The 288358-nt window shown below is 44.6% G+C and overlaps 1 protein-coding gene and 1 pseudogene across 17 annotated transcripts; one reads left to right on the top strand and one right to left on the bottom strand.

Annotated features, from left to right (window-relative positions):
- The first annotated feature begins 50355 nt into the window (after positions 1 to 50355).
- LOC129205794 (glutathione reductase-like) lies at positions 50356 to 51346 on the top strand (annotated as a pseudogene).
- Positions 51347 to 54574: 3228 nt separating this feature from the next.
- EPHA5 (EPH receptor A5) lies at positions 54575 to 278931 on the bottom strand. Of its 17 annotated transcripts, XM_054825698.1 has the most exons (19): positions 278683 to 278731; positions 263125 to 263189; positions 260174 to 260281; positions 226976 to 227639; positions 159243 to 159398; positions 153132 to 153467; positions 122606 to 122730; positions 119633 to 119792; positions 115493 to 115598; positions 105890 to 105955; positions 99031 to 99098; positions 97479 to 97604; positions 96306 to 96491; positions 91879 to 91940; positions 90692 to 90901; positions 88404 to 88553; positions 83594 to 83787; positions 80479 to 80634; positions 54575 to 55255 (listed from the first exon to the last, which is right to left on the bottom strand). In XM_054825698.1, exons 4-19 carry the CDS (start codon positions 227571 to 227573, stop codon positions 55012 to 55014), a joined length of 2943 nt encoding a protein of 980 aa, XP_054681673.1. In that variant the 5' UTR covers positions 227574 to 227639; positions 260174 to 260281; positions 263125 to 263189; positions 278683 to 278731; the 3' UTR covers positions 54575 to 55011. The 17 variants fall into 17 exon arrangements, with proteins under 17 accessions (XP_054681673.1, XP_054681662.1, XP_054681663.1 ...); XM_054825687.1 differs by lacking the exon at positions 260174 to 260281 and having other exon boundaries at positions 278683 to 278931; XM_054825688.1 differs by lacking the exon at positions 260174 to 260281 and having other exon boundaries at positions 115493 to 115595; positions 278683 to 278931.
- Positions 278932 to 288358: the final 9427 nt, after the last annotated feature.

Below are 288358 nucleotides of genomic sequence, written 5' to 3'. Positions count from 1 at the left end.
CCAGTTTATTAAAATCTACAGTTCATCTTCCCTTCACTTCTTGAAGATGCTGCATGCAATTTTCAACTGTAAAACTCCATATATACAGAAGTGGTGCTTAAAATGCCCTTGTTCAGCTGCACCTGATGGTGGCGGCTGCTGAATTTCCCATGCTCTGAAAACATGAACAAAAAGTCCAGATGGCCCGTTCCTGGGCTCTGTTGATCTCAAGAAGCTGACTGTCTTGGTAGAGGATGTGACCTATGATTTCTAAATGGGAAGTTGTTGCTTAAGAAGTTTTTTTCTTCTGCTGCAGTCGTGCAGCTTCTGATTTGTTCCAGAACAGATTCAAATCCGAAATCACAGCTGATCCTGCCATCCCCATCTTACACAACCATGTAGTGCCTTTCTGAATAAGTCAGTTTTAGAACTCCTGTCAAGGCTGGTTCAACCATTCACACCTCTGTGCTTCAGCGAGTGCTTCTCTAGTTAGAATCTATATCAGTGGCATTATCTATTTTTTGTAGGCATGGCCTGCAGGCAGAGAAAAGTCTGAGATGAAAACAGTGAGAAAATCCATCCCATTGAATAACATGCAGTCAGGAAACAGTATTTCAGTTTCTTTTTTTAAAAAAGGCTATGAAAAATATCACTATTCCTACTTTTGTTCCTTAATCTGGAGATGAGCAGGTTTTTTTCTGACAGTAGAGTCTCTATTTTCAACTGCTTCTCCACTTTGGCTATTCCTTTTTTTTTTTTTTTTCCCTTGAATTTCAAAATAAAGCTGGCATTTTCCCTTTCCATTTGTGTTTCATTCTAGATTTTAATAAGCAAACAAAAAGAAATTGCTCTTTTATAATGAAATGGAAATGTAAATTTGACTTGTAAGCAGGCTTTTTTGCTTTATCTAGAAACTTTGCCAAAGGGTGTAAAAACTGTTACTTTATATTTTGTGAAACAAAAGTCTGTAGGCTTTCAACTAACTTCCAGTCTACTCAGGTGGAAACAGCTCCCTGAGCCACTGATTTCAGTCTCATTCATAAAGTTCTTGACACTATTTTTAATTCAAAGCCTTTTATTTAAAATTGAGGCTTTCTACTTCTTCAGACACCACCTGAGCTAGAGTACACAGTACTCATTTTTATGACTTTTGATTTTTGCAGGAGCAGTACCCCTGCCTCAAATGTCAGCAATGAAGGATGTATTCACTGTCTGTTTCTATAATTTATGCGGTGATGGCTCCTATGGGCTGGTGGGGGTAGGATGTGGAGCGGACGTCTCCTTAGGTACAGGCTGGAACACGATGCAGGTCTTCACAGACTCTTCCAGAACCTGATCCCTCTTTTCCCTTTTTTCCCCTGTGCTGCTTCTGGGTATTTTCAGTGCAAGACACGGCCTGTAATTACAAGGGCTGCACACGTTCAGGACCCCTGAGAGGTAGTAAGCCAACTAACCAGGCGGTGCCACAGAGATCTGGCTAGGATTTAGCTCTGTTTTTTTCTCCAGGAAAAAAGTACACAAGGGAAGAAAAGGGACAGCCCCCACTATTCTCTCGCTTTTTTTAATGTACCACAATGCACAAAAGACAGTTATTCCTTTCAGACCTTTTCCTTTTTCTAATAAAAAGCCTCATTTCCAAGAAGACTGGAGTGCAAATTACCTTCTCTATTCAATTACAAAATCTGATCACCACCTTTTATTTTTTCACCACTAATAAAAGTTATTGAAGTGAAGCAGTCATCTCTTGTTATGGAAAAACAGATTAAAATATATATTGCTATACCCTTTCTAGGGAATGTAGTGCAGTAATTGCTTAAGACAATGACAACAGGGACTAGAGGGAACATTATATTTTTGTGGAACATTTCCAGGGATAATGGGTGAAATCCTCCACTGGTTTAAATCAGCAAAGCTCCACCAAGCTGCTACTCCGGCTGAGGTAAATTATCATGTCTTCATTGAGGTCAGTGGCCGAGCTCCTCCAGCTCTTGTAACTTGGGATATTTCCCTGAAATATAAACTATAATCTGGTCATTTTAGATGCATATAACAACCCACGTGCAGTAGATCAGTAACTAATGTTCTAGGCTCTGTGCTGGGATATGCGCTGAGGACAGAGTAGGAGTTTGGCATGGCCTTTGCTACCCATGTAACAGGTTGAGGATTAGCCGAGCAAAGATGTGCCATATCTTCAGGCTATCTTGCTGCCTGTCATGGCTCAAGTGACAAACATCAGCTAATTACACCACACATTCTGGAAAAAGAGAAAAAAAGGGGGTGGGGTTTGTTTAACAGCAGTAGGGACTTTAATTCACAAAACTTTTCTAGTGCTTATGATTTTGCTGCAGTTCTATTGTGAGACCTTGGGTGATCAAAGAATTGCTGAAGCAAAGGCTCGCTCCAGTGCTGTGCTACTAAAGTGTGGGGGAAAAAAAAAAAAGCCCCAAAAAAACCAAACCAAAAAACTTATCCCTGCAGAGTGAAAACTGGATATTCATCATACTAATAGGAAACAGAAGCCAAGAACAGGTTAGGGATAAAGTGTTACAATCAGATATTTGAAAAATCAATAGAGCACCCTTCAAAGGTCAGGTTGTCTTATATATTAAGTATCTATGGAAACACTTCAGAGGTGGGAAAGCTCAAAGTAAAGGTCGAATGTTTAACCTCTAGCTTTAAAAGGTTCTACATGCACCTTATAAAAGTAGACAGAAAATACATACTGGTGCTTCTCATGCGGTATATGAAGGGATTTTTTGTTGGTTTTTAGTCCATATTCATGCATATTTTTGCAGGTTTCCTTAACTATGAGATACTGTTCTGTTTCAGTAACATAGGCTCTTTATGGCGTTTTTGTGTAGCAGAGTTGTTAGCTTTCCGACCTTACATATCAAAAATGGGAGCAATTTGGCTAGTTCTAGCAGTGTTAGCACAGACAAACCTTTAAGCATTTCAGCTTGAATTCTGAGATCAAGCACTATAGATTCATATCCAGCCCTCATATCTTACCATGCATTAACCTTGTCAGCATAATGAATGCTAGCATAGTGCTAACAGTTTTACTTTTCTTTCTTCACAATAGATTCATGAAGAGCCTTCCATACCGGTCTTTTAAAAATTTAAGAGATCAAGCATGAGATTTAAACCAGCAATCCCTATTGAATTTGTGTGCAGACACACATGTGGTCAGAGTGAAATCGTGATATTTGCAAATATTTAGGTTTATGTTTGTGTGGCCTTGGACTCTGGGGCCAATGGTGGGAGGTGTAAGGAGACAGAAGAGAATTTTCTTCCATGATTGAGGAGACAGCATTAAAGGAGATAATTCTGACTAGGACTCTGCCTCAGCTTCTTTTAATATCTGCCCAGCACGATACTAGAAAGCTGGGGTTCTGGTTTTGAACAGTGGCCCTGAAAAGCCCAAGAAGGACAAAATCCATTTGCAGGCCTTAATTTAATTTTTTTTATTGTTGTTTTCATAGAGTGAAAGACAGCTTAGGCCAGTTTGAGCTGCCGTGTAGTCCTCCCATATTGTGGGTCCTCATTCTGGGACCACCAGCTTCTCAGGGTGAACATCTTCTGAAAGTCACATTCATACTCTATCGGCATTAGCCCTTAAAGCAAGGTTGATGACACCACCTGATCCATCTTGTGTGTATGCTGTTTGGAAATAGCTGTCTGATACAATGGGTCTTCTTTTTTGGGGTGTTAGTTGCCAGGACAAGTAATGAATAGCACAGCTAGAAACATTAGTCCAGGTTATCCTGGCCGTACGAAAGGATCAGTTCTAAACTGAGCTTGTAGCCAAGTTTCTGGTGAACTGGGGAAGAAAAACATCAGCCTCTCCTTGCCCTTTGTCTTGTCTTTGCCAATTCAGCTTTCCTTTTCAGGTGTGTGCCCCCAGCTCAGGCAAGAGAGTGCTGCTTTCATTTAGTGTGCAAGGCAGAAATACTTAATGGTGAAAAATACTGATTCTGGAGAAGAAAACATCTACTTTCCTGTACATCTCCATTGCATTCTCAGCCTTGCAAAACTGTCAGTGGGAGTCAATCATGTTTGTAATGCATTTCCTCCTTTTTTTTCCCGCAGAAGATTCTATTTGCTAATCTACATCACAAAGCAGCTTATTTTATACTGAAGCTGGAATGGGTTCATTGGTCAATGAGTTCTTCTCTCTCCCTATATATATATATATAGGTATATAGAATTATTTACTCCATTCTGCCTTCGTTCTGACTATGAAGGTGGAATTGAGGTAAGGGTGGTCTGGCTCTCTTCATCTACTGCCAAGAGAGTACATTCATTCCTAAACAAGCAAACACTGTAGTTGCTTTAAAGCGTATCCTGAGCTCTTTGAAGTTTGTCTGCTACACCAGTGATTTGAGAAGCAAGTGGACCAGAGCTGATGTTAGCATGTCAAAGAGCCTGCTCCATTTTCACAGGGAGAACTCTATTTGAAGTTCTGTGTTTAATGGTGTGGGACTCCATAGACCCCTGAATTGCATGCTGCTATTCCAGATGTGCATCGTCTCTGTAGGAATGCAATTTCACAGTCATTAAACATTTTAAGTTCATCAAGTGCTAATTATAGCAGAGAGCATGACAGCAGAATCTTCAAAGCCCTGGTGGACAGAAAAGCCTATTGATCATTCAATTGATTTTTATTACTTGGTATTGAGCGGCAGGGCTGCCTGCTGTTTTATAATCTGGGTTTTTTTCTTTTCTAGTTATACTAGACTCCTGAAGTAGCCTAGCTTGCTGTGATACAGGGCATTGTTTGAGTGGTACATCACCTGGTGTAGTGTACTGCATTACCGCAGCTCTCCAAAATTCCTGTCAGTGCTATTTTCTCTTCTAGAGAAAGTGCTGCTTTTTCTAGAGCTTTCCCCTGGAGCTACATATCCAATGATGAAGTCTCAGTGACTGAAGTGAGCCAGCTTCTAGCTTCTGGTGTGCTGATGTCGACTAGCACCAGTTCCATCAACTTGGTGAGTTTCCAGTGTGGGAGGGGAAGGAGAGTTTGGCAGTGTGCTGAGACATAGTCACTCATTGCAGTTTTGGCGCTGGTCCTGGGATTTACTGCATGTGATCTGAGTATTGACTCACTGGGAGCATCAGTGAATCACAGTATCAAGCCACTCGTCTTTGCAATAGAAAATAAGCTGAGAAATGGTGTTTGCTCTACTAACTGCCACAAAGCTGTCAGGTTTCTGCCAAGCTCCTGGGGGACAGGCAAAAGGGAACAAGAGGTCCTGCCATTCCTGTAAGCTGCTTCCTCTTGTGACTTGCTATGGCTGATCTCTCCTGTCTTACACTCTTTTCTCCATCCTGTCTCTCTTAGCTGCTGCTTTCAATGGAAGGATAAGCACAGATACCTGCAAACCTGCCAGTTGAGGAGTTACATGTTCAAGATGAATTTTGAGGTTAATGAACCATGCAGAGCAACAGGCGGCCCCAGAGGATTAATCAGGGGCTCATGCCAGATACCTATTGAAATAATTGGAAAGATTTCCACTGACTTCAGTAAGCTCTGGTTCCCTTTCTAATTGTACCCTCCCATGTTTCTCAGGGACTTGAATCCAGGAAGCTAGATATGCTGTGCTCATGCACCCACAGCTCCTAATGTTCTTTCTTTGCCAGGCTCTGGAGAAACAGGCTGTATCCCAGATGCACTTTAGTCTTCTGCGTATTTTAGTTACATACCTCACAGCCTCAGTTTCCCCGTCTGCAAAGATAAAGATAATGACAGTTGCTGCTTTTAAAAGAAACGCTTGAGGACTTCTCATTTATTGCCTAGAGGAGCTGATTGCTTCCTTTGTTAGTCTGAGTTGAGTGGACAGTGAGAAAAGGAGATGAATAAAACCAAGATGGATGTATCTAGTATCAGGGCAGCTACATCAATGATCCTCTGAGAGCTCGTGTGTTGTGGCAGACAAAGATCAGACCACTGTTGGGCCAGAACCAGTTAGCTTAGCTAAATTGCCTCTTTGCTGTAAACAGCCTGTATTTAGGATAGGATCTTTGAAAGCTGTCATGATTGGCTGAGTGTGATCACATTGAAATCAAGTGCCAAAACTCAGCTGCATTAGGAAGGAATGTAGACTGCTGCAGATCTTTGTGGTAAAGAACATCCTGAATGCACAAGCACTCTTTCGCGTTAAGGATATTTCTGCTAGCAACTTCTGTCAGTTGTTTTCTTTAAGAATTCAGGGGAGGGAAAGAAAGAAAAGAAGAAAGTGCATTTAAGACACAAGGAGACAAAGCCATGTTAAGTTTCATTTACAGAGATGAATTGGAAACAGGTGCTTCACATAACCGAGGGGCACCATTCTGTGAGAGAGCCCTTGAGAATCAAGAGAAAGGAATTACAAAGAGCAACATTATATTCAGAAAGATAACTATAATCAAGCCCTTTCCATGTCTATTAAGGGGAAAAGACAACAACCACAAATGCAATGGAGAGATTAAAATTGACTTTGTAAAAAGCCAGTTTTTATTTATTTTTTTGTTTCTCTGAAATAATTTCAAAACCAAAGGCAGGAATAATTGAAGCATTTACAGAATATATCAATAATACCTCATTATCCAGCTTTGCTTCAATCCACTGATTTCAATTTTCTTTTGAACAAGTGGTGTTTATCAGAGGAGTTAGCATATGAATGGGGAGGGGGGAGAAATGTAAAATACATGCTCTAGATTTACATGTCTTAGGATGCCAAATAGCCATCAAAACTAATTGTTTCTGAAATGCTTTATAAACCTTATCTTATGTTTTGACCCTAATCAGAGCAATTAATTTCATAATGAATTCTTTTTACACACACCCTATCTTATTATTATCCATAGTCTAAATTAATAACATCATGATAATAATTAGCAGATATGAAATTGTCTCTTCACTACTTCTCATAGCATGTGGGCTTGATATAAAAGAACAAGGGTGACAATTAGAGGAAAACATGTCAGCTGTATTGATTGTTGTGCACCTTAACCCTAGCGTCTGCAAAACAGGCTTTATTTAAATATGAAAATCTTTTATATTCTCTCTCTGTTTCTCCTCCTATTTTATTTCAACAGTTTTCCTTCTTGCAAGAGGCAAACGTCTCCCCCTCAGAGCTCACTACAAAAAGATTGAAGTAGAATTTTAGGGCTTGATTCAAAGTGTGCTGATGCCAGATTTTGTAGCAAATGAGCAATAGGGACCTATGATTTAGGAGAGCATCAGCATCTGGAGATCCATCTGTAATCTCTAAACCCTTCTTGAGGTTTCGGCCTTCCAAAAGCCTCAGGAAAAGTGGACATCTTTATAGCTTGGACTGTGGTTTTATGGACTCATTAAGACAAATTAATTTGAGTAGGGTACTGCTGACACAGTGCCAGATCCATTCCTTGCTTTGCCTCACCACCTAACCATGGGAAGGTAGTGTGAGAGAACAGTGGAACTGCCCATGTTTAGAAGAGCATAAGACAGACATGAGACTAGAGCCTTAGCCCTTTTCTTGGGCTTTACTTGAATACATTACTGTGTATCAACCGATCACTGAAATAAGTCTTCTCCCTTCTCTGAAGGTAAAAATCTCTTTCTACAGGCATGGCTGTAAGACGATAGTCCCTGTCAGTCCACAGCCCTACCTTTACGCCCAGGTCTGTTACAGCCTTAGAATTTCCTCTCTCCTTTATTCAAAGTCACTTTTCCAGCCTGTGCAGTCACAAGAAAACACGACACACCTGCATTAACAAATGATTGCCTGAAGCCGACAGCTTGAATAGGGACCGAAACAGGACAAGGCACGTGGAAAACTTGCTTCAGAATGTTTTATTCATGCACCTGACTGATGATGTATGGTCTACAGCTTTATGGTAATAGGAAAAAAGAGATCTGTTGTGGTGGCTTTTTGGCTTTTTTTTTTCTTCAAAAAGAGGTAATGATCAAGACCATGGAATATTAAGCACAAAAGGAGAGTCTACTCTGAAACAGCAGATGTTAAGTCACTTTTGTTCTTTAGTGCAAGCAGAAAAGCTCAACCTTAGCTTCTCATTCTGGAAACTGAAGTTAGAAGAACACATTCCCTTGCTGCCATTTAAAATAAGAGATAGCTAACATTTCCCCTGCAAAGGGAGGTATTTTGATGTTTTGCAAAGAAAGCCTGTGACAGAATCACACTGCTGACGGTCAAGATGAAGGTGCAGCTATCACAGAAATACAGTCCCTTGTGTGTTTCTTTTTTTTTCCTAAATCGGTTGTGAACAGCTTTTAAATTATCTTTGTATTTTTGAAACGAGCATCTTGAAGTGCTGCCTCTATCACAAAATCTGCAATTCAGTGTGCAGGTTAAAACGTTAAGCAAAAAATGTGGCCTTGATATACAGACAGTGAATGTGTCTTTGTTATTGGTGGCACTAGTGTGAATCCTGGATCATCAAACCAAGTTCACAGTCCCCTTATGCTTTGTGCTGCACACACAGGCAGTAGGAAGGATTTAAAGGCCCTCTCCTCTGTACGTACTAGGGGTGTATCTGAGATGTAACCATGACTTGCCTGATGCACCTTTCATCTAAAAGGTAAGGGCCTACCGGCAGCAAAAATATGGCACAGGCCACAAACTTCAGAACCTTTAGAATGAATAATGCTACAGAAACAATGGTCAGACAATCAATTTCTGGTTCATATATTTTGTCCTGACTATTTTTTCAATCTTCAGAAATGAAATTAAAATAATGGGTAATGAGAAGGTTACTTCACAAAGTCTTTCATTTTTAAAAACACCAAAAAGAAATATTTCCTCACTTCTGCTTTTCAGGCCAAGAATATTTGCCAAAATCTACTGAAATTTTACATTCATTTTGGAAAATGAAACAAAGTTAATTTCCATTGTGTAGAAGTGTTCATGAGCTTCTCTTTAACCTGAGAACAAGCTTTTTGGCATCCTCACCTATTGCCTACCATGCTCTATGGCACAGCAATCTGGAGTTCAGACCTACTTAGTGGCAGTATGTCCATACTGGCCTCTATAACAGAAGATGGCAGCAGAACTTACTTGTAAGTACTGTAGCAGTATCTGTACTTGTAAAGCCAAATAGATTTCAGTGTAAATAATATTCAGCCCCCAAATTTGCTCCCTGCTTTATTTTTTAATTACTCTGCACTAATTCCTATGTCATTTGTGTGGTTACATAGATTCTCTTATGCTTTCAGTTCACCTTTGGCTCTGGTTCAGAACATACAGTTCACACAAGTGAAGTTGACATGACATGAATGAGTTCCTTCTGGTATCTATGGGCTATATGCAGCAACCAAAAGCCCTTTGGTTCTAGTCTGTTTTCCTGTGAGGTGAGATTTGATCATTATCCAAGGAACACCTTGTGGTGTTCAGATAACAGGGACTGATCTTAGCCTCATTTTAACTCAGTTACTGGCAGTAACTCCAGCTTTGGCTCAGCTGCTTGACTTTTGTGTGTCAGTGCTGATTTAACCAGCTTGAAGGTTAGGTGCTCTTGGGACAGATATAAAGAACTCGGGTCCTATTAAGGCACTTAAAACCTGTGAACATTTTAAATAATAAGACACTAGTGGTCACTTAAAACTGGGGTCTGCAGAGTTGAGATGTTTTGGGAAAATAACCTGTCCATAATCTTGACAACCCCAGATGTTCTAGTGGTTTAATGGTGTTGCACCCCATGGAGATTTAGGGACTCCACAGCGTAGGTCATGAATGCCTTTGCTATCTAAATACAGTGAGGTGAGTAGCCATACGGTAAAAACGGTGTGCAAACTTCTCGCTTAATCGTACATCAGGAGTGTCATTTGGGATGATCTCAGGGTGGAGTATTTTCTGAATGACCTCCAGGCCTGTAAAATCTGCCAGGCACCCGAAACATCTCTGCAGAGCTGTAGGCAATCAAAGGGGCTGAGGAGACACGGAGGATTCAGCCCAGAGCTGTGTTTCTGCTTCAGTTCCACTAGAGTGCAGTTTTGCCACAGCCAAAGCTGAGAAGAGCAGACAAGACCAGGGGTGCAACGTGCAAATTCTCTCAGTGTGTGCTTTACCCCACATAGTGTTGTCTCACTGAGATTAGGATGCAAGCTCTTTTACTCGCTTGTGTACAAATCCATATTAAGTTTTTGAGCTGAACTAATACTAAAGACTAAGAAGTCCTGTTAAAGACCAGGTATTTTATTTAGATTCAGATTAGAGATTTTGATTATACTCTGAGACCCCAGTTTAGCATTGATTGTATTGGAACTAGATAAATGCTTAATGTTTGGCATACGCTTAGTTGTACATGTTTGAATTACCTTGCTGAATCACAGTCTCCTTTAATATAAAATATGTAAGAGGCAGAAAATTAGCCTGAACTGGGTAAGACATGGTCAGCCTTTGAGATTGCACTGAACAGTAAATTATGTTGAATCTTTAATACAGAAAGCTCAGCTGAGTTAGTATATTGTGTATCTATCTGTTCCATAAGCTCAGAGAAAATTTCAAAAGTAGATTAAGCTTTGAACTTTCTACAAAGGAAGAAAAGAAGAAGTGCTTAAGTTCTGATACTTTATTAAAGAGATGATTGCTTCTAAGCATAGAATTTTTTGGTGTTTCGGAATACTGAATCATCAATTCATGTAATGCTTTTGTCATCTGTCAAAAAAACTTTGCCTTCCCTCCTCCAAACTGTTTCAACAGGAATATTTTTTCCCATGCAGAACTGTTTCACTGAAACCTGCTGATTTGTGCAGCTGTACTGTTTAGAGTACTGCTAAACATGTGCTGCAAATAATGGTTATAAGGTGATTAAATTCCCCCTCTGAAAAATATATTTTATAACCTGGCCTCCTGTGGCCTGGTTCACATCATAGTTAAAGTTGTAGAATCTCCCTTCCTACCTTATGCATCAGTTTTTACGTCCTTTTTATGTATCGCTAAATACTTATGACAAGTTCCAGAGGAGCAGACCTGGACAGAAATACTCTGTATAGGAACCTTGTACAGAAAACTGAGCTAGTACACAAGCAAGTCCCTTACACACAACGGAGAGAAACTGACCTGGAAAATTATGGGAAAAAAATGTGTAACTTTACCTGTCTCTCAAATGCAAGACTGAATGACTGGTCAAACTGCACAAGATGAATGTGAATTAAAGGTGGCTGATATGAAACATTAGTTCATCTAAGGTGCGTCATGAGCTTTCAATTCATTTCACCTAGGCCTGTCAGGATATTCAAATAGCTGTAACAACCACTGAAACAACTGTAGTCTTTTTCAAGTAAAGAAAATGGGCCTATAAATTTCATGGAAGCTACAAACCTTGTGTCTTTAACCAGCTCTAAAATATTGTAGCTTATGAATTTTCTATGAAATATCAATAATTATGAAAGTGCTTATAGGGATGTCAGGGAAATTGTTTTTCAACTGCTTCCACTGGGGACCGTTAGCTTTGTGTTAGCATTGGCCACACTTGTCAAATAATGTTGCTACAAGCAGACTTTCAAGAACTGGATATTTTGTGAAAGCGTTTGAATTGTCCTCACTTGCATCATTGCCTTCTGATGACTTATGTTGCCTTCCCATAGATTGTTTTCAAAACTGTGTGGCCAGTGCATGTGACAGGGAAGGTAGCTGGCCTAAAGTCTTTTTATAACTCCAATGCCTACTTTTTTAAAGATGTGCTTCTTTAAAAGCAATGCTATAGAGCCACACTTTCAAAAATAGCTGTCATCTGCAATAACTGAACACGGGATGAATCGGGCTTACTATTTCAATGAGAGCAGAGTAGGGCCTAGCTGAGCACTTCACAGGGTAGCCTGAAATATCCTCAAGGTTCAAAGAATTATTGAAAAAGCTAGAAACTCTTCCAAAGTATTTCCTGCATTGGAAATGCTGCTTGAGCTGCTCAGATAGTCATCTCATGTTTACCTCAAGATAGTATCTCAGCTGGCTGTGAGCGTTACTCACCACATCCTCTTAGAAAAACCCAGCCTTAAAAACTGGCACGTGAGCAAAGGCAAGATGGAGAGAGGAATACTCTGCAGTCATTGTTCAACAGAGTGGATATCTGCCAATTCAAACAGAACCAGTGAAAGTAAAACCTGCTTCTATAATACGTGGTAGCTCTCCTTATGCCTCCTAACAATATTTTGCCCTCACCAAGAAGGATTTGTGATTGTGACATTCATGGTACCCCAGACATATTACTGCTGGGTTTAGTTTGCGTACCTAATTAAAGCTGGAATGGCTCATGGCTCACTGCCGCTTTCCATGACATGAAGCCTCTTGACATTATTTATGGGACTGCTAAGTGACACAGAAACACATCTGAGGGAGAAGCAGAGAGGAACAAATGGCTAAAGAAAGGTCAGGGCAATACCACATGGCTGCTTGGCTGCTTCCTAGGAATGGAAACAGAAATTCTGCTCCCCTTGAACCCTTCCTTTTCTATTCTTTGTTAGAAAAATTAGTTTATGGGTTGTGACATTGAGGGCTTAATTTTCCTTTTATTACTTTGGAGGGTCACAAATACATGCAAAGCAATAAAGTAGAAATATGAATGTAGACGTTCTCTTTTAAAATTGCCAGCAATTGGCTGTCATGCAGACAGCATCATTTCTCTTTGTGCTTTATGCTGCAGACACTCTCAGATCAGGGCAAGACACTTAAACATATTCTGTGTGTTTCGGGAACATCTGTTGGCATATCATCGTCTGAGAACAAATTTGCCAGCCCCCATCAGAAATGCCACTAATGCATGTTTATATCAAGAGTCCAGGCATGTAGCAGGAGCTCAGCATTGTCTTGAAGCTAGGATTTTTTGTCATGGTATACCAGCCTCTGAAATCTAGTATGCAAGAAAAGGTCTACAGTCTGATCAGTGGTACAGAACGGGTTTTGTAAGAGGAGCAATGTAATGGATGAGCAGGTTCAAAGCAAATATAAGGAAACATTTTCTTGTACAACATGCAGTTAATCTGTGGAACGTGTCACCATAGGATGACGTGGATGCTCAGAGCTTACAAAGGTTCAAAAAGTGACTGAATAAATTCAGGAAAAATAGCAAAATCACTGGAGAGTGCTAATCCCCATCACCACATGCCATTCAAGGGGCCTTATGTCTTGGATTACTGTAAGCTTCAGTGTACCTGGGAGATACCACTTTGATCTTGCTTTGGTCTTATCCTCCTACATAGGCATCTGCTACTGGCCGCTCCTCAGAACAATCCAAAACCAAGTAGAGTTTTTTGCATTACAGAGAGCAAGAAATTTCACAGGTGCTTATTCTGCAGTTAGATCCTTAAAACTAAACAAACATTTATGCCCCTTTGCATCACTCTACATACAGTTAGTCAAGAGGTCTTCATTTAAACTGCAAAGATTACCAAGTGGCAGGCTCAGGCTTATTATCTTTATTTCTTTCAGCATAACATGCCATTTCCTTTAAAATCAAACCCACATAAATATGAGGTGTTTGCTTTATATTTTGTGGACTCAAATATTGCAGTGACATGGGAATTTTCCAACCTGGGGAAAAAATCTGCTCAAAATGTCGTCCCTGTCCTGAAGGGCTTCTAGCCTTTAACTCTTTAGCTCTTCAGATCTGGGGCTCTTATGTATGTTGGCATGTTTGCTCGAGGTTGATATCAAGCAAACAGAGACTGTGACAGAAGAGCTTCATTTTTAAGCAGCCCATTATGAAAATGTAGATCAAGAAAAAAAACTATTTTAAGTCTCTCCAGCTGAGGCCAGAAACACAATAAAATGAGGTTTTGAAGGGCAAAGTGAGAGCATAAAAGAGAATGAGGAGAGAAGAGAGAGCAAAAGGAAGGAAAAGAGTTCAGATGAGGTTAGAGATGTGCTAAAAAAAAAAAAAGAACCAACACATTAAAAATCATACCATGAAGAAAAGGCCAATGGCCTTGCTGATAGACTGATGTTTTTGTAGGGCAGAGGTGGGACTATGTTACACTTCACAGCCCTGACTTAGCCTAGGCTGACTGACAGTCTTTCCCATTTCCCAACCATTAAGGATTTAATTTGGTTCATACTGCCTCTATTCTCTCCTGAGTGTTCATTTCTTCCTATTTAGAAAAATGCCATATATCCTGCAAGGCCATCGTGAAGAAGTCTGTGTGCAATTTCGGTTTAAAACACAAAGCAATCCAGATTCTGACACTCCATCTCCTTTTCATTTCTGATCTCCACAATAGGTGGGTCTTTTTTAGCAGCGAACTGACTTTGCCATACACATTCTTTGCAGGACATGAAATAGTTTCAAGGTGTTGAATATAATGTGTCTTCAGTCTGCTAGAAAATGTGTACTGTGTAAGCCAAATACAATTTGTAAATATTGTGCTTAGATATTTACATTTTTGGTCAAGATGTTTTGGTCTATATGTTATGCTGTGTTGACTTGCAAAGGTTCCAAGCCAGAAGAGAGCTTCATTGTGCTAAAATGATATAATTCAACTCCTAGATATTTTTAAATTTTAGCAAGGGGCTAAGGCTAACACTGAGCCCAAATAAGTCTAATCTGTTGAGTGAGATCTTTCAAAGGTAATCATTCTGTTAACTGGCATTAAGGTCTCATGAAAATGTGTCTACTAGTGTCAGCTGATATCCATGGATTTTTGTTGGGGCTTGAGAATACAAACAAGGAAAGCAAAGCATTGGAACATATTCATGAATTTAAATGTTTCTACTTTTGTTGTGAAACACAATCAGATTTCAGATAAACAGCTAGCCTCTGCCATAATAATCTGAAATGAAATACTCAGTTTTAAGCTGATATACACTGTAAAAACCCAACCGCAACCAAGCAGAACAACCAAACAGCAGTGCCTTAAAATGAAAACCAGGAAAAAATTGTGTTGGGATTTTCCAAGTCAATCATCTTTGGTGTAGCCCTTCTGTGAATCATGTCGACAAAATTAACACTGACTACAGTGGAGCAGCCCTCTTGGTTAGCGCTGAACAGTTATAACCCCTGCTGCATAGATGAGTACATACTGCCAGTGACATTTGACCTGAGCAATGGCACACACAACTTGGGCTTCTCCAGCAGGAGTTGGTGCATGTAGCTGTCAGAGTCTTCACCTCCGAGCCTGACAGTCTAGCTTAATTCTTAGAAAGCTACGGGAGAAGAAAACAGACCCCAAGCTGTGAATGAAGTTGCATGGCTCACTGGTATCACCAGGATAAATCCCCATCTGATTAGCACCATGCAAACTCTAGGAAACACACAAGCAGTCAGAGTTGCTGCCAAAATCAAGGGCCTTTCTCCTCAGTTAAACTCCACCTTCCTTGACTAGGAAGTCTATTGATGGGCTGAGTCCTGGGTCTGCTGGCCCAGGTGAGAAATACTTCATTTATCCTGAGGTGTGGGACCAATTAGTAACTGATATAGTTGCCCTACTCCCAAACTGGTGTCTGCTCTCTAAGGCAGGAGCGCCAATTCTGAAAGGTGTGTGTGTGTGTTATAAAACAATCTCTAGGTACAATGTTCCTGGTATGGAGAGCGTTCATTTGCTGACTCTGTGGCCAAGCTCCTGAAGGAACTTTACAGTACAACTGTTCTCTCCGGCTGAATGCTTTGCAGTGTGAATAGGTTTGTTCAGAACTGCTCTGGTTGCTGCTGTGATCCAATGTATTGTTGGGGGGTAAAGCACTTGGCAGGGCATCGTAGACATGTCTTCTACTCCTTGCTGTAAAGAGGAGAGAGGGGCTTGGAAAAGATACTTAATTTAAACCCATCTGTAAGATAAGTACCTTCTCTGTAAAGTGCATTGACATGTCCTCACAGAAAGAGCTAGGTATTAGTATTATTAAATAAGGCTTAAAGCCTTTGGCTCTTTCTTGTTTCCAGTTGCTTGAGCAGTAATATGTTCATCTGATGGGAAACTCACCTGTGGTTTTCCCTGCATGAAACTTATATTAAGTTCTCCTAGGTGGATTCATAAAACATTCCTCATAATTCCCATTTATTTCAAGCCATTTTGCTGCTCTGAATAGCACAGTACCTCATAAAGAACGTTTCCTTTCATTCAAAAACCATTTGCATTTTATTTGTGCCTCAGAGGAAGAACAATCCAAGCTGATTACAATCCACAGACACTGTATGTAATGAAAAATTAATTGCATCAATCTTTTTGTTGTAGTGGTCTTAACAACTCATTTTGAACCGGTCATTTCTCCACCTGCTCACCGAGGCCCAAGCAGCTGAAGCAAGCGCATCTCTGACACTGACTGAATACCAATGAAGCTAAGGTCACCTAAGCGTCAGGCGAGTGGGAGAACAGCACCCAGCAAAGGACGTCAGCGTTTTGGACCGGCGGCAATCACTATGTACAGAAACCAACTAAGTAACTGGAACACAAATCTCAGTGGACGCACGTTGCCACGCACATACACACAAAAGAAAAGTTGCAACGGGAAGGAAGGATGTGTCTAAATCAGAACAGCAAACAAAGATTGTTCTAGCCCCCTTCATCAGAGCTGTCTCTTGGCAAACGTTGACAGCGGTCGTAAATCACGATTTGCATGCTGGCTCAAATGCTACCAACTGGTTCTGCCAGGTGAAGCACTTTTGCAGAATGCATATTTATCAAGACATGGTTTCTGCTTTCTACAATCAAAGCTGCTAAAATACACAAGGAAAAGTAACAATTAAAAATCAATACTTCACAAAAAATGGGGGAGGGGGGGAGGATGGCACCTGCTGCCTGCCTGCATCAGTAACCCCTCAAGGGAGTAATTTTCATCCTGTGCCTGCACTGAAAATGTTCTTCAGGCGCAATTCAGTGCAAACCGTATCTAAAGGCATTTTATGTGCAGGGAAAGTTAGGGTATTCCATGTTGAACTGTGGAAAAATTACCAGAACTGGCAAAAGAGTGTAATTGCTTGATATTGGTTGAAATGGCTTGAATTTTCCAAATTCCCTTATGACTTGATCAGAGCCCTCAGACAGGTTTAGGGGATGCCTGAATTTCAGCCATGTTTTAGAGGCTTTAGTCATCATCCACATAGCTGCCTGAGGAAATACCCGTGTTTATATTTCAACACAATTTCAGATTGTTTTAGCATGAGATATTTCTCCAGTCAGGTTTTCTTTTTCTGCTTAGGTGTACACACATTCACCAAAATAAACAAACTTGTGCTTTTGAAGGAGGATATTTTATCTATAGTGGGCCTAACATAACACATAGGAACTTTAAAAAAACCAAAAGACAAACAAAAAAAACCACCCCACAACATTCTTGAAAATATGCTGTAGCTCCCTGTGTAGCAGAATAATTTTAATTGAATTTTTTAAAATTGATTGTAATCATTACTTTTAATTTTCCTCTAGAAAGTGCTTACTATAGTTCAATAATGGAGGGAGGAAACAGCTGGTCTGCACATTTGTGAGTTAGCAACATCTAATAAGGTAATATGTTCCTTTTCTAGGTGTCAAGATTTACGAACTTATGCCAGGTCAAACTAATGCACATGTTTTCACACAGCAAAGTGAAGAGCTCTGTGAGAGAGTGCTGTTGTGTTTAGGGTGCTTGTGAAACATCTACTCCTCTAGGAATGACCCTCTGTGTTACGGAGATGCAGCCTTTTATAACAGAAGTGGCAGATCACATCTAACCCATGCCTCGGTAGTCCCCCCAAAAAAACAAAACCAACGTAAAGCTGCTGGCAGTAAAAAATGCAGCTGTATCTCATGCACAAGCTCCAGACTCCCATCCTTCTACTACCAAGTGTTCCATAGTGTTTCAGTAATATGAATAAAAGCTAATTCTCCCCAAGGCAGCAGTACGATACTGTGTTTGTGGTATAGCTAAAAAAAAAAAAGATATCAAACTCTATTAAACTTTGGGCTAGACTTTTTTGCTTCTTCCCAAAACCAAATAGTAAATATTGACTGAAGTAGGTTTATCAATATTTATCTTGAGGGAAAAATAAATCTTCCTGTTTGCAAAACTATAAAGCCAGTTTTATTAGAGAGATGACTCAAATGGTAAGTTTCCCAATAATAATGTCAATGCCTTGCAGCAAACAGAGGACATTAAAAGGGAATGATCAGCTAGGGAACATCCGAAACTGGCTCTCCGAGGCAACTGGGTGCTAAGGCCAGGCAGGTAGCCAACAAACAGATCCTTCTGCTTTTAGACACGGTGCCATTTTCAGAGGTGTCCTCTGCACTTCCCATTTAGAAGGTGACGATGGACTTGCGTACATGGAGAGACAGGAACTACTATGGTGCCAGGACAGAGGAGACACGTTGGGCGCAGGACGTGATGCCACTCACCCCTAGCAAACATAAGGAGAGATGTGCAAGGAGAGTAAAGGAAGGATGTGGGCAGTGAAAGTTTACTTGTCAGCCCAGAGAGATCAAAGAGGGACAAAGAGGTATGAGTCAGGAATAGAAACACATAAATACACAGTTTGCACAACTGTAACTGGAGAGAAGGCAACTGTCCTCGTGCAGCTAATGAGACGTGAGCCAGTGCTCTGCCAGCACAGGGAGGGGGGCGATGTCCCTAGTACCAAGGGCACCCTGACAGCATCAGCGAACAGAGCAGACATAGTGGTGGAGGGACATGGGCTGAGCTCCCTGGCCTGGCACACTAGGGACGGTGAGCAGGAGGTTCAGAAAACTGTACTGAGCCCCTAATTTAAGCTCTTGTGTTCCTTTCTTTTCTACATAGCTCTGCTCTTTATCCCTTGGCCCATGCACAAGGCTTAGTGCATTGAGCCATGTAAGGGAAAGGTCTGAGTCAGCCCTGAATTTGCTGACCCATGGCTAGAGGAAATAAGTTGCAGATCGAGTGTGTTGTGCTTCCTGAGGTTAGGCCAGCATTTTGCTACCACACGTATTTTGAGAGTCCACCCAAGAATAGAACAAAGTCCCCTCTTTCTTGCACCTTCTCACTGGAAGATCCCATTACTCTCAGTGGCACAGATTGGCTTCTCCTTTTTTCCTAATCCTCCACCTGCACAAGGAGGGGGGAAAAAAGGATTGTCATGAGACCAATAAATAAAGAGTTCTGCCAAAATGATTTAATACTGACTATATAAAGTGTCAATTATTAAATGTTCTATACCCAGTGATAAGGAAAGGGAGAGATGGATTACCAGTTCAGTGACACATTGCAAAATATGCTCAGCTGAGATGAATATCCAAATTGGCAGGTTAGAAATGACTTCAACAGATAAGATAGGAGCATGTGGAAAGGTGCAAAACATAATCCTGAGCGGGGCAGGAAGAGTTACTTGCATAAAACAACTTCACCTAATGGTTTTAACAAACTGGTTCTAAACTACGAGCCTTAAATAATTTCCTACTGACCTTCCAGAAAGTGCTTGAGTATTGGGATGATTTGGGGGGCTGCAAAAGCAATAGTGTAACTTGCTTAGTTTTCATAGTTTTTAGCACCAAAAAAAAAAAAAAGTTCTGACCCCTTGAGCTATTACACATTGAACTGTGTGCATCTGGGAGAATTGGTTATAAGAAGGCAACTATTTCCTTAAGAAATATTTTGTCTTTGGAAATTTTCTTGACTGCTTATATGAGCCTGAAAGATGAGAGGGATTAATGGTGGGTTCACAGGGTTTAAAAAAAAAAGCATGTCAAAACTCAACATGTGGTCATCATCCTAAGATGTTAAGGTGGACTGGATAGCCAGTGTCCTTCGTTCTCTGTGTCGTCATGAGAATGATGACCATAGGATAAAAGCCTCTTAGTGCCTGAATGCTGAACAGGCTGTTTGCATGCACGCATCTTAGTACTTGTGAGTACATGGCATGAGTGCTAGTATGAGTCACTTTTCCTTCCCATAAGGTCTCTCACTGACCTTTCCCACATTGTTGCTACAATACCACAACGTTACTTCCTACATCTTATGCGTGTGTTTGTGTGTGTGCTGTACAGGTACATAAGAAGTCTGCAGCTGTAACTCAGCGTGGTGTTAGGTGCTAGGATAGTACGCTGGCTGGAGACATCTTCCTGACCCCACTGAAGGGAGAGGCTTTGTGTCTTAAGAAATTTGGTCTTGTCCTCTGCCTTCTTTCTGCAGCAGTTGTTAGGAAAGGCAGCTGGGGTGACCTTTTTCTCCCTGTGTGCTGTTGAATTACAGGCTTTTGGTTTCCTCATTGCCTCCAGAGTTCTAGCCCAATTTTCTTTCCTAGAGACCACACTGACTTTCCAAAGTGCTTCCATTTATCAAACTCAGTATCCTAAGGTTTGGTCTAAGGATATCCAGACCCAGGAACAATGCCTCAGAGATGTGCACTTCATGTCTAAGGAAGAAAAAGAAAGCAACATGATCCAACTCTTTGTCCTTGTGCCATTGTTAATCTGCATAAAGATTGAACTGGCAGGATCTGCATAAATTGCTAACAGAGAGAGGACACAAAGAATAAGGAGAAGAAAAAGCACATAGCAAAATGATAATGCATATTACAGTGAAAGAGGTACCAACTGAAGGGGAGGAGCTTTTAAAACCAATGTTGTACAATGAAATGTAATGTTAACATTGCATTTCATACAGAAGGGTTGCCTTAAGGCTATGTTCTACCGCGGCAGCATTTATCTCCATGAGTGAGTGGAGAGGAGGGACAGCTGCCAAGAGGAATAGCCACAAGTCTTTCTGTGCTAGCAATGACAAGTGGCAGAAGGGAGATCCATCATCACCCTCCACGTTGCTCTCCAGGTTTGAAGCTGTTTCATGCAGCAGCTGGAGGGGATGGAAGATGCTTGGAAAGGTGATCATGCAAGATCCTAACACCTAAAGGCTGTAAGGATTTTCCCCAAATGGAGGAACTTGTTGAGGTGCACGACTAGAACTCCACGAAGTTCCAGAGTGCTCATCCTCTTACACAGGCGCCAAATGTAGTGCTGAAAACTACTAGGTTTCTATCTGTGAAAATGCTATTTGGGTTCAGTGCCGTAAGTTGAATGTCATGAAACTAAAGAAGGTTATTTCAATGTCTAGTATTCTTAAAAAGCAATTCCAAAAGCCTTTTCTGGTCCAGCTCTGGATACCTCAAGGACCTCAGGTGAATCTCCAGAAAGGGTTATCTTGCAAGTTAAAAAAATTCAAACTCTGTTCTTCTATAATCATACTTGTAAATTTTCCTCCTCTCTGTCCTCTTCTAGGTAGACTCACTGCTTGTATTTCTGAGTTTTCTCATCAAATTGAATATTTAATTTCTGTAACATAAAAGTAATTTTTTATAATACCTTCACACATATAGCTGTGGTGTAATCTATGGGTTCTCAGCAGTGTGGCCCAAGTCAATGCCAGGCTTAAGCTGTGCCAGAGGATAGCAAGAATCTAATAGAGAATTAAAAGATTTTTTTGGTGGTAGAAGGGTGAGGATGGTGGTGGGAATATTGTGCAGAAAAAGCTCTGGGGAATTATTTAATGCCATGCTTGTAGATCGAGGGCTTTAATAAAATAAAAAGAGCAAAGAGAAGACTATGTGCACTCTGATGATGGATGAATATGCCTGCTTCGGTACTTCTGGGATGGATTAAGCTATTGAAAAAGCATTCAACATTGGCTAAAGAACTGTAATATATGTGAAATTCCACAGTTAATGCATCATTAAATAATTTGCTGCAACTGATTTATAGGTGCAATATACTACACTGTGTCAAACCGTGTGGGATAATGAATGGTATCACAAAAATATACTATTGAAACTTTTGTTCTAATCAGTCTTTTGAGTTTTAGTAGAACATAGTTCTGCAGAATGGAATTGTCCTATTGATCCTGATAGAGTAATAGGTAAAAGCTTCATGCTACGTATATTTTAAGGCTTTTTTTAAGCAATCTGGGTTGTGGTCCAGTGAATCAGGCACTGGACTGTGACTTGTGGGACTCACACTCTGGTCCTTCCTCTGTCATTGAAACTCTAAGTTGCTGATGCAAGTTCCTCCAGTCTGAGCGCTATAATGCTCACTTTTAGATATGTGCTCCCTCTTTCCATAGGCACAATCCAGGATCCCATAACATGGCTGCATATATTGGGTGCATAGGGGCAGGGATGTCAGAAGGGGAGATAACCATCAGCCTGTGAATCCAGCCTTCACAGAGCTTGGGTGACTTACTGTTTCCATGGGACATCTTCCCACTCCCCATATTCACTCCTTGGAAGAAAAATGCTTGTTCCCTCTCTCCCAAAAGGAATTATTTTCTTTTGAAGTATATTCAGGGGGAAAAGCAACACATGCACACACTGCACCCTGCTAGTGCTCCTATTCAGTAGTTAAATTCTTTACAGAAGTGGAGGATGGGCTCAGTTCAGCTCTGATCTTGCCAAAAATGTTCTTCCCCTTGCCCTCCCACCCTCCACTTTCCAGGATGTGCCTAACCTCAGGGTTGCAGGGTCTTGCTAAGCAGTGTTCACAGTCACTCTTACGAAAGGAATGTTCTCACTTGCAGAAAATTATGATTTTTTCTGGGCCAGGTAAGTAGTTTGGCCTTGGCACACTGGTGGTGGGATGTTCACTTGGAGGAGGTCCTCTCTCCTAGTTCCTACAGGACTGCATTTGTACTTTGCAAAGTCCTGTTTGGGACCAACATAAAGAACCCTGATGCTAGCTGGTGCATTTAGATGCTACCATATCACTAATGGATGAGCTAATTGTAATTAATAATTTATTTGATTAATTTAACCCTTTTAAACTTTTGTACTGCATCGTTTGCAAACAAGCCTGCTTTTTTTCTTTCTAAATTATTAAGCAAGTATTTTGTGCAGCTATATTTCAACCTACAGGAAATAATTGCTAAGACTCATTTGAATCTGTTGTTCATACTGTGCGATTGGTCATGCTGTAATTAAAAGCTGTATTCTTTCACATTTTGTCAGAGTCCAGATGCACCAATGGGCTCTAATTACCCTAGGAGACCTCACCCGGGACCTCCACCCTCACTGTCTGCTCATTGGCCAGGAGCTCCGTTTAATCTCAAGCCCAGGCCTTCAGTCCTTGCCTGAGCAAAGTTGTAGGTGTACCTGTTCCAGTTGTGTTCCCAGATTGTTGCTCAGGTTTCCCGGGTTGACAGTGGACCTGACTTGTTACTTTCCCTTACGGTTGCTGGGCTGTTGATAGAAGGTGTTGCTGCCACCACTCTGCCTGGGCTGCCCAGCTTGGACACTGGAGGACTGTGCCCAGTCGGAGAGGTCGCTGTCCTCGTGTTGTGGCTGCCCTCAGCTCCCAACTCTTGCAGCTCCCTGATATATGTAACTTTCACTGGAGTAGTCCTGAGGGAGATGTTTAGTACAAAACATCAAAAAGAATCTCTCCTTACCTGGTTAAAGGCAGCATTCTGAAATGTGTTAAGAGTGCTCCGAAGTCTCTTTCAGCAGTGATTTTGGCATTTCAGAGAAGAAGGTAGTATGTAATTTGAACGAAACTATATTTCTAAGAGCCTGACTGCAACAATGTTTGTAAGCAGTGATTAGTGAGAACTCTTAAGTTTAATAAGGAGGAGGTGTGATTAATGTAATTACAGCTTAAATGCTAGAAGGAAGAGCTTCAGTGAGAAGGATCTGTATCTCCTGGGTAGATTGTTAATACCAATCAAAACCAGATGGCTTTTGGAGGACCAATTGTTTAAAAATTACCTTTAAGGGTAATCACGTTTTGAGATGGAGATTTAACTCTTTTGACATTGGGGTGGTTTAAAAACTTCTATCTAGAGGTCAAGAAGTCTTACTATCTAATGGCAAGATTTCCAAATGCATCAGAGTTGCATAGCACCATCATCCCTTTGAGAGCTGATGGAAAGAGTGCTAGTAAAAGATGATATTCCACTCGGTAAGGGGAGGTGGACCCTAAAATGTTAGGTTTGGCCAGATTGAGCATGGCAGCGCCCCTTTCAGAATATATGTTGTACAGAAGTTGATGGGAGCACTCACCTGAATTACAATGAGACCGAGACCAGGCACCTTAGTGAAGCCTAGAGCACACAGGACTGTTAGTGGATTTTTATAAAGTGAGACTGATTCTCTGCCAGTGCAAATCAGCTTACTCTTGCTGAAATCCATGGCCTCCATTGCAGCAATCAGTGTAGCACAATCCACTTACAGGGATATACACTACTTTATTCCAACTGTGAATCTGTCCTAGAGTATGTGCCAACTTCCCTAATTGACAGCAAATGTTTCCAAGATTAAATACTGACCTAAACACCAGCATCATCTCTTTAATATCAATTTTTACTGTATCACATGCCTGGCAAAATACAGCTAGTGCAAGATAAAGCAAACTACTAGCAAGATGGAGAAGCAGCTAAAGGAGTCACTTTTAAGCCTTGAAAATACACTAACTCTGAGAAAACAGGCACTTGCAAAAGACCCTGGTGAATTATGGTCCATTGTCAGAAATGTTGCAGTTAATTAGCAGCCAGAGTTTCCAGAGAGAAGAAATTCTGACATGATGGAATGGCTGTTGGCAGAGCCTCAGCCCATAGGTGTTTTGATACAGGCACAGATATTGATGGGACTTCTGCATTAAATTAATTTAAAGAGGGAGCTGCCGCACAGGGCTTCTAAATGAAATGAAAGTTCAGTAGCTCATGCCTGTTTGGCACTTACTTACTGACCACTGCTTTTTCAATAATAGCATTTTCAGGAGGTGCAGTTATGGTAGAAAGCATACTTACTACTGTGAGTATTCCATGGGTTGTGATAAGAGTTGGAGGCCTTGTTCATTTCCTTTTTAAGCATAGAAGAACTTATGTTTCTGTCCCAAAGAATTTGTACTGGGTCATCCACAGCCTTCTCCCTGCGTAGTGAATTATTTCACCAACTCCAAAAACCATAAGGAGGTTCATTGCTTATGTACAGTCATCTACAGGATATCTCCTGTTGGCTCTCATGAGTAAAGATTGCCCAAATGATTGCTCTCAGACTGGCTGTTCCTTGGGATTCTGCTTTTCTTTTAACTGCAGAATTCTGATGCACCTTTCAGAGAACAAGAGAAGAAATTATTTAACTTGAGGTGAACCTTGATGATTAAGCTATCCAGCATAGAATGAATTACCTGCCACCATCTGAAAATCACTTGTGTGAGGTAAAAGCATTTAAGTGATGAATTAAATATCACTATTCTAGTTGCATGACTGAGCAAATAAAAAAGAATAAGGATAGTATTGTCACATAGCTTGGTAAATCTTCCAGTCTTCCCAGTGTACACTCATGTCATCTCGACAAAGATCTGTTTGCTTTCAGTTTCTAATTCCTGTTTCATCCTTGGAAGAGTTATGTGCAGACATGGCGGCCTTCCTCCAGTAAACACTCCTTCGGTGGTGTTGATGCTGGACATGATACAGACTAATGAGGCAAAAGGTCATCAGTTTCTTATATGTGGGCAGAATGAGCAGACTTTCTCCTTTCTCCTAGTATAGTTTACTTCATCAGAGGTGCTTCTGAAGACATTATTTTGTATTCTTTCATGTTTCAGACAATTTTTCTTCATCCAGGTCAGTCTGTGCAAAAGGAGGAAATTAGGAATTAATTATTGCCACCTGTGTTCCTTTGAAGCTTGTTTCTGCAAATATTACTAGAGCCTGGATTCCATCCCTGTAATTTAAATGAACAACTGGCACTTTACTGACCCCATTTTCTTGTAGCTATTTCAGGAATTAGAGTGGTTAGCAAAGACCTTGCCGGCAATAACACCTGATAGTGCATGGCAGAATGATTACCGTGTTCATTTTCTGTCCGTTCTCAAACAGTAACTGTGTTTAAAGGGCAAAAAAAGCTTCCTTGAATGTATTCAGATTGTCTCTGCTCATCTTAGTGGCTCATGTGCCAGACTGAGACTCAGAAAACCCGAGTTCATACATTTGCCACTGGTGATTCTCCGTGCCTCTACTTTGCCAGGTGCTGTGGTCACTGATGTTTTCTTTTGTGCAGCACTGTGAGACCTCCCACAGGACCAGAAATACTCTGTCTGGAAGAAAGCAGCTAACTCTAATCTATATCTGGACCATGGCAGACCTCCTGCAATTGTTTCAGATGGTCAACTGACTGACTGTAAGAGTGGTGGGAATGGGGACTCTCTCTGCTGTATTGCAGCGAAGGAATAGGCTGCAGAGTGGCTAAAAACACAATAAGCCACACATTCAGTCCCATAGCCAGACAATCAGTGCCTTTCCAGGACCTTGTAGGAGATGTTAAATCAATGGCTACCCAAGTCTTGACCTGCTTCATTGAGCACAGGGCTGCTTTCTCCTCCTCATTCCATGGAACCATACATTCACAGTAGGCTTTTTTGTCAAAAAATAAAATTAAGGGTGTCACAGCAATGATTTGCTCATGGTGAGGGGAAACTGCTGATTGAACACCTTTGAAGTGTCTTGGAGGAGCTGAAGTAAGGGTCTGAAAACCTAATGAGTGCTATATTCTTGCATGCTTGTAACTGAGGGCTGCACAAATTTTCTGTGGTGCACAGGCCCAGGACCCTCTTGGCATGTCTTTGCATCCCGTAGGGCCCATAGGTGAACAGGAGTGTGCCATGAACCGTTCTCCCAGAATGGCTAGCTGCACCGTCACAGCATGGGAAGTGCCTTGCTTTACACAGGCATCGCCTCGTCTGTGCAAAGCCGCAAGCTGTATCATCGCCTGAGTCTTCCCCACTGGCAGCCTGTAAGGGATTGGGAACTGAGCCTGCCTCCCAGATTAACTCTTCTTCTTGTGATTGCTCTCACCAGCTCCTGTCTGCTATGGGAAGCCGAAACAGTCTCTCAGGCTTGCTCAGACTCTTAATTTCTGGCCTGAGATTTCTCTGTGCTGAATTTAATCAGTTTAGTGGGAGATGAACTTGTGGAAAGCAGCTTCCAAAGCACTCTTCCGACAGCATGCAAGTTCCCCCTGCATTTGAACAAGCGTAACAGATACAAATGCAACACATACATGTAATCACAAGTTTTGTTTTGAATACTTTTGCCCTGAAAGAGGACAACGATTCCTTTATGGAATGATCTCCCACTGAAAAAAGTAAAATTTAGCCACTCACCTCATAAATAATAATTTGCAGTTAATAAGTCTTTTTTTTTTTTTTTTGTGCTAGTAATTTGAAATTGTGCTACAAATGTCTGGCCTGTCAAAGACTGCATACTAATTATAAGTAAATGTGACTCCTCATCTTTATAAGGAAATGATAGTTTAATCTCAGGACTGTCACTTTTCATTGGGAATGATGAAGCCTGACAGCAGTGTCAAACAGCTTATCACAGCCGATACTTCAAAGGCTCTCAGGCTTGGTTAATTGGTGAAACAATAAAATAAGGAGACCATCAGCAGCCTAGTGAGTGATTCCATTTGTATTTTTCCCATTCATAAGAGGTCAGGCTATTTTATTGAAGAATTACTAATTTGTGGGGGAATATAATACAGCAGTTCATTGGCAGTCCTGGTTTTGTAAGATAATTAAAGGCAGGTTGATTTTTTTTTTTATTAGTGTGCACATAAATACAGTTTTCAAGAAATGCACTCAGAACTGGGGTGAGATTTCCAGAAAAGTTTGCTTTCTACTAATGATATTAACAGGCAGATCAGCAAAGATCCTCACCACACAGTAGCTGCCATTCTGGGAACCATGGCTAAATGCAATGGAATCTTGAAAACATGGTCCAAAATAGAGAGGATTTGGGTTTGTTTTACTCATGGTGGCTTTCTTTGCCAATCCAGCCAAGTATGTCACAGTTAGAGCCACAGGAACTTGCTTTCTGCTGAACCTCATGTCAGGCTTTGACGGTGGAGGTGTTCTTGAAAACTTGGCCCTATGGTCTTGGTTGAAGCTGCCTTTCCGAGCTCTCTGGGGATATGTCTACAAAATATACTACAGACAGCTGCAAGTCACTCTGTCTCTTGCTCCAAACCGATAATAAGCTTGATGAACAATGTTAACAGGTCCCCAGTGGCCTTCTGCTGACGAGCTTGTGTGCTCTCCTCTGATTGAGGCTTATTAGCTCAATACTGTGCTGTCAGCTCTGAGCCCACGTCTGTTGGCAAAATATTGTGTATAGATATCCATTGTCTAAGCAACAGCCTCCTTGGACCTCTGAACCCAACTGGTTTCACCAGACGCTCATCCCCAGCATTAGACTGTTTGTTTTCTCTTCCCTGGAGGTTGAACCTTACAGGCTTCCCATGGCTAGACCAGGATTTGGCTACCAGAGGCAAAACAGATCTGTTGTGACCATTTCTTAGTACTTGCTGAGGTTCTTATTTGTGGAAACCCGTGCCTGATTTTCTTAAAAACAAACAATTTTTGTTTTATGAGGCTTGAACTGAAAAGATTTTTTAAAAGTTAGCTGGCATGGTTAGTTTCATCTAATCTGACACTTCCTCAAAGGCAAAATTAAGTCAGATTTTCTCCTTTACGTAGAACCGAGATGCTCTTGAGAAGAACTAAACAACTTCAGGTTCTTGCTAGGACCTAAAAGCCTCCCTGAGCCAAATTAAATCCCTATTTCTGTGTGTCCCTGATCTTGGATCCATCTCACGTTTGAACTGTGCAAGCACAAATCACATGCTTCTACTTACAGAGTAAGTTCAGTATCAGAACCAGCTTACAGTATAGTGCTGAGAGAGGAGCACCAGAACGCAATGTGCTTATCAGAAATAAACCTGTCGTATAAAAATTGTAAGGGCAAGAGGAATTGCTTTGGCAATAGATTCTGTCAGAAGTCCCCAAATGTGAATAGCCTTTTAGGAGCTGGTGTTTCAGGTATGTACTCACTGCATCTAAAAAGCAGCTGAGGGACTAAAAAGCATATAAAGATCCACTTAGAAAGCAGCTACTCTTCAATAACGAGAAAAAACCCACCACTACACATCAACTGGGTAGCTTAGTAGGTCATCCTTAAACATAATGGCTGGAGAGCCAAGGCACTGTGCTGGTATTCATTGCCACTACTACTGCGCTGTGTTCTGCTCCTCATTGCTCAATGGCTGACATCATCCCTGTGGATGTTTTTGTTGTTACTCAGAGCAGCTCTGGATTTATGGTACAATTTTGCCAGCAGGATTTTTTTGGGGAGTCTGAGGAAGATCTGTTCTATTGCTGTGTGCTACAAAGCAACACTGGTATTTCAGGCTATTGTGGTGCTGCAGCGCTTTTCTCACTGGAAAAAATATCTGCATCACAGGCTTTGCCACGAACTGTGTCTCCATACCAGGATCCTTTTGCCCAGTGTACAAGCTATATATGTTGCCTGTTTAAATTAAGAGTAGATGAGCAGCAGGCAGCCCTGCTGCGCACTAATATAGCCTAATTGCCTTGACCTGCCTCGCCTGGGACTCCCACTCACTGGCTCTGCCCATGGCTCCAGGAGCTCCATTTAAGCTCAGGGCTTGCAGCCTATGCCTGGGTGATGCTGTGGGTGTACTTGTTTTTAGTCCTGTCTTCAGACTTGTCTTCTGCTGCTCCTGCCTGGATTCCTTGAAAGGACCATGGGGCTGATTTGTGACCTTGCCTTGCCTGCTAGAGGACCCTGCTGCCAGCTCCTTGCTCTGCCCACCCTGTTCAGGTGCTGGGGGGCTGCTCTCTGGTCAGTGATGTCACTGCTCTGCCTGTGCTGTGGCCACCTGGCTCTTGTTGGTCTCCAACACCTGACTTTTCCTATTAAAAAAAAACAACAGCAAGCAGAGCTGGAAAACTGAAGGTGTTGGTTGTACACCTCCTGGACAAGACCAATGCAGAGCATGCAGTGTTGCTCAGAGATGATTATTTTTATGACTGGAGGCTCCTGTCACCACTTCAGTAGCTTCTTTTGTTAGGCACTGCCAATGGAGAGTGTCAGGGAATCCCATAAAGCTCACCTGTCTCAAGAGATGATGTGGAGGTTTGGGGTGTGTCCTGGTTTCAGCTGGGATAGAGTTAATTTTCTTCCTTGTAGCTGGTATAGTGCTGTGTTTTGGATTTAGTATGAGAATAATGTTGGTAACACACTGATGTTTAGCTGTTGCTAAGCTGTGTTTACAATTAAGTCAAGGACTTTTGAGCTTCACAGGCCCTGCCAGTGAGGAGGCGTGAGCCTTCTGCAGGAGGTGCACAAGAAGCTGGGAGAGGGCACAGCCAGGACAGCTGATGCAGACTGGCCAAAGGGATATTCCATACCATATGACATCATGCTCCATATATAGCTGAGGGGAGTTGGCCAGGGAGGGCTGCAGCTCAGGAACTAGCTGGGCATCGGTCAGTGGTTGGTGAGCAACTGTGCTGTGCATCACTTGTTTTGTATGTTCTTTTATCATTATAATTATTCTCTTCCATTTCTGTCCTATTAAAACTATTTTTATCTCAACCCACAAGTCGTACTTTTTTTTCGATTCTCTCCCCCATCCCACTGCAGGGGGAGTGAGCAAATGGCTGTGTGGTCATTTTAGCTGCCTACCTGGTTAAACCACAACAGGGTATGGAGCAGGAGACTGGGAAGTTGTGGTGGGTTGACCCTGGCTGGGGGCCAGGTGCCCACCAGAGCCGCTCTCTCACTCCCCTCATTCACTAGACAGGGGAGAAAAGGCATAATGAAACGCTTGTGGGTTGAGATAAGGACAGGGAGAGATCACTCACTAATTATCGTCACGACCAAAACAGACTGAACTTAGAGAGGAAATTCATCTAATTTATTACTAGGCAAAACAGAGTAGAGCAATGAGAAATAAAATCAAGTCTTAAAACACCTCCCCCCCCCCATCTTCCCGGGCTCATCTTCACTCCTGGCTTCAACCTCCGCTCCCTCAGCAGCACAGGGGGACGGGGAATGGGGGTTACGGTCAGTTCATCACACATTGTCTCTGCTGCTTCTTCCTCCTCAGGGGGAGGACTCCTCTCATCGTTCCCCTGCTCCAGCATGGAGGCCCTCTCACGGGGTGCAGAGCTTCACAAACTTCTCCCACGGGGTGCAGACCTTCAGGAACAGACTGCTCCAGTGTGGGGTCCCCCATGGGGTCACAAGTCCTGCCAGCAAACCTGCCCTGGCGTGGGCTCCCCTCTCCACAGGTCCACAGGTCCTGCCAGGAACTTGCTCCAACATGGGCTTCCCACGGGCCACAGCCTCCTTCAGGTGCCTCCACCTGCTCCAGCATGGGGTCCTCCACGGGCTGCAGGTGGAATCTCTACACCCCCTCATCCTTCCTCCATGGGCTGCAGGGGGACACCCTGCTTCACCATGGCCTTCACCACGGGCTGCAGGGGAATCTCTGCTCCGGTGCCTGGAGCACCTCCTCCCCCTCCTTCTTCACTGACCTTGGTGTCTGCAGAGTTTCTTACATCTTCTCACTCCTCTCTCCGGCTGCAAAAGCTCTCTCTCTCTAAATGTTTTTCTTCCTCTTAAATATGTTATCACAGAGGCGCTGATGGGCTTGGCCTTGGCCAGCGGCGGGCCTGTCTTAGAGCTGGCTGGCATTGGCTCTATCAGACACAGGGGGAGCTTCTAGCAGCTTCTCACAGAAGCCACCCCTGTAGCCCCCCCGCCACCAAAACCTTGCCACGCAAACCCAACACAGAAGTGATTTATCAGTGCCACAAAGAAAGTGTGAAAGAGGAAGAGTTAGAGTTCAGCTCTCCAGGGACCTTGTATTTTTCCCTATTAATCATGACAGTTGGGGTATATGCAAAGCCGTGCAAGGCACCTCAACAGTTTTATCCTGTAGTTATTCTACAGGGCTCCTGCTTTGCTACTGTGTCTCCATAGTTAGAAGATACTTGTGAAATACATAGGTGACTGTAGTGTCAGCATGAATGTACTGTTGTGAAATCAGTAGATATGCAGTGATGCAAAACCATAATAGGCAAATATATGAAGAGAAAAATGTCAAAAGGAAGGTTTGTGCATCTTCATAATTTGACTCTCTCATCAGCTTCACTGTTTAAAACGTACCTGTTAATGCTCTGCGAATATAATTTCATGTAGGAGAATAGCCATGGGTATCAAGCATGGTTTTTACTTGTTTCAGTCTGGGAAAGACAGAAAGGTATTTAACAAAATAGTATTGGGCAAACAACTGAACATGTGGTTGTACTTGCTTGATGTAGAAGGGTATTACAGTCTCACCCAGCAGACAAGAAGTCTGTTTAGCAACCCTTGCACACCGTTTTCTCATTGTCATTCAGAGCAATTCAGTCTCAGGGCATATTTCTTCTGACATGTTTCATTGCCAGGTGCCAGCATACAAATCAGTATTTTGGTGGCTTCTACCATTTATTTTCTTCACCTTGTTTAATGTCATTAATCAAAGGCAATTCTAGGTGCATATGTTCATCTTCTAAGATAGGAGAGAAAAACTTGATTCTCAATTTTAAATTTAAATGTAGCTAGCCTTCCAAGGCTGGAGGGGGTGGAGGAAAGGGGAAAGAAGGAAACAATTTTTCTAGACTAGAGAAATTCAAACATTGACTTACCTGGCTATTAAAGTTTTTAAAAAGGCTGCTGGGTACCACTCGAAGGCTTACAATACAGTTTTAGGATCACAGGGACACAGGACCAAGCTTACATCCACTTTCTTTAGTGTCCTGTCCTCCACAGCACTTATTATCAAATGCTCCTATAGAAGGAGGCTATCCCCTCCCACCCATGTCATTCTCCTACTTGTCTCTTATATTTAGATGCTGGTATGAGTTGTAGAAAGCCCCAAAACTAATATTCCTCATGTTTAAAACAAAAAACCAAAACAAAACAAAAAGGTAAAAAATAATAATTCCGTTTGGAGTCTATGCAGACAGTGAGACAGGTTCGGAGTCTGGTTTTGGTGCTGGAGCCTGAGCCAGAACAGTAAGGTCTCATTTCTCTCAGTGGGAATGTAAAAAGTCTTATTGTCTGTGACGGGCTGTATGACTGTAGTTTATGAAAACCTGTGTCTCCATAGCCCCTGAGGTGTGATTTTATTTCACTAATCTTAATTCAAGAACCTTTCAGCTCTGCTAGTTATAGTTAAAACTATTATTGTCTGGTTTCTCTTTTCCCACCCAACACCTCCTGCATTTGCTTCTCTTTCCTGGGCTGCACCCAAAAACCAAACTGAAGAATGTTTCCCCAAAATATGCAAAAAATGCGTTTGCAGTTGATAAAAATGTGCCAGTCTCCACCTTTAAATGACTTGCTTAAAAAGCTGCCTTCTTAGGAACATGGCTGACATAAGCCTCTGTCGGGAGCTTAGCCTAACTGTTCTGCCATCCCCAGCCATAAGGAACACCATTTCTGACCAACACCCCTGGTGTTTGCAGCCCCCCAGCCTGCCTGCAGTCAGGGAAGAGCCAGAACAGGGGCTCTGCTTGAACTCGAGCTGAAACCATCCAGCCTGCCAGCTGAGCTGGCTTCTGGCTGAGCTGGGTGCTCAGGCCCAGGGCTGCTATTCTTAATCCTGCTGTCCTTTGGGGCTGCTAAGGCAAAAAGGCCTGTCCTTCACTATTTCTTTCTACTGACCAGTCTACAACTTCAACCAAAACCTCTTCTCTCCCCTCAAAATGGGAACAATATTGAGGCAACTGTATTTGCTGTATTCCCTACCTAGAAGGAAGCCGCTCTGATAACCACAGCTGCTAAATACAGCAGGTCAATTATGCATCCCACAGTCAGGAGAATAAATGCATGCTTGAAGGCAAACAGGAGTGTTTCCAGGAAGCCTCTTGGATCCGTGTGATGATTCTGTCCTTTAAACTCTCAAATGATGAGCAAGCAATATGAGAAGGATACTGCTAAGATATTTTTCATCATTTTCAGCAATCATTGTAGTTTATGTCCTCTGTTTATATTAATAACCCTTTGCAATCTTGACACTGAAATCTGTTTTCTTCCCAGGACCGTTCCCCTCCATCACCCATGCACAAGCTCTTGGTTAATGGAAGGCTGCTGCCAGGAAATTGGCTTTTTTTCTTTTTCTTTACACCAGTAAAAACTGTGAGACTCTCTGTCTCAAGGAGGTCTTCCAGCCTCTGGAATAGCCTCATTATCCAGGGAACCCTCAGCACAGGAAAAACAAAGGGAAAGAAGGAAAGTCAGGATGGTGAGATGTTGGCTGTGTCTGCACAAAAGAGGAAAGGTGCCCTTTTATGAATGTATATATGACTTGATGGTCTTGTGCAGAGAAGAGACCTTTCCCCCATTCAAATATCTTTTATCCCATCTTCACGTTCATCTGCAGGACCCATCTGGAGATGAACATGTTTCTGTGCATGTTTCAACTGTGTTTGCAGCTTATTCCCCACCTGGCCCCATAACATAGAGGTAGATGCACAGGCGGGCACTTTCTGCTCAGCTTTGCCCCACTGGCACAAAGCAAACATAAAGCAGGTCATCAAACATGTGAAATTGAGTTTCTAGTCGCTTTGCTGTGCTAGGTATGCAGCCCACAAGATAGAAGGGAGACCACTGCCTTGTTCACGGTGCTATCCCAGCTGAGGGTGCACAGCATCACTGCTCATCAGTAATTGTCTTGCTGTGACATTGGGTTCCCTCAGTTCCCATCTGCCTGATGTTTCCAGTTGTTGCTTCTAGGTTGCTGCTGGAATTGCGCATTTTTGGTGGAAAGAGCTGATTAATCTTTCTGAGTGTTAATGCAGTGCTCTTGCTGTACTCTGGTGAGGCCTTGTTTGCCCTTCCTTGGCTGCTCCAGTGCAAGTTATGATAATTGTTATGGTGATGTGCCCAAAACAAGGAATTGCCATCTCAGGTAAGAAGAGATATTCTGAACTTGGGGTTTGGGTCTGGAGGTAGAGTCACAGCCACTTTGCACACACAAGCGTGAACCCTGTAGGACAGACTGTGTGGGTTTCTGTTGCTCCTTCCAGTCCTGGTTCCTATGGTACGTGTGGTGGCATCTGATACCCTTATCCAGGGTCATCCAGGATAGAGTTTCTGTATTTCAAACTAAGTCAAAGTAGCTTTTTCACATTTGAAAAACAACACTTTTGTAGTGGTATCATTTCAGGAGGCAGTTATTTTTCTCATCTAAATTTGGAGTCCCTCACCCTTATTTTGTTCCTTGGACTGAAATTTTCAGAACAAGCAAAAGATTCAAATGCAGACGTTAAACCGAGGATGATCTGAACATCCAGGTTCATGGTGAGGCTTTGGAAATTTGTGTGATCTGTGGATAAAAAATCAGATTAGTTATTCAGTACAAACCTGGAAAGGAAACAAAACTGAAGTGACTTTAAGCTCTGCCTGGTTTTTGCCCCATCTGAACATGATATGAGAGACTGCTTTTCCGCTCTGCGGGCAGAGAAAACAAATAGATAGTCAGAGAGAACAATTTCCAGTGCATTAATGGCAAAATGAAAAAAATGCATCAAAACAGGAGGCTCCATGTCAAGAGCATCAATTCCCTTCACTCCCCATTTGGCTTGGGACAGCCTTTGATGGAAAGCATCACATCAAAGTGAGTGACAAGCAGGGAGTGGAGGTGATGCATAAAGGTAGATTGGGGAAAGAGTGCAAATGATGTTGGATCTTCACCACTAACCCATGTGTCTTGCTGCTGGGATACAGGGGAGATGGATGGAAGAAGGTGGGAAGAAGTCATCTGCTTGATGAGGTTGCTTAACAGACAAATAGCTAAAGCAAAGGGACAATATACAGGCATAATAATGAAATATAATCGGATTCCCAACAGCTTTTTCTGGACAATAACTCTGGTCTGTGTTCTGGTATAAACCTGATAACCAGTGCTTTACTTCTTGTTCTCTTGGCTTCATTTTCAGAGGTCACGCTCTCTCCAGCAACGCGTTTGAGAGCAGTGACTGAGCTACTTGGGGACTTGGATGCTGTAGTGTTTCACTGAGTTAAACAATAGGTGTTGCTTTAAGGAAAGCCAGGGAGACTTCAGGGTGTACAAGATCTTTATTTATTGTTTGTTTGGGAGATACACACGCACATGGCATGAGACCTGGCAGGGCATGTATAAGACAGGAAAAGGAGTCCAGCTCCAGGACCCAGAGCTGAGTTGGTTTGCCCAGCCACCCATTGGGATTCTGTATGAAAGCCAAGAATTTAATCCTGAGTTTCAGACCTCAGATGAATATTTCACAACCAAAAATGTTTTTCTTCTGTTTTTTGTTTGCAGGTGGCCAAAACTTCACCAACCTGATCTTGACTTCAAACCAATGTAAATCAGAAGCTGTGGCCAGCAGATAAACACTAGGGAGATGGAGAAAAGCAATATGACGGAGAAAAGCAATATGATGGGTCATGTCAAATTCTTCATGCATCAAGATGTAAGTCAAGACGGGGGACATGGACATATTAAAAGAGCATGCATTCTAGGTGCCTTTCTTTTTGTCAGTCCTGACTTACATGACAACACAGGATGGTTTTTTTAATGATTTTTAATGAGGGTAGATCTAGTTACACCAGAGTCTAACCTCCTGTTCTAGTTGCTTTCAACTGCCTTTGGCAATTCACTGGTTCGGAAAAAAATATTGATCGGGAGATCTGTCGTAGCACTGTATCTTTCCATGTTAAATACAGTGGTGACATTGAGGAGGGAATTCCAAGTATTGAATTTCAGAAAGGGAAATTTTTTCAGCTATTCCAGCAGACTCTTTTTCCAAACCAGAAAAAGTACTATCAAATCATAAATGTAATAAGAAAGCAGCCATGTTGTTTGGTTGATTTTCTACGTGACCTTTCCCAAGCTCCCACACCACAGTTAGCATTTGAGCTCTTTTAGCTTAGAAGGTGCTTGCAACATGGAGCTGTGATGTGCGCTCCCAGCTGTGCTGTCTGCCCGGCTGGACCTTGGCATGCTGCTCTGTAGCCAGCAAAGTATTCTGGGACAGCCTCATTTTTCAGTTTTCTACCAGCACCAGTATTCAAGGGCTGAATGTTGACTTTTTTATGGTCTGACACTGAAACTGTAACATTTTAATTTAATCTCAGCAAGGCTTTTGACACCGTCTCCCATAACATCCTCATAGGCAAGCTCAGGAAGTGTGGGTTAGATGAGTGGTCAGTGAGGTGGGTTGAGAACTGGCTGAATGGCAGAGCTCAGAGGGTTGGGATAAGCGACACTGAGTCTAGTTGGAGGCCTGTAGCTGGTGGTGTGCCCCAGGGGTCAGTACTGGGTCCGGTCTTGTTCAACATATTCATCAATGACCTGGATGAGGGGACAGAGTGTATCCACAGCAAGCTTACTGACCATACAAAACTGGGAGGAGTGGCTGATACACCAGAAGTCTGCTCTGCCATTCAGTGAGGCCTGGACAGGCTGGAGAGTTGCATGGAGAGGAACCTAATGAAACTCAACAAGGGCAAGTGTAGGGTCCCGCACCTAGGGAAGAACAACCCCAGGCACCAGTACAGGTTAGGGGTTGACCTGCTGGGAAGCAGCTCTGCAGAGAAGGACCTGGGAGTCCTGGTGGACAAGCAGCTCTCCATGAGCCAGCAATGTGCCCTCGTGGCCAAGAAGGCCAGTGGTATCCTGGGGTGCATTAAGAGGAGTGTGGCCAGCAGGTCGAGGGAGGTTATCCTCCCCCTCTACTCTGCCCTGGTGAGGCCACATCTGGAATATTGTGTCCAGTTCTGGGCTCCCCAGTTCAAGAAAGACAGGGAACTACTGGAGACAGTCCAGGGGAGAGCTACAAAGATGATTAGGGGACTGGAGCCTCTCTCGTATGAGGAAAGGCTGAGAGAGCTGGGTCTGTTTAGCCTGGAGAAGAGAAGGCTGAGAGGCGATCTTGTCAATGCTTATAAATATCTAAAGGGCAGACGTCAAGAGGATGGGGCCAAACTCTTCTCTATGGTGCCCAGTGACAGGACAAGGGCCAATGGGCACAAACTGGAACACAGGAAGTTCCATCTCAACATGAGGAAAAACTTCTTCACTCTGAGGATGACCAAGCACTGGGACAGGCTGCCCAGAGATGTTGTGGAGTCTCCTTCTCTGGAGATATTCAAAACCCACCTGATCCTGTGCAACCTGCTCTAGGTGATCCTGCTTTAGCAGGGAGGGATTGGACCAGATGATCTCCAGAGGTCCCTTCCAAACCCTTCCAAACCCTACCATTCTGTGATTCTGTCATTCTGTGAATCTTGGAACAGCTCCGCTTGCCACTATCCTAAGATGATTAAATGTAGGTTTTTGCCTGTTGAGCTCTGGCAGAGTGCTCCATGAGCACGCTCGTGCCAGGAAAGCTCCTCTATCCTTAAAGCAGTCAGCTGGCTCTGTAAGTATCCTGCCAATGAGCACTGGAAAAGCTGCGGTATTTATCTTGCTGATTTGTAGGCATTTCATTCTTCAGATGGGGGTACTTGGTCCCAACTACACCATTGACAAAGCTAAGCACCCACTGCAAGACTTTCTGAGATAAGCATCTCTTGGATTTCTCAGGGTAAGTGTTAAAAATCGCTGCATGTGTGAGTCATACAATCTCCCAGCATTATACAGATCCCCAAACCAAAGAAGAAATAGAAAAGTGTTGCAGGTAATGTGAGAAGATCACTTTCGGCACTGTTCTTATCTGAGCTAAATAAATTTAGCTCCTGGTAGCATTTTCACTACAAGCCTCTTCTACGGCAGCAGTGCATCTAAAGGCTGCCTGGCCTAGATCCCTGGGCCCTTGGGACACCCCACTGTCTTAAGCAAGACTGAGAAGCGTAAACTAGTCATCAGTCTTGGGTTATCCCAGGCTGGGAACACATACAGATGAGTAAGTGGGTAGAAACCTTCAATAAGAAAAGCTTCCTGGAGATGACTAAGGTCCATTAAAGTCCTGCTGAGGTGAAAACCTTTTCTACACTCAGCACAATGTGAGGAATGAGAACAACAAGTGATATCCAAGCTCAAAGGAAAAGCTGGTTCTTGGTTCCCTTCACCTCAGCCTTGTTCCCCTTCGAGCAGACCTCACTGCTGCTGTGTCTCCACCTTTCCAAAGCTGTTATCGAGTCTATCCCACAACTGGACAGAAGCCCTCAGTCCTCTTGGAAGGATATTTTTCTTCTCTTAGAAGAACCACAGCACAGCCAGCTTCAAGTGCTGAGTACCTAAACCAAATGATTGCATTAAAAGCCCTCTCAGGGCTCACCTCACAGGTCAGTACTGTTGTCCTTAGCTGAGGTGGCCAGACTGTCAGAGGTGCTGGGTGTATGCACCAGGGAGTCTTTTTCATTGAAAGCCATTGGGTCCTGAGTACCTGTCTTGCTGTGCAAAGATTTCATTGTCATTATTTCAATCAGGTGCCTTGGAGGCAAATTACTTCACAGGCTGATTAAATTTATGAATAATAATTATTTCATTAAGGTATACTGTAGAATTAAGTACCTATCTTATGTACACGCTTTTAAATTACCTTTTTCCTTTTAATCATGTCACTTAGTGTAGTATCTACAGAATTACCCACAACACTTCAGGAATGATCAGAAGCAAGCTGAAAAATAAAGCTAGAGAATACTGTAATCCACCTGTTCCTAGAATTAAACTTATTAATTTGCAATACGAATTACATGGACAGGTGTCATCCAACTGAGGTTACATTGGGTATGCTGCCTTAGGAACTGAAGTCCTGCAATTCTTTCTTGGTTTACATTTTCTTCCTAAGGAAGATGCACATTAAGAGGACTTTAAAATATGCACTTCAGTTTGGACTTACATGGATGGAGCATCTCTGTGCTACCAGTAATTCAAGATAACACCTGATATTATCACACAGGTCTTGGCAGTTTTTAAGAAGGTGTAGAAGAGAAGAGAGCCCTCTTGGTGGTCAAGTGCTCTTGCATCCCTAGGATTGCTCTGCAGCTGCCTCAGGTGATTTTTAGGTAAGGAAGCTGCTGGGTTATAACCAGTGCCGCTGTAGAAATCGGCTGCCACTTGGCTTTGGTGATTCTTCCTCTACAGATAAATCGTTGCCTCACGCTGGAAAACTAGTGCATTTGGCTTGGTCCGTTGAAAGTCACCTCACTTATCTGGTGCACTTTGCTGGCACAGAGATTCGCTGGGGGGCAGGCTGTGTTCATGTTGCTTCTGGTCAGTGGCATCTTCCCATTGGAGGCAGCCTTGTGGGTCAGCCAGCCACAGAGACAAATCCTGAAGCACTGAGCACTCAAGCAGCACTGAAAAAATGCATGTTTGCCTCCCTGCTCTCTATCCAGTTGTGCAGTATTAGTGTGCGTCAGAGAGAGAGAGAGAGAAAGCATCATGGGCACCTCAGGAAAGTGCCACTTCATGATGACCAAGTGTGCATCTTTCCTCAGCAGGTCTGGGAGAGAATCTCCTCCTTCACACGATAGCTGTTGCCTCATCTGCCAGAGATGGAGCATATGCATTCCTCTTGTAATCTGCAGTACCACTCTGAGCTATTTAAAGCCTTCTTGCCAGAAACAAAGCCCAGGGAGAGCAAAGTACAGAGAGATACTGAGGTGCACCTAAAGGCGGACTATGGCTGGTTAGCAAGTTCTGCAGATGTGAGAAGAGCTCGGCTGGATCACTTCAACAAGCCCCTGGGAAAAAAATGAGTTCAGCTCCTTCTCCACTGTTAAAAAAAAAATAGAGTGGAATTAAGCACATTGTAAAAGTTAAAGTTGGTGGGACCACTAGCTGAAAGAACAGGACCAATTCTGATTTGGGGGGTAGTATAAAGAAATCCACATTGTTAGCCTGTTTTCAGCCAAAATGGCGACACAGGGAGGAGTGCGTTTTTCCCCACACTAACACATCCTTGTTTCTTAAATGGTATTCTTTGAATCCTCAGTTTCAGTCTAACATCTGTAAGTCTATCAGATACTGCCTTATTTGTGACTGTGCAGATTGCAGCCTTAACAGTTTACACTCTCTTTATGTAATGCTCAGCTGGAGAGGAGATTTCTTGAGTTTTCCTGTGAAATTGTTAGTTCTAAAAAGCACTTTTCCTTAGTTAAAACAACTTAAATAAGTTTTTAGTTAAAATAAGCTTGGAGCACCTTGAGGATCTTCTTAGATAAGCTGTATCTTACAATGGTCCTACGCATTTAAAATAGCTGCATGTTCTTTTCCTCTGCTGCATCTGGACATATTTCAGACTTCTGTAATCCCTTCCCAGATGCTGACAAGGCAGTAATGCAACAGAGGTGAGCACCCTGCAGTGGCACAGGGTGTTATCTGTGCAGTCTCGAGGAAAGAGGTTCATCTGACAGCATTTCTGTCTTTCCTCTTCCAAGGGGCTGGTGCTGATGGTGGCCCAGACTGACAATAATGGAGGCACAAAGGGGGCACGTGCGGCCATGGGGGTTTGCAGCAGTGAACAAAACTGGGTGGTTTCTCTGATCAAAGTACATTTACCTGGCAAAGACCAACCCAACCAATGTGATGGAAAACTTGTTAACAGCTCGTCCTCTCAAAGCATCCTTAAGGTAAATATCAAGGGCAGGAAATGTCTTGTAGACAGATAGTGGAAGCAGCTGAGTTTTCCCCACACTGCAGAGCTTCACCACCATCAAACCTCCACTTAGGAGGTCTCAAGACAGGCACAGAGACCCGGTCTCAGCCTGGGGTCAGCTCGGGTACCAGCAGCTCATTTGCCCCACACCACATCTGTCCCCACCAGCCCTGCCTACTGGCTCCTGGCAGCCCAGGGGCTCTGCTGGGCTGTGTCTCCTCACGCAGTGCCAGCAGCATCTTCCTCAGCTCTGTTCATGCACCTGGGGAACCTGCTCCAGCTGTGCCAGGAGAGAAGCAAATCCTTCTGCTGGCAAGGCCACCTCTGCCCACAGGGTCTGCAGCGGCTTGGGAGGGGCAAGATTGCCCCAGGGTTTGTAAACGGCCCAAAAAAAAGACTACTGGGGGAAAACCAGTGTTCTAAGTCAATTCATGTGATTGGAGTTAAAAGAGGGCTGTTCTGAACATGGTCAGGTGCTGTTCTGGCAGTTCCCAAATTAGCTGCTGACCCAGGCATCACTTCCCCAGCTCAGGGCAGCAGCTGGAGCAAGGCAGGGCCAGCAACCCACACTGTCCCTGTCCAAGCTCCTGGAAAGGCAACTGCATTGCCTCTGGGTTCCCTGGCAGAAAATACCTTTACATGAAAAGATCTGCAACAGCCTCCTTAGCTATGGCATGAGGGGAAAAAAAAAAAAAGATATTAACGGGTGAGGTCTGAGAGTGGCATTTTCCCTGTATAAATCGCTTTATTCTGAGTCATTCCAGTAAAATAAATGGAGGAGGCCAGAGAGTGAGCAGCTTCTCAATGCACAGACATAGCGGAACTTGCTTTTTGGGTTTATTTTAGAAATTAACTCTGAAAAAGAAAAATGGAGTCAAATGAAGTGGGAATAATAGTGGGAGACTTGGGAAGAGGATCTTTATTAAGATATTTTGTTCTCACTTGGATAGCCTTGCTATATTAATGAAAAACAATTGTAACTTGGCTGTTACTTTGTATGACTAAAAGTAGTGTTTTATACAATACAGTCTGAAACATTAAAGCAAGCCATTAGCAAACAGTTTATCCAAGACTAAAAAGAAAAAAAAAAGAAAGAAAAAGAGAAATTAAATAGGAACATGAAATATGTCTTCTAGCAAGTCCTGAAACAGGTCTTGCAGGCCACAGTGCAGATATTTCAAATGTATCAAGAGCAGGCTGACATTTCTTTAAGTCAAAAGAAAAAAGAGATGGCTATCGTGGAACTGAGCTGCAACACTCACCTCTTCATCACCCTGATGTACAGTAGAAGGCTGAGGCTTATTTGCTGGAAGCTTGAACTGAAATTGGTAACCTGTGTGTACCTTATTGATGCTTTGCCTCTCCCACAGGAGTGAGAACTCTGAATTTCTCAATAACACCCACTGCTCTGTGCATTATTGAATTGAAAGTTAAAAGGAGCCTAAACCAGCCCTCCTCCTTTAACATATTATTAAACTGATAAATAATATCAATAGCAATCCTTGGAAAAAGCTCTTTATAGGTAGTCCTCTGTCTGTTTCACCAGACCTAGATTAATACACAGCTGAAATGATTCATCAGTAATGGTGAACATCTTGAAGTAGAGAGTCTCATTTTTGGTGTATTATGGCAGACCTCGTTCATGCAGCTGTAAAAGGACTGTCGTGGTTTAGGCCCAGCTGGGTGCCACGGGGCCGCTCACTCACCCCTCCCCCAGCGGGATGGGAGAGAAGTATAACAAAAGGCTTGGGTCGAGATAAGGACAGGGAGAGATCACTCACTAATTATCGTCACGAGCAAAACAGACTGAACGTAGAGAGGATATTCGTCTAATTTATTACTAGGCAAAACAGAGTAGAGCAATGAGAAAATAAAATCAACTCTTAAAACACCTCCCCCCACCCCTCCCATCTTCCTGGGCTCAACTTCACTCCCGGCTTCAACCTTCCCCCCCTCAGCAGCACAGGGGGACGGGGAGTGGGGGTTGCGGTGAGTTCATCACACGTTGTTTCTGCCGCTTCTTCATCCTCAGGGGGAGGACTCCTCTCATCGTTCCCCTGCTCCAGCATGGAGTCTCTCCCATGGGCTACAGTCCTTCACAAACTGCTCCAGCGTGGTCTCTCCCACAGGGTGCAGACCTTCAGGAACAGACTGCTCCAGTGTGGGGTCCCCCACAGGGTCACAAGTCCTGCCAGCAAACCTGCCCTGGCGTGGGCTCCCCTCTTCATGGGTCCACCGGTCCAGCCAGGAACTTGCTCCAGCGTGGGCTTCCCACAGGCCACAGTCTCCTTCAGGTGCCTCCACCTGCTCCAGCATGGGGTCCTCCACGGGCTGCAGGTGGAATCTCTACACCCCCTCATCCTTCCTCCATGGGCTGCAGGGGGACACCCTGCTTCACCATGGTCTTCACCACGGGCTGCAGGGGGATCTCTGCTCCGGCGCCTGGAGCACCTCCTCCCCCTCCTTCTGCACTGACCTTGGTGTCTGCAGAGTTTCTTACATCTTCTCACTCCTCTCTCCGGCTGCAAAAGCTCTTTCAACTGTTTTGTTTCCCTTGTTAAATATGTTATCACAGAGGCGCTGATGGGCTTGGCCTTGGCCAGGGGCGGGTCCATCTTGGAGCGGGCTGGCATTGGCTCTGTCAGACACAGGGGAAGCTTCTAGCAGCTTCTCACAGAAGCCACCCCTGTAGCCCCCCCCAGCTACCAAAACCTTGCCACGCAAACCCAACACAGCAGCCATGAAGAGAACATATTCACTAATCCTGGGCTATTAGTATCCAAATTCGTGCACAGACCTGCAACCCCAGCTGAAACACAGGATCAAAATAGAATCAGTTACAGTTGAATTTAGTCATACTCTTTTTTCCCCACCTAGAAGGTGTTTTAATAGGGAAGGTGGTATGTGCTACAGTCCTTGCCCTAGGATGCTCTGGGAAGTGCAAGGGTGGCTCAAAGAGACAGGGGAGGCTGTATGCCCTGGGGGCTGCCAAGTGGGATGGAGCAACACAACCACCAGGTCAGGAAGCTCTTCAGATGTTGGCCCCTGAGAAAAGTAGAGCCAAGGGAAGAGTTACTTAAACCTTCCCTTCCTCTGACATCTCTTCCCTACCCATGGGCTCAGGGTCCCATCAGAGAGGAGATCTTTGGTCTGAGCTGGTGATGCTGTTCTTATGTACACAGAGGTGCCTTGTCCCGAGAGTTAATTCTGTAATTGGGATAAGAAGCAATTTGGGTAATCTGTTTCATTTTCATTCAATTTTATTTCTTCTGCTCCTTAGGACACCCACATCTTCTTTTCCAGCAACAGTTTCTTTCTCCCATGGGCAGGGCACAAGACCAAAATGAACATGATCTTGGCTGAATAATAGGGATACACTGCTAAGTGTTTTTGCTTTCCTTCTCCTTTCCTCCTCTTCCTCTTTCTTTCCTTCTCTCTAAAGACTTAGGTTACCAATTTTGAAGCTGACATGTGGGTCAACTAAAACGATGGGGATCAGACAGCATCCAAGCTCCAGCGTTGTCCTGAAAAGTGGTATCTTCACCCGGTATGCAACGCCGATTCGCACACGGGGTCGAGGTATTTTATTCCATGTCTGCGCAGAGATGGGTGCTAGGTGGTCACTCCACAAAGCCAGCACACCGGTTACAGTTATACTGTATATTTATACAGTCCAGGGTGTTAGTTCTGCCCACTAGTCACACCTTCTAAACTACAATTGGCAAACTCTTTGCTGCTTTGATTTGAAGACACCATACCTTCTAAATTCAGTACACATGTTCAGCAAGTAAGGGTCTTTATCTGGGGAGGGGGGTGTTTTTAGCACTGGAGGTGTGGTTTTCATATTATAATGAGACAGTTCACTCTAAGGACACCAATTAGAGGAATTTCTCTGACTTTTGACTCTCAAGGCTGTACATCTTGTTATTAATAAAAGTTCCTCTGTTGAAGGTCCCCTTACTACTTCTTATCTAAGTATACCTCGTTCTGTGATAAATTATGTTCTTCACACAATTAGAATTGGGTATGTGGGATGTTAGTGGTGTTGATTGAGTCAGCTAGGCACCAGTTACATTAATTATGTCCTTAAGCAGTCAGGCATCAGCAGGGCCTCACTAAAGCCACAAGGCATCAGCAAGGCCTCAGTAGACCTCACCGGGGTGCACCAGCAATTGGGTGAAAAGAATGAACTAGCTGCTACAAACACTGCTGAGCTCCTGCCTCTCAGCAGAAACACATAAAGGCCTGATATGATTGCACAGCACATACAATAGCCATGCCTTATTACTTTGCCTAACAAACAACCTTTTTGCCTTTGAACCTCTGAATACAAAGCTGTCCTTTATGGATCCATGATTTCACTAGGTGGTTCAACCACAGTGTTCATGAACTTCTTGCTGGGGGAGCCTACTTCAATACATGGTATCTGCAATCTCTTGGTCTGGTTTTGTACCTGCACATATCAAAGTAACCCCGAGAGAAATGTAACTTTCTTTTTCAAAGCCATGGAAGGTGACTTGACGCAAGTTGCCTTGAGAGATGTCTCTCATCCTATCGATGCTACTAGTGTCTTGTTTAAAAAGGGGAGAAACCGCTTTCCAAATGCCTTTCTTCTAGTTGCAGAAGAAAAGATGGATGGTGGAAGGGCTGATGGGAGCACATGAGGTTCCCGTGGGAGATCAGTGCTCTCTTCTCTGTTCCCCAGCTCTGCCACCTTCTGCTTCTGGTACATGATCCCGATGTCTCTTTGCCTCCTCTTGTCACCCAATTCTTTTTCTTTTACTCTAAGGCTCTTGGTGGCATCAGACTGGCACTGCTGCAGACAGGGAGGAGTACCAGGCTCTCCAATCATGGTGACAGCCTGCAACATAGAAGGGCTCTGCTCCAGCAGGTGAGATACGGGCTCAGAAAGACACATGGCTTACCTTTCCCATCCCCATGATTTCAGCCTGAACGGAACCAGTGTTGTATCACAGAAGAGGTGTCAGCTGTAAACAAACTTCTTTTGAGACGTTAGAAAGTATTTTATATCAGCTTTCTTCTATCTGGAAATAAAATTTCATTTGCTGTTTTCATTTACTACTAAAGTGTTTTAGACTATTGATCTTTGGTAAATGGTTCTAGTTGAGGATGGCTGTACAGTAACAATCCCTGGGGGTTCTGAACTGAGGGGATGTCTGTCCCCAGGGCTGGAGGGATATGTTACCAGCTAGAAGGTCACTTCTCAACTATGCTAGAGTCTGAGCATTTGCTGTATCACTTTGCAGAAGAGACATGTGCGGAGCTGGGGCAGGAGGGTCACTACAGCTTTTATGCTCAGGCAGCACGCTGGCTAGCTCTGCTCAGACAGCAGGATGACTCAGGCATGGGCCCAAAGCAGCTGCTCTGCACCTTCCCAGGACTGTGGAGAGGAGAAGAGAAGAGAGGAGTCAGGTGCCAGAGAAAGGACTTGTGCATAACAGTGTCCTTTGTGCAGGCTACGGTCAGGTAAGTTGTTGCCCATAACCCTTACCTGAGCCTAAATATTTCCAAGAGCTGCTCAAACCCACACTCTGAGTGACAAATTGCCAACCATTTGAGAATAGACGGAGGAATGCAACTGGGAGCTGGATAAGCTCTAGCCGACCTGCAACAGAGTGAGAGGAAGAGGATTTATGCTCCCTCCCATGGCAGGGTGCTCCCAGCACATAGCAGGACAGAAATGACAAGTGGCGGAACAAGCCAAATGCTGAACATCAGCATCATCTGAGGAGCGGTTGTGGGAGATGACCTGAGGTCTTGGCAAAGGAATCCAACATGGCCAACCTCCAGAAAAGCAGCAGCAATATCCCTTGAGGTAGTGGGCTTTTTGAAACACCAGTGTTATTTTTCAGAGTGAAATGGATTAATGATTTTTAGAATTAGGTCACTGACTGACTTGGGAACTGTACCTTAATCTTTGATAGCTCTCATTGTGGGAAGTAAGTGTCAATTAGGGCTTATTTAAAGGTGTCTGGCCTTTTTAACCTGTACTGCTGTACAGGAGATGTTCTTGATCCACGGAGAACCTAGGGAAATGTGCTTTGTTTACACAGAGAAAAAGATTGCGGAGAAATTACCCCTTTGATTTTCTGAGACTCACGTGACAAGGTAAGGCTGAATCCAAAGCTGACTAAGCTTGCTAAGCCACTAGGAAAATCAATAATTGGCATCTCCAACAGAAGATCCCTAGAATCCAGTTAGGAGGTGAAACAAAAATTGCCCCTTGAGTTCTCCAGCAGTTTTATGCGTTCGTTACACTCATTGTTTCCAGCGGGCATTTAAGCATTCATTTCTGTTATTGCTTTCAGTGGAATCTGGGCATCTGAAACACCGTTTAGGATCAAGTAAGCAGTTTAAAGACCTGAATTTTGGGGAGGACAGCTGAACATTTCGCTGAGGACTGCTACTCAACCATGGACTGGAAAGAAATTTTACTGCAGACATGACTTCAGGCTGAGTAAAGAGAAAAACTTTGAAATGGTCTTGTTAATCCCCTGCTTCAACAAGTAAATCAGATTCCAGCAAGTAGGGGCTTTGACAGATGTTTTCAGGAAAGCCTCAACAGAGGGGAATCTATATCTCGGCTGCTCCAGTGTATCACAGCTTGAACTCACAGTGAAGGTGGATTTGAACTGGGAGCTAAGCACATAGATATGTGTCATACTCTGCCATTCCTGTTGTACAACTTCCCCAAGAAGACTGGCGAGACATTTGGGAATAATAAGGTCTTCAGCTGGCACCATGAGTTGAGACTGAGGTACTGCATTGGACCCCCAAGAGTTCAGGTCTGATGATCTCTGCATTAAGCCTTGCATCAGAGCAGGGCAGCTGGTGGAGAATGATGTCTCCTCAGAGCTTTTGTCCGCCTGCAGAAGACCGCAGCAGGGGTGCTCTGGCAGACCCCATGAAACCCCTTCACTTCCTCAGTGGTTCTTGCGGTGCACAGAAAACAAGACAGTGGTGTGATTCTCTCTCTCATGGGCTATGGAGCCGATCCGTTCCAACCATGGGGAAAATTGGAGGCTGATCATCGCTTTCCCCTGGAAGAGCTACTGGCGTGGTTGAACACTGAACACTAAGGCCCTCTGTCCCCTCTGCCAGGAGCAGGACAGTAAGTAAGGAGCAGAGGCTGATTCAAAACTGGATATGGTCAGTGAGTGTAAGACTAGATAAGGAGTGAAAGAAAACAGTTCTTTTTGATACACAGCTCCTTCGTAACGTCATGTAGAGGAAGAGTAAAAAGATACATGACGGCTGTCTAAAGAGAAACCAGGAGCTAAGCTGTCCACGAGGTACATCATAGAAGTAGAGATTTTGAAAGTAGAGATGTTTTACGCCCTTCCCCAAGGTGTATGAATGAACAGCGTACTGGGAGAAAGCAGCTGAGGTCTTTCTGTTTGGTGATGGGCTCAGATGGGGAGGAGGATGTCAGGATTTGCAGGCAGAGTGAGTCTGTCACATACTTTATCTTTTCCTTTTGAAGTAACTTGCGGGTCACCTTTCTATTGTTACTGACAGATAAAAGTAGAAGAGAAGGAAAAAAAATCTGAGAAATAGCCAAGAAGTCTGGTTGCTGCGAGAAGAGCAGAGACTGTGGTGTCCATGGAGCTGCTTTCCAGAGTCAGGTTCTCAGCTGGGCTAAGACACCACCATTCCTCCAGCTGTCACAGTTAAGCAAAGGTCTATTTTGTGATGTAAATCAAAAAGTCTTCAATTACTTTTCAGAAAACTGGGTTTTATCTTTGTTATATTTGTGTATATGTCTGTATGCATTTATTCACGTGTACATGTATGTGTCTGCACATGCACAAACACATGCACACTTCTGTTATCTATGTATAGTCATTTTTTGTTTTCAAATAGATAAAATGAGCATAATCCCTAGCTGGAAAAGGAAGCAGCGCGGAGCTGTGAACTGTCCTTTCATTTAATTTTGTTTCACTTGGTTTCATTTCCTATTAAATCTTAGTTAAGGAAACCTAAAAGAACAAACAGATTATGTTGTAAAGCTGATACCCTCAGGATTTAAAGTACTTTGTTCAAATTGATGGCTGAGATCCACAGCCCATGTTCATTTACTAGTTAAAAAGCCATTCAATCACATATGTATTTCTTGGAGCAAGGTACCTTCTTATTTTGCAATTTGTATAGCTTCTCACACAGGGGCTAGTTTGAATTTCTTTGCATGTGGCTCATACAGACCTAAACAAACAATTATGAGAGTATTTAGTTCTCTGTTTTGTGCATTAGATCAAGGAGCCTAAGCTGCTGTGATCTACAGAACCAAACACGCAGATCAACTTAAAATCCCTCCTGAGTGCAAATATCCATTAGTTTTGACATAAGAAATGACTCCAAACTAGAAGTTAGAACCCTTAATCCAGACTGAGCTCTGGGCAAGCACAGTACCTGAGCTGGCTGATCTAAACCCAGCAGAGCTATCTGTGATCCTTTGCCTGCACTGTTGCCCCATCCATCTCCCTCTGCTCCTCATGCCTGCACGGTATCGTTGCTTCTCCGCAGGCACAGAGTTATTGTTGGTACATGGCAGTGGAAATTGTGGGGATCCTTTCCACGCTGGGCTCCAAGTCCTCCCTGTTGAGGGACAACTGACCTTCAACTCCATGATCAGCTCCTGCCCCAGGAGCTGGAGAACATCGGGGTGAAAGCCAGTGTTTGACCTCTACTTGCCAGGCCACAGCTTTGGCAGCATCCCTGCAATGTGGCCACCATTGCCTGTTGCAAGCATCACCGGCATCATGTGGTGGGGACCAGCCGCCAGATGGTTCATCACGCTACCAGTGGCCGATGGGCAGGGTCTCCAGGGGTCCCATGGGTCTCTGGGAGTCCTGAGGGTCTCTGGAGCCTGCCATGGGATGGCGTTCTCACCATGCCCCCACAGCTGGGAACATGGCAGCTGCTGCAGCAGCCAGCACAGGCCCCTCTGGTCATCACAGGCGGTGTGTTTCGCCCAGGGTGGGTGCCAAGCCAGCTGCCATTTTCCACAGCAGGGCATGCAGGTGGATGCCAAGGGCCACATGGTGGTGAACGAACACCACCAGGAGAGAGGTCTACGCCTTCAGGGACATCTGTGGAAGAGCCCTCCTCACCCCAGGTACCATGGTTATGCCCCTCCGCCCTTCCCCCACAGCCCCTTGTCCTGTACTGTGCCATGGCTCAGGCTCCCCGTCCCTCCCCACAGTGGTGATTGTGGCCAGCAGAAAGGTGACACACAGGCTTGTCGAGGGCAAGCAGGACTCCTGGTTGGACTACCGTGACATCCCCACCATCATCTTCAGCCCCCTGCCAATGGCTACCATGGGCCTCACCGAAGGTGGGGGTGGGCAGCGCACAGGGGGGTGGCAGCATGGGGGAAGAGGCTCAGGACGCAGCTGCTCAGAGCTGCTGGTTTGATGCTTGAGGAAACGATCTGATCTCCAGCAAGAGATCTGAGCCTTGCAAAATCTGCTTTAACTCCCTCTTTTAAGGTACATCCTCCGTCTGCTGTGTCGTGTCTTCTGCTGCAGATGAAGCCATGGCCACACACAGGAGGGAGAACACGAAGATCTACCACACATCCTTTACCCCCTCGTACCAGGTCATCACCCAGAGGAAGTGTGTCATGAAGCTGGTGTGTGCTGGCAAGGAGGTGCATGGAGGGGAGCAGGGGGACAACCGGGCGCTGCGGGGAGGTGGCCTGGCTCCCCCCGCTGCAGCAGCTGGCGTCTTGTCCCCACATGGTCTGCTCTGATGTGCTCAGACCAGGTCTTGGGCTGGGATCCAGCTCCCCTGCACCAAGGCTACTGTTTAGCCTGGATTTCGCCAGTGCTGGATTCCCATCCAGCCTCTCGCTTTTTCCCCAAAAGGTGGTGGAACTGCACATGCTGCAATGAAATGCTGTGGGGCTTTGCTGTGGCCTTCAAAATGGGGGCCACCAAGGCCAACTTCAACAACACTGTCGCCATTCACCCCACTTCTGCCAAAGAGCTGGTGACTCTGCTCTGAGGCAGTGGGTGCGAGCAGGCTGCAGGTGAAGAGAGGTGGTGGCGTGGTCCCTCCGTTCGGTTTGGGGGAAGGCTGCAGGAGGCAGGGCTCCTCCTCTGCCATCCCCAGCACCGGGGGTGTGCAGGAAGCAGCAGAGCGGGGCAGGACGGCTGGGTGCTCAGGGTACTCATGGGTGCTGGAGCATCCTGGGTGTGCTCTCTCCTCTGCCACGGGCACTCACGTTCTCTGGTTGTGCGGCTGCAGGCTTTGCTGTGGTGTCTTGATCCCAGCTGGCAAAACAGCGGCAAGCAGGAAAATACTGCCCAGCCTTCCTACCCCCATTAGCGTCAGCGGAGCCGGCCCTGGGGCATTGCTTTTGGAGGGGCAGAAGTGCCCGGGAGCTAAGGGAGGCGTGACGGGGCACCCCTGCGGGCGGCCAAGTGGCGGGGGGGCTCCCAGGGGCCAGCAAGGCTTTGTGGGCGGTGAACGGCCCAAACACGGTGGCACTTCTGGTCGTGGTGGGATTGGGACCGCGATGGGTTGGAGGCCTGTGGCTCCTGCCGGGCTGTGTCCTGGCGGGAGAAAGGGAGCAAAGGCCTGTGGAGGAGGCGGGGCCGGGGTGCGGCCACTGAAGCCTTCTCGGAGGGAATGGGCAGAAAAGCAGTGGGAAGCTGAGACCCAGGCGTCCCTGTGAGATGGATGTCCGGCCCGCCCTGCCCCGGTCGGATGAGGGCCGGTGAGCCGGGCTTAGCGGGGAGCAGACGGGGGCCGAGCCCCGGTCTCCTCCCGCCCGCGGGTGGGTCTCAGTCCTGGGAGGCCCCTTGGGCGCCGTGAGCCCCCGAAAGCTGAGGTGTGGGCAAGTGCTCGCCGCGCTGCCTCTGCACGGAGGCCGCCTGCGCGGGGCGGAGCGAGCGGCCGGGTCGGTGCCCCCAGCGGCAGCCGGGGTTTGCCCGCAGCGTCCTCGGTGCTGCCGGGGGCGGGCGGGCGCTGGGACCCTGCGGCCGAAGGGCCGGCCCGGCCGCTGGCCACGCCCCACCCGCTGGGCCCGCCCCCGCGGAGCCTCCTCCCCCGGGCGGGGCTCCAGGGCGCCTGCGCGGCGGGGGGCAGTGGGAGGCCTGGCGCTGGTTTTGGGGTTCGGCAGCGCAGATCGTGTCGGTCGTTTCCCAGGCTTCAGAGCGGGGTCTCAGACCCGGCCCCTGGGTTGGGTTTAGGGCTCTGAACCGGGCCGAGTCGTGTGTTTTCACGCAGCCGGACCTGGGCTGGTGCAACTGGAGCTCAGGGGGCTGCAAAGGGAAAGTAACCCCTGGGGCCTGGGGTGCAGAGACGGAGCGGAGGGGGGTTTGCAGCTCAACGTCGGGCTCACCAGGCTGGGTTGGGGGCTCAGAACAAGTCCCACGTTTGCAGGCCATGACAGTGGCTGGGGCTGCTGTGGGCTCCAGACCCTGCTGGGAGATGGAGACCGAGTCGTGTGGGTTTTGGGGCTCGGGAACGGGTGCTCTGGGGTGAGGCTGAGCTGTACGGCTTCACCTCTTGCACATGGAGACCAAGTCCTGCGTGTTGGCGCTCGGAAGCAGAGACAGTCCTGTGTTTTAGTGCTTGAAAAAACAGACTGAAGTCCTGTGTTTAGGGGGCTTGAAACCAGGCCCGTTCCAGCAATTTCTGGGCTCAGAAGCCAAGCCGTGTGCTTTGGGGCCTGGAACCAGCCCCGCGTTGCTGTCCCAGGGTCGGCAGCAGAGTCCCGGCCCTGCGTTCGGGCCCAGCTGTTCCCGGGGCAGGCCCAGGGTCAAGAGGCGCTTTGAGAGCCGATGTGCCCCTTCCCTGGGGCGTTCCCTGCCGGGGACGGCCCCTCCCCCGGCCGCTCCCCAGTCGGTGCTCACGGGCTCGGTACCCCGGTTCGGGATCTGCCGGACCCGACCCGTGGTGCGGGACCCCGTCGGATGGTGCCGGGGGGCGGGGACAGCGCTGCCGGCAGTTTCCAGCGGGACTTCAGGCCCAGGTCTCCGCTTCTGGTCGGCCGGTTCGGCCAGGGGCAGCTCCCGGCTCAGGCCTGGCCCTGGAGCGTGGTTCTTCCTGCCCGCGGCGCCAGGACGGAGACGGCGATGCCGGGCTCGGGGCTCCAGGCCCTCGGATGCGGCCGAACCTGGCGCTGCTCCGGGCAGCGGAGTGCTGCAGCTCCACCCGCCAGGGAGAGACAGACAATGAGGTCGGGATTCCCCAGGCCAGGGCCCGTGAGACCCAGCCTCACCGCCCCGGACTCTGCAGGACAAACCCCCGGGCTGGGGCTGCACAGCCAGCCGCTGTCGATGCCGGGCGGTTCTGGCGGTCTGAAGAGGAGGTCCGTGCGAGGGGCGGGCCCAGTGGGCGGTGCCCAGTGCGCGGGGCGGGGCCGAGTTTGTTTGAGGCGAGGCGGCCGCTGTCCCCCCTGCTCCTGGTGTCCCCCGGGTGGCAGCGGCCGGGCGCGGCTCCTGGCGGGCTCCAGGTGAGGCGCGGGGGGCTCGGCCCGCGGACCGCCCGCGCCAGGAAATAGGAAATAGGCTGTGGCCTTCTGGGGCGGAGGGGATCTCGGGCCGGTGCCCGGGCGGCCGCGCTGTCGGTGGCTCTGCGGAGAGGCAGGCAGACCCGCGGGGCTCGGGGCGCCGGGGAATAAAGCCCGGAGGGCCGGAGCCCGGCGCACCTTCACCCGAGCCGCCTGCGGCCACACGGGGCCGGGCCCGCCCCGCCGGTCCCCCCGGCCAGTTCCCAAGCACCTCCCGGGGCTCCCGGGGCCCTCCCTGACACCAGATGTGGGCCGGCACTGGCGGGGGGTTTGGGGCTCGGCTGGGTGTTTGTGAGGCTCGAGACCTGGCTCCCGGGGGCCGGTTTTGGGGCTCAGCGGCACAGACCGAGCCGGGCGTTTCCCAGGCTTCAAAATGGACCCCAAGTTCTGCCTTTTTGGGGCTGGGAAGTGGGCTCTAGCACTGGGAAGTGGGCTCTAGGGCTGGGCTGCGGGCTGGAGCAGAGACTGAGTCCCGTGTGTTTGGGCTCAGAAATGGAGAACAAGTTTGCTGTTTCTGGGGTCAAACCCAGGGGCCACATTGGCCACTTGTGCAGGGGAGCAGGAGGGTTGTTGGGGGTGGGCAGAATGTGTGGACCTTTGCCAGAGGTTGGAGGTCTGGTCATGTTGGTCCCTGAAGCTTGGGAGGCCAGCATGCATCACGCCAAACTCAATGTCAGCCTCTGGGGGGGAAAAAGGTGCTTTTCTTCATGTGTCCAACTCTTTATTCGAGGTGTTTACAACAGCTGGAATAGTCATTAACTCCATGGTCCATATTTAGACAATGTACAATTATGACAGTGATTGATTTACAACCTTGTCAAAAGCCAGGGTCGTTTGAAGAAGCAGAAATGAACTGGAGCTGGAGCTGCAGAGCAACTGGAGCCAAAACAAGCTAGTGCTGAAATGAAGTGGAACTGAAGAGGAGCTGCAGACAAATTCAAGACAAAATTAACTGGACCCAAAACTGAGCTGGACCAGGAACAGCTGGAGCCTGGACAGGAAACAAACCAGAGCAGAAACAAATGGGAGCCATGAATGAGCTGGAGGCAAAACTTGAATGAGGGCTGAAACAAGCTGGAGCTGTCTGTGAGCTGGACCTGCAAACAAACAGGAGCCTGAACCAACAAATGAAAACAAACGGGAACCCAAACTAAGCTGGACCTGAAACAAATAGGGGCTGAAACAACCAAGCTGGAGCCATGAAGTCCCCCCAGTGTCTCCAGGTGGGCAGAGCCGGGCAGGTGCAGGCAGGGCTGTCCCGAGCCACTTGCTGGGTGGGTGGCAGCATCATCCTCAGCGCAGGCAGCCCAGCTTCTTCATCGGGGCTCCACACCCCACATGGGTCTCTCTGGCACGGCTGGCTCCCAGTGTCGCTGAGGCTCTTCTGTCCATCCCTGCACAGGGAGAGATGTGGGACAGTCAGAGCTCCTGGTGGTACAGCACAGCCCAAAGAGCCCCCAGAGCTGCATTCCCTGCAAACCTTGCTGCCTCCCAGGCATGGGCAGCTGCATGGGCTCTTTCAGCAGTGGTTCCCCCCATGCTGCACACCTGCAACAGGAGAGGAAGAAGAAACAGGCATGGGACACCAGAAGTGTCCCATTTCTCCCTGGGAGAGCAGGCAAGAGCCAGGATCTGGCTGAAAAACCCACTCATCCCATGCAGCGGCAGCAACACAGACTGACGACCAGCAGCCCCAGGCTGGGGACAGGGCTAGCATAGCACCAGTGCCCACAGGATCTGGGCTGGACCCCGACAGTCCCCCTCCTGCCTCCCTGAATGCCCACTGCCAAACTGTGCAGGGGGTGCCGCACAGCACCAGCCTGGCCTGGCTCAGGGTGGGCTGTGGGGACGGGAACTGTGGGCCCCTCCTCTGCCTACAAACAGCCTCTGGCCATTGGGGGAACCTGCCTGGGCAGGGAACAGGCCCCAGCCCCGTGGCAACCCACTGGCACTGTCCCTCTGGCACCAGGACCTCTCTCCCCAAGGGCCCCACAGGGAGCATTGCTGGGGGACAGCACCCCCTCTCCCCGTTCCTCAGCTGCCCCGCTGGCAGGACAAGGGGCAAAGCAAAAGTGCCCCGAGCACAAATCCACTCCCTGAGCTTTAGCCAGGCCTGGCTCCCTTGTGCCTGCTTGTCCTGATACCGGCACCCTGCCCCCATCTCGGGGACCCTGCAGCGACCCGTTCCTCCTGGTGGCACTGAAGATCCCCCACTGGCACAGCCAGCCTGGGAGCTAAGCGCCCCGGTCCCCCTGCGCAGGTCTGCTCAGTCACCGCCTCGGGGTGCTCCCCTCACATCCTCGCTGCCTCGGGGCCATTCTCCTTGCCCAGGCGCTGGGACGAGCCTTCCCCATGCTTGGGCACAGCCACGCGGCCTCGCCTGTGCTGCCAACACCTCCCGAGGGACCGGCAGCAATGGGACAGCCGTCGATCCCCACGCTTGGCCAGGCCGGCTTCACCCTCTCACTGATGGAGCTGCAGGAGCCAGCAGCGCGTTTTTAGCTGGAAAAAAAAAGGCTTTCAGTACAAGCAGAACTTTGTGCAGGGTCCAGAGCTGTCCTGAGCCTCTGCTGTGGCAGCAGCCAACGCTGCTGGCTCCAGCCCTTGGGCATCACCCATGAGGATGATGCTGGGCGGGGCAGAAGGGCTGAACCCCAGTGGAAATCAGTTCCCCCCAGCAGCAACTCCCACACTCACTGGTTTGAATTCTCCCCAGCTCGGGCAGAGCCAGCACCAGGCCCAAGGGGTTTGTCCTGCCAGCAGCTGCTCCAGGAAAGAGCTGGGGAGAAGAAACCAGCCAGTGCCTGCACTGGGGGGAGGGAGCCCAGTGGCCGGAGGGGTCACTGGCTGCCCCAGGAGACCCCCAGCCCTGCTGGGCCCCCTCCTCCCCCAGGGGACATGTCCCCCCATTGCAGCCCAGGGACAGGGCCTCTCTCCAGGCCCAGGAGGTGCCAGTGTGATCAAGCCGTGGCTGATCCTGTGGTGGAAACTGGGAGCTGCCGGGGACCCCCAACCCCAAAGGCTGAGCTGCACCTGCTGCCCCCCCAGAGGGGACCCCAGAGGGGTCACTGGGCCCCAGCCGGGCACCCATGGGGGAGAGGAAAACAAACCACTCACCTGCGGCTGCCTCGGCACCACAGGCAGGGCAGGCAGCACAGGCAGGGCAGCTCCCCTCACCCTGCGGCCAGGAAACCCGGTGGGCAGCAGCCAGTGCGGTGCCTGCCCAGGGTCACCCGTGGGTCCTGGCAGGAGCCCCCAGCTGAGAGCCAGGGGGTCTGGGAGCAGCACCACGCTGCTTGTGGGGACAGGCAGGTGCACCGACACCCCAGCAGCTGCCTGCGGGCAGGGCACGGACCTGATCTCAGGCAGCACCTAACGGGCAGCGGCCGGTGCCCCCACTCCCACAGCGGAGCCAGCGAGCAGGGGAAGAAGGGAGGAAACAGCTCTGGTTTAGAATCATTTAGGTTGGAAAATACCTTTAAGATCATCAAGTCCAACCGTTAACCTAGCACTGCCAAGTCCACCACTAAACCATGTCCCTAGGCACCACATCTACACGGCTTTTAAATACCTCTAGGGATGGTGACTCAACCACTTCCCTGGGCAGCCTGTTCCAGTGCTTCACAACTGAAGAAATTTTTCCTAGCATCCAATCTAAACCTCTCCTGGTGCAACTTGAGGCCATTTCCTCTTGTCCTATCACTTGTTACTTGGGAGAAGAGACCAACACCCACCTGGCTACAGCCTCCTTTCAGGTAGCTGCAGAGTGGTCTCCTGTCAGCCTCCTTTTCTCCAGGCTAAACAACCCCAGTTCCCTCAGCCACTCCTCATCACACCTGTGCTCTAGACCCTTCACCAGCTTCATTGCCCTTCTCTGCACACGCACCTCAATGTCCTTCTTGTAATGAGGGGCCCAAAACTGAACCCAGCACTCGAGGTGCAGCCTCACCAGAGCCGAGTACAGGGGGACAATCACATCCCTAGTCCTGCCGGCCACACCATTTCTGATACAAGCCAGGATGCTGTTGGCCACCTTGACCACCTGGGCACACTGCTGGCTCATATTCAGCTGGCTATCAACCAGCACCCTCAGGTCCTTTTCCACCAGGCAGCTTTCCAGCCACTCTGCCCCAAGCCTGAAGCGTTGCCTGGGGTTGTGACCCAAGTGCAGGACCTGGCACTTGGCCTTGTTTAACCTCACACAGTTGGTCTCTGCCCAAAGATCCAGCCTGTCCAGATCCCTCTGTAGAGCCTTCCTACCCTCCAGCAGATCAACACTCCTGCCCAATTTGGTGGTATCTGCAAACTGACCGAGGGTACACCCCATCCCCCCCTCAGAAATACCCCCAACAGTTTGCCCCGGTTTTCCCCGGATTTGCCCCCGTTTCCCACGTTTCCCTCGCCCGGCCCCGTCCCGGGACCCCGAGGCTGCCCGGAGTGGCCGGGAGGCGGCGGCGCCCCCGGTTCCCGCCCGCCGGCTGCGGCCGCCCCGCGCAGGGACCGTGAGAGCTGCGGTCGGAGCCGTCCCGGAGGAGCCTCGGGGAGACGGGACACCCGGGCGCGGCGCAGCTGCCGCCCGTACCCGGCACATTGGCACCCTCGCCTCGCCCCGAAGCGCGTCCGGTGTCCGCTCGGCCCCGGGCGGAGAGACGCGGCGGCAGCACCGGGAGCAGCCGCGGCGCGGGCGGGGCAGGAAAGCGGCCCCGGCAGAGGTCCCGGGCTGCCCGAAGACGGGCCCCAGGTCCGGCCCAGTGCCGGGCAGACACCCGGGACCCCGCTCCCCGCCGCTGCCACCGCTGTGCTCCCGCACCCCACCCCGCCCGGCCCGTGGCGGCGGCGCCCCCTGGCGGCCAAAGGGCGGCACGGCGTCGCGGCCGGCAGCAGAAGACACCCGTGGGAGCGGGACAGGCTGGGAATTACGAGACCTAAAGAAACTTTGCTCTTGTCGGGGGGGCTGGGGCAAGTGGGAGACGGGCCAGGCGCCTGCAGATCCTCTAGAAAGGAGGGGCACTGCTGGTGGGGCTTAATTTTCACAGAAATGACGCTGAATGGTCTGTTGGCCATAGCAACGCCCTCTCCCACACACACATATGCCCCACGGTGATATCTTTGTGCTCAGGTGTTAGGAATGTGGTGTTATTTTTGCTAATCAGTAGTAATATCAACTCAGTTACAGCTGACTGACACTGCAGACAGAGCAAATCATGAGATCCCATGCAGAATAAATCTGTATCACCTGGCTTTAAATAGCAAGCAGCATAAACGTGCCAAAGATTTGTTGCCAATTCTGTTTTATTAATAAAACCGTTAAGGAGGGAAATGGCCAGTAAAGAAACATCTCCAAAATATCCTCCCCTCCATTCCTCCCCCCCTCCCCCCCAATCCCCAAATACAATAAGCTTTAATCTGGAGGGAGCTGGAAAACCTGAAATTACTTTGTCCATGCTGCAGAGGTGTCCTTTGCCACCCCAGGGACACGGGACAGAGACATGGGATGCTCGGCACCCTGCAGAGCTGCCCCACCCCCTGAATTCAGTGCTGCGGCAGAGATTTTCCAACTTTCAACTCCCTCAGCTCCCCAAACCTCCTACCTTTAGGCCCAGTCCAATGTGGGCAGAACACTCGGTGCGCAGTCGAGCGCTGCCTCCACCCCAGAGGAAAAGCATTGAGAAGTTGGTAGTTTCTTGCCTTGATATCTGGCAGGTAAATTAAGCAATGCAATTTATAGCACAGACCTCCTCAGCTGGTCAGGGTAAAACATGGCTCCTGCCTGGCTACATGGGGCTGATATTTCATGGGACTTTGCAAAGTTTTACAAAAAGGCAGTCTTACCAAAAACCCTGGGATTTTCTGAGGGGTTTTCCGGCTCCTGTCCCCTCTGCTGCTGGGAATCCTCCACACAAGGGATGCTCTGCCATCACCTACCTGCTGACAGGCTTTCAGCAGCAGGTACTGACTTGGCTTTACCTGTGGGCTTTTTTGGGCCCTGTGTGCTTTGCTCTTTGTGCCATTTTTTTCTGTTCCTTTTGCACAACCTTGTCTTTCCAGCATCCAGCATCACTTCCAGGCAATGTGGAGGTGCCCAAAACCACTGTGGTCGATACTGCAACAGTGCAAGAAGATGGGGTGAAGATGGCTGGAAGTCACAAAACCTTCTCAATATTCCCCAGCCTTGCAGGGACTGCTCTAGCACAAATGCAAATGCTGCTAATGCCGCCTCCTCCTCCTCCTCCTTCTCTGCTGACATTTCCCGAGCAGAGCTGTCTTCTTTGACCTCCCTCTGTAAACATTGACATTGCATTCACATGGATAATGGATTTCTGTCTGCTTTTACTGCAGCTGAATGTTTCCATCCGGACTGTTATTACTTCTTATTGCTGGAAATGCACCTGCACCAGCTGTGAGTCTCAGCAAAAAACCCCCACCAGCCCAAATCCCCCAGTCTCTTAACAGACTGCTGCTGCCTCGTTGCTGCGAAGCCCCCATTTGTCTTGAGACGATGGGGAAAGAAATATTCTCCTGACCCTTTCTTTTCCATGGGAAAAAAGAAAAAGTCTCGAAGTTGCCTGCCTTCCTCTCAAATCACGTCCTCTCTCTGAAGCATACAGTCCCAAGGCAAGTATCCAGCCTGAAAAATAACTTGTCCTCCACACACAACACACGCAGTCCCCTGAAATAACCCTGCGGCGATGCCTGAGCCTCCCAAGGGAGGAATAACCCGGGGCTTTGGTTTTCCAGCAACAATCTGGTTTTTTGTAACAATTTCGCCACAAAATGAGATCATCCCCCATCCCCATCACCCAGGGATGAGCCTCAGCACTTGCTCTACTGCTTTGCCTCCAGCAAAGCTTTGCTGCAAAGCATCACCCTCCTCTTTTTGCTCAGTGCAATCTCTCTTACCATTCCAGATAGCCTCCTTTAAAAGCAAAATGGTTTGGTGAAGCCTAAAAGGAGTTTCCTAAGCCTCTGCTTTCCCTACTATGAACATTTTGCAGGCTCTTGGAGGGCAGCTTGAAGCAGGGCTTCAGAGAGCCAGTGCTGACCAGCGTGCAAGCACTGAGTGGTCCACCTGAAAAAGAGTACCCAGGAGCTGGTTTTGCACAAATACCTGATTCTTCCAGTTGCCTCACCCCCTTTGCTGCCATATTCAGCCCTTTTTTCCCCCCTCCTGCTGTCTGTAAGGTGCCAGAGGAAGGCCAGCTATTGCCTGGCCAGCATGCCCAGGGCATTGCTTGCCCTGTGATGCCAGGGGACCACTGCTCCACTTTTTAAAGATACCTTAATATTCCTTCCAAGTCTGGACCACACAGCATCAACTCACTCCTTTTGCACACACTGCTTGGGCTACAGCTGCAAGGAAAAGGCAAATATCTTTAATGGCATCTGAAGGGCTCCCTAAATGCATCCCATTGTGACATGGCCATTGCCTTTCACGGGGTCAACACGACAGGCTCATGAGAGGGTTGGTGTTCAACATGAAGGCAATTCCCTCCCGCTTTCCCTCACTCCAAGCTCCCAGGCGGAGGCAGCGTGTTACAGAGGTGCCAGGAGCATCCTTCCCTTGTCACCGGTTCTGGATCTGCACAGAGGAATAATCAGCAGCAACAAACATCCCCCCCTTTTTTTAAGACATCTGGCATGCACTGGGCAAGAAAAATACAGCAAGCTGGAATTTCCTTCTTTGGGAGAAGCGCACGATGTTGTTTGGTCCAAATCTAAAGTTTCTCACTTATGATTTTTGCATATGAATGGGAATTCAGGCTTGGTCTCTGGTGGGATCATCATTATATGCATTAACAGACAGCTGGGCTTTAGAAAAAAGGGGAAAGCAGAAAGAAAATAGATGTTTATTCTGTACTTAGGCAAATTTACAGGATGGGAATCATCTCCCATTCTCGCCACTGCAAACACTTTGCTCTCTATAGGCTCTGAATGCATTCACTCATCAAGGCGTATTGAGTGGCTGCTTATTAGCCAAGTTCGGCTCCCTTTCTGCATCGCTCAGATACACACACAAATATAAGTCCGCAGCATGGCAGGCCTGGAGAGATTATTTTGCTTTCCCTTGTTCAGGGGAAGCACAAGATCACATTTCTATAGAATTAACTTTTATTTGATAAAGGGTTTATATATATATATATATATATGTAAAATATTTTTCATTATTTTTCTTATAGATATAGGTTTTTGGGGTTTTTTTTATTTTTCTCTTACACATTTTTACAACCTCCTTGCATGCCATCACTTGCCAAAGCTGGGGAGGTTGCAGTGCCCTACGGTAAACCTTCCTGGGGAGTATAAAAGGGCTTTGCAAAGGGTCATCTTCAAATGAAGCTAAAATCAAATTACAGGGCTCAGGGAATCAAAAAGCCCTGTTTTTCCATTCGACTCCTGATTTATCAGCTTGTACAAATTCATCACCTCATCAGTGTGATGTTTCTGCAATGTAACAAATAACCTGGAGCACAGCTACCATCCTTTTCATCTTTCTTTTAGAAGATAAGACAATTTCCCTCCCTTGAACAGGGAAATAAGATCACTGAAAAAAGAGCTTACACTGGGATAACCATCCCCTGCCATCTCTGGGGACCAGATGCCTGTACGATGCCATCGCTGATGGCAGCATTTCAGCTTGCCACTTGGCTTTCTGGCATTTTTTTCTCCAAGAAAATGGGCCTTTTGCCTTTCTTGACTGGTTGGTATTTTTGGCTCAAGGGGAGCCTGGTTTCAAAGGCTGTTGTACAGCCTCCCGCTGCATGGAAAGGGCTACAACCTGGTCCTTTGCTTCCCAAAACTCAGCTGTGCTTAGGCTTTCTGTGTTTACAGGGGTGGAGGAGTCACCAGGATGATTAGCTGGGTTTTCTTGTCTTATTTTTACACCCAAATCCACTGCAAGCCATCAGGCTATATATTTTTTTCCCCTTTTCAGTGGTTTTGGGGTGTGCGCATCCCCGGCCAGCAGTTTGCAAAACCCCAGGGCCCTTAAATCCCCCTCCCATCACAAACCCCAGTGGCAATGCCCACAAAGGCACCCATGATACGTGGATTTTTTGAAGGGAAAGGTCTAGCTTTAAACAACTAGGATGTGGTGCCGAGAAGACTCGCAGCATCCCTGGGTGGTACCCGAGGGTCTCAGCTACTGTTGCAGGAGAAGCCAGGCTGCTTATCGGCTGCTTTTCGGCTACGGCCATGGGGATCACTGGACCATGCATGATAAACGAGCAGGAGGCAGGGCTTTTTTCTGCCCCTACACCAGCTGCATCTAAAGTCCAGATCTGAACTTGCTCTCTTGCTGTATTTTATTTCTCCATTACATTTCTGACCTGGGTCCCAGCTTTGCCACTATTTCTGACAGCCTTTTGCCCCTCTAATTATGCTAATAGCAGCACCTGAATGCTAATTGCCTTCCCTGATGAAGAAATCACCAGATTTTGGGGCATTAGGGAGGGATGGATAGTGTGTGAGGGCTTTTTCCCTGGCTGGATTCCCTTGTGGGATGCTGTCCAGGTGGAAAGTGTGGTGGGCCAAGGGTTTGGTGTCTCTCGGCTGCTGCATAAAATGGGAGGGCAGCACAATGACCCGCAGCTCTTAGTGAGGGCTGGGAGAGGAACGAAGTTATCGCAGGGCTGATTTCTGTGCCCTGAAGCAACTATTCAAGTTGATTTGGGATGCTGCACCCCCGGCACCACCCTCCCAACTCTGCCAGAGCCACCAGCCTTTCCCCCAAAAAAGATTTACAATTATATTATTTTATGTATTTTAATTTAATTTCTTGTTTTCTGCTGGAATAGGAGTAGTAGCTGCTACAAAAAGACCTGTGCTTTCGGCTCTGCAGCCCTGTTCTCCAAACTCTGGGTTGCTGGGCTGAGGCAGGCATGTTCAGGGCCTAAAATCACCCAAAAATCAGGTTTTAGCAGGTGCTGAGCCAGTCTCTGTGCAGGGTTTGGTGCCCACCCAGCTGCTCACAAACCCTGGCTGCGAAAGCCTGCTCTTCCACCACAAAACACTAAAAAAAAACCCCCAAAAGGGTCATTGCTTCCAAGCCAAAGAAACATATTCCTCCCTGACCTGAGCACCGGGGATATACCTTTAGGTCTGTGAGTGATGTCCAAACCCAAAAGCTGAGGCCAAGCCAGGATGAAAGCTGTGCCCATGGCTCCCCTCTGCCTAATTTCTTCTAATTTCTTGCCAAATGCATGTTCCCAGCCACTTTATGCCCATTCAATCCCCTCTTCCCTGCTTCAGCAGCCAGCAGCTGCCCAGTAGGATGGTTCTCAGTCCCTTCTGTGGCTGCCCCAGCACCACCTCTCTCCTGGCCACCTCCCCAGGATCATGCATTGAGGCCAAATCCTTCCCAGTGCCAAACCTCGATGCCCCCATTTATCTTCCCTGCCTGGCCCCAAAATGTGCCTTTTCAGCCCCATCCAGTCTCACTCCTGGGGTATTTGCTGCCATTCATCATTTATCAGTTATACCCTAATCCTTGTCCTAATTAAGAGTTTATCCCCTGGTACTTCTGCATGCGCATGCATACACCTGCATCCATCCATACACATCTATCCATACACATATGTCTCCTTTCCCCTCCTCCTACAATATCTGGGTCCAACCATCAATTTTACGCCATTTCAAAGATATTAGCAAGCCCAGCGGTCCTCAGCTCCTACCCTTTCATGGAAAGGGACCACAGGACACTGTTTCACTGGCATTTTTCCCATCAGATGGGAGAGGTTGTTCCTTATCTTCTTTTTTAAATAAACATATCATTTCCCTATCTTTTTTTTTCTCAATGAAATATCACTTTTACCTCACACACCCCTTCGCTCAGCAGCTCTACACACTGTATTTCTTGAGGAGTAAATGATTAAACTTTGGAGCCTGGAGTTTCATGTTTAAATGTCAAGCTTGAAACACAGTGCTTCAGAAGAGAAATCAATAGGATTTCAATTTTCTTGTAATAAATATGGCCTTCATTGGGAGCAAACCAAGAAAACAACTGGCAGCCTATCTCTCAGTTTTTCTGCTTTTTTTCAGCTCAGGAGGTTTTTTTAATTTTGGTTTTGTAGTTAAAAAAAAAAGCTTTGAGAGAAATAAGTCATCTTCACCAGCACAAACACATCTGTCAGCCACTTATGAGGGAGCTTGAAGAGTTTTGCGGTCAAAAAAATTCCTGGTTAGAGCCACTAATAGGTTATCAAAGCAGCACATCAGTGTAAGAAAGTATCTTCTTTCTTTTATTTTACCTTATTTGCTGAATGTAAGTAATAGCTGAGGTGACCCCAGCTGGAGGTGAGAAAGTGATGGGGTAAGAAAATCATGCACGAGGGCGCCTTGTTCTCCTCCACAGCTGGCTCATAGGCCTATCCAGGAGGAAAATAACGAGCCATACATTAATGACTTATCAAAGGTCACTGGAATGCAGGAGTCTGCAGCCACCAAAATCCAGTGGGTCCCAAAGGACTTGCCCCAAATGCTCCAAATGGAAGTCCTGTTATAGAGGCAATGGGTACGTTCAGTCAGCATCACCCCTGACCCACCCAGTGTCTCCGAGGCTTTTTCCCCAGAGACCCTATGGCGTGCAAGAACTGCAGCACACCCTGGTTTGCTCTCAGGCGTGCAAACTGAGCAAAGCCTTTTGCTGGCCATGCTGCTCCAGCTCCTGTTTCCTACCCGATCTCAGCCTGGGATTGCTTCCTCCATACCCACCTTCACGTACATGAGGTTAGAGCTCTGGCAGCGGATGGATTATTAAAAATGAACAGTTGGAAACACACGTGCCCCTGCTGAGGGGACTGCCATGGGGAATGCCACCTTTGCAGCACTCCCCCCTGCATCGCTGCACTGAGTTTTTCAGCGTTTTCCTTTTTTTCCTGTCTTACCCCATTTTGAGCTGTTTCTGTGATGCCTTGATGCAGTTCACTTTCTGCACTGACCTGGCGCTGGTGCAATAGTTTGTCCTAGCACCTCCCCAGGCCCCACACCGCACCCGAGGCATTGCAGATGAGGTGGTCTCTCCCCTCCCACCCACCATTTTACCCAGCAGGTAGGACATGTTCCCTTCTCCAGTCCGCAGGGTCCAGCTCCCTCCTCGTGCTGGCAAAGATGAATCACCCCAGGATCAGGTCATGCTGTTTCAGCTGCTTCTTTATGCACTTGAGGGTGACTTTCATCAGGCCCTGTTGACTTGAATAAATCTATCTCATTCTTTCGTCTCTTCTTCTTGCCAGTCCCTTTTTTGTGGAAGTATCCGGTCACAGTTTATGCATTGCATGCTATTTATGCAGTTCAGCCCATGAAAAATACATGAAGAGTCCCTCACTCTTTCTCCCCACGGCTTCATAAATCTTGCATCACTTTCTGCACGGCAGCTCGGCTTTACAGGGTGATGGGGAGCAGACTCCCCACTGCTCCTACCCTGGGGCCGCAGCATCCTCCAGGGATGCCAGCACTGCAGGCTCGAACCCTGCCAGGGGGCAGAGGAGGGGAGCGGGTTCAGAGCCTCCCCCAGCCCTGTTTTTAGGTTATTGGATAGGAAAAATAAGACAGAGGTGCTGTTTTGCTGCCCTGCAATGTCACCAGCACTGGGGTCATTTTGCTTTGCAGTTTGTTTCAGGTTTACTGAAAACAAGAGTGATGCAGAGAATAATATTCCCCTGTTCATGGCTTGTTAAGCATCCTCAAGAGTTGGCATTCACGATTAGAGATGCAGCTGTGCATTTATTGCAGGGACTGGCTGGAGGATGTGCAGAAGAACCATCCGAAAAATAAGGTCGGGCATGTGCTTAAGGACCCACTTTGCAGGTAAAGCGCCTTGGCTTTCTGAACAGGTAACTTTATTAGTCAGTGGCCACAGAGTGCAAGTGCCTGAGCCCAGCGGTGGAAAATAATAAGCAAACCCCGATTCAAGATTTGTGTAAGGGCTGGTCCCAAACCAGGGGGGCACAAAGGCTCAAGGAAATTGCCTAATTCCTTAGTTCTTACTTAAAGTGGAGCATTACAGAAGGAGTTTGCAGCCAGCTCTTATCTTTACTGGTAGCAGTAGCAAGTTTTGCCCATTTGCATCCTAATCCCCTTCTCCCTCCCACTCACGTTGGCTGAGGAACAGGGACAGGAGGCAGCCGCTCTCATGGATGTGTCTTCATGAGGGCACCATCCCTATTTCTGCGGCAGATGAAATCAGGGACACCTTGTTAAACACCCTTGTTCCTCAAGACTATCGCTTGCTTTCTTTCATTTTTTTGCATTGAAGCTGCTAGAGGTGGCGAACCTTCCCATTTTCCCCCGGCGCCCAGCCTTGGCTGTCCAATGCCTCCCCATCACCTGCAAAGCTTTCAGCTTCTTTAAAGAAGTTTCCGCATTTTTTGTGTTTTCCCCTGAGCAGGCTCTCTGTCTCCCCAAAGCTATCATCAAGGATGCTGCCTACATGAGGTGAGTTATTGTTTTTTTCCCCTGTCCTCAGAGCCCCTGTGATGCCTCCCAGGGTCTGTTCCCATCGTGGTCCAGCAGCAGACAACCCCGGGCTGAATAAGAAAACACTGTGTGGGGACTGGTATGTCACTCCAGAGAGATTTTATCTGAGCTGCTGACAACCTCAGCTTGCTAACCCAATTGACCTTGTGCTCCCTTTAATATATAAAGTGACATTCCTCCACCGTCCCAGCCTACCAGGCCTTTCCTGGCCATGGTGCAAGTGTACCAGCCATCATCTGCCATGGCTTCCCGTGACATTGGGAGAACCAGCATCCTCATCTGCAGCTCTCCCCTTTGTCCTCCAGCAGCGGTCATCTTGGGAGCCAGAAGATGCTGGCTGCCCACCACTGCCTCTGTTAGACCTTTCCCAGGTGGATCTTTTCCCCCTCACCCCTCAGCCTTTCCCACCCATGGCTCTTCTCACCTCTCTTTAAGGCTGGTCTGCACCCCATTGCAGCATGAGATTGCACCTAAATCCATGGGGCAGGGGAGGAATGGGGTTGGGGATGTGGTGGCAGGTGCCCTGGCTGGCCATGGGTCTGCTGGGGTGTCCCCCCCCCCGAAAAAAAATCAGTTCTTGAGGAAAAAAAAATAATCAAAGAAATTGGTATTTCTGAGGGATGGGGGAATGGTATGGCCAGGGGCCATGCTGGGGCCTGGTCAGTTTGGCAGGTGCTTTGCCCCACAAACCAAGACTAAAAAGCAGATTTATCCCCCAAAATAAAAACAGAGGGAAAGAGGGAACAGCCTGTAACAAAGTAGGATGCCTTCACATGCGGTATACACATCTCCCTCGTCCCAGAGGCCCCTCTCTTCCCCAGGGACCACAAGATTAGCACCGAGTCTGTGTTTAGGAGAGAAAAAGTAAAGAGGATTTATTTCCTTTCCACAGGGGAAAATCCTGTTGCTTTGTGGAAAGCCGAGGGGGCACGCGTGCGTGTGATCCACAACTGGATGTCGCTGTTAGTCAAAGGTTTTTATTTTTATGAAAAAATAGAAAATTTTGTATATCTTACACTACAAAAAACCCCATGTACACAAACAAAATGCACAGAGAGCATCCAAGGAGGTGGGGGGAAAAGGGGAGGAATAAATACAGCAATGCTACAGTCTCCTATGAGTTAAAATGCCAATGTGAGGAGCTGAAACGGATGCTGTGGCTCTGGCAGTGCTGGATGCACCAGCTCCCGCCCCACCTACCCTAAGGAATTACAGTAAAGGATTGGAAACTAAGCATTACTCTTAAGACTGCTACTGATGTATCTTACACACGCCTTAATGACTAATTTCAAGACCACAGCAGTCCAAGGAGTCACAATTTCTTGACCACTGGGACTTCTACATTATATTCAACACTGAATAGAAAAAAAAAAAAAACCTTAATTTTTTTTGTTCTTCTCACCATTAATATATAGAAGAAATAAATACAATTTTAAACTGATTTTTTTTTTCTTTTAAATCAGTGGGGTTTTTTTATGCTCAGGTAATTTTTCCTAATGGTAGCTACACAATGAAAGGGGGTCAGTCTACACAAGCCATGCTTGGGAACACTTCCTTCTCCCAAAGCGAAAAACTACATCGAAAAGAGCCCTTTCACCTCCTAGACCCTTTGAAATACCTTCCTCACAATTATCAGCAAAATGTACTGGGAAAAAAGTATTCATCAGACCAGCCACAGCAGTAGTGAGCTGGACAAGCAAAGCGCTCAGACTTGCTGTAGGCAGGAAATCCAGCTACAGCCCTTACAAAGAACATAACCAGTGAAATGTTACTGTCATCTCCTTCTGCTGCACCCCAATATATATGATCATGCCCAAAATACAGAGTACTCGTAGTTATTGGATGGGAACAGAAAACCTCTGTTGTCTCTGGGATCTGCTTGTGGACATAGAAGCTGTAACTGTTGGACCTTACCTGGTAAAACACCATTTTATTTTATTTTTAGCTCTGAGACAAAGCCTATTATACAGAGGTCTGTAGCAAGAAGAGCTCTTGAAATAAATAGAAAAGGTTATTTATTTATTTATTGGAGGAATGGAGAAGAGGTGCCCTATTTACAAAGGCAGTCTGGCTTAAGAACAGTTTGTTTTCCACTAGTTCATAATTTTGAAGGTTATTCCAGCATCTGGTACGCATCTCAGCCATATCACATACGCATTTAAAACCCCACAAATGGTAAAAAGGGGATTTTGCTGTTAAAAGTCCATGAAAAAAGACCAAACCCAACTCCTCCCGCAGAGCCAACAGGTAAGGAACGAGGGGATATGATGGACAGAAAGTGCTAATAGCATCTCTCTTGGTGCGGCCGATGGATGTGGGTGGTGACCGAACAATTCCTCCCGATGAACCAAGTTGCTTCTGTCTTCCTATGGGTTATTTTTCCAAGTGCTGCAGGCAGGGAGGCACAAATAATCCCAAGACGGTTCTGCTGACAGCTCTAATAATCTTATTTATTATATGACAAATCTCTTTTATGTGCCGAAATTGTTGTGTCTTGATCATCCCCCCCCACACACACACGTGTCCGGTGACTGCCAAAATGAAACAACAGGATGAGAAATCACACCGTCAAGATAGACCTCGCCGCAGCTTCTCTCCCTCCTATTTCTCCTGATTCCTGAGGAGCTTGGCAGCAGCTCGCAGAGGAGGAGGTGGCCATTTCAAAACAGGCAAATATTGCCTGATGAAGCCCTGCTGAAAGCAAGGAAGCCCTGCTGCTAAGAAAAAAAACAAACAACCCAACCCTCTCCTCCTAGACCTTACCCTTTTCTTTAGAAACTGTTCTATCAAATCTCATCCAAAGGCTTGGGGGAAATGGAAGAAAGGTCTTTGAAACAGCTGAAGGTGGCATTTGACACCTGCTTCTGCAAGATGTGAAGGACACACTGTTGGCACTGGATGAACTCCTCAGGCTCAGCTCTGCAGCACCGGGGATGAAGGGAGCTGCAGCAAGTCAATATGTCAATGTTATCACCAAGGAAGGATGCTGCAAGATGCTACCCAACCTCTAAGGGAGCAATATATCTACAAAACCAGCAAACACTTGCCATCCGCTGAGCCATTTTTAATCCTTATCTTTACAAAAGCCTTCACAAAAAAAAAAAAGCCCAACCTATGAATACCAAATTATTTGCACTGATTAATCCTATCTACAACAAAAGGAGGAGGACAGCTCCAAACTGTTTCTTGGTAGGATTCCCAGGGGATCAGGTTGCCCTCAGGTCCCTCTGAAAACAGCAGCTGTGAGCTGGACACATCGAACCCCAGGTACGACCAAGTGCTGACCCAAGCCATGCCAGCCCCACATGGGTGGGACCTTCTTGCCCACGGGATGCCACCACTGTGACCACGTTGTGCTGCTCTGCTCTTCCCTCCTCTCTGTGCTCTGCCCCAAAGTGGCCAGGTCCATACCCAAATCAAAAATGCCCAGAGAGACAACCTGGCACACAATAATCCCACCACTACCACCACCACTTTGGGGAAAACACTGCAAAATCTCTATGCTTGCCTCCACACTGCACCCCAGGACTTAACCCCCATAATGAGACGAGGAACAGCAAAATCCCTTCCTTCCAGCTAAAACCACCTCGTGGTTTCTCTCCTGGGCTCCAGGGACAGGGGCGAGGGCAGCACTGGGTGATGGCTACTGGGCTGAGATGCCACTGCGGAGGCAATCCCATGTCATCTTTGACCAGGACTCACACCCACGAAAACCGATGCCACATTGTCGCTGGTGGCCACTGAGAACCAGATGTTTTACTTCCCTTCTTCTGGACATCCCCAGCTCGTGGTGGAAAGGAAGAAGGGACAACATCTTTTATTTAAGCAGACTCCTTCTACCTCATATACGTAATCAAAACTCCTGAAGGCTTTATATGTTGCTCAAATCAAACAGCAGCAAAAATACAAAGCATAGCGATAACACAAAAGGGAGACAAAACAAAGAGGAGGGAAAAAAAGAACAAACCAAGGGAAGAACCCCAATCTTGTACCTGATGCGTAGCAAACTGTACAGTATATACATCTTCGTCATCTATTATCCTCCCAGAAGAGCAAACAAAAAGAACTTGGCAACACAGAGGGAGGAAAAAAAAATATACACCCTGTATTGTATTTGCCATGGAGCAAGCAACATGTTTATACACTAGTCTCTATAACTTAATGCTGTGTAACAGCATTTTTTTTCTTTTCTTTTAATTTACAAAACAAAATATCTATCGAGAAATAATCTAATCATATTGCTCTTCAATACACTTCTGTAGACAAGTAATACTCGAAGTTAAACTTCAGTAAACCACAGCTTTTGGGAGCCCACGAACGGCTACAAAACTCCTCCGTTCAAGTCCTTGGAAGTATTACCGTGTGCTGCTGTAATTCAGTATATAAAGGTGCTATATATATATATCTATATATATATCTCCCATGTACAGACAACGTGTGGTGGGAAGGCTTGTTGTCGTTGCTGAAGCTTAAGAGACCGGTTAACCTCACGTACAGCAGATTCATTTCCATGTTCCATGCATCTTACATTTACTTCATGAAAATGAGGACACAAATAGGAAGAAAAGGAAAACTTTAGTCAAACACTGCTTTAGAAACACTGCGGCAGAGGCCAATGTCCTTCAGTTATATAGAAACCACTGAATTTCCCTTTTTATCTTTTCTTTTTTTTTTTTTAGTCAAAATAAATCTCAGGGCTAGTGTACAAAGTGCAGGACCGACCCACTTGAGGAAGCGACTTTAAAACTGAGTTACAACGGCACCATCCCATTCACCAACTGGACCTTCATCTCTTGAAGGCTGTTCATTATCTTCTTCTGGTGACCAACAAGTGTCACTCCCAGCCGCCTCAAATCCCTGTGGGAGAAAGCAGACGTTGGTTCCAGGGACCGCTCAGGCACACGCCGCCGCGCACACCACGCGCCACACGCGCCGATACTGCTGCCAGCGCCTACCTCTTACCATTGGCGGCTCCCAAAGCCAAGTTTAGTTGGCAAGTTAAATTTTCCCCATTTTTTTAAAAAAAATTTAATGGCTGACAGCATCTCTGAGAGGTGATGTGATTTGACCAAAATCACCTTGCTGGCCAAGGAGAAAAGCTGAACAGCAAAGCGTCAGCATCACCTTTGGCCAAGGACCCTGCTAGGCGTGAAAAGTCCTATTTCCAAGAGAAAAGCCATGTAAGAAAGCCTGTGTTGCAGTTTCCTCTTCTCCTGCGAGAGGCTGGTATTTGATCTCGGATATGAGCAGTGAGGAGTGAGGTCAATCCATGCTTCCTTCCTCTTCAGACTAGGCAAAGCCAAAGATACACAAACTGCAGTCCTAGAGCCAGCTTCTACAGAGAGCTGAATGGCAAAAGCCTCGAGCATGGCCACCACCCTGAAGACCCCCTAAAGTCAACAGGAATTGGCAACACAGCTTCCCTCTGGGCCTTTGCAAATCTTCCTGTAAATCCATGTTTGAATTTTTTTGGGGGGAGTGAGTTCTACAAGCCAAAGGCATATTTGTTTTGAGTCTGTCTACTGGGCTGCCATTATAGGAAAGCTGTAAAATAAGATAGTTTATCTGAAATGTAGGATTAGGAAGAAACATTGTTTTCTTAGAAGCTCAGCCCTCTAAAATTTAGGTGTATAGGTGAAGGTAATCACCAAGTTTGATGTTGATGGCATGAAAGAGGCACCTCCAGGGGACAATTTATTCCATTCAAAGACAGGAGTGGGACAAGTCGTCCCCTGGAAATACTACAGCATGACCTTGGGTGATCAGATTCAATGAAACATCTAAAGCCAGGTAAGGTCATGGATTATGGCAGAGTGTAATTGTAGGGATTTCTTTCTAGGGAAAAAGTGTTAATAAAGAAATTGTAGGAATAAAAGCTTGGAAGAAACATCAAGATGGTGCATCTGTGTTTGCAACACAAGGCACAGAGACTGTTAGAGAAGCAGTTCAACTTAGAGGAGATATGGTGTTTTGTCTGAAGACTTCCACTAGACAAATATCAGCCCCTCACTTTCTACCTCCAGGCTGGACTGAATAAAAGATGTTTTCAAAGTAGGGCTCTACAGCCTTGCCAATACATGCGTGAATCCCAGAGCTGCTGACACCCTGTGTGCAAGTCTTTTAGGAGAAAGCTCTCCACCAAAAGCCAGCAGGATGTGACCTCCTTGAGAACAAAGGTGCTTTTTGGAAACCACACAGCAGGGCTGGCACGTGCAAGGGCTGGAGATTGCCAGTGACACCCAGGAGCCCAACCATCACCTGACACATTGCAAACTCGGCCTAAAACTCGCTGCATGCTGGACTGCAGGTGAACATGTGCGATGACCACCAAACCACTTTCACATAACGTTGTGTGAGCTACCCGTGGATGTGTACCTCTCTCAGCAGCTTCACGTTCTGGACACAGACTCCTGTGCGAATACAACCGACCATCCATGTCCAAAAATTACACAGATGAACATTGCTTTGAATAAAAAGCAATCCTGAGTGAAGGTTGATATGTTAACACACCAGCTGGTTGAAGCCAAAAGCTAGATCTGTTGTTCTCCAAGGATTGTCATGCTTTCAGGCTTTTGATTTGGAAAATACCAGATTTTCTGCTCCAGGCCAAACACTTCATTTCATTATCATACCCTTTTTCGGCGATGCATCTCACTGATGCATAGGGGAAATCACAACGTAAGGGACACGGAGCAAGGGAGGTCAATGAGACACATCAGCAACGCTCCTTACCTGGCAGAGAAAAGCTGCAGCACCTGCAAAAGGTGTCTACCTTTCCCAGGGGAACATGCTTTCATTTCTGCCTCCACTGAATTGTGAAACTAGTTCAGCAAGCCATCTTAATAATGAAGGAAAATGTAGTAATGCTATTGTTACATGCAATTTATTTTATGTACACAGCACAGTTGGAAGTTCACACCAAAGATCAAAAAAACCCCAAAAAACAACCCAGTATAGGACCTGATTTTTAAAAGAGCCAACAACCATCTTCCCCCCTGCTGAGCGCTGCTCTGCTGGCACTTTTTGAAAATTCAGCTTTTCCCCCCCTCCAGGTATCTAAAGTGCAAGCTGAGCTCTTTTGAAAATCCAGCACCACGTATTTCACAGATGTATCATTTCTGATACTCTTGCATGTTATGCAGAAAAAAATAGCCTGAAACTATGAGAAAGGCATGTACATCTTGGCGTTTCACACTCAGCTCCATCAGTTAATAAAAAAACCCCTACTCACTACACAGCTTTTTTTTTCCCCCTTACAGTATCCCCTTAACTCAATATCCTTGAGGAGCGCCTCATTGATTTAAAACAGAGAAAGAAGAAAAAGGAGTTTCTGGTTTCAATCCATTAGCTGCTCACCAGGGGATCCAGTCTATTTTTTTTTGAATATCAAATCCTCTCGGATGTGGAGCCACTGGCCAAAAGCGTGGGGACTCAGAGAGGGGACAAAAACTACCGTGGGGTCTTTCACCTCCACAAAGATGGACCAGAAGACAACAGTTCCTGAGCCAGATGCTCACTTAGTATAAAATCAGCACCTTTATTTAAATGCTACCTCGTGCGTTGCAAAGCCGGCAACAAAACTTTCCAAAAACTGCCTAGAGAATGCAGAAGCTTTAATTCCCATTTTTCAAGGGTGACTTACAGCACATTGCACGCTCCTGTGCATCCAGTGCTGAAGGACTTAAAGTGGTGTAAGGCTGAAGCCAATTTTAAACAAAATCAGGTATGCAAAACAGCTGGTTTTGGGACAAAAAAAATCAACTTCTGTTCAAAACAGTTGTTTTCAAGCTCTAGTCCAGAGCTGCCTGGCTCATTTTACTGCAGCCAACTGGTAATTTCACTGGGCTCACCCCTGCAGAGGAGATGCGTGTGGGTATCTACTGGGGCTTTGCAATAGAAATGTGCAATTCCCTGCAAGAAAAGGCACAACTAAGACGCGGGGGCAAACGACACTTGCAATCAGGATCCAGGCTGCACCTTGCTGTGCAAGTGACCCGACCCCCAGTGTCGGGTTTTGCGTGTGCCGCTGCGGCAGCGGCACGGGCGCTCCTCGAGGCCATGGAGATACGTGGACCCCTGTGCTGTGGGGTCTCCCTGCTTCAAAATACTTGACCCCCCCTCCAGCAGTGAGACAATTTTTATTCTTGGTTCAGGGAGAAGTCTCACCTTTCCACTTTTCTTTCACTCACATAGGGTTGAAAATGGAAACAGGCGGGAATTCGAATCACTTGCCAACACAGTACTAAGAGGCTGACCTAAGTTGACCAAAAAGCCAAGGAAATAAAGGGGGAAATTGGCGTCGGCTCATTCCAAACAGCCCGTACACAGCTGCACACATGCTCCTCTCTTACCACCACCTTGCACGAAAGCCCATCTGCAACGTGCCAGGGACAACACTGTATCCCCTTCCCTGCAATATCCTCCATTTGCAAGGGTTGAATTCACAGTCTCCACGTTGTAAGAAATATATTTAAAACATTTTATTTACAAATAGAACTACTTATACACCATGGACCAGTTTGTCAAACACAGTGTAGACTAGGACTGGATTGCCACATAAAATACAACTCCCCTCACCAGCCGGTTGGTCATGCAAGCAAAAGGGCCAGGTTCCTGAAAGATCTCTGTGGCCGGCAGCCTACCACAGATACTTTGTATTTCAACTCCCATCCAGGCCAGATTTCACCACTCCTCTTCACATGGTGTCACCCTACAATTGCCCATACAGACTGGGACTACTCACAGAGTTAGTTAGTTGCATGAGGGGAAAGAAGAACCTCAAAGACCTTCAGAAGACGCTAAAGAGAGGAATGGACTTGCTAGGGACTTTTGCATGAAATGAGGACTTAAAACCCAATTTTTTTAAGAGTTCATCTGCTCTTATTTCATTATTCCTGTCCTACTTGATTAGGAGATGAGAACTGGTTTGTCCAGAAGCAGACGCAGTATCACAATCTCAGGACTGAGATTTCAGGTTAAGTGTAAGCATCTAGAGCAGGTGAACTCTTAAACACTCTTCATCCAGTATAACTTTTAATAAATAATTTATTTTATTTTAGAAAAAAAAAATATACAATGCAAAGCAACACAGCACATATTATTACAAATATTCAGAGCTCTTAATCTAATAACAAACAACAGGGTGTCCTGAGATTCAGTGAGTACAGGTCTTTCAAAAGGTGGAAGTATGTAGTCCACATGGTTAGTAATTGGTCCAGTCAAGGGTCAGACTGAAACTCATGTCATGGATCTATCTATTCTTGAGTATTGTCCTGGTAAAGTTATTCTTGCAGTGGATTGAAAGAGCTCCAGACACACTCAAAGTCACTAGGTGGTCCACAAGTTTAAAGAGCAGGTCTGGTCCACTGGAAAGGTTGCCTTCAAGTCTGATATCCAGTTGGAAAGAGGGGGTGGAGGGTGAGGCTCCACTTTTCACAAGGTGATTCGTCCCTTTGCAAGAATTAGAGCTAAATGTAGAAATCACTCTTTGTTTGAACACATACATTTTCAGGTCTTTTCTTAAGCAGGCAGAGCTCAGGACTTGGGGCGATATTCACTGGTTTTAGCTTTTTAATCTTTTGCTTTCAGAAATTTGTCACTAATACTACTCTTTTCTGGAATAAATGCATCAAGCCATCAGTTTGAAAGAAGCAGGGCGGTAACTGGGATTTTGCTTTGCATGCCGGAGGGGAATTTAAAAAAAATGCTGAACATCTACCATCTCAACCAGGTCCTGTAACGAGGCCACAAGCTGGGTGCCCCCAGTCACCAGTCCCACCAGCGTTATGGCCAATCCCTCCTACAGCACTAGTAATTTTTTTTCCATAGATTTTAGGAATTCTTTACATTCTTCATATTTTTTCCTGCCTTTTCTGGCAGCAATTATCCAGTTCTCCTTTCTCCATCTAATTTCCACATCTGTCTCCTACGCAGTTTGAATTTGGCAAAGATCATTTTGGATGGTATTTGAAGGCAACCTCTTAAATTGTAAAGAATGTTTTACTGATGTCATTTGGGGAAAGCAAGCTACTTTCAGATGTTCAGATCATCTTTTCACCCAATCCCCCCAAGTCCCAGCTCTGGAATATACTGAACAGTTGCCTCTATTAAAAATGACAAGGAACATTTAACCTGAATTCTCCTTTGCAGAGTACAAAATGTTTTGTTGTTCCCTTTTACGGGCAGAAAAAATGAAAACCTCCAGAAAACCAAAACCCCCAATATATTAACCTTTAAGGAACTTTGCTTGTGCTGGTGTTTATTTTCTGGAGAACCCATGAGAGTCTCAGCTGAGCCCACCCAGGAGCCATTTCTCTCCCTTTGTTGATTATAAGGGCAATCTGCCAGTTTACATCAGCCTGAGCACATGGTTCAAGTCTTCGACACGGGACTATAATGGTTTCTCCTTTTTTAACAGTTGAGCATCTGGTCTTTCTGTCTTTTTTTTACTATATCTGAGAAGGATGAGAGAAAACTCTTGATTTGGATGGCTCTTTGGCTTTTTAATGAACCTTCCACAGTTTTCTCAAAAATAGACCCTAGTGAGGTCAAGCCTTCTTGCTAAACCACCACTGCAAAGCAAAGGTGTGTGGGCTAAGCTGCTCAAGAACTAAGCCTGGCTCATGCAAGTATCTCTGTCCAAAGCAGCTGGGGGGCGGGAAGGATTTATTTGCTGGCATGGATAACTAACTAGATGGAGTTGGTTTCAACTGGAATGAAAGATGGATTAATGAAATGTCTCCTTTCAGCTTAAAAAAACACCCAAACCCAGAAGCTCCCCAGGCTCCCAGGCATCAGCTCCTCTGCACTGCTCTGCTGCTGTAAAAGCCTGGAAGAAAGCTGAAGCTGAGCAGCTCAGACATGTCTCCACTGGGCCCAGTAAAGGACCAGAGAAGGATGACATCTGTGCTACAGAGAACATACTGGGACCTGGTGGAGGGGGCCTTAGAGGCGGTTTGCAGCTCGTGAGGGTCAGAGCATCTCTGGCAGCTATAATCTAAAAGTCTATAAGACTTTTAAACCAACTTGTCTTTCTGGCTGGAATTGTACAGATAATGAATTTCTTGGTTCACTGCCAACTGGAAAAAACATTTTGAAGTACTTTTTGGGTAGCCTGAAAAGATTTTGGGGGATATTTTTGAAATTTCTGGAATACCAAAGATTAAATATAGGGAGGTATTTAAATTTTTAAGTCCAATTAAGGAGATAATTTCACAATCTGTAATGTTGCACTCAAGAAAATGGGAGCTTAGGAATAGTTTTGTCAGTGGGACGGGATGCTAAGACTCTGTCAGCACAGATGGATGCTAAGACTGTTTAAATCTACATGAGTAAGTGAACTTCTTCTAATTTACTGTCAAAAATGACCATTAATTTGGGCTCAAACTCAACATTTTCAAAGCATTTCACTTCTGAGCATTTATTTTAGAGCTCTTGAAATTGCGTCAAATTCTGAAGAGGAACAAACTGGAAGCTTTTGTGAAACCTAATTTTCTTCTTTGATATGACTAATTCAGCCAAACAGCAACAAGTCTGTGATATATTTTAGACAATCTGCATTTTCTACCAGAACTTGCTCCGGTTATAAGACTGAGGTGGCACAGTAGAGGGGAATGCTCCTATGTTCTCCTTTTCTCTTAAATTACTGCCTCATCCTATCCCTCCTCTTCCCTCTCGCCCTCTGGCTAGGTCTTTCTGCCACGTGGACTCTGACCACCCTGGGGATGGACCTCTTCCTTGGTCAATGTTTGTAGATCACCAGTCTAAATGAAGCCCTGAGGCCTGGTGTATCTAGACACTGCCATATCACACGAGTAGGTAAAGAATTGTGGAGTCCTCAAAAGCCAAAGCAACATGGCATGTAATTGCAGGACTAGGCTGGGAAACCACATGTAAGAGTGTCACGCAACCAGGAAAGGATCTAGGTAGAAATCCATGCACCCTAACTCCCTAGACAGTTGCTAGAGAGGATTTAATCCTTAGCTCAGGGTTTTCATGTGAATGCCTGAAGACAGACTGGATGACGTCAGGTGTAAGGGACAAATATTAGTGATGTGAGCAGAGCAAATAAAACCTGAGCGAGAGCAGATATGCGCCTGTGCTCCCTCCAAGCATGTAATGCAAAACTGAACTCCATGGAAATGTTACCGACCTGCATCACCTGCAAAGGACCTCCTACCCTGTACGGTGAGCTCCACAGCAAGCCCTGTGGCAGACAGGAGAAATGGCTGTGGTTCTGTGGGGATTTTTCTTGGTTTATTCCTAATCCTCGGCACCAATTCTGTATGTGCACTGGCAATCTGCATGTGGTTGGAGGAGCCACGACCTTCTCCAAGGCAGCACCAAGCATAATCCTTCCCATTCTGCCTTAACGCCTGCAATAAACTAAGCTCAAATTAAACCGGCTAGAAAGGCAGGCTTTGAGTTTGAGTAAGTGGCAGGAGGAAAGTACAGATGTAATTACACAAGCAAGGCAGGCAATTAAAGGTGGAGCGTAACAAATCAGCAGCCCCAAGGCATTTATCAAGTTATTTGAGTGCTGCCACCCCAACTGCAGTCATACCCACGCGCAAAAAACAAGGGCACATCCAGAAGGAAGAGTCTTGGCCAGGGAGCATGTCCCCCAGAGCTGTGGGTTTGCTGATGCTCTTCTGTTGGCATCAGCTGTATCTACACTTATTTCTGTTAATGCTGACTACTATTTCCGTGCCTTACTGGGCTCTACTGTCCACTTGGTTATGTCCAGATCAACTGTGAAACCAGCTAATCTGGTCTAAGCTGGTATACCTCAGCGGGGAGTCTAGCTCCTATACATTTACCAGTAGGGTGGGGTTTTTTATTTGTCAGTAACCTCAAATAATCAACTGCTATTATGTCGAGAGGATGGCCTGGATATTATTCAAACTCAAGCATTAATTTCTGTGAGTAAAGGAGCCAAAGCACTGGCTGCCAATGTAGTGACAGTAAGTTTAATCTTGCCTGCACTTGTTATCATCAATACAGATGCTGAAAGAGAAACTGCTGACTGCAGAGAAAGGGTAATGGTTTCCCTTTCTGCACCCTCATCCCTACTTATTTTTGAATGGTTTGTCTTCCCCCACTCTGCAATTCCAACAAATGAGGTGAAAATGATCTGGGCTCTACTCACTCTAGGGTCACCTGAGCCACAGCATCCATCGAACTGTATCCATTCTCCATGAAGATCTCCGTGTATCGGCCCATTTTGATGGCTTCCAGCCACTCACCCACCGACCTGTAGGCACCGCTTCCGACTGGACTGTGCTCTACCAACAGATTTGATACTCTAAAGACAAGCAAAAACAGAGAAGCAAACAGAATCAGTATCAAGATGTACCCAATGTGACTCAGTTGCTTGCATTTTTATATGGTAAAGATGATTCTTTCGTTGCATTTTCAGTGATTGCTGCAGCCTAAATCCTCCCAGCAGGCTTGATACGCAGTGTATCAGAGATACTACTTCACCTATAACTTCACTCATTTTTGAGTTAGTTCCTGCCGCTTCTGGTCCTCACTGCAAGCAGAAAGAGGAGGAGAGGACTAGCGTCCATCCCCTGTCACCTCTTACCCACAACCAGGCTCCTCTTCTATCAGGCTCCCCCAGTCACTCTTACTTTAAAGTCTTTGGTTTCACTCCTCCCGCTCTGTTTTCCTCCTCCTTCAAAGCTCATAATTAACTTAAGACAGCCCAGAGCCTGGAAGCCGAAACCCGAATTACATTTCCCAGCAGCGGCCATCAATGGCAGGCTGCTGTTAACACTTCAGGGGCTGCTCCTGCAGAGTCGGGTGAGGATTTTGGATGCCGGCAGCATCCGGTGAGCCCTGCAGAGAGCAGCAACGTTCCAACCACGCTCCAGCCCTGAAACCAGAGGTAGACTCCTGCTCCTGCACCCGCAATTGCTACCTGCTCGGCTATGCCACGCACGGAAGGAGCAATTGAGGGAAATAATAACCCTTCACCACGACAGAAACACCGATACAGTACCTGGCACAAGCGACCCGTGCCGCGTGCGGGTCCACCACCCTACTAATGATGCGCAGAGAGCAAAGGGGGCTTGTCCAAGGTCAGCCAGGAAAGAAACTAGGTTTGTCCCCTGCTTTGTAAACCAGGACATACAGCTAACATAAGCCTTGCATAAAGATTATTACCCAAAGGTAAAAAAAACGTTTTCTGGGTCAGCCTCTGACGGTGAGAATTACACTTAAAAGACTATCAACTGGAAGGAGAGCTAGCATATTATATTATAGCACTTCACGAATCTTCATATATTTTATGAGCACATTAGTATTATTTGTTTATTTAATAGCAATGCTGAAGGGTCCAATAAAATGTGAATACTTGCAGTACCAAGAACATAATGGCTTCCCATAACATTTTATACACATGAGGAATTCAAAACTCCTAAGTAATCATAACGAGAAGTGGATTTTCATCACTAATGTCAGGAGGTACCTACTGATATGCACACGCTGTAACGTAGAGAGAGACTTCCTCCCTTATTTGCATTAATGAGAATTTCCATAAAGAATACATTACATATACAAAAAAATCCTTTACAGCTGCTATATGTTAAAATTATGATTCATTTGGAATTACTATGGCCTGGGCACGGCAATCTATGATTATAGAAACACAGTCCCAAAGCCTAGCTGTTCAGGTGCGCCATCCACACCAAAAAAACCCCACAGTAGCTCTGAAAAGGAGAGGTTTGCAATTGCATGGTGCTGTTCATGGAAAAAAAAAATCAGCAAAGTGCTTAGCAGCTCAAAGAAATGGTTTGCTGCCTATTTTCCTCCTTTCGGGCATAACAGTTTGCTATAAAAGAGTGCATGAACCACCGCATAACAGGCCTAGAAAATTACTGTTCTGAACTGAAAATAAAAGAGAAACATCACATATTTTGTGCTATCATAAACCTTTTCCTGCAGGTTTGCCGGGACCAACATTATATCTAATTGCTAATAAGAGTAATTTCTTCTTCAGACATTAAATGATGCATGTAAAATAGCCCAAGGAATCAGATCTATCTTGTAACTAAAAATTAACAGAGATTTCATGTTTCTTCTCTTCCAGTACATGAGATGCCATGCGTGGGGACATGCCAGCACACAGATGTGAGGTCCAGCTGCAGCAGACAAGATGGGCCACATGCAGCTGTGCAAGACTCACTTGGAAGGTGTGGAGATGGATGGGTCTCAGCTCACAGCAGCACATCTGCTTTGGTCCACACCACCAGTCTAACCTCATCTTACATCCCCCTCATTCCCGTTCAAGCAAAATGACGTGTCTTTTTTTTTTTTTTCCCCTCCTCTGAGAATAAGCTTTTCTGAAGGGCCTCTTCCAGTGTTAATCAGGGGAACTACACTGCCACCAGTGAAGCAGCGATGATTTATATTCATCATTCCTTCATGACTTTGCAAGGGACCGAGTGATTAGCAACACAGATGGCCCAGAAGGAATACTTGTGTGCTTACAGCAAAAAACGAAAAAGTCTCTCCAAGACTTCAGTATGGTGGAGACCTCAATACTAAAACCCACTGAAAAATATTAACCTCTTCTTCCCCAAGTGCAGCTTTATTTCTTGACTATATTTACCTTACTTGTAGCGGTGTAGCTATTCACATCCATGTTTAATTGCACACCAGCTGCTCTATTCACTTCATGTGGTTTTAGCGAATGGTTTGCGTACAGCTCTTTGGGAACCACAGAGATCCTCTCGTGATTACCAAGACTGTCAGAACTGGCGGTGGCGGCTAGCATGCCTGAGAATAGTTGTGGGAGGATGCACTTGGACATCCGTGAGCTCTGCACATCCTAAGAGTTTTCCCAAGAGATGCTCTTCATTTGTATTACCAAGATAAAGTCAACAGGCAGATAATTTGAGCAGCATTTACTATCTACTTCATGCACTTCAAGTCTTGCCCTCTCTAACCTTGGGGTTGAACACAGGTAGCTTTATCATAGACCTATAAATACTGCTGAAACTCCTGTTTCTGAAAGACAGGCCACAGTAATTTTCTTTGTGGCAGTAGCACTGCATTTATAGAGTAACTGAATTGCTCACCTGCCGGCCAGTTTCAACAGAAGAAGTTGATTTGGGAAAACTCCCCTGGACATAATAAAGCTGGAGGATCATCCACCCACAGACACACACAGGCTATATAATAAGTGGTTATTCAACCCCAGGGGCGGGTATTCAGACAAAGATCTTGCCCTGAGAAATGGCTCTGGCCTGAGTTTGTACCTGCTTGATGCATTAACCAACGTCTTCAAGCTGCTTGGGTTGCGGATGAGCTTGTCCAGCATGCTGACAATTTCGTCAAACTTGGGCCTGCTGTTGCGGTCTTTCTGCCAGCAGTCAAGCATTAGCTGGTAGAGAGCAGCAGGGCAGTCCATGGGACTTGGCAGGCGATAGCCTTCCTCCACGGCTTTAATCACCTACGGGAGATAAAACACGAGGCTAATGGGTTGCTTTTCTTCCTCTCACCTTTTTCCCAAAATGCAAATTGACTTAAACAGAGAACTCTTGGACCAGCAATATGGTCACATAAAATCCCTGCACACAAGGGGCAAACTCAGTAAATGCCACTATCTTTCATATTTTCTATGGGATGGGTTGAATGACTTCATTTTTGGACACTGTAAAATGAATCTAGAAAGCCAAGGCACTGCTGCAACCAGGGGGCCAGATTGCCAGGTTGCACTTGTTCAAAGCTCAGTTGAGGTCTGTAGGTTATATACCAGGAAACTCCCGGAGCCTACCCTTAGTCCACGAAAAGCAGCCTGCAGAGCTTTCTGGCATCTTCTTGGAGTGCAGTGATTTTGTTTATGCATATGTTGGCTCCTTTTTAAATGAAAAGGCATGTGCTAGACCACAAATTTGTATTACAGTAATAAAAGTCTGACTGTATTTCAAAAGAGACTTTGAATGCTAATTGATGGATGGATTCAAGGCAGAGGCAGAACAACCATCTCATATATCATTCAATACTGTCTGGGTCTAGCTGTTTCTTACTGTGGCCACATTTCTGCCAGGAATTTAAAATGTCAGCCCAAGAGTATGTAAATTAAAACCGGGGGGGGGTGTTGTTGCACTGATTTCAAATACAAACCATCTATGGTTCTATATCTAAAACAAGTGGTATGCACATGTGCTGCCCCTGCCCTCTCGAAAGGCAGAAATGAATAAATGAGGGAAGAATTGAAGAAAGCCACTTGTTTTCCCCAGTTTGGGGCAGATTTACAGCAGGGCTCCAAGCCCAGTGGTTCCCATTTTGAACCATTTCAATTTTCAGGAGAACGCAGCTTGCGTTTCAAGCCACAAGGGTCTGTGACCATGCCAAGAGAGTCCCGGCAGCCCATCTTCACACTCTCTACTCCCAAGACTCCTTGACCAAAAGGAGCTGGAAGCAGCTATTTGCTATGTGGAAAACCACAGCGCTTCACTGCTGGGCTCCAAGGACTGCCTCAGATGCCATTCATTCTAGGCCCTGTCTTATGATTTGAAAATATCCTGTGTTTAAAAAGAAGGCTCTGTGGTTAGAACGGAAGTTGTTTCCTTGATCTTTAGTCCCTATAAGAGCAGTACAGAGAGTGCCACGTCAGGCTGGCATTGCATTTCAGAAGGCTCCGAAATTCAGGACCGCATGGATCGCTTTCAAATTGTCCTGCACCACAGGGCTTTTTGCCAAGTAGAAGAGTCCCAGGAATGAGCTGGGCTGGCTGAGCAGCAGTAGTGAGAACCTCAAACTCCCTAAGGATGTATATAGTAGAGAAGAAGTTAGGCAAGGCTTTCTAACCTTCTCCAAGGGTAGCGAGCTTATCTGAAGATCTGGCCCACAAGACCTGCATTCCTATCTAAGATTTCATCTGTCGGTGGAGCAGTTGCACCGCTCTCTACCCAACCTGCGCTTGCAAAGCAATCTCTTCTACGGCCTGGCTTTTGCTCGCAGCACCAAAACCCAACCCCACTACACTATGCTATCTGCACTGTCTTTCTTCTCATCATGCTTTTCAGCTGGTCCCTGATACCAAATTTGCAGCTGCCCTGTAAAAAAAGCCTCAGTGTGGCACAGCCACGAGAATGTTATTTGCTGTGTCCGTGTCTGTATTTATAACTATAACGGATCATCCTCCAGCTGTAGCAGAAAGAAAATAGTAGCAAGATGGGGAGCAGACCATCTGGCACCAGCTCAGAATATCTGAACTACATCTGCAATGGGGTTATGCATGTTTGATATTCCTGGCAGTAACATCACAATCAATAGCGTTAACTCAATTTACAGGATGTCGTTCATTCTGGTGATACAATGTAAATGGTATCAAAATAGCACGAGGAGCTAGGACACTGAAATACACTCTTGCATCTGAATGTGCCTTGGGCAATAAGAAGAGCAAAAGAATGAAACAACAAAGACTGAGTCACTTGTAGCCATCACAATACTTAGAAAATAGCACATTTGCTGTCCCAGTCATTGGTGCGTACTGCTTTGTAAGACCTGAAGAGCTAAAATTTGCACCTACAAGGAGGCATTTTTGCCCCTGTTCCTCTTCTGGACAAGCACTACTCGCTTACGGACTGGGGTGACTGGATTGGATGTTTGGGAGAAGACAATTTGCGGTAGTCTATTCCAGTAAACCAAAGCAACACTTTTAGCTCTGTGTTTTCATAAAAACAGCAGTCTGAAGACTAAAAAGCAACCACTGCGATCATTTAGCTTAGCAACCTGTGTAACACAGGCCACAAAATTCCTCTCAGCAATTCCTGCATCAAAGCCTTATTTTGTGGTCGAGTCAAAGCATATTTTTAGAAGGCCATCCAGAAACCAGCACGACTTTAAAACGCGGTTTGTAGCCTTTGCAGTTACAACGCTGCCTGCCCTATGGCACTGCACCTCCTTTAAAGCAATCCATCTGTAACATGGTGAGAATCGTTTTGCTCATCGCTGACTCTGCTTGCAAACGATGTCCTTTAATTACAAGCCATGCAACAAGAAACTCTTGTGCAACGGAGTCTGAAATTCATGTGAGCACTGGTCCTTTGCACTCAAGCCAATGCTGTATCTAACACCACTGATTCTTCTGCCCTCACAAGCAGAGGAGGAAAGGAGAGGAGGCCTTCAGAAGATGGAGGACAGCTTAAATCACATGAGAAACATGCCACAGCAATGAATTAAGTTTCCTAGGCTACCACCACCCAGGCACTTGCCACCTGCACCTGGGCAGAGAGGTAACCCAAGCAAAGCCTGAGCAGGAAACTGATGCTCATTAACATCTCACCAGTCCTCTTGCTAAAGTAACCAGTCCCCCATCCACTTCTTCGCAGGCAAGTGTGAAATTCACCCTATGCCCCACAGTGCACAGAGGCATTTGGGCTTTTTGGAACAGTTCTGCAAAGTGTGGATGTTTATAGCGTTATGATCCAGACAAGGGACTCACGTGGCCATGGAGCGTTATTTCACTGGCACCAGCCTGGCATTTACTGAACAACATCTGTGCTATGCCGGTGCATCAGCATTAAAGATAGTTACAGTGCTCCCTGTGACTGAAAAAGCTTGGCTCTCAATTGCTGCATTCTCTGCACAGGCTATGGAAGAAAGTCTCTGGATTTGATTGAGATAAATCCCTGCGTAGACACATGCTGCTTTACCAAACTCCCTGCAAAGTGACAGCCTCAGCAATGCAGAAGCAGCAGGGCGTTCATGCCAAACAATGCGCTCGTCTCCCTGGCCAGAAGCACGGCGTGACCGTCTCAAAGGTATCGCTCGTTTCCGCGCCTGGACTTGAAGCAAGATGAGACAGCAGCTCAGCGTGACAGGTAGTAACAGCCACTGATGGCAAAGGCCCGCAGACAAAACACAGGAGAAACAGAAGGCTCAGCCAGAGCCTTTGCTGCCAGTGAAACAGCAGAAAGCCACGGGGACAGGGACGGTGCTCAAAAAAGAGAAAAGGATGAAACATCAGGTGGTGTGACCAGAGGAAACGCATGGTGGAGCGAGGACCTGCTTGCTTTGCCCAGCCAGCAGCAGCATCCCGTGGGTGGCAGGGCTGAAGAGATGAAGTGGGAGGGATCAGACACGACTCCAATTGGCACACGCACATCGCACATCGCAGAGCTGCTTTGGGGACCCCGCGTGCCTCACGGTGACCTCGACCTCATGCACTAGCTGCTGTCCTGAGACCTACACACGTCACAGTTCTCAGAGATGTGAAGAGGCATGACGGTCCTAGAAAATCTGGCAACCTCCGGCTTAAATTAGCCTTAGACAAGGACAGATGTTTACGGTGAGCTCAGGGTAGGAGGTAGCCCTGCAGTAGGATCAAGAGACCCTTATACAGGCTGAGATCAGAGTTACAGTCAGGAGGGGGACAGTGTCCCCAGGCATCTACCTGTTTGGAGATGCTTCAGAGGGTGGCCTTTGAGGTCAGAGGCTCAAGGGGGCACTGGGGCCCAGGAGCAAGGGGACACAACTACGAAGGATGCTGTGCAAATGAACCATGAGAGCTTGCATTAGCACAGACTTAACAAGATGTTCACAACAGGAGCAAAACTATGCTCTTGAGATCAGCAATGCAAAGGCAACCGAGACGCAGTTCTCTGGGCTGCTGTCACTAGATCAAATCACCCAGCTTTTGTGCAGGGAAACAAAGCCCTTACCATGACTCTCTTGAGTTTCTGCTTTAGGTGGCAGCAGGGGTTTGAACATACAATTGAAATGCTGCCTGTTATCAGCATCTATCCCCTGGCAGACCTTTGTCATTAAGCAGAGGAGGGACGGGCTCCAGCTCTAACAGCATTAGTGAAGCTCCAGCGGTCTGCTGGGGGAAGCAGACTTGCCTCTGCGCAGACACATTTCCCTCTGCGCACAGCCTGTTCTGGGCTGCTGCTGCAAAAAAAGAGCATCAAATGGGAGAATCGCTTTTGTCTGGCATGGGGGAGCAAAGCCATTTTTGCAGTGGCTCTCCTCCTCTTAGCCCCATCTTGCCTCTCTGATTGCAGAATGAACGCTGAGCCCTCAAAGTCCCATCACGCGGCAGCTCTCACACGTGCTTACATCTTGGTTTGTCATTTCCCAGTAAGGCCTCTCGCCATAGGACATCACCTCCCACATCACAATGCCATAGCTCCAGACATCGCTGGCCGATGTGAATTTGCGGAAGGCGATCGCTTCGGGTGCTGTCCATCGGATGGGGATCTTCCCTCCCTAGAAGCAGAAAAAAAGGGAAAAAAACCAAAACCAAAAAACAGATTGCAGAGGAGGGCAGAGAACATGCAAAAGAGGACAAAACAGCACTTCTTAGAGCACTGAGGGATGTTATTTTCTCTCTGGAAAGAGACATCGAATTTTAAAGTAAATCTGTTTGACAGCATGGGGCCCCTTTCCACATTATCTCAGCCCATAAGCATTTGTAGGCTGCCTACTAATTGGCTGTCCTGAAGGTTTGTTGTTTGAATGCTGTTTGAATGCTGGGACATGTATAGGATCAACATCTCAATTATGTTGCACGGGTTGGTAGGGGAATACAGTTCCTCCGTTTCTGAGAGCGAGCGGGGGAGGAACAGACAGCTCTGAAGCCGAGGAAGACTTTGATCTAACGAGGGCTTCATGCAAATTGCTGCGGAAGTAATGCCCCTTTTCTCTCTTTTTTTTTTTAAATGCAGTCCCGATCCTGCAGAGAGATCTGCATAGCAGGCACCAAAATCTGTGTGCGCAAAGACCAGGCTGCTTGGCCTCTGCTGTGGGACTGAAAATGATGCCACAGCTGTCAAATGTGCTTTTCTGTTCCCTTTCTCCCTTTCTACCGTTTTAGAAATCAAACTTCAGACCAGCCTTGAGAAGGAAGAGGGGAGGGAAAGGGGAGTTTGGATTAAGGAATACTTTTCTCATTGGGTTTAAAGAGTTGTCTCCCTTGATTTATATCAAAATATATTTTACTGTGAAGTCCCTTCCTCTCAGTGTTGAGCTAAATATTGGAAGGTCTCCCTGAATGCCCCCTAACAGTGTTTGTTATTGGAGAAAAGTAGAATTTGGAACACATTTTCAAAGAAAATTTTAAAAAGTCCCTTCTTCCAATAATTATTTATTCACAGGCTTATCAGCGCATGCCTTAAGTGAGGGGCCGGATTCTCAGCAGTGCCAATTAGCACATGGCAGCACGTTGCAGCCGCAGCAGGGCTGGCCGAGAGCCCTCCAGCCTGCAGGGAGGCTCCGGTCCAGCCGTGCACTGAGTGCCGTCGCGGGGCCGTGACTGCCAAGAGCTGAAAGGCCTTTCCCAGATCTCTGCGGGAACTGGGAACATGACCCAGAGAGCTCCCACCACCCGTAAGACAATACTCTTGGAAAATCACGCTGATAGGACACGTCCAGGCGTGCCAATCACTGCCACGAATATTGGAGGCTCTCTCCGGGCCTGTGCTGCTGAGGATAGGTCCTGCTCCTCCCCCTCTCCACAGTGCTGGGGCCACGTGGCTGGGCTCTGGGATGCGTGGGGTGGTGCCCTGAAAGGATGGATCAAGGATGGAAAGGGGCAGAGCACTGAGGCTGGAACAGGTCTTTCTCAGGTTTGGGGAAAACACCCTCAACAGGGTAATTTTCAGGGCAATGTGCATCATTTGCAATGGACATTACACACTTACCAGTGTTTTAAAAGGGTTGAATTGTCCAGAAGACCATGGCTTTTACACCTCTGCATGGGTGCCTAAGCAAAGCACTTGCTCTTTCCTCCCTTTGGTATTCACCAAAGAGGACAGAATAGAGCTGGGAGTGCAGCACCTTTGCAAAGTTTGCTATTTGACTCAGGTGCTCAACATGAACTTAAAAGTTATTAGTTAAGTTCTGCCTTATGTGGCCATCCCCACTACAAAGTCACAGGCATTTGCAAAATTAATCTTACAATGATTAACTGGTAATACCTCGGGCCAAACCCTCGTGCACAGTTTAGAGACTCTGGATTTGTAGAAACCTCTTTGCTAGAGAGCCTGAACACCAAAATATGTCAGGGAATACTTTTTTCTTGAACCCAGTCAGTTCGGTATCCTCATAAGGGAGTGCAGTGACAGGACAAGGAGTAATGGGTTTAAGCTGAAGGAGGGTCGATTTACATTAGATGTTAGAAAGAAATTCTTTACTGTGTGGGTGGTGAGGCACTGGAGCAGGTTGCCCAGAGAAGCTGTGGATGCCCCATCCCTGGAAGTGTTCAAGGCCAGGTTGGATGGGACTTTGGGCAACGTGGTCTAGTGGAGGGTGTCCCTGCCCGCAGCAGGGGGGTTGGAACTAGATGATCTTTAAGGTCCCTTCCAACCCAAACCATTCTATGATTCTATGATTCTATGATAACTCACCCTGGTTGTGTAAGCTGCTTCAGGGTCATCTTCTAGGACTCTGGAGAGGCCGAAGTCTGACACCTTGCAGACTAAGTTGCTGTTGATTAGGATATTCCTGGCGGCCAGATCTCTGTGTACATAACCCATGTCAGACAGGTACTTCATTCCTGACGCGATGCCTCGCAGCATCCCGACCAGCTGAATGACCGTGAACTGCCCATCGTTCTTCTGCAAAAGGAAGGAGACATTTGATCAGTTGAGAGTCTCTGCACCCTCAGCATTGCGTGTGCATGAATAAGAATGCAAAGGCAAGTCTCCAGGGAAGAAAAACAGGGAAATTAATAATTCATTACTCTCATGCTCTGACCATGAAGCTTTTCAAATTTTCACTGTTTGGATTAGGATCTCTAGAGACAAAGCTAAGGAAATGTAGTTCTTTTAACTGGAGATCAAGGAGCAAGCTATTTCCACTGGTGACTGCTAAAGAGATTGTGACTGGGAGTGAACACATGTAGTAATGTGTATAAAGGCACCAGGGTGGGCCGTGTCTGAAAAGCCAGCTGAATGGTGCCAAGCTGCATGGAAATCCTACCTGCAGAGGTCCATGTGTGAATATTTGGGGGTAGGGGCTTTTCCCCACGTTGCCACACCGCATTTCTAACCACTTCCCCTATCGTCCCTTCTCTAGCTCTTTTCCTTTCATGGAAAAACAAGGAAAACAAGAAAAACAAGTCAGGGGTTTGCCATGATGCAGTGTGGATGTGCTCTTGAAACACATCAAAATTTGCAGAGCACTGGAACGGGCTGCCCAGAGAGGTTGTTGAGTCTCATTCTCTGGAGATATTCAAAACCTGCTCTAGGTGATCCTGCTTTAGCAGGGGGGTTGGACTAGATGATCTCCAGAGGTCCCTTCCAACACCTACCCATCCGTGAATCTGTGAGTTAATCATTTCCATGCAGCAGACTGCCTTCTAAAATAAACATAATATCCTCCAATGTTTTCTTCTCTGTTTGTATCAATGCACAAACCAGATCCTTCATGATGCTGTATAAATATAGATCAAACAGACAACTGAGCTACTCCTGCCACCAGCCAGCATCAACAGCTGGACCAACACCCAGCAAACATTTTCACTGATATTAACCATCTGCAAAGAACCCAAACTTTAACCAAGGTCCCCCTGGAAAAAGGATCTAAGTATTACCTTTAAAAATGTATCCAGAGAACCGTTCTCCATGTATTCAGTCACTATCATTACTGGTTTGCCTGGGAAAAAAGTGCACGAGTTAGCAATTTATTTAAAAAACATGAACAATAATAAAGTCTTGTCAGAATGCATCTGAACATGAATATACAGCCATGCAACAGTAAATCTACACCGAGACATGCTGTCCCAGCAGGATGACAATAGTTTTTGCCAGAATGTGTGTAGAAATAGGGGAATCTATGAGGAGGGGACGAAAAAGTAATCCTGTATTATGGGTGGGGTACCAAGGCCTGGAGTGTTTAGATGATGTTTGAGGAAGAGGGTGCAAGCTGAACCCAGGCAACCTATGCACAACCTTCTCCTCATCTCCATGAACAAGCAGAAAGCTTGCTGAGGCCAAATTGCACACAGAGATCTCTTTGGACTCTTCCTTACAGCTTCAATGCCCTGAAATAACAATGGGAGCCCAACAGGAGCAACCAGGATGATCTGAAGGATCTACCTGACCTTGGTAGCCACCAAAACCAAGACCAGGAGAGGATGGGATTACAACCCTTGTAATTCAAGTAATCCCATGTGACTACCCTTGTAAACACACCTGGAAGTAAGAAAAAGAATATTTATACTGCACAACAAAAGTGGGTTAAGTATTGAATGATTGTGAGTGGAAATCAAAATAGAAGTTCTTAACAACAGACCTGGTCTCCTATTGTTGACAGGAATAATAATGTTTTTCCAAATCCATTTGATTAATTTTCATGCCCAAGTCATTTTAATGGTAATTATATATAGTTTTTGCTCAGTTCTTATATCTAATTTCTCGCTAGCTTGCCACAATGACATAGCAATAATTAATGTGGTGTGCTCCAGCCCTTGTAAATTCAATGAAATCTTATAAGGACATGTAAATTATTTTTTATTTAAATCAATTTCCATTAGCTAGCATGAAGCACAGACAAAAGAGGAGCTGTCAATTATTTGTAAAGTGCATTATAAATGTCTTTCATAGAAACGATCAACGAGAGCTGCCGCATGTCATAACATGTGCGCGAAGGTAAATGCTCCTAAAAATCGGTGCATGTTCTACCATTTAGATTGATCTTAATCTTCCCACTTTCCTGTTACCTTAACTATTTGCCTAATTTATTGCTTAATTATCTACATAATAAAGGTAATTGTGAACTTGTCAATCAAAACACTCATTGTTGCGCAGATACTACCTTTGCAGCGTGAGGGACCTGTGCTGCTTCAATTCTTTGAAGTTAATATCACAGCTACTGCCTGAGATTGAAGCTTGCCAAAAGTATTACTTCTGATATGAGAAATACACCTTGGGGACTTGAAAAATATCATTGAGTCCCAAACAAAATAATGGACCCCATCTTCAAGGATGACAGCCATCTGTCTACACACAACATGAGCTGTGTGCAGGAGGGAGGAGAGATCTCAGGTGACATTGCTATAGGTTGGCAAACACGTCAGTGGCTGCACAGGAAAGGAAAATCCCAGGTATGTTTCAATTTTTTAAATTTTTTTTGTTTTTAAACACTAAACCCCCAACTGTAGCATGGGGTCCCTTATCTCTGACTCTTCAAGGTAGTGTTGCAGCAAGTCTGATGTCTCGTTACGCCACCTCCCTGGGTGACCTCCTTCACACTCCTCCCTTTGGTTGCCATCAGAGAAAAGAAAATAAGAGTTCTGGCACTTATCTTTCATTATCTGACTGCTGCAGGTTGACAGTAATTGTGGAATAAATTAGCCCCATATCCAAGAGCATGGAGATAAAGACACAAATAGAGTAACTTTCAACAAAGTAAATTAAAAGTAAACATCGGCCTTTCTAAAGCACTGGGCTGATTTTCCATGTCAGCAGGGCTCCCTCCTGCTGGCATTACAGGGCCATAAAATGTGCGTAGATGTCATTCATATCAATGTACTAATGCAATGTGCACACCGTCACTGCAGCCGAATGGGATGCGAATGAAAACAGGACGGTCGTTACCTTTGTGAAGCAGAAATAGCTAAGGGCTTGTCTGCGTGGGGACAATGAAGACGATTAATCCAAATTAACTAAGGTGTGCATTTGAACTAGATTAGTTAAATGGTATTAAACCCCTGCGTGGATATTCTCATTCAGAATTAAAAATAACCTAATTCAATTTAACTTAATTTACTTCCAAAGTAAATCACAATGCAGCAAAGACATTTTACTCTAAAGATCTGAATCTACGATAGGCCAATGACTAAGGGAAAAACAAGTTAAACAAAACTTTGAGATAGCAGCATAGTTTGGGATTCATGAAGGTTGCTTTGGTCCATTTAAAAGAAAAGAAAAAAGTTGGGAAAATGCTCCAGATGCCCGATGGAAAAAAATCTGAGTGCAGTAAACAAGCATTTACTGAGCTAATGAGGAGCTCAGGGTGCACATATCCTCCTGCATCCAAACTCCAGTTGCTCCAAGTCCAATTTAGAAGCAAAGCTCTCAGCATTTCCATGGCCTTTGGAGCAGCTCACAAGGGAAGCACATCCTCTCTAGAACTGGGATTCCCACCCATCCCCTGAGGCCCCGGCAGCCAGAAAGACTCAACCCTGTGTCAGCAGGAACGTTTATCGAAGTATAATCCTCACTTGCTTCCTGCCCAATATCCCACATCCCCGCAGGGCTAGAAATGGGAGCTTTTATGTATTAAGGGCTATACAAGGTGACTCTGAGAGACTTGTATTTATTCAATTTTTGGGAGAAACCTATCTTGGTTACTTTTTTCTTTTCTTAAAAGTTTTAGGAAATGCAATTTCAAGGGAAAATGCAAGAAAAGGCTGTTGATTGCAAAATAGCATTGATTTCAAGTAGGCTATAAGGATATGAACAGGACAAACAGCTAGCATCTCTGTACTTTCTCTATTGCAGCTCTGAAAAAGAACTAATTTTGGTGACTCTGCCTCTGATGAATGACAAATGGTACTAACAGCAGCCACGTGGCCCCAAACACCAGCATTTTAACGGCAGTAGCTAAGCTCTGACATTACCAATCATGAAGACAACATTCACACTTGTGAGGCTGGCGCTTCTTCAGCTAGCAAAAACTTCCTGAAACACTTAAAATATATTTTAAAATAAAGGAGTAGTTGTTTTCAACAAAAAAAAATCCTTGATGCAAATAATGTAGATCCTCCAAGGCTTTAAAATGGGAGAGTAACAACGCCTCTGCACCTTTCCCACAGCCTCAGCACAGCACCAACCACCGGAGAAGCTTGGGCTGGGCACATTCGGATGTGCTGTCCCTTCCTCTGCCCTTATCTTTAGTGCATACATTAATGTGGAGAACTGGGTGGGGCAAGTTATGGAAGGCTATTTTGCTAACTGAGCAGTCAGATCTCAGTAACTCTCATGCTGGGATGTGTTGCTATCCATTTCACATCTTCTCCAAGCCCTCTACGCCTCTCATAATCTATATGCCAGCACCAGGGGCAACTATCACCAAGGGCATCACTAGCAGATCCCAGAAGGAGCTTGCCTTAATCATGGTTTTACACAGTCCTGTCATCTTCAGCTACACTCCCGTTCTTCCTCCCTGCTTCTGGAAAGCAAAACTTCAGCTAACTTCTGTCCTTGCTCACATCCCATGTAAGTGATCACAAGGCCCAGCACTACCCTCCTGCGGGCTTTGCTTCAGTGGTTTCTCAAAATATGATGGCTGGAAATCATCATGGGTTGTGGTTGGTTTTGGGTTTTTTCCCAGACTTTTGGTAGCAAAATCCTCCCCGTTTCCCTGCCAGGGAAATCGCTTCCCACTTCTTGGCACATCTTTGCTCACCCTGGGGCTCATGTGGTTTCAAAAGTAAACTAATAGAGGCAGGAATAAGAAGTGAGTCTGCTTGAAAAACTTAGCGGGTGGTTCGGCGTTGCTGCGTTCAAAATGCTCTTGCATTTTGCAGGCCATAGGTGCTGCTGAACTACTTTCAGGGCAGCAGTCAGGCAGCACACTCCATCAGCATTCAGACAAACCCAGGCTTACTGCCGCCTCCGTCACCCACCCGCTGCCTGAGGCTGGCCAGGTATATTTTTGTCTCATTTAATTTTTGGCCTTTGAAGGGGGGGTTCTCCTAGACCATGCATATTATGCCTAGGTGAGGCAAGGTTTGCAGAGGCAGTTAATGTTTTTTTTTAAATTTTAGCCATTAGCTATCCATTCTAGCTGGAAGAACGCTGAAATCCTTCAGGCACAACACCCCCTTTACAATGTTGGGGAACCTGTTCCTGGCTGGACCTATGAAGTGTGACATTTCAGCATGGGGAGTTCACTGCTTTTTGAGAAATTATGAAAGGCGCAGTCAAAACGCAAGTTACCCAAGTCTTCCTCCCCTAACCAACTCTCCCCTCAGCCAGAGTTCAAGGACAGCAGTCCACAGCAACTTGTACCTACTTTTTGTGACAACGCCTTCAAGGTGGATGATGTTGGGGTGGTCGAACTGCCCCATGATGCTTGCTTCTCCCAAGAAATCTCTCCTCTGTTTCTCTGTGTAGCCCACCTTCAGGGTTTTGATAGCCACCGGAAACTCACGCTTTCCCTGCAGCTTCAGCCGCCCACTGCAGACTTCCCCAAATTCACCTTCAGAGAAAAATCAGAAAGAACAGGATCACAAAATGTCGAAGGAACACACGTCTACAGCATGCAGCACAGCCCCTATCGATAGCTCATCAACAGCATGCAGGGCTGCCCCACATTCATGGATGTGGAAAGCTGAACATTGCAGTGATCACCATCTCAAATAGCCAATGTACCACAAGCCAAGTAATTCATAAGCACAAGAAAACTAGGAAGAAAAATGTAATTTTCCTATATTTAAAGAGCTATGTTCTACATTCAATTGGGCTTTTTCCTCATTTCATGTTTTTGTCTACTAGATGAAAGAGTCCTGTCACATCCTATATCATCACCCTGTATAGACAGCTGTAAAACACGAGCCACTTGCTTCTTAACCTTCCTTTGGTAAGTTAAATAGATGGAATGATGTTAGCCTTTCACAGCAACATATATTTTTATAGACTATAAACCCTTTCCGATTTTATTACCACCTTTTTAAAAAGGTAACCCAAATGGATTTTTTTTTCTTTTTTTCTGTTGAACAGTAAATTCCCTCCAAAAACACAATATCAGAGGGCAGAAAATATTCCTAAGGTTGGGTGCAAGTCCAAACAAACAGCTAACTGGAAAGAAATGGGAGGTTTTTCTTTTAACCAAAGCTTTGGACTTTGGTTTGTGCTTTTTTCCCTCTCCCAGATGACTTCTTATTAATTTTTGCTTCAAGACTGACCTTAATGGAGGAGAAGAAAAAAGTTAAAATGGTGAGAAGAACCTAAAATTAAGTGACTAATTTCCCTCAGCATCCATCAAAGTAACTCAGCTTGGTCCAAACGTGATCATCTTCTGCCATTTTCAGTTCAGTCCTTGAATTTAAACATTTCAGCTGGAACACGCTCCCCATCACTTGCAGGGTACCTAACAGCACAAATATTTCACGGCCCTTCCCAGATCTCTTGTGTTAAGAAAGCCAACCCTCCATGCTACTAAGGGTCATGAAATGCATTTCCATACCAGCTCCGATAACTCTTTCAATGGTTATGCACGAAGCTTCAATTTCCTTAGCAAACTCGTGGACGGCTTGATTAGGGTCCTCATAGGTGTGGGGGTCAATGTAGGTCCTTACTCCAGGCAGCTTAACTGCAAACACAAATTCAGAGTGTTAACGGCACATGGTATGACAGAAGATGGGCAATACACACTCCTGTTCCTCGCACTCTGCTTTGCTGGAAAACATTGCAGCAGGGAAACCTATTTCTACAGGAAACATGAACAGTATTCTGGGAAAATTACATTTAGTTTATATGTGACGCACATGCAACTTCATCGTATTTAGAAAAGCACACGATAGTGCTCAGGTGGAATGATGCACAGCTAAAAATCACTCTCGGTGCTGCGTAACAGGCTGGTCCGAGGTCTGGTGCAAAAGGATCCCTCTCTGGATCTGGAAAGGGTATGCCAGGAGGAAAAGTACAAAAAGTAAAACGTTAAGGGAACAACTTGCCAAGCAAGTTGGACAGATGGGGGTTGATGGAGAGCTGCAATAAATTATGCCCTACCAGTCACATATTAGCTAATCAATTGGCCACATTATTTCAGATGGAGTTACTGAGATTTAAATGAACTGAATATTTGCAATACAAAGCCTGTGGGTTGTACTAGTATAAATATAATCAATAGTAGGCTTTTTCTCCAGGACTTGAGAGGGGGAAAAAGTATTTTCATTATCCATATTATAAGTTTGTTTTGACAATCATTAAGGCTACTCCCATGAAGAACTGCTCATCAGTCTAATAAGACAGCTACATTACACTGTGGCTCTTAATTGATTTGCTTCCTGCTGCCTTCATTACATAGCACTAATGGAAATTTGACTTTCACTCAAGATGCGTTTGCCTTTTCCACCCCAAAAGGCACCTCGCTGTTACCCATCCCCAGATCCCACAGCACTTGATGAAGGAAGGCTTTTCAAACACTGGCTTTGGATGTACAGAAGGACTGATAGTAATCACAAGATGTACTTTCTAGCATCACCACAGAGGGGTTTTTTGTATATAAGGGCATTAACACAGCATTTCTGAAAGCTTCCAAGAAGCAAGAAGTAGGTGTTATTCCTCACGCCTCTGCAGAGGCATCCAAGGCAAAGAGTAGCTGCAGGCTTGGTCCTCACGGCTGGCTGGGGCGGAGCAAGGGTTTCAAACAGGTATTCTGGACTGACGTGTCCAGACCACAATAATGTAGAGTTGTTATGTGCCAACCAGGCAAAATCAGTAGCATCTTGGGTGACAGAGGAAAGACAGATGAACAGAACAAAATGGCTTGCTAGAGAGATCTGCTGCAAACATACAGGTGTGAATAGCTGGGCACATATAAGGACTCTTCAAACATTCAGTTCTCCATGGGGCAGGTGGGGACTTACTGAATAACAGAACAAACAATTCTTTTGTGAATTACCAGCAAAACCAGATTTAAACCAAAACAAAACCCCGAACAAACCCCTCTCAGTTGTATTTCTCATTACCACAGAGAGCCAAAACACATGTATGCATGTTCGATCTTTACTCACTGTGGCCATTATGAAAATGCATCTTTTCTTCTTCTGGATCTTGCTTAGCCTTGCTATAGCCACATCGCCTGGAAAAAAAACAGAAGAGTGTTTTTGTCTCCGGTATGGTAGAATCCCGCTCTTTACTTCAAATCACATGAAGCACAAAAACCCAGAGCAGCAACGAATCCAACCTCTCTAGCGGTTGTATTGCTGCTGTCCCAGTTTTAGCTCATCAAACTACTTGCAATTTCCCTAACGGGATTCAGGGCCCAAGGCCCACTGATTTTCAATTGGACTTGTGTTTCCAAATCCCACAGATGCTTCTGAACAACTCCACTCTACCATACGTCTAATTCAGCTATTATTAAGAAGAAAAAAAAAGCAAGAACAGGAAGGACGATGGAAGGGGAATGGGATGAAACATTAGAATAGCAGAAGCAAGATCCCCTGCACTGCAGAGCTTTTGCAGGCACCATGTTGTATGTAATGCATGCTCCCCTTCGTCCACTGGGCATTTGCACACAACTTTGATACTTTAGAAAACAGCCTTGTGTAAACATTAACACCTTATACACATGCAAAATAACGGCTTAAAAAACCCCAAACCCTGTTGCCTCACTGCCTTCAAGGGTCTCCTATGTATTCCTGGCTCTGATGGGGTTTCCTGCACATCTCCTGTCTTTACGCAGGGGAGCTACCATTCATGCAATCCCCTCTGCCCAGCAGCAATACAGATGGAAGAAGGCACGCAGTCACTGCCCGACCTATCTTGCTCCCACGTTAGCACCAGGCAGTGCAAGGATGCTGCCGAATCCTACCATGGAGTTGCAACCACAGCTATATGGGAGTCGCATCTCCCCCAGGGCAACCTCCTATTAATCTTTGGCTGCTTTTCCCTGACTCATCCCTAACTCTTCTCACTGGTTCTCTAGACAATGTTACTGCATTAGCATTCACTGGCTGCTTTGGTGGCTTTTCTGATACCTGCTTCACTTAGACAACCACATAGGAAGCCACAGAGTAACTGCATAGGCAAGGAGAACTGCTATATACACACGTATATATACATTTAAAAATACAGGATGAAGTATGTATGATGCACGTATATATGCCAGTCTTTCCAAGGACCTTATATTATAACTGGGTACAGGAACTGGATCATCCTTAAAGCAAACCACATGGACATGAGACAGGAGGACACTGCTTGGTAGAGTGAAAAACCTGCAACAGACACCTGCAAGCGCGCACTGGGATCGCTAGCTGGCACACCTCAAAGAAAGCCTCAGGCTACTAAGAAACCATTTAAAGATGAAAAACTTGGGAGTCTTCTCTTCCATTGCCCATGATTTTTGAGATAGAGAGATGCAAGCACTCCAGTATCAATCACAGCAAGGAGGAGCATACGATTAGCAGAAACAAAACTGCAATTAGGAGGAGGCAGTAATAGGCATCTGCATGAAACATGCCCTCAGCGTGAAGTCCTATTACAGGGAACTGCTGTCTGCCTGGATGCAAGGGGCCAAGCAGCCTTTTGGCTATAGGATTTTGGCACCAGATTTGTGAAATGATCACGTTTACAAACAAAAGCCCAAACACAACAGGACACGCACCGCCGCTGAGCTGGCCCCCAACAGAGCTGGACACCGGAGGGTTGAGGAGGGGAAAAGCAACATGAGCTCCCGGGGTTACTCCAGGGAAGGGGAGCAGGCACGCAAGCTTACCTTGGGGAGAAGGGGAGACCTGTGCCAAGGGGAGAGGAGGAAAAAACAGACTGCAAAGGTTGTGCAAGTGCAGGGGGGGATGGATCGAGACATGGTGCAGAAGACAAGGGGGGAGGCTGACAGGCAGTCCGGGACACAGGCAAGGAGATAAACAGGTCACACTTGATAAACAGCCAGGCTATCCATGCAGGGCACAATTTCAGCAGCAGCAACCAAGGGAGGAAGCTAACAGGCGGTCCAGGGGCACAGGCAGGGAGATAAACAGGTTGCACTTGATAAACAGCCAGGTTATCCACGCAGGGCGCAATTTCAGCAGCAGCGACCAAGCTGAGACCATCACGCTCCGAATGCAAAACCCACAAGCGTGGCAATGAGGTGCCTGGAGACATGGCTCAGTTATCTGCGCGTCGGCACTCGTCGCTATGTTCTAGCGGCAGCAGTGCCATTTCCTGAGATGGAGTCCTGCCTAATTAACTCAAAAACTAGGCACTAGGTGTACACGGAAACCCTGGGAGTAAGGGTCATTTCAAAGCATGTTTTGGTGTTCACAATCCCTGGGGGAAAATGGATTCTCCTCCTTCTTCATTATATTGCCTCCCCCTTTAAGTATATAAACTAGAGATATGAGCATCAGTATCAGTTCCCACTTCTGGCAACCCTAATCTTTTCTGCTGCAAGTTGCCAAAAGTTACATCAGTTTTCCACAGAAGTAGTTTTCTGAATTGAGGTGTATAACTCAATTTTCCTCTTAAAAATACACAAATGTTTCAATTCTTCCTTCTACCAAAAGCACATACACAAGATTTCTTTTGTTCGCCTTTTAGAGCAAATGCCCTCATCTCAGGCATGGAGTACTTCACCTATGAATAAGCTTTTCTAACATTATCCTTTTTACTACCTGCATCTCCTGATTCTTCGACCATAAAGAGGGAGGAGAGAGAAATGGGGAACATGCCATTGCCTGCGTCCAGTGATCCCAGCACACCTTGATGCACAACGGTCTATGTTTTTCTGCCCAGGGACATGTTCAAAGGGCCAATGCAAACCAGTTGGCTCCGGCTGTCCCCCACTCTCAAGCTGGGTAACGCATACAGCAGCACGTCCCATTAGCATACGAAATCAGGCTCTGGGACCCCCAAAGCATCATTAAAACAAGCCTGGACAAGACACACCAAAGTGAAATGGCGGCGAGTGGACTGCGAATGTCAAGCAACAGTTGGGTGTCACTAACGAAGCTCACTGCAAAACCTGCCTGCTGCAATCACTTGTGCCCTTCGCACACTCGCTTTCTTAAACTACCCAGAGAAACAAGCCATGTACACGCTGACTGGGGCTAAACTGCATTTCTTCCCTTCTGGACCTTCATTCACATGCTTTAAATAATACACACAAGCAGTGTTTTCTCCTTTCTTCCCCAACTAAATCCCATAAAAATCTGCTATTTCAGGTTAACAGTCCCGATTTACTATGTGAATCTTACTGGCAGATAAAAGTATCTAAATATTGTGATTTGCAATATATTTTGGGGGAAGAAAAAGCTCCTACTTGCTTGTGAAATAATCCATTTCTCCATGTGCATTTGCTCTTAATATTTATTGGAAAAGCTGCAAGTTAAAAGCCTCTGGATGGAAGACTAACTCTAGTTTATCGTCATTGTACAAACCATAGATTTCCTATATCTTTTCTATATCACGTACAGCAAAAGCATAAAGATCCTGATGCTGTCTTCATCTCCCACTGAGCTGGAAGACACTCAGCCAAAGAGTTAACATAATTCAGCAGCACACCTGAATCTCAACTCATTTATTCCTGTTGTGGATTTGTCCCAGTTTCTGTATCTAGAAAGCAGATGTCTTCCTTGCACAGCTCTGTGTTTTTCAATAAAAGTATCAGAGGAAAAAAAAGTGAGACTTTAAATATTCTTAAGACATCATGTCTTATTTAAAAACTACTTGCAGATTGGCAGGCAGCTCGTAAAATATTTATGGGGCAGATTATAAAAGTGAAGTTGTAAAATGATCCCTATATAGGTTTATAAAATATAAAACGGACAGGTAGAAAGATGAAGAATCCAGCTGGGAAACCAGTGCCCACTGCCTCACATGGCAGAAGCCAATTCACACAGAAAAATCCTTCAAGAAACAAGGCAGGAAGATGCTTGCTCTCCCTGGACTGATGGAGACACTTTGCATCTGACCCTGTGCTTCGGGGTGCCCTTGCTGGGTGGTGTTTGGCCCCTTGGCCACCTAAGGCATCCCCAAAAACCACAGAATGCCCAAAGGAAGGAGTTTCCATCTCCCTAGCTGGGGTCACCACCCAGGCAGGACACAGTCAGGGGACTGTGGCGCTGGACATCGGACATCCAAGCCCTAGGCAGTGATGTGGGAGAGTCTTTATATATTTTTTTTATAGGCATAGGCCAAAGCATTTCAGCACGCAGCCAAGGCACTACCGGAAATGCACACGGGGACAGCATTTAGACATTCCCGATGCGGAAAGGGACCTCACCTTGCTAGGCAGTCAGTACCATCGAACAGCTTGTGCCCTGAAGCAGCATGCAATCTCCCATCCCAGTCCTGCAGAGATTTATACATGTGTTTAATCTCTTAAATATGAGATAAATGAGCTCTGTGTGCTTCTCTGAAACCGAGACAAAACGCCACTTGCTTTTCAGGGGTGAGACCTTCACTCAGAAGCACATCTTTTACAATAAATCAACTTTGAAGAATGCATTCAACCCATCTTGAGCTGTCATTTTACAGGAGGGTTGTGAGGACCGCAAGGTTGTTGTTTACAAGGGGTTAGTGCTCATTTCAGACTATTTATTCCAAGATGTTAAAGCAATAAGGCTGCATACGTGTTGCAGGGCAGGACTGTGTTCCACCCGAGGAACAAACAAACATGGATCCATCCATCTGGCCAAGATCCTGTTGCCTCAGCTCATGTGTGGAGACAATAACTTGTTCAGCAAAGTTTTATCCTGGATAAACAACACTGATACTGAGAGCCAGAAGCAAAAGTCTACCTCAAGCGATGTTGGTCCAGTTCAGCATTTGCTTTTGCTGCTTGCAATCCTAGAACATATTCAGTGTCACTAAACCAGGAAATACTCAAGGGAGTAGTGTAAAACAAACAGCTTTTACACTGGAAGTTGTCTCCCATTTTTCTGTTCACTTTCCTCCTGCTTTTTTGATGTCTATAATGAGTTACTTCCATTGCACTGGATTAAACTTTCGCCTGGAGTAACTTGGAGCAACCCATGCAGGCTGGGAATCTGACTCATTCAACTCCTCTATCTACTCTCAAAGTCCTATAATTTGGAGAACGGGATCAAAAGAGCACTAAAAGGTCTTGAGATGACAAGCTACGACCTTCAGCTCAGTTCAAAGATACACGAGACGACTAACCTGAGAGGAACCAGGGCAGGTTCCCTTCCTAAGGGCTGCAGGCTCACCATCTTCTCAGCTGCTTTCCCAGCCACTGCTGTCTCCCTCTACACGGTGTGACCCTGGCTTCAACCTCTGATTAACTTGGATGCCTTACAAAGGAAGTTTCACAATTGCAGCAGTGGTATTTTTAGCCTTTAGTCTTTCCCTGCCTTTGCACTGAATGACTCCCTGCTTTCCTAAACCATTGCCAGAACAATTAAAAATAATTTAAACAAGGCACCATTTCCCCCTCTCGCAGGAAGCTCCCTCTGAAGTGATCTCCATAAATCTCTCTAAAGAGGTTGTCCTGCCTTCCCATGGGCAGCCAACAGTATCCATGCCTTGAAGTCACTTTTCCTATTTCCCCCTCCCAGCTTGCTGCCACGTTAGTCTCTCCACAGCTTAGGAGGAATTGCAGAGGGTGTTTTCCAGGTCATCCAAGTTTTCCCTATGCACATCTCTTCTTTGTAGCCATCCAGCCCATTCCCGGTCTCCTGTGAGAAGCATTTTCCAATGCTGCCACTCTCTGGTTGGGGCCTTGATGAGGACACTTGAAGCTTGACTCCCAGTGAGGGACTGCTGGTGCACTGGTGGCACAGGCACGACAGACAACAGAAGTACCGGAAGGCTTTCTTTTAGCACAATCATTGCCAAACTGCTGGCTTGCAGCAATGACCGCACGTACTAGAAGAAGATTTTGCAGCCAAACACTTTGAGCTGAGCAGCCTTGCTTGCTAACACTGCTCATAAGCACTCAAAAGCCACAAAAAACAATTTAAAAAAGCTCTGAGAGTTAAAGAAAAAGCCTTCTGCTTCAGGGCCATCCCCCAGAAAACACAGTAGAAGAGTTTCACACCTCTCACCCAGCTATGCTGCAAAACCTTCCCAGTCTAACAATGCACATGGGACATCTCAGCGCTCCTATGGTCTCAAGCAGCTATCTGATGGAGATGGGGATTTCATGACTCTCCCAGGAGGCTTAGGAAGATCTCTACCTGCACAGATTACAGCCGATTCAGAGACCTAAAACACATTCCCTTTGGGGAGCAACTCAACTCGTGTCCAGTCAAACCAACAGAAATTAAAATCACCCTTCCTTTGATCAGTTAGAAAAGAGGGGAGAGTATAAGAGAGCAGAAACTGGTGAGGCAGCCCAGATGGTGGCAGAAAGGGGCAGCATGCAGCACGGACACGCAGCTCTCGACGCCTGCAGAGATATGTCCAACGCTGTTGGAGCATATCACTGGCAAATAGCATCATGTCATTGCCCTGTATGTCATACATCGACATGTATGTCGATGACATACAGTTCATTCCACTGACATGCACGTTACATGCCACTAAATACCTTTCCGCTCCCGCCTGCCCCCGCATCCTTTCTGGGGGCAAATTACCTCCCCTGGTCCCTTTTGGTGACAAGAAGCAGAATTTGATGAAGTGTCCAGCATATGTGATTATGACACATGACATTGCTGGTGCAGTGTCTGGATCGATGACAGCATAACATATCAGCTTTTTTTTCTCCCCTGGGACCCCTGCTCTTGCTGGAGGCACGCTCTGCTTCGGGTCACACGGTTTCCAGTTGTTGAGATAGACAAGCTGGGTGCAGAGATCAGATGAGAAAGCAATTTCCAGGCCAATGCAAGAAAGGGAGGGAGAGGCAGACTGTGCACAGAAAACATGGAGGGAGGACACGAAATAGGAGCCAGCACGGGTGGGAACACTGACCATGTTAGGCTCGGATAGGCAACAGCACGCAGAGAAGAAGCCCACCCACAGCCATGATCGCAGCAACTGAAAAGCAAACAAAAAGGCCCAGGATAAGGAATAATCCCACCGCCCTGGCAAGGTGCAAATACATTCGCAACATTTTTATATGCACTTCTTCCTTCTTATTGCAATTATTAGTTGGACCTTAACATCCTGCGCTGCAAGAATTTCATGGCATGTGCTACCGTTTGGGAAAAATGCCTTGGGGAGAGCGTATAGATCCTGGTCCTGCAAAGCAATTAACCATGTGCTTCCTGTACTTGAGTACCACTGCTGGGATTAATGGGCCACCCATGTGCTTAAACTTAAGCACCTGCCTTGGAGCAGGCAAAGTGACTTTTTCTGCAAGCGTGTGTGCAGTACAGATACAATTTCCTTTAAAGAAAAAAGCCCTGGATGAATGTGAGCCCTGCTTTTGCAGACCCTTATGCATGTACTCAACTCACACAGCCCTTTCTGGGTCTCCTTGTATCAGTGAAGCTTTACACGCGCATTACATATCTCCAGAAGCAGGACCTCATGAGTCGTGTGAGAGATTTCAGCCTAAATAAACTCAAAGTATGGTGAGTTGAAAGGCACTGCGTGTGTCCACAGCTTGCTTTTCAAGGCTGCCGAGCCATTATTCTAGTCTAATCAGAGTATAGATTCGTGACTGGCATCAGTCCGTAACCGAAGGCTGGCTACACCTCAGTAATTGCCCTTTATCCTTGTCAGAGAACTTGCATGGACAATTTTTCTGTTACCAAATCTATTAAGGTATTTCATCCTGAAAAAGAACATAGGGCAGAAGAAACAACAGGAAGAACTTCAGTATGATATGCAAGCAGGAGTCCAATAGTGCAGACATACTCCGGTTAAAGTCAGCTGAAGATCTCACTCATCATTTCTCCTCAAATCATCATAACATGTCGTTCTTGAAAAAAATTGTGCCCATCAGATTTTTATAAAGTATAACTTACAAGGCCTAAACACATTAAAATAGCTTATTTAGACAAAATTAACATTCTGCAACTACACCGCCTTAAATTATGATGCAAAATAACTTCAGGCATGCAATGATTTACAGAATTATATACTGGATTATGTGCTTACTTAAATTAGAACTGGTGAAGAATGTCTCTCTAAGCTCCTTTTGCATCAGCAAAACAACTTGCTAACATTTTCTAAACAGCGATGCCAATATTTTTTTACTATAATTGACAATATTTTATATTTTCATAATGCCCCAGCTTGTGCAGTCATACTAATATGGGAGCAGCTCAGCCTTCACTAAAACTCTCCATTGATCCAAGTTAACACTGGAGGGTCCAAAACCCGAAAGCACACAAAGGGAACCCAAGCATTATGTATTTTGAATCAATTCTGTCATTTCCTAGGTTCAACCTTGCAGGATTTGAGTGCAGGGAAGTGGCTGGTCTCCAGAAGATCACTGTGGCTGTGATGACTTAGCTTACATTTTAGCTAGGAGGTCCCTTCCCCCCGGGGATTTTCTAATAGTTGCTGCCACCAGACCTTCCCACATCACTCAGCATCCAAAGTCAAGGTTTATTGAGACAACAGTTCAATTAACCTGAAAAGCAACCACTTCCTTAAATGAAAAGAACTCGTTGTTTTCTTAAACAAAGAAAACTCTTTGAGCACCTCATCAGCAACTGGGCTGCTCTGAGACAAAATCAGTTCCCTGCACAGAATGCAGAGCGCTTCAGATCTCACTTGCTCCCTGTATGGGGAGGCAACAAATGCTCCAGTGCAAAGGAAATATGCCTCAATGCAGCCTTGCTCCTGCACACCCCTCACATAACGCTGTGCACTCAGGGTCAAAATACTCTGAGGTGTAACATTAGGGGAAATCTAAAGCTCTTAGAAACAAACTAAACTGGATCAGCAGACAATAAAATTCACTTTCTAGTCCCAGGAGCACTTGGATAGGTAAGTGAATGGACTACTTGGCCTGAACAGTTAGGACAAAGGAAGATTTATTACTGCTCGGGTGAAAAGGATAGCTTGATTTGGCAGATAAACTTCAGAATATAAAAATCCTGAAGCAACTAAAACTGGATGTTAAACTCCAGCAAACCCGCTGTGCCCTGATGGCCACCACATTTGGGTGCTGTTGGCTTCTAGGAGGGACAGAGTTTCCCCATCTCCTCACTCCACGCAGGGCTTTCTCCATCTAGAAACTGAGGATCTGAAAGCAAATGCTTTCCAGATGAGATCAAATGCTGTGGCAGGATAAGAAATCACCACTCAATGAAATGCACCCGGGGTTTTAAGATCTTTAGCCAGCAAGCTGACCTGTATCACGGAGCAGTCAGAGTTGAACTGAGCATCGTATACATCAAACATATCTGCAAAGTCTCCTCCAGACTCACTGAATCAACCAGCAGACTATGACAAGAGCTTGTGGGGGCTGCCCCGGGCTCCAGCAGGCAGTCAGGAGCCCCTCCAATCTGCTGCAGGTTAACAGATGACACATCCACATAACAGTGAAGGTTATTGAGAAACTACCTGCAGCATTAAATCCCCTTTGCTGGGAAAGAACGAGGCGCTGAGGTGGCAACATCTCCAAAAGCCAAGCTGGCTTGACACAAGGTGTGACTTCTGCTTCAAGCCCTTGCTTCAAGGAAAGGGTTGCAGATGGGCAGAGACAACGTAGAGGAGCCTGGAGCTGCACTGGCACCTCCTGGACCTCTGTGGCCTGCTGGCACCGTCCTGCTTCTTGGCTAGACCAACTCTACTGCTTTCGGTTATCTCGGGCACACAAAGCCAACACTCCTCCAGTTCTAGCAAAGGTGACCCCTGCAATGCCTATGTGGTTTGCAAACCCCATTGTCCAGAGAGCAAATTTTAATAAACCTGTGCTAGGAGGACTTATCAACGCTCTTGGCATTGTTTCAAACCCTGGGCTACCTGCTTTGTTAATGAAATGTATATATATGATGGGCCTCAACAACTGTGCCTGCAATCAATGTAATTAATTTACCACAAATCTGCAGATGACCCAGAGAGCATTCAGAATTAAACTGCATTTCTAGTGGCTAGACAGATCTCAGAGAGGTTCTGCTGTATATAGCTGCAGCTTTTAAGAGTTATAAGTTGAAGACTTGGAAGTCATGATAAATGAAAGCCTCGTTTGTTGCTTTTAATAAGCTGCTCTAATGGGATGTTCTTCACAGGCTTGCAATTAGAGACTGAAATACTTGAGGGTGCCCGGGAAGATTTTTCTAATCCTTCATGCAGCCTGGAGCGATGGCAATGATTGCTTCCTGCATCTCCAGGTTAGGAGGCCAGCACCACACCTAACACCTCGTGAGTCAACATGCTTCCTTCAAACATCAGAGGAGCAGCATTACACACTGTGAGCTGCTATGAATATATTCCTACTTTGCCCAGAACTATACAAATGTTTAAGGAGTCACCTCCTCTTCCTGTGAGCTATACCTAGTCCACAAGTTAAAGAACATCTCTGCGCTGTTCAAGAATAACTGAGAATGCAGAAGCCCAAGCAGATGATACATATGCAATCACTATGGGGAAGGACAGTAATGCCTCCAGGGAAAGGAACTGCACTTGGAAAGACCTCTGGCATTATACTTTGCTACATCTAACCCATAAGAAAGTACGGATAACTTTTTTTCTAGGTAAGAGGCTATGTGCCACAACATGGCATGCACCAGGAGAGGTCACGCTTCCTATTTCCAGCATTCAAAGCAAGTGAAACATCCACGTATTCCAAAGTGCAGAGGGACAACAGTCTGATTTTCTTCTTCATCTTCTACCCACTCCACAGCCAAGAGAAGACACTGTAAAACCCTGCTTTAGAACACTACATATGTATGCATTTACCAGTGCTCAGCAGGAGCCTGGAGCTGCTACCACTGAAGTCAGGCTCCGTTTTCAGCTTGAAGGACAGTCCAATTCACTTCTTGAAGTGGAAACAGGACTTGCACAATGCCACCAAACACATCATCCGAATGAAGGCAAGGAACTTTCGTCACTGACTGCTGCACTGCATTTCCCCTGCTCAGACAAAGCTTACACCAGCCGTGTAGCTGTTGTTCATTATGGTCCTCCTGCCCCGTTCCCTTGGCTGTTGCCAGAAAAACTCAGAAATTATGCTTTCGAGGGCAATGCCTCATGGGATCAGAGCTTAATTACAGATTTGGTCAACTCTCACCTTCTCTCTGGGCCAAAGTCATCTGAAAGCAGATTAGCTTAGGTCCCTAAACCCTCCTTGCAACTGCAGCAGCTCAGACTGGCTTGCAAAGCCCGGTGTGTTTGCACAGAAGTACTAAGCCAAAAAATGTTTAGAATGAAAAAGAAAAAAGGTGTTGGAGCAAACAAATTTGCCAAGCTGATCTAGGCAGGATGCTAGAGATGGGGACTACAGGCAGTAGATTTCCACACGGGCCTTGGAGGGCATCGCCCTGTGCAGAAGGGTGCACTGGAGCACTTTTTTTTCAGAGAGGGATCCTGTACACCAATGCCGCTAACGCTCCTCTCTGGGAAATTGTACCGCCAAAGAGCAAAGCGGCTGTTTACATGGCGGAAGTAGTAAAAACCTTGACCCGAACAAGAAGCAGGACCAGACCCTGGCTGCTCTTGGTGGATGGGAATTTTGACTTGGCAGAGCAATAGCTTCTCCAACAATATTCTTCCTCTTGTCAGGTGCATGGCGGGGAATATTTGGCAGTAGGCAGCATCATAAAGTGGCTATAAATCACAGGAGACAATGTCCTGTAGGAAGAAGGAAGAGCAAACAAGAATGTAGAGATAAAAATCCTTTAAAAAGTAACAACTAACAAAAATTGTGACTCACGCTGGAAAAATTCTCGCTATGAAAAATGTTATCTACAAACCGTCTCCCATTTCCCACGGAAATATTGAAAAAGCAAACTATTTTAAGCCCTGACACATCTTGGAAAATAGGATGGGGGGGAGGTTGTGGAAAAATTAATTGACCTTCCATATCACGGAAGGTTGCAAACGCTGGCTCAGGACCTAGGATACACACCACAATCCTTTCACCCTCTCTACTCTCTGAAAGTCACTTTTTAACAAGATGCACATATTTGTGTCCAGAAAGTAGCCCTCTGCCACTGCAGGGGCTGATATTTAAAAGTCTAAATCAGCTAAGGTCAAGGATGGATACTCTGGTGCAGAAGCCTCTAATTGCCAATGCCCAGGTGGCAAGATTTGTCTTTGCTTTGTCTTTCGAAGGCTAGTTCCTTGCCAGAAAGAGACTTACTTTCTGTATATGCACAACACAGGGTGAGGGGCAGTTTTTTGTTGCTTCAAATCTATTTTTTTTTTAAAGTTCTATAAAAAGCTCCCTCCGATTCTTTGGACGATCACTTGAGATGGAAAGGTCATCCATAATGGGTAGCTGGCTATAAATGCAGATGCACAGTACACCTCTTAGTTATTTTGAGCAGCTTTTGCGAACATGCACAAAATTGACCTAATAGCATCCCCATCTTACTTTGCAAAAGCCCATGCCTTTGTTTAGTGCTACAAAGCTCAAACGCTTGGGGGACCGGAGGGACCAGCAGTCTCTTAACACTCACCCTAAGACCCCGTCAGTTTTGCAAACAGGGCTTGGTTCAAAGGACAAAGAGGGGGAACTGCTCTGGAGCAGTCGGTCTCCTTCCCAGACTGATCCAAACCTGGCTTTCTACCTAGGTTTGTAGGAAGAAAGGGGCTGATGCCACGACAACTGCAGCACCTTATTGCTCCTTGCAAGACAGAGCACAAAGATCTTTGTGACTGGAATTGTCCAACATAGACTGTAAACCAAAAGTCTGTAATGATTTTAGATTAATATATATACTTCGATCAGGAACAATGATGCCAAGCGGCATCTAATTCAAGCATTCCTAGGAAAGCAAAATTTATAGCCTTGCTCTATCTGTAAAATGCATTGCGCTTTCAAGAAGAACACATAATCCTAACAAAACAAAGATAACAACAACTAGATGTTCTTTAATTCAATGCTTGTAGCTGGTTTAATAATAGATTTTCAATCCACTTCCCTTTTTTTGCTGAGACAACTACAGTCTGATTTAGTGAATCTCTTTGATTTGTAATCCTGATCGTTATATTATTAATATGCCCTTGATGCAAAGAGCGGGATAACTTAAAAAAGTGATCAGCTATTTTACTTGGCATTTATGACCTTGATCAGAGGACGCATTATTTACAAGAAGAGTTTTCTGGAGCATCTGCAAGTAAATCAGCTCTGAAACGCAGCTTAATTGTTTAGGGCAAAGCACATTTAGTTTCAAATTCCCAGGAACCTCCAGCTTCAGACACAAAGTGTGTTTCCACAGATGGACACTGGCATGTGGAAATGCCACCGTGACTACCGTTCAGCTGACCTTTGGTTTAGGGCCAGCTGCCAACGGGAAATGCCAAGCTGTTACATTCGTTCAAAAGAAGTGAGAAAACTGCAGAGATACTTGAAAGCAAAAAAAGGGGAAGAGGTGTTGAAACTTCTGCCTCCAGGGACCGAGCAGAAAATAAAAAGCCTGCAGAGCCCAGAACACTCCTGAGTCCTATGTCTGGGAAACTACTTTCCGAGCTGCCGAGAGCAGGAGGACGTCCCCTGCTCGCTTCAGCCCGGCACTTGGGAGGATAGGTGCAAAGAGATGCCATACAGCATCCTAGGGAGGAATATCCTAATTCTGAGGTGCCCAGGGCCTCCCAGAAAGCCTGGGAGCAGCATGGAGCCAGCAACAAGGAGCCTGTTTGCAGGAGCTGGCCAGGCTACGTCCTCAGTGCTGCTAAGCAAGAGAGTTTTTCTGCTTAGCTTTGCTGCTGGGCAGTACCTGTTCCCCTACATTAGCAGAAAAGACAGAGCCTGGACTTTGCACGGCTTGCTCGGTGTGGAAAGCAATGGTGATTCCAGCTGGAGCAACTCCTGGAGTTCAAAATGTCTGTTTTTCCAAAAGCAAGTAGAGGAAAGAATTAGGAAAGGAAATTTAACCCCCTGGAACCAGGCACTGGAACAACATAACCACTCCAAACATAGGAAAGCATCTTCCAGAAACAGGTTAACAGCTTCAGAAAGGGATTATCCCATGACTTGGAATGCGTTTATCGTCCCCGCCGTGTCACAGCAGGAGAGTCACTCCACGAATTGTCTTGAAATCATATCCAAGGCAAAGCAGCGTGACACATTTCGGCAGCATCTCTGCTTCTTCTGAACAGGAACAATTTTTCTGTTTTGCTTTGTTTAATTTCAAATTGGCTGTCAGCTTTCTGGGCTTCTGGGGTTTATTTTTCTGTTCTCACGAGTCACTCAACGCACTAGATGGGCTTTAAAATTCATGGGAACTCAAAGCAGCCGAGAAGCTCTGTGGTTGTGAAGCCAGTTCTCTAATGACGGACCAAACCTTGGCAATGGAGCCTTCTTCACCACCTCCAGCTCAGGGACTGGGTTTTTCCCAGTTTAGGTGAAGGGTTGAAAAGATAAAAGTGGACCAAGAGCTCAGCTCTCTGTGCCTGCCCCTTCCCATACACCCAGTGTAGCACCATGGAGAAGCTCCTGGGAACCTGCAACTGCCCTGGTGTCCATGCAGAGAGATGTGAGCCCAAGGTAGGAGCATTAAGGCAGCAGCAGACGTGGCGATAAAACTCTAGCCAAAGGAGACAAGGGCTTTTATAAACATGCCAAGAAATAAAGAGCCAAAAGGAAGCACATCCTGGAAAGCCCGTTAGGGCAAAGGACAGAAAGACATAACTAACAAGAATTGCTGACAAATGGCTCAGGCTTTGTGACTGCTTGCTCGGACCAGAGATGGTAGCAGCAAAATGGAGACCTGCAAGGGCACGTCCTTCCCAGAGGGGTCCTGAGCACTTGCCAGCGACTATGGGAAGAGCAAGAGCTACTGGTTGCCACACAGTTGCAATTCCTTTTGGCCACAGAGGGATATAGGTCACTCTACCTGAAATTCATTCCCCCAGACTCCTCCTTGCAGAGGTGACAGGTTACATCCGTAGCTTCCCGATGGCCACGCGTGCATTCTCCTGCTCCCATCGATACAACCATGCATCCAGTCTGGGGGAGGCCAAGGTCCACATCCCCCTGCTCTCTTCAAGCAGGGATTTGATTCAAAACCTCCAGCCTTTAAGGAGAGACTTGAACTCCCGCCTACAGTGTTCAGAGCCAAGTCTTTTTGGCTACAGTTTTCCTGTAGCCCCTGGTGTGAATGGCCTGTAGCCATTCACTCCCCCACGCCGCTGCACACTTCTCGTGCAGACAGGAGCATTTACTTTCCCATTTTTAAGCCCAACAAGTCACTCAAAGGAGATGACAGGAGCTCAAACGGCTGAGCTGGAAGAGACTGTCAGTCTCTGACCTTGTGTGGAGATGAGTCTGGCAGCACACTTACCTTTTAAGACAGGAAATAACTGTGTCCTTCCACGGATGCCTTACGCCTGCGGACAGAGCTGCTCAGCCTGGCTGGATTTCACCATGCTGCATTCACAGCCTGATACCCTCCCTCCTCTGGGAAATAAGACCCCCAGCCAATGCGTTCAGTATCAGTGCAGTTCCTCTGTGAGTACTTTGTAACACTTACAATATTCTGTAGACCCGAGCTTAAGACAGACCTGTATCATGAAAGCAACAGTGGGCTCATGGGTACCTTAGAAGCATAAATATTTACTGTGCACTGAAAACAAATTCAGCCTTATCAATAGATGCACCTCACATTGGTTTGCATGAAGGATGCTGCATCATTTGACTATTGCCATAAAAAAAAAAAAAGTACTAATACATGTGTAGTATATGAAAAAAGTGCCTTGTGCGCTGGCTGCCACGCAAGTTTAGTGCCGCAGTACAAACTGACCCTGATACAAACCAGATTTTCCCCCAATACCACAATCCCTTGTTCACCAGCAAGTTCCATCAACTTCCATTAGAGTTGTCAAAGATGGTATAGCCCAGGCTTTCATCACTTGCCTATGTTTAAGCACATGAGAAGTCAATGGGATTGCTTGATGGTTTGAAGCTGAGTGTCTCCCTCCTTTGGGGGAGCTCTCTGTATAATTTACTAGTACGTGGGCAACACATTAGTGTCCTACACATGAAAAATGAAATCCAGACCTGACCAAAACTTGGGGCATTTGGCCATTCGGCTGGGTTTCTTATCTTTTTCTTTGCAAGTGTTTTCCTGAATTCAAGTCTTCTCTGTGAGCAAAGCTTACTGCAAGCTCTGAGTGCAAATATATGGGCTTCAGGTTATTTTACCTGTAAAAACATGTTCTGCTTATTTTTAAAGGAATGTGAAAACACTCCTGTGAAAATCAAGCCAAATAATCAGGGCCAGTCTATATAAAGATGAAAATCACTGGGAAGTGAACTACATCTGTGAGCGAGCCTTTGCCATTCCTGCCTGTCCAAACAGATCAATCAGCCCACCCTCGTGCTGTTTTACAGCGCTACCGCTCGACAGCTTCGCTCGCATGCTGCTTTCGCCTAAATCGCGCTAATCAGCTGGTCAGATAAAAGTTATTGTAAAAGTTGGGGAAGTATAAATACACAGCTTCTTCTCTTACCTTCCACTGAGAAGGAAACCGATAACAACAGCCAGCAGAATGACTCCCACTGTTACAGACACAACAATTATAGGAATCTGGCTCTGGTCGCTGGATGCAGCTACTGCTGAGATGAGAAACAGAAAATGGAGATTAAGGTTAAAAGTGATAGTCAGCACTCAGATGAGTTTTTCTAGTGAGGCTGCCAGTGAGGTTTCAAGTCTTACCAGTTCATTTCTTCTTTTACAGTTTGTGTTTTCCCCCTTTGCTGTCTGCTTCTAGTTTGGGAAGGAAATGGGTGGAAAGAACCAAAAACACATGCAAAACCAAGCCAAAACCCCAACAAAATCACATCTCATCACTGAACTCAGAAACCAAAGTGTTGCAGAACACAGCCTTTGAGTTTGCAAAGTCAAGTTTCTCTTCCTGGGTTAGCTGCATTAAAATCACAGAGATAAAAGATGAAAACCCAATAGGTTCCCATTGGCAGAGAGAACATTTATGGAATGTTATTGTTAAGACACATAAGCAAGATCCCCAAGATAAACAGCATTCAAGGAGCTATAAACAATTAAAAACGAACTCCTTGCGCCATCTATATCACATGGCCAGAAGGTGCCCTCTGTAAAACAGGAATTTGCTAAGACACACACACTGGTTGGTCTTTTCATCAGCCAAGGGAAGCAGAGCTCTCCCAGCCCATGCCTTCTAAAGAGCTCTCCTGCCAAAAGGCAGGAGACGAGTACTGGGATAAAGTTGCCACCAGAAAGGTCAGGAATGCTGTTTGAGAACTGGGGTTTACCACAGGTTAAGTAAGAGCAGGTGAGCAAGCTCCTGCAGCCTATAAAATGGAAACGCTAACACCACTTGTACCTTGTTCATCTGCTTTGCGCTGCAGGGGAAGGAGCCTCTCTCTCCCCAGGGTTTTGCAGTGGGGTTCCCCAAGCAGGAACCAAAGCTTACTCACCCTGCCCTCTCCACTGCCAGCTTATTTGGCTGCATAAATTTAACTATCCCAGGGTACAAATCTGGCTTCTTCCCTGCAAAACCAGCTCCTCGGCGTAGGTGCTGCTGCTGTGCAGGGAAAACCTCATTATAGCTCCTACCCTCGTGCCAGCCCCGGATGAAGCTTCATCCACTCCGGGGAGCAGCAGGAATTGATTGTGCACTGAAGAAGCCTTTAACTAAATGATTGAAGTAAAAAGGGGTCCTTAGCACAGGATTAACTTTATGGAGGCTATAAAATAACTGAATATAGTCCCATATTAATTGTTAAAAGAAAGACGAAAAGGTATGGCATTTAACATTGATCTGCAATGGGTTTCAAGTAGCTCTTTGTATGGGAGCTCTCCAGCGCTCAACGGCGAGCGGCACAGACCTGCTACAGCAATGTAAATGATTTCAGAAGGATTGGCCATGATACATTAAATATTTAATGTTAACTGCTCCAAACCCGTGCCATCATCCAGAGATTTTATTAGCCTCACGAATTTATGGAAGCTCCTTAAGATGATGTTTTATTGCTTTCTTGACAAAATAATTAAAAAGAAAAACATTTAAAGGAGAACATTAAGCTGTGACCAGTGATTTTTTGCACAGCTCGAGGGATGGGGAAATGAGATAAATCCAGCTGTGATCTACAGCAGCTGAAAAGCCTGAACTCATAAGCCAAACTGGGACCTTGGTGCCCTTTAAAGCCGGGGGGGGAGACCAGCATTACCCCTCCTTGACTTGGTGACGTGTTCCCACTCCTGCCCAGCTGGATTAGCTCACCAATGCAGCTGAAAACCAGCTTTTGGCAAGGTTAGTTTTATCAGGGCTAGACAAGCTCGGTGGCATTTGGAAAGGAGGACAGCAGCTGAGTGGATACACTCAGCAACAGCTTCCACCCAAATAAAAAACTTCCGCTGAAAAATTCAGCCCTGGCTGCATCACAAGGCTTTACAGAATTGCATATGCAGGCAGCAGTATGTAAAAAAAACCCCAAAATTTGGAAAAAGAGAAAAGTCAACAATAAGTTACAGCTTCCCCCCACTGCATTTCACAGTGTGTTGTTTCATATTTCCTCCAAGTGTATTGCAAATAACTTTACAGAAACCTTGCGAACTGGAAACAAAACCTGTTGTTCGGTCCAAATGATTTTGGAGGCTGTTTTTGATTCTCACAACAGTCACTGAAAGGTTTTCATTTGTACTTGAATCAAAATAATTTGCTTTGGCTCTATCAAGGGGTTCAGATCTGAACTCCAACGTAACAGTGAGATTTCGATCTGTGCTTGCTTTCAGATTCTCTGGGACGTGCAGGAAAGCAGTGGGAGTCTGGTCACACTCTGGGCACCAAGATTGATTTTATATAGGGCCTTGGGAAAAAAAAATGCTTTTTAAAAGGTTTTAAACGTCAAATGGAGCTGCATTTTGCAAGATACTGAGGCTTATGTTGCATTTCAATTCTACCAAGTGTTTAAACACCTGATCAAGTCCTGCTTCAGCCAGAGCTCAAGTCCAACAGAAGAACAGTTCCCAGCTCCCAGACTGGGGACCATGCAGGAGGTATTCCTCTGACTACGCCAGCAGCTCCATAGTATCAGAGAAGTACCTAGTCCTCTGCCTTTAATATGCTAAAAAGACTGGGGTGCAGGTATCACCAAATGACTCCAGGGGTTTAAAGTGTTTAAAGATATTACCACGTGATGTCCTCAAAAAACCCTGATTAACACAGATACTTACACGATGGGCTTTATGGAAGTGCCATTATTTTTGGACAGGATTGAACATACCGATGGCACTGGATCAAATGTGCGTATATTTCATGTATTACTTATTAATAGTCTGGAACACTGTTACTTAAATGACTCTAAACTAGAAACTTTCCAACTGCAAGTAAAATTTCCTTAGTATAATACAGAATAATTTTTGGCATAACATGATTTTGTTGCTACTTATAGGGCACGATTAATGGTTAATACAATAAGAAATACATTTAATAGACCATTCTTATTGCATTAATGTTTGCATTATGATGCAATTTGCACTGTATTAGTTCAATCACTGGCTCCATAGCTACATTGCACATGTATAATGATTCCTTTAAAATCTACTATGGCTTCAAAGGTAGCATGCATTGAAAAGACAACTTGGCATCTTCTTCTCAAAGATGATGAATTTTAAATGAACTGGAGTAACACTAATCACAGTATTGACTAATTTAAATTTCCAAGGAAAACAGAGAAAATAGGCTCTTTCCCACAGGAATGAACAAGGTATTTCCACCACAAATTTTCTCTTCCATGCAACAGTATAAAAAAATAATAAATGACAGTTGTACAAACTGAAATAGATAGGACATATTTTCTGAGGGAGAAAATTATCTTTGACACCTCTGCAAAAATTTGGTAATCAGGACAAAAAGAATTTCCCCACGGCTGTGCCTGACCACAAGGGAAAGAGCAGCTGAGCCTCTGCATGCCTTGGGAGTTCACCCACCACAGAATCTTCTCCAGAATCCAGACCTGGATCATCAAATTCATTAAAAATAATAAAAAAAAAAATCAAACCCCACAAATTTGTAACAGGCCAAGCAAAAATCCTGCGCCTGCAGTGCACATTTTTCCCATTTCTGATCACAAGTCAAATTCCTTTCCTCGAGGCTGTGGCATTGGCAGCCAACAGAAACCATCTTTCAACTTGACAGAACTTACACCAAAAGACGCTAGCACTGGTTCAATTCTTCCCCTTGCAGAGAGGCACCATTTCAGGGTTTTTTCCCAGATGCAGATATTTAAGAGAGCTCAGCATCCTCTGCAGACAGCCATTAAGAGGTGTGGATGAGCAGGTCTCATCCCCTCTGTCCCTCCTCAGAGGAGAGCCCTTGTTGTCTCTTGCATCAGCTCTCATAAATACAGGATTTTTCTAAGCAGGGAACGCTATGAATTTCTGGAGCCTGATGACCTCCTGACTTCAGCTCCTGCCTCACCACGTGAGTCAAGGAAGCAAGGACAGATGTGTCAGCCTGCCAGGTGCATGGTCATGATGTGCCTGATGTTTCCAAAGTCAAGGGATGAGGCCGGGACAAGGAAGAGCTCTCTGCAAAGGTGTCGATCCCCTGACTTGTTTCTGGTAACCGTTCCAGAGACACAGGCTGACAGTAATTAAAAGGACTTACACACTGGGCTGGTTTCAAACTCAAATCTTCGGCTGAAGCCACCGTAGCCGGCAGCTGTCCGGGCTCGGATCTGGAAGATGTACGCTGAGCCTGGTTTCAAGCCATCTGCCGTAATCGTCGTCTCTTTGGATTTGATGATGGTGTAGCTTGTCTCCTGGTCCTTTTCCCACCCCCCCCCAAAAAACACAAAGTTCAAACACACAAATAGTGCCTCTCAGAGAAGAGAGACTCGTAACAACCCCCACAGCAACATTACAAAGGATGACTAAAACATGCATTTTTTGAGGATCTCTTCCTCACCCTCCCACCCGGAGGCCCTTTCTGCAGTACAAAATGTGAGATCTGATTTTCTCTTTTATAATCAGTGACTCTAGGGGGTATGTAACAGCGAAGAGGGACTTTCCACCCATAAATGACAATACAGGGACCAAACCATCATCTGCAGTAGCAGCAGCCTTCCATTGCTCAGGATGTACACAAAGATCAGTCCCAAGGCACGGGGAAGAGGAAAAAAGTCCCATTGCCTTAGAAAGGGATTTTAATTTATACCAGAACGACTTCCCAGTAATGTAATTAAGCCTAAAAGAATAATACATTATACATCATACAAGTTTATGTTGGCATTTCTAGAACCACGAATTAAACCTCGGGAAAGGAATAATAAACCAAAACTCCAGGAAAATACCTAATTTTGCATTGTTCTTCTGAAGCAACGAACTTGAAAAACATTTGCTGAACTAAATCTTCATCAGTTTCTAATGTGAAAGAGTTTCAGTTCTTTGATTAAAATTTCGTTCAAATGCTTCGTAATTACTCTTAGAATTATTTACTGTAACACATAATCTAGACAAGAGCTCATAAATTAAGGTCTACAAACTTGGAAACTGTTTTTTATTCACCATATCTTCTTGGATCCAAATTAATATGAGGTAAACAGTTCTTAGTAATTCCCTACCAAGACTTCTGCATAGCTCCTAGGATCTGAACTGATTTTTCTTTTTAATTTAATGGGCAACTTTCCATAGTAATATGCCTGGATAAGGCCCTGGGAATCTCCAAATGTAGGATTACAGATTTTTCTCATTGAAGTCTGTAGCTACACAAGGCTGTTTTGGAGAAATATGTGTGTGTGTGTGTGTGTGTGTATATATATATATGTATGCTTTTTTTTTTTTTTTCCTTCTTGTTAAGGGGTGATTTCTCTTAGAGGAATGTGATCTGACAAAACTAAATTTTCCAAAACATTTAATATAGATCATTCTCATCCCTTGGAAATGAACGCTGTGATTCTACCCTTACAAAGGGCTGAAAACTAAAAGAATATAAATGACAGTAGCAACAAACAAGAAGGATTAAGGATGACATCCCAAATCTAACTCAATGACTGGTTAAAAAGCAGTAAGTGAATTATTAGGTCACATCTTTGCTTGTATGTCAGCCCAATTAGGTTTTCAATACACTGTTGGCTTCTGCAAACATTTAAACCCTTGAGCTTTCCTATGGAAAACACCAAGCTTAGCTATCAGCCTGGAAGAAATAGCTCAAGACAGCATAAACTCGGACTGGCTGTAGCCACCTCCCCATGAAGGACTTGCACTTGAAGAACTATTTACTGAAGCTATTTCAGACCAGTTCTGGACCACGAATACAATGTTTTAAGCATCCTGCCTCCCTTCCCAATTTGTTCCAAAACAAGCTAAGTAAAATGAACAAATATATGGATTTCTTTGCTTTAATTATTTGCTCATTATCAAGGTTTCTAGAGGCTAATCTTCCCAGGCCAATCCACTATAAGGATTCAATGCGTTACAATGGTCGTTCAAACAAGTTAATAAAAGAATCAGTAACGGATTATTTCCAGCAGTAGCAAATCCTGATTCTTGCTTTGTGCTTTAATCTTTTTGAAAACCTCAGCCCTATTTAAGCCACTCACACCTCTTGTGCCCTTGCCCAAGCTCCTTCATCTGCAAAAATAATGTTGATTTTTATCCTGATGCAGAAGATTTATCAATTCTTTCCCGTTTGCATGGGCTGCTTGAACTGGTCCCTCCCATGGTCAGAGAAAGGAGAGAGGAGTAAGGACTCAGTCCTGGCCCACGTTGAGTGGTTTCACCTGGGTCACAGACAGAACTAATGGAAGATCTTCCTTAAAATAGAAACTCAATCTCCCAAAAAAGTGAACTGTGACTCAATTTCATTATTTTCCTCTTGTTTTCATGTAGAAAGCCTGGCTGTTTCAGAAGAAAAAAAGAATACCTTACAATCCCAGCTAAGGCAAGAAACTGCTATTCAGTCAACTCTTGCAAACCTGATTTTTGGAAATCTAAGATTTCCAAAGATCTAAGGCTGCATTGCTCAAAAGGTGCTATTTAGACAAAGTGCATTTGTTACTGTTTTCATTTTGCATTAATTTTGCAGGAAGAGAAGAAGTTGCCATTTAAATGAAGACGAGAAGAGGTAAGTTTTGTAGGAAGAGAGAGTGGTTTCCATTAGACCAAGAGCAAGAGCTGGAAAAACCAGGCAAGCTTTTAAGCCAGGATGCCCTTCTTCATGTCAGAGCAGATACAAACTCTCTGTAAAACCCTTCTCCTCTCCTTACACTGTGGATGCAAAATCAAGTGAGAAACTGAAATACCAAAGGCAAGGGATAGCCTGATGCTTCCGGGAGGAGATAGATGCTCAATCCTCAACCCTTCCCATTTTTAACAAATGAGCAGGCTCTATCTTAATGTGATAAGGCTGGAGAGGAATCTGACACGCAGATTTAATGTATTTGTTCAAGAGAAGTGGCACACTAATGGAAAACAACACCCTCATTTCAAGTCTTCCTAATCATTTACTGCAAAATCAATCTGACATTGATTTATGCATAAAATCACTCCATTCCCTTCCATGACTCAAATAATTATAACTAAAAAGAATAGGACAGTAAAGAGAAGGTACTTGGGATGCTCAGCAATCAGTCCATCACACCTTTTCAAAATATTTGATTTCGTATTCCAGGATGATGCCGTTGGGTCGATCTGGCTCCTGCCAGGAAAGGGAGATGCTATTTTTAGTTATCTTCCCTTTTTTCACACTACTGACTGGAGAAGGTGCTGCAAGACAGGAGAAAAACAGAACAGACAAAAACCATGGTTAGTAAGATGGTCTGCTCCTGCTGAAGTCAAACTCATCAGTGCATCCTCAAACACAAGGCAATCCGTAGCTACTGCAGATCAGCAGGGTCTGTTTTCACCTCGGTGGTATTTGCCCATTTTTCACAACTGGATTCGCAGAGATTTTCAGCAGCTGAGGCTCTGACCAGCATCACCCACCTGAGCAAAGTAACAACATGAACTACCATCAGCAGCTTGTCTTTTCAAGCACTTTTCAAGCACATCGACCCCACACCTTGCCTTTTCAAATGTGTCAGGGGGCTACGTTATCAGAATTACATACTGATTACATATTGCTTTATTTCAGCTGCTTTGAAGGTATGTATTTTTCAGAAGACCTTAGTTTACCTGGGCTCCTTAACTATTTATTTTTTGGCTTGTGCAGTAGTTAAAGCCTAGGAATCTTTCAGCCCCCTCCTTCCAGAAGCAAGGAACAGGGTAGCAAGGCCATTACAACCTTTATAATTCAATTGCTCTCCATAAATATCGCTGGGGTGTTACAGCTCGCATAGTGATACTAATTCCTTGCAAATGGCAACTGCAAAGATTTTAATGGCAATCACGGTTCAGAAGTTCGTGGCGTGCTTGGGGAAGCTGCAGCATGAAAGCAGCTATACCAGCTCTGCTTATTATTTTAAGATGCAGCCCTGAAAGGTTATCTGCCCTTTGCAGCACACATGTGCATCACAAACAGGCTTGATCCTTTGTTTTCAGTCTGATATCTGCAGACACCTTTTCAAGTTGTGGTTGTTACCACTCCTGCCAGCTCCCTAGCAAAAGTTGCTATGGGCAATGCAACCCTAACACCCCAGGTATTTCATGCCAGAGAATAGGAAACAACACTCAGTGAAAAGAAAAGAGGGTGGAAGAAATTCACGGTCTGTAATTTACAGGGCCAAGAGCAGCTTCTCCAGAGGAAAAACCAGCCCACACCCGGCCGAGGGCCTTTGACTCACCCTCCAGACAGGCCAGCTCTTGGCAAGGGTTACAGGGGGGCTGGGGAGACCCACGGGAAAGATCTTTGTGGCCATATGGGGAACTGAGTGCAAAGAGCAGTAGCAAATGACCACGTTTTTATCTTCCAAAATGTATTTGGAATTAAAAAACCAAACCAAACCAGAACAAACCCAAAAAAACCAAAACACTTCTCCTGTATGCAAGACTGCTCATTATCATAATACTAAAAAACCCCCTCATTAAGTAAAATAAAGACAACAAACAAATTAATTTTGCCAGGTCTGATCTTCAGCCAAAAAGAGTAAGGGAAGAGCTCCAGACAATTACCCCTGGACTGAAGGCTAGCAGCAAGCCTTCTCTTTTAAAGCAAGCTCCCGCATCTCAGCCTCTCTTCAGCCCCAGTTTTTCTCACTCCTGTTTACTAATCTCTCCCCCACTTGGCTCTTGGAGGATCCTGAAAGGTGTTGGCCATTTCCATATTGTTTTCTGCTGGAGAGCTGGCATCAAGCTGCACAGACAACGCTCGCTTTTTAGCTGTGCATCCACCACTGTGCTCACAACTGCTCCGCTGAGCAATACCACCCTGATTTGAATTATGATCACATTATTTATGTAGGCACCGCACAATGATCACCAACAATTTCTCATCCGCAGAGGTCCCCTTACCCTTGGCTGATGTCTTCCACAATTTTATGGCCTATGTGAGGGCAAATAACAACCTAGACTCGGACTGCTAATTTGGTATAGGACTTTTGATCAATTAATCCAGGTGCCTAAATATATGTTGTACACGCATGTGCACAGCAAGACGAGTTGTGCATGGCAGATATAGGGTCTGTGCACATGCGTATGGTCAGATGTGTTAGCCCAGAGAAGGCAAGTAGTGAACTCCGTTAAAATAGCATGAACTTCCCTTCTAATGCAAAGGGAGCTACGTGGTTTTCAGAGGCATCGGGAAACAAATCTCACTGTGGGATGGTGGTGCCAAACAACAGGCGATTCTACAACCCTAGTTAAAGAGACGATACTGATCGCTTCTTATCATGAGCCACTCGGATGCTATATATAGGGGATGGAGACACCAAAGCACTCAGAAAAAGAGACCTGTGCCCCCCCCCCCCCCGGGACTGTTCTCCAATGCCCCCAAATCCCTGCAATGCCTATCCCAGGCTTGCAGAGCTAGCAGCAGAGGTCTGGAAGGATGGAGAAAGTCAGAGCTGAGCATTAAACCTTTTTAAACTCCTATTAGCAAAAACAAACTTGAAAAGTGCAGCAAGGGGAGACCTCGGCCCTCCCTGGAAGTGTTTATAGGACTGAGGCTCACAAGTGCTTTAAAAACAAGAGAATGATGCAAGTGCTCCTGAACTCTGCCGCAAAATCTCTCCCTGGGAGGTTCAGGGGAGTTTAGCTCTCCTTCAGTGCATCAGCACAGCGCAACACAAAATGGACCACCAGCCATCCAAAAATGCCTGTCAAACTCCCTACTCCCCTAAAACAGAGCATCCTCTTTAAAAAGCAGTGTGTAAAAAGCTTGGGCAGTTAACAGCTTCATGGACTTAAATCTCTTGCCGTGCAAGTCTCTAACACGTGCAATCATGGCTCTGCAGAATGCTCTGCTCTACCGGGAAAAGGAGGAAAGATAAGAAAATGAGTAACCCAACTCTCAAAGTAAATTAGAAAAGGAGTAACTGTATCCTTTTTGAATCTCCTTCAAAAGAAGCGTTAAAGTGTAGCCGTGAGATAAAGGCCAATTAAGTAAATTCAATAAATCCCAGCGGTGCTGGGATGATACAGCAACTAGTCTGCATCCTCAACACACGGAGATTACGATGCTCTGAACTGAAGGAAGGAAAGTATAAGTATTTTAGAGTTTCCTTTGTCAAACAAAATGTAATCCAAACCAGGCAAGCAGACAAAGTCTGCAATCATTCCATCTTAAAAGCCTGCAACTGGATACTGTGCTATATGATCTCAGGAAAATAAAAGGATTACTTGAGACTTACTTCTCAAAGGTCACTGCTTCTGCAAGGGCAGCATCCCCTTAACAGAAAGAAACCAAGCCACGAAGCACTTCCGATTTGGAGTACAACATATAAAAAAAATAAATTCACGTAGGAGTCAAGATATATAAAGCTGTAATCCCCCATGTTTCTCATGTAAGCAGGCAGAAGTCTTGTTCAGATCCCTGCCTTGACACTACAAAGGGTGGATGTACATCGTGAATTGTTCACACGTTGCTTTACAAGTAATCTGCACATATGCATTGATTTCTCAGCAAGACACTCAAAATCAAAGAGGGATATTACATCATTTATGTTTATGTTTGCCATTCATGAAAACAGCCACGCGTGTGATGAAAGCAAACAGAAAATGTAACAAGGTGTGAAATTGCTAATGTACATTTTTGCTTTCCTGAGACCAAAATTAATCAGGAAGCAAATAAAAGCACAGAAAACTGATTCTACTTTTTTTTTTTGCTCTGTTTCTAACATTTCTTAAGAAGAATAAGGGGAAACACAAAATAAATAAATAAAGTTTCTGCAGAAGATGCATCATTAGTCACATCTGAATAACTACAGAAGATGATTTCATGAGGAATAGACCTTTTAGGACATTCTTCCTCTGCAACCTTTGATAATGACATTAGCACTGAATTAGCCATCTAGGCACCAAACCCAGAATTTAGAACATACTGTGCTGTGTCCCACTAACGTCTAACATACAACAATGCTTAGTGGAATAAAATGTTAATTATATTTTAAGAGAAAATAATGTTATCAGGTGAACGACCACTGCATCAAGAAAAAACAAATAATCCACTTTCTACATCTCATGGTCTATCTAATGCTTTCTCCAGCCCAATTACTTTTGCCTTGGTATTTTCCACTCTGGCAGAAACAACAGGTAATGGGTCCCCACCTGACCCTTAGCCCCACAGCCGGTGAAGTTTTTCACTTCTGATCAAAAGAAAAAAAAAAAAGAAAAAATATTTGCTCCCTTCACTGTCGGTGCAAAAACCAAGCCACTAGCCCAGGACCTTCAATCCAGCTTTAACTTCTGCCAGGACAGATCCTCACTTGGAGCAACCCAGAGCAGCCCAGGAAGAGATGCTGATTTACACAGACAAATGGGCTGGCACCTCTCCTTCCTTTGGCTCTTCGGGCATCTGGGCTTCAGGAAGATCCTGCTGCTACCATCTCTGTCCTCGCTGCTGTTACAGACATCTATAACATAGATGTCTATAGATATAGACATCACCTTTTATAGACATCTATGCTATGGATTTTCATGTGTTTTTCATGCATTTGCAATTTCTTTTACCATGATTATGGTTTCTCTATGTGCAAATGTTCGGGATCTAACACTTCAGACCTCACAATACACCTTGGGGTTCCTCCCTCCAATGTGATGTCAACATTTCTTTTGCAGTCTGAATTTACGCTAGAAGATTTAAAAGTCAAATTCATGCTTGTCATTAAATCAATATCTTCACCTGTCATCATATAACCAAAGAGTTATGCTATCATTAATGCACTTATAAAGCAAGGCTTAATTGAAGAAAATGAAACCTGTATCAGAAGAGTAACCACAAGACAAGTAATTCTGGTTCCACTTCAAAAGCCTGGTATACTGCAATTTTTCACTCAGTTTCTAATTAATGACATTATTGAATTTTTTTTTTTCAGGCCTTTGGTGACTTCGGAGTTTGGAGCAAGACCTGCATTATTCACCAACTCACACTAAAGGCATGTGAAATTGTAGTTGGCTTCAAGCAGTAGATTCATTTTAAACAAGATACATACATTAGTTAAAACAGACACACTGCTTTGAGAAGAAGCAAAAAATACTTCACTGTATTATCTCTTTGTATTTCTGTATAGAAACGATATACTTTTAGAAAAGCTCAACACCCAATGACTCCCCTAAAGGTACTTTTACCACAGATAATATACCTGGATCGGAACTTAGCGTTTAAGTCATAACTTGACTTCTGTGCTGCAATTTTTAATATCCCAAAGTGTACCCCAGTTTGCTTGATAACGGGTTTCAAAACTCCCTTGAGGACAAGTAGTTGCAAACCGTGCCTGGCTAGTTATGCAAACAGGTTGGACCCGAATTTGCAGGTGCTTGTAAGTGCTTCTGAAAGCCGAGTCTAGGGAATGAAAGGTGTTTGGACTACGTAGCATCAAATGCTGTTTCAATTCTACCTGAGATCTTAGATGGGATTTCAATGATGCACAGGCCCTAAATAACGCAAGGGGGTAAATTTAGCCCCAGGGTTAAAGTCAAACACCTTGCCAAATACAACCCCAATCCTAAACCACAGTTTATATATGGAGGTCATCTTCTTTCGAATGATTTTTCAAGGTATCTCTTGAGTAGACGGGGACTTCACACAGGTCCTTTTCACACATCAAATATCAAAAGAAGAACACAATCTTTAAATTTCCTTGGCAACAAATATGCAGTATTTCTTCACATCTTCTACCTCCCGAGACGAACACCTGAGATAAATGCCAGGTCTTAGACCAATTTACAGTCTCTGTTACCCACCCTCATTTTGAATGCCTCCGAAACCTGAGACGTCTTGATGTGTGCCTTGAAACAGAGGTCACACACGAGAGAGGAACCCAATTCAAGCACTCAGTGGCACTGACAGAAGGCAGGGCCCCATTTTTGTAACACAAGTCCATGGCTAATCCAAGCAACCAGATTTATCTCATATGAAAAGGGGCGATCTTTCAGGTGGTTCCCACCCCAGTCCCTAAGAGATTAAATGCAGCTCCTTGAGCTCGACAGCAGGATATGAACTGAAGCCAAAGCTGGTCACAGAGTCAAGGTGCTCCCAGACCTTGCTGCCTCACAGCTGGACACAGGGTTGGGTTCATGCAAGGTGCAATCCAAATTGCTGCCTAATTCTCTTGGAGAGCCTGTTGTTTCTTTGACAAAGCTTTCCTCAGATAATTTCTATTTAGACTTCAAATCCTTGGACTTAAGCTACCAGGAAACCACCTTTGCTAAAGGCAAAGAGAGGGGGATGGATGCTGTGGTTTTGTGGACACTACTAACCTGATGCTTTTAATTATCAGCAGCCCCACTATAGAGAAGTGGTCATGGTTGGAAGATACAAAACAGGAAAAACCCTTCAATTCATACTCACATCAGAGAGATAATAGAAGTAATCTGCATGCAATTTGCATTAGCACAGGGATAACGGTTAATCTCTTCTGATCTGTGTAACAGCTCAGGAGATATGCCTGGTTGAGACTGGGACTGAAATGCACTGGTGTGGTCTAAGGCTTCAAGATTTACTGTGCTCCAATATCCTGTTCTTGCTGTAATTCCACTGCAGTAGCACAACTTGAGGGAAGGAGGTGTGCATGCACACTAAATTCACCTAATTCAATGCCGCCTTTTCTCTGAGCATCTCCTGGAGGAGGTTACAAGGAGAGAAACTGCAAAGAGAAAAACCAAGGGAAACTAAGTATCTTCTGTTTAACAGCGACTACCTAACATCAACTGATCCACCCTTAAGGACCTATTGCTTCTTGCCACAAATCTTTTGATGAATTCTCCATGATATGTAGCTACTCCTATAAAACGCTATTAAAAGAACAAATAGCAAGAGAACAGTATTACTGTGTGTACAAAATCACTACTCAAATCCTCGTTATATTAACTTGTGTTATTATAGAATCATAGAATGGTTTGGGTTGGAAGGGACCTTAAAGATCATCTAGTTCCAACCCCCCTGCTGTGGGCAGGGACACCCTCCACTAGACCAGGTTGCCCAAAGCCCCATCCAACCTGGCCTTGAATATTTCCAGGGATGGGGCATCCACAACTTCTCTGGGCAACCTGTTCCAGTGCCTCACCACCCTCACAGTAAAGAATTTCTTTCTAACATCTAATCTAAATCGACCTTCCTTCAGTTTAAACCCATTACCCCTTGTCCTGTCACTACACTCCCTGATAAACAGTCCCTCTCCATCTTTCCTGTAGGCCCCTTCAGGTACTGGTACATTGCAATTGCAACAGGATTACTAGCAGAGCCTAAAGACATCACAGGATCTGGGCAATAGAGTCTTTGGGGCAAGACTTCTTTGTCATTCCTCATGTGCATACCACCCCATATACAACAGAGCCAGAATATTTAATGGAATCTATCACATATATCACTGCCATCTCTAAACATAATCTTGGGCAAGACTCTTAAAAGCACATGATTTCAAAAAATAAATTGGATTCTTGCCATTTGCCTTCTGTTTACAGAGTTGTACAGACATGCTTTCGGCCCCTGGCGATCACAGATGAGAGGCATGTACTCTTAAAGAGTGGAAGCTGCCTGCAGATTCACACGACTGGCTGTCACAGGGTTTTAGGAAAACATGACCAGATATCACAAGAGAAAATTGCAGGTGATAGGCACTGCCCACAGCAATCTTAAAAGTTGTAAATGAGAATAATGGTATTAGTGGTAGTTTATAGACTAGATAGTGCAAGCTAACTAGTACGGTCACCACTGGAAATGCTCACTGTTGGCACGTAGAGAAATGAGAAATGTCCTGGCACTTCAGTCGTCAAGAAATCCTCCGTACTCTGTTATTTTCATTCCTTCTGTGATTTCCAAGAAGATTTATCATACACAACTACAGAATACTAAGCACACTCATCTCGAGGTAGGGGAAGTATTACATCCAGCTTGTTCACCCAAACACATTCAATGTCTTATCAGGAACATTGCTGTATGAGAATTTTAAGGACTGTCTATACAACGAAGGCTACAAAGGGCACCATGCTCTGTAACATCAACCACGGTAGTTTTTTGCCCTTGAAACCTGAACGCTTGCACTCACTCACCTGTATTTTGCAGGGACTCCAAAGTCAGAGTTACAGGCACCGTGGTGCAAAATCCCCTTCATAAAACTACAGACTGTTTTAAAAAATAAATAAAAAAAAAATTGGTCCAGCAAGACTGGCCATGGCCATAATTCACTGCTTGGGAAATTTTGTTCCAATTGCCAGGCCTAGCATACCTTCATTTGTACTTAGAGCAGCATCAGCTCTGAGTCCTGCACAGAGTTCCTTTTGGGCTGTAATTTATCCTGATCCTGGGAAAGGAGAGGGAGACCTTACGGCATCATGGTTTGACTGTGCTCAGGGAAAAGGGCTAGGCATACCCAAGACAAAGAGCAGGGGAAGAGAGGTGTGAAGGAATATCTTCCTATAGGGCACAGATCCACAGGGAATTGCAATACCTGTTTCTCTTTTTTCTAGGGCCTCTGGAAATCAAGATAATAAGTTTTTCTCAAAGCTGGGGAACAGTTAGTGGTTAAGACCAGAGCCAGATTGCTTCACACCAAAGAAGAGCTGTAATTTCCCTATACTCCATTAGTGGTTTAGTTGTGAAGCCTAAGAATAAATACTATTGATTCACAAGACTCTTATTATAAATTCTCTCCTAGCAAGGTGATAAGGACTCCAGCTCTGATCCATCAAAGCGCTTTGGGAAAATGCTTAACTTTAAGCGCATGAGTACTACCACTGCTGTCAGCACTTTGCTGGATCACAGCCACAGGGCTCAGCATTTTGCAGTAGAATCGTCATTATTGAGTGCATTTATCAGGTTAGCTTCCAGCACACTTACCAGTGCCTTTCCTATCATTAGTAACCTAATATCTTATTTGCATTTAAGCAAAAGCTTCCTTTTAAAAACCACACGCTATTAAAAACAAAACAAAACAAAACCATAGCTACCGAATAAAATGCATAAAACATGCATGTTCCTGCTCCCTAACATAACTCACCTTCTTAATTCCTAAATTGGCTCCTTTATTCATACAACACTTGGTGCATTCTTCTTCCAGCTGCTATCAAACTCTAAACCCAGTAAATTCATGGACCATTTTTAAACTGTGTGGGAAATTTCCTTCTCTGCCAAGCCTGCCACTCTGTATGATACACCAATCAGTCTTCTTGATGAATTCTAATATTAAAGCCAAATTCCTGAACACTCCAGTGAAACAAGAGGCGGCCAAATAAATTTCTTATGTTTCCGCTTGAAGAACAGATAGTAAAGAGATGTAGCAGGTCAGAGGGAAAAACGGGCAAAGGTCTTAACACCCATTGTAGCTAGTTTTGGATTTCCTATGATACTTGGTCCCTCCCACCAGCACCGCTCTTCTCTCATGTCTCATTCATAAATGGGAGAAAAGCAGGAGCTCACCACCTTTGACAGGACCCTGAGCTGGCCACGGCTTTGCTGAACCACGGTCCAGACTTTTTCCATAAGCAAGTTCCCCAATGAAGACCAGAAGGCTTAAAATAAAATTCTTTTAAAAAAAAAAATCAAAAAATCAAACAGGTTACATCAGAACAGAAATCTAGAACAGTAAAACCTCAAAGTGACTAGAGCTGAAATGCAAAGGTTTATATACCTGTGGTTATTTATACACCTGTGATCCATAAACCCACTCCCACTCTGTCCTTGGTTTCAGATTGACAGTGGCTTTTCTGGATCAGGGCAAATGTTGCCCAGGCTATCATTATTTTTAAGGGAAATGGCAAATAGAGACAAAAATCTAACAGATCTCATCCTTGCTGCCAACCCAGACATTCTGCCCAGTTTTTTGGCACTTAAGTGTGACCATGGGTACTATTTCCCCTAAAATCTCAGGTTCCAAGCATTGAAATGAAGCTAACTAGCAAATTCGGTGCAGATCAAAGTGCACTGCAGGTGCTTGGGAAAACATCTCTTGATACTACCAAGGGAAACGTGGGTATCTTCAGCTTCCTAAGGGGTAACCGCTGCAGTGTGAAACATGGGAGCATGCAATGCCCCTTTGGAAGGAAGGAAGAAGAGCTGGAGCTTCATCCTGGGGCCTCCCAGGAGGCAGAGAAGTGATTTATCGGGTCCTTGGGGAGAAGGGGAAAGTGCTTGAGGGAGCTGGCGGTTTCATATTGTGCACCATTTTAAAAGTTGGGAAAAACACAGTGCATTTTGAAGGAATCCAAGAGGGCATCGGAGAATAAGCACAAGTTGAGAAAGCTATGAACAGAGACTGAAAGAAGCAGAGCTGTTCATTCCCAGGGAAACAAGAGACTGAAAAAGAACATGAGTCTCCAAATAAGTAAAAGGCTGCTGTCTCTGGAGCAAGACAAGCACAGAATTAAATTTAGGAACAGCTTTCTGAGGACAAAAATAATGAAGCACTGGGAAAAATCACCCTGTGAACCTGTGGAATCAGTGTCTTTGGAGGTTTTAAAGCAGGTTAGACAAGCACATCCTGAGATCCTTCCAGATACACAGCTCTACAAAGGCAGCTGGGCATCATAAGGTGAGTGATAAAAATAAAAAGTATCTTGAAAGGCAGAGATCTGGGAGACATACATTTTGTGCCATTTACCAGCCTGCATGTTTGTGCCAGGAGATGTTAAGGAAAAATCTAAATTGTTGAAAGTGGCTAGTCGCACAAAAGGATGGCACTGGGATAAAAGCATCAGACCAGAGGAAATAATACTTTACTTTCCAGCTCTGCCAGGGACTCGTTGCATGACCATGGGCAAGTCACTTCATCTTTCTCTGCTCTTGTCTGTGCAATGAAGATAATGATAATTCCTTTATCTATTTTGACTTGAGGGGCAGGAACTAACTATTCAGATGCTGCCAGCACAATCTTTGCTTTGGCCTGCAGGCACTGCTATAAGGCAAATAAAGAAAAGAAGGAATACCTGCAAGCATTACTCCTGGCAGCCGGCTTCTTCTATTTAAATCACAAGCAACTTGGCGACACCACGCTGAGCTCAAACATGGAACAAAAACCCTACGTGAGTGACAAAAAGGAAAATTACAGGGAAATTTGTGGTAAAGGCTTATTTTCATAATTTAATAACTGTCTCCAACTTCTGTTTCCAAGCAGAAGCACTAGTTGTGTGCCTAAAGATGAGCGCTGTGTAAAATTGCTTTGCTGAGGCAAAACTGCAGAGATCACGACCGAGCAACACAAAGACCGGGATGAGCATCAGTGTTTTGAATGGGATAAATGCGGCTGCATATGAAAGCATGGCTCTTGACCCTCCCACTCTGCAGAGGTGTTGCCTTCCTGCAGGAAGTAAATACAGACTCTCTTCTGACAAAATATGGCAGGCTTTTCCAGTCCAGTTTGTTTCTGAAGGTGTTGACAAGGATTTAGAGACAAACTCAAGAATACTGCACAACACTTCTGACATGAAAACCCAGTTTACGGACTGTACAGGGACTCTCTAGTCCAATTTCTCCCCTCTACTGCTGACAGGGTGTGTCCTAAGCACTTGCCTACTCAGATGGGTCACCATGGGTCCGGAGGTCGGGGCAATGCTATGGGAACAGGGAAACAGCCCGAGCATCTGAGGGTAGCATTGCCATCCAGAAGCTAAATGGTCCCAACAGAGATTTCAGATGTTTTAAATTGGAGCTGCACACGTGATGCATAACTGGACAGGTTTTTAGCTTCTCCTCAGCAGCAGAACTGCAGTCAAATAGGTTTCTGCCTGCCATACGCTGTTTAACGCCATCTACACATGTTGGTGGCTGGTCCTCACGCAGTAATATTTTTCACTGCTTTATGGCTATGACTGATCAAAAATTAGGTGAGATATACGCACACAGAATAGGAGAGTGGGAATTTTCTGCTTTTTTGGCTTACATTTCTGAAAGCACTGCTCTCTGAAGCACCAGGGGAAAAAACGTGCCACAAGTCCACATTTTAGATCCATCCAACTCCTGGCTCCAAAGCAAAAACAGTGGCTTCATATTCCTAGGTATGGCTAGGAAGAGGCTTATAGGAATCAAGCAACTTGGTGCTTCAGAGTAAGAATTTGTGAAGCTGCACTTCAAATATATCTTGAGGCTTTGGTGATATCGTCTCATCCAGCATTCCCAAGACCTCATTAGAGAAAGATGGAGGCGAGACAAGTCTCACTGCATCCAGATTCCTCTTTTGGTTCACAACCACTGTAATAGGGCTACAGATCTGGTTTTGGCAAGTTCTCCTTATACTGAACACTCACCTCCTCCCAGCTTTGTAACTGCTAGAAGAGAAAAGGGGATTTCAACGTGGTCAGTCACTGGGGGTTTCTCCTTCAGGGGAGTTTTGTGGCTCTCTTCTCCAGCTTGGACCAGGGGATGTCTTGGATAGAACCATGCAAGTTCCCCACTCCTTCCAACTCTCTCACCTTCATCTTTACTCAGTGTGTGGATTGGACCACCAAAAAGTTTAGTGAGGAAACAAAATATGTACACGCATGTCTCCATACATGCAATACATAAAATAGTTTCCTGTTTGGTACTACCCTGCATGCTTATGACCCCCCCTTGACCAACCTTCATGCTGCGAGTGCTCACCTCATCCAGTGGCTGGCTGAAATTGTGTCTTGAAGATGGCTGAAAGTAGTCCAAACAAGGCAGGTGACAGGATGGGGTGGCTACTAGAGCTTACTGCACAAATAGCAGCTGCTTACAGGCATTTGCCCGCATCCTTCACAGGTCTGTGATGATATTAGCTCCCACTCGCTCTTGCAAAAAAGCAGTTTACAGCACCACTAAGGGCTACCCACCCAGTACAGGTGGGAGTTCATTAAGGTTTTCCTTCAGACAACAACTTGAGTCATCCATAGGGCTGTCATCCCAAGATCAAGATAGACCTGTACAACAATTTACCTGCATGGGGCCAGGGCTCAAGCTACTTAGGCTGAAGAGCCAGAAACTGAACCCTATGGGTTTCTCCACTATTCTATTCCCCAGGACATTACCTATCAGGATGACTTTTCTCTCCTTAAATGTGCCCTGCATAAATGTAAGATGATAACAGTAAGTGGCATTAAAAACGTGAATGATGAATGCTATGCATCAGGCAGGATGATTAAATAAGTACGTGTAGATTCTGGGATATATTAGCTTCTCCGCCTTCTGACATGATAATTGATCATCCCTAATCTATGGCAGAAACAAAACAGAGATTACCTTCTCTCAAACAATTCAGCTTCTATTCTCCTTTGCTTATTCCTCCTCCCCCCCCCCCCCATACAAGAGGAAAGCCCATTAACTAGCTCTGAACTGTTTTTAATTCAGCGGTATTGAAGACAGGATCCTAGCAATGCACGTAATTGATCCCGTTTTTACAGGACCACCTTCCAAGGAGTAGCAAAGGTGAAGCATTCACATTATCAAGGTCACTGCACTGAATGCAAGAATAACAAAGACTTGGGTTTGCATCCGGATTCAATTACAGTGAAGTATTCAAGTGTTGCTAGACTGTCCCCTAAAAAATGAGAATTACTCCAAGAGAGCTACGCACAGTTAAGCGAGCTTAACAAAAAGAGCAATATTTAAAATGGTTTAGTTAAAGTCTGTACAAATACACTGGACTCAACTAGAATGTGTTTCATGCTCATTTAACTTGTATTTGCAAATTTATAGGCAGCAGGTATACCAAGATAATCAATTTTAAATCAACATCCCTAGATTTTAAGGCCAGAAAAGATAATTTAGCCCTCCCACAAAACACCACTGAGTTTTCATCTTCCTTTAAAATCTATAATGATTCACCCCTGGGGGCAGATTACCAAACTTCACCATGCAGTGACTTGCTGGAATACTGCCCATCTTGCCCTGTGTCCTTAATTACAAAACCACATTTATATCTAATAGTGATGTCCGCTTGGGTAAAGGAAGGGCACAATTAGAAAAAGGGGGTAAACTTGGTTAAAAAAAAAAAAAAAGAACATTTTTAGAGATAACTGAACTTTGTTCTAGAAATTAGTACTGAAGACAAAAAGTATATAAAAAAATATCAATACAATAGTTACTTGCTGAAAATCTGAAAAACAAAATAGAAAAGGACACTTTTAAATATACACACATGCACACTTCCATGAGTCATCCAGAAAAAAATCAAGAAAAGCCTTAAGTAAGGATGTATGCTTCAAGTGTGCTTTTTAAAGTTGAATGTCCCTTGAAGACTCAGTGCATTTCCAAGCAATTTGGCAACATTTATCAGTCTATAAAAATTATAAAACCAGCCTGATTTTAAAAAGCCTGCAGACACTGAACTATCACATCTGATCAGTGCGAACTGTCCACCAGTATTTTTATACTATATAGCACTACAGTGTACAGCATTAAGCTCCGTGGATTACCCTCCCATGGGCCTTTTTCTACCAGTGATGAATGCATCTGAGAAAAGTGGAAATACATTTTTCTCAGTGTTATCATCCATTCAAAATGTTACACAGCTAAGAAAAAAGAAAAAAAAAATCTCACCCAGTCGTACAGCTGCCAAGCAAGCGCTTGCAGAGACATATATTACTTCATGCAGTACACAATCACTTTATTTATTGTGCTCCGACCAAAATTACTCAAGCCATTAATGCCTGTCTAACTTCTTGTGCATCACTCTGATAAGATAAGAACTTCATATTACTTATTTCTTTCTGCTGCTAAATGAAAGGCATGCTGACCGCGTAGGCACATCTTACCTTGTATCTCAAGAAAGATACCGCTGTCCTTGCATGGTTTCCAATGGCTGCTTAGTCTGGTATCTGCTGCATAAATATGGACCGCGAGTTCCCACTGGCCTCACTGGGGTGGTGCTCATTTTAAAGCTGCCAGAGCTAGCAGTGTTCTCTTTTGTTTATTCTGAGACTATGGCCTTTAAAGCCTGGATGTGACATTTAAAAGGGCCATTAAATGCCATATCCTCTCTCAACCATGAATCTTGTCTAACACAGCAGTATATTATAACCTCAGTGATCTAATTCTTGAGATCATCTCTTTACTGACAAGACCCAGGATGGTCACTATGATAAAGCCCTGGTAACTCAAAAAACATCTCAGTCACTGACCCAATAATAAATCCAATGCTCTCTGCTTCACCTTTTCCTCAGTAAGGCATGTCAAACCATATACTACGACTATATACTAAATGACCTGGGCAAAGGGATTTTCACAAAACTGGGGGGGGGGGCTGGGACGGGAAGCAGTTGTGCAAGACACTGCATTGTTAAAAGAATGAAAATCAAAATTATTATACTTTCATGCACCAGAGAATCTTGCTTTCTCAGCACCCTGGGGAAAAATTTGTTTAGAGCCAAAATTTCTAGATCCCAAACAGAAACACAAGCAGCAGCTGTGAAGACATCCAGAGGAAAAATTGGGAAGATCAAATCTACTTGATACATCAAGTCATACCTCTCAGTCACCTGCATGAGAGACTATTCACCGACTTCATCAGAAGTAGCTTCCATACAACTAAGACAAGAATTCGATCCACTAAGGGAAACATAATATATCCCTCCAGGTACTGAATTAGCCAAACCAATGAATGAAACAGAAGACCACTTGGACCTACGGGCAGCTGCAGATTAACACAGAAAACATTTAATCTTCCATTTTGGAAGAGATCCAATCTACGGTCTTGTACTGTTCAGCAGTCCTCATCAGAAAGGACTCAGATGCACAGCAAGATTCAATCCCTAAACCTGTATTCCTGTGCAGCACACTAAAAAGTAGTCAAGAAACCTGAGTTTCAATAAGCTAAGTTAACTTTATGGCTCAACCTTGACTCCAGCAAAGTGCAGCACCGCCAGACTCTGGTGACGTTTGGTCTCTTCCCAACCCCGCTGCTTAGCTGTTGGGTGACCTTGGGAAAAATCACTTTACTCTCTCTTGCAGTCTGTAAAATGCGTGGAGGGATGTTCACGTCCCTCGCAAAGCACTGCGAGGTTCACAGTTAACACGTTGTGCTGAAGCACGTACAACCTCTTCTTTGGTGGTAGCTTTAGGCCTGTGACTGAAACAATCTCTCCCCCAAGATCCTCCCTGCCCATCCCTTCCCAAACACATTTAATTAAAAAACCCTGAGTACTGAGCTGCCCATGATGATCCTTTATTGAAAATCCTCTTCCCTAGGCAAGTTGGTCCTAGCCATGACGTCCAGTCTTGCTTATTTCCACAATAAGCTGCTTCTACCTATACTTTCTTTGATGGGCTGACAAGAGAACAGGTTTAATCCCCAACAGTTTTTTCATTTAATACTGCAGAGCCCTGTGCCTGTGACATGTAGCTGGGGTTATTTCATAGGCAAACCTCTTTCCAGCAGCTCCCAGGAGCCCAGGTTTCTCTCCTCCGATGCTGGCACACATTAACACCCTGCACCACAGAGCTCAAACAGAGATGAACACTACTCCCTCCTGGCCCTCACCAATTTTTTTTTTTTCTTTTGTGTGTGTATATAAAACAGGCAGTGGTGAATATTGCAGCCAGCAACAGGGAAATCTCTGGAAATGCATAAATATCAGGGACCCACAATGTTATTGTAGCAGGGCTATGGGAAACATCTGGTGCCTCTCCAAGCGCTCTCCTACCACTTGACAGTACAACCGCTCGGGTGATGGGAGTGCCTCTCTGACAGGCTCTTAAGTCTCCTAAACTAGATTAATCTATGTGCAGCATACAGCAAAGCTACAGATACTTCCTAATGGTCTCAAGTGCCAGCTCCCATGATAAATATACGCTTCCTACGTGCAATTATGCCTGTTTCTTAATAGCATTAAGATGGCTGCAAGATACTAATTACCAAATAAGAATTTTGCAATTATACTCCATCATACCTTTCTCCTGACATAGCTACTTTTAAATAAACAAGGATTTTGGTTTCGACATCAGCAAAGAAAAGGGAATTTTCTCTGATCTGTTTTAACTTTCCAAGTGTGGTCGTAGAATTACAGAAGAGCAAAAATTCCCATTCGCTGAAGTACTGTCAAGGCTTCACTGTAGCCATTTCACTGCTATTAAGAAATGTTGATAGCCCTTTTATTAATCAGTGAGAGGAATGATGTTATCTGAAATGAAAGCAATCTCACTAGCTAATTCCTGCTATTCTCCAGCCAGAATTTCAGCATTCATCATGAACTGTTTGCAGACTTACCTTTACTTAATACTGCAAGATCCAAGGTATTCCCTGTGCCTAATGCCAATGCCATTAGACAAAACACATCTCCTACCTGCATCGCCTGCAGAGATACTGGTAAACAGCTTACACCACAAGTAAAGTGTACAGAAAAGCTTCTTTCCGAGGCATGCAAAAGGGATGTAATGAGAGAGTTGTGCGAAAGTCACTTAGATGTGGAGGTACCATCCTTACAGTGAAGTAAATGGCAAAGTCCCTGGTTGACTAGAGTGGGAAGAGAATTAAGCCAGTGCTGAGAAATGTATACATCTCCCCTTTTCAGTGTTACCTCCTGACATTAAAATAAACAGACATCATGGTCACCTGGGTAAGAAGTCAGTTAGGTGAGATTATAACAAGGATAATGCGAACCAAATCCAAACCATTCTATGATTCGAAGTGTGGGAACCTGCAGCGTTAAACACAATGTGAAAGGATGCACTAATGATAGCAATATTTTTCCACTGTTCACGCGAGCACAGAGACAAATGTTGCGATCTGTCTCTGTCTGCCTTTTCTGGAGTGCTGTTTTATGACACAGTTAATGATTTGGCAAAAAAAAAAGTAATAGCCTTGTACCACAGCAATTGCAAATGATCTTTGCCTTCCATCTTGGAAGATGAGTAACGGAGGCCTGTGTTTGACCCCTTTATGAGCATTTTGCTTGTGTTGGGGGTGGGGAGGGAAGTTTGAATAAACAACTAAAAATAGAAGTGTGCAAATGATGCCATGATGTACAGCTACCTTGTTTACCATTATCTTTACCCACAGATTTATCACTGTGCTCTTAACACATGCTGCACATCTATTCTTTCCTCTTTTTTTTCCCCTTCCCTTCTAATTGGAACTCAGTCTGTGAAATGTAATTAAAGCGCTCATAAATACTGCCAGTGAGTGCACCTTTTTTCTACCAAGTAACTACTAACATCTTCAAGAAGACCTCATCAACCCCTGATAGAATATAGACTAATGTATCTTCTCACACACGCACTCAGGATGGGGAAGTCAATCTTCCCACCTTCCACATAATTAAAGTCACCCACATTATGTGCTTTTCCTTTGCCACTCCCTCCCCTTCTCCGACACATGTATCACCCTGTCATCAGCTCCTTTCCTTTCATCTGATTTATTCTGTTTCTAATCACTGAACAAAATCCAGTGCTTTCGAGAAGAGCTGGAGCAGTCCTAGGCACAGCTCGGCACCAGCTTTCCTTTTTCTTGCCTCCTCCCATCTTATATTAAAAGACAGTGCTTTTAAGTCTCCTTTAAGAGGGATTATTTCCTGCAATCTAGAGAGTTTATTCATGCCTGTGAGTGAAAAAAAATACCCTCTTCCATTCAGGGTAAATGACTGAGACATTAACAATGAAATTCAATGGTACTTCAAAGACTCCTTTGGGCCCTGAAGGTTGTGTAGGGCTGCCTGGGGACCGAACGAAGCCCAGTTAACTCAACAGGTGGCTTCATTTGGTCTGTGAAAAATAGCTGCTGCTTCTCTCAGAGAGGAAAACACTCCTGGATTCAGCTAAATGGCAGCTATAAAAACAACTGACTGGAGGCATCTCTAAAGTTTTCAAGCACCCACCTGGCAAAGGGAGAAGGTGGCTGCCGTGCTGCTCTGGATGTGGCACCAAATCTCTCCTGCTATGGAAAAGGGCATAGACCTGCCAGGGTCCAGTGCTTCAGGCGCTACACGCAAGCCCCGTCCCCAGAAGTACGTCATTACCTCTATGAGGCAGAGTAGCTGGAGTAGGAAACATGGAGGCAGGAGACCTGACAGCCCCATACTTCAGATATTTGGATGTTCTCCCATCAAACCACCAGTGCAGACCCTTGGGCACCTGCCTGGGGCTCTGCCATGGGGACCAGGGAGCAGAGGGCTGCGTGACCCCGGACCACGGCATCCCACGGGAGGACAGCCTGACACAGCCCTGAGCAGTGATGTCCCTGGCTGGGAGGCGGTCCCCTCACCAGCCCCTGGCAGATGCTGTCTCATGATCCAGGTTCAAAAGTTAAGAGGCAGAGAAACCAGGAGGAGACGCTGAAATCTTTGCTAAGCTCTCAAGAGGATAAACAAAGTGTCAGCGTCTTTAGCACTTCATTACTGCTATCACTTGATTTTGCTAAGTGCTTTTTTTGGACCCTCATCAGTGAATAGTTGCCAAGCCACTGTAAATACTATTACTGCCAAAGGCCAAACAAAACCCAGCATATTTACTGAAGAGGTAGCAATTGCTTTCCTGCTGGATAGAAAGTCAAAAGGATTGGGATTTTAGTTAAATTTAATCGCCTGGGCACTGGAATCTGCAACCACTTGGAATGGACACAGTCACATTATTAACGGCTCCATTTTTAGCAAAGCGCAGTTCGCCAACCACAGGTATTGCAGGCAATACCTTGCATTCAGCTGGACTTGGATCAAAGATTATCCTTCCTGACTGATGGTGTAAAAGAGGGAAGAATGGAAGTGTTGCTATTGCAATTAAGATTTGGGAGCACAGACCCCACACTACACTTTTCCCCAAGCTATTCAGCATACTTTAGTTCAGTAAATGCTTTGGATAAGTATACTATTGACTGACATTTCTACTTTTCATGCTGCAGTGAAAACAGAAACCACAGTAATACTGAAACCAATTCAGAAAAAAACCCCAAAACCCAAACCCAAACTTCAACAATCCACCATCAGCCCATCTCCAGTGGACTCTGACCAGCCTCTCTTATCTGCTCTTAAAGTCAGTCTGGCAAACAGGTTAGGAAACATCTCCAATGCAGCTCAGGGCTCCCAGCCCTATGGGAAGGGCTCAGCAGGGGCAGAGGAGCCGCAAGAAGAGTCCCAGCCTTGGTGTGTGTCCTCTAGCCGGTCACACCACATCTCCATGCCTCAGCTTCCCCATCAACAAACCAGATGCCTGAAAAACCTCCCTGATGAAAGGCAGTGCATAAGTTGTAGACAATGAAATAGCAATTTACTGACATTAGGCACCCCTTCCAATGATACTGTATCCATCAGGTCTGGATACAAGCAAGCTGAGCCAACTTGCGTTTATTTACTGCATTCATTTGCATAATGACCATGCATTTCCCTTCCATATTTTCTCGTAAATGAAGAACCGGACACTGTACAAGCTGAATTTAAAATAGCAGTCATCATTCGTTGACTAATATCAGAAGATACAGGAACAGTGTGAGGCCACGACAGATGCACAATTGTTATTTGAGCACAAGCAATACTTATCAACTGCCTGACTACTTTATGGTGATTTGTTTTGTTTTATAGAGATGTTCTGCAGGGGTTGCAAATAGCACTCAAAGCCCTGCAAGGCTATCTGACTCTGGCAGAAGTCCCCCTCGAAGCCTCAGCCAACACATAGCAGAGGGTTTGGTGCATCACCTCTGCGGAAAGCACAGGGCATTTTGTCCTTCACGCACACCCAGCTTTGCTACTTGCTGTCTGCAGTTTTGGAAAAGGCAGAGATGGGTCTGTGCCCTCATGTGCATCCTTGCCCAGTCATCCTCCAGCTCCTTTCCATTTCCTTATGGGGACCGAGTTGCACCTGGTACAGAGAGATGTACAATAAATTAAATAACCAGGTCATTTCTGCAGCGACAGTCTTCCAGTTTACTGAACTGGGTGAGAGCACCTCTCTGTGGAAACTGTCCTTGCATGGCCAGGCGTTTAGAGGCTCACGCTTTAAGTCTCTGGCAAGGTCAGCGAGCGATTTCATGCTCTTGGTGCCACCCCTCAGGAGAACACGGCAGAACCACGGAGCTGCATGGTTTAACGATCCAAGGCAGGAACCCATCGTGGGGAAGGCACAGCCCTGGAAATGACAGGATAACGGTGCGGTGCAAATCAGTCCCCTGTAATAAGCCACACTAACGCTGAACTGTGTGAAAGACAAATCAAGAAACAGAGCAATTAATAATCTGCTTGGCTGAGCACCACTTTCCCTCCTTGGATTGAGGCAGATTGCAGAAAGTTCAGAAGAAGGAATTACACACAGGGTCCCGTAAACTCTTGCAAACCCAAGGAAGAAAGGTAAGCTCAGTTTTCTTCTTCTACCTGATTCAACATTGCTTCCTTTCATCTCACTTAGGGGCACAGAGCAAAGACTCACAAATTTTGCACAGCAGGATGCAGAAGCATGGTGGGCAATTGCGATGTGTATTCCCTGGAAGGCAGCAAGCGGGTGTTGGTGCCCCCCACTGCCATTTTCCACCTAATTCTGCAAATTTGCTTTTGAGGCATCTTCATCTCTCTCTGCCGAAGGCCCTGCAGAGGTAAGGGGTCAGGAGCAAAAGCCCCTTCTACCACTTCACTTGCCCACCACCACTGGCCAAAACCCACAGGGTGGATTTTGCCAAATGCATAACAGAGTTTGCAAATTTTTCCATCAATTTCCACAGAGCAGCGCTCTCTCCAAGGCTTGCCCAAGCCGAAGCACTTACAGGATAAGGCCTGCGTGCTCAGTGCCTCTCAGCAGAGAGCAATGCATCGCCCCAGCTTGCTGCATTGCAGCAGAAAAACCCTTGCCCAGCACCGCCATAGCCAGTGGGTGTCCTGCATTGATTTGTACAGGGCCTTTTGATCAGACCCTGTATTCTTAAAAATTATCAAGCCTGAAGAAGCAGGAAAATAAATAAATAATAATGCTTTCCTTCTTGTGATTTCTATTGTACTGATCTAGCCAGAAATCCCATTAGTTACTCGCTTTGATCAGGACTGTTCCTTCAGGATCAGGAGATGCAGAAAGCATTCCACCATGCCGGCAAACGAGCACATCTGAAGTGCATTTTAATTAAAGCCTTCCAACTCCTGGGCTTTTTGTAGTATTTGCATGTAGCTGAACTTTGGCCCAGCTGCTGTGGAAGAAATGCAGTTTATTGCTGGGCTGCCTGTCACCTTGGTGTTGGCTCTTGGCTCTTCAGGTAGAGCTCTCTAGTTGTCACCCCCCCACCCCAAGCAAGGAGAGGAGAGGCAGTAAGCTGGGAGAAAGCACTAGCCAGATGTTTCAGACGTCTTTTGAGGAACAACCAAGTGGTTTGTTGTTGAAGTGAACTGTAACAGCAACCACAGCAGAAAATGTGGAAAAACCTTTCAAGCCTTGCTGAAATACGCCTCTCCAACAGCAACCAACCCGGGGAGGGGGAAAAGCATTTCAGCCTGAAACTGTAAGAAACTAATTGGGAACCTGTAATTCATGCACACGGCGAGCTAGAGCTCAGTTTGGATACAGCAAAATCCTTCTCGAGATGCAGAAGCCAGCCTGCTCTCTGGGTGCAGACACCAGGTGAATCAGCAACAGAAGGGAAAAAATATGGCCAAATGAACAAATAAATAGATAAATTATAAACTGCATATGAAGAACAGGTTGTGCTCAAGGCAAAAGAAAGCCGGCAGGAGGAAAACAGGGCCAGAAAACTGTCGTGTCGCCTTGTAGCACAGAGAGCCACCCTCTTTGAACATGAGCGTGGCTAGCACGCAATTTGGTACGAGGGCAGCAAGAGCGAAAGGCATCTGAACTGCCTAAGCTTTACAAAGCTGTCATAGATACCCACATAAAACAAGGGTGGGTAACCTCCGTCTTCTGCGCGGCATGTGTCCTGCATGTTCCTACACACACAAACGCGTACGTGCTGCCATGTGCGTACTTACACCTTCACGCTCATTCAAATTCGTATTATCAGCACGACGGTTGCATGGGAAAACAGATATGCCCTGTGAAGTCGCTATACCCTGAGCAGTGTTTCTATAGCACGGCTCACTCAATACACAATTACTGAAATGCAAATCTTTCAAGCTACTCTGGCTCCTCCACCGTCGTATTTAACTTTTGAGGGAGATTAGTATAAAGAGCTTACTTGGTACGGTAAAGAAGCCACAGCCAGAGAGCAAGTGGGACGTTTATTAAATGCCTACAAGTCCCCTGCTATTTCTCTAACAGCACTGGAAGTATTTTTACACTCTGTTTTGGCTATTTTTGAGTCCTGGCGTCTTAAGAGCACTTTCAGAAGTATCATCTATGCAGAGTGTTAAAAATGCAAAACTACTTTTAATGCTAAAATCAGAGAAATAACATCAGACAAAGGAATTATCAGCCTGCAGACTGAGACTAGAGAACTGAATAGGATTTTATTAGCAGTAAAATTCAGAAGCTGCATTCATGGAAAAAAAAATAATCTATACATTGATGTCATCTGGGCAGTGAAACCATTTTAGATGCTTTATTTTTGCTCTCTGCCAAGTACTGTGCTCAGCACAATACAAAGAGAACTCCTTGGCCCTGAAGACTGTGTTTTAAGGTGATTAGAATTAGATTAATACAAGATTACTTGGCAATCCTTTAAAAATATGCCAGCAAAATGGGAAATAAAATTTTAAACCAGCACTATCACTCTTGCAATGTAACAGCAGTGGTGCTCTGCAAAAACACAAGCTTCTTATAGCTCTGACCTTGTGAAGCTCTTACCACATCTGATCGCAGCACAGCCTGCTCTATGCTTTTTAGAAAATATCAATATTTGTTTCTCATACGCCTCTCAAAATCTAGACTCGGACTGTCCAATCTCTGCTACTTTGCCCCACGCCTGGGGCTACATTGCTGGCGGTGATCCCAGCGGCTCCAGGATGTTACGGAGGAATTGCTGTCAGTCCTGCTGGCTGCAGCACCTCAAGCCAAGTATTTTGGGCAGCTCTTGCTCCCTCGTACCCAGCTGCATGGCACCATCCGGGTGCAGTCCATGCACAGATTTTCCTCAGGTGTAACCTGGCATTTGCTTTTCATAGCATGCTTTGAAGGAGACTAACCGCTTTACCAGAAAGATATTTGTCTCTGCCACTGGGAGATGGTAAAACCTGCACCCTACTGCACAACACACAATAGATGCCATGGGTTGGATCTCAACATGAGAACTTCAGTGTCTTTCTCTTTCCCTTTTTTTAGGAGGAGGGTGGATGGGGACGACTATTTCCTACTATTTTTATTTTCATCTATAAATAAGACGTTTTAATTTCATGTCAAAATTGAAATGTCTGTCTGTAGATGCAGGGAAAAGCTTTTTATTTCATCTTTTAATGTCCTCATATATCAACAACGGGGTTGTCTCACGTACTTCAAGAATAAAAATGATCTCTAACTAAAAGTCTTATTGTAATTTTGGGGATTTTTTTCATATTCTAAATAATTCTTTCAATATTCAAGCACGTATTTCTAATACTCCAAGTATAACAAAAAGACTTATAACAAACTATGAAAAAGTAGCAATTACTGACTGGGGAGTTATAAAAAAACCTGTAAAATATTCAGCTGATCCATAATTCATTTGGTAGCAGACACCCAGCCATCTGGGCTGGGGTGAACTCACGACTCTGGAATAGGATGGCGGATGAAGATTTTGCATTCAGAATAAATGTGTCCATCACAAAAAAATTTCAAATGATAAACCTTTTGTGCAACACTGGTTATCAGGTTTTACTTTGCTCTGCCAGCGTGTTTGTTTTTTAACTACCTACGATTGCATTCTCTGGTTACATCTGACCACGCTTCAAAAATAAAACAAAATACTTCTTGAAGCTGATTACCAGCATACGCACGGGACTTCACAAATGAAATTATTCTCTCTTCCTGCCTGAACCCTCACTGGCAGCTCAATACCCATTTTTGCATCTCCCTGGACACGAAGAGAGTTCATAGCCAGCAGAAGGATCCTGCCGTGAGGCGCAGCCATGCTGCCGCACGCTATTATGCAGGGTGCACCCAGGTTTAAATATAGACCAAGGTCTTCGAGGCAGTACTAATTTACCTCTGCTTATTAAAATACTCCTGTATTCACCCATCCTGGTATGGAAGTTTACACTTTGCTGTTAGGAGTACATTGGTCTAGGTTAAATGCTGCAATACCTGTGTTAACGCACTGGAAGCTAGTGCAGCATCTTTAAATGACAGTGCGTTCCAAATAGATGGGCAATTGTAAGCCTAAACCCTCTTATTTATGCCACTAATAGCTCCTCTCCGACCAACGTGAATCTAAAGCACAGCTTAAACTATCAGACATACTGAATTCATATAAGATTGCCCGCAGCTGCTAAAATTTTCCTGGAGTTCATAAAATGATTAGACAAATTCATGGGAGAAAAATCCATTAAGGGCTATAAAGCACAAAGAGGTTGTCCCCAGAGGTTGGAGAGCACTCCAAGGAAGCATTGGTACGTGCCTGCCTTGTGCTCATACCCTTTCTATAGTATCCACTACTGACCATTGCTGGGAAGATGACGCAGCTCAGTGGATCAAGTATTGTTAAAATGGACCTTTACAGGCAAGCCCTGCTCATCACTCTGCCTGTGCAAAGGGAGTTTTCCAAAAATAAGCATCTGCTTAAACTTTTGCAGGCCCTAGGTCAGCAGTTCTAGTTGAAAAGTAGAGTTGCAAAACCAGTCTTACTTCTCACGTGAGATGCATACAACATGCTGCATCTACTGGAGCATCCTCTTAGAAATTTTTTGTTATTCCTAAAGAAAATAAGCAGGCTGCCCCACTCCCCAAGCCAAACCAAACAAGTCTGTGAGGCTTGAAAGTTGCAAGAATCAGACCCTGAACCTTACAGGACTTGAGTCTGCCCACTCCTGAAGACAATCACTGAAAACATGCTTCCCAGCACAGCCATCTCCTCACCTCATTTTCTGAAGTTTTCTTCCCAGACTGTGCAGGGCTGCAGCCTATCGATTTCAAGAGCGCGCAGCTGCTGACATAAGATTGCAACAAGCTCTACGTTGCAGGTTTCCCTTTCTGAATCACCCTTGGCTGCTTTTCAAAGACAGGTACGTCCCCAGTGCTAAGGAAAACACCTTCTCCCTTGGTTTCCCCCCACTGCAGCATCCCAGTCTGCACAGTCAGAGTGAGGATCACATCTCTCAGCACACCTCCCTGCTCCAAGAGCTTTCCAGCTGCTCCAAGCATCTAGTGGTTTTTGGGGTTAAGCAAGAACCTAGCCATGCCTCCCAGGCAGCAGTACGGGTTGCCAGGTCCTGTTCTCCAACACCTTTGCTTAAGTAGCATTGCTGCACCACAGGATGCAACTTCTATCTCTGGTTTGGCCTTGGGCATGCAGCCTCCTTGAGGCATTAGACACGTTAACTCCTCCTCTTTTATCGAGCACGTCCGGATCTTTCTTCCCCTTCTCCCCCAAAAGGCTCGAAAATTCAATCATACAGGTCACAGAAGGGGATTGAATGCTGGCTTCCGACTTTTCAAACAGAAAACAGGCAGGGGGCTTATCTGAAAACACACACAGAGAAGGTCTTTAAGTGTAAAGGAGTCCGTGGCATTTGGGATGCCAGCAGGAGAACTGCCCCACTCTCACACCCCCCACCTCCAGGCCAGCTCCGTGCCTGAAGCCATACCCAGCATGGGAGATGCTGGAAACGAAAAGCAAATAAAATTGCTCAGCTGTTTAGGCTGGCTTAAAGTGAATACTCTTGGCAGGTTTAAAGCCTAGAAAGGTTTTAAACGTTGCGTCTTTCCAGTGTGCTCCTACAATGATACAACAGGAGCGCAGGCAACCATGAATCACAACTGCTTGCTCCCTACGGATCCATTACGAGACACACGTCTCTGACCAAGACGTCATGGTAGGTGCTTTCTGTATACAGGGCAGATAAGACAAAACACCTCAAGGGAGATGCACATCTCTGTCTAGAGTGACAACGTTACTTAATCATCCAGCTTGGTGAAATTGCTGAGAAAAAAAAACCTCTCGCGGTTGTCACTTGAAAAGCAAACTTCAATATTAGTGGCACGTGCAGACTGCTCTCTGGAAACCATCTAAATAGGTGGCAGTTTAAAAAATATGAAAACTTGAGCAAAACCATGAACAAGAAAAGGATGGCTAACTGAATCCTAACATTGCCACTTATGAATTATTCACTGCGCTCCAGCCTACATGCACGAGGCACACTTTTTAATGTGCTGTGCGAGTGCATTACAGATGGGCCCCTGCCATCTGTGCTGGGAAGTCCTTTGGACATGTGTTTTGCAGCAATCCCTTAGGGGAGAACTTTACTTTGGCCAACCCATGTGCCTACAAAGGGAGTAAGGTCCTCCGTTTGCCTGCAGCAGCTCTAGGATAGCCATGATGGAGGCCAGCGCACTTTCCACTTCTCCTGGGTTGCGGCGTTTCTCACCCTTTCTAGATACACGTTTTCCAGCAGAAACCATCTGAAAAATCCCACAGAAACACCAGGGGTGTGGGGGTTGCAAGAGGGTGACAGGTGAACTAGTCCTGTATCAGAAGCCTAAGGCCACTGTGTCCCGCATGGACCAGTCCCATCCCAAGTACCACCAGGTCCCCGGGGACTGGGGGAGCAGAAGCATGCTGGGGTCACCAGCTGAGATTAGCCGATCTGCCTCCTCTTGTGCACAAAACATTCCTGTTTCCTCACTGTATTTCCAAATCTGATTTCAAAAGCTCAGAGGAAAATTACATCAGTCTGAAAATGCCAGACTGATTGCCGGTGCCAATTCTTTTTCTCATTATTTTAAATTGGGGAGAGGAAGGGGGACAAATTATTTTAGAGAAAAACACATTTTTTTTTCAGGAAGCAATCCCTTTGAGAGCCCAAACCAGAGGTAGTTTCTGCTGCCAAAAGCTCCTGTGCACAGAAGACGTGGTGTGCCCAGCACCCCACTGCGCATTCTCTACAGTCCTGAAATTATCATGGTCTTTTCGGGACGGACAAAAGCCAAACCAACAAAACAGACCCTGGCATTTCTCTGCAGTGCTGGGTTAGTGAATACCTGCCAGTGGGACTCCAGCAGCCAGATCTATCCCACAGCATGCAATTTTTTCATTTTCCACAGCCAGCAGTTCTTGTAGCAGGATTTCTCCTACTGCTGCAGTTGGCCTTGTGTCACTATGTTTAGTGACTCAACTTCATTACACCAGCCTTCATGAAAATATAATCATACCATCAGAAAACCTGTGTGAGGGAAAGGATGAGGCCCCAGAGCTGCATCTCTTGGTGGCAGTTCCAGGGGGAAGATGAGTGGGCTGAGACTCCCTAAAGCCCCATGTGCCCTGCCTGCTCTTATTTGAAGGTGAGACTTTTTCAGAGATATCCAGCATCTTTGGGCATGGCCAGGCATGGACCACTCCACCTGCGCACCTCCATTATTTGCCTCAAAGGACTTTTTTGGAGGCACCTTAAGAAAACAGATATCCAGTTTTCATGCTTGGCAGCTAGTCTGATTTGCAAAGTCCCCCTCCACAGCTGCTTTATTTCTGGCATGAACAAACGGATGATAACCCCTGGAGTGCCAAAAGAGCACATTACTGGGAAGCATGTTTGATGTTACAACTCCGGCAGACAGGCCTGGTTCTCCTCCTGAATGAGTGTTGGGACCAGCCGGAGAGACAACAAAATACAGTTACCACTCCTCACTTTGGACAGAGGTTTGATTCAACCTCCTGCTGAATCAAACACGAGAACATACAGATGCAATTTCAACACCACACAGTGAATTAAACACTCATGGCTTGATCCATTAGTATCTCCCTTGATGGAGGCTCCACCAGGGTAAACAGTGAGACTGAACCTGAAGCTACACTTACCCACTTGCCCTTAGCATGAGCCACGTTTGTCACAGGTCCACCATTTCCTGTAACGGACCTTTCAATACAAGGCTGGAGGTGACAAGTGTGCACGGGCATTATTCTTGGCCTGATGCACAGGAAGGCAGCTACGTGGATAAATCCTGCTGCAAGTACGGGGAGTTTGGGACATAACTCACAAACCAGGACCATCTCCTCACAGTCTGCACTGACGAGCAATGTATCATCTCCTCTCGTGCAGCTACGTTTACTGAGGTTTATGTGGATTAAAATCCGCATGAGGGAAAATCCAGTGCCAGCAATGAAATACTAATGCAAACCCACTAACAGGAAAATACACTTCTTCCAACAACAGAGTTACTGGCAGCAGCCTTCACAATGGGAAAACAGTAAACAGCATTAGGACCGTGACACCCACTGATCTGCACTAAACAGGTGCCTTCAACAGGTGTCATACTGCCATCCACTGATGTTCCTCCAGAAGATTTCCTGCCACATCCATTAGCAGCAACCCCGGCATGCCTTTATTTCCCCTCCTTGAGATATATCCGAACGATTTGTCCAACACTTCAACAATCCAGTCTAATTACCAGGACAGGTATCTGATGAAGTGCGATGCAATCGCACTCTCTTGCTGCTGGCTGCCAAGCCCACGTATGTACTCCTGGGTAGCGGGAATGAAATGCGGCCCTGCTCCAGCTAGCATTTTTCTGCTCCACAGTGAGGATCCGCCAATCTCCATCTAGCTGTGAGGCTGCATACCACACCAGGTTTCCTGGCTAAGCCTTGTCTGTAAGGAGAAGGCAAGGGGTGGCTCTGGTGATCTGGCAGCACGGTACTCACGGTCCCAAACGCCACTGGTTCACATTCCTGGACGGGCTCCGCAGCGGGCAAGTGACACTGGGGAGCTCTGAATTAAATGGCAGGAAGCAAGCCAGGTAGGCAAAGGGAGAGACTCTAAAACACAGAGCATGAGGGAAAAGAGAAGAAGGATACACGGTCTCCAGGGCTTACAGAAGTTGTATGATGTGCCTGGTGCGTTGATGGGCATGGAAGGAGATGCAATCATGTTTTTGCCTCCCATCACACTTCCAAATGACAGGGGACAATGGCAACTCCCTGCTCGCATCCAAGACAACAGCTCCTTTCAACCGCTGGGCAAAGGAAGGGCAGATAGATCTGAGCCCTGGACAAAGGAACAAACCAGTCTACATGATCTCTGCCTGTACAGTGCAAAACCAAGGAGGACACAGCATGCAATGACATCTCAGCCCTACCTTGTTGGAGAAGCAGTGACAATGTACTCTCACCAGCCTGAGTCCAGTCACTTTAGCATCACAGTGCAGAAGAGGGATTACATTTCCTAAAGTTACTCAAAACAATTTCCTTGGGTAACTGTTTGCAAAGTTAGGACATTTGAACCATTGGTGTTTGGAATCAAAATGAACTCTTAGAAATCTCCCTTTCCCAACAGGAGAGGCAAGTGTTTTCTTCCTGGTTTAATGGGTGGATACACCAATGCAATGAAGTGGTGGGATCTCCAAGTAGCTTAGCGTAAAAGGAAAAAGCCACAAATCCTAAAAGTGTGTCCTGCTGGAAGGAAACATGTTGAAGACTGCAGTAATTATAACCTATGAGACACAATGACCCCCAGACACATATTTGAAGAGGCCACAGTCCAGCCCTCCATGCTGGGGACTTCCACCCACTTCAAAGGGAGGTCTGCACCGGGTCTGACTGGCTCGGGCTCCCACCCCAGACCTTTCCCCAGGTTGAAGATCCACTTACCTGCCTGGTTTGTGGTTACATTTACAGACACAAACTGCCGGGCTCCGGGGTTCTGGTCGGACACTCCATTCACTGCCTCAATTTCAAAGGTATAGTTTGTATGAGCAAGCAGATCCACCATCATGACAGAGGTGTTTTTCAGGCCGGTTTGCTGGGGGAGGTACCTGACATGACCGCCACACGCCTCACACAGACCTGAGTGTGAGTTGCACTTCTTGCATGCAATATAATAAGACACATCTTTCCTTCCACCAGTATCAGCAGGGGGAATCCATTCCAGAAAGACACTAGTCTCGTTAACATTTGAGATGGCACTCCGGGGAGCAGAGGGGGGTCCTGGTTTGTAAAGTGAGAAAAACACATGGTAAAAACAGTATTATCAGCCATCCTGCTCTCTACTACTCTCTATGCTGAAAAGAGATGTCCCGTTGCTCACGTGCCAAAAAGTACATGGGGACCATTTGCAGCAGCACACAAAGAACTGGGAAAATGGGGATTTGTTTTGAGCACCCCCACCTCATCTCAACCAGTCTGTGTTGGGATGCAGCCACCTGCATCGGAGGACAAGACACAGGGCTGGCTCAAACCCAACAGGAGGAGCACTCCACCCCGGGACATTGCCTCCGATGTTCTCCTTGCTCTTCCTGCAAAGGGAGCTGCAAATCTTTGCCCAAGTCACTGCTGGCTTCACCAGGGGCAAGATTCCCCCTCCTGGCCCCACTGCCCCTGTATTACTAGCCCTAGGTCCTAAAAAAGACACGCACTGGGGTATTCATGCTACTTAGGTACTCAGCTCAGACGCTGAATCTTTCCTCTACGTGCACCCGCCTCTCCCCGTCAGCTATTTGGCAACAGTGAAACCTAAGCTTGGGCATCCAAATCACACCTAAGCGTGACGCTCAATGTAGCCCAAAACAGATGGTGATCTACACGGGCCACTGGAAGCATGGCCATATCCGGCTACTCAACAGCAGCCTTCTCGGTCCCTGCCAAGCTCTAGCACGGTTGGTTAGCCACACCGCGCTTGCTTATTTTGCCAAGCCTCCCTGCTCAGGATGCCAGCGTGGCGCTGGCAAGGCCATCCAAGTAGGAACAGCTGCTGCAGAGGTACCAGAGCTCCTGCAAAAGGCAAGCTGTTTTCCTTCATCCTGCTGGGAAAGGCGACGGCTGGGCAAGCAAAGCCCATCTGGAGACACCTTCAAGACTGCTTATTTGTAGAAGGTGCTGCAAGCTTTTTGTTTTTAACAGGCTTGTGTTGGAGATGAAGGGCAAGCTGCAGATACACCCTGAAGACAATGTTGAAGGACAAGCAGGAATCTCATGCAAGAGATCCACACATTATATAATCAGGGAATGCTAATGAACGAGGAAGAAAGGGGAAATTTATCAAAGCAAGCTGGGATGGATTTTAGTCACGGCACCACCAGAAGTTATACAAGGACTGGGATTTTTCCAAGGGAGGTAGAGGAGGGAAAGCAACACACGCCCCTTCAGTTCGAATGAAGCTGTCAAAACCCATGAGCAGTTCCTTGAAAAGAGCCCGACAAGTAGCTTCGCCAACCAGAAATCCATACGAATTTAACAGCCTGTCTTAGGCTGTCTTCTCATTTTGTTGTGATAATTAAACTCAATTTGTTATTTAAAACAAACAGTGTTGCAAAAATTAAATTACCTTATAAACCAGAAGCATTTTCCTCTATTTCCCTTTCCTATTCCCCTTTTTAAGTCTACAAAATTGGTAACACTGATAAAACACTGTCATGATTTCAACTCAAGCTGTTCTGATTCAACGAGAAACTCACTGCCAGAGGAAATAAAAAATCCTGATTTTTTTTTTTTTCTTTGGACAGGGGGAAAGCAGTTGAAGACAAAAGCTAAGTTAGTTCAGGAACAGCAGATCAGCTTTGTTTTGTTCTGTGATCACTTCAGATCACTACGAGCAGGAGCAAGCTGCTCTCAATCTGCACTGCAGGGACTCAGAACTATTTAGCTAATGACACCAAGGTACAGCCCAAGTCAGGACTATTTTCTGCACTATCATACTTGTACTGATTATAATGGAAACTATGAAATTCATCATTGGAACTGTGTGGAGTTATATATGTTGCACCCAGGGTTTTTTAATATGTTTTTTACCAGTTAAATTGCCTTATTTTTTCATCCGCTGGATGAATGCCCTTTTACCGCTACGAGTACTCAAGGAAAAAATAAAGAACTCAGGCACCAGAATCACTTACTGGACAATGTATCTTTAACAGGGGATAAATTATTACTTTTGTAAAGTCACCAGAGGTTTTTACTTTGTATGGAAGAGTCAGCTGCTCTTCTTGAAGGCTTAAAAACACCAGTTTCAATAGAAGTGCTTTGAAGCTAGTGGGACTTCATAACCTATAAAATTAGCATTTTCACAGGGGCTCAGAGAAAGGTCTTTAGTAGTCTACAGATATCTAACAAGACCTACTTGAAGAATCCTGAAACTGCACTTGGGTAAAACTTTGATAAATCACAGCTGGAGGAACAAAACGGTGTTTTGCCTTCAGAAGAGGGGGGCCCTAGGTCTGCTAAGAAGGTCTGGTTTAATTTCCGACCTCCTTTTGTCAAAGATATTAGTTTACTGGGTTTTTTATATATTTTTTTAAAATGTGCTACTTTAGACCCTAAGCAAGTAAGATTTACCCTAGATTCACCTCTTCTGCACCAGAATTTACTGACCAGAGGCAAATACTTTCTGAAGACAAAGATTTTGGTAGTTTTCCTGATGGACAGTAAATCTGCTGTTCGCTGATGCACATATTTTTAAAATATAGCTTGAGAGAGAAATTACCCTCAAGATACAAATACATATATGTACACACTCAAAATAAAGTTAACTGTAAACTTTTTGCAAGTAGACTATTACACTAAATACTATAAAAGCTTCAGTTTGTCCCATGTGTCATACTATTAAAAATATTTCCCCAGTATGCTCTGAACAGCAATAGGGTTACTTGTCAGAAACGGGAGGGGGAAAAAAAGGGTGTAACTATATTTTCATTTTAAAGAGATGTTGTGCAAGGAACTAAAGCTAGGATTACTTAGGTAAGAAGAAATAAAGCACAATTACTTCCTGGAAGATGCATAATAATATTAAAGACAAATCTCAAATGCCCATCAGGACCAAACTTTTTTTTGTCTGAGGGCAATAATTATTTCAGACTGCTTCACAACACTATTAATTTCAAAATTACCAATGATTACTTATAAAACATGCTTAAGGAACTGGAAAAATTAAATAAAAATGTATTTCCCCCCTCACTGTACTTATCTGAGCAATTCGCAGTGGTGTAGCAGTTACTTTTCTTTAGTGATGCTGGTGGTGGTGGGGAGACTCATGCAACTTGGGACTGAAAAGCATTCACTTTAAATTAGTAAAATGTGATTTTATAGCTATGCCAACTAGCAAGGGGACTTTGCAGGTGTAGAGCTGAAAACAAACATTGATGTATTCTCTAAAATTAACCAGATTTCAAGTTGAGGAAATCCTATGAATATTATTAACTTCCACGGTAATAAATAATAAAAACACAGAAAAAACTTGCAATATTTTCCTACCAGTCATGACTCGTCTGTCTCGCTTGTGTTTCAGTTCACAATGACATGTGCCCTTCCAGATCTAATTGGACTCCTTTAAAACATTAGTGTCACTACCTACTCTTTACTGTCCCTGCCAACATTTACTACCCCTGCAGCTGAGGTAGGGTAGCACATGGGTCCTCCTCATCACCTTCAGCACAAATATAGCTGGATTAGGACAAAATCCCAAGACAGGATACGTAGGGCAAGCGAGGGTGACTGAAGCGCACGGAGAAAGCTCAGATGATCCACTCTGCTTTTGGGGCAGTAAGTGTGAATGCCAGCAGAGATGCTGCAACACCCTCAACTGCTGCACCAGGGTTTGCAGTGGGCAACAGAAGCTGACCAGTGCCTCGGTCAGCATTAAAACTCTCATCTACCCCAGAAGCACTCAGTACCCTGCCAAGTCATATCCTAATACAGTTTCAGGCACCATGCCTGTGCTTTGAACTATCTTACAGTAAGCTTTTAAAACAAACAACAACAACAAAAAACCAAAACAAAACAACCCAAACATTAAAAGCCCCAAACAAACTTTAAAAAAACAACAAATAAGCATAAAACCCCCTAACAAACATAAAAAGAAAACCCCGTGGTATTTGCAGAATCAGAAATTACAGCCTTTACCTACAGGATTCAAATTGTACGAGAAACCTGGGAGTGACAGGCACTCGAATTTAATTTCTTTTTAATATATGCTGGTCACCAAGCTTCCTTGTGCCTCTCCGAAAATCCTGCCCTACACTCAGGTCAAAGGCATGCACAAACCTCTTCCTCGGGGATGGCAGCTCTTTCCCTGTGCTAATTCACCAGCAGGACAGACTGGATGCGTACCCCTCCATCCTGAGACGGGACAGAGATCACCACCACGGATGGGGTGCAGAAGGCATCGTGGGCACCGGCAGTCTGGCTGCCAGTTCTGCCTGTACAGAAAAGCCGATTTTATGTATGTTTCCAGAGCTCAGAGTACTCCTCTCCTTTCCTATTTCCCAATACCACGCTGGACCTCATCATCTCTCATTTATCTGTGTTTTTTAAGCCAGGCCAAGGGGCAAAACGGACATCAAGAAGCCCTCATATCAGTTTTTCATGCTGTAACTCACCCTAGCTACCGCTCCAAAAGGCACCGGCATACCTATTTAATACACTGAGAAGTGCTTGCATGACTCACCCTGCCCAGACCACTTTGATCCTACAGCACCAGCTACTGCCATGCTGCCTAAGGCTGTCTTCTTCTCTGCAGCACACCCCCAACAGCCACGTGCTTCATGCTCCTTTGGCTGGTAAAAAGCAAACGCAGAGTTCAAGGGCCCCAATTCTGCTCTGAGTGCCTCCTGCGGGCAAGCAAAGACCTGCCAAGGGCAATTTCCTTTGTAAGAGCATCTCTCCAACAGGAACAGACTTTTTATTTCTTTTTTTGAAGTGCAAACTTGGGAAGCTAGGAAGGACATCTGTATTCACTGGGATGAAGGCACAAAAAGCCACTACCATGCCCACATGATGCAAGCACACAGTACGGAAGTGACCTCTGCACTGCTGCCCAGTGGCTCTGAGCATGCATGAAGTCATAAACCTTTCTCCTCCGTCACTTAAGTTCCTTGAAAGCTCTACCTGCTCCTGCCTCAGTAGTTCAGCTCCTGTTCGGTCCTTTGCAAACACTTTTGCACTGCAAAATCATATTCAGAGCATGACAGACCCAACTCAGCAAAAACCTGTGGTCTGTGCTACATTCAGTGGGACTAGCTGGGGGCATGTGAATTGTGGCCCTAAGTATTTGAAACATAAACTGAACAAGAAATGTTCAAGGTACGGCTGACAGGATAGCCCACAGATTGCAGGAAAAGGGCAAAATTAGTGATTCTGATTCCACCGATTCCACCTTGGACTCCCTATACCCCAATTTGCTTGTTATACTATCTTCCCCCTACACCAAGGGGATAAGCTCTACGTTTGTGCTCCAAGTTTGGAGAAGCAGTTTCCATTGCAGAGTTTTGAGGCTACCCTGAAGAATGACCATCTCCAGGAGGCTTGGAAAGGTAGGGCTCTCTCCCTGCTTGTTTACCCAAAATGAGCTAAGAGATGATACTAAGCAGGACCATGTAGATTTTATCAACGCCTATCACTGACAAGCGCTACCCATCGTCTCCTCCGCACGCGTGCCCCACACCGGTACCCATGCACACACCGATGCGGATGTCTGAACGCCATGCTGCTGTCTGACTCCACCCATGAACGGACAGTGAGAGATGGAGCATCCCTTCATTACAAAAAGGCTTCCTGAGTTTAATGCCAGCTTTTGAACCAAAAGGCTCCAAAAAAATCTGTTCTCGTGTAACTGGGGGTACGGTGGACAAAGCCAGTGACATTACAAGTGTGTCAACACTAGTTCAGACTCCAGCCCAGAGCCTGTAAAAGCACATTAATTAGGATCATAATGTCTAGTCACAATACAGGAACAGCTCGAAAGGATTAAAAACAACCCTATAAGCACATGCTTACTTGTACAGGCCATTGTAGGTGGGTCTGATTCCTTCCTAAAATAGTGTTCTTCACACAGGCAAGATGTGGATGCTTCATCAAGCGTGTAGCTGTGAGGGGGACATTTGCTGCAGGATGGACTGTGGGGTGAAGCTTTGAAGAACCCAGGTCTGCATACTGTGAAAAGAAGAACCACAGGCTAAGCTCTCCCATCATAAAATTAGTCTCTTCACATTTCCTTTTTTAAAAAAACCAACATATCTTCAGCTAGAAAACAGACAAACACTCACGAGCTATTTGGTTTGCATATTTTAAAACAGTCTATGCCACTAACAGACAATGCATACTTAAATATCTGCATGAAAAGAGAATGAGAAGCTGTTGTTTTTTTTTTTCCCCTAGCATCTGCCTTTGGTGACTATTTATTTTCCTTGTTGAATGCATTACAGGTAACATCTTTTTGGGCTCTGCTTTAGAAAACATTATTGTGTTTGGGTTTTTTTTCATTCAGTCTTAGAAAAACAGGTAAAATACATCTCATGGCTTTCATTTAAGATGTTCTACACCCAGAAATCAATGTCTTGGCAAACAAATAGCAACACGGTGGTGGAGGGGATCTCAAGATCGACAGCTTTAAGACATTGTGATAAGGCTACTTCCCTAGGGTCTCTTCCCCTGCAAACCTGTGATGAATTTTAAAGTGCTCTATATAAGACAGACTGCTCTGGGTATAGCCTGAACCAGGCATGCTCACCATACAAGATATTCCTTCCAACTCCAATATATATGCATGACAAGGCACAAAGACTTGAGAGCTATTTTTGTTTTCACAAATATAATGTATGGTTAAGGGTATCTTGGGGTTCTTTTTTTCTTTTTTTTTTTTTAAATAAGTTGAAGTGGATACAGTAATACCTTGTTTCCAGCCTCCTGAAACAAGTGCTCTTTCACCTAAGCAAAGCACTCTGCACTTTACTGGTGTGTGCACACTCAGCCAGGAGCAGTGACAGCCACAATTTGCATGTAACCACCTCGGCTTTAGGGAAAAACCTGCTGACCCTGTAATCATACCGTCATATGCAGAATTATAAACCAACTGTTACCAAAAGGAGGAAAACCTGTGTTTCTGTTTGTCTCAAAAAGCAGAGATATGGAGACACATTAAAGCAGCTCCAAAGTGCTGCTACTTTTTTTTCCTTCAGAGATGCTCTAAAATAATTCTGCCCAGTATGATATCAATGATGCACAGATCTGCTATCAGATTTACAGAAGTTACCTGGAAATCCCAGAGCCCTTCCATCTACATTCAAAGTTCCCCAGTTGTAATTAGCTTGCAAAGAAAATGAGCTCACAGCAAAAGCATTAATATTATCCCACCAGGAATGTCCCAGACAATCACAGCACGAAGGTCATGTGCTAAAATTCAGCACATGAATTCAGGTGAATTCGTCTTCACCACAGATACAGTACAGGTTTTTACAAGTGATCCCTTCTCCTGTGATGGACCAACTAGTACAACTGCCTCTAAATTTGGCTCTTCTTCTTCTTGCAGTAATAGAGAAACACTCTCGACATCTTTTACGTCACTAGCTTCTTCACCAAAGGTGAGACACATCATCTCCTAACCCCTAGAGCCAACCAGTAAGTCTTTGCCCATGAAGATCACTCATGCATCAAAAGGGGTGCAATCCAATAGACCTCCCCTGGGCCCCACCTCCAGTCTTGCCCGGACCACAAAGCTCTCACAGCAAGCACCATGCAATCCTGAAGCAGTTCCCAAGCCCACCATGGGCTGCCAGGTCTCCATCATGCAACTACAGCCTCTCCATCCTACTCTAGGGGATGCTCGTCTCCAGCATCCCTGCTGAGCTCCCCAAACCAGGCACCCTCCCACACCTTCCCCTAGCTCCCTTTTCTTCCCACAAGACACGCAGAGAACAATTAGTAGGACTGGAGAGATTTACAGGTTTTAAAAACCCAATTTCCAAAACTGCTCATCATCCACCTAGTTCTGCATACCTAGGCTGCAAGCTCTGCAGGACACAGTTCATCTGCTTTGCGTACATGCAGCAGGACCTGTGAACCCACCTAGGGCTGAATTCATTCTTGATGGCTGTTAGCGGACTTGCCACGAGCTGCCCTCATGCTTTATGGCACATTCCTTGGTTTCTAGCACAGAATTAAGTTCTTTTATTTACTTCACAGACACCTTCAAATGCTGCCTTACCTATAGCAAGGACTTGTTACACAGTCTCTGGAGAGTCTTCTGGGAGGGGAGACCACCAAACGGCTCCTCTCTAGCCTACAATTTGTATTTCAAAGCCAAATCAAACTCACTTGCACATGCAGACAATAGAGATGGGGAAATGAAAGCACAAAAATGCACAACATATAACGAGGGCAGCCCATGTCTAGTGTGTACTCGATGTAATTAGCCTTCAAAAAAGGACTTGAATTTATCTCATTATGTCCCATCAAGACAGACAGAAAATCATTACAGCACAAGAGTTTACCGTGCTTCTAGTTTGTGCAAAGCAGCAAATGCAAAATAAGTCAGTTTTTCTTGACAGATTTTCAACGAGGTGCTGCTTGTTAATGACGCTGTGATACGTAGCTCAGCTCAAAGGGAATGTTTGGTTTTCAGGAATGTACAACAGATGTACAATGGCAATAACCTATGTTTTAATGAGGGATGTGAAATAAAACTGAACTGGACCAATTTTTGTACAATCTGCATGCTCCCATGGGTCAGGCAAGTCCTTTCTCTATCCAAAAGGTGTAAGGAGGAACATTCAAGAGCATTAAATTACACTGAAGATTTTAACATGAGTCCTCATAACAAACAGCCAGCAGAGCAGCACGCTGTCGTATCTAAGTGAAATACCCTTAGGTTGGTTAGAAAGGAACAATTCAGGAACAGAAGATGAGATATGCAAAAAAAGACAGAAAACAAAAATAAATACAAGAATTACCACAGCAAGTGGTGGTGTGCTGAGTCCTGCAGCAGATGCTTTGGGGAAGAGAGAGGGGGATTTGCAGGGTTCCCCCAGCACAGCATTCCAGCCTCTCCCGACCAGCGCCTTGGGGACCACTCCTGATGGAAAATACACTTGCATTACTATGCTCAGGAGCAGAAGCAGCCATAGCTGCCTGGGTGTTTCAGGCATAAGTAGCACCTATTATAATGCTTTTCTCTGTACCCTTTCCTATGTTTGCTTTGTACACGACACAGAGGACAGCTGGTGAGGTGGTTCAAGCAGCAATCCTCTAATAAACAGGGTTGCTGTGATGAAATGGATGCTGTTACATGAAAGCTGACCCAGGAACATCTGATGCCTCCACACTGCAGAGCAGGTACCACAGTAGCCGGATGGACACAGTCTTGGCTGAGCTCAAGAGCCAAAAGCAGGGGCTGGTACCATGTCATTTCTCTGCCACTGGTAGCAATGTCTCAGATATTTTGGAAATTGGATTCAGAGCAGAACAGGGCCACAAACAGCTCACCTTGCATGTACCTTGGTCTTTATCTTACCATTCCTCTTCTGACAGTCAAACTTACAATCTCTTCATGAAGTATACATGACTTTATTTAAAATTACATGGGTGTCTGGGGTTTAATTTCTAATTAAATCTTATTTTAGTCTTCTTATATTTTTATCTCAGTATTTCCAATTCAACAGCTCTTAAAAGGACACACAGAACTAGCACAGTACAGTCACGCACGTAATGGTACTATCTCTCTTTTCAAGGGGGTGGGAAAAGGAGGAGAAATAGGATGAGCCTAAGATTCCTCATAATCTGCTGCAAGGCAGCTGAAAAGAAATGAAATAAAGTTTTAAGCTGTTGATGAGATCTGCTTCTTTCTTCCTAATATTAAAACTGATAACTCCTTAACTGATTCACAGCCACTGATGTGTGAAAATAGTCTTTAAATGAAATTGGTTGCTAGAAAAAAAAAAAAAGAGTATTTTTAGACACAGCAAATATGCCATAAACAACCTGCTGGTGTTAGGTACAAGTGGGATGTGTTTCTGTTAGTAGCACATCCATTATTAGCAAATTAATTTCACTCTCTCTATTTTTAGTAGCAACCACAAAACGTTGCGGGCACGGAGCATTAACGTCTGTGCAGCCTCTTGCTTGCGCACTTCAGGAAGGGCCAGAGAGAGATGGCTGCAATGAAGGACAGCAGCAAGAGCCTCTCGGGACAGCAACGGTGTGAGCTGATCCCTCAAACCGCCAGTGATCGGATTGGAAATTGGCTTCGTGCCTTGCAGACAGGAGCCCACAAGAGCCATGCTGGTAGACGCTAGCTCTTCTAATGTGGGTGGATGGAGGAGGAATGACTGGTCCTCTGACAATGAAAAGTGGCCTCTCCAAATGACACGCTGAACTTTATGTGCTGTATCAGTACTAGAGACAGCGAGTACCAGTGAGGGGGGAAAAGAAAGGCAGGCAGAACAAGTCAATAACATCAAACAGCTGGGACTGCTTGACAGATTATTTTCTGCAAGCTTTAACATCAAATGGTTCACAGCTGCATCCCTGTACCCATCCCTGAGCTTCAGCTGAAGGCTGCATCCAACAGGCAGGGCTCCTCTCTGACTGCCCCACGCCTTCAGTCCACACCGACCCCAGGCAACAAGTGCTGGAAGCAAGGACCACCTCCGAGGCTCTCCATATCCACTGGCACGTAAATGGCCATGTCGGTAAAACCACCCAATTAATATTAGTGGGAATTCCAGTTTTGTCCCTGGAGAGAGAAAAGCTAGGAAACACGACCCTATCAGCCTTGAAACCCCAGGAGATATAAAAAAGGTCCAACCTATTACTCCCTTCGCACTCTCCTGATGCTGGGAGGATAAGCCCACAGTACTTAAATGCTTAGGATCAGCAAAGCGACCTTTCATATATCCCAGAAAATAAAGCTCAAACAGGAATTACACTGACTCCCTTGCAGAGCACCAAATTAGTCTCCACAGTAATCAGAAACCACAAGTATAACTCATAAGGCAGTGCTGCTAATCCATAAATAAAGCTAATGGACAAAATCTAACAAAAATTAATGAGGATAAGGATGCCCAGTCTAGACAGAGCACAAGTTATCTGGCTGAAACGGAGGTTTCCTCCCCAAATTGCAAACCCTCTTTGCTTCTCCTTCCCATCCTTTACTCCCGTTTGCCTCTTCAGACTGCCAACTTCTTTGGGCAGGGGGACACGGCTCAAATTACCACAGCTTTTAGAAGCAACTACAGCATAAAACTCTCTGCCCCATGGACAGACCCATAATCCACACTGAGCTGGCTCTCGGCTGAAACACAAGCAGGACGTGTTGTGTGTGTGCGTGTTCAGCAGAAAGGAGAGCAGCTCTGTAGCTCATCAACTCTGCCTTCATTAGCACATCATTCCAGCACAGGGAATATGCCTTGAGAGTTGAAGGATTTGAGCAAAAACAAGCTACAAATAAACCAACCCCTGTTCTAGTCTCCGGAGCTGCCATGCCTTGAAGCGTTTGCAGCGAGAAGAGGGGGCTGCTGCCTCTTAGATGCATCTAAAACCTAAAGAAGGGTTTAGTGAGGTATGGTCTTTACAACGTGGAATCAATTAAACTGCTGAGTGGCTCCAAGCCTCAGCTTGTGCTCCTGACACACACTTTTACTTACAAAAAAACCCAAAACAAAAACCACAGCAGACTGTCTTCGTGTCTCCCAACCAATATAAACATGATCTCCACGCTCTTCTAAAAAGTATTTCAAGAACTACAGCATCCCACCATCGAGCATCCTCCTGCAGAATTTACAAGCAGGCTCCCAAGAGCTAATCCTGCCCTCCCTAACAGCTCTCCTTGAACTGCAGGCCGACATCAAAATTGCTGCCAAAGCTATAAAGCTATAGAAAAATGTGTAAAGTGCCCTGATTATATCTCCTTTAGGGTTGGTCCCTCTATCTGCAATAGCGCTATGTTGCTTCCTGCAGCACGCCATGGGGATTTGAAGGGAATTAAATAAATGCCCACTAATAAAACATCGTAATTCGAAGCTGTCGGTTTGCTTGAATCCAGTGGACTTGCCGGCATCCTTCAGCAACTCCAGCACCCAATGCTGCAGCCCAAGACCTGCTAAAGGTCCTTTTAAATGGGTTCCTGGAGCTTGCTGGATAGATGGGGCATCTGAAGGCTTTGCACCTTGTAAAAAGAGACTCGGCCTCTACCTTGGATGTAAGCCAATCCATGCATCTCAAGTGGGAAATTCTCTTTTACACTTTTGGGCTTTTTTCTCTAAGAAAGCATTGTGGGTTTTGATGCTGCTTTGTCCAGCCCCACACTAACTCAGGCTGAATTACCTCCACTCCGCATTGAAATCAGTTCTAGCTCTGAATACCAAAACAACCTTGAAAACTAAAATATAAATAAATTGGTACTTTCAATTCCTCCCTTTGAAATACCTCTTTTTCTACCACACGACTCACTAAACTGTCACATGGCAATTTATGGCATGACCATAGCTGCTGGAAAACTAAGAATTAACTGCCACTAATGACATTAATGTGTTTCTTCTAAATGGTATGAAACTTCATCACATGGCATCACTCATCAAATTCCCAAGTCAGCTACATTTGCAAGCCATAAAAATACCTAGAACACAATGCATTTGAAAATGCTCGTGATTACATTATGATACTAATGGGCTATATTTCTGCACATCCCAACTTTGCTCTAAAGAAGATTTTGAAGCAATCAGTGAGGCAAAACCTGAGTCAAGCCTAAATTCTCAGCAGTGTGATGGAGGAGCAGGGAAGGAGATTTATCCTGGCATATATGCAAACTTGTGCTATCATTTGGGTTTGACTTCGCAGAAGGAAAGCAAGCGATGGAAAATAAATGCTCTTAGGGGAAACAGAAGATTTTTCAAAAGAACTCGGCACCGCGCGAGCGTGCTCCCACTGGCTGCATTGACAACAGGGCTAGCGGGGCGTGCTTCAGTTTTGTGGGCTTTTTTCCAAACTTTCCTGTCCAAAAATTCCCTGTGAGAAATTGGTACATTTCTAGAGAAAGCACTGCCTGGGATGAAGTGTCATTTCCTAGCAAACCCAAAATTTCTGTGACCAGCAGCTGCATGCTCTTGCAAGCGTGTACAAAGGCTCCTTCAGCTCTCAGCCCAGGTGGCACCTGCAGTCCTCCTCGCTCCCTGGTTACAAAGGACAGACCCAGGCTGGTCTCGCGGAGCCCCAGCTATCTGGCTTACAATTAAAACAGGCAGTCCACAATCTGTTGCTGCAGCCTCTCTGCCTGTTATAGCTATAAAATACCTATCTCTGTAAATCTCTGTGTCCATAAAAATCTATCTGTGTATCTTTTCTTTGTTCTCTGAGGTGCGGGACGAAGACGCACTTAAATTATGCTTAAATTACTGTCTTTTTTTTTAACGAAGACAAACTGAAATCATTTTACTCCCTTAAACAGAGGAAGTGATGATTTACAATGCTGCACCTAAGGGAAATATACGATTTAAGATACAGAAGGCAGCAGAGAGACATTTGTTTCTGCACGCTCATAAACATAACTTGAGATGCCTGGCTCTGTGCGTAATCCAAGAGGCACAAGAGTCTGTTTTGGGGGTTTCTGCACACAAAGATACGCACCCTGGGTTATCCTTTGTTACGCGAATGGTAACTTAAACATTCAAGCTGCATTGTGCACTAAGCAATCGGAGGATTGATGGACAAGCCACAGAACTCCCTAGAGTTCAATAGCAGCATTGACTGAATAGCAATAACAAGCATCATCCCTAATGGTAACAGGGGGACAGGATCAAACTTGAAAACCATGCAGCCAAAACCCTCCTGTGTCCGTCTGTGTACACGTATTACAGACACTAATGCAAAGACCAGTTGGTAAAATCTCCTGGAAAACAGGGTTCTTCAAAGCCGCATGTTTGCTGGCACAATGCTACAATAAAAGGGTTTTAGTCTTCTGGTTCAGCCTACCATAGGGATCTGGAACCCAGCCAGCAATGAAAGAAAGATTCTCTAATTATGCTGTGGTTTGGACAATTGCAAACCATTGTGGTTAAGAAATATGACGTTTGGGAGGATTTATTCTGATGATTTATGTCACGTGTGTTTACCAACATTTCAAGGTTTTAGCCTGAACTAACAGACTGTACATATGCAGGCAGTAAAGACAAGTAAAAATGCTTAAAATATTTCCTTCTGGTTGGCTCTACCCTGCGCAACTTCATTTGTGTGACCAAGATTTCTAGGCAGTATAAAGTCAGCCTTTCCTCTGCTGGCTGTTTTGGTCCAAAATAGGCAGCATTTCACCAACTTATGGTGATGCTAACACCTACACGAAAGGATCTTTTCAAACGCTGCCTCAAATGTTTAAGGGCTTGTTTGCTCCTAGCTTTATGATCATCTGTCTCAGGAGGTAAATTTGGTAGGACTGGCTGCAGACAATTTATTTTAAAATTGTTCCTCTGTAATTTATGACTGAACATATGTCACTCCAGACACATCTATTCAAATTCCATCAGAGGGCGACGGAGATGGATCTTTTACAGTCCTTCTGACCAAAAAAAAGATAGAAAGGATTTATCCAGAGTTGCCTGAACTAAGTGTGCTAAGTGGGTTTATGCATGTATAAGTGATTCCAGGAAAGTGGGGCTTCTTTTTTACAAATTTAAGATACAGGTGATGTTAGCCAATTCTGCAGCAGGCAGGCAGCTTAGAGGTGCATGGAAGGAAACATGGATGTGTCTCTTGAGGAACATCTCCCTTCAGTCATGCCTCCTTCTGCAGAAGCTCGTGGGTTTTTGCATGGGAGCACGCTGGGTGGAGTTACAGATGCAGGTCTTGTCGAGCTAAATTCTGCCCTGATACGCTACCACGAGATGCTTTGGCTTTGGTTAGGAGGCAACAAATCAAAGTGTGTGTACAAGGAGGATGCGGCAAGTATTAATACCCTGAGAAATTTAACGAGGAAAGCTGAGAAAGGTCCACACACACAAAGAACAGAAACATCAAGCAGTTATCCTGTCACTACGCAGATATAATGCTTCATGATTTTAGTTTAATTAACCAGACATAAAAATACTGATATTATTTGTTAAGTTGACTAAACTACTCCTTTGGGTCAGATGAACACTGCAACACTTCACTGTTCATCTGCCTTGCCAGGTAACTCCACCGAACAGCTCCTCTTTAGGAATGAGCACAACAAAGGGCAACCTGAGGCGTTGCCGGCTCTTCCCATGTCGCCCTGACAATACTGGGAGCTTTTCTGGAGCATCAATCCTGCAGCCCTGCAACAACAAGAGAATTTATTTCAGTACAATCTCTCCCATTTCTGGAGGAAAACTTGCTGCATGTGAACAAACATGCTCAAACCCAAGTTAAATCAATACAACTTGACACCTTTAACCTCTTGATTTTAGAGCCAATCTCAGTACTATTTGGGCAGGTGGCCTCATGGCTTTTGGATGCTAGAGTTGGACCATCCTTGCCAGAAACTAGCTAGAACTGCTGTGACTCCAGACCAGACAGAAAAACACCAAAACCTCAGAGAAAAAAAAAACCAGTTATATCCCAAGAAGATATTTTCTTTGTCAGACTATGAACAGTACTTTTCTGAGACAAAAGCATCGTGTTATTGGGAGGGAGATGTCCTGCTAGCATACCTGTCCACTGCCTCTTCTCATGGGCATTGTTCTTGCCCCCAAAATGGCTGTCTGACATATGCAACTGCTCCACAAATTCAGATGTGAAGCAAAAAGTAAACCAAAGCAAATACTGCCTTCCCTCCTGCTACATGAAGCCTCACCACAACCTCCTTCCCGCCAAATCCGTTTCCCCATACCATAAAGCACTAGCCTGAAGCACGCTTTGCAGCAGTGATGCTGGCCATTCTCACAGGCTTTTTATTTAAGGTTTTGAGCTGCCAAAGCTTGATGTATGGATATTTAATTCTTAAACTATTATAAAAGAATACTGCTGCTCACATGTAGCTTAGCTGGCTCTCCAGCTACATCCAAAGAAATAAGCATTGCCTACATAAGCCTGTTTGTAATTTCTGCTGCATCTCCGCACCCTTCAGTCACATCAACTTGAACAGTCTTCCTAAGGCGGTTTGGGAAAAAACCCCAACACTTCTGCTTTACAGAAACCATTCACATTTGATTTCTTCAAGGGAAGACTGGAAGACAACAAGAGGGGAGAAAGGGGAATAGCTGGTGTGGGCACAAGGGCATTGCACCCTGGGTTTGGCGTACCTACACCTTGCAAGAAAAGACCGCAACCTGGTTATCTTATGTCTCATACACAACTGCCCCCAACAGTTTACCATCCCACAGCTCCTCTTCCACACCTTGTTTTCAAAGCCTTGTCAAGTACTGTGGCATCTATCCTGTGACACCCAGCGGGCAAGGGTTGCACAGGAGGATGCTGCTTGTCCTCTCAGCAGCCCTGAAATGTAGAGACTGCAGGAGAACCTGAAGAATCAGTCTTGCCATGAAAAAAAAAAAAACAAAAAAAAAAGGGAGAGAAAAGAAGTTTCTAGCCTTTTTGAGAAGAAAGCCTGAAAATGCAAACACCAACAGCAGAAGACAGCCCAGTATTTATTCTTTTAAGTGGCACACATTGCACTGAAAGACCAAACGGGAGTTTCCTGACTCAAGTAGGGACTGGTAATATTTTCCTCCCTGTCATCTCTTGGCCTCACCAATATCCAGCATCCATTCCATATGGATGCACTTCTGGATCTTGGGTTTCTTTTCAGATGCACTAGAGAGCAGCTAGGAACTTCTGAGGCTCTGACACTTAGCCCAAATCCCATTCACTATTTACTTTTTCAAAAGTTGCGCAAGTGGCAAAAACACAAGGTTCATTATTCCGCACAGAAACTCTCTTGTCATCTAGCCAAATTTAAAAATAAATAGTTGCAATTAAATGTGTTGCTACATTATTTATGTAGATGCATTCAATTTGCAGAAAGCTGCTATAAAATATTCCCCTTCAATACAAGGGAAATTTATTGCACTTTTATTGTATACTTTCTTCACCCTGCTCAAATGTATGTTGCTCCCTGCCTATTTTTTTTCCCTGTGTTACTTAACACATCATTTTCCAGCCACTGTTTCTGCTACTTTTGTCTTGAAAGAATGAGGGATGTAATCCAAATCCAAATGTTTCTTGATTATTTGTGAATAAGGCTGCTGAATGATTACTAGACAGATAATTCCAGTATTTCCCTTGCAGTCGAGGACCTCTCCTCGTCTCTGCATTTTGCTCTTACAGCTGCTGGGTAAATGATATGCACCGAGGCTGCCCAAGGCTTCAGAGTGCATATTAATTTTGCCAGGAACTCCAGACACTCTGAAGAATTGCTAATTTAACAACAGACTGTGAAATTATTTTTTCTTTTTTTATTAATTGCTGTGCTATTTGAAAGCGACTTCACTGCCCCGACTGTCTTATGGCGTGAAGAACGGGGCATTTCATCCTGCCAGGAAATAATTGAAAGCTTTCTCCTCAGCGGTCCCTATATTCATAACCAAATATAAATATGTGAAACAAGTGCTAACAAAAATAGGTTAACTTGCTGCAGGTGTTCCTCTGTCAATTTATCCAGGTGATATTAGCGAAATCTGACAGGGAAGCACAGTGATATATTTCACTTGTGCCTTGACATTTTGATTCTGTTTGTTAGGGTGTATGTGCAGGGATCTGGCTTTTTCTCCAAGACCTCTATAGCTGTCAGTCTGTGCAAACAGGATTTGACAAGATGTCCATTTAACAGGATGGGAGGGCAAAGAAAAAAAAAAGAAAAGAAAAAGAGAGAGCTGGAGAGACCAGGTATCTGGGTATAGCTGCACTGCAGTGCAAAAAATGGATGCTCTTCACATACCAAGCAACTTGAAAAAAAGAGCAGCTTGATATGCAGGATCTAAGGCAGTTTGCATCCTTTAATCAATAGCTCCTTCAAGAAAGGTGGCCAAGAATAATATAAATAGAAGGCAGAGGAGAAAGAAGACAAAAGGCCAGCGTTGGAGAAGGCATAAGGATCACTGTACACTCATCCAAAGAAGATTTTTGGCTGGTCTTATTCCTTTTTCAAAAGGAAAGAGGAAAAAAAGAAAGCACTCTCTTGCTCCTGAGAAGTTAGATTTCAGAAGAAATCGAAATAGAAAGTTTTGCTTTCCAAGGCTGCCCTTTTCCAGCCTGAGGAAAGAAGCAGAAGGTGATGAAGCTGTCTCTTCCAGGGATAATGTAGGAACATGCTCTGCTTATGGATCTCCAAATTTAGAAGCCTTCAGCTTGTCTCTCCCTGCAAAGAACTTTGGACCAGAAGCACATGGATGGGTTACAATGAAATACAGTAAGAATCAGCTACAAAGATGAAACAACAGAAAACGAATATAGCATTTAAACAAGACAATAATCAGAGTTTAGAGATTTATGGTAAATGGCTGGTGAATGAAGGTAATGAAGGGATTCTTGACCATCTGGGCGATTTCTGCATCTCTGCAAGACTGTCTTCAAGAGAGGTTTAAAAGCAAAAGTGAATATATAACTTGAGTAAAAATCCAGAACAAAGCTGTTAAGTAGTGGGGTTTTAACCAGACCTTACCTTTCAGCACACGTCGAAGTCACTACAGGACCTCTGCACAGCACCAGCCGCACCAGTGCTGCCTGCAGGCAGCATGACCAGGCAAGGGCTTGCCTTCACTGCCTCTGGGACGACATGAGCACAACACCAGCTCATGCCCCATCTACTCCAGGCTGCAGAGAGGCATCTTCTTTCTGCCCTCTCCTTTCAAAGGCCATGCATCCCAGCACACAGTTTTCGTGGTCAAAAACAAATGAGAGACCACCCTCTCATGCTGCACCCAGCCACCCCCCAGCTCACACAGGACCACCCTGGTGCTGTTCAAATGCATCGATGGACAAGAAAGCCAGCCAGCCACCCCATGGCTACGGGAGGGTACGTACCACCGTCACGTACACAAACCAAGCAACCTACAGCTCAGTTTGGGAGCGCTACCAAAGCGCAAGCCCGAGAGCTGGACCGGACAGCACCGAAGCCACCAAACCCAGTCACCAGGCAGGTCTGAGAATGCCCTGCCATCCCAAAAAAGGGAAGGCTGGGGAAAAGTCTGTCAAAAACCATCCAAGACAGACATCCCTGATCAGTTGTGCACCTTCACAGCACTCCTGGACATCACCTCTGGTGTAAAAGGGATGAAAGGAGACCTTGGCTGAGCAGAGCCAGTTGTGCCCTCCTTTCCCTTGCTGCTCCACTGAGGTAGAAAATATGTATCACTGAAGCCATAAAGTGCTTACAATAATGGCCCCAAACCCAGTAATCTCCACTGATGTAGGTAAATTGCTGACCCCTCTATCACTGTTATTCATGACGCAAAAAAAACCATTGGGTTTTCTCTGCAGCTTAATAGAACCTGTGGGGAATTGGCACAAGGCTTTCATTCCTTATAGTTAGCCTTTAATGTTGAAGTCTGGATTTCCTGGAGGGAAACTGAATAGTTTAGAATAATTAGTGATTTACATATAGAGTTGTCAACAAAGTTACATGATATTAAGTTACCAAGATGAAGGGTTCCACTTTCTCAGTTGCTACTTTTGATTTTATTTTAAAATTCTGTATTTTAATTCTGCTCACATTCTGCTATCGCTAGTAAAGTGGCCTGAAGCGGACAGCAAGAAGAGAGCACTAAATCGAAGGCTTAAATCACTTCTTCCTCAGTTCCCTGGCAGATTTAAAGAGCAACCCGGCACTAACGCTTTCAAATAATATACTGTTGGACCTGACACAGCAGAGAAACTCAGCTTCAAATCACACAATAGTCCAGGTGACCACGCAATTACAATTAACCTCCTGCCCGCTGTGCCTAATGACAAATGATCACATGAATGATAGGCTCAGGAAAGGACCCAGGTATCAAAAAAAAAAAAAAAAAATTGATTTCTGATTCTTACATTTTTAAAAAGCCATTTTCAGTTAGGAAAAAGCCAAGAGACACTAATTTTAGTTTTGCATCCAAAAGAAATTAATAACTCTTGCTAATACACGTGCAGGCTTAAGCACATGCTGTCAGCCTTCTAGCAGCAAGAGGGATGCATGGAAGTCTCCTACCACCACAGCGCTGTAATCGGAAATGTACTAATATCCTGTACCGTTATAAATCTCAGCCCAGACCAGCAAACATGAATTTTGTCTGTACTGGATAAAAAAAGGTAATATAACCTCAAAACAGCATGCCATATTTTTTGGCACACTTACTGGGCCCATGGGGTTCCAATTACAAGGTCGCTGACTGAGGAGGTATCCTATGCGGTCCCATCAGGTTCTGTGCTTTTTCTGCTTTATGTCCCTCACCCACTTACCTTGTGATCTCCCTTTACCGGGGAACATCCTCCTCTCTCTGCTCACACAGCATCTTCAGGAGTAAGCAGAGCTATTTTCCAGCCTGCTCCCTTTGCACAACAGGGAAGCACAAAGACTGTCCCATCCTAGGAAGAGCTGAGGGGACCCGTTTCCCTTCCTGTACCTGGCTCTAATGGGGGAAGGGTTTATTCGCCCCAAATGCTCTCCTAGTTAGAAGTTACTGCCCCTCCAGATCTGTCTGTAGAGCGGTTGGGGTGATCTCTCCCTCACCTGCTTCAGTGAAGCAAGCTCACTAGTTTAAATAATTTGTTACAGTTTTTGCTAATTCACTCATTCTAATTAGTGTCCAGACCCAAAAGGGCAGAAACCTCCAGCTGAGGAGCAGTGGGGCACATCTGTGTATTTGCATATATATATATTTCAGTATTTATATGTATAGGACAAGCTTATGCAAATTCTACCCCCTATTCTTCCTAAATCCTACATTTGCTAGCATAGATACATCTCCCAAGAATGACAGAAGAAATATGGACATGTCCACTCAGATGTCACCACTCGCACCTGGAAGCAGCAAATTACTTGCGGGCAGTGCCAAGACCTCTTTCGAAGCAAAGCAAACCTTTACCTCCTACTTGCTCCAGAGCCAAAGGACACAGCACCACCAGACATATGTGGGCCATACCCCCAGCCAAGGTAAATGGGCAGTGAACAGCACTGCGTTTTGGCAGGGCCCTCCTGCAGTGCATCTTACGGCAAGTATTTACCAAGTTGTACACCGAGCTATTTTAGCGTAGCTAATCACAGACATAAGAAAATCAGGAGATAAGTCTTATAATGCAGAGCATTATGTATAAGGGTTTCTACATATATTTATAACACCTGTTTCAGCATGTTTTTAGACAGTTCTTTTTCATAGAAAAGAAATAAATACAAATATACTGTATTCTGGCAATTTAGTCTGATGGCTGATTAGGGCAACATTGCTTCATGAATTCTAAGCCATGACATTTCCACTAATCTTCCCATTTCAACAGCAGGGAAAGGAATGGTTTTCATATCTCCATGCTTATAATTTTCAAGCTGCGTATATTATCTGCTAGTCTCTGGATTTACCCGATAGCTCTTAAAAAAACCAAAATATACTGCCACGGTCTATGAAACTTATGTGTGGCTTACTAGGAGAGCTGTATGTCATTCTGAAGATGAACAAATGTAGAAACTACTCTCATCTTTTCTAAAGTCTGTCAAATAAATAAATAACCAGATTGCTATCTGTTATTTCCCTTCAATAAGATTGCTGCTTAAAAGGTTATGAAAGATGACGGTTTTGCTTTTGCAGAAGGCTATGCACTAAACTTAGAATCATAGAATCACAAAATGGTTTGGGTTGGAAGGGACCTTAAAGGTCATCTAGTTCCAACCCCCCTGCCATGGGCGGGGACACCCTCCACTAGACCAGGTTGCCCAAAGCCCCATCCAACCTGGCCTTGAACACTTCCAGGGATGGGGCATCCACAACCTCTCTGGGCAACCTGTTCCAGTGCCTCACCACCCTCACAGTAAAGAATTTCTTTCTAACATCTAATCTAAATCGACCCTCCTTCAGCTTAAACCCATTACCCCTTGTCCTGTCACTACATGCCCTTGTAATAAGTCCCTGTCCAGCTTTCCTGTGGGCCCCCTTCAGGTACTGGAAGGCTGCTGTAAGGCCTCCCTGGAGCCTTCTCCAGGCTGAACAACCCCAACTCTCTCAGCCTGTCCTCATAGGAGAGGTGCTCCATCCCTCTGATCAGCTTCGTGGCCCTCCTCTGGACTTGCTCCAACAGCTCCATGTCTCTCCTGTACTGGGGCCCCCAGAGCTGGATGCAGTACTCCAGGTGGGGTCTCATGAGAGCAAAGGGGCAGGATCACCTCCCTCGACCTGCTGGTCACACTTCTTTGGATGCAGCCCAGGACATGGTTGGCTTTCTGGGCTGCAAGAGCACACTGCCAGCTCATGTTGAGCCTCTCATCAATCAATACCCCCAAGTCCTTCTCCTCAGGGCTGCTTTCAATCCATTCCTCGCCCAGCCTATAGTCGTGCTTGGGATTGCCCCAAAACCACGTGCAGGACCTTGCACTTGGCCTTGTTGAACTTCATGCAGTTCACACGGGCCAACCTCTCAAGCCTGTCAAGGTCCCTCTGGATGGCACCCCTTCCCTCCAGCATGTCGACCACACCACACAGCTTGGTGTCGTCAGCAAACTTGCTGAGGGTGCACTCGATCCCATTGTCCATGTCGCCAACAAAGATGTTAAATGGTGCTGGTCCCAGTACTGACCCCTGAGGAACGCCACTCGTCACTGTTCTCCACTTGGACATTGAGCAGTTGACCACAACACTTTGAGCGCGACCATCCAGCCATTTCCTTATCCACCGAGTGGTCCATTCATTGAATCCATGTCTCTCCAGTTTAGACACAAGGATGTCGTGCGGAACAGTGTCAAATGCCTTGCACAAGTCCAGGTAGATGATGTCAGTTGCCCTTCCCTTGTCCACCAATGATGTAACCCCATCATAGAAGGCCACCAAATTTGTCAGGCACGATTTGCCCTTAATGATGCCGTGTTGGCTGTCACCAATCACCTCCTTATTTTCCATGTGCCTGAGCATAGTCTCCAGGAGGGCCTGCTCCATAATCTTGCCAGGCACAGAGGTGAGACTGACTGGCCTATAGTTCCCTGGGTCTTCCTTTTTTTCCCTTCTTAAAAATGCGTGTCATGTTCCCCCTCTTCCAGTCGGTGGGAACTTCACCGGACTGCCAGGACTTGTCAAATATGATGGCGAGTGGCCTGGCCACTTCATCCGCCAGTTCCCTCAAGACCCGTGGATGCATCTCATCAGGTCCCATGGACTTGTGCACCTTCAGGTTCCTTAGATATTCTCAAACCTGATCTTCTCCTACAGTAGGTGGTTCTGCATTCTCCCAGTCCCTGCCTTCTGTGACCTGAGCAGTGTGGCTCAAGCATTTGCCAGTGAAGACCGAGGCAAAGAAGTCGTTGAGTACCTCAGCCTTCTCCATATCCTGGGTAACCAGGTCACCCGTTTCATTCCGGAGGGGACCCACACTTTCCCTCATCCTCCTTTTATCACTAACATACCTATAGAAGCTTTTCTTGTTGTCCTTGACATCCCTGGTCAGACTAATTTCTATCAGGGCTTTGGCTTTCCTAACCTGATCCCTGGCTGCTCGGACAGTTTCTCTGTATTCCTCCCAGGCTACCTGCCCTTGCTTCCGCCCTCTGTAGGCTTCCTTTTTTTTTGTTTGACTTTGCCCAGGAGCTCCTTGTTCATCCATGGGGGCCTCTTGGTGGATTTGCTTGACTTCCCCTTTGTTGGGATGCATCGCTCCTGAGCTTGGAGGAGGTGACCCTTGAATATTAGCCAGCTGTCTTGGGCCCCTCTTCCTTCCAGGGCTTTGTCCCATGGTATTCTACCAAGCAGATACCTGAAGAGGCCAAAGTCTGCTTTCCTGGGTAGTCTGTCCCAAAGTCTGCCCAGGGTAGTGAGCTTGCTGTGTGCCCTCCTCGCTGCCTTAAGGATCTTGAATTCCACCGTTTCGTGGTCACTGCAGCCAAGGCTGCCTTTGAGCTTCACTTCTCGTATCGCCTTGTGGGGATCAAATACGGTCTGTTTGTTGTCAGATTTCTTAAGCCTGCTCTTCTGCAAAGCCCCCCAGTGTAATAGCTACCACCTCCCTACATGCCAGTTTGCCCTCAGGAGACCTTACCTTCCAACCCTCGCAGCATCTTGCCTTCTAATCCCCAACCACACAGACATTTTAACACCTAAAATTTAGAATCATGAGCTCCTCAGCTGCAGTTTCTGAGTTACAGATTTAATTTTGTGTTAACTTTGGGTTTCTCATGGCTCAGCTCCCTACCAGTGTGAGCGGCTGTCTGCAAAGATACCTTGTCACCTACAGTCTTACCTGGGGCTGCTCTCCAACCCCTGAGCATCAAATGTGATTGCTTGCACACCCCTAGGGCACAACCCCTTGAGGTCTTATAGTGAGGTGGGAAGCACCCTGCTAGAGGGCTGGTTATGAACCAAAACCCTGGTTATCATCACAAAAATACATGTCAGTCCACACACCTTCCCCCACATAATAAATTTACAGAAATTATACAAAATAACTTATCTTCTCCATATTGCTTCATTAGGAGACCTCCATACCAACATCAGGATGTCACAGAAGGGACAATAAAGGTCTCCTAAACCCTCCTTAGATGAAAGAAGCAGATTTTTGGGATGCTTTCATTGACTCGTTTTGTAGTGCTCATATTTTTGTTTGCTAAAGTTCTCTCCTTTGGGCAGATTTGTTGGCTAGCTGAACAGTACACTCACAACAAGATCTTCAAAATAGTCCTGTAGCAATGCTGTGTTATTTCATAAGAGCACAGTGAAGAGTCATGGTTTGATGGAGGAGAGACACCCTTGTTTTCAGGTGCAGGGTTAGCAAAGCTACTGACTGTACCATGTTTTGGTGCCAAAATGGACAGTTGCTTAAATAAGGCAAGAGTGAACAAAATAAATGCTGCAAAATACAATGTAAATGTACTCACACTGAACATTTGGCTCAGCAGTGTGTTTCTGAAGTGAACCTCTCAATTATCCCAACTTACCATCCCTCAGCACACAATACCAACTGTGCAAAATGGATTTGTGGGGGGATGAGACTCAACCCTAAGATGTGTCTTGGGAGTCCACTTACCACGCTCAGGGGTCTTCCAGAAACAGCCAGCGCAAAGCAGGGGCCTTGCAAGATGCACAGCATGCTGCTTCACCCTATGAATCCATCCCCAATGCCTCATCCCACTTGCTAACACAGACAGAGCCTCTACTAGCATTAACTAAAACAATCCTGCTTTTTGTTCTGCCTTAACAGACACCTATAGCAGCCTTTACGCTGTAATATATTCAGATTCAACCTGTCTTTGGCATTTGCTTTCCCAATAGCTGTCATGCTCCAACACTTGTCAGTTGTCTCAGATAACCAAATATTACTCTGATGTTCACAGCGTAACCTGGAAATTCCCTACACAAACTAGAGGGAATTCTGCCAATTCAGAGCTAAATTAACTGCTTATCAAAGGCAAAACTGACAAGGGTTTTGGGGTTTTTTTTCCATGAATCCACGGTTTATTGCTTCCTAGCCCTGTAACGCTACTTAGCTTTTTCATGATCCACACATGAAGACCTTTAGATATATCAGTTCAGCTTAATAACAACACAATTACAACCACTTAATGCATTTAAGGGAACAGTCCCAGCTTAATTTCCAGTAGGAGAAGTTGCATGCTCTACTAGCAAGGCATAAACCATCAGCTTGCGCTCAAATCCTCCTTTATTTGCTTATCCAGAAACTTCCTTGCCCACCGGCACAAGGAGGAGAGCTTAGCCCCTGATGCCAACTCCTCGGGGCAAAGTCCACAGGCTCCTTCTGGAGTCTGACTGCGGCTCTTCCCTTTCCCGCACCCGAATCAATACCACCGCAGCTCCTTTGCCTGAGGTTATACTAAGTTCTGGCAGTGCATCCTTCTTTTTCCTCACGAAAGCAGCCTTCCGGGTCACATTTTGGAGGTTATCTTCTAAAAAACCCCAAAATCAAGCTTGGCAGCAATCTGAAGAGTCCCAAGCCACAGAGTTTTCTCAATACTTAAATGCTAAAGCACTTTAGCTTCTCATGCCCCCGGAAAAGCAGCTCACTCCACAGACCTCATGGGCACAAGGATGCTGAGTTGTCTTGGCCAGAAGGACATGAGAAGGCTGCCAGAGGGTCACCAAAATCAGCCCTACACATATGGCAGCTCAGGTTTGCACTCAGCAGCGTGCCTACAGAGAATTTGGCACCCCACCACTAAATAACCCATCCCACTCAGCCACACATGATCCATTATCCTTCCAACCAATTTCCTAATCACTCTTCCAGGGGAAAGAAAAAAAAAGGATTATAATGCTTTCCAACATGGAATAAAAGGGTGGGCACATTTTGGTGCCACAGCAGAGCAGAATTGATGTTGCCCACACAACCTGGGGTTTGGAAATAATGTATTTATAGAAGTACATTAAGACCAATTTAGAAAAGGTTGATTAGATAAAGTAATGCTCATTCAGGCAAGCCTAAACAATTTTCTTATTTCATTGAATCAGCAATAATGTACTCCTACAAATGCAATAAATATATATCCAATCACCTCCTCCTTCAGTGACTTCTCCCCTTGTTCCTTTCAGTTGGCAGCATTTGGTTTGGGTTGTTTTCAGAAAGGAAAAAAAAAAAAACAAAACAGTAACTCGTTTATAAAACCTTCTCTTCCTGGTAATTTTATTTTATCTCTGTAGCATTAGGCAATCTAGCAGAAGCAAATATTGTTTACTTGTTAATACCAAGCCAGAACTCAGAGAGAGTCGATGAGACCATGGAGGAAAACTATTGTTTTCTTTGTTATTCTGCTGGAAGACCTGCGGTAATATGTCAGACATCGGTAGAGCCTATTGGGGAAAATACAAATAGTTCCTCTCTTTTCATCCATATGCATGGGAAATTGTGCTGGTCTACATGCACTGGAAGATTTTGTGCTGTTGCTCCAGCCAGCTCTTCTCACACCATTACAACACCTGCTCTAAAAAAATTCACTGCAATTTGTAATTCAGAAACCAAAGTTGTTTTGTTTTTTTTTAAATCTTGACTGTTTGATTGTGTTACTATATCAATTGATTATTCGCAAGGTACATCTCAAGAGACTTGCAGCAGTAACTGCAGAACAGGCTTCAGTGCCCGCAGTCCCCAGCAACGCTGCAGTCCCTGCACCCCACAGCCCCTGGGTGAGCCATGAAAGCAGGATCCAACCTGCCAGCACTCGTTAACTGAGAAAACGAGGGGCTACAGGCAAGTGAGGGTCCTCGCAAGGCATATGCATACAAAATCCTTTTGTTTTTGTTGAGCAGTGACAACATTTGTTATCAGGACACCGGGTGTTTACCTATGGGTTTTGATCCGACAGTGCCTTCAGCTCAATCCCCAGCCACGCAGGTATTTGGATCACAGACTCCCACCTGGCCTCCCCCTCCTGTTTTCACCCTCTCCATTACTTACCTCTAGCTTTACAAGCAATTAATATTTCTTAAGAGTAACCTGGGGGGCAGGAGGGAGAAGTGTATTTGTAATCTCCTTTCTATGCTAGCATTTGCTGCTGAGGTACGAAGGCAGGTAAATGTTGCTGCAATGATTTCATGAAAGATAGACATGAGGAAATTGCTGCTGCTGGCCAGAAATTTCGCAGGTGCATCTCTGCCCAAGCTAAATTCCCAAGCTGTATAAAGGCTCCATCAACCACTGTCGCAGAGGATTGATTCATAAAGTATACCTTTTATGAAGAGAGACATTTTTCATCCCACGCTACAAATTCAAATTTAATAAAGGATACTGCTTAAGCAGGCATTTATTTTCTTCCATAACCAAGTCCAGCAAATTTCTCTGGATCACTTTGGATCCAGCAAGGGGATGTTTCTGAGCTGCTACCAGAGCTCGTTCCCTCCTAGAGGGAAAATAGCAACATTTGGCCTCTAAAACCAAAAAGGCACCAATTTAACAAATACTTGGCACTCTTTGCAGACATTCATTTAACAGCAAGATGTTGGGTGAAAACTTTCTAAGCCAGAATTGGGTTTTCAGAAGTCCTGCATGTCCAGTCATGAAACACCTAAATGCATTTAAAAGCCCAAACTTTAACAATTTGGCAACCCAAGTCCGAATCACTCCCAGTACCACTGACTGCTTTGAGAACTGCTACACTTAAGCAAGAAAGTCTTGTGCTGTTAAGCTTCAGTGCCCAGCCACTCCTAGGGACTTAATAAGCTCTCCCAGAAAATCAGGAGTGACCGAAGGCTCACTATTAGCTTCAATGGGATAGAGGTTTTACTCCACACCTTTCACTTACATGCCTGCATACAGGTTTAGAAACCTAACTTTAGTTTGTTTCTCTTGGAAATCCCACTCTAAAAATTCAAAACAACCAACAAGGATTTAGTTAGGAAACCAAAATTAGCCAGACTTGCATAGCTACACAGCTGAGCCGCTATTTCTAAGGAGTCTTCATGAAAGCCCGGAAGAAGATTTGCTGGTTTAGGACTTGCACTATAATTTTGTTTGACCCAGGATTAGCTCTGTTCAAAACTGCATCAAAAACAAATGAATGTTTACATTCTTTGCATTACAGACACCACCCGAAGCAAGGAGAGCATTTGCCCAGGTCATTACAAGCGTGGTATGGATGTAGCTCAAAGGTCGTACTTGCGGCATCTCAGCAACTGAGGACCTGGGGAAGCATCTGCTCTTGGCCTTGTTCAGCAATGAAAGCAGGGAAGCAAAATCCTACTGATAAGAGAGATTCAGTCAGGAAAAGCTTAGCTGATCCTCCAACTCCAGCCCCAAGTTCCCTTTGGAAAGGTCCGGATGTATTTGCTTTACACAGTTGCATCATTTTTCCAGACCATCCCTGGTGAACTTTGCTCCACTTTACGTCCCTAGAGGTATACCCTTTCCAAATGTTTTCCCCAACAGCATCACCCCATCCTGAGCAACACTGCCCAGCAACCTCCCCCTTGATGTGACCAAGCCAGTTTTGGTACTGTCTCACAGGCAAAGAGCGACTGCAGAAAGCAAGAAATCCATAGTGAGAGAGAATGAAAGTCATGATGGCAAGGCGTGGGGCATTTGGTGGAGGGGGCAAAAAGAACTTTGCATAGAGAAAACTGGGGAAAAAATTAAGATGAAAAAAAGAAATGTAGGTCCAGGAACTTGCTGGTGACAGTTAACACAGCAATGCCACTCTCTGGAGCTGTACTGACCTTGCCAGAGAAATTAACGTATTTCTGCCTACTACCTGGGTTTTTTCCTGCTTTTTAAGGATTTTATGACAATAATAACCCCACAATACCTTGCAGCACTCACTCTCACATGCATGCACAGATTAAGTCAAATATAATGCACCACCCATTACTGAGCAAAGGTGCAAGTGCACCTGCTCCACATCGCTTCAGGCAGACAATTGCCCTGTCCTAACCCCTTCTGCAGCCAACATGGCAAGCAATTTATCACCATCATCTAACTTCATTCACTTCCCTTGTCGAGTGACAGCCATCAAAAGTCTTGTTATTGGCCTGTTACTAGGTGGCAAGGCAATCACGTCACCTAACAAGGTCTTAAAGAGGAGAGAAACTTCCTAAATCCCATTACCTGAAGGTCCTCCCTCCCCCAAGATGAAGATTTGCGTGTGTTTATGCCACAGATGTCAAATACATTTCTGACCCTTTTTAATAACTTTCAACCTTGCTTCTAGGTGAATGAGGCAGGACAGTCCTCCTGCAGATGCACAGATTTGCTTTGTGGATTTTAAAAACATCAACAGTTGAATTTGCTGGATGTTTTCAAGGCAAATCTACTTACTGACTAATAGGTAAGCCTTTCAGGCAGGGGCACGTCATGCAGGGATTTATCCCTGGTAACTCTGGCATGCTGCTAGGAGTATATTTCTCTACAACGCAGGAAGGCAACTTTCGCATCGTGCCATATCCAAGGCTATCACTGGAAGCAAAGCCAAAACCCTTCCAAAACTTCCTCCTCTATTCATTTCCGGGAAGTGAAATGCAAAGGGACACTCGTGGAAATGGAAATCACAAAATCTGAAATAAGATTAATAATGACAACTGTGGCAATCAACACCAACATGGTAGTCAGCAGCGTAACTCAGCTCACAACGTCTGGAGATGCTACCAAGTCTGGCAAGGCAGCGGCTGCTGCCAACAACAGCCAAGCACAAGCCATTTTGAGTTCACTGTATGGTTTTTCTGCAAACAATAATGCCAGGTCCAAAATATCACCTGCAGATGCCTTTTGACTTCTCCGTGATCGGACCTGGAAGGGCTGTGCTTATCAACAGCTGCACACCAGGGAGGGACGAGAGCAGAGACAACAAAACAAAGCCAACAACAACCCAAGACCTCTGTTTTTGGATAGCTCTCATGAAAGAAGTGCTATGAGAAAGGCTAGGTTAATCCCTTGAGCCTATGTAGATCAGCTCCCAGTCTGGATCCCAATATACAGGCCACCTCTGTATCACATATGCACTGAACAGGGTCCCACTGAGTAGGTCAGACCTCCTGGCCATTAGTGTATGCTGCTCTACAAGACAGCTCTGCCTTTGAGATAAACACATTTACCTTCCAACAGCAAGCAGGCATGCCCGAGTCTCAAGGCAAGCTGGAGCTTGCACATCTCCAAGTCTCAGGACTTGGATATTCCATTTACCGTCAGAAACTGAAGGCTCTTTTGATGCTGTTCATAGCCGGGAAGATGCTTCCTACTGTCCCCATAAACATGAAAGCAGCAATTGCTCTCTGCTGTGGGCTGGAAAACCTGCTTCCTTTGTAACACCAGAAATGTGCATCCTTTATCTTTGGGATCTAAGGATAGCTGCTGAAGCACTTTCATGCAGAGACTATTAAAAAAATATTTTTATTTTTCTCTCTGCTTTCTTTTCTTTCAGTTTTGGAATATAGGAATCGGGTGTCAGTTGAGGTTTCAATTACTACTCTATGTACTACACTGACTCCACAAAGCAAAAGACAAACACAGCTAGTCCTATGGAAGAGAAAAAAAAAATCAGTCCTATTTATCTCCAGTGTTCATTCCACCTTCAGGATTCCTCCCTTTAAAAATCAGAATACCTACACAAATGCGCAAGTGTACATACAGGTATATATGCACATGTTAAAATATATGTAACAGATACCATTACTTTCCCATAAAGATGTTAGTTACAGCTTTCTGTATCTGGTTGTGCTGGAAGAGAAGATTTTATCTCCTGCGTTTTGTTCCTGGCTTTGGTATGACAAGAAACTCAGATCAATAACTTTCCATGAAGAAACGCATGGAAAAAAGGACCTGCTTAGCACAGAAGGGCTCTCCACATGAGAAAAGGGCAGGCACAAACGGTCTCCAACACATTTGTAAAATTGCTACACTTTTACTAAGCTGTTACTAGAACCCATGAGTTTATTTTGCCAAGAGGAGCAATGGTTGCTGGGGGATCTCGGACACACTCCAGTTACTCATCATCTGGATTCCTTTACAGCAAAGTACTGAGGTGCACCTATAATTATGGTTGCTCAAAACTTGTCATTGGAAACTATTTTTTCTAAATGATCTTTCCTCTAAGAATTGCAGGATAATTAATGCATTTAAATAATTTCCACTGGTTGTCCAAAACCCAGATACTTTCACTCTGCAAAAGGTTATCTTTGACAAAGTTATGAGAAGAATTTTAAAAGTTTTTAATTTCATTCAGAAACATTCATGGAAACCACTTGGTAGCCGCTCTAATAACAATGTCCACAGCAACGAGCTTTGCTGGCGACGCATGTACTTTTTATACCCTCAAAACATTTAGCTGCATTTTTCCCATACAGCACCATGGCTGCTCATTTAGGTTAGTTTAGAGCAGCATCTCGGGCTTCTGGTCAAAATTCCCCTGCAGAACAGATCAGAAGGGAGAGCGAGGCAAGGACTGAAAGAAAGCCAAACCATAAGAACAGCTTACAATGCATAAATTAACCTTTTTCATTACAAACAACACAGCATCTTCCAATTGACTCTGCTACAACTGGACATCAAACTGCTGCAAAGATACCAGGGCAAATTAATGATTCATTATTTTTGTCCAAGCCTGCTAACGTCTACCGATAAAATTCACTCCCTCTGCTAGCCAAGGCAATCTAAATTGAGATCGGTGGATTTATCTTTCTTAGTTCAGGGAAGTTTCCTGCCAGCTGGGCTTGCAGACATGGCCAAGAGAACAGAACTCACTCCAGTATGGGAATCAACCAGGTCTTGACCTCCGGTCCGAAATCCGTCTCCTCCATCCACAGTACTAAATCCACACCATCACTGCAGTGCACCAGTGCACAATACCTGTTTATCAGCCAAGTACTCATATTTAGATCTTCATCTGCCTGCCTAGTTATGAAACATTATTCGAACGTCATCTCTTAAATGCGTATCAGATAGCTTCATATACTTTTACACACACATACACATACCTAAACACACATCCCACAGCATTGTGGGCTGCTTTGCTGTTTTTAAAAACATTCCTTTGCCTGGTCACTCCATCCATTTGAATAATTTAGAGGAAAAGAGCAGGCAGTGCTCTTGCTGATGTGGGAAGAGGATGCTCCCCAGACAAAATCTTCAGGAGCGAATAACATTTGGGTACCAGGTCTTGAGCTAAAAGGCAGTGATGCACAAATGAAAGAATCCATCATACTATTTGTCTAGAAATAGATGATAATCTGCCCCTTAAAATATCCTTGTTCAAAGTTCAGCTATTGCCAATTAGGTCTTTTATTTCCCCTCCTTTTCGTTTTTTAAAATCAAACTGTATTTCAAGTACAGATAATTTCCACAGCAGTCAGTTCTTAATACCAGTGGACTTCTTAATTAATGTTCACCCTGTCTTTCTCTATTGCTATATTGAATTTGAGTGCATATGGCTTAATAGACACACCAGATGCTGCTTCCCTAGGTGGTTTAGGAGCTAATGCTTCATCATTTGAAGGTTTTTTTAAAAAAGAGGCTCATTATTTAGTGGATTAGCCACCTGTTCAGAAGAGGAGACAACCTGGAGGAACTAACTTGCCTGGCTGTAAACCAAAGTCCAGAGACATAGAAGGGGCTGTGCTGCTGCTTCAGTGGAGGAAGAGGAAGCAGGCAGCCTGGACTCCTTCCTTTTTTCAAAGCGTCTATCAGAAAACCAACAGTGAAATGATGTCTTGCAGAAATAGCATCATTTCCCCCCCACCCTTCTCCAGCCCAGCCAAGGACTGAACCCAATGCACTCTGACTTCTTCCAAGGCTGCCGTGCGAGACTCTTCCTGCTCCAGTCATTTGCTCCCCATTTCACGCTCCCTTAGGGTTTGGAAGGTGGATAGAGATATAAAAACACGAGTTAACACACATTAGGCTTTAACAGCTGCCTCCGCCACCCGCAGAGATACCAGCAGTCAGCCAGCAGTGACATCTTGGACTCAGGCACGTGACAGATTGAATCACTGAGTATGGTGATACCCATCCCCAATTCCCCTCCCCTCCAACCCAAAAAGGTTAGATAGAAAAGTAAGCAATTCTTGCTCTCCATTACTGATAAACCCAGCAGTATCTCATTTCACTTTAAATGTATGAGGTCAAACCTGCTCATTTAGGAGACAGACAGGCAAGAGTCCAAATGTCTCTGGCTGCAAGAAACATGGTTGATGCAGTAAAGCACATGAATGAAGGGTTAAAGTTTATAAAATGTGTTATAAAACAGTTATGTAGGTAAATACATGTTGTGCATTCTGGGCATCAGAAAAAAGCCTGCAGCACATGCCAGCGGATGTGGTTTTAAATATCCATGCACATAACGTGCTTCTGAAGCCAAACCAATTGAAACAACAACTGCCTTTCTAGCATATTTAGACTGAGCCAGTTCTAAACAAATTTTTTGTTTAAGAAGATAAACACGGAGGATCTGGCAAAACTGTGCCCACAATTGCCATAGATTGCAACTACAATACAACCTGATTACAAATACGTTCAATTCCCTTGTGTTAAAAAAAATCAACCAACCCCCCCCCCCCAAGCAACCCCAAAAAAACCCATCCAGGGCCCAATGCCTTGCCACATCACAGCTGCTGGCAGCAGGATGCTGCTGCTCCCAGCATCAGAAGCTGCTCAGGCTGCTGCTCCCCAAAAGGGAGAAAGCTTTTTTTCAGTCTCTCCTAGCCTTCCCAATACCTCAGCATGCCTGGAGGAGCTGGTAGCAATGGACTGCAAAGACACGCTGTGGGACTGCTTTATTTTCCCCATTTCAAGCAGGTAGCACAGCCCCTGAGAGCAGAGGCTTAAGCACTGCATATGCACAATTTCTACCTAAAAGTCTTCTCCTTTTTGGCACGGTGGCAGGGGCAACACATGGTTCATAATTCTTCCAAAATGGAGAGTTTGGTGGTACAGGGATCTACAGAAGAACTGAATCAGCATTTCCCTGGTTTTCTTTCATTTCACCAGGAGTCCTTCATATGGAGGAAGTCTAGAGTTTGGCGCTTTGCTTCCAAGTGAGGTTAAACCAGACCTCCAGCTTATTTGGAGCAGATGGTACAGTAAAGATGTTAAAACGAGTTAATGGGCAGGATTATATGACCTGGTGCTTACAATAGACAAAGACTAGCACAAGAATAGTGGAAGTCCTCTCTGCTTTTCAGTTCTGATGCTTTCTAAGCTTTTTTTCCTAAAACCAAAAGAGGAATACTAACTCATAATCTTTAGGAGAAGTCAGCCAGCTCCAAGCACTTGCTGCCAGGCTGAGCAGCCACTGCAGAAGCCTGTGCTGGAGCATCCGTTCACTCCCACCCACCAGGCAAGGGTTTCACCTGCCCAAATGCTCATCACCTGCATCAGGCAGCCTGTGGCACAATGCGGTCCAGGACATGGGCCCCCAAGACATCTTCCTGAGATGTCCTTGAAAGATAAGAGCTCGTTACTCTGCATGAGCATGCCAAGCTCCAGCCTCTCTCTGGCGAGAGTGTTAAATATAAGCTGCTTTAGACTTTGGTTCTGGAAACATGACATGCTGACATCAACATGAGGCGAGAGAAGAAATTTGAGCAGAAATAGCTTACTTATTGCAGTCCAGCCAACCACCGACACATCTTGCCTCTCTAGTGCTATCACACAGGAATCTTCACTTTTAGAAGGCGTGAGTTAAAACCAGCTGGGAGAAAAAGACACACAGAAGATCTGCAAGGCTTACAATGGTAGAAATACAGAGGGGGAAAAAAAAAAAATCTATGACAAAGTCTTTGCAAAAATTACACTAGCCCGGAAGAATTCCCTAGCTGTGCTTCACACAGGCCAGGACAAACTCTTTTCAATGGTGGGTTATAAATATGTTGTCAAATAGATAAGGTTTAAAATTCCCACTCCCTAACCCAAGAGCAACAGCGGTAATTTCCCAAGCCTCACTAATGGCAGCCGATCAAGAGCCACAACCTTAACTAACAGCTCCCTAAAGCTTGATCCCTGCAGCCTCCTTTAGGAACTCGAATGACCTCAACTGCAAAGATGCTGACACTGGATCAGTCAGGAGGAGGCACCATCTCAGAGGTCTCCCATGTTCACAGAAAGGACTATTGTAATCATCATCATATCTAGGCAGCTACATCGATGGCAAATTCTCGCCCAGTGCCTTGTAGAGACAGCCCATCAGCCTGCACAACTGCCGCAGCCTGGCCCAAAGTGCCTTCATCCAAGTTCAGGCATACCCTGAAGCCACAGGAGGTGAGAACATCTCCTCATGCTGTAGACAACTCTCCTCTAAACAGTGCTTCCTCAAGGGCCATCAGGAGCTCTGCAAAGCTCCTCCAGTTGCAGCAAAGCCTCCTCCAGCTGCAGGGCCTTGGCTGCCCAGCCATCTCTGGTGGGGGAGGTCTGCCACCACACAAGTGCCTGGGACAGTCCCTGTGCATTTGCTGCGTAAGATGGCAAGTGCCAACTCTGCTGCCAAGATCGATCAGAGGAGGGAGGTCTGGCAACACAGTTTTACATGGGGGATTGGAGCCCTTGCTGCATCCAGCCTGTGGTATGAGCACTTCACCATGCTGGGATAGGAAGGTTGGCTGATAACTCGTAGAAGACGTTTAGTGGCCTTTAGCTGGTTTAATATCTGGCTAGACAGTAGCCACCCCTTTGATGTACAAACTCATTCAACAGATTATTCTTCCAAGGCATCTACTACGTCTAGTGAAAATCAGTCTGGAGATAAGTTCAGAAATGTGACCATATGCTTGCTTTCAATCTGCTCCTTCAACACCTTCCTGATACACATCACCTCACAGTCCCCATCCCAGAGACATGTATGCATCATGTGTAACATCAGGGAGGTATTTTCCATGAGTAAAGCTGTGCACAGGCATAAGTCCAGGGAGGGGAGCGTGCACACATGCACGTCAAGCATGTGGGTTTGAGAAGCAAAAGCAGAACAGCACTTACAACGAGCAAAAATGCATCATCTTTTAAGTGCAGCCACCTAATCCTTTTTCTTTTAGGTCTGTACGGCACAAGACCACATTGATAACATCATCCTATTAAGCCACCAATTCCCTTCTATGCGGTGGTGTTGCTTTTTTTTTTATTCTCCAAGAAAAAAAAAAGAAGTCTCTTTAATGAAGCTGTTCAGCCTTATGTTTGAACAGCAAAAGCAGGAGCCGACCTCATCGGTGTTTAAGAGTTACAGGGGCCGAGAGTGTTTTCTCACTGAGCATCAATTCCAGCTCTTTGAACCAATTGCCACAGATTCCAGGAGCTTGCCCACACTACAATTTTCACACTTAGCAACTGTAAAATTGTTAAAGCGATATCTTTCCACACGGTTGCTCTGTTATTAGTGCTTAGTTTGGCATGCCACCTTAGTTACGGGCTTTAAATGCCACTTTCAGCACTTCCCAGGGTAACCTTGGCCATGAAATCGGAAAATCAGATCATTTTCTGGTCTGTTTTCTTCTTTTTCTCTGGATGAGATTAGATTTTGCTACGCTTGACTGACAAACCTCATTTGGGATTCCAGAGGAGGCCGAAGCCCTGACCTCCTTAAGAAGTGGGAGGCAAAGATGTCTCAAGCTATGATGAGGAAGAAAGAGCTAATTTCAACACATCACATAACAGGCAATTAGTAATTAATTTGCACTGAGACACAAACACGCTTGCAAAATATGTTCAGAAAGTGCCTCCCTGTCAAGTCAGGGTGCTTAGTTTTATTTCTCTGAAACAATACTAAAACATAAGAGGTTTTCCTCTTCCTCTGTGTTACCTATTTCTGTTGTATTTATCTCAGCAAAACAGAATTATGGGAGTTGGGGTTTTTCTTTAAACATTTTAACTAAATCCAATGAAGAAGTGGCCCAACAGTGTTTTCAAGATTTATTTTTTAACCATGTTTAAGTGATTATTTGACCTTTCCATTGCTATAATCTTTCGACAGCTCATTATGTTCCAACCATGTTATCAGTGCTGGATGTAGTGTTACTTAAAAAGGATGCCAAACTGCACATCAACCATAACGAACAACAGACAAACGTCAAAAAGATTTAATTTCTAGTGTTTAGTCATGCTCCTGTTGAAAGTTAACATCACATTAAATAGTATTATGGAATATCATTCAAAATGACAGAGCAAAACCTCAGCTGCTCCATCAAGTAATATGCTTTAAACTGTAAGACATCAAGGTTTGGTGCACAGAGCTGTATTAACTGATGACATAGAGGACCACCCACTGACACGCTGAGACTTACTGCTGATTAATAACCAGGAATAAAAAAAAAACCAAACAAACGTATCAAAGCAGCAGAGATATCCAGCACTAAGGTTTCCATTTTGGTAATTATTCTTAATATCACCAAAGAAAAAAAGAAATCAATCAATATGCAGAGTCTGAAAATATTATAGATTAGGAGAACTAAAATACAAGGCACTCTAGAGAGTTTATAATCTTTGCCTGGAGTTATTCCTAAAGCCACATTTCCAACTAGAAAGGCTGTAATACAATCCAAGAACACCTAACTCTCCAGTGTGTCCCAAGAAGTATGGGCTCACAGGGTTTTCCTCCCCTCGGGAAAACTTTATATACTGGATCTTCACGGGACTCTATTCAAGTTTCAACACAAGCACAAGCTGAGGAAACAACTTCAAAATTTATACACGTGGACTTATTTCAGAGCTACAAGCCCCAAGAAGGTTTCTTCCCTGAGCAGCACTTCCATCTCTTTGAACCAAATTTCACAGAAAGCTGTTTACAGAGAGGTTTGCAGAGCTGGTCCCAGAGAGCAATTCAGAGAAGGAAGGCTTTTCTGAACAAGAATGAGCTTGCAATGGGCACCACCCCTCCAAACCCAGCTTCAAAACCCCTACAAAGCTGACATGCCAATGTCACGATAGGAGACCCTGTTTTGTCCCTTTGCAACCTTGCTGACAGTCAGAGGCTGCTAACTTTTCCATTGTTGCCTATTTTCCCCAGGCATTTGAGGCAGGGTAAATGAGGCACACTGACAAGTGACAGTAATCGATTTTTCAGTGTGCATTTTTTATATTTAGACAGGGAGTGCCAAGCTAATGAAATGAACTACTAAAGTACAAAAGTGGATTACAGCATGTCAAATAGTCTGTGAAAAGCACCCATCTCAACGTCCTTCAGTCTTCCACTGCCACCGTGCTTTGCACCTACCACTTGAATTTGACTTCAATGGCCTTAGCAAAGCAGGCACGCGGGGACGATGGCTTGTTCAAACCAAGTCAATCAGGACAGGACCACGCACTGCTGATGAGGCAACCACATGGAGCCCTATGGAACTGGGAGCACTGGTTCTGGAGAGCCTCTGATGGGGCAAAACCCCACAGACACATTATAGCCAGACAGACAACAGGAAAAGATGTCCTCAGCCATGACTTGGCCAATGTTAAAAGCCAGAAATCACAACAGTCATCAGTAACCACCTCTAACATCTTGAGCAATGGCTGTGAATCAAACAAATAAGGCAATCCTACTTTTAAAAACTGAAATCCCTTAATTTTATTGGTTACTGCTTAAAATGTAGACTTGGGGATCAAGGTTTAAGGGACTCCTGCCAAAAGCCTCTCCAAGTGTCACCAGATGCACAGATATGTGAATAATAATACGTTGAAGCCTTTCCTGCTGCTATCAGATCTCCATGATGCTTGCACTTGAGGATCATATCGCAACTCTGAGAAGCAGGAATTTGGAGACTGTCTCTCTCATTATTTCACATCATTGCTGTCCAACTCACAAATTGCAGTATGTTGCAAAAAAATAAGTATTTTACTTGCTCATCAGGCATTTACAGCTTTTCCTCAGAGAAAAAATAACCACGTCCTGCTCCAAGCCTATCCCAATGTTGATGTTCAAGCTGGCATACATTTTGGCTTCCTGCCGTTCAGCTACATCACAGATTGGCACCTGCTTGGACCAAGTATGAGTTCACAGTTTCGTATGCACACCCTGTGCAGAGCACATCCCGTCTGGAATATTATTTATGGGTGAAGAATGAGATGAGGCAGTTTGTGAACCTTGCCCAGCAATAACCCTGCTCCCCCAGATCTACAACAGGACAGGAGGCCAAGAGGCCAAATTCCTCACGTGTTTGTTTCTTGAAAAGCACAAGGTTTATTCATCTGCCATTCCAGTTAAGAAACAGGATAAAGGACTTCCATAGGGAAGATAAATGTTGGTAAAGTTCATCACTCCCAGCTATTTTGCTGCTTTGAGGACAATCACATGATCCAGACTCTTTTTCAGGCAGAAGAGTCCCTTTCAAGCCCGGTGCTCTTCCCACATCCTCTTCATTTCTCTCTCCCACGACCAACTCAACCTACCTGCTTCCAGTGAGATTGAATATTAATAGCATAAAATTTCCTATTTCATGTTACAAAGTTCTTTATCTGTTGCCAGTCTTGTATTTGATCCTCATCTTTTCTGCTCATCCTATGTTTTTGTTATGAATAAAATAAAAATTAAAGAGAGTAAGGTAATAAAATAAAATGAGATCATATAATGAATATCTTGAGCATTACAGATAGAAGGAAATTAGAAAAAGATCTATAGAGCTGCATTTGTATTCAACAGGATATTAACACCCATATGTCTTCAAGACCCAAATCAGAGCATCTTTTTATCACTTGCAATGACACAGGGGACTGGCAGGAGAAAGAGGATGTGGACAGTCTTGTAAATAAACTGCTCAGATTCTCCAGCAACAGAGCACATAAACAGGTGAATAATAAATACCAATTTGATCATGCCGAAGTTTCTGCCTGGTCTCAGATGTCCCCACCAGACACGGAAATCAAAGAAATCTCACTCTGATATGGGGTGATGTTCACTCCTCTTGCAATGCAGCAGCCCTTACTGCATGGAAAACCGCAGTGGTTTCGTAACCATGAAGTTTGCTTTTAATCAGCATCAAGAAATTTGCTCTAATTGTTTTACGATAGGATTTTTGCTAAAGAAACATGATTCTGCCTGACCGGTTTTGGTGAGTGCCCAAGTTTTCTGCTCCCAGGCTGCTTGGTCCAAGAAGAAGAGGTCTGATGCTTTCACCATCCATGTTTTGACTTTTGCCTCTCAGTTTGGTCATGGTGCCTGTCCTGAGACAGCCCCAACTTGTAGCACAGCTCTCACATCTATTCCTATCACGAGGAGGATGAACTGCAAAGGAGAGACTTGCACAAAGCACCGCTACGTACAAAATTAATTGGTTTGAGCTCATGTTGCCCCATTAGTCCCAGAAAACACTCAAATTGAAGGGAAAATTGATTTCAAGTTGAGTTGACTCCTCTTTGCACATAGCTCAACACTATCTTGGACAGCAGAGACACGAGGAAGACCCTGTCCTTCAGGTCCTCCTCTACAACACGGCCACTCTTCCTCCTGGGATCTGCAGTGTCGTTTTGCTCATTTCTGGCATCTCAAGCAATTTGTCATGAGTAGAGCTGCACTCCCTCTCCTTTTCTTACTTTTTTGTATAGAAATATTCCAGATTTTCTTCTTCAACTCTCCCTGCTTCTGTGAGAAACGCCACAACTCAGCTGAGGCTGGCATTTATGCTTCAAAACCAACCTTCACAATTATTACTCTCGCAGCAAAGAGGGGAGCTAGCGTTATTAGTCATATTGCTTTCCACCAGAAATGTAAAGGAATCCAATAGATAATAAAGGCTATTTTCTTATATTAAAGATAATAAATTTGTAGAAATTTTGCAATCTATAAGGCTCAGAAAGGCCTAAATTGTTGCAATCCATCACCCTTGGGGGTTTCAGGGGAAAGAGGTGATTCTCCTCCCACTTGCAACTCAACAAGAACTTCAGGTTTTGGAAATTAATAACAACAATATTATTCACTATGGACACAGCATCTTTATCTTCAAAGGGACTCTATAAAAAAATGAACCAAGTAACTTGCACTTAACCTTTTTATCTATTGAGCATTTTATTTTTAACACTAATAAAATTAAAACTATGTGCTGCCTGTAGTACAGCACTGTATTTTCTTAGAATAATAAACAGCCTATTTTACAAGCTACATAATTCATGTATATGGTAAACCCAGCAGAGAAAACTTACCATGATTAATAAGTTTAACATTTTTACTTAGGTCACGTAGTCACTTTCCAAAGACATCAATAAAATGTTTTACAGTTAAATAACAAATCAGTCACTGACAAGATAAATCACTGTAATGGGCAACTACTTTCCAATTACACTTTATTTTTGCAGAAGTCATTTTGGGGAAACGGCATTAATTGCCATTTGGAGTTGATAAGGCATTACCACCAAGCGGGGAGGGAGGCATCTCGGTTCAGAACCGTAAATGTCCTGTGTGATGCCAGCATGATACTTAAGTTGAAAATAAATCACAACCAGCATGAAGATAGCAGGGGTAATAGTTCCCCTCTCCCCGTAACAGATGACCTAAATAAATGAGAAACAGAGTTCTGTAAAAGGTAAAACACTTTTTTTTTTTTTTTAAAAAGCAAGCTGCTATTCCATCCCACAGCTCAGCTGCAGACTTTCTATGGCACTCACTGGCTGCAAATATCTGAAGGTATTAGTTACCTGCACTGTGCTTTTACCAATGCAGACTTTTTCCGAGGACAGGCAAAAATTATGGAAATACACCTGATGCCTCCTGCACAGTTACTAGATGGCCAAAAAAAGCCAAACATTTCCAGAAAAACCTCTTGTGTCAAAATAACCAAAAGAGGAAAAAGTCAGGATTGGTATAGCAGACCTGCTTGGAAAGATACAACTACCCACAGTTCTAGCAACTCCATAGTCCTACAATTTGGAGTGACTTGTTATTTAACTCATGTGCCATGACAGTACAGGAGAGGGAGCTATGTATAGAACAAACCTAACACAACCGGTTATGTTTAAACAGACAAGAAATCCCAACATATTAAGGAGAGAAATACAATTAGAGAATCCAAATTCCTTCAGTCATGCCCCCAGAGCAGCACTTCGCATCCTCCTGTCAGTAAGGAACAGAACTCTTTGGCTATGAGGATCATCCCTGTCTCCCCTGGGAACTTCTTCCAGAAGTCCGGGCAGCAAAAGCACATTCCCATTTTTATACAAGGAGCCTCGTTTGCTGGTGTTGGTGGTCAGTCTCCGTGACTCAGCAGCATAATAATGTAATAAACTTGCTCTGTAGGGGCTCTGGTTTTCCGGTTCAAGTCAGAGGTACGTAACAAGGTCTGGTACCTCCAGAGTATGACATGGGTGCATGGAGAGAGTGTGGGGAAGGGATTTGGAATTTCAGCCCTAGAAGACCATCTGAATCCCTTTTTAGATGCCTACATCCATTTTTGGATTTGACCCCATCTGCCAAAAGACTCCAGAATATGCCTACACCACAGGCTGGCAACGTGGCCATAGCTCAGGTCAGCACAGCTACCTGCTCCATCACCAAACTCTGGGCTGGAGCGTGGACACATTCACATGAACCTGCAAGAAAATACATTGCATTCCAGCAGCCAGCCTTCAGAGAGCCTGATGAGATGTGGGAGTCTTTCAAGATCTGCTGCTAACATGTTTGCCTTAACTCTTAAGGTAGTTAATGGCTGGACTTATAAACTCTCAAACTTGAGCATCTCAGGAGGATAACTGCTTGTATTAGGAAAAAAAGCATTTGATTCCCAGCTCAGCTTTATTATGGAGTCATAAAATGCCCAGTTGCAAAGTATTGCTTTTGTGTCTGTGTACACCTTTTTTTAAATTATTGAACCAGGGCAAATTTCTGGACTGCACTAGAACCTGAAAAAGTTCAAATCCTTTCTTCCTTCTCCTCTAGTTTTGATCTATAAATATTGTAAAATTCAGGATGAAGGCCAGACAGGCAGCGAATAAATGCACGACAATGTGACTTTCCATAATGCAGTAAGCAGCGCTATCAACTCACCAATTCGGCATTGTTGGGCAGCGTTTGAAAGTCCTATTGTAAAAACTCCAAGGGAAGCACCTAACTTGTCAACCCCATCCTGCTACAACACAAGCAGCCAGCACAGTGGATTTTCCTGTTTGGGTAGCACCGAGTGCACGCTCCACAAATGAGCCAGGCTGCTCTTCAGCAGCAAATCACTCATTTCCAAAGGAGCATCTGTGATGTCTCGTCCCAGCAGCTGCCCTCGGGTCTCTCCGCAGTCTTTCCACAATGCAGTGTTTTCACAGCGATTTCACAGGCTGTTCATTTTCAATAAATATTAGCCACCCGGGCTGCCCGTGCCGCACCCCGGTGTTTGTGTGCTGCTGCATGGGGAGCGTGTGCATGAGAGCAGGTCTGACCATCTCCCAGGAGCTTCAGCAAATTCCAGGCTCAGTTGGGTTCACCTACTACTAATTGCAAACCTCGTTTTCCAACCGCTCGTCCTCCTTCCCTTCTTATCATTAATACTTTAATGGATGCAAATGTCCAGGATAAGGCAGAAATGCTCTTGGACTCTCAGCTGATAGCTAGCATTAGTAAGGGCAAACAGATGGGTATGCAAAAACCAAGTGCCAAGCATACTGTTATGTGTAATATAGCAGTACCGATATGCCCCATATAAGGTTAGGCAATCTCCATGCCATTTGGTATACTTTGCCCCAAAAGACAGTAAAAACAGGCTGTAATGACAAAAAGGTGGGAAACAGGCAGAGAGAGAGACTTGGCCAAGGTCAGAAGCACTGCTTTAAACATCTCAGCTCCTACTGTTTGCGCAGAGATGGATATGTTCACAGCATACTGCAATGCCTTCCCCAGATTTACATCAATCCCCTGCATTTCCTATTTAGACCTCAGAAATCAGGCTGTGCATCTTCCTAAAAATGCACTTTCAACAACACATTCGAGCCATAAGTCTCCAGAGTAAGCCTGAACTTTCAGAAGGAGATACAATCTTGCCCCCAATGCTGCCTTTTGCAGAGCTCACTTGGAATTAGTCTTCTCAACACTTATTTGGGCACCTACATAAATCACCAAGTAGAAAAAGCCCTTGTGTTCTAGCAGCTTCTACTCACTTCAGTACTAAGTCTGACTGTCAGGGCAATTGCACAGGAGTCGAAACATGGATGTAGGTGACTCAGAGGAGCTATTGTTTAATATTTTGCCCTGATGGTGCATCGTTTCTGCTGAATATTTTAGCTACTTCTCCAGTTGCTTGTCACTACGGTGAGAAAAGATCAGAATTTCTTCTTTTTCCAAACCAGCGCTACTTCATTTTTCTTTGAATCCTGGCTGCATTTCAGCATGTGGAAACGCTGCGCAAATAGCCACAGAAATAGATGATCTTCCTCCCGCCTCTCCCCTTACTTACCTAATCGTTCCCCCTTCCCTAACCATCCTGGCAGGGAACAAGGGCACTTAGGTTCCCTTTGACGAAAAGGGAGAACACCTCCACCTTTACCAAATTTAATGGGCAAGACAAGGCTCTCTGAGTACCCGGCATGGGCTTTAGCTGTTCGGACAAGCACAGCATCCAAGTACAGTGAGAGGACCCACACACACAGTCCCTGCCCATGTTTTCCAAGCACAGAACTGACTTAATACTGACAATATAAACCTCTGGCCAGGTATTCAAAGAGCTCCCTGCAACGCAGTGCAGTTACAGCTGATCTTCAAAGGCTTAACGCACATCCTGAAACAAGCTCTCCATCTCCATGAGCATTACAAGATACTGAGAAGTTTCTAAAACCCGGCTTCTGATTTGGGTGCCTCCCTTCTCGGATTCCTTGGGGTGCAGGGGGAGGGAATGACATTTTCTGCTATCGATCCTGCGTAAGCAATTTCTAGCCAGAAGAGAACATAGGAAAAAACACTGAAGTTTTATGGGTTGAGTTGGAAGAGAGGTAAGATTTGCAAAAGCTGGTAACTACGTCCTTTAGAGGCCAACATAAGGACCTGAAAACAGCTCCAATTTTCTGGTTATGGCAATTCAGCTTACGTTAGGAGACCGTTCACACAGAAAAACCCTCCAACTAGGATCCTAAAAAGCTCTCAAAAGTCTGAGTCAACTGTGATTTCCCTCAAAACACAGTGCATTAAGTTCAAATATATGAACACATATAAGGCTCCAATACCTTCTCAAAACACCAGAAATCGTTGCACTACACTTTCAGAGCAAAGACAGAGGATTATTATACCTAAGAGCAAAAAAACCCTCACATCTACCCAGAAGGAAACTAATTACAACATGAAAAATAATATAATATAATATATAATAATAAATAATATAATATATATAACGTGCTTTGAGCATTGCAATAGAAAATAAGCACACAGGGAGCAGAGGAATATGGCAAGATCTGTGATTGTTCCTTGAGTCTTACACATCGTTTCCCTAAAACAGGGTTTTGGGGAAAGAAAGATTAGTGGAGCACACTAAACATGCAGAAGGGGGTAAAACTAAGGATATTTCATGGTCATGTTTCCTGAACACAATTTATAGTTCTCTTGCTAGCACTGAGCTAATACAAACAATTTCCACACTAACCTAGAACAAGCATGTTTTTTACACATGATGAAAACACTGTTTTCATTACTGTCAGCAATATTGCCAGAAAGTGGGTGTCCTACCTAAACTGGGAGATAACTGTAACATTCCTATAAGGCTGTACTCCTATATGCTTAAAAACACTACTGTAGTGAACTAAATCCAACCACAGGTAATCAATATAAAATGTTTTAACAGGTAAAACAGTATTCTTGCTTTATTTTTAAAACAAAAGAAACTCACTACCTAAGAAATCTCCTTTACGAAACCTTCTTAACTTCCACCATACCAACCACTATTTCTCACTCTTATGTTTTCTCCCTACATTCCTTAAATCCCAACCAAAAATCCTCAACAAAGTCAAAAAGGTAGATTTCCACTGGTTTCTGAATGAGCCACTTCAGACCATCTCACCTCTCATCCTAAACATTCCTCTTCCAAACGTACTTCTCCTGCTTGGCTTGCAACCACGGTTCAGCTCCCACACTCTGCCCTTCTCCTCTTTTTGCCCTTTCTTCTGCACAGAAACACTCAAAAACTCTGAGAGAAAGCAAAAGCATGTTGTTGGAATTAGACTAACAGTGGTTTATAAGGATGACTGATTTAGACAGCTAAAGCAAGGAAGACTCAATAGATGAGCTTTTGTCATTCACACATAGTAAGGTGAGTTCAGAACAAGTGGATGAGGTGATTGCTGATGGCCAGCGACACAACCACCATCCACTTCCAACACACCAACTCCCAATTACTTTAACTATAAAAACATCAAGTATCTATCTGAAGGAAGAGTTTGGGGAGGGTCTCAGATGGCCCTTCCCTTCCAAGGAGGGTCTCTCTCCTGCAACCTCACAGAAAAAAAAAAGTCCAAAAGAAGATCATCTGCTTGGCCCCAAAACAAGAGGCTGACGAGGGACAGAGCATCCAACAGCAGAGCCATCAAGAAGAAAACACTCCAACGGCATCAAAGAGTATGCAAAATGGTTAAATCCTTAATTCACAGATGCACTGAGGTATCTCAGGTGACAGCTCTCAGGGCTTCAAGAAGTCCTCAGAGGAACACAGGCCCTGGGACTGTAAAGATGGGAAGATAAAAAACAGCAACCATCATTCCCCACTGTTTGCAGGATCAATTTAACACAATTATCAGCTCCTTCTTTTGAGTAAAATCATGACGGACAGCACAGTGCTGCTTCAAATTAATTCACAGCAGTGGAGGAGCAGCTAGGAAAGCCTGTGGCAGAGAAATGGCCAGATATATCTGCGGGTTAGTTATACTCACTCCCACAAGCACCATGGTCCCCAATACTGGCCGTGCCACAAGCACGGTTCCTCATTACCTCACGGTCCTTCTGCGCATCAGCAAGCACTGCACGCTTCTCGTTCTCCTTTGTCCCAGCAGGATGCTTCAGCAAAAACCGCTGGGTTCCTCTTAGAAGGATAATCTACTGCAGGGAATCTCACTAGGTCACATCGCAACCAGTCTCAAAACAGTCTATGACCAATTTGGGTGGTTTCCGGAACTACTGGGGCATCCAGCACCCTTTGTAGTGAAAGATGCAAAGAATCATTTGAAACACACTCTACACAGTAAACTGAGTCCAGAGCTGAAGGTCATCAAAGTTACAAGTGTTTTCAACTGGTATTCTTGCTTTAATCAAGGTAAGTTTTTCTTAGTCATAAGAAATTCCCATTTTAAAACATCCTTTACCCATTTTCTGGCCATACTCTACTGCTGGATTATTTTCACTACTTAAAAGGCTTTTGGACTAATACAAACAGATTGTTTTGGCAGCAAGTAAGGATGCACCAGTGTCAAAACCTGTCCTTCATATTTATTCCCTGCTTTCACCTTTGCCAGTTCAATACTGGATCCAGCCTGCATCAGCGCCTTCAGGATTTCAAGTAGGTTGTGAGCCTATTTAATCTTAAGAACATCATTCTCACAATATCCAGTGGATACAATCTCCTTGACACCTGTGTTCAGGAAAACACAAAAGGCAGAAACTACCTTGGGTACATTTTTTGAGATAACTTTACAAACAGCTCTCACTAAAGGAAAGACTGTGATGAGGGACAGGGTGCCAAGCTGATGAGGTGGCCTGCAGCTCCCCATCAGCAGCAGTGCACCATCATGCAGATGATGCAGGAAGAGACTGTGCTGCAGACACCTTGAACAGTCTGCATCTTCAGGTTTTGCCAAAGGTGAGCTTTGAGAAGGGGGATATAAAGTCTTAAAGCTGAACGTTTTAAGAAGAGAGGAGAGAAAGTGCTCAAACATTTACATAACTGAGTTCAAGGAGGAGCTACAGCTACAAAAAAACCCTACCAGTTATGTCAAGACTTGCGACTGCTACAAAGAAAGGCCAAGCAAGATCATTATAATTCGCACATGCTCATCACTCCCCAAAATAATGAAATGTTCAGCATTCTCATTAATAGGAAAAAGAAAAACACTTTTAAAACAAGACTAAACCAGTTAAGGCACATATGTGTTGGGTTTGCATGGTAAGCTTTTGGTAGCGGGGGCCACAGGGGTGGCTTTTGTGAGAAGCTGCCAGAAGCTTCCCCCATGTCCAATAGAGCCAATGCCAGCCAGCTCCAAGACGGACCCGCCGCTGGCCAAGGCTGAGCCCATCAGCGACGGTGGTAGAGCCTCTGGGATAGCAGAGTTAAGAAGGAAAAAAAACCCAAGAAACTAGCAGTGGCTTTTGCAGCCGGAGAGAGGAGTGAGAAGATGTGAGAAACTCTGCAGACACCAAGGTCAGTGAAGGAGGAGGGGGAGGAGGTGCTCCAGGCGCTGGAGCAGAGATTCCCCCACAGCCCCTGGAGAAGACCATGGTGAGGCAGGCTGTCCCCCTGCAGCCCATGAAGGATGATGGGGAGCAGAGATTCCCTTGCAGCCCATGGAGAACCCCATGCTGGAGCAAGTGAAGACACCTGAAGGAGGCTGTGACTCTGTGGGAAGCCCACGCTGGAGCAAGCTCCTGACAGGACCCGTGGAGAGAGGAGCCCATGCTGGAGCAGGTTTGCTGGCAGGACTTGTGACCTCGTGGGGGACCCACGCTGGAGCAGTTTGCTCCTGAAGGACTGCACCCCATGAAAGAGACCCACACTGGAGCAGTTGGTGAAGAACTGCAGCCCGTGAGAAGGACTCACGTTGAAGAAGTTGGTGGAGGACTGTCTCCCATGGGAGGAACCCCATGCTGGAGCAGGGGAAGAGTGTGAGGAGTCCTCCCCCTGAGGAGGAAGGAGCGGCAGAGACAACGTGTGATGAACTGACCACAACCCCCATTCTCGTCCCCCTGTGCTGCTGGGCGGGAGGAGGGAGAGAAATCGGGAGTGAAGTTGAGCCCGGGAAAAAGGGAGGGGTGGGGGGAAGGTGCTTTAAGATTTGGTTTTATTTCTCATTACTCTTCTTTGCTTGGTAATAATTTTTTTTTTCTAAGTTGAATCTGTTTTGCCCGTGGCAGTAATTGGTGAGGGATCTCTCCCTGTCCTTATCTCCACCCAGGAGCCTTTCGTTTTATTTTCTCTCCCCTGTCCAGCTGAGGAGGGCAGTGACAGAGCGGCTTTGGTGGGCACCTGGCCTCCAGCCTGGGTCAACCCACCACAGTATGATATGCCACATATGATACAAAGAGGTATGTTGATTGCTTGCAGATTAATACCAACAGTGAAATATATGAAGTGTAACTGAATGTGTAAATAATAGTACTACAACTATGAGGCAGCTTTCAACTTTTGGTGAGCAGCTTCTAACCAGATCTGAGTTTGGAGTTTCATGTAGACACCACTAGTGATTGGGAAGCTAATAAATATAAATCGAAAAAGATAAAATTTTCCTTCTAGGCACATGACTACACAAGCATTAAGCCTGTGCTCACCTTGGAGGTGCACACCCCCATTTAGAAAATTTCTGTTGCTCCCCATTGTTTCTAAAGCTTCCTTCTGCACTTTGGCTATTTCACACTGTCAACAAGATGAAGAGAAAAAAGCATTAGCCTCAAGGTTCTCTACAACTTCTAAGCGTTCACTTTGCCTACACCAGCCTTGCAATGCCACATTTCCCGCTAACACATCCGCTTTAATTTCTCCCTCATGACTAGCTGCCTGGCCCTGGTGAAAAAAATCTGCTATTTTCATGAGGCAGCACTAGCTGACAAAATAATTGACTCCTGGGAGCTGCATAGATACAAACACCCCTAATGTATTATTAGGTATGATGTCATCTGTGAGGCACAATTTAATGACTATTTATCATGTATGCAACACTTCATTTGGAAACATGCTGTATAATTTTTCATCTTCAGCCTACTGGACAAGATAAGAACTTGCCAAGTGTATTGATCTTAAATAATTTACTACACCATGGATAATATCTTAATTTGCTGGGAAAGAAAAGTGACAGAATGGCAGCACTGGGGACTAATGTTTGTTTTTCTCCAATGGAGAATGCATATAGCCTAGGTAAAAGCAGTACGTATTCCCAAAACTCACCTCTATTATTTCAAGTCCTCTCAGAGACTATTACTGATGCAGACAGCGAGGTTGATCTTCAGATGGGTAGAGTTGTTCGCTCCTCTGATGAAAAAGACATTAGATGCAAAGCACTGAAATGTTGAGGCCAAATGGCTTTTATTATACTAATCTCCTCTCACCTAATAGCAAATTGAAGCCAGAAAACCTACCCAGTTATTCCTGGAGCAAGCCCTTCAGTTGGAGCATTGAGCAATCGGTATCAGCTGCAGAAGGTTGTTTATGTTTTCCTGCCATTCTTGTCAAGTCTCTTATTTTCATCATATTTGGTATTTTAAATTAAATGACCCATTAGAATCACAACCTCCATCCTTTTTCTAATTAGGTTTGCCAGCTTCACATTTGCTAAGCAAAGCTTGAAAATTAAAACTAAAGGCTCAAAATCTGTGAGGCAAATCAAAGAATTCAACAAATAAGTAGGATTTAAAATTCATGATTTTCAAGCAAACTGCACAACTTCTGCATGCATATATTTGCAATACTGTGATACTGATAACTGCAAGAAGCAACAACACGCAGCCAATACTCTACCCATTTCCTCGCCTCTCCCTCTTTTCCCACGCTCCCATAACTATTTATATATGGCCACCATATGGTAATTACATCTGGTCACCCTTGGCTTGAGACAAACTGGGACCTATCAATTGGAAACGAGTATCAACCCTCTAAAACCATCCTATTTCATAAATTGCATTCTGTGAAACAACCAACGTGAAAAGGTTAGGCAAGAGAAGGCCTCACAGGTTGCTAAGTCCAAGGCTTTTTCCACGTTTTTTCCAAAACCCGAAGCAACACGTATAGTCTGAAACTCACTCTTTTCCAAGATGAGCCTATATGAACAAGTTTAAGCCCATGTCTTGAGTCACATTTCACCCCAGGCGTGGACGTTGCTAAGACATCTCCCTTTTGGCTGCTCGACCCGTACACCCGCCCTGCCCCAGCCACCCGCTACATCCACCTGCCTCCAGGGAGAGCTGGGAAAACCCGCTGAACTCTGTGTTTACTAACTATTTTTGACAAACACTGCTTTCTAATAATTAATTGGTTTTGTTGTACTAAGCACGACACATTTTTATGGATGCAAACATCTTCCCCTCCCACCAACATCCCTTCCACCAGAAAAAAAAAGAAAGCCAAAGGATGGGTTAACATGAAAACTGCAAGCTATAAGCAACTCGGGCTCATAATATTTTCAGCATGAATTCTTTATGTCCCTAGTTAACAGGGTAGAAGCTTTCTTGAAACAAATCAGCTTGTGTTCAGTTCATTACTTTCCATGAAAACAAAGAAAAAAGAAAACTACTGCTTTAAGAAAAAGACCAGAAAATTCTGATCCATCGAAGCCTGCAGAGAAGATAAAATGAAAGATATTTTTAAGTAATTACGCATTACACCTAGCTACCTCCTGGTTTTCAACACTCATACATCACTCCTGATTCTCCCATGTTACATCTTATTTCACCTCCAGCAAGATCCCTCAGTAGTGTATTATTCAAAGCAGTATCATGAGTGTTGTTTTCAATGTACTAGGCGCATCTGGTTATTTTTGCAGACTCTTATTTCTGCACAGACACGCAGCCATAATGGATAGCAGCATCTCCCAAGGGAGTTTTCCAAGTCCTGTTAACAACCCAGATAACCTCCCCTTCACTTTCCACAAACTTACCAAAAAATTAAGAAAACACTTTCTACTTTAAGATTATTTTACCAATTGTATTACAGTAAAGAGTGGAAAAAAAAAAGTTTGTGTATTTCTTTCATGGTAAACATCTCTTGCTGATGGTGTGAAAGAACTGATTAAAAAGAAATTAATGCACAGTATGTCTGATTTCTCTCTAAAAGGGCTAGCCTCAGAGACTGACCAGTTGTCCGTGGAAGGAAAACACCCAGGAGGTAAAAAGTTTCTTAGCATCTCACAAGCAACATGGTAACATTTCCTGAAGCTAAGTCACCAGCAATAATAGCTTCCTCCAAAATCACACTGACTTTTCCAAAGGTACAAATGGATACTTCTTAACTCCAGATAAGAAGGACAAACATCATACACCACATCCATGGAAAAAGGTTTACCAACTCTGTGACGGCCCAAAAAAAGAAATAAAAATATAAGCAGTTTAGAAGCACTCTAGCCACCAGGAAATACTGCAAGTGCCATCTTCTTGTAAAAAGCTGAGGACGTGGCATCCCCAAAGACCCAGACCATACCCACACTCCTCGCTCTCATGTGCCCCTGTGAGAAAGCTCTGGAAAAGCAAACTCACATGCTTTCTATTATAAAGCCATCCCCTGCCCAACTTGAGCTGCCCCTTTCCTCCATCCCCCCCTGGAGCTCACCCCCTCCCCAGCCAGCAGCCGGGAGGCCGGGCTTTTCTCCTGTCCGGAGCCCACATGCCGGGTCCTGCCCCTCCACCCATCCGAGCGGCCTGGGATGATGCTGGCGGCAGGAAGGGTGTTACATCTCCTTTCTTCCTGCACACACTGCTATGTCAGAGCAAAACTGCCTGTCCCAAAAAAAAAAGAAAAAAAACAAAAAACAAAAAACCCAACAAGGAGATGATTCCACTTAGAAGGGACCCCTGGGACACAGCAAACCGGCATCCCAGGGCAGAAGCAACCTACATCCGAGCACATTGACCCTTCCTGACATGGACACCACAGAAAAGTTTCCCCGCTGGTGGGCTCAGAAGAACGTGGGAAGGGCTGTGAGGTACAGGAGGGGGCTTCTCCCACACCCAGGAGCAGTGAGGAGGAGGGAAAGGGGAGGTGGAAGTGCTAGGAACGAGCGAGGGGGTTTTCAGGGAAAAGCAGGGCCTGGCACAAGGTACCAGAGGGTGAGTGGGAGGGAATGAGAGCAGATATATACTCGATAATTATAGCTGCGTTTTGAGCAGCTCCAGAGAAATGCCACAGTGTATGTGATGGCAGAGAGAAGAGCCAGACGTGCCAAGGAAGCCAGGTTACGCTCCACCTCGGATCTCATGGGGGACAGGAGCAGGAGGTGGACACAGGAAGCCAAGGGAGGCAGTGAAAACGAGGAATCCTATTTCTGTACCTTAGGTGGAGCTGTGGATAATTCACTTCAGCATGCACTCAGCACTGAGCTCCTCACGTACCGTCCAGGGAAGGAGCTGCGTGGTCTCCACTCTGTCACCATCCCCAGCAGCAGAAACCCTCCCTGCAGCAGCACCCACCTCTCTGTGCCTCAGCATCTCCCTGCTCCAGCAGCACCACAGCACTTGGTAGCCACCCTCCCCTCGGCTTTTTTCCTTCCTGGACCAGCTTTAACATTGGAGGCCACCAGACCCAGCAGAAAACGTGCCGGTTGATAGAGGCCAAGTGCCACAAGGCAATGGAACATTTGCCACAGATAATTTATCACAGCTCTGGCAGCGGCACTGCCGGGAGAATGCACACCCCGACTTTTGTAGTCTCTATCTTTTGATTATTAAAAGGGCCAATTAGCACATAAATTGAGCTGTGAATACTGAAAGGGATTTGAAAACAGTAATAATTAAAGAGCAGGACAGTGACTGGGCTCATGAGCTGCCCCTCTTCCCTGGCCTGCTTGCCAAGCCGCTCACATGTTGATGGAAGAAAAGCAGCAGCACTCATTAACTGCACCGTGGTACCCAGGAGCATCTGTGCCCTGCCAGCCCCGTGCCTGCAAATACACAGGCTCCCTGCCCCGTGCCGAGACAGACAGTATTTATTTGCACTTCTCTAACTTCACACAGCATCGATTTCCCAAGAAACCTTCTCCCCTCTACCCCCCCAAATGCCCGGGGAGGCTGATCCACAGGTATTTCTTCATCTCAGCTAGCTGGTGGGACACCAAGGCTTGAAAAGGGAAGGGGTGACTCAGCTAGGGAGAGGAAAAGCGCCAGAGCTCAGCACCCTACCCACCTTCCCCTATGCCAGCCATCACCTAATGAGGAGTATCTGATGGCAAACGATGCTCTCAGACCTTAAGCTGATCCCCAAGGAAACTGTCAGCATCTTTTATTTACAGACTGACGAAAATCCCCAGGGAAAACAATGCCGACTCCTACGCGGAACATGGGAAATGCGTATCTTTTTAATCACCGCAGCACCGATTCATCTTCAAGGCTGGTACGGTTTCCGCTCTTTGTTGCTCTGAAGCAACTGAAGTGATTCAGCTCCCCTGTGAATACCACTGCCTCTTAACCACAATATTTACTACTAGGATGGCTAAACACACTCACTGACATGCAGGCAGCTCCATCCTGACCCCCAGGGCAGCTCTCCCATACAGGGAAACTAAGCATGGAAGGGAGTTCATCTGGACTCACTTTGCACTGATATAAATGATGACAGGTCCACAGAAGTTGAATGAACATAAGCTTAATGAAGAAGCCACCAAGATTTCCATTAGAAGGAATGTCAATCCAGCAAGTTTCATATATATCAATTAGAACACAACTCAAGTAATGCTCTCCCTTCCTCATCTGAAACATACCAATTTGATGATTTGTTAGGAAAAAATACGTTTGGCTAAAAAATAAAAAAAAAAGAGAGGGAAACAAAATGCCACAGGAAAAAAGACTGGAGCTTATTTAGGAATAAACAAATGTAATCATGAAAACAATGGCATATTTCTACTCCACTTAGCACTGCGTGAAACTTCAATGTGCCAAGCTGATGCAGCTACAAAGCTCCATCTCCCAATGCCTTGCAACCAGCAAGATCAATTAGTGGCACTGATACATCTCCATTTACAAGATCAAAAAGCAAGGCACAGTTTGTTACACAGAAAAGTCCCCCAAAATGGGGGCCAAAAAACTCACCTATGAGGCTTAAAAGACAGTAAGATTCAAACCTGCAAACTCTCTTGGACAGTCTCTTGGCATCTAGGGCATAACAGAAAGACCAGGGCTTTTCTGTGGTACTCAACAGAAAATACAGGACAATTAATACTATATATAGACTGCCACTTCAGTTTCTTGGTCACCTCTGATGTTAACAACTTTTAACAATAAAAGTGAGAGTCCATCAAATTCATGCCGGCAGTAAACAGCTTTGAAATTAGTGTGAGCCAAGTTCCCTTGAAGAGAGGTACATGCTTGAGAGAGACAATTATAGAGGAGCCGAGCAGATTTATATCAGCTGGTTTAGCATTAAATCTCTTCAGAGCATTTAAAAACATTAAATTGAGACCTTATTAAAAAACTCGGCATTTTTATTTCACCAGATTAATGACACTTACATTACTATATTCAATCTGTAGTTTCAAACACCACCAACAACACAGCTCTGTCTAAGTGTAATTAAAGAACTAGTCATCATTTTGGGGAAAATTTCTGGAGGCACACCAGCAAGCTTGATAAATTCAAGTAACTCACACGCACATGGGAATTCTAGCACATATATTTTATTATTCCCTTGCCTTCCTGTGTACAATGAAATATCCTGATAGCATTACATTATAAAACAGTTCAACTGAAAGGACTGAAAGCTCACAGCAGGCTTCACTTCTACACGCTAGTTAATCATCATTTATTGGAAACTTTGCACTTGTATGTTTTGGCTTGCTTATCTTTTGACTGCAGAAGCTGCAAGTCTGAGGGGTTTTGTCTAAACAGTAGATTGCCAGTTTTGCATGAAGACAGTAGGAGCTTCTGCTTTCATTTTTACTTGAGAGGAAGAGATCTAGTCCTGTTGCCACAGGATGCAAAACAGAGGCATATTGCTTTGTAAGGCACTGATACACTTTCACTCTCTTTTCAAGAGATAATTAAATATGTAGAAACACCATCCATGGTGGCATGCTATGTTAAAGCAAACGTTGGAACACGTATTTAGAATCTGGTGCTTCATCAAAAGAGAAAAGGCTGCAAATCATCCTTTTTAGTAAGTCAGCACAGAGCAAAATATTTAATCAGTCTTTTTTAGAGGGGAAGATACAGTAAGCTTAACAATACCATATACTTTGTAGTGGAATTTCTATAACATGCTAAATATCTCCTATTTCCCAATAAGGTTAAGACATTAGGAATTAAATACTCATACATCAATGATGCTCTCCTGTCTCTAGCTTTCCTAATCTAGTTGAAAATATCCTGTAGACTGTGAGAACATGCAATACAAAATGTAATAAAGTATGTGACTGAGCTACAGTTGAAATCCCAGCCTAGGTATACGGGGAAAACAAGCCCTCAACTGTAAACTACAAATCACGTTGCTGAAACTAACTATTGCCAGGACAGCGAGTCACTTAAGATCAGCTAAAATACAGTAGACATATGCCTACACTTACTAATGAGAAGAAATAACAGTCACTGTATCTGCATGGATATGTGGTTTAGGAAGCAGGGTACAAGATCGGGAAGTCTGATTTTCCATGGAGTGATACATGATTTTGGCAATTCCTTTCTTTGCTTTGCTTCCTCATCACCAAAATAAAGATAATGACATCACCTATGTAAAACAGATATTTGATCCTGTGACAAAAGCCCTGGGAATTCCAGTCCAAAAAGGCAAGTCTACAAGAAGCATAGCTGAGACTGACTGCTCGGTTCTTTTTTCTTCATCATCAATTGCAAAACTCCCTTGGCTTTGGAAAGGCCATGTTAGCTACGTGTTAGTGCTACTAACATTATGTTGTTGCCATTTTAAAGCCCAGAAAATCATACATTTCCTTTATCACCTTTTATAAAACATAAACAGTGCTATTTAAAGTAGGACCTGATTCTTTTTCTCCAAGAAATGAAGATTCAAAACATTTTCAAACATGACGATTTTTAGAGCACCTAGGAGACTTTATTCTCCTGCTGCCACTGGGGAGGGCAGAATCAAAGCAGAGTCCAAAATCTAGCACTGGAAAAGAGAGGATAAACCTGAGTTTATGGGGTCATTTCCAGGAAATCACAGGTCAGTCCTACTTAGCACCAGCACCACATCCTTCTTTAATAAGTAGACATAAAACATTTATGGGCTAAAAGTACCAGGAAGAGATACCAGAGAGTCCCCACGATGCCTGCCAAACATCATGTCGGTAGTTTGCCTGGTGTGCTGTGCCCCAACCCCGGCTCTCTTCCGAGCAGCTGCTCGGTAAGACGGACCTTCCCTTCCTAGGGTCAGGCCATCAGGTATACGTGCTGTTATTTTTAAGCACATCTGAAACAGAGACAAATTCTCAAGTTGCTGGTTATATCTATGTGGCCAAAGCAAAAATGATGGGCTTGCTTTCCCCCTGTGCGTACTCTCTGATTTCATGGCTCTTCCTCCACTCATGATGCCAGCCAGTCATGGCGATTAATAGTTTTTTTGCCCCTTCAGACTCAACAGACCTATAAACCAACTACTTCAAAAATCAAAACACAACAGAAATGTAACTTTTCTCTGGAAAAACAATGGCTTTTGTTATATTCCAGTGCAGACTGAACACCACTTTTTCCAAGTAGTGCTTCATGCCATGTAAACCTAAGAAAAGGGAGGGGAGGAGAGGGAGCCAAGTTCTTCTATTATTTATCAGCCACATAGTCTAGTCTTTGCCCCCACGAGCTATTTCAGAGATCTATGGACGCTGCATCTGCAGAAGATTTTCTCTCATTAATACTTTCAACCAAGCTGACCTACAACACAACACTAAATTTACACACCACTGATTGCTGTGAATTTTTTTTTTTTTGTCCCCAGGAATGCTTAAAAAAAATTAAATTCCTTTGCCTTTATGTCATAAGTGTGCGACAAAGTAGCATACAAGCACTGTGCATTTACTGAAGCTCATCAGTTATTGATGAGACTCTTAAAAGACTAAGCTGACAAAGCCATTCCACTTTTGATGATTTACGTAATTATATTTTAGGTACAATTTACTTATTATTCTGCTGTCTACAATCAACTTTTAAGCAAATATTGAGTGTATACCCTTCTGTTTTAACCTGAAGCAATCCAAATTACTCTACAAATGCAGTTTCATGCAAGAGCAGAGGTCTCCTGAAAGGCATCTCAGCTACTTGTTTTAAAGCAGTGGGTAATAATCAGGGGAAAAGAATAATACTCATCACCTCTTTACATTCCTGTGACTGCTCATTTGTTTATATCACAACAGCACCTAAACCAAGGACCAGATGCATTTGCCAGCTGTTTGATAGACAAGTGTAATTTGGGCATTTATCCACTCGCCTATTCTTGCTGAAACGCTGTTTCCAAACTGCCCCAGAAAGCCCTGGATGCACCAGGGTACTCTCTTTCAAAGCATGTGTTCATTTTCTATTATCTGACACAAAACCAACATTGTGTTCTGCATCAGACAGCAAAATTCGTGCCCTTGAAATTCCTCTCTGTCCCAGCCAGGAGGAGGCAAGCAGCAAAGCAGTCACCTAAGCCAAGCGCTCTGATCCTCCTAAAGGGAAACTCGGGAGGGGAAAACAATGCATGTACAAAACGAGGGGCAGAAGGGAAGTGAGTCAGGGTTGCCGGAAAATATTTACTTGCCGATTTGAACACAAAGGAATCTCAAGCATTCCTCACAATCGCTTCAGCGAGGCTGGCGTAGCGCAGCGGATTTGTTGCCGCAGGCTATTTAAGGTAAAACTCTGCCATATTTATCCCTCCAGCCATGTCAGTGCAAGTTACTCCCCTGGGCCGTGACAGCACAGCATCACCTCGCAAGGCATGCCTGGCTGTGCAAGGGGGCTACACCACCTTACGCCAGCACGCAAGCGCATGCCTAAATCCTTTTCAGGAGAGCAAGAGAGATCAGAGGAATTGCTAATGATCTTGAAGCAAGGATGGCAGAAGAAGGAAGCCCGAGCCTCCCAACTCCATCAAAATTGGTTCATGGGACCTTCAGCAAGTGACCCAGCCTTTATGTCTCAGTTTTCCCTCCTAACACCTATCTAATCTACACTTAATACATGCGTGTACAGCTGACAGAAGGCTGGAAAATTCCTCCAGAAAGCAGCCAGGGCAAAATGTCAGAGCTAGAAAGACCTCCCAAAGATCCTTCAGATTAATACTATTCTTTAAGTAGGCACTGTGGGAGAGAGGGATCACTGCAGCTCATCATGTTTTCCAAGTGCTGCTCTGAAGGCTATAGGCACCTGCAGCACCATCATCTCTGGATATGGGGGTGACTCAGCCTCCTGAATGCTGGACTAAGAAGGTAGCAGGACCTCAGGGGTGCAAGTGCCTTGCCTTTAGAGAAAGGAAGGATCAGTTGAATCACAGCACTGTCTAACTCCTCCTCCCACATGATTCTTCTCCAGTGGACTCATTACAAGCTGAGGATGAGGGAGTGCTGGTTTCTCAAACTGAAAAAGAAAGACCAAACCCCCTGCCCCACAAACAGGCTTTGCAAGCAAAAGTCACTGCTCAGTAGACCTTGTGCAAGCCAGTCAGCCAGCATCTCCCCTGCTCACAGCTGCAGCCCGCGTGGGACCCCGGAGCAGGGCAGGGACCCTGGCAGTGGGACGTAGCCAAGGGCACCTCATAGCCCTTGTGCTTGAAGGAGCCCTGCTTGACAGGGCCTTCCTCAGCCGCAGCCCTTGGGGTGGGAGTGGAGATGCTCGAGATCTGTGCTGGGATATTGCAAGCAGCCACAGTGCCGTAGCAGCAACACAACTTCAGCGTTTCATGCCTGCAGTGAGATACTGCTGATAATTAGCATTGAAAACACTACCGATGTAAACCAGCACTACTGACATCACTAGCGCGGTCCTCAGTTTGGATTAGACTGAAGTTGGGCGTTAATAAAATCATCTTGTATCTCCCATGGTCCTGGATGTCTACGCCCAAGCAAGCCAGGAGTTAAACGTTAAAATTACAGTCCTTTTGACACCTGATATGTTTTCCATCGGCATCAGAGTGCCCACATAATTTATATATCACAAGTATGATTTGGCAGGATTAAATATGAAAATAATATATCAAGAATTTGTTATTGGAAGGGAAACCATTTGCAGCATACAACAGCCCAACAGAAGAAAAGCCTGATTGCTGTGATGAATAATGCATATTGCCTATGGTACTAATTAACCTTGTACTCCAGTAAGATATTATGGAACAATAAGGCTAATTTGAATGTGGCCCGACACTTTTCCCAATGGCATCTGGAAATCAGTCTTTGGAACATGTAAAATTTGAATTTGTTAAACCAGAAGCCTTTGCTCAATAAACTTTCAGATAGAATATTTTTGTTTCTCTGTATTCACGACCTATGCTGTTTGCATGCAGGTACACAATGCAAAACATGGAAGGGGACTCCACAACCAGAGAAGGTCTAGCTTGGCTTTCCACGGGTCCTCACCTGTCTGCCAGCAGCATGCAGGCGATGACAACATGCCTCCGACTACATCCCACAATGCCTCTGCAGACTCAGATGTCCTACAGACATAACTGCAGCACGACTTGCACAGCTTCAGTTTCTCCCCGATCAGATTGACAAAATGCTTGCAACATACTTGCTGAAAACGAACACTGGAACTTTAAGCTAATGCTTTGATGCTTCCAATCTAAAAGCAAATGTCTCCACCCAAAAATACTGACTCTAGTTTGAGCTGTTTTGTTTTTCTTGTATAATACTCATTTTTCTGTTAGCAGAAAGCTACACATGGTATTAAACACACATGCCACATTAGAAAGACTGTGTTCTTATGTGCACCTCGCGCACAAAGTGCAGCAAACTACTTGCACATAGAGGCATGACCAAAGACACAGAAGGCATTGTGCACAGGTATCTTGATAAACACTTTTTGTATGAGCATACATTCAACCATAAATTTCACAGTGATGGGATCAAGTTTTCAGATAACACTGGGCAACTGCTTTACATACGAAGGTCTGATCTAGTATAGTCTTACTTTGAAAACAAAAAAAAAAACAAGAAAAAAGCAGACTTTTTTGCTCTCTCCAAGCACCCTTCTGCCCTGGGAATTGCTGGGAGGCCACCAAAGCAAACAGTACACTGCAATGTTTTGGAAGGGCAGGGTCTGGCAGGGGGTACTGCCCCCCCATCTACCAGTGCACTTAACACACTACATTTCAGAGCCAGTGCGGGACTTGCCGCCTTCACCATCAGGATGACACAGCTCTTGTCAATGCCATTAGCCACGCTCAGAGCTCAGTCAATAACAGACTCATGCAATCATTTCACTTGTCCCCAAGCACCAGATTTCCAGCTGGCAGCCATCCCACACACCAGAGTGAAAAGCCCACGTAGCGCACCAGCAAAAAAGCACCAGATGTCTGACCTGACTGCTGAGCATTGTGTTACCAACGCATCCAGGAGGCGAGAGCCCAAAGACATCAATGATGAGGATGCCAAGTGCAGAGCAAGATTCAGTTGAGCACACAGCACCACAGCAGCAGCAGCAGCTTAGGGAAGGCTTCCTCTGATGCACCAAGTCCTGCAAGCAGGCTCGAAGGGCTGACATGCCATTTTAAACTGTAATAAGAGTGAGGAGTGACTCAAAACTTCTTCCCTACTCTTTTCAATAGAGCACTGTGCAGAAACACGTGGATGAACTTTAGCCTGTGTCCGCCCGCATGAGGTGAGAAAAAGACAACTGCAAAGAGCCAGAAACACTCTGATATTTGGGGGGTTTGGAGATCAGGATCAGACCATTTGCTAAGAAATAGGTCTGATCGGAGTTACGTCAATTATTATGAATTAAATTTCTATCCTATAGGCTGTGCTCTGCTGGCAGTCAGTGCAACACTTAATAAAGATCTAGGCCAGGAAATCATTTAGTTGTTAAGAATATATTATAAAGGATTATAATCTCCCTCCCACCAAAATCAATGATAAAATCCCCACCGACTACAGAAGGCACAAGACCACACTGCAACTCATTTCTGCCAGGAAACCTGCACCCAGATGTATTAGTCTGGCAGCACTACCCTGTAGCAAGGGCTCCGAGTGCTTTTTCTGCCAGGCTCACCAGTGCAGGCACCAACAGGATGGTTTCTTTCTCTCCCTGATACTAGTTAGACTCTCAATCTGGACCGAAATGCCTTTGTACATGAATGATCGATTAAGTCTGTCGAGCATAAGCTTGTCTCTATCTGCCTGTGTGGGCCCGCACTGCTCTGACCCAAGCCGTGTCTGTAGGCACTACCCCATCTAAATTCCCCGATGCCGGCTTTGTCAGAGGATGCTACTGCTGTCACAACACAAGAGCAGGTCCTAGCTGCCGTGACACTTCATTTGTCTGGGCAGCAGCATGCCTGAAGGATGACTGCCCTGTTTTAGTGGAAGTATGCAAGACAATCAAGGCCAGCTAAACAAACTAGTTTTGACATATTAAATCATGCTTGAACTGTGAGAGCAAAGAAAAATAATGTAAAAGCTCTTCCTAAAGAAAAAAAAAAAAAGGCTTTACAAATAAATAAATAATATGGACCAGCCTTGTGCAAGGGGAGAAAAGCTTTTATCTGAGCCTGACTGAGGATTTTGGGTAGGCAGAGAGGGAAAGATTATTTTGCAAAACAGACACCTGCCTTTTTTCTGCAGAGGTTTGTAGCCATTTCCATGCATTTAACTTCTACATCAAGTCTCTTGCCGATCACCTGCTCTGGCACTGAAAGAGCATCAAGTGCTCAGGCAAAAAGCAGCCCGAAAACCAGGTAGGACAGGAAGAGTGAAATCCCATCATCTGTACACTTACCCCTTACCATACATTCATACGCATGCAAAAGCCCAGAGCAACATCTGACTTGATACTGGAAGGTCCCATGACTTGTTTTGCCACAGTACTCTCTGAGCCTTTAGCCATTTTGACCTCAAATTCCCTCTGCAGACACTTTGCTCCAGAGGTTTCTTCCTAGAGAGGTAATACACAATCTGCTGCAAGTCAACCATTGCAATGCAGGAAATCCCACCAGCACAAGGGTCACAGGGCATCGGTGGACCTTGGCAATTAACCATGCTACCTCCCCATCATCCTGAACCCTTTCCTCCGTGCGGTGGATTTATTCCAGTAATTAACATGCCCAATTGCCTTGGATTTATACTAATAAAATGTTGGCTCCTGTCCCGAGATCCCATCATTGCTGGTGCTTCTCGAACCCGCACAAAGCCCCAGCAGTAATGAAGTCCACGGTCCTGGCTCTGTCACTGCCTGGGTTGCAGGCTATCTGCAAAGCAGCTCAGAGCTGGGAAGCTGCAACCCACAGGCTGCTTCCGCCGAATACACAATTAGCACATTCCCCACGCTCGTAGGGAGCAGCTTTTCCTTTGGCTCTGCAGTAATTAAAAAGCTTCCTTTCCAGGCAGCTTTCAAAGGCAATGCTGTGACCTCTGTCACCATTGCAATGAGATGACAGACTGTCCGACTCAGTGTAAGACCTCTAATGCATTATTTGGGGAATTATTACCGTAGCAGAGCGACTCTTACGACCGGACAGAAGGCAGCCATTTCAGTGGGTGGATGGTAACCGTGACTCCAGAGTTCAATAAAGATGACGTTGGCTCCCTAGGCAAGCTTGCTTTATTCAAGTAATACCAGTCAAACGCGTGCAGAGGGACTGGCGAGTCTGCTGGGGCAGGGGATGCTTTTTTATCTATATGCAGAGGGTCTGGTACTCAATAATGCTGAGGCTTCGGCAGCAAAAGGGACCTTCAGGCAGAGGTGCATGCCTCAGCACAGCTTCCACACTATGCAGAGACTCCAGCTGACATCAGATTCCTGCTCAGATACGCACCTCCAGGCCAAACTTTCTTTGAAGGAAAGCATCTGAGTTACAAAAGCAAGCCTTTTGCAAAGTCAAATTCCAGCCTGAGAGGAATGGTAAGTTTGTTGTTATTTCCCAGCATATCCACCTGGAGATGAATGATCGCACAGGGGTTTTAGGTTAGTCTAAGACCATAAAAAGAGCACATGGGATCAAGTACAGCACTGACACCCACAGTTCTGGTTCAGGCTCTAGCCAATGGCTGTCACTGAACAACTCAGCCCCTGGACGAAGGCTGTCATTTGTTAAATGGGGAATAGTGACTCTGACCTCCTTCATAAAATAGATCCTTTCAGATTCAACAGAGAAAAGCCCTTTGTATGACCTGAAAATGTTTTTAATAGTCTGTGTTAACTGCTTCTTTCCTCACACTGAAATAGTCATAACTGAAGTGCCAGCAAAACTACTCACAAGCCTCTCAAAGTCTACCATAAGGACTTAACTCAGGATACACCATCAAGTCTCACCACAAGAATGGGTCGTGTCCCAAGCCAGCACTGCCTCCTGCGCCATGCTGGCCAGGCAAACCTGCCATGGGAGCTGAGCCCACCACCATCACCACCACAGTGGGCGATGCCAGGCTGAAGATGCAGATGAAGCTGATCAGAGGGCTGGAGCACCTCTCCTGTGAGGACAGGCTGAGAGAGTTGGGGTTGTTCAGCCTGGAGAAAAGAAGGCTCCGGGCACACCTTTATAGCAGCCTTCCAGTACCTGAAGGGGGCCTACAGGAAAGCTGGAGAGGGACTGTTTATCAGGGAGTGTAGTGACAGGACAAGGGGTAATGGGTTTAAGCTGAAGGAGGGTCGAATTAGATTAGATGTTAGAAAGAAATTCTTTACTGTGAGGGTGGTGAGGCACTGGAACAGGTTGCCCAGAGAGGTTGTGGATGCCCCATCCCTGGAAGTGTTCAAGGCCAGGTTGGATGGGGCTTTGGGCAACGTGGTCTAGTGGAGGGTGTCCCTGCCCATGGCAGGGGGATTGGAACTAGGTGATCTTTAAGGTCCCTTCCAACCTAAACCATTCTATGATTCCTTGAAGATGTTCTGCTGATGCATACCCACTCCCACACACCCTGCTTCCAGGTACATAACCTCAGGCGGTGCGGGGAGGCACGCAGGCAGGGACAGCCTTGTTTCACCCTCCCGCCAGTGGATTTGTCCTGGTAATGGCACTGAGCTGCACCTCTTGGAGCTTGGATTTTCGGGGGGGCAGGATGACTTCCATGGCCTTAACTTGACTGTCATTTACAGTGAGAAGAAAATGTCTTCATAAATCTCAATTCTACAAGCTGTTTTTTTAAGGACATACATTTATAAAGATAAGACAGGTATATGAAAGCAATAACGGACATCCACAAGCCTGGCATTGTCTCTTTTTTTCTTTAATCTGTTTTGGGTATACCATTTGGGGTTTATATAACACCTAGCCTTGCTCTTCAAGTTCATTCCAGTATTAACAACCTCATAGCCACCCTGGGGGAAATCAAAAATGGAAGCACATCAGTACCATGCTCAATACAACCTTAACCATGTGTTGTTCGTGGATACCATCGTGTCTATACTAGATTAACTTCTTCAGTGACAGAAAATGAGCAAACTTCCAGCAAAATAAATGGGCATCTCTGTTTACACGAAGAGTAGATTCACCTCTTTCTGCAGACATCTGTGTTGCAGTCTCTTTGCTCTTATTGCAGTCTACTGAACACTTAGCTTATACAGGATATAAGTTTATCCAGCTAAAGAAATGAAATAAAAAGCAAGCTGCAAATTTGTTCATACAAGGCACAACTGTAGCCTCCTTCTGCGGGGCCTCAATGTTAACCGAAAGCAAGTTAAAATGGTCAAGATGTAAAGTATGCAGAGAGAAAAGCTTATTATTCAAATGTCAACACATCATTAACTACTAAGTGTTTTTAAATGAGAAACACAAAACTGAAAACCTGAATTATGAACAAAACACAATAGTACAACTTCATTTTAATATAAATTAGGTGGAATGAGGGTTCTGACAAACGAGCTCTGGCAGACCCTTGGCAGTTGGAGAAGTTGCAGCCACCCTCCTGCTAAAGATCACCGTCCAGGGATAGCGCCCACATCTTATCTACCCCCAGGCCAAGGCATCAAGACAAACCCTCCACTGGTCACATCAGCTCATGGGCAACAGCTTCCAGCAATGGGACAGAGTGGGCAGCTGGGGACAAGGCAATTAAATTCCCTACATTGCCAACTAGCATTCGTGTACTTTACCCTTAGTATTTCTCCAGAGTCCTTAACTGTTTCTAAAACCCACAATTAATAAGCAAGCTGTTTCCAAGCAATTCAAAGTCAGAGGTGGCAATCAAAGGAACCTAACGGCACTGTGGCTAACACTCTTTTTCTCCTGCAACACCTCTCCCATCCCATAATTTAAGAAATTCCCTAAGCTACCAATGGATACCCTATATTCAGGAATGCTAAAATCAAACAAAGTCAGTGTTCAAGTAAATATCAGTTAGTTATTTAGGACCAGACTAATACGCATACCCTAAGATCTGCTCCAAAATATCTTATAGCTGAGAAGCAAACATGACCTTCACAGTTCACACTTTCAGAGCCATTTCCAAACCTTATTTTATTTGCCCTGCTGTCTACTTTGTGGGGGGAATAAAGTACTCCTTAACTGTCCTTCTGGAAGGTGACTGCACAGCAGCCACACTGCAAAGAACATTAAGGTTAAGTTGGTCAAAGCAATGGCCTAAAAGCATCGCTGCAGAACGAGGAAAGATATTCAGAGTCATCGGGGTTACGAGCGCACAAGGTAGTGCAGGAGGTTACAACTCATTAGCAAAGCACAATGTATTGCGCATACATGGACACAGTGCCGCCTCTAATGAAGGCAAACACACATGCAAAATAAAACAAAGAAGAGTAATATTTAATCAATCCTGTTGCAACGTAGTTTTGATCTGTGGAAAACGTTTCCCTGCTCTTGTTAATTATCTCAGCTGCAGAACAAAACACCTAAATATATATATGCACACACCTCTCTACAGAATAATACCCATTCCCCCTCCAGTGACAACTGCCTTTTGCTGAAATGTAGCATTCAAGTGATTTTCTTTACATTTGAAAAGATAATACACACAGTGTGGCCAAAAATTCAGCTATTCTGACACTGGTTGGTTTTGTGCCTAATTAAAATTAACTAGGCACTTCAGCTCATAATTATATAAACACCTAGCATGCTATACTCCCAGCCAATTTGGTTTTAATCAGAAAACCACACGAGAAGTATGAATGATGGGCAAAGAACTCCCTGGAGGGGTAAGTGTATTTCTAAATTCAGTATTCTCCATATACTGAATATTTCCATCAATGTTTTTCTTGCCATGTAATCACCTCCCAGTAGGACAATTAAAAAGAGATATATTTTCTTATCCCTGGACTTTGCTTGCTTTCCACTCCACCACAAGGGTAAAAGTACACTTGCCTTATTCACCTGAGTCCCAGCTGGGAAGTCTCCCACAAGACAGGCAGGATTTAGCAGTATGCTGTCTTTCTAGCATCCATAACAAGGAGTTTAGAGTGAGAATTCAGCCAACCTGAGGCAGAGAAGCAGGCAACCAAGTTGGGGAGGGGGTTGAAGAAAAGTTGCCCCCCCCCCCGTGCCTACATCTGATGCAAAACCAGAAACACTGGCTGCTTCGGAACAAAAGCCCAAGCTCCAGAATAAAGTTACCCGTGCAGCAGTACATTTCCATTCCTAGAATTAAGGGGACAGGGAAGACAACAACTGAGCTGCAGCACTGCATCACCTGAGGAAACCACACACAGTGAATTTGTTAAAAATACAGCGGGTTTTTTTTAATTGTGGTATCAGCTACGTGTTTCATTCACAAGTCAGGCCTCTGGGATAGCTGCTGTGCAGACACAGAAACATGATAGTCATCAAGCGTGGCTCTGCCATTGCCGCTTTCACAAGCCCTCAGCTGCCTCCCAACCCTCCACAGATGGTGCAGAAGGCTACCCACCAGCCGAGGGTCACTACCTCTGCCTGCCTGCTCCTGCACAGCTGCAAAAAAACAATTGCCTCCGAATATCATTCCAATAGCTGATCAACAGGGGGGCAATCACCACTCTGGGAAAGTGCCTTCAAACATCTGCACTGATTGCACCGCTCTCGGAGGAAGATGAGCAACTCTGCTCCACCCTCAATCAGCCAGCAACAAAATCACCCGAGAACTGATTCAGCAGGTAAACTTCTGATCTACATAAGCTAGCTACCTACATCAATTAGTTTTAATTATAACCAGAATAAAAGACCTGCAAACATGAGGTTTTTCTGCACCCTCTGTTTTCGGTAAGAAATTTTCATTTCTCTTGGCAAGAGCTCAGCTGAATCACAACACAAGTAATAAACAATCAGCAAAAATAAATATTGTTTTATAAATGCATTGAGGTACGTTCAGCAAAGTTGATTAAGAGGAAGAATAATCAAAAAACATCAATATTTAAGACAGAAGAAGCACCTGAACACTCTAGAGTTGTTTTACAAAAAAAAAATCCAAGTATTTCCTCTGGCAGCAATTCCTTTTTAAAACCAGAAAACTATACCCCAACCCATCCTCCCTCCAGCCCTCAGTTTCAAAGTTCTTCCTCAGAAGAAAGATTTCACTGAGTTTTCCTCCATTATTTTGTCCACATCTAACATCTGTGATCTTGTCCATACCTTGTAGCTGGCTAAAACCAGCTGTCCTCTTTTTGATGTTTCTTCAAGCAACAGCATGCACTGATTCTTGGAAAGGAGAGCCTCGCAACCCCCTGAACTCATTACTCTCCTTTTCAGCTTGGCTCTCATTCAATGCAATTTTTCTTTTCTTTTCTTTAACTCATATATTTAATTAATTTGTGATTCAGCTCTAAAAGCAGCTGAAAAAATATCAGGCTCTGCAAATCAATTACATCTGCAGTTATCACCCTGCAGCCACCCGGTCACTACTCACCACTGCAAGTGTATTTGGGTCTCATTACCTTACCGTGTCAACATCCTCTCCCTTCCAGTAGCATGGACTCCAGAGCCTTTAAAGGCATAAAAATAAGCACTTCTTGCTTCTCACTGAGAACATACCGGGCTGAAGGTGAGGATGAATACAAAGAGAAGTGCCAGAAGGTGCCCTTTTCACAGTGACTTTATTCATTTCCTACACAAACCCCTGCTGTATACAGTAAGCAACTTAAATTGAAGTTACAATAAAACTCACCTATGTCAGTGCAGGGAGAAGGAAAGCACAGACCGAGGCAAATAAGAAATTGTTTGGCCAAACCCCTAAATGGGTAAAGACAGAGTGGTGTTACATCAAGTTTTACAGCATTTTAGGATCTGGCCCTCAACTTTGAGTACTGCTTGCTAAGCAGGAGACCACCATTAAGAGACTGAAATTGGCCAAACGGACTTGAAACTGGTTATTTTCCTCAAGGACCCGTTCAGACAGCACCGGCTGAACCAAGGCAAAGCCAATAACCTTCAATCCTTTAGTGGCACCAAATCACGACTCTGGAAACCAGCGTAGAAATTCACAGAGCAACTGCTCTCATCTCTCTCATTAACCAGTACAGTAATTTATTCTTGTGAATAATGAACCTTAACACTGGTCCTTTATAAACATATCCCAAAACAGTCACAATTTACCTCTAGCTGTCCCATAGCAGTTGCCGATAAATGGGCCGCGCTGCCAAAGGAGGTGTAAAAATCCAAGTAGTTTGGGTTCTTTACAGTAAATACTACCTCGCTGCCTATATTAACTGAGAGAGCGAGCACATTATATAAGGAGATTAGACCATGTCATATTTACAACCTCAGTGTCCCCAGTGAGAGAAACTGCTCAGCTGTTACTGTCAGTGCCTTCTTCAAACAGGAACCCTGCTGACAAGATGATGAATTCAGAACTTCGTTGCCAATTAATGATTTGTAGGCAGAAGGGATTTCAATAGTTCCCATATGTTTGTGAGGGTGACTGGGATTTACATCACCTCTAATAAGAGAGTATAGTCTGCTCTGTCCAGACATGACACAAGAGCTTGGAAAATGTCATCTTTGCAGAAGAAATTATAATAAACAAAGCCACACTTCTGGGTTGAAAATGTTTCCCAAAGCGTGGTCACTAATAACCTGCTTATGCCTAAGTGAAAGCGAGCAGGGAGACCGCTTGCAAGATGCACCCAAGTGATTTACAAACCAAAGGTTGGAAGTTATTTAGGTGTTTGTCAAAGATACACTGCAGAGTGCCAAGATCATCATTATCTCAGCCAGGAGCATGGAATGTATTTCCTAAACACCAGTCAGGCGGGGGGGGGAGGGGGGGTGGGCGGGAAAGCACCTAAGCATGTACAAGCACACAGGACCTTGGTGTTACTTATTCTGCTTATGGGCTGCAAAGTTTAACTTTATTGTCCTAGAAAAAAAATCTCATCCTTGTGAACATAACAATATCCAAACCAGAAAGCATTTTACTCACACAGGGTATCAGCATGAACTCCATACACGCTGAACGCAGACCTCCTGAATGGCCTAAGGCTGAATGTCTCCTATCAACTGATCATCTCAGAACCAACCAGCAGGAAACGCTTGGCACGATGACCTGGGTTAAACACAGGACATCCAAATGGGGCCCTCAAACAGACTTTGCCGTAGGCAACTCAGATCCCAATATCCCACTGATTTGGTGATGGAATTTAGGGCTTTCCTGCAAATGAGAATTACAGACTTTAACAGCTCTAGAGCAATTAAAGTGATAAACTCCTGCCAAGGGTGCAGGCTGTAGGTGAAGTATAGGAGTAGTTTATGTGGGTATGCCTTATGACAGAACAGCAAGGGTACGTCGCCACAACGCATCTTTACACTTCCAAACTATGATCATAAAACAGTCATAAATTGCGGGGCCAGATGCTGTCCTCTTAATCAACCAGAAAAATAAATTTAAAAAAAAGACAACCCACACCCCAAAATGGCAAGCAGAACCTCAAATCACTAAGGTCTTCCAAAAGCACACTCCAGATTGCTATCTCAAGCACTACCAGAGATCCAACCACTCTACAGGTACAGTATGCTTTTCAAAGATAGTCTCAAGTTTCTCGTTTAAACCAGTCCAGTTTTTTGGTTTGGTTTTGGTGTTTTGTTTTTTTGTTTGTTTTTGAGATCTTTAAGAGTGGTTTGAGATATCCCATGCTACTCATGCAGCAGCATGGGAGGGCAGAATTTGAAAGGTAACTAATGGATGTACCCCCTTTTCCTCCAAAAATTCTTACAGGTGACTGAAGTCAGTGTCTAGACACGTGTGCTGGTTTTGGCTGGGATAAAGTTAATTTTCTTCATAGTAGCTAGTATGGAGCTATGTTTTGGATTTGTGCTGGAAACTGTTGATAGTACAGAGATGTTTTCATTATTGCTGAGCAGTGCTCACACAGAGCCAAGGCCTTTTCTGCTTCCCACACCACCCCACCAGCGAGAGGCTGGGGGTGCACAAGACACTTGGAAGAGACACAGTTGGGACAGCTGACCCCAAATGACCAAAGGCATATCCCATAACCATATGACGTCATGCTCAGCATATAAAGTTGGGGGAAGAAGGGGGAAGGGGGGCGTTCAGAGTGATGGCGTTTGTCTTCCCAAGTAACTGTTACGCGTGACAGGGCCCTGCTTCCCTGGAGATGGCTGAACACCTGCCTGCCCATGGGAAGTGGTGAATGAATTCCTTGTTTTGCTTTGCTTGTGTGCGCGGCTTTTGCTTTACTTATTAAGCTGTCTTTATCTCAACCCACGAGTTCTCTCACTTTCACTCTTCCAATTCTCTCCCCCATCCCACCAGGGGGGACTGAGTGAGTGGTTGCATGGTGCTCAGCTGCCAACTGGGGCAAAACCACAACAACATAGGACCCAACCAGTGCATGCTATTTTGGGACACGGTATTTTTAGCCATAATGAAGCAGATCCTTGCTGATCTGACCCACATCCCTCATCTGTGACAGTCTAGATTTCCTCAGCTTGGGCTAATGTTGATCTTAGTTCCCTTTGTGCCATATCAAACATCAAATCTGACTCTTCTTCCCCCCTTAAATGGTAGAAGTATCTCTATTGGCACAGGAAAAACAAAACCAAGTCAGATTTTGCTGTATTGACTACATCTGCAGAAAAAGGAGACTATCCTGGTCAAAAAGCACACTCCACGTGGTGTTTACTAGAGGTTTCTCCAAAAACAAACATACCTATGCGTTCTCTCTCTGAGTCAACCCTTGAAGAGACTTGAACTATGCAATCTTCAGGGGCACAGTGTGTGACTGAGGACTAAAGGATCAAGGCCACAGTTTGCTTTGGATATGCACTGATCTATCCTTTGCACCAACACTGCAAATGAGCATCTGGAGCGAGGTGAAGAGAAATTGCAACACTGACTTCAGTTAGAGAAGAATCCCTCTGCCTTCCCCACAAGTTATCTATTACTAAGTGGCTGCAACTACAAAGCAATTAAGATAGGACTGATGATCAACATATAATAATTTTGCAAAAAGCAAACTGCATTGAAACATTTTTTCTTTCCCCTTCTACATTCAAATAAGTTTTAAGCTACCTGTTACATATTTACAACGGAAGGGCAAATTTTATAAACAAGCATGTAATACAGCAAACCATAAAATGAGATTTTACACTCAAAGTATGTTGCACTTCTTTATTTTTTTTTAGGTCTTGAGCTTCAGATACCCTAAATCTCTTGCACAAGACCCCTGATGATTCAGGAGACCTATGCCGACCAGCAGCTCGGGAATCTCAGGCAGCTATTTGTGTGAAAACTTCAGCGCATATGGAAGCACTTTTATCAGTGGGACTTTAGGTTTTACTCTGAACAGCTTTGTATTAAACTATTTACCAGAGAGGAAAATCAACCAACTCACACCACATCAAATTCCCACCACCACCACCACCCTCCCCAATAAAGTGATAAAGACAGAAAAATATACTCCTTTAAATACAAAACCAAAATATATCTTGCACAGGGAGATTAACTTCAAACGTTCCCTGGTACAATCCAGAAAAAAGAAACCAAGCTTCTAGAATTCATAAAAAGAAGCCCCGATATTGAGGAAAAATAATGTAAAGCTGTAAATAACAAATAGGATTGCAATCGCCTCATGGACCCAATGGTACAGTGCTCTAAAGGTAACAGTGGTACGCCAGATTCTCCTTGCCCACAGCCCTGTAAGCACCAGAAAGACCCGTATGTAGGTGTCAAGTCCCACTAAATCCAGCCAAGGCCTCTCTCATCATGCTTTCACAGTCATTCAAATGACCTCAGCGGAAGCGAGAACCCAACTTACCACTATCAACTCAACCAGGCATGAAGAACATGGAAGAGAAGAAAGCCAAGACCGCACATCACCTCGGCAGCCTCAGCATGGCACCCTCCCTGCAGACCCTTACCTTGGCAGGTGTTGTTCTTCTCCTCGTACCCTGCCTTGCATAAGCATTTCCCGATGGGCACCAGCCATTCCCCCTCAGCACTGCAGTGCATCTTCGGCGCCTCATCGGTCACTGAGTGGTTGACACAGACGCCTGACACTTCTAGCAGCTGCGAGGAATCCGCTCCCGTGATGGTGTCTGGAAAGCGGGCTAGGTTGCGGATCACTGATGGGCATTTCTTGTAGTACACACGCACAGAGACCAGGGCAATGCAGGCACCCACATCCTGGAAAGCAAGGTAAAATCCCTTTTTTGTTAGGGGCCCGACATCTCTCACCTCTGTGTTTAGCTTCATAACTCTGTCGCCGAGGTCCAACTCTGTGAAGCTCTCATCAGCAGCAATGGTGTCAATCTTGATGTACTGGTTTTCTTTGACATTCCTCCCATCTTCATCATCTGATTCAAAGTAATACATGTTAAAAGTCTCTTTGCAAGTCCCAAGTCCTCCTGGAAGGCTGTTACAGTCCCTCAGGGTGAATTTGAGCTCAATGAAGATGCGAGATGCCCCTTCATTAGAGATCCAGCTGGTCAGAAGCCAGTTGTTCTGATTCTGTTCCATTACCTTGCATACTTGGTACGTGTGTATCGGAGCGTAGTTTTCATCCACCTCACCAATTTCTTCCCACTGTATAAAAAGGAAAAGTATTACTCTTTTAAAAAGTTACAGCTCCCACAAAATCTTAGTTTTCCCATCTAAGAGCAACCTTGGGCTTCAGAGGTTCAGGAGGATTTTTAGGGGGGAAAAAATGTTTTAAATGGCAAAAATTTCCATACTGGAGGTTTGGTACATTCCTGATAAAGTCAGATAAAAGACAGTTCAGAAATATAAAAGGATGCTAGTTAAAACTTTTTGTTTCGGACATTTCAGAAGTGAAAAAACACTGCTGGGTTTGCCACTAGTACTTTGTTAAGGAACAAGACAAAAGCACATGGGGCCATGAATTGGCCTTTTCCGATGTATTCAGATAAGATAAAAAAAAGAGCTATTTACACTCTCTCTCTGTCCCCACTTCCCCAGGCTCTTTTCTACCACATCCTCAAATCACTGCCCAAGGCAATGAGGATGACCAGATTTCTCCAAGCTATTCTCCCCCACCAAACAGCCTGCCAGAAAATCAGCAAAGTGATATATGAAATAAGTGGGCCTTTGCTCTCCCCAAGTGTGCTAGTCAGAGAAGTTCCTGCTCATGCAAAGAGAAGATTACTTCCAATAAAGGTTACAGGGATCTGCAAATCTTCAGCTGTTTGTGTGCTACACAGGTTTTTAAGCAGGGCTCCAGATAACTTCTCACAGCTGTTTGTGAGAATTGTAACAACTGTCTTTTCATTTTATTTTGGCCATGCTCTGAAGTGCATCACTTGGACGAAATGCTTTTTCCTGATCCAGCACACCACAGTCAGTAGCACTGCAACAGTGCCTACAAAAAAGACACAACATTAATATTTCCTCTCTGCTTTTGACAACTGTAGTATCACATTAAGAGATTAGATTAACCCATCTAAGTACAGCAAAGAACTTGGGAGAACCAGTGATGGTTTCAGCTTTGTTCCCTTCTACTTCTGACCTGCTCATCTGCAAGAGCTTCATTCCCAAAGCCTCCTCCATCCTCTGCTCAGCATTCCTGCCCGCATCTAGTCACAGCTGCGGACGCAGCACAAAGCAAACGCACAGAGCATAATTTAAAGGTACTCTGGTACAAGGTAATAGCTATATTCCAAGCCGCATATCTTCTAAGGCCAAAGGCCAATTTTTTCATTGGAAATACAGCCTGAGATGAAGTTGAGAGCCTTCTCAACCCAGATGCCATTACTGCAGAGCTGACAGGGAGCACAAGAGTCAACATAATGATGAAGTTTTTTTAAGGGAAATTCTGTTCTTTAATTTTAAATCAAAATCGTAGCAACAAGTGGCATGAAAACATAACCTGATCCTACAATTCAAAATGAGTTATAAATACCATCAGCAGAAAAGCATTTCCTCTCCTCCCTGACCTGGGATGTGAAAGTGGGGACTTCTGCAATTTCAGCAAGACATGCCTGGTGCAATGCACATAGTTCAGATGTAAGACCAGTCTTCCCAGTGAGGAAACTAACCCGAGGACATTTTTGTCATGCTAAGCAGTATTTTCATTTCTAAACCCTTGTTATGTCCCTGGGCTTAAATGAGCCATGACCCTATTGTGATTAACATGTACCTGTCACTTCACCCTTCCTGGTAGTGCCACAGAGTTAGCTGGAGATATGCCTGCAGTGAAACCTAGGTAAATCCGTGCAGGATTGTCACGGTTTAGCCCCATCCGGCAGCTAAGCACCACGCAGACACTTGCTCACTTCTCCTCCCCTGGTGGGATGGGGAGGAAAATTGGAACAAAAAAGTAAAACTCGTGGGTGGGATAAGGACAGTTTACTGAACAGCAGAGAAAAAGGGAAAATAACTACAACAGTACTTAGAAAAGAATATACAAAGCAGGTGACACACAATACAATTTGCTCACTGCCCAGGACCTGATGCCCAGCCCATCCCAAAGCAGCAAGACCTCCTCCCCAGCCAGCCTTCCTTATATAATGAGCATGACATCATATGCTATAGAATACCCCTTTGGCCAGTTAGAGTCAGCTGTCCAGGCTGTGTCCCCTCCCAGCTTCTTGAGAAAATTAACTCTATCCCAGTCAAAAACAACGTTATCCACTTCTTATTCTACACCATCTATGTCATGCCCAGATCCTACACTTCCAATTAATCACCACTACTTTTCCTGTTTTTCATACATATATATATACACACACACACATATACAGCTATCCTGGAGCAAAAGCAATCCCCCAGATGGGTTTGCCTTTGCCTGAAGCAGGGATAACCCAGACTGTCTTCCCCAACATATTCTTCATGGCCTTCTATGATGGGGTTACATCATTGGTGGACAAGGGAAGGGCAACTGACATCATCTACCTGCACTTGTGAAAGGCATTTGACACTGTCCCGCACGACATCCTTGTCTCTAAATTGGAGAGACACGGATTCGATGGATGGACCACGCGGTGGATAAGGAAATGGCTGGATGGTCGCACTCAAAGAGTTGTGGTCAACTGCTCAATGTCCAAGTGAAGAACTATGATGAGTGGCGTTCCTCAGGGGTCGGTACTGGGACCGGCACTGTTCAACATCTTTGTCAGCGACATGGACAGTGGGATCGAGTGCACCCTCAGCAAGTTTGCTGACGACACCAAGCTGTGTGGTGTGGTCGACATGCTGGAGGGAAGGGATGCCATCCAGAGGGACCTTGACAGGCTGGAGAGGTGGGCCCGTGTGAACCTCCTGAAGTTCAACAAGGCCAAGTGCAAGGTCCTGCACGTGGGTCAGCACAATCCCAAGCACAACTATAGGCTGGGCGAGGAATGGATTGAAAGCAGCTTTGAGGAGAAGGACTTGGGGGTATTGATTGATGAGAAGCTCAACATGAGCCGGCAGTGTGCGCTTGCAGCCCAGAAAGCCAACCATGTCCTGGGCTGCATCCAAAGAAGTGTGACCAGCAGGTCAAGGGTGGTGATCCTGCCCCTCTACTCCACTCTTGTGAGACCTCACCTGGAGTACTGCTTCCAGCTCTGGGGGCCCCAGTACAGGAGAGACATGGAGCTGTTGGAGCGAGTCCAGAGGAGGGCCACAAAGATAATCAGAAGGCTGGAGCACCTCTCCTATGAGGACAGGCTGAGAGAGTTGGGATTGCTCGGCTTGGAGAAAAGGCGGCTCCGAGGGGACCTTATAGCAGCCTTCCAGTACCTGAAGGGGGCCTACAGGAAAGCTGGAGAGGGACTGTTTATCAGGGAGTGTAGTGACAGGACAAGGGGTAATGGGTTTAAGCTGAAGGAGGGTCGATTTAGATTAGATGTTAGAAAAAAATTCTTTACTGTTAGAGTGGTGAGGTACTGGAACAGGTTGCCCAGAGAAGTTGTGGATGCCCCATCCCTGGAAGTGTTCAAGACCAGGTTGGATGGGGCTCTGGGCAATGTGGTCTAGTGGAGGGTGTCCCTGCCCACAGCAGGGGGGTTGGAACTAGATGATCTTTAAGGTCCCTTCCAACCCAAACCATTCTATGATTCATGCACACTGTGGGGACTTTATCCCCTTTTATAGTATGTGAAAGTTTTGACTGGGCAGGGCCAGCTCGATTGGTAGACCCCCTAGTGTTAACTAACCAGGTGGCCTTGGCTAAATGTGCGTCCCAATATTTGAAGGTCCCACCACCCATTGCTCTCAGTGTTATCTTTAGCAGTCCACTGTATCATTCGATTTTCCCAGAGGCTGGTGCATGACAGGATGTGATACATCCACTCAATGCCATGCTCTTTGGCCCAGGTGTCTATGACATTGTTTTGGAAATGAGTCCTGTTGTCTGACTCAATTCTTTCTGGGGTGCCATGTCACCGCAGGACTCACTTTTCAAGGCCCAGGACAGTGTTCCAGGCAGCGGCATGGGGCACAGGGTATGTTTCCAGCCATCCAGTGGTTGCTTCCACCATCGTAAGTACATAGTGCTTGCCTTGGTGGGTTTGTGGGAGTGTGATGCAATCAATCTGCCATGCTTCCCCATATTTATATTTCAACCATCGTCCTCCATACCAGACAGGCTCTACCCGCTTGGTTTGCTTGACTGCAGTGCATGTTTCAGATTCATGGATGACATGTGCAATAGTATCCAGGGTCAAATTCCTTGATGGCCTGAGGTGTCATGGGCCCACCAAGCTATAAATAATTCACCCTTATGCTGCCAGTCCAAATCCATCTGAGCCACTTCAGTCTTAGCAGCCTGATCCACCTGCTGGTTGTTTTGATGTTCCTCAGTGGCACAATTCTTGGGTATGTGGGCATCTACATGATGTACTTTTACAATCAGCCTCTCTAGCCGGGCAGCAATATCTTACCACAATGGGGCAGCCCAGATGGTTTGTTTCTGCGTTGCCAGTTGCTCTGCTTCCATTGCTGTAACCATCCCCACAGGGCATTTGTCACCATCCATGAGTACAGAGGTAGAGCATCGGCCACTTTTCTCTATCAGTAATGTCTAAAGCCAGCTGGATGACTTTCACCTCTGCAAACTGACTCAATTCACCTTCTCCCTCAGCAGCTTCTGCAACTTGTCGTGTAGGACTCCATATAGCAGCCTTCCACCTCTGATGTTTTCCCACGATGTGACAGGGCCCATCAGCAAACAGGGCATATGGCTTCTCATTTTCTCACAGTTTATTATACAGTGGGGCCTCTTCAGTACGCATCACCTCCTTCTCTGGCAACATTCCAAAATCTTTGCCATCTGGCCAGTCCATGATCACTTCCAGAATTCCTGGGCAACTGGGGTTTCCTGTTCAAGCCTGCTGTGTGATCAGTGTGACCCACTTACTCCACGTAGCATCAGTTGCATGGTGTGTAGAGGGGACCCTGCCTTTGAACATCCAGCCCAGCACCTGCAGTCAGGGTGCCAGGAAGAGCTGTACTTCACTACCAACCACTTCTAAAGCAGATCAAACTCCTTCATAGGCTGCCAACATCTCTTTTTCAGTTGGAGTGTAGTGGGCCTCGGATCCTCTGTATCCCCAACTCCAAAACCCCAGGGGTCGACCTCGAGTCTCCCCTGGTGCTTTCTGCCAGAGACTCCAGGTAGGGCCATTCTCCCCGGCTGCGGTATAGAGCACATTTTTCACATCTGGTCCTGCCCGAACTGGCCCAAAGGCTACTGCATGAACTATTTCTTGTTTAATTTGTTCAAAGGTTTGTCATTGCTCAGGGCCCCATTTGAATTCTTTCTTATTCCAGGTGACCTGACAGACACGGCTTCCAATCAGACTGTAATTTAGAAAATACATCCTCCAGAACCAAAAACACCTAAGAAAGCTTGTGCTTCCTTTTCGCTAGTTTGTGGAGACATGGCTGCTATTTTGTTGATCGCATCCATTGGTGTGGTATTACCTCCAGTGCACGGTTGTGGTAGCGACTGGCACCTGTTGTTCTTCGATCCTGAAGAACCCCACAACAGAAGGGTCCTCTGAGAGACTGGGCAAGCTAGATAGCTGTTCAATTTCCTCTGACTCCAAGGCAGCTGTACCAGAAGCCCATCAGTACCCTTTTGGGTCCTTGAAATCCCCTCTCCAGAGGTAGTCCATGCCCAGGATGCATGGAGCCTCTGGGCCAGTCACAATGGGGTGCTTTTCCCAGTCCTTCCCAGTTAGACTGACTTCAGCCTCCAGTACAGTTAGCTGTTGGGATCCCCCCATCACTCCAGAAATACAGATGGGCTCTGCCCCTTCATAGCTCGATGGCGTTAAAGTACACCATGCACTAGAGTCCACTGGAGCCTTGTACTCTTGTGGATCTGACGTGCCAGGCCATCGGACCCACACAGTCCAAGAAACTCGTTTGTCCCTCTCCTCCACCTGGCTGGAGGCAGGGCCCCTCTAGTCCTGCTCATCCTATTCTTTACTCACTTCTTGTAAAAATGACTTACAAGTCCCTTCAAGAGGGCCATAAGTACAACCAGGCTTTCCACTTGGTTTGGGGAACTGCCCACTGGAAACTGGAGCAGCATTTTTCCTAGAAGAATCCCCTTTTGTTACTGTTTTGCCTTGCAACTCATGTACTCATACCTGTAGGGTCGAAATAGGTTTTCCATTCCACTTCCTCATATCCTCTCCATGGTCACGCAGGTAAATCCACAGGGTGCCTCCTAGTGTGTACCCTCTATATCCCCTCTCTTGAGCAGAGGAATGCTTACTCATAACAGGTGAGATACTGGTCTGTACAGGTGGGGAATGGGACATATTCTCTTCAAGTTGCTTGACCTTCCAGGACAAGTCAAGACAAGGGAGGAAGACAGACTTCTTCGTTACTGCTGGAGTTGGCTGGCCACTTCATCCACTGTTGGTGCTTTTTCACCTTTCTAGTCCATTACTGCCAATGAATTGGTGTACGATGATGGTGCACTTCATGCAAACCTCCGCCACATGGGTTGGGTACATTGGACTTCATCAGGATCTGTGGATAATAAACCATCTCCCACACAGCTAATTCCCTCAGGTACTGGATACCTCTCTCCATGGTGGTCCGCTTGCCTGGGTGACATACAACATTGAAGGGGTACCTTTCCCTCACACCTGACAGAAGTCATCTCCCGAGGCTGAGGGCTTGTGTCTCTTTTCCAATCGCCCTGTCAATGCCCCCTCCCCTAGACAGGGATCCCAGCTGCTTGGCTTTCCTACCCTCTAATTCCAGGCTACTGGCCCCGTTATCCCAGCATCGGAGCAGCCAGTTAACAACGTGCTCACCTAGAAGGCAGCTGAAATCTTTTTTGCATATCTCGCAGCTCACTCAGGGACAGGGATCAGGTGATTACCTCTGGTTCTGCCTCCTCCTGCTTTCCTGTTGGTCCAGGTTCATCATCATCCCTTACTAAGTAAACTGATTTTTTTGTATATTTCTTCTTCTGTATAGGGGCGCCTGACACCAGTATGAGTTGTTTTTTTGGTTCAGCTGCAGTGCCTGTCACCAGCATTTGAGTAGCCACAGTACCCGTCACCAGGGTTGGAGCAGTTGCAGTGCCTGTCTCTCTGTTCTCCCTCTCTTCCCCCTGACAGCACTACCTACTATCGAGCAGTGTCTGGTAGATACTGGCCAGGGCCCAACACAGTGCAGTAAGTTGTGCCTCTTTGGAAGAGCCACAGCATTTTCCTTTTAAATATTCTATGCCTTTATCAGGGTCCCGCAGTTGTTCCAGAGTGAAGTTCCAAACCATTGGGGGTGATAAGTTCTCTAGACACCTGCCCATACTCTCCCACATGCCATGCCACCCATGACCATCCAGCCTTGAGGCAGACCTCTAGGCGGTATTCTTAAAACATTTTTTTGTAACCCTAAACAAGACCTGAAACACACTGAGGAGACATAGCAATAGGAACATGCTGGCATGAACATCCCAAGGGTATTCAAAATTCTCAAAAGCTGTTGTAACCAACCTGAAGAAAAAAGGGGAGATGAAAGACCAGGAGAAAGTATTCCCCCCATCCCCATCTTCCCCAAAGATTGGGTGCGAGTATTAATCAATTCTAAGAGATGTCATCCAAGGTACAGGCATGATAGCAACGCCACATACAAATACCAACTTAACCTTATGATGAGTGTCATAAGTTATCCTAAGTTGGTATTACACAGTACAACAAAATGAGAATCCTGACCCCTCTCGCAGAGGTGATAAACAGCGCTGCAGGGAATACATACAGCAGGTAAGGATTTACATAATACAACCATGTGAACAAACAAAACACCATTGTGACCAGTAACTATTTAACCAAATTAATCAATGTGTATGAAACAAATTTGTTTTGACATGGCCTGGTCAGATCTGTCATTATCTCAACCCTTTGTGCCCCACATTGGGACCCAAAAATGACCGTTGTGGTTCACCCCAGTCAGCAGCTGAGCACTACACAGCTGCTCACTCCTCCTCCCCTGCTGGGATGGGGAGGAAAATTGGAAGAAAAAGGTAAAACTCGTGAGTTGGGATAAGGACAGTTTACTGGGACAGCAAAGGAAGAGGAAAGCAACAACAACAACAGTACTTACAAAAGAATATACCAAGCAAGTGATACACAATGCAATTTGCTCACTGCCAGGGCCTGATGCCCAGCCTGTCCCGGAGCAGCGATCCCTCCTCCCCAGACAGCCTCCCTTATATACTGAGCATGATGTCATATGGCATGGAATATCCCTTTAGCTAGTTTGGGTCAGTTGTCCTGGCTGTGTCCCCTCCCAGCTTCTTGTGAAAATTAACTCTGTCCCAGCCGAAAACCAGGACAAGCATTCATGTTTAACTTTGAGGAGAGGCAGTTAAGAATTACAGAGTAAGCCATTGAGAAAACACACAGGAAAAGTATGCAAGATAGCACAAATCTGCAGATAGCTTCTCTACATTCCAGTAAATAGGGTGGGTTTATATACATGAAATTAAGAAGCAGAAAGGCACCATTCTTCAACTACTGCGGTTAATTTAAGTGCTAAATATGCTGTACATATATGCTTCCAAGTGGATTTAAGATGACACTACATAAATGCAAAGTCTTATTTTTATCACAATGGCAATTCTCCATTGGATGAAAAGGGACGGTATCCCTCTACTCCCCCTCAACCCAGGCAGAGGTCCCTGCCGAATCAGCCTGGGGGACAGGTGAGCACATCCCAATATAGCCCAGGAAAGACTGTAATGACTTTAAACCTTTGCTTTTTCTGGCTGAAGGGCAGAGGATTACTTGAACAATCACACACATCAACCAGCAGATATGGAGAAGTGTTAACCTCCAGCAGGAGGTGGTGAAAAGCATTTGAAGGCTGGAAATTGCTCAGACCAGTTTTAGTAAGTGGGGATGTGTATGGATGGCCACAAGGTACACAGGGTAACTCCGTACAATATTTAGGGAGCATTTAATGTGTATTTCTTTCAGAGAACTCATGTTTGCAGTGATTGTGATGTTGCAGTAATATCATTAGTGACCTAACTTGAAAACATATCGGAAAACATCATTTCTGTTTTTTAATTCTTGCCATATCAATTTTCAAAGACCCAACCATTATGCTCTCCAGGGTTACGAAGCTAAGCGCATTTCCATCGCTGCCCCAGGAGTTGTGTTAGTGGGAGTGAGTATAAGAAAGCACATTTGTTCAAAAACTAAATCCAGTTATTCTAATGGTTGCTTTCATGCACCAAGAGCACTAAACACTGCGAGGAGGAAGGTCCAAGCATAAATACATCAACTGCGCTGGAATCTAATCTCAGCTCCAAGAAATGGCACATGACCTAACATCTCAGGCTTCAGGATGTGCTGCATTTCCAGAACCGCACCCCGGATCAGAGCAAGTCCTGCCATCACCACCTGCCATCAAACCTAAAGCAATCATCAGAGAACAAGAGGAAAGGAAGGTGCTAATGAGCTAAGGCTGCTTATCTCTGTATAATCCTCAAGAGAAAGCCAACCAGATTTTATCAGAGCAGCCACTATTGTGCAAAATCTCTGCTCTGTCATTTAATCCCATCTTCTTCTATCTGCATGCAGGAGTGCGCCATTTCTTTCTCTTCAGCTGGGTCTGCCTCTCCCCAGAGACTGCAGGCAGCCTGCCACCCTTCTGCTCTTTCATGAGGAGGGAATGGGGCTAAGAGCCCCTGCACCTTCAGCCTGGTCCCAGATTCCCAATCACTATAGACCTCAGACAAGTATTTCAACCAATAAAGGAATACAAACTAGAGGATGAAATGCAGCACCTTACAGTTAATGAAAAAGAAAACACACCACATTAAAAGAGACAGCATCTAGCTGAAAATATTGGCATAAAAAAATTAAGTACAACTGAAAAATTGTGTAATATTATAATTCCTCTCTGCAGCACATATTTTTGAGATATAAATCAACTCCATCTGCAGGATTAAAACAAAAATGCAACCATTAATTTGGTGCTAAATGTTTTCTCTACGTCTTTAATAGCCCTAAGAAGGAAAACACAAATGCATTTCAATGGCCTGATGTTAAATCATTTATAGAAGACCTATTTCTGAATCAGAAATTTCCAGTACACTACTGCTGGCAAGTTAACAGAAGCTAAAGATTGCACTCAGCTCCATCAATAGGAAGCATGGAATTCATGCAGGCTGTCTGCCTATAGAAAGGCCAAAGATATCACACATCTAACTAAAAATATAAGAACTAAAAAAACATAAAGTGGAGCGGCCTTGTGTTAAACGGACAATTTTAAAACACATTCACCAGCTGTCTGCTACTCAGGCTTGTTTCTAATCTCCAGGATTCCAGGACTGCAATTTGCTACCACGGCACAGCAAAAGGCTGCTGCCCCAAAACCAAATACTGACAGCAGGGATGAAAATTTCAGAGCTTTCGTTTATTTGGTTTTGGGGATTTTTTTTTGCAAGGAGAACTTTTGTTACTGGTCTTCAGTAAGTCACTCACTCTCTTTAGCAGCCACTAAAGGTGGTGTGGAAATTTCAAGCCTCTTTCCTAATTCTACACATCTTAGCACCGCTGAAAAAGAAATTAGGCATTTAGCAAAATCCTAGGAGTCTTAAAAGGGAAAGGGAGCTTAAGAGCACTAAGCAAAGGGGTTCCTAAGACTTACCTGGAACCTTCCCAGCAGGACTCCCTCCCTCCAAGGGCTGTGCAACCAGCTTCTGTTCCCACTACCTATTTCACAAGCTCCCTGGGTACAAAAGGCATCATCCTCTCCCATTCCACTTTCCATCCCACCCACGTGGAGCTCTGCAACATATGCATGTTAATTCAGGTATTTGCTGGCACAAAGATGTAAAATTGGAAAAGGATTTATGCATTTTCACCTTTCTTTCTATTGGAGAAAGGCAAGCCTGCCATAGATCTCAGATCCCAGGATTTGAATGTGTGGAAGCATCCGAGATATTCCACACACTTTCCCACAGACAGAGGAGGGTAATGGTACCCAAAAATCCTGCTGTCAAACACAGCATGAGCACTCGCTGGTGCAGAGGAGAGCACGGCGTGGGGCTATGCAATCCCTATGCCAAGTTAGAAGGGGAGACCTGCCGCCCTTCCAGGACAGACCAGCCCAGCGTTCAGCTCTGTGCTATTTATCCTGCCTTTCATCCCGGTAATATTTGGGCAGTCTCTTCGATTTCCTTTTATGCAGCTGATGTTAAGACCTGGCTGCCAATCAATAGCCTCCAGCTCAGCTCCCACACACACATCCCCTCCCGCTACTCAACTTTATCTCCCAGCCTGCTCCTTCCCTCCCTTTGCTGCTCTTCTTCCATCACAAAACCCTAAAACTTGGTTGCTTTTTTTTTTTTTAAGCTGCCTGCCAGCTTTCCACCTGCTATCACATTACAAAGTTAAAGCAAATAAGCAGCCGGCTCTCCTATGCGCAGTTTCAGTGACTTCAGTGAGGTCATATAAGGCTAAATCTCCAGTGAAAGGCAGGCAGAGCACTACATATCTTTTTTTCTGCACTGCAGAAGGTTTTGCAAGGCTGTGCTCGCTGTCAAATAAGGCTGACTGTGTTACCATCTTGCCTGTGGCAAAACACCGCTTAGACACGCCAGTCCCAAAATTCCGCTACTTCAAGGCCTGCCACCAATATTGCCAGTTTTATCAACATACCCTGCGATGCACAGCATTGCTCAGATTTTCAGCTCTGGATCTTTATGATTAAAGGAGAGTCTTTGCTTTTGCTAGCGGTGTTTCAGTCTTCATTAAAAGAAAAAAGGCATTGCTCACTCAAAGAGCAAGAACACAAAATAGAAAGTACCCCAAAGTCACCTTATTTGTACCCCTCTCTAAAGTGATGCTGACCTCAGGACTGGCAGCAGTAAAACAGTTTTGATTTGAACGCTGGCATCGGCAATAGGTGTAGGTATGACCTATATGACCTACTGATCGTGGCAGAGTCCACCAGCATCTGGATGGAGCACTTGGGAAGCCTGATCCCTTCTCACAGCACGAGACAATGATCCAAACCACTCTCGAGCAGAAGAAAAATGCAGTAACCTGACACAATGCTGCAAGTTTGCAAGTCTGCTCTTCCCGACGGAGGAGCAGTGCCAGGAGCAGAGCAGGGACATGGCAAGCAGCTCAAGATCTACAGGATAAATGGTGCCCAGTACATGCCACCTTCAGATAGAATAGAAGGCAAAATGGCTTTGCCCAGCTCTCTTCCACCACTGCCAGGTCACTGGATGCTGTTTAAAACAGAGCTTTCAGGCCGCAATTTTTAAGCGTTTGAGCCAGTGCGAGAACTCAGGCTCAAAGTTCAAATTCTGCTTCGGGGTAGGATGCTTGCTCACTGGGACAGCCCCGCGGCATCCCCTCTCCTGCCCTGCACCAACCAGGCAGTGGAAGGACACCAACCACAACCATGTGACTTTTTCCAGTAAATCACAAATTTGAAATAAAAATAACCAGGAAACCAAAGCAATTCATGTACTTGGATCAAGTTAGGAAATGAGACGAGAGGGAGCAGAGTAAAAGGGAAAACCATTTTTGACAGCCTCCCAAGCCATGTGTTTACTGTCTTCTCTTCCTGAATTTAAACACAGTACAGAGCAGAAAAAAAGAAATTAATATGAAAACTGTTCTAGAGTAATCCAAACTAGTTCTTTCAGCCTCAAACATTTCTTTTAATTTCAGCTACCAAAACAAATAAAAAAAAACCCCAACCAACACAACCTTATTACTTGTACAAATTTTTCTTTTCCAATACCAACATCCACTTTTATAATGCAAAAGGTGAAGAGATTCCTACACAGCCTCAGCCTGGTTTTTTTGGGGGTTTGGAGCTCATTTTAAGGGCAGGAGCTAGCATCAGAGGGAAACTGCAGTGAGTTCAATACAAACAATATTCAGCCCAGTGTTTATTAAAACCTTTAAATACCAGAAGCAGTTGTAACCACCCAGAATCTTACCATTTCCATACATCTGATACTTTCCCCACCCAAGGCTCAAGCCTCATTTGGATGGCAATTTTACGACCAGGACATTTATACATACAGACATATATTCCTGCTGACAGCAGTTACTAGTCAAGCAAAAAACATAATGGATAACAGATACAGAGGATACAGAGGATCTGATTAATCTCCCTACTCAGACAGAAATCTGGTATACTTAAATTAATTTTAAAAGCTGAGTTGCCAAAGAAGGAACTTAACATTTTCTGGTGGTTTGGCACATTCCCCTCAATTTGTGCAACTAGAAAAATAAATAAAAACAAGTAAGAATACCACAACTTTTGGGCTACACTTCTCCTTTTACTACTGGATTGCCTTTTTTTGCTGTTTCTTACAATGGCACTCTACTTTGGCCACTAAGCTGCACAGTCCAGTTAACACACAGCCTCGCAATATCCTGAAGTTAATTACCTGAAGTAAACGTGAGTTTCCTCACTCATTACAGGACACTTCCCAGCCAGAAGCTAAGGATTATTTTTAATAAACTAAAACATAAGTTGGGGAATTAAATTGCAAAGAGGTACGAACTAGAAGTTTTAAGCATCTTTTAGAGACATGTCACATCTGACTACCGAACTTTTTTCCTCTATCTCTGTATTAACCAAACACTCACATATTACCTGCTATCCCATGTGATATTTGTATAGCAGAAAACAGACTTAAAAAGTCACTTCCATTACTGCGCCAACCCCTCCCCAACCCCCCCTCCCAAAAAACCCCAAGTACACGCTTAAGGAGCAAATTCTCACTGCACCAGCATTAAAGGAACAGCCAGACGCATGCCTCTGAACAACTTCTTTAAACATGTGGGCAGCAAAGGTGTTAAGAGGAGAAAAAGGGCCTCACTCCATATTAAAGGCTACTCACCACTGCATCAAGATTTAACAAGGCTCAAATTCATTCCAAGGTTTTATGTAGTGCCTTGCAATGTGACAGAGAGCAGGAGAGGGATTAGAAAAGATGGGGGAATGATTAATGTTTGATCTCCACTATTAAACAGAACTACACTGGAAATTAGTTGGGTGAATGTTCACAGCGCTATCATGCTCCATCCCAACTCTATTGCTGCCAATTGTAAACTCCAACACTCAAAACAACTCATCAGCAGCAATCAGCTTTAAAAACAAAAAACAATTTTTAGTAATGAGAACTTAAGCATCTCTGTGGATACTTCTGTATCTTACAGGGTTTTGGATCTTTTTAATTCCACCCAGGTCAAGCTTTCATAGAATGGTTTGGGTTGGAAGGGACCTTAAAGGTCATCTAGTTCCAACCTCCCTGCTGTGGGCAGGGACACCCTCCACTAGACCACGTTGCCCAAAGCCCCATCCAACCTGGCCTTGAACATTTCCAATGAGCCACAACCTCTCTGGGCAACCTGCGCCAGTACCTCACCACTCGCATAGTAAAGAATTTCTTCATTACATCTAATCTAAATTGACCCTCCTTCAGCTGAAACCCATTACCCCTTGTCCTATCACTACACTCCCTGATAAACAGTCCCTCTCTGAAATGCTTGTAGGCCGACTTTAGGTACTGGAAGGCTGATATAAGGTCCCCCCGGAGCCACCTTTTCTCCAGGCTGAACAATCCCAACTCTCTCAGCCTGTCCTCATAGGAGAGGTGCTCCAGCCCTCCGATCAGCTTTGTGGCCCTCCTCTGGACTCTCTCCAACAGCTCCATGTCCTGCTTATGTTGGGGGCCCCAGAGCTGGAAGCAGTACTCCAGGTGGGGTCTCACGAGAACAGAGTAGATGGGCAGAATCACCTCCCTCGACCTGCTGGTCACGCCTCTTTTGATGCAGCCCAGGACACGGTTGGCTTTCTGGGCTGCAAGCACACATTGCCGGCTCATGTTGAGCCTCTCATCCACCAACACCCCCAAGTCCTTCTCCTCAAGGCTGCTCTCAATTCATTCTCCACCCAGCCTGTAGTTGTGCTTGGGATTGTGCTGACCCACGTGCAGGACCTTGCACTTGGCCTTGTTGAACTTCAGGAGGTTCACACGGGCCCACCTCTCCAGCCTGTCAAGGTCCCTCTGCATGGCATCCCTTCCCTCCAGCATGTCGACCACACCACACAGCTTGGTGTCGTCAGCAAACTTGCTGAGGGTGCACTCGACCCCACTGTCCATGTCGCCGACAAAGATGTTGAACAGCGCTGGTCCCAATATCAAACCCTGAGGAACGCCACTCGTCACTGTTCTCCACTTGGACATTGAACTGTTGACCACAACTCTTTGAGCGCGACCATCTGTCAAATCCACATCTCTCCAATTTAGAGGCAGGACAGTGTCAAATGCTTTGCAGAAGTCCAGGCAGATGACATCAGTTGCACTTCCCCTATCCACCAATGCTATAACCCCATCTTTGAAGGCTACCAAATTTCTCAGGCATGATTTGCTTCACTAAGTGAAGCCACGTTGGCTGTCACCAATCACCTCCTTATTTTCCATATGCCCTAGCATAGTTTCCAGGAAGATCTGCTCCATGATCTTGCCAGGCACACAGGCGAGACTGACCAGCCTGTAGTTCCCCAGGTCTTCCTATTTTTCCCCTTTTTGAAAATGGGGGTTATGTTTCCCCTTTTCCAGTCACTGGAAACTTCACCAGACTGTCATGACTTCTCAAATACAATGGAGCGTGGCTTAGCCGCTTCATCTACCAGTTCCCTCGGGACTCACGGATGCATCTCATCAGCTCCCACAGACTTCTGTACCTACGTGTTCCTTAGATGGTCTCGAACCTGATCTTCTCCTACAGTGGGTGGTTCTTCATTCTCCCAGTCCCTGCCTTTGCCTTCTGTGACCTGGGCAGTGTGGCTAGAGCACTTGCCGGTGAAGACTGAGGCAGAAAAGTGGAGTCCTGTGCGCAATCGGGACTGCTAAAAATCCTCCTCCTCCATGAAGTAAGGCCAAGGTTCTCACACAGTCACACTGCTCAGAGCTGAGGGGAAAAACCAAATAGCAAGGACCCACACTGAAACTGTGAGACGAAGCATGACTGCTCCTCTAAAGAAGTGCTAGATGCGACAACATATCAGAAATTACTTAAAGTTACATGGAGAACTTCATAATCATCAGCTCCTATTGTTTAAACATTTGAATTTGCCACTTGAACAATTCTTCAATATTGGTTTGTATTTGTAATATGCTTGTAAAGTTTGCTGCCACGTCTTCTATTTCTGCAGCAGGCTGTGCAGGAGACTTCTCAGTAAAACTCCCCGGGTGTAATATAATGCAAAAGTTTTGACAATACCTGGATTGCTCTGCTCTACTGACAAGACAAGAAATAATGCAGATTTCTGTAAAGCTGAGATATCATCTCAAAACACAAGCAGTAATTTGCTAAACCAAGTCCCACCCCAGCAAGCCTGTAAGAAAGAAGAGCAATTAAAACCTCAAAAATTATTTGCAGTACATGCTTATGATGAACTATATTATCTGTTCAGAGACTTGCATGATTCAAGCTGTTGAAAAATGAAGAAACATCAGGACAAAGTCACCTAGACTTTTCATTGCTGCACATCAAGCTGCAATGGAAAAAAAATTAAAATGGGACAGAAGTTTTGCTCAGACTTCGATCATTTGCATGATCAATGACCAATGTCAGGACCAGAATCCAAATAGAAGGAGAACCCAGCTGGAGGTTAGCACAACTGAAATGAAAAGGAGCATCAGCCTCTCTCCAGCATGCCTAATCAGAGAGTGCTCTGACCCCTTCCCAGAACAAAGCCATGTGCTATTTGCAAACCCTGCCTCCCCCCCCCGCCCCCAATTTTATTTCTTCTTTTTTTTAAAGGTTTGAAATTCTCTGTATATCTGAATTAAAACATCCATTTCAAAACACATTCCAGCAATTGAGGGTAAGACAACAGAGATGAGCATGAAAGAGGCAATGAAGAAACACAATACCATTAAATCATTTTTCACTGCTTAACGTAACACTCATTGCAGAACAATTTAACAAATGCCATAAACAGTGTTGACACCACACAGTTTAACACTGGAAGACTGACAGAGCCAGATTTTCAGAGGACTCACAGTACGAAATACATTCTAGGTTTACAACCAAATACCTGGATTTTCAAAGCTTTTTGGATACCATTCACTTTACTCATTATCTGATGATACCGAGAGGTTCACAGAACAGTTTTCAAAACCAGCAAGAAAGGACAATTTGCTTGTTACTTTAATGTTGTCCTAATATTTAAATAGAAGCCCTAAATAAATTTTAAGTGTTTACTACAATTTGAATAACACAAAGCATTTGGCTTATTTTTAATGCCCACAACAGTGAAAATACGCAAAAAACTAAATCCTTAATTTTATCATTGTCATCGACTATCTATAATTTCCTGAAAGTGAGGAAACATTTTTTTTAAGAGTTTCCAGTAAAAGAGAAAAAATACTTGATCAAAAAGCGCATTTAATGGAAAACAAAACAGATTAAGTTTCTCAGTTTTCTAGTATTTCAGGCAAAGTGACACAGTTATCCATGTGCTGTGCTGGCAAAGCCTAACCTCTCAGGCATATACTAAATTTGACTAGATTACAGGCAGCCCATACACCGTTATCAGACCCTCCAGCAAATGCATTATTTTGTCCCTGCTCCCTGGTCTCTAATCTACCCAAAGCTTTTCATAGAGATACTATTACATTCATGGCTTAGGCCTTGACAACTGCACCCATAAATCAATTTTAAATCTTGCATTAATCATCTTTCTGTAATCAGTGGCTATTCAGCACAAATTTACATCTCATTTCTGTTGGCCAAACAGCCACATTAGAGCTTCGAAGTTATTCAGGCTTAAATGATTATATTCCCCTAATAAACACTGAAGCCCTCTCAGTCCAGCCGCCGTGAGCTGCATTAATGACATGCCACGGCAGCAGGGGCCATCCGAAGTCAGCCTTGTGCAATGCTACAAGCGGCAGCCCCCACACCAAACGGATTTTTTTTGCATTTCCAATACACTCAGATAGAAGAAATGAGACGGCTGCTCAGCCTGCGCAGACCCTCTTATGGGAACTGGCGTGCACAGCAGGCACATACACCATACAATTTATTGCACCTCCTCCTAACGGCTTCATTTGCCACCTCTTGAATACATGAGGTTACCAGTAAGAAAACCTGAAATCCAGATTTTCTGATGCCCTACATGCTGAGCGCCTTACAACTGTCACCAGAAACAAAGCAAGCTGTTGAAGCTGAACCCTGTAGAAAATCCACTTTTCCCGTTTGTCAGACAGCTGTAACTTTGTTCACAGCACCACCAAATTGGGTCTTAGCCTGCTTTTCTTTGATCACCTCAGAATTAGGCATTACATTTTTAATATCTGACTACAGTTTTTTTCCTGGTTTTTGGGTTGCTCTCACTGCTTTGTGTGACAAAGACTATCACTTACACAGGATTACAGTAAGCAGCTATAATGTGATCAGTTCAGGGCGGATTTTGCATGTTCTTGCCTGCAATCCCTATAGTGAAGCAATCTATCCTGATTGAACAAAGAATAATTATTTAATTAAAGATCCTCGGCAGGCCTACATTATTAAACCAGCATAAAAAGCCTCACATTGATTGTATATTCACTTTCAGTTAAGGTCTGAATCAGTATGCTAAGATGTAAAAATGAATGAACGGAATGAGTTTATTATGACTGTTAAGTACTTACCCACTATAGGTAATAAATTATACATGTGGATGCTTGTTACGCTTATTCTACAACATAATGCAACTTTTAGTTACTTTTTTATTCTATGGGATTTAATTCCCACCCTGTCAGGTTCATGTTACTATTTAAATATGGCACCAGAATTATAAGATGTAAATCTGTTGGATGGAAATGCAACCTGGACCTCAATACTTCTTTAAATCTGGAACTGAAGAAACACAGATGTGCTCATTTGTTTATGATGGATGTCCTATATCCTAACCATCTCAGAAGATACATTTCTGGAAAGGTTCCATACTTCATAGGCTATTTTTCCTCATCTGCAACCTCCTGCTACTTCACGGTCTCTTCCAGCACCTGACAACCACTGAAGAACCAACTGAATATCAACAAGCCACGGCTAGGAAAGCAGCCCAGGGCCAGTCATAAAACCACAAGCAAGGACCTCCCCCGGCCTTGCGTATGGAAGAGAGACTTGCACAGCAGAGCCATCACTGAATGCAAGCTTCTCTCAGTCTTGTGCGGCTTACGGACATAACACAGCCAAATTGCAGCAACAGCATTTTACTGCTAGGCAAGAAAATCCTTGTCTGTGGCCTGAATTTCTGGTTAAAAAAAAAAAAAAAAAAAAAAGGTTTTAAATGATCTTCAGGAGTCTCCAGGAAGAAAGGCATTACTCAGCACAGACACTACAGATGACTATTTATCCATCCCTATTCTAGGCCTTACACTTACTCTTACAAAACGGACTGACTGACCACTTCACACCAACATGAAATCACAAACCCAGTTTTATCATTATTTAGCAGTTAAATCATGAAATCCTTTCATTCTTTGTCTCTTCAGCTTCAGACTCTTTCAGCGTGGACGTGTGTTTCACAAAAAGTGTTGAAGTTTGAAAGCAAAAGAATAAATGCACTTTGAAAAATAAAAGTACAGTTCTCAGAGGAAGAACTAATTAGCGTAGGAAACAGCACTTCTACAGGTTATGTGGTTAATTGACATCATTCTTCTTAACTTCCAGTGGGTATGCGTTTTGGTAAGACAGCCGAAGAAATGGCACTCTGATGTTGAAAAGTTGCCCCCATAGTGCATAATACATAAAGCTTTCTAATAATGTGTGCTCTCATCCATAAATTATTGCGTGCAAAGAAACTTAAAGCAGTAAGCAGTGAAGGAAATTTCATATTAAGTAAAGGAATAAGCCATTTAGGGGAAGGACACAAAAACCTGTTGTTGCATCTCTGTAGCTTCCCCCAGCCTTCTGTGCGAGTCACATAGGACCAGATCTAAAGAACTCTACCACTCATACACACAAAAGGGGAATTTTCACATTTGTGTGGACTGACGCAGTCAGAGACAGGCAATCCAAGCACACAGGTGATTTCAGTGCAGTCTCCTCCACTCAAAGATGCAGAGTCCTGGGATGCTGCAAGGTATTTGGCTTTGCAGGCGTGAAGCCTTTACTTGCTGAGCCAGGACTGAATCCTACCTTTCCTAGGGCTTTAGGAGGCTGCAAGGTTTTATCTTCCCAAGTAACAGGAACCTGTCTTCTCCACAGAAAAAACGTACATCCTGCACTCATGTAGCAGCACATCCATTTCCCATGGACTCCCCTTACCAAATATCCAAGCGCCCAGGTCAACTGATGGCAGAGGCTTCAGCACAGCTCTAGCACAGTTTCAAGTCACAGATACATCTGGTGTTGTACCGCAAACTCCTCCCTGCCACAGCATCCAGCCACTAAAGTTCCCCCTTCACTTCTACCTGGCTTCCATCACGAGGATGATTTTCTTCTCTTCGTGATCCATTTGCCTCACACAGCAAACAAAAATGTAATGCAACACTTTACTAAGACTGCCTCCAGAAAGCCACTTCCATTTCAAACGGCAACACTTCAGCTAGGACAAACTGTAAAGATCCGAGAAAGAAGAGTCCATAGCTACTTGAGATCAAAAACCTACCTGACAGCACAAAGATCTGTTTAAAAAAAAAAACCTGAAGACAAGGCTGGGATGTGGCTAACTGGTTTGTGGCCTCTATTTGCCTGAAATGAGGTGTAGGCAGGAGAGAGATTTCTAGTACATACTTGTAAAGTTAGCAAGAAGAGGCACAGCAAGATCCATTGACTGAGAACTGAAGTTTGACCAATTCAGGTCAGAAAGATTAGTTTGTCTTACAACAAGGACGGCTTGCTGTTGGCACAAGCTACAAAGGGATATGGTGGACTCATCGTACGAGGAAGAATAAAAAGAAGAACCTCCTCTCCAGAAGATGCACTGTAGGTCAAATCAAGGTTACAGACCTGCTGCAAGGACCCCTGAACAAGTTTCTACGCTGTACGTGCCACAGGAGATGCAAGTACATAATGTTAACAACCCCACTGGCCTTAAATCCTATGAAGCTACAACACCATTACCTTCAGCTCACACATTCACAAATCTGTTCTTATTTTTAAATAACAAGAACTAGCAAATACTATAATATTGTGCTTTTTTCCAATTCATTGTTTTATTCCACCAGCAAGGAAACTATAACTCAGTAAGAAACAGCATGTCTAGAATGTCAATGATCTGCAATTAACATATTTGAACAGTGGGGAGTTGCCCAACTTTCTTAATATCATTTTGATTACTTATGTATTTACTGTAATATGGGAGAAAAATAGTTCAGTTCTCAGATTTAAAGCTGTGCAGAGCAGAGAAGAACGGAAATTTGCCAAGTAATGGCTTTGGTCACAGCATTGTGTGTGAAAAAAATTGTTTTCACTCTATTTTCTCTCTTTCCTGCTTTATTTTTGAACAGACAAAACAAAGGTTAGAAAAAAGGAAGGGAAAGTCTGTTTTTTTAAAGGCAATAATCAAGACTGCTAAGTTAGGCTCATTCCCAGTTCAAGAAAACACAGGACACCTATGGCTCTAGGACGCATTTTGGGTCTCAGTTGCTTGCTTTATCCTTGATGAGTGGCGACACTACGTGGTCTTCCAACAGGGACAAATGCACCAGGAAACTTATCTGGGAAAAGCCCCTCTCATACGAAAAAGCTCAACACAGATTCTGGTTTCTGCCAAAGACCCTCTGCAACACCTGGAGAGATGCACAGGGGCTTCTGCACATCCAGCTTCAGCGAGGTCAGCCTCTGCAAACAGCAGCGCTGGGGGAAAACACCCCAAGTTAGCACTGGCAGAGCTAACCCGGCAAGCAGAAGAAGTGCTGTGCTCAAAAGGGGCAGGGAAGAGAGGAGTCCAAAAGGTTTACCTGGGCTAGTGGCATCCAACAAAATAGCTTTGCAAACACCCAGCAAGGGCTGCTTAAGACTCCCTGCTTTCTCTCCAACACCTTCACAGCAAAAGCCTTTTACAAACATTATAGAGGCAGCATCATAACCAAATCCCCTGGGGGTTAAAGACATTTGCCAGTTCAATACGCTTCTACGGCTCTGAGAAGCAGGCTCTGCCAGACTTAGTTACTGCAACTCCAAAGGACATAGTGGCTCCTGCCCATCTGTACAGCCTGTCCACATCAAGACCCCTCTGAGTTAAATATACCAGACTCTGCATAAGCAGCATTTTGAAATTGAATATACAGGGCTTGGGAAGCTGAGCTTACAGACTGCGTAATCGGCACAGATATTCAATTATCATTAAAATTAATAAGTAGGACAACAACCAAATCCCCTGGCGGGTTTTGATTATCTCAGTCTGGGTATTTATCAGAATTACTTTGACACACGGAGTCACTGGGCTCCGGCCAACGGGCACAAGTCACTTCTTAGCCCACTGCAGTCTCCTTCGCACTGGAAGCATCACAACATCCAACATCAGGAGAACACAGTAAGTACGACACAAAAAAGGAGATGGATATCTGAAACTGTGCAAAAAGGTTTGATTTGGTCTGAAATCCGTTTCCAAGTCAACTATTCATTTTGCTCTTGTTCAGCAGCTGCACTCTGCCTCGCTGTAATTCTGCAGCGGAGTGACTGCAGCCACTGCTCTTGCAGGGAGGCACCAACCTGCTCGCAGTCACCTACCCCATCACCTAACACCACACATCAATGACAAACTCATTTATTTTCTGATTATCTGACAAGACATCTATAGTGATTGACACAACCAGCAATTCTTTTCTAAAACTTCATCATTTTTAGGTTGATTTTCCCAGCACTAGAACTGAAATCATCAGGGCTTTGCCTAAATATTGTATTCATCAATACCCATATTTTTAAGGATGTAAAATAAACTCCAGAATTAGCAGCGACACAAAAAGCAGATATGCTGCTATTGAAGTTAACTACACAGGAACATTCGGTTATTCAATCTGGCATCAAAATAAAGCAAACAGTAAACCAGAAGGAGATTGTGTAATGAAGTGACTTTATCTCACAGGATTATACTTGTGGTTACGACTTTAATTGTGTAGTCTAGAAGGATTTGCGACAAACTGAATAATCTTGCATTATTGTAATGATTTGTAATCACAAGGCTGGCTACGATTTACGGGCTTACTATACATTTGCATTGCAATCAACTAAGACAGTCAGTGCATGTCCTACAATTTGTAGCAGTGCTTAAAATTATGTCTTGCAAGGAGCTACAACAGCTGCCCAGTCAAAGAGTTTGGAGGTTTGAAACCAAAGTAAAGCTCTCAAGTGTGAATATTCCCAATTTTGGAAGAAAATAAAGCTAAAATAAAACAAAACTGAACACCCTCAAGGTTTCTGAACAGAAGACCAAATGCCACATTGTTATTATCCTCTACTGTTGGCTGAACCAGGAGCGGGCAACGCTGAGCAGACATCATACAGAGCGCAAGTTATTTTGATCGCCCTCAACTTCGAGTGACAAAACTTCATGAACGACCCCCAGGCTCCAGCAGGAAACCAGGAGAATCACATCATCAGTGCCGTAACTGGAGTTTGCAGGCTAAATATGAAAGACACCCCACCTATCCCCCCCACCCCCCCAAAAAAAAAAAAATTTAGGTCCCAAAGGCTGCCAGCACAGGCAGAAAATAGTAGTTTTTATAAACAGCAGAAGGAAAAAGTAGCAAATCTAAGTCATCCTTTTCAGAAAGAGACAATTTTCCCACCTCACTTGGTACCTGCTACATGCAGCTGAGTCTTGGGGATAGCATCCTAGCAGGACTGCTCCCTACAAGCAGCATATCTGCGTCACAGAGGAAGTGAAACACCTAAAAAAATCAATTAATTCTGAAAGATCACTTTAAGTAAAATATTTAAGTTACAAATCATCACCTCCTCTCCCACCCTGTCCTCATTCACCAGTTCTTGGTTTAGCTCACACCCAAAGGCAAGGCAGGGGAGGGGATGACTTGAACAAGAATAACACCAAGCCTGCAGCTCTTTTTTGCAAGCGGAACAGAACTGCAAATGGATTAACCGTGTACATCAACATCTCAAATCACATTAAGAAATACTCTGCGCTATCTTCTCCTGCCAACTGCATCTTCTGCACAGCATTATGGACTGTCAATATTACGGGAAGAATCATCGCTGTTATAGGAAGACCTTTGAAGACTAGGGCCAGGTCACTTGCCCCACAATATTTTTGCTGGGGTCAAATGAGAATTTTTGCAGCATAAAGGCTCAGTCCTTCCTCCCCTTCAGAGCCAAAAGTTCCCATCTTTGATACTGCAAGAAAGCTTCCCAAGGAGGGTAACTATCCACAGAAAGCACACATCTTCACAAGCTTCTGGTTTATCTTATTTCAGCACAGTAACAGATCTACAGGACATTATTTTCCGTGTTTCAATATATAGGTAGTTCATATAAACCAAAATCAGTAAGATGCAGTCTTGACGTGAAAACAAGCTTTAGAAATGGATAACTTTTCTAACAATTTAAACGCATTTGCTTAAAATAGAATAATTTGGGTTTTTTCTACTGTTCATTTTGTTAAATCAAAAATTTAATATAATCAAAGTAGTGGCCTGGCACTTGCTGGAGTAACGAACACAAAAGAGAAATAAGCAAGAATACACAAGTTAAATACTTATTAGAGCATTTTGGCAAGAACGAGGTATCTAATAATACTTCCCCTTCTTGGAAAGCAGCAAAAGGAGGCAAATCAAGGGCTGTGCCGGGGATGTTTCAGCCTGGTCTGACAGATGCAGTTTTTAGAAAGCAACCTCTGCTCCTCACCATCACCACCACCCCTCTGCTGGGAGCTGCCCCAGAGGTGCCCAGCTCAGCAGGCAATTCCTTGTCCTCCTTCATCAACATGCCGACACACAGCCCCCACTCTTCTTGGCAGTGACTTGCTTCCTACCCACCCCCAGGGCCTGATCCTGCCCCTGCAGCTATGTGGCAACTCATCCATGGATTATTCCTTACTAAGATCATACAGGGGTAGGTGAGGATCAAACTAACATGCAAGCGTCAGTAACTCCTAACTCTAAACCACTACTACATCACCGAAGTGTTTTCAGTAAACCATCTTAAATTAGAAATAAGGAACAGTAATTTCCCATTACACATGAAAAAAATAATTGCTTTCTCCCCTAAATGCTCACAACTCCCTGCAGGATGGCAGGGTCTTTTTTTTTTTTTTTTCTTTTTTTTCCTTTTTTTTCATTTGAGGATTTTTGGGTGGGTTTCCCCCCCCCCCCCCAACTCTCTGACCAGGCAGAGGAAGCAGCAGACATTGTTCAGCCCACGGGGTACAGACAATCAATCACAGCAGCTTGGCAGCGTACAATGTCACAGTGGTAACGCAGGGATGACTGATAGCCAGGTGTCACCCACGTTCCCTTCAACAGCACTTTATCATTCTTGTTGGGAAGAGCCTGAAAGCTGGTGAAAGGAGCTCCCGCTTTTCTGTGGAGAAGAGTTAACACACAACCCCCAAAAGGATGTATTTGCATCCACGTGTATTCCTGGTACTTAATCTCTGATCTGTTTTGCCACAGTATTTTCAATATTAAAACCGACAAACCTCGTCATTACTGCCTGCTTTAGTCAAACACACTAAATCATATAGCTCAGCATGCTTTTTGTCCCCAAATGAAGACATCTTAAGATAAATTAAGACTATAAAACCAAAATATTTTGATGTAAAAAGAGCTTCCAACTAAAATACTGGCATTTTCTTTCGCTAGCCAAACACACAGTCCTACCCTCCCCTTTCGTATGTGCACGTAGCCTTCAGCAACTGTAAAACACTCCGGTTTTGTGATCAGGACAAGCAAACAGAGAACACGATGCTGCCATTTTCAATCTCTGAAAATCCTGAACCATCCCCATTAATAACTTGAAAAATAGATGAAAGTTTGTTCTAACGGGCCCTTGGTGTTCAGCTGCTGAACTATTTCTTGAATAGCCATATATCAGAACTTTGCAGTAAAACAGCAGTCAATTAAAAAGCTCTCCTTAGTGGTTTTGAAGTAGGTGATGGGTCTTCAAAAAAGCCCTCAATTTTTATTGTCTTCATTCACTGTGCAATACATAAGGCAACCATTGGTCATGAAGACAAAATAACAGCTTCCATTTTAACACTATGTTCAGGAGTTTTGCATTTAAAATATCCTCCTCCTAGACAAACCTACCATGTGTTTCCTTTTCTTAAGTTAGCATTCATTTTATTTCATGGTTTTTGAGCTGGCTTTCCTGAATGAGTAACATGAAAAGAAAACCAATTTATAAGAACGCTAAATAAATCAAACAGGACTGCAGTCTTGAATTTAGTTACCCAAATAAGCCATTAACCTGAATAAAAGTATATGCTGTCAAATGGGGCAAAAGCAAGGCCAACGCATTTTAAGTCTTATAAAAGGATTATGCAATTAAGTGATAAGTAATCCACTGATACATATATTTAGCATATGAAGTAGTAAGTAACATTCTACAAAAATTCATCAACATAAGCTATAAGATCCTAATGCATGTTTTATAAACTCTGGGCTGTTGCATATGCATTCTGTAATGGTAATACTTTATTCTGCAAAGTTTCAGTTTCTCCATGACAGCACGACACTTAGACATTTTAATTGTACGGCTACTAACTGTTGGATACCAATATTTCTGAAATTGGCACACAAGTAACAGAAAACAATGGTTTTAGAAGATAAAGCTCTTCAAAGCTCTTTTATCCCCAAACGTAATTCCTAGACACTAGAGAAAAAAAGACTTTTTAGTGTGAAAGGAGATTATTGTTTGCCCAATGAGCCTGTGTGGAGGAACCTAATGCTGACAACTGTATTTACAAAACAATATAAGGAAGGATCAGCCTTCATTTCTTCTGTGGTGGATTTTCAAGACCAGGATAGTAATATATTATTCCAGTAATACAGCTCTAGCTGAGATAAAGATTTGCTTTATTCTTAATCTTACCAGTATTAATTTATTTTACAGTACCTTAGAGTACTCTAGGCATTTTAGATCTCCTTTAATAAGACCTACGCCTCACCAGATGCTGCTCCCGAATAAAGGCTTGATTCATGTCAACAGCATACAAACCAAAGGGCAGCTAGCTGGGAGTCCAGGACAACAAGTTTAAGAATATTCTCAAATGGAGTGAAAAGATTTAACTTCAGATGGGAAAGAAGATCCGAGAAAGGACACGAATAAAATGGTGAAGCTATTCAGTAAGAACTGCTGTCTAGCATGAGGTGCTCCGGTTTAAAAGCAGCTACATACCATCACTAATCTGTTGCAGCCTTCACAGGAGTAGATCTTAAACACAGGGTAACAGTAATGTGGTTTTTAAGCAGGGCAAGATTAAAAAAAAAAAAAAAAAAAAAAGACACATCTCAGAAACAAAAACAGATCTCACTCTAGACAGAGTCAGGACAAGTTTTCAGACAGCAGGGCTTCAGATGTAGGGCTGGAAAAGACCAAAAGAGATCACCTGGCTTGTTCCTCCAGAAGAAATGAACTCTGCTTGTCCAGAGAAACAGACGTGATCATTTGACCTGCTGTCAGAGACCTCCTGTGAAAGAAAACCCACATCTGCCCCAAAGATGCACCAGTAGAGAGTATTTTCCATCAAATTTAATCCAAATCAGCTTAGCTGAAACAAATGCTGGTTTTCTTATCATACCCACTGCCAACCTGGGCAAGAGGTTATTCCTTTCTTCCCTGCATCCCTCAAGGTGGTTGTAGGCCAGTCCAACACTCCACCCTACACCCAGCTCCCATCAGCCTTTCCACACAAGATGCATCTCTCCATTGAAGAGCTGATCTCTTTAGATTTTGGTTGATATATTCAAGCTCTGTGAAACAAATGCAGCTCTACAAGCAATGGTGAGGCCACCAACTCACCAGAGAAATCCACAAATTTGAACAGTAATGAGCTGGCCAAATTCTACTCCTGTTAACTCCAGCATCTTCAGTCTCACTCTGGAGCTCTCAGAGTTCGAAACATGAACTCAGCACTGCTTTAAAACACAGTTTGGTTCAATTATCACAAGGGTCCTGCACAACTGCATTATTAACTTACGGTGTCTTTTCAGACCCAAAGCTCAAGCTCTTTTGTTATAATGATGCTATGCAATACAAGCATGCATGAATCACTCTGGCACACTAAAACAGGCAGCATAACCAAAAGAAAACATGTCATCATTGCCCCATGGGATATGAGCAAAACCAACCATGTAAGCACATGAAGAACCAGGGGGAGGGTCACAGAAGACAGAAGTTTACATATATACCTGAAGGAATCTTAATGGAAAACAAACCCCCTGTATATTTGAATTCTATTGAACTCAACATCATTCCACAAATTATTCATGTAAGATTCCTTTATTCTGTATACACCAGAAAATTTTAAGTAATTTCATTTGGGTTACTCAGTTCACTTCAAATACTTAGATGTGCAGTATGTTTCCTACTAACCTGTGCATGCACAAAAGCATGTAAACGTAAACAAATCAGCCAAATTGCAGGGTTTTAAGGTGTCATTAATATATATATTTTTTTTTTCACCTACCCAGGTATTACTTATTTCCATCATGCTCCCTGCTGCAGTATGAATTGCATTCTTGCCATGTTAGCATAGCCCCGATTCCTCTTCTACACTGGTCACAGCCGAGCAGCAGCATTTGCAGGAAAAAACCAGAGGCTGCCAAAAGTACTGCCCTGAAAATGCCAATTATAATCATAGCTACATGACACAGCTCAATGGTGCCAAGAATCCTCCTTCTCCTTTTACTACCTCCTATCCCTCCCTCTTTATTTTATTTCTGTCCCTGAGGGCAAACACTGCCTCCAATCCAGGATTCCTGTATAAAATCTCTATCTGAACTAAGATCGACAGAGAGCAACATGAATCTATTCACAAACCATGCTGAGTAATCTAAATCACTGTTATTTTTAACTTCAAAGAGGCACCCTAGGGTATGTGTCCTCAAAAGAATGAGCAAAAAATGCTGCATGCAAAAAAAAAAAAATCAAACCCACCAATGTCCTACATAAGTGAGAAGCAACTTGCAGAGTCTATCTGGTTGAATTTACCTCCCAACTTTCAGTATTTGGCCTTACTAACCACCAAAAGCCGGGGCAATCGCTTTCCCTCTTACCGTTCATGTGCAACAAGTCATCTAGCTCTCTCATTTTCTGCAATGAATAAAGAATTCTGAACATCTCCACAGGACCAGATTCGTTAGTACATGTTTATTTTCCTGTCTCGGCCTAAAAAAAATGCCAGCACATGGAGCTGTGCAATGAGCCACAGCACACAGCCAATACCCCAAGGACCACAGAGGCTTTCCTGTTCTGTGCTACAGGAAGGTCAGGGAAATCAATGGGAGGTGGAGGAGATGGGAGAGGACCCGTTTACACAAAAACAAAGCAGGTGTGTGGCACTCTGATTTGGACAGAAAAAGAGTACTTCTTAGCTGTAAAGAAATAAGTTTTAAAATAAACCCTCAAAGGAGGGAGGGTCTGAAACAAATAAATCAGTGCTATTATAGCCACTGAAACAAAAATCAGACATAATCGCTGAATAAATCAAGCCAGCTAAAAGAAAGCATTTATTTTAATCAGCAATTTTTGCAATTATCTGGATATTGTCAAAAGTGGCTGTGTTTTTACTTGGCCAGACCAAATAAGATTGAATACCACAGGTTTACAAGGGCTCTTTGGAGCTTCTTCCCCTGCTATGGCTTTGCAGGGAGTCAAAATGCATCACGCTGAGTCTCCTGCCAAATCAAGGGAGGAGAAGAGGCAATACAGCCTACAAACATTGCTGACCCGGCTATTTCTCTTGCAGCATTTACCATTGTTAGAATCATAGAATGGTTTGGGTTGGAAGGGACCTCAAAGATCATCTAGTTCCAACCCCCCTGCTGCGGGCAGGGACACCCTCCACTAGACCACGTTGCCCAAAGCCCCATCCAACCTGGCCTTGAACACTTCCAGGGATGGGGCATCCACAACCTCTCTGGGCAACCTGTGCCAGTGCCTCACCACCCTCACAGTAAAGAATTTTTTTCTAATATCTAATCTAAATCAACCCTACTTCAGCTTAAGTTCCTCCTTCTGTTTCCATATGATAAAAAAGTATGTTTAGCACAGGCAAGTGCATGCAGTTGTTGCGGTTTCCGTAGGTCAGAGCTAGTTGGTGTCACACGTAAACCTCTGATGTGGCCAGTTTGGGTAATCCTAAACAGCATCCCAGGAAGAAGTCCAGAGGTAAGAAAGACTCGCAGGCTTTGCGGACCTGCTGTACAAGCATAGGCTTTAATAAAAAACCTGACTGGTTTTGTTGATATGCTTGGAGGGCTTCATACTACACAAGAGGGACCAGACTTTTCTGATATAGCCTCTGGCAATTCCAATAACCTCCTTCAGGTTAGAGTAAACTTACATGAGCTGCAAAGCAAAGTCCAAATTGTCCCTTTGGCATGTAATAACAGCATCAATTCCCGACTTGGCCTGTGAAAGGGGCAGCATTTCCATGCCGACCACGCTCCACTGGCAGGAAGAGTCCCTTTTCTGAGCTCGATGGCCATGCAGACCTCACAAGGACCTTGCTCACGCTCTAACAGATGTAACTGCAGGTTTAAGAGCCGACTGCAGCACTGCTGCAAGCTGCTGAACCCGCACGGCCAGGGAAGGCCTCCTGGGGCAGCCAGGAAGCCGCACTACCAGGATTCATTAATCCTTCAGAGCAAAGCAGCAGACAGAAGAAAACACCTTCTCCTGCACCACAGCAGGTTCTTCATACCAGGAGACATCGTTTCAACCCCTGCTTGGCCACAGCATATTTCAGTCACATTATTTATTTCCACTGGTCCCTCAATACTCCATATGACGGAAGAGGGCGATTTTTCTTACCTTCTGCATGCATGGTGGGAATGAAGGCCAGTCAGGCTGCAAAGATACTGGACACAACCGAAACCTGTATCAAATAAGCACCTAGCTAGACAAAGCTCTGCAGAGGCAACCCTTGGCTAAAGTGCTCCTCTCCCTTCCCCTACAACACATTACTCACTAGAGGAGCTGGCACACGCTGTTTAGCAGTGGACCAAGGTTTGACCTTGTGGGGACTAAAGCAGCTGCGGTGCTTTATCTGGAATTACAGCCATGAAACAGGTCTACCTCCAAACCTAATCTGTCTCCAGACTGGAGGGTCAATCTCCTTCCCATACACCACTGCTTTCATCTCCCAAGTCAGATCACATTTTCCCATTGTGTTCAGCAATATGAGGTGAGCAACAGGCTAAATGAGGGCAGCGGGACCTCCCTGGAGCATGGAATGTCTTAAAGCTTTAATAGACAAAAACTACCGTGGCACACAGCTATAACAAAAATATAGAATATGGCACCTACAAAGAATCTGCCAAAAGCAAGCTCATTTGGCTTGACTGGACCTCTTACCCCCATTATTTTGATGGGGGTTGGTTTTGTTTCTAAAATAAATGTGGAAATCTGTTTTCAAAACCTACCGGCCTGAGCCTTTGTGACACACAGATAACTTCTCCCAGGCACTCCTATACAACTACAAAGACTAAACACTTTCTTTAACAGCAGCTGTGCTCCTGGTGCAATCTCCTATTTCTAGCAGATTTCTAGGAAAAATACTAAGTTTCCTTAAGATTCATAAGAAAAAAAAAATCAAGTGGAAAAGCAGCAACACTAGAAGAGTTGAAGGCTGCTTCAAAAGCTAACGTATCCTCAAGTGGGAACTATATCACCACTGAAATTGCTACCAAGTACTTGAAAAGTGACTAGACTTTACAGGATACTGTTAATAGCAATAATGAAATACCATACATCAAAAAGCTTAATTCAGCACATGGTCTGTATCTATACACTCTAGTGTTGCAAAGTGTGACACATTATGACATTTCTGCTCCTTTCCTTGATGGGGGACTATGCAGACAGATACAGGGACCTTCCAAAATTTTCCCTAAGAGGATATCCTGAGAGTACAAATTTGCATGAGAGTATCTCAAAAAAAAACCAACTTGCATATCTCTGATCTCTATTAAAGCTCCCACCTTTTCCAAATTCAAATCCTAAAGTGAGTTACTTAAAATATTTCTATAAGGTAGATCTTTTTTAAAAAAAAAAAGTGAACAGGGTATGACTGCAGCATAGCTGATTGCAGAGCAGATAAGGGGGTTAGAAAAGAAAGTCTGGACAGACTTTTTTCAGTACTTGTAAAATACTGTGAATATATTAGGCCAAGAAAGAGACAACTGGACTATCCTCATGAATTTTCATGATGTCCCACGAAAACAAAGAAGATTAAGAGGAGATTTCTGGAAAATCAAAAAACAACTGCCTGGTTCACTTTTTATTTGTGGAAGTTAATTTAAGGAAAAAATCCTCCCTTTTCAGTCAATAACCATTAATTTGGCATTCATGAGCGCACTTCCAGGTGCTGTTTGGAAACTGAACCTGTAAATATAGAAAGGTTTCTCTAAATAATGAAAAAAAACCCACCACAACTAAGGTTTATGCTTAGGATATTTAGCTTTTCATTTACTCATCTACACTTACAGACTCAGGAATCTTCTGAACTCTTCAGGCCTAGTTATTTCTCCACTGATATTCCCGTAAGAACATTGGCATATACAGTAACTGTGCTTTACACCACAGGAAAAATACCTAGAGGTGTTGAAAAAAGAAAAATCTTCCATAAAGAATTGGACAGCAGGATCTTTATAGTGTGCCATGGCACCAACGCACTGCTTTGCCAGCACAGCTGGCACTGGTTATTCTGATGCCCACACATGCAAGGAAAGCAAGCTTAGTTCTTGGCTTTAAATCAATAGAGAAAAAAAATATTTTTGTAGACTCTGACTGCAACAGGATTAGATCTTGAACTAAGTTGAGGATAAACTCAGCTCCCCGTGTAGCTTTCACATCCCTGCTATAACCCATGCACGCAAGCATGCAGCTCATCTGTGTGAGGCTGCCATTTCCACAACCTTTCATCTACACAGAATATACGGAAAGCCAGACTTTAATTCAGCGTGTAATAAGTATGTGCAGGGTTGGCTGCATTTTATATAAACATTACCACTATTTTTATGACAATCAAACTAGAGTCCAAGGCAATTCCGCAGCCCATTTCAGCTGGTGACTAAAACTCTGGAATAACACGTTCCTGAGAGCTGCTCTCTTGGAGGGCTCGGTCATGCAGCATTTCTGTCTTGGGATGTTTCCTGACCTCACACGGTGCTCAGGGCTCCCGAAGAGGAATACTCAGCATTGTGCAGAAGACAACCTTTCAAAACGGTACCAAAGCTCCGTTACAGTATGGCATTGAGGATGCCCCAGCCGAACCAAAGACCAAAAGTCACAGCAATGACTGCTTGCACAACGCAGCCAGGCCAAGCAGACACACTGGAGGGCATTATTGCATCTAAGCTCCAGCACTTATTTCAGGCATCAAATTAGGAGGCCCGGTTCATTCAGTTCTCGGTATAGTTAATGGTAAGGGATGGAGGGTCTTCAAGGTGCTTAAAACTCAGCTCCTGTTCCAGTGTCATCAGCTCCCAGAACTTTATCATAAGCCTGAAAAGTATTTCTGAACAGCCCTGTTCATTTAAAGCTAACAGTAATGTCCCAGGCCCTGCGTTTCAGAAGAAAACTTCCAGAAAATTGTGTTGTACATTTACCCCAAAAGCTCAAGAAAAGAGGGAACTGGCGGATGAAGTGGCCAGGCCACTCTCCATCATATTTGAGAAGTCATGGCAGTCCAGCAAAGTTCCCGCCGACTGGAAGAGGGGGAACGTAACACCCATTTTTAAGATGGGTAAAAAGGAAGACGCAGGGAACTATAGGCTGGTCAGTCTCACCTCCGTGCCTGGCAAGATCATGGAGCAGACCCTCCTGGAGACTATGCTCAGGCACATGGAAAACAAGGAGGTGATTGGTGACAGCCAACACAGCTTCACTAAGGGCAAATTGTGCCTGACAAACTTGGTGGCCTTCTATGATGGGGTTACATCATTGGTGGACAAGGGAAGGGCAACTGTTGTCATCTACCTGGACTTGCGCAAGGCATTTGACACTGTCCCGCATGACATCCTCGTCTCTAAATTGGAGAGACACGGATTCGATGGATGGACCACGCGGTGGATAAGGAAATGGCTGGATGGTCGCGCTCAAAGAGTTGTGGTCAACTGCTCAATGTCCAAGTGGAGAACTATGATGAGTGGCGTTCCTCAGGGGTCGGTACTGGGACCGGCAGTGTTCAACATCTTTGTCAGCGACATGGACAGTGGGGTCAAGTGCACCCTCAGCAAGTTTGCTGACGACACCAAGCTGTGTGGTGTGGTCGACATGCTGGAGGGAAGGGATGCCATCCAGAGGGACCTTGACAGGCTGGAGAGGTGGGCCCGTGTGAACCTCCTGAAGTTCAACAAGGCCAAGTGCAAGGTCCTGCACATGGGTCAGCACAATCCCAAGCACAACTATAGGCTGGGCGAGGAATGGATTGAAAGCAGCCCTGAGGAGAAGGACTTGGGGGTATAGATTGATGAGAAGCTCAACATGAGCTGGCAGTGTGCTCTTGCAGCCCAGAAAGCCAACCATGTCCTGGGCTGCATCCAAAGAAGTGTGACCAGCATGTCAAAGGAGATGATTCTGCCCCTCTACTCTGCACTTGTGAGACCCCACCTGGAGTACTGCATCCAGCTCTGGGGGCCCCAGTACAGGAGAGACATGGAGCTGTTGGAGAGAGTCCAGAGGAGGGCCATGAAGCTGATCAGAGGGATGGAGCACCTCTCCTGTGAGGACAGGCTGAGAGAGTTGGGGTTGTTCAGCCTGGAGAAGAGAAGGCTCCGGGGAGATCTAATTGTGGCCTTCCAGTACCTGAAGGGGGCCTATAGGAAAGCTGGAGAGGGACTGTTTATCAGGGAGTGTAGTGACAGGACAAGGGGTAATGGGTTTAAGCTGAAGGAGGGTTGATTTAGATTAGATGTTAGAAAGAAATTCTTTACTGTTAGGGTGGTGAGGCACTGGAACAGGTTGCCCAGAGAGGTTGTGGATGCCCCATCCCTGGAAGTGTTCAAGGCCAGGTTGGATGGGGCTTTGGGCAACGTGGTCTAGTGGAGGGTGTCCCTGCCCGCAGCAGGGGGGTTGGAACTAGATGATCTTTAAGGTCCCTTCCAACCCAAACCATTCTATGATTCTATGAATTTACAATTTAAAAAAAAAAAAAAAAAAACCACCTCATGGATTTTTTTGGTGAGAGGAGCACCATGGGGGCTGACTCATGATTTTTTTGTTTTTAATACTTGTGGCTGGCTTTACTGCATAAATAAATCAATCCTCTAGCCACACAGCTCCATTTTTCCAGTGACAGCTTGTTGTTTTATTTATTTTTTTCCCCTCCATTGCCGACAAATCACTCCAGGGAGTTTTTAAACCCAGTAGTCTACTTTCCGAATGGAAACGGTTAGTATAATTTGTGAGAGAGAAAGCAAACAACAGAGACTTACCCCATTTTTTGGGTAGGCTATCCATCCCAGATCCCCCATTACTGTGCGCGAGTCCAATAAATTCACTGAAAATAGGAGAAAAAACTGTTAAGGAAGATGGATGGATTACAAACTTCAGTAAATATTTCAAGGTTTACGTGGCTATGGTAAACAGGCTGTTTATAATTAACAAAGGAAGTTGGATTTTTGTAAAGCAGAATAACAATGAGGTCATACACTGAAAACAATTCTATATATGCATTACTTTATTCCTTTGAGATCTGCCACAAACCAAATTGCAAATGCATTAAATTTCTCTAAGATCCAGATCCTTCGTGTTCTGAGGAGCTGGTCTTTTGGGGGGAATAAATACATAATGCACACTGCGTGTTTATGTGTATATGTAAGACATACAGTATACAGGTATACACATGCAAACATCTATGTGCGCTTATACACACAATTCTTCTAAGGTGGCATATGTTTTCAGCATAATCAGGCCTTTAAGACAAAAATGAAACAAGAAACAACATGCAGAGTTTCCTATTATGAATTTTTAAAATATTTTATGTGCAAGCATTACAGTAATACTGTTAACAGGAATCTATTCTTTTCTCCCTCTCCCACATCTTTCCCCAAGTCTTTGACAACTTCACTTTAAGATATCCAAGGGATCTTTTTTTTCCCCAACACAAAAATTCACAGTAGCTTTGTTAAGTCACATAAGCAATCAATAATTTACATTAAACAGCAAAAAACTATTCCCAAGCTTATAACATTTTTTCCCCTCATATTACCTGAAATACTGAGTAAAAAGTGTGAAGTAATTAAATCTACACACATTTAACTCAGCTAAGGAAAATTATAGCAGCTTCTGGTGCTGAGCTTTCACCTCCTGTACTCAGGGCTTTAAATCTCCAAGTTAAAAGCTTGTCCCTGAATCAACAGGTGTCATCCAAACATCTAAACCTAGGAGGAACTTTATTCTACCTTAAAAGCACACGATTTCCTCCTCTTTGGATTACCACTCTTGCTTCTCACAGTATATTTGTCTGCTTAATACCTTGCTTTTTGTACTCATGTCGCTCCTGAAAAGGAAGCGATTTCCCTGGGTCTTCAATTCCTGATCTCCACCCTACGTGTTCTTTAAAAATCCCACTGGAAGTTTTCATGATTGGACTTTCAAGACTTTCCAGCCCACGATAATCTAGCCCGAGAACAAGCTTGAAACACGTGGAGGCAGCTTTGTGCTCACTCCTTTATTACCAACCATGCAGGTACTTCAAGATTGTTAGAGAAGAGAAACAAACAGGTTGCATACACAAGTATAAAGGATGCGAATATCATAACCCTCACCCCTAGGACTCACATCAGGCTGATTTGCTGTCTCTGCACAGCCAAATATACCAGTGCAAACATCTATGAGACATACAGACCCTTCCTTACACCAGCCCAAGTCACCCCGCTGCAGGGCACAGCAGAATAAAATTTAAAATACTGCCAACTGAGTATCTCAGATATCAAGACTACACTATTTACAGAGGCACAGTAAGAAAACCTAGAAGCACGCTATACTAAAAGGCATGCTGCTTTAAAATCTTAATGAATATTTTAAAAAAAATTAAGATTAAACAACAGATTTAGTTTGGAAAAAAACAAAGTTGTCTGAGTCAGTTTGGTTTTTATCATTGCACTGCACTGAAGGTTGGTAATTGTAGTCTCTTGTACGCAAAACCAGCCCAAAACACAAAAAACACGACACTGAGGTAGAAAAAAAAACCAGCAAACCAGTTCTCAGGTCTGGCACCAAACATTTATCTTTAAAAGATTTGTCTATCCAGATATTTTCACAATGTATGCAAGTATTAATGCAGCACATTATCATAAGGCATATAGATGTTCTGTCTGGTCAAGTATATTTTTGTTGTGTTGAGCAAAAACATTTGGTAGCTCACAGGTTTCACGCCCAGATTGCTTTCTCCTGCCAAAACAGAAAACAGTCGGGAGCTGGCACAATGCTACCAAACTACAGGACATTTGGTGGAAGCAATACTCAGAGACTACACTGAACTACATCCACAGTAAGTAAACATACAATTAGGTGGCTTTCCACCCTACAGCCTAAGCAAAATAAAAGTATTGCTATCACCCACCATTAGATACATCACCCAATGATGGCCAGCCTTTCCCCTCCTGAAGTCTGCAGGTAAAATGCTCATTAAGGTCTCCTGCTCCAGCTGAAGTCAAGCACCAGTACCCACATGCTCCTGAACCACTCTGTATTTTCTTTTTAATGGGATAAAAAGGGTGACCTTAAAATATACTGCTAAATAGGACACACATAAATAACATGTCCCATATTATAACTGTATAGTACTTTAAAAAGCAAGAGAAGGGAGTGCAGTTGCCAAAATGGTAGGTTTACCCAAATTCCTTCTATTACAATCACTGTAATTAAACTGTGCAGAACAGTATATTCCTGTCTTAAGTGGCAACGGATGCAAAACAAGTATTGATCTACATTGTACAACTTAATTAAAACTTGTCCTGGAGATGCTACTAATGAATGTAACTAGATAGTGTGTTTGATGCCACAAACTTCTTCGTGACATGCTAATTAAGGAAAAAAAAGCAGAAAAAGCGATTTTATTCAAACATCAGATCATAAAGAGAACATGATACAACTAAATATTGTATTATCTTTCTATCAATGACAATTTTTAAATTGCTGTTATTAACTTCAATTTCAAAATAATTTTCTGCATATGAAAAGGTAATACAACCCATTCAACTCTAACTCAAGTCAGTGGGAATTTTCCTACCGGTGAGTCAGCCAGCAGAGCTGAATACTAAATCTCCAGTTTGAAAAGACTCAGTCCCTCCCTCATTTTAGTAGAATTCTGCACAGAGCAAAATAAATAGGAGAGGACAGCACACATCTTTTGACAGGTGCCGCACAGTAACCCAAAATTCGTGTGCCGGGAAGACAAAAAGCGACAAGTGACTTTAAGCTCCCCCTGTGCTGCCCTGGAGACCAGAGGGGCTCCCAGCACAGCTCAGACAGCTCTGAGGGGCTGCTAAGGCACAGCAAACTCTCCAGCTGCCCCATGAGCTTCTGCCCAGCACTGCTTTCACAGTATATCTTCTAGAACACTGCACTACATCGATCTGCTCCGAGGAATATATTTAGCCAGTAGTTATTCTAAATTGCCTGTGAGGACCGAAATGTTTTGCTTTGAGAATCCCCAAAATTCTGGTATAAACACAAATTACCGCTGCTCCACCTAGATACAAGGTGTCTGCATCTTCCCCATCAGCGCCCTACCCAGTCATTTCCAGTCCATCTGTCCTTTACTTGCATCATTGCCAGGTCCCAACCCCACCCTGATTCAGCCTTGAACCAAGCCAGAGCCCCAGCATCCGCTCTCCAAGGAGGTGGCTCCTCCAATGGCCCAGCTGCAGGGGCTCCCCATGCAGGTGAGTGTGCTACCAACACTTTCGGGATGCTCTCTCGGGCAGCCCTCCCATCCCGCACTGCCGGAGAGGCCACTAGTACAAGGTCCCACTACACAAGTCCAATCAGGCTCAGCACCACTTTCCAGCCTGGTAGGAACATTATTTTTGCTGAAATGGCTTTCATAGAAAACTGCAGGTTGGCCAGGATGGGGAAGAAACAGTGGGCAAACAGCAGGTAAAGTAGGTACCTGCAACACAGAGGAGACTGTTTTAGCAGAGACTTTATAGAAGAGCTGCTGTCATCCCAAACACATGCTTCCACAACTCACCACATGGCTACTTGGGAAGAGATGAAGCTTTTCTGCACCTGAATATAAGACCCTGAAACTATCTTTGGTTCGACCCACAGCAAGACAGAGAAAGACACCAGAGGTCTTCTCCAGAGCAGCAGAATCCTCCCCATCCAACCTGTGATGACTGCCAGCGTGCATTTGGCCTAATAACCCACTAACCCAAACAGGTCAGTGAAGGAGGTAATTCAGGAGAACCGCTAACTATGTGCTTAAGGCTTTCACACTTCAAGAGGTCTAGTGCCAGCTACTGTATTGCTTGGGACTCCTGGACTAGCCACAACGGTGTAGATGCTCCACAGGCATAACCCAGAGCTGTACTCAGCACCACTTGGGATGCAGGAGAGCTTACCCCACTGAAGAAATCTCTCCAGAAATCACTAGCAGGTTGGCCCATAATCTTAAAAGCCTCCAAAATAACAGAACTCATTTATTCCCACTTCCTTTCTCCTCAGCACCAGCTAGCTATGTCTCAACAAACAAGCAAGAAACCTCAGAGCCCATAAGCACACACTTACCACCTGTATCTTTGCCAGCAAACTTGGAAGAGGAGCATACACACATTCAAAAATGTTTTCTGCTCATCTCCACCATCAGCGCATCCATCCCACAAGCTCTAATTATTTCTAATGCTCAGTCAAGGGGAACACAAAACCGCACAGATCTATATCATCATTAACTTCCATGCCTTCAGGGTAGGGTAAATGATGATTAAGTCTAAAGTCATACCACAGCTTTTTTTTTTTTTTTCTTTTTTAATACAGAATAATAGCCTGGGGAATTTGCATACACTCTTGTTCTCAGACAGGCTGGTTACTATGGGTGAGCAATCAAGTTAGAATAAAACCAGAAGTGATCTAAACCTTTGCCCTGAACTCTAGCTGGTGAATTAACGGTGTTTTTTCACTCAGGAATCTCTGACAGAGACTGGATATGGCTTTTTACTCAAATGTCCCTGTCACATTCATACAGCTGGCATTTAGCAGCTTCACCGTGACTACACACGGATTGTGGCTGGAAGGAAGCACAAGAAATGCCAGGGCTGATGGCATTCAACATTGACCTAAACCAACGCTGCTGCCCACGCAGCAGAGCACCCCATCTGACACAGCCACCTAACACAGTGCCATGTGGCAGCATTAGCCTGCCCACACAAAAGCAGGACAGGTCTGACATAACGGTACAATGCCTGAAGTAGAAGCCACCGATCCATGGATTTTTTTTTTGGTCACACCAACCAAAGCGAGATAGCTCTTCTGTCTCTGGTCTGGGGCAGGAGCAGCTGGAGCAGCTTCATTTTCTTCATTCCAATCTCGAATGGGAAAAAAACAAGCTGAAAAAACAAAAATCCCCCACCAACAGGGTAGAACATTGAGCAGGCTAAAATTTCTGATCCTGCCAGCCACACATCCTCCTGCCATTTCAGTATCTAAGGATCTTCCAGAAAAACCTTCATTGCTCACATCAGAGCAAAGTCTCTGCAGGCATATGAAAGGCTGAACACTTCTGGGTTGTCACGGTCTTTGAGTCAATTTCCAATAAATCCTTACACACCAGAGTAGTCCTGCTCTTCATCAGCACCATCTGCAAGCTAAGGCTTACCACAGGGCACGCTCTACCAAAGTTTATCCTGACAAATCACTCTAGAACAGGCAAAATGGTCAGGACAGCAAAAGCTGATGGAGTTTATGCCATGAAGCTGTGAAGTTGTACGAATTTTTTTTTTTATTATTTCACTGAAATACACCTAAAGCAGAAAAATAACATCCTTTTTGATCAGGTTAATACCCTATAACTCCAGTTTCCATCACAAAACAAACGGGAGTAAAGAAACCTTCCTTAAGGTCTGCGGAAATATTTCAAAACATCATGATTTCTAAAGTAGCACATTTTAAATGTTTGAATCAAAATGTTTTGTTTTAAACAACTGAAGCAAAACTCTGCTTTAATACATCTGTTACCAATTGAACAGGAATCTGAACATTGTTTTGGGTAGCCCAAATCTGAACTCGGTATGAAAAAAGGTGTGAATCAAGTGCTCCTACGTCATCCTCAAGGCTCCTCCTGCAGCTCCTGGCCCCCTTTGCACAGAACTCCGCAGGACATAGCCACCCATGAAAGGTCAGAGCTACATCAACGTAGCCCCAGCTCTGACCCAACACTCCCAGCTGCTTGTGGGAGCAACTGCATTTAACATATTTGTGAGAAACCTCTCACAAAAATACTCACATGCTGCCAATTAAGCACAAGGTGAAACGCTCTGCTGGATGGGGGTCAAGGTGCACGACAAGATGCAACAGCAGCGCTTTGCACCAAACCCTCATCGGGAGGTCTCCTGAAGAGCATCGCAGGCTTTGCACGAAGCTTCACGCCTCTGCTCTCCTCCTTTTTCCCTCTGCCCAAGGCAGGGGGCATAGCTGCCAAACACATCATCATTAACGGAGCTGGTTTCTCCTTACACTGCATACCTCCCCATCCTTCCTCCTGTGCTCCCGGAGTTCACAGCACTACCAAGACACACTGACTGCAGAGGACTCTTCATCATCATGAGTCAAAGTTTTCCTGCTTCATAAATCTTCATTGGTTTTATTGCAGTATTGTTGCCATTCATTTTCCAACTGTTTTCGCTGTTGTGCCAAGTATTTCTTCAAGAAGTATAAATCCAAGGCACTCCAACAAGTGACAGTCAAAAATAATCCAAGAAAGCAAAAACAAATGAAAAAAACAAACTCTTGAAAGAAATCAAAGTCATCAGGGAGCAGATGTTTTGAATTAATTAGCTACACTGATTTGGGACAAAACACACACAGGCAAGAACCTCTGAAACATTTCCATCAGTGGAAATGAGCTACATCGGAGTGCAAGCTGTAGCAGTACCTATTATTTATAGCCCACTGGAGGAAGAAAATATACACTACTTAATGAACTCGCAAACTAATATTAACTGCAGATTTATATTTTATTATGTTGGCTTCATTCTGCTCCAAGTTTTCTCATGATTCCCTTTTATAGCAAGAGCCAAAACGCTAGAATCTGCAACACAGATTCATAGGTTTTTAAGGCCAGATGGACAACGGCAGTCATAACAGCCAGAGAATTTTACCCAGTAATTTCTGCATTACGTTTGTAATTTGTTTGAACACACTGTTTTACAAGGGGTGTGATATTGCCTTTCGACAAAGTTCTTTGAGTTGGCTGCATTCTTCCCTGCAGGCACAGCGCCGGCTGTAGCACCAGGGAGTGGGACCCAAAGCTCACTTTGAGAACCGAACCCGGTAAAATAAATAGGATACTGCAGATTTTTTCCTTACAAGGATTTGCACTCAAGACAAGAGGCAGTCATTTGTTCTTCCCACCATACATAACTTAAAAGCAGAAGTGGTCAGGACATTATTAGCTTGACACCAAAGCACCTGGAAACTTAAAAACTCCAGTATGGTTTGCTCTTTTTTTAATGGCAAACACTCCCATTCCCACCAAAATCACGATTTAATTGAAAAGGTTTTATTCACTGTGAAGAAAGTCAGTAAAACACTTCTAGCCCCACTCATAAGACCCACTGGAAACAACACTGTACCAACATAGTAGCAGATCTCCAAGCTGGCTGCAGCACAAATCTTTTGGGGAAGCCATCTGGGCAAGTATCACCCTGCCACTAAGAATGAAAAAGCAGCTTCCACTGAAGGCAAGATACAACCAGCGCTTGCAACCAGCAACCTGACAACCAGCCTGCACAGAGAAACAAAATACCAGTGCTGCCTGCGGACCCAGGCTCTCCAACCACTGCCAAGGCATCTGCAAGCTGTTGAAGGAGGCAGGCAGTTTCTTCAAGACACTACTTAAAGCAAGCACCTTATTATGCACACATACAACGTCAAGCCCTAAAATCCAAACAGCTTCCCACTGCAATCAAAACACCTGCTGGCAGTGCTGAGATGAAATCTCACCTTCTTCCCTAAATCAGAACGTTACCAGATAAAAGCAACACAGTCTCCATTCCTGAAAGGTATCCCAAAAGACATGGAGATCAAGTTCTGTTACGCATATAACTAAACTCAACAAAAGGAAAGAAACTCAGCACAGACACATCCAGAGCTGTCAAGGCTGTCAGCTTTCACTATCAGTGGACTCACAAGACTTCACTGTCCAGCACCAATAAAGCCTTCCTGTTGACAATAATGACTACTCTGCTGCCACTGAGTTCACTCAAGCAGAAAAAAAAGGAACTGACATAATGCTTAGATAGAATTCAGGAGCAAAAAAAATGTTTAAGATGATCTATTGGCTTTTCAGGGGGGTAGACAGTTTATCCCTTCTATTTCTGTTGAGGGAAGAGGGTGGAGGTTGCTACTGGGAACAGCACATTGCTGACACATTTTAGGAAGAAATTGTGTGTGAACGTTAGTAAAGCAAAGATGGATATACCAAAATTAATGGGGTTTTTTTCCATAAATTAACTTACAAAGGCAAGTATGCTGATAATTTCCCCAAGTAGTTTCACTGGTTTGGGACATGCAAAACAGTTAAAAAACCGATACAAGTCCACCCAGAAACTGCACATTACTGATGCTGAATAATTCATTTCCTCCCAAGTATTTCTCTATCCTCTCAGAGAATTACAAAGTTCAAACTGGTTGTTCTGACTTTCTAACATTAAGTGATCCAGGTTGGAGAACCCAGGAGTTAATACCTTGGCAAGACACTTCAATACTGCCCCCTGCAACAAAATGAAGCAGCTGGCACAAAAGCCTGCAGCATCCTATCCTCTCTCCTACAGGCTCAATACCTGCTACACAGCCACCTAAAGCCAGAAGCTCTCAACTTCTGCAGGGGACTGTTTCCTCTCCATGCACACCCCCAAGCACAGTTTGCTCAGGACCACACCAGCTGAGCCCCCACTGATGCTCAGGAGCTTGCTGGGGGAAGACAAGAGGCAGGAGGTACCTTCTCCCTCAGTGCTGCCAGACCAGCTCATGCAGGTATTCCCTGATCTGCTGTGACAGTACGTGCCACATCACCTTCTCCAGGAGGCGTCCTTCCAGCTAGCAGTCACCTGAGCAGCTCTACCTGGTCAAAGTCCTCCTAACATACCTCCTGCACAACTCAAATACCAGTGAAGAGGGAGAGAAAAGGAGGGTGTTTCCCACAACCAACACCCCCAGTGAAACAGTCACAGCATGCGCTGAATGCTCCCATGGCAATTATTCTGGCCCAAAGCATTTTTAGTCCTCTTTGCAAAGCAGAAGCAGCAAGGCTGTGCTCATACATACAGCCCAGGGCAGCCTGCAGGTCCGGGCACCCTTGTCCACAGCAGACAACGTGTCACCGCACCTCTGCAAACAGCCACCCGTCACCTCCCATCTCCCAAACCCAGAGGTCAAGTGCTGCGAATCGCAGTGCTTACATTTCCTCCCAACTAGCTTCCTTGCAGAAGACAGGGATAGATAATTGCTTTCTACTTCCAAGAGGCTAAGCGCATTAAACCTTCGGAGAGACTCAGATACTGCACTGACCAAAGCCATAGCAAATACCAAAACTGAGACTGTAAGAGATATCACAGTTCAAAGAGACAACTAATAGGGTAACAAATTCCTAGAGAGAGCTAAGCTACTGAAGGCCAGCGCTCAAGTTTGCCAATACAGCTGGCTGTGAAAGCTACTGGGGCAGCAAACACTGTCACCTCGGCAAAGCCTGTCACCCCAACGTCCAGCTGGTCGCAGAGCGGAGTGAGGGATGGGCACAACATGAACACGGAGAGCAGTCCGTCTCTCCGTTCTGCCTGTGCCAAAAACCAGGGACATCTTAAGAACAAAATATATTTTCAAAGGAAAAAATGACTCTCTACTAACTTTTAAAATATGCAATTTTACAGCAGAGATCAAAGAAAATGAGTTTAATAAAAAGTTATTAAAAAAATTGTTCACTCCAATGCAATCATTAACACAGTATTTCTGCAATATTCTCTGAGTAAAGAAAAATGCATAGCTCAAGTCCATCCTGGTTGAAATGAGGCCCCATCTTTCACCAGCACTTATAGTCAGTGAGAAAGGTGCACTTATGACAAATATTTCAATTCTGTGTTTAGATGTTTTACTACAAACATAAGATTGGGGGTTTTTTAAACCTTTTTAAAAGATAGTAGGCTGAGTATCTGTTGAAGAGATGCACTGCATGCTCTTTCCTCCATAGCAGTGAGCACTGAATAACTAAGAAATTCAGTGCTTCTACAAAGTGACAATCTGTGTGCGTTTGGTTCGTTACACCTCATTTTGCCCTTGACCCATGTACACATTCAGATTTATTTTCTAAAGAGGAAGTGGAAAAAAAAATTGCCAAAAAACTTTGTTTTCTTTTTATTTTGGGGCAGGGACTCACTTCCTGACATTCCTGAGCAACATTGAAAGCTCATCTCTATTTAAGAATATACATACCTGCACACTTACAGGAACAGACCGCTAAAAACAGAGCTCCAAGTCAGAAAGACTGGGGGAGATCTAACAGCCCCACTTCTGCTCAAGACCCTAAAGCCAGCAAGGTCCAACACCATCACTCAGCTGAGCAATCTCAGACAGACCTTCCCAGGTCACGCGCTCTGCGCTCACTCAGCGCGTGCTGGAAACAAGGATTCCTGCAGAAGCAGCGCAGAAATCCTCAGAACAATAAAGCGGAAAACCGGCGAGATCAGAGAGCAAGGCACCAATAATAAACTGTCCTGGCTTTGCAATTTCTGCCAGATTTTACAAAATCCTGCTCCCACCTTCCTCCCACCCCCAGAGTCTGCTGCAAAACACTTTGTATTTTAGTGCAATGAATAAACATTTCTTTACGAGTGAGATTTTGTTTTCTTATTTAATAGAGAACAGCAGACATGGAGATGGTATACTGGAGCTAAAAAGTGAGGTAGCAGTGGGAGAGTTAACGGTGGAGGGGGAAGAAGCTGTCAGACAAGCCCACTAACTCTTCCCTTTCTCCCATGGTACCTGCCAGTTTACCCATCTGTAAATTGATATGCAAATAGCTGCTTTATACATCAAATTATGGTGCCAACATTTACGATAGTATAAGCAGATGGTCTGTCAGTGGTTAAGTTTCAGACAGTTTGCCTGTTTTCCACTATTTATTACAATTTTTAAGATAAGCTTCAAAAGGGAAACAGGTACTATCTTGGAGTCAATCTTTCCTATTGTTTATTTCCCTCTTTTTAAACGTGTCATTAGGCAGCAATGCTTTTAGTAATACACTTAAAAGTGCTGCGTTCCAAATGTTGTTTTATTGTCAAAAGGATAGTACTTTCCATTTTAAAGCCATGATTGAGTCATTCTAAACCTCCCAAAAAGCCATACATCACACATCAGACTGATCCGAAAAGACCATTAGACATGAGCTGTCCTTCCTCATACCAGTAATTCCACTGCAGTAAATTTAAAAGTTAATGGGATTACTCCTGTGAGTAAAATAAACACATGGCACTGAGGCTACACTCTGCTATCACGGAAAGCACGCAGGGAACCATTTCCAATACATGAAATAAAGAACAGATAGCTCCTCAAAGCCTCCTTACAAAGCACTGTGAGCAAACTGAAATGTGTCCAAACTTACCCATTCTGCGTACACAAAAGGTACATGCATGCTAGCATTACTTAATACCTACAGAAATACAGAAAATACAATAGCTGTGTGAACGCATGGCATACAAAGGCAAGTTACTAAGAGCAACCTAATAAGCAAAATTTTTTACACAAAGCATTAGACTAATTGAAATACACTGATATGAAAATTAAGACTATTTTCACACCTGCTTCTACTAAATACACAAAAAACCCTCCTTGAAAAATACTTCACTCACTGATTAAATATAGACATTGTGATGTTATACCTAAATATGCATTTATCAGTGTGTCATGACACAGAAATTGTGTGTGCTGTTTCATACTCGCATATAAGTCAACACACTGAGAACAGGTAGGCTCATTCCAGGCTCTGGCATGTATAGTCTGCAAATTACAACCCTCCTTTATTTTTGCCTGCACCAGACCCACTCCTGTAACTGTACTCATTCATTAAAATTAAAAATTATACATTAAGATAAACTGAGCTTCAAAAAACCCTGGAAGAATTAAGAGGAAGAGGACCAAACGCAAGAGTTCGTAACTAAAGAATATCCTTCTAGTCTTAAAACAAATACAACACATTACAAAGTCAGACTCATTTTGTCTTTCTCACCTTTGTCTATTTAAGTCAATGTCATTATTTCAAACTGTATTTCTTTTGATTTGCTTAACACGATACTTCACTGTTACAGCACCGCCACATCAGCACACACTTCTGCTGAAAAGCCCTAAAATGAAATATACTTAGTATTTAACGACAATTATGGAAGTATGATGTGGAGTTACTTTGTTGCAAACAATCAGATGTAATGTACTCCATTCTTTTAATAATTTGCCCACATGACACTTTTTAAGGTCATCTGGGTGATGTCCAAATGAGATCTGCAAACCAATCCAAATCCACAGGCAATACATAACAAATCATGAAGTTGGGGGGGGGGGGGGTGTCTTTAAACAATTCCTTCGTTCATTCTGTGGTTTACAGAAATAATTTATACAAGCCACTTCCCAAACCGTAGTACTTACAACAGAAAGATTTCACACACGTGCATTTTTAAGCTAAAGGAAGTGCAGGAAGCCCAGTCATATACTGCAGGGCTGCCTCTCACACCCTGTTATCATAGGTAATGCATGGTAAAGTAATAATGCACTTCAAAATGATGTAACACTTTTGCTGTACTCTTTGGAATATTTTCTCTGTGACTAATTTCTGAATTTGTAAAAGCAGTCAAAGGGAAGAAGGAAATCTCCGGGGTTCTAATCAATGAACTCTGCTAAAGAGTTAAAAATAATGTCTAAACAGAAAATGCATGAATTAGCATTGAGCCTTCATCTTTCACTATATGCTTTGGTTTTAATATATAAACTGAGAAAAGGTGATTGAAATCAATATCCATTTTATTTCTCTATTATAGGAAAATCTGGGGAAAAATCAATTCAGTTTTCCCAATGTATATCGTTCAATCCATACCTGGAGATATCTATGAAGGTGATCAGGTTTATGATACAGGCTGGACACTCAATACTTCCCCATAAAAATGGCAGGAGCTTCTGAAACTCAACTGCCCTTGCAAAAAGCTATTTCCGTGCTAAGGAACCCAAACACTGAATTTACTTTTTTCCTTCCAAATCTTAACCTAGATTTTTAAAGCATTTTCCCCTAAGTGTCCCTCCGCTAGAGGGTAAAACAGAAACTCATGCACTGTGAATTGTTAGCTGTATATATCTTATCCTACAAACTCACTGTGTATTACAGTAAGACTTAGAGAAACAAAAAAATGTGATGCAGGGTTAAAGAAAAAAGTAATCATGAGAATTTGTCATCCTCTATGCAACTACATACATGTTACACACCTACAGAGCACAGGGTATCAGCTAGTTGTTTAAGCATGGCGAGTAAGATAAGGGATAATAAAAACAAAACCCAGAAAAACGAATATCGCCAACTTTAGAAAATATTATTCACAGGTCTAAGATGGCTACCTCTATCTGAGCAAAAGTAAAGTTCCCAACCAGCTGAATATGATAACTAACCCCAGGGGAAGACCTCTCTCATCAGAGCCCAGAAGCAGCCAAACTGAACTTTTCAAACCCAAACCAGTGACAAGTGTCAGCAGCATGCGGCTAGGCAGGCGGACTTCAGCGTCTGAGGTTTCTCATGCATTAGGCTTCACAAACTGCAGGGTGAGCCGTTCCCAGAAGCGGAGCTGTTCAGTAGTAATTGGCAAAGGAGACATGCTGTGAGAAGCACTTGTCAAATAATGCTTGTTTACAAATAAATCTCCTAGCAGCGAAGGACAGCGGTGACTGAATAAGTTCAGGTCCACAGTCAGACCCCTCCTACCAGCAGTCTTTTAGCTTGCATTTACTGAAGACACAGAAATTAGAGAGCAGCAGTCAGAAAAGTAGGGGGAGAGAGACCGCGAAGCAAGTGCTCACACTGCTCATCATTACTGTAATATTCCTCTGCAAGCTCCCTGTAAAGATGCCACTAAACCCGTTTGCTACGCAGCTTCATTAATCCTTTCCAGTACTGTTTCCTATCGTGTAAAAGTCCTATTCTGCAGCTGCCTGTTCATGCAGAGACACCTCTGCTCTCGGCGAACAGTCCCGTTGACTCCGTCAGTACTACCCAGATTTTCCAAGAAGCGGCAAGGATGACCGAGATGGGGCTCAGAGCATCAGCCGGTCTCTGTATCGGGGCAGACGGGAGCACCAGGACAGCATCCCTCCCAGGAGGCAGGGGAGGAACAGGGAAAGCTCTTTGAAGGTAGCCACACGATCTCCCCAGCATCACTCCCACGGGTGAAATCATCCGAAATCATGCAGGGGCAGAAGGATCGGGCCCACTGTTATCTAACCAAGTCAAAGCCAAAGCTATTTCCATCATCCCCCAAACCAATGCACTTCCTGAACATTTGATATCTTCGTACACAGAGGAACAGCGTTTTCCCCATCCTCTGCACTTTTTTTTTTCTTTTAAGAAAACTGCGATTCACATTATTCTCTCTCTCCAAAATAAATTACAGCTAGCTGGTTACCTCAGGCCATATCTTTGAAATTCTGGTACGGTTTTCCTTCACCAACCCCTGCATACCTCCTCCCTCTAAAGGAGTTTCACAAATAATTACGGTGCATCACCAAGCCAGCCTGCTACGAGCCAGCGGCATCCCCTTCGGATGCTGAACTTCTCCACCCATTGCTTTCACATTACAGCCTGCCCAAGGATCCAAAATAATAATAAAAAGCCCCAGGCAGTGCCCACACCACATATGGAGAAAAAAAACAGTCCGGTTTGAAAGCCTGGAAGTACCCTGCTAGACAAGAAGCCTGGACACATGTTTTTGGCTACTAGCCTCACAGAAATTAAACGTATTAAAAAAACCCCGTCCCCAGCGGCCGCGCTCCGCTGCCTTGCGGGTTAAATACCGGCACCTCCGCGGCTTCCTCTCCTTTTCATGTATGTATTTTAAACCACGAAGTAAGCGCACTGCGGCCAGCGCCTGCAGGGCTCCCCGCCGGCAGCCTCCCCCAGCCCGCCCCGGCACGGCCGAGCCCCGGCCGACGCCGCTCCCGCTCCGCCTGGGCTCACCCCCGCAAGACCCCCGCCCCGTGCGAACTCCCCCGTGCAAAGCCCTGCAGTTACAGCCGCGCAACCCGCCCCGTGCAAAGCCCTGCAAACCCACCCGCGCGAATGCACCTGTGCAACTCCACCCGCGCAAACCGCTAGGAAACACAGCCGTGCAAACGTCCCCGTGCAAAGGCACCTATACAACACCAACACCACCACCCCCCACACACACACACCCAAAAAAAACCCCAAAAACCCATTGCAAAACGCGCCCGTGGCAAGGCATCTCCGCAAACCCACCCATGCAAGCCTGCCCGCGCCCTGAGGCAGCGCTGCCTCCCCCTCCCGACCCGGGGGGCGCGCAGCGGCCGCTGCCGCCTCCCTTCCCCGGGACCCCCCCTCAGCCCTATCGGCCAGCGTCGCCCGCTTCCCCCGGCGCGGCATCCGCCTGCCCGCGGGCAGAGCCCACCTTCACCTCCCCCAAAATGTTCCAAAATTGAGTCAGATGAGCCCGAAGCAGCGCACCGCCGGGCAGCCCCCCCCTCCTCGGCGGGCGCTGCCCCGACGGCCCGGCCGCCCCGTCCCCGCTCACCCTCGCTGCCGGGGCTGGCCAGCAGACTCCGGAGCGCGGCGCACAGCAGCAACGGCAGGAGGCACGTCCAACCGGGAGCCGGCGCCCCGGCGCGGCCGGCCCAGCCGCCTGCGCCCCGCGGCCCCATCCCGCCGCCCCTCAACGCATGGGGCGGCGGCTCCCCCCCCGGCGCTGCCCGCTCGGGTCGGCTCGGGACGGGGCAGGCTGGCAGCGCAGCTCGGCTCCGCTCCGCTCCCGTCCAGCCGCCGACGCGACTGGGGAGCCGGGGGGCGGGGATGGGGGAGGTGGCCCCGCGCCGCTGCAGAGACGCCCCCGACGGGGCGGACCCGCCGCCGTCGCCGCCATCCCGTGCGGGAGCCGGTTCCTACCGCGCCTCAGGGCGCCCCGGGGCGCAGCGGGGACGGCAGCTAAGATGGCTGTCCTGCCCTGAGAAACCCCCCGGACCCGCGCTGCCTGCGGGGAGAGCGGCCGGCAGCGCTGTCCCTGCGAGGCGTCCCTCGGGCCCCGGGGAGCCCCAGTGCTCCCCGCAGCCGCTACGGGTCACGGTCCCAAAAGCTTCCCCCGCCCTCAACCCACAGAGCTGGGGAAGCCGCGAATTCACAGGGTGGGCAAGCCTGAGAGGAAGGCTCGTCCCCGGCCAGGAAAGCAGAAATGCCAGAAATTCCGTAATGGAGCCAATAGAAAGATGATTTTCACATGTATTTTACCTCAGGTCACCACCAGAGCACAGCTTTGAATCCAACGCTGACAACTAGTTTCATAGTTTTCACTGAGGTGGGTTTTTTGGTTTGGTGGTTTTTTGGGTTTGTTTTTTTTAAGACCTCAGAGCCCACTTTACCTTCCTAAAAAAAAAACCCCAAAATTATCAAAAGTATGAGAAATTAATTCCTGGAGGTTTATTCACCCACATCAGTTCCTCCCCTGAGGGGACTACCTCCAGATAAGCTGATGAAGACAAAGCCCCAGCCTTGCAGGTGCACAAGCAGCAAGTCAAGGTTGACCAAAACCCTCCTCACCTGGTGCTGCCCCCTCCAGTCTCCACCCTACCGCCAAGATTTTGGCCTTCTCATTTATACTAAAAAGGGCAGTAACCGAAGGTTGAGCACTCTCTCTCTCCAGGCGGCAAGGCTCAGGACCAGGGCTCCAAACAGGTTGCAATTAAAATTACAAAATCCCCAAAGCCAGTTTTAAGAGGACAAGTACTCTTTGACTGGGGAACTGCCAGTAACATAGCTCTCTACACCACCATTGCTCATTTTTTATTTATAAGTAGCTGGACAATATGTTTCTTTGTGCCCTTGCACCATATACAAACCTCAGCTACTGCCAAAATATAAACAGTCCTGAGCTGTACATGTATACTATTTTAAAAAGTGTTTGCTCCTTTTGCAAAAGGATTTTCTACCTTGAGCTATTCAACATTTTTACTGCCACCAGGAGGACAAGGAAAGCGCTTTGCTTTACAACATGAGGTACATCACTAAAGTTGCCAGCCAAATGAAAAGCATGGCATGCATCTGTTTACAGCAGTGCATCAGATTTTCACTTTTCAAATATCCTACTAGTCTGTATTTCAAAAGGCACTAAGGTTTGCTGTCAGACCACCCCAGCATCAAGCTGCATGGCCGGATCCTCAGCTGGGATAAATCACAGCTGAGAACATCTGTGCCCAGCTCTGCATCAGTTTTAGGATGGGAGTAGCACCATGTGGTGTACTCATTTCTAGGGATTTGCCATCTGTAGAAGCAGTGGTAAGTTTTGCCACCCAGAAATCAGGGCAATGCAGGAAAACATCATCAGAAGCAGCACCTTGCTAGCATAGTAAAAAGGATCAGATGGCAAAGAACAAGTAAAATGCCAAGTTGGATGGGAGCCTCCACTGGCCAAGGGGCAAGACTGCTGCAGCTAGACAAGTCTCTTATCACAATCTCATGTCAAACTGTTGTTTGCTCCCGATTTTCAGCTGCTATTTGACAGTCATTAACTGCTGTTTGGACTGCCAGGCTTATAATTTAGAGGCATTTCAGATGATATGTTAGTGACATCTTAATTTTCTAGGAAACACTGAGATGAGCTTCATATGATTCATAAGCTATTTAAGAATAGCAACCATGCTCTAGGTTTCATCCTAGCTGCCTTTTTTTCTTGCAGGAAAACAGCTCTTATTCCAAGACATTTGTTTTGTTCTGCACCCTGGCTGTGGCACATGAAGAATGTCCCAAACTCATCTCCCAGGACATCATTGAGTACTGATAAGAAAAATAAATACAGCCTTATAAAAGGGTTATTGCCTTATCCCCCAAATGGAGGGTATTACAACTTTATGCACTCTCTAGTGGGTCCTATTTGGTGGGGGCTCAGTCTTCTGCAACTCTCCTCCTGGTTTTGCCACCAATCTTATTAGTAATCTGCAGCAGGCAATTTTCTCCTGCCTTTTGCCAGGAAGAACCCAGTGGACTCTTAAAAAAAAAAAAAAAGGTCAGAAATTTTAGCAAAGTGCTGCAGCGTGCCTGGTAGCCTTGATAGGTAATCACAGAGAAGCTGGACAATCTGATGGGATCCCTTCCTGTCTCCCACCAAAAAGTATAGTATATCTTTTATTGCTTTGAGTAAATTAACTGTAAAAATCACAAGGTGTGGGTCACAAACTATTCAGGAACCTAAACCATCTCAGGCTCATGCCATTTCTCCCCATATCCAGCCCGTATTGTGTTAGTTTCCAGTTTTTCTTCCTGCAGCTCATTAATTCCTGCCCCTTACATTTATGCCTTTTCACCTATGCAAACAGTATTCCCTCTTAATCATCGCTCAGTTAAGGTCTGTATTTCATCCTATATGTCTTTCTCATGAGTCATTGCTATAGAGTGTTAGTAATACTGTTACACTCCAAACTCCCTCCAGTTTTCCCAACATCTCCCTCATAACAGTTTGCCCAGAAGTGTAATCATACTAAAGCCATAATAAACAACTATCAGTAAAATGCTTTTGCATATAGTGTCTGAAACTGAAATGACAGCTTTGCCCCATGTAACTTGCCATTTCCTATCTAATTTGCTGTCAGCTATTACACATATTTTAAACTATTTATTAAACCAGACATCTTTGGAGTTACTGCATTTCAGATTATTTCACTTAGATATGCAAAAGCTCATTTTTCCGAGTTTAATTTAATTTCTCTCCCATGTACATAGTTCCCTTCATATAATTTCTGTGTTCTGACTGGCTTCTAATTCTGCATTCCCAATTCATTTAGTTAGTGTGCTGTTTATCCTATCATCAACAGGATACACTTGAACAATAAATTAGTCTCTCCTTCAGATTATTTTAGGAACCAAAAACTGCCAACCAAATCCATTCCCTGTATCATTTACTGAAGTGTAAGGGCATAATACTTATTGCATCTCTGTATTCAGCAGGGCCACCACCTGAGAAAAGATTCAATTTCATACTTTAAATGTAAGTGTAAACAGTCCCACTAAAGCCATTTCTTCATTGTATTAATGGAATAGAAGCCCCACTGTAATGCAACAAACTGTTTAATTAGTTAGGCATATAAGCATTTCCATTTTCCTTTGAAAAGTCCTTTTCTTTCAAGAGAGTCAGAGAAGATGACACCTTTAAGGAATATCCTCATGAAATTTAGTAATTAGTTTTTGTTTTTTCCCCACAAGCCCTTTGAAACAGAAGAATTGCCTTCTATTCAAAAACTAAATGGATATTAAAACCAAAAGCAATCTGGGAGCAGCTAAGCAGCTTTGCATAGTAGATATATTTGGATTTGTACCATGAACGCAACTACAATTTTAACACAAAATGGCTGTGTTCAACAAACACCACAGCAGCCTTTGCAGGACTGCAGAAAGCAATAGTCAGAGCCTAAGCGGACAACAGAAAAATCTGTTACCAAGAGCCAGCAAGGACGGGAAAGTTAAACATCAAGTCCAGGTGGGCCACCCCTCGGCCAGACGAGGTATATCAGTGACTGTGCCCCTCGGTCACTGCTGAAATCTTCATACTTGAGTGCAAAGATATTAACCAACGAAACAGTATTTGCATGAAGAAAAATGAGCAACTGGTAAATAAAGCACTGCCTGTGCAAGTTCACAACCCAGCTACTTGTATGGTCTCAGCACCAATTTGTCCTTTGCCACCCTCACAAAACACAGGAGCTACTGGCAACTGTGCACTTAGGAAAATCTGCTTACTTCAGTTAGAGTCTGAAATTAGATCCAAAGCCGTGAAAATCCATGGGAAAAGCGTGTGAATATTTGTTTCAGTCAGAAAAGAAAGGCTTAGAGAAAGCATGACGTTTCCACCTGGCATTTCATTTTGGAGTGCTTCATCACCAACCCTTGGTCCCAATAACAGTTCTTCCAAAGCCCCCTGACCTGGCAGCACAGTCTCCCATTTGCAAGTGCTGTGTCACTACTCCCTTCTCTCACTGCCATGTGGTGACCCCATGGAGCCAGATCCAGGTGTTAAAAAAAACACTCTTCATCTGCAAGCAAAGGAATAGCCTCTGGCCCGGAGGGCTCAATGTATATCACTTCACATGCCAATCTGGATTAGACTGATCAGGAAAATAATCCAGGTCAGACGTGGAAGTACGCACTTGTGAGCATGAAGAGGAGCAGCAGCAGATACAGCTGGCAGTACTTGCAGCCTACCCACTACTTAGCAAGTATTGAGGTGTTTCTTTGCATCACACCAGAGGAGAGCATTAAAGGGAACAAATGAAATGGTTTTGCAGAGATTTATGGAGATTTTCTAATGCAGAAAGTGGAGCACAGGAGAAAGTGCAAAGGCTAATTTGATTACATTGTTAGCCCTGTATAAATTTAATAATGGACTTGCTTCACATTTCTCATCATAAGCTCTTTACATGCATCCACTAACTGCAATAGCTCAGCACCTTACGCTCTTGAATCAGTCTTCCCAACCCACCTCTGTGAGGAAGAGCGCTACTACTCCTGCACAGATAGAAGCAAAGGAGATTTTAAAGATCCAAATAAAAACTACTGAATTGATTATGGCTCCTCTAGATCAGGGACAATGTTCTTAAAATATTAATGAAATTATCTTATTCTTGTATCAGAGTAAGAATCAGCAGATATTAAGAGGAACTGGCTTGTCTCCCCAAGACGTACAGTCATGAGCTTTAGCAGGTACTGCACAAGCTCAGGCAAGTGACTTGGGTACTTTTGCAAGTACCAGAGTGCTTTGTGAAAAGCTAGCCCTTGAGTAACTTGCTCAAGGTCACACAGAAGGTGTGTGGCAGACCTGAATCAAGCTCAAAAGCTATTAGAGCATCCATTTGCTTTTCATTCTCACTTTTCCTTTTCCGGCATGTCATTTTGGATCAGGATCTACGCCAGCAAATGTGGACATTACTGTAGTTCAAGGGTTCACTTTCAGCACTTCACTCATTAAATGCACACTCTTTCAAGGTACAAACACAATAATGGATATAATGATTAAAATCACTATATTAGTGTATCATTTAATAGTGAAGAACATTAATCTCCTGCATACAGTACTGTCCAGAACTCAGTTCCCTTCTGAACTATGTTTCATAAGGTCAATAATGCCTTCTTTAATTTCTAGGGGCAGTCTGAATGGCTATCCTGAATTTCTTTGATTATAGGCAGACCGGTTTTGTTAACTCGAGCTACTGCCCTGTATTCCACACCGAGGCCAACTGTGTCTATTCTCCTCTTGTTTGAGGAAAGTAAATCCATTTCATCTTGCCTCGCTCCTCCAAGCAGAGCTGTTTGATACTGACTTCTCTACTTCAACCTACCCCGTAATGATTTCCTAAATAAATCACATCATTGTCAGTCACTTCATATCTCAGATACTTGCAAATGCTTAGCAATTTCAGCTGCCAACACATTCATTTATGTTCTTGTGAGATGGCATCTGGATCACAGCTATAGTCTTTGAGTCCTTTCCATCAGCTAATTGCAACTGTTTTTGAAATGCAGGAGCATATTTATTTCTCTCCTTCCTTTGCAGTGTTCAAGTTGTGCCTTTAGGTAGGCCTTGTATTCCAAACTCAGAAATACTTAGCTTGCAAAACTCCAGTGTCTACTCAGAGAAGTGCTTCAGCAAGTATAAATATTTTTTGGCATGTGCTTTGTTAAGTAATTTTTAAACAACAGAGTGACAAGGTAGGATCAGGGCCAGCTTTCTGGGACAGACTGCCTCGTGACAAATTCTGATACAAATACTGCCCAGTGACATACAATCCACGTGTTTCCCACTGTCACACTCAGCTTTCCGTGTTTCTTCCCCTATCTCATCTAAGAATTACAAACAAAACACTACTCAGAAGACCTTACCTGTGCTAGATTTTGAAAAATGGAAAGAAAATTCAAAAAATCCAGCATCCACCTTTCATACACAAACCTCCCAAATTGAAGGTCTAGCTATCATAAGGAGGCAAACCTTCCAGGCAGGCTTCTGCTCATTACTAGGAAAACCTGTTCCTTCCATACCAGAAGAGCTGGAGCAATTAGGTGGTATTGCAATCAAGCTACAAGACTCAGGCGCATTGATATAAGTTTTTCCTTCCAACACAGACAACCCTGAATGATCCTGAGGAAGCTATTTCTCAGTTGAGAATATACCTTTACTCAATGCTCAATAACAGGGTCCCAAATGAGGTCCAAGTAAAGTCCTGTTAACAAAGACATATGCTTTAAAGGGTCGGCATTATACCTGAGGTGAGGCTGAAGGGGATTACCATCCAGCCTGGCTCTTGCACCATGACTATCACAGTAGCATTTTTGCATTACTGTTCATTGGTAGCGTGGTTTAACAACCCAAGCAGTGTCCTGGTAACCAGACAAGCCAAATCCAACGCTTGCAACCACTGGTGTGCCTTACTTCACCTCCCCGTTGTTCTGAGTCCGCCCCTTCCCTCGCTGGACACCCTTTGCCTTCTCTTTCAAGCAGGACTGCCTTTTAACGTAACTATTGGCCGTGCCTACTCGTCACCCATCTCCCCATAGAAGCCCTTCTTGTTACCTTTGACATCCCTTGTCAGATCCAATTCCAGTCGGACATTGACTTTCCTAACCTCATCTCTGCATGCTCAGACAGCATGTTTGTATTCGTTACAGATTTCACTGAAGTATCACCAGTACTGGACAGTACTGGAGTGTAAACAAACCATCTGCATCATGGCATGGCTATAAATGAAAACTGGCAGCTTGTTACCGGTTATTTCTCCTTTTATAGCTTCTCCTCCTTGCCCTCTAAACTTCATCCCCCTTTCTGTCTCTTGTGAGATCTTCTGGGCCATGGCACCTTTGCTTAATCTCCACTCAATTCACCCTTTGGTAGGTTCTGCCCTCCCACATGTGCACTCCCAGACACGTCTGTCTGCCTCTGTTTTCTGCCTTTAATTCTGCCCCCAGCTAAACAGAAGAGTAGGTGATTACAATTTCATTCAATCAGGAGGTGAAGGAGATGGGGGCACATGCACAGCAAGTCGAGAAAGGAGTGGCAATCAGATTACAGCTATAGCCTAGAGCAGAATACTTCATAATGTGAATTTATAATGGGTCTCTGGTCTAGGGCACATAATAGACATTTTACCCAGAGTGCAATAGTCATCCAAAGACATTTACTTCAGGAAATACTGAACCTGGTATAAACATTTAAACTTTAATAAAACCATTACAGATGCACTGACTGCATAGTTCCTTGAGACAGCAAAGCTACATAGGGAAGTGAATAATAAAATGAGCAAGGTGAACAGAAGTCATTATTAGGCCATTTACATAAAGATTTACTGAAAACTCACCCTTAGTATGGCTTTTGGTCAATGCATTATCCATATCCAAGAACTAGTCACTGAACAATAGCCATCTCAAAACATATCCCATCTTAGACACACATTGTCCTCTACAGATCAGTATTTAAAGAAGTTGAATCAAGAATCAGTATCTTCACTCTCATTTCATATTCACAGTATCCAGATTCCTTACACATCTCAATGTAGCATTAAATTAAGACATAACATCATATTTTTGGGGGGCTACATGTTGTTTCTACACATGCTCAGAACCACTTCAACACTAACTAGCAAGTTGTGTTTAAATATGACAAGTTAGTTTGTCATATTTCAAGTGGCAAACATGACTGTCTACAGAGTTAAAAAAAACTGATAAAAAAGCATTTATGGGGAGGGAAGAGTCCAGCTGGGAAATGCAAATCTGCCTCTCTGTCTTGCTAACCTAACTAGTTGACCAGTCATTTACATGTTTCATCTTTCTGGACCGACTCAGATAGAATTATTCCATGCCAAACGAACATTTCAACACTAATAAGCTTTCTCTGTGTTTTGAGGGAAGCATCAAGTCCACAGTCCCTCCTTTGTGCCCTAACCAAAAGGAAGTTACACAGATCATATGAGCACCTCAGAGCTACAGATAAACATCCAGGAGAGAGACAGGAATTTGCATCAAGCATTATCCCCTGGCCAGCACAAGCATCTGCACCAAGGATGAGTGTAAAGTGCTGTGCAAAGGGGCTGATCATTGCAGAGGGCAGCAGTCAACACTTCTGTTCTCTGCTGTTTTGTTGCTGGTGGGTGTTGCGAATTTGTTTCCTCCATACCAAGCTCTCCCCATTTTGTTTACAGCAAACTCCATCCCATTAACTCTCTTCACAACCACCACCCCAGAAGCTGGCCACCTACACATGAGGTACCTGCTCTGGGTCTGAGTTGGCCCCTAATCTGGAAGGTGGGAGCACATTCACATCATGTCAGCATCCGTGGAGAAGAGGCTGCTGCAGGTATACTCACACCTCCAGAAGAACAGAGCAGGCTTAGTTTATTTTTAGATTAGTAGCTAGTTTCTCAATATTTGAGTGTCATCCCCCAACAAACACTGGAGGCAGAAAAACATACTGACTAGAAAAAATTGACAGGAGAGCTACACCAGCCGTAAGATCTCACTTGGGCACTGTTGAACATGGGAGAAGACACTCCTACTTCCGATGCCATGTTTATAAAGCAATACAGCTCTCTCCACTCTTCAGCTGACCTTTTCCTAGGACTGATCCAAGACCTTACATGAAATTCTAAAACCAAAAAACCTCAACACCTCCCAGTAAAAATACAAGGCCAACTTCTGTCATTTATTTCTCTACCATCCCTATCTGAATCAGCCCTCTGTGCTCTGCTGGAAGGAAAGCTAATGGTGCCAAGCACAGAAAAAATCCTTGACACTCAAACAAAGCAACTATGTTTACACTAGAAGCAGTAGGAGACACATGAGGTCACTTAAACATGTTAATACCTCATAACATCCTACACTGAATGCAATTAGTTTTTGCCTAGGTCTGTTCTTTCTTTGTCCTGACACTAAAGCAAGCCAGACTTTCTGTGGCATTGCCACTGATTTGCTCTGGTCTTAATATATACATAGCTATACATAGATAGCTTGATAATCCATTGGCAAACTACAGGTTATAGTTACCTTTTGCCTTCTCCATTGAGACCAAAGGTTTGTCTCCATGTATATAGCTAGCTCCTAGCACAACATTTCCTGCTTTGGGAACTGTTCTCTTCTGATACTCACACCCATCTAGGTTATATCTGGGTTCCGCAAGATCAATCTTAGCTTAATTGCATTTGGCTAGCAACTCAGTCCTGTCATCTTGG

Source organism: Grus americana, chromosome 4 (genome assembly GCF_028858705.1).
Source record: "Grus americana isolate bGruAme1 chromosome 4, bGruAme1.mat, whole genome shotgun sequence".
Classification (NCBI taxonomy): domain Eukaryota; kingdom Metazoa; phylum Chordata; class Aves; order Gruiformes; family Gruidae; genus Grus; species Grus americana.
Note: the sequence above shows the minus strand (reverse complement) of the source record. Positions and strands in the feature narration are given on the sequence as shown.

Coding starts and splice junctions, on each gene's coding strand:
- EPHA5 (XM_054825687.1), bottom strand. CDS start 278,809: ATGGGGCCGCGGGGCGCAGGCGGCTGGGCCGGCCGCGCCGGGGCGCCG. Junction 153,468..159,242: donor ACCTACAATGGCCTGTACAA/GTAAGCATGTGC, acceptor TTTACAAACCAG/GACCCCCCTCTGCTCCCCGG. Junction 83,788..88,403: donor GGGAAATGACAAACCAAGAT/GTAAGCACGTGT, acceptor TATCTCCCGTAG/GTGATTAAAGCCGTGGAGGA.